At 42.0% G+C, this 288,358-nt stretch overlaps 1 protein-coding gene across 1 annotated transcript; it reads left to right on the forward strand.

Annotated features, from left to right (window-relative positions):
* Positions 1-5,770: 5,770 nt before the first annotated feature.
* Positions 5,771-162,545, forward strand: LOC133376446 (sodium channel protein type 2 subunit alpha-like). Its single transcript, XM_061608581.1, has 27 exons — positions 5,771-6,289; positions 85,731-86,054; positions 88,426-88,543; positions 89,132-89,222; positions 90,322-90,450; positions 91,377-91,468; positions 92,445-92,681; positions 97,374-97,446; positions 101,338-101,479; positions 103,071-103,277; positions 104,947-105,234; positions 106,089-106,427; positions 109,681-109,813; positions 111,287-111,525; positions 115,809-115,982; positions 119,384-119,740; positions 122,650-123,090; positions 138,417-138,534; positions 143,852-144,006; positions 144,334-144,507; positions 145,652-145,774; positions 148,347-148,619; positions 149,808-149,861; positions 151,698-151,835; positions 155,075-155,179; positions 155,311-155,581; positions 157,882-162,545. The coding sequence occupies exons 2-27, from the start codon at positions 85,782-85,784 to the stop codon at positions 159,045-159,047; spliced, it is 5,910 nt and encodes a 1,969-aa protein (XP_061464565.1). The 5' UTR covers positions 5,771-6,289; positions 85,731-85,781; the 3' UTR covers positions 159,048-162,545.
* The last annotated feature ends 125,813 nt before the right edge of the window (positions 162,546-288,358 follow it).

The raw sequence follows: 288,358 nt of genomic DNA on the forward strand, positions 1-288,358 counted from the left end.
CATGCACTTTAATGTCTTCATTTATTTAGAGGCTAACTACATGAGATCTATGATCAGACTGCCCAACACTTTTATTTTTATTTAAAAACAGCCATGGGGAGAGGCTGAAGACACTGGAGCAGTGAAACTCAAGTGGTGCCACCAGGGCAGAACTGTGGGCCGAACTCCAAGGCTCGGATCCCTCAAACACAGCAGGGCTGTCTTACCACATTTTTAAGTAAGCAAGTAATTGCCTTCTAAAGAGTTCCCCCTGCCCCAAGACCATTAACCCCAGAATCTAAAATTACTTACCTCCACTCTGATTTAACCTCCCCTCCCCTCAATATCCTTGATCAAAATCCTATCTACCCACCCAGAGCTATTTGCTTTGTTAGGGAATGCTCTGATCCAATGTGGGGACTTCTACAACTTTTAACTAAGGGTTGGATTTAAATATGTCCTAGTCAGAGTAGACCTTTTGAATTTAATTACCCTAAGTTAGTCATGTGTATTAACTTTAATAGTAATGGATCATAGAATAGTAGAGTTGGAAGGAACCTATAAGGCCATCAAGTCCACCCCCCTGCTCAATACAGGAATCCAAATCAAAATATTCCCGACAGATGGCTGTCCAGCTGCCTCTTGAATGCCCCCAGTGTCGGAGAGCCCACTACCTCTCTAGGTAATTGGTTCCATTGTCATATGGCTCTAACAGTTAGGAAGTTTTTCCTGATGTCCAGTCAAAATCTGGTTTCCTGCAACTTGAGCCCATTATTCCGTGTCCTGCACTCTGGGACAATTGAGAAGAGATCCCGGCCCTCCTCTGTGTGACAACCTTTCATGTACTTGAAGAGTGGTATTCTGAGTAGGGCTAGCATTGAATATCACCCAAAATATGTAAGATCTAATAATTGATATCCCATGCCTTGTGCCCTATGGCTCTTAAAATGTGTGTGTGGGGGAATACTTCAATACCAGCCGCCAGCGTCACATGTAAAATGTAAATGTACTGCCTTCAAGTCGATTCCGACTTATGGTGACCCTATGAATAGGGTTTTAATGAGGCTGAGAGGCAGTGACTGGTCCAAGGTCACCCAGTGAGCTTCATGGCTATGTGGGGATGCAAACCCTGGTCTCTCAGGTTGTAGTCCAACACCTTAACCACTACACCACACTGGCTCTCTCAGCATCACATGTACAGAAGTTCAAAAACTACCCTGGGGATACTAGCCTTATTCTAGTGATTCCAATGGTGAGTGGAGAGAGCAGGAATGCATATGTTGGCCTATCCCTACAGTTCTCCACGCATTCAGGCTGAACTTCTGTAGTGAAGAGTCTGCTGTGCTTGTGTAGTGATTTAGAACCCTGGCAGTGTGAGGTTCTAAATGACATGGAGAGCCTGTGCACGTACAGCAAATTCCAAGCTGAACTTCTGCATCAAGAGCAGCCCTCCATGTGTACAAGCTGAACTTTGGCAGTGGGGATTCTGCTGTACTTGTGTAGACACCCTCTGTGATTTAGAACCCCTAATGGCACATAGGATCTATTAGGCTACTGTCTCACATGGGAGTAGGTCTATCCCACTGTGGTTGATGGGGCCAAGTCACAAGAAAAATGGCCTACAATTGTGTCTTTATGGTGAAAGATCCACAAAACTTGGGATTTTTATCAAAAAATTCTTCCCAAAGAATGCCCAGGCTAGTCAGACCTAATCCCTTATAGCATCATTTTACACAGGCATCACCTACATACAACATTGTTCACATGCCCTTCAAATTCAAGGACAACCTGTTAAGCAATTTCACCCTAGCATTTGAGAACAGTGCAAGTTTTCCTTTCAGACAGAACCAACTGATATTGATGTTTCTAATTCCAAATCCAAATTGCTGGAGCCAATTATGAACAAATTCTATAAACTTGTGAAGCTGCTATGGTGTGGTGGGTAGAGTGTCAGACTAGGGCCTGGGTTCAAATCCCCACTCAGCCATGAGGCTCACTGGATGACTTTAGAACAGTCAACATCTCTTAGCCTAACCTACCTCACAGAATTGTGTGGACGAAACAAGGAGGGGGGAACCATGTATGCCATCTTGAGCCTCTTGGGAGGAAAGGTGGGATTTAAATGTAATAACAAATGAATATTTATTTATTTATTAAATTTATCTCATCCTTCCTCCCAGAAGGAGCCCAGGGCGGCAAACAAAAAATGCTAAAAGCATTCAAAAACTTATTAAAACATCTTTAAAAAGCAACTTTAAAAACATCTTAAAAAACAATTCCATCAGACACAGACTGGGATAAGATCTCTACTTAAAAGGTTGGTTGAAAGAGGTCTTCAATCGGTGCCAAAAAGATAACAGAGATGGTGCCTGTTCCAGTGTCAGTGACACAACACTAAAGGTCCGCTTCCTCTGTTGTGCAGAACAGACCTCCTGATAAGATGATATCTGCAGGAGGCCCTCACCTGCAGAGAGCAGTGATCATTTGGGGCAAGACAATCTTTCAGGTATCAGGTATTTCAGGTAATAACCTGCGAAGCTGTAAATCTTCATTTCTTGCTTGTATGCAGACAACAACGTATCTGCTCACAACCCCTCTTTAGACCATTCATTCAGGAAAAATGAATGGTTGTGTGGAGGGGGAGTAGCATTGCAATGGCAGGCTCTGTCCCCAGTCTATATGCATTTATTATAATGTGTTTAGAGTCCCTCCATAATGTAGCTGCATTGGCTGACAGCTATCTCTGCATGAACAGGATTCCTGTATTTTCAGGGTTCCAAACCATGAGCCTTTTGCATATAGCTGTATACAGGGGGCTGTCTATCCATTATAATGAGTGTGTGGGGGTCATGGGGAGAGACTGGCACCACCATATTGTTCCATTTTATTACATATTTTAATTTTACCTCAGTGATTGCCTAGAGAGCTCCTAAATTGCCCTGTCTGCAGTTTAAGAAGTGTCACATCCAAGACTTTATAAAAGTGAGAAGTGCAAGCAGGCCAAAACAATTATTATTATTATTATTATTAATATTTGATTTATATCCTGCCCTTCCTTCCAGCAGGAGCCCCGGGCGGCAGACAGAAACGCTAAAAACACTTTAAAACATCATAAAAAACCTTAAAATACATTAAAACAAAATGTTAAAAACATTTTTTAAAAGCTTTAAAAACACATTTAAAAACAAAACAAAAAAGGGTTAAAACATATTATTAAAGAAAACATATTAAAAGCAATTCTAACACAGACACAGACTGGGATAGGTCTCAACTTAAAAGGCTTGCTGAAAGAGGAAAGTCTTCAAAAGGTGCCGAAAAGATAGCAGAGATGGTGCCTGCCTAATATTTAGGGGGAGGAAATTCCACAGGGTAGGTGCAGCCACACTAAAGGTCCATTTCCTATATTGTGCAGAACATACTAACACATACTAATAATATCTTGTTGTGTCATTGTCGTCACATTTTTTTGAATCCCTTAATTCCTGTATTACACGGGCATGGTTGTTGCAGAAACCCATTTTGGTGCACTTGGGGACTCCAAACAGCTGATGCAAGACTCTCATGCATCTGTATGGGCCTGGCAGCCATCACCTCCATAACTGCTGTCATGCCAGTCAGGATTCTCTTCCCCGCTCACCAGATGGTTTGCCCTAATGGGCAACGTACAAAGTGTATACAATAACTAGGGTGCTGTACATAGAACAAAATGAGAGAGGCACTGTGGTCATGCTTACAATCTAAGGCAATGTTTTTTTCCTATGGACTACTTGAAAATTGCTGAGGGTCTTAGCAAACCACTTAATGGTTTTTCTGTCTGTTGTAGCAATTGTAATATGCTGTGCTAGGTGCTGTATGATTTTTATTGTATTTTTACAAACATGCCACAGATCATCTGAATGAAGCTCACAGGCAACTAGTGGTCTGTGGACTAGTTTGGGAACCCCTGATCTAAGAGACACATGAAGGAATGAGAATAAACCAATTTGAGAATGCCAGACTCAGAGGAGGATGATTCTTTCTGGAAGCATGCTTTTGAAGTCACCGTTGGAAGCCAGACAGACGGAAGGAAATCAGTGATGGAATTAGTGGCAGTGTAGTGGTTAGTGTTCAGTTAGGACCTCAGAGACCCAGGTTCAAATCCCCGCTCTCGTTTGCATGACCTCAGACCTTTTATTGTCTCTCAACCAAACCTACTTCACAGGCTTGTTGTGAGGATTAAATATGGGGAAAAGGACTAAATATGTTGATTTTTGAAGCCACTCAAGAGGCAGAAGACAAAGATTAACAAGCAGTAGCCTTTCAACGTAGAAGCTACCCACAAAGGAGGGGGGCTATTCTAACCCACAGCTTTAGAGGGAGGCTGTAGCTCAATTATAAAAAAGGGTATGCTTGGCATCAAGTTCAAACCTTGGCATCTTCAGTCAAGACTGGGAAAGTATCCTGTCTGAAACCCTTGAGAGCATCTGCCAGCCAGTGTAGTGATATAATACTATTAGATGGACCAACCCTCTGACTCTGCAGGAGGCAGCTTCCTGTCTTCCAAAGACTCTTTTGATGCATCTTTACTCAGAAATGATTCCATCAGTTTCACTTACATTTACTGCCAAGTAAATGTGCCCAGCTGCTAAAAAGAAGAGTGTGCAAAAAAGAGGGCAAGGTGGGAGAGAAACAAGCCTGTGAACAGTCCTAGAGAAAGAATAGATCAGAAGAACATAACAATCAGCTACAGTTGCAGAGTTCAGAAATTTTTACCTAACAAGGACCTCACCTGGCATTCCTGCACCGTCTCACATTAGGAAGGGATGCATTTCCCAACTTTGCTGGTAGTGTATCCCAAAATATGAAATTCAACCATTTGCAGTGTTTTGGAATGAGATGATTCTCCTGTTGCATTTGTACCAGTTCACAAGGCCTCTGGGACACAGGTGCCAACTTGTATCATCTGTAACCAGCAGCGAACATTACTGAAGCAGTAAATTCAGACAAGCAGCAATGGTTATGTAGCAACTTCTAATTGCTTAATTTGTGCTCTACTCGCATACGCGCGTACAGATATTTTCTTTGAATTTAAGTATAATCCTTTGGCAAGACGACGCTATAATGGCAGAGGTTTTCTCCTTTGGGGGAGGCTACCGAAAATCAGTCCCACAGAAACCCTTAGCGCCCATTTCAGACTAAACATGCTTATGACCATAAAAAATGAAATGGACTGCCTTCAAGTCGATTCCAACTTATGGGCGACCCTATGAATAGGGCTCTCATAGTAAGCTGTATTCAGAGGTGGTTTACCATTGCCTTCCTCTGAGGCTGAGAGGCAGTGACTAGCCCAATGTCACCCAGTGAGCTTCATGGCTGTGTAGAGATTCGAACCCTAGTCTCCCAGGTCATAGTCCAACACCTTAACCACTACACCACACTGGCTCTGTTATGACCATGAGTTGGTCGTGAATGATCAAGCAACCAATTTGCTCGCTTGCTTGCGCCCAACATTGGGAAGTGCTCCAGCTGCCTCCACCGCTTTCAATAGGCGTCTCTGGCCTTGTCTGTCTCCCCAGATCTTTTTAGTGGCTTGGCCATCCACGCCGTGGTTTCTTCCCCGCTTTTGCGACGCAGCTTCTCTTTCTCCAAAGCGTGCTCCTGCGCGGATTATTCACAGCCATCATGACCCTCCCTCTTGCAGGCTCTGGTTCCCGAAGATGTCCGCTGATGCCTTGGGCAGCCCCTCCCTTGCAGGTCCCCCACCCGCGAGACGGTTCGCCTGTGTAGTCTCTCCCGCCACACCTACGTACACTTGCGCGCGTTTCTCCCTCCCCTCCCCCCTGCACCCAGGAGCAGCACTAGCGACGGGGCGTCTTGACCACGCCAAACCCTGCCGGGCGGGCTCCCCTCGCAACTGCACACAGCGCTAACTTAACTCTGCCTTTCTCCTTCGCTGTGCAGGCAGAGCCGAGCCGCGCCCTGTTACCCGCCCCTCCTGCACTCCATCGCCTGGGGCTGGTTGGGTCCCCAGGGCCCGGGCGGGGCCGCTTGGTCTCGGCTCACGTGGGCAGAGAGGGAGAGGGCGCCACCGCTGCTGCCGCCGCCGCTAGTAAAGCTAGTGCTGTGATCTTTCTGGAGGGGCTTTTGCTCCCAGCAGCGGTATTTTTTTTCTTTTCTTTTCCAGCTAGGGAATAACTAGAGAGAGGGAGAGAGAGGTGACAAAGAGGGAGGAAAGAAAGTGAGCCTTGCAGGTGGTGACCACAGAGAGACCGGCGGCGGGGAGGCGGCTTCACTTGTAGCTGCAAACTCCACCTTCGGGGCATGGGAGCAAGTAAGTGTTGTTGTTGTTTTTTCCCGCTGCCCCCCTTCCCCGTCTGTGCGATTGTCTTTGTGGCGTGGACCCGGCCAGGGCTTTGCCCGCCATCAGGTGCCACTTGTGCAGAGGTAAGCCTGAGAACTCGCCGCCCAGCCGTCTTGCTTGTGGTGGCAGTAGCAGCATCCCTCGTCCATCTCTGATGGTCTGCTGATAGGGGGCCTTTTTGGAACGAATCGGCGACGTCCACGCCCGGACTGCTTAGCCGCGTCGCGATGACCCAAGTCTTTAATTTATAAACCACCAGCACAGAAGCAGCCCGACTTTTTCCACTTCCTTAACCCTAAAGTCGCCCGAATTCTTTTTGGGACCGCTAAAAGTCACTCGCTTCGATTACCCACTTCACAACGTATGGTGTTTCAAAAGAACTTTTTTTGGGGGGGGGAACGTTTCCATCAGCGCCGGGGGGGGGAAGAGACTTAAGCCTTCGGGATAGGTGGAGCTCGTGTGCCCTTTTTCCTCATCCTTTCTTCCTCGTTGGTTGCTAAGCGCTAGTGACCATGTTTCCCGGAAGACCTCTGGTGACACAAGTCAAGAATGACAGTAACAAACGAGGAGAGAAGAGGCAGAGCTTGGCTCCCCCCCTCCACTCTCCCGCCCCCTTTTCTCTCCCCCTTACCAATAAGTTTTAAGTGATTACTGCTTTTTGCCTTATTTCAGGGGAAATACATACTAAGATGTATACACTTTTATTTCAGGGGAAATATGCACTGTGGGTTGTAGCCAACTAAGTCATACTCAGAGTAGACCCATTTAAATCAATGAAGTTAGTCAAGTCCATTGATTTCAGTGGGTCTCCTCTGAGCACCACTTAGTTCGATACACTGCTAAGATGTTTGTTTTTAATCTTCCAAACATGCATGCCCAGCTGCATTTTTTTCGTTGCCTTCCCCCCCCCTTTGTTTGCTTAACAACCAATCTGAATAAAAGTTGTGCTGAACTTAGAAGATCATTTAAGGGGTATATTACTTACTTAATGAACAATAACTTCAAAGTTTACTCACTACTTTGTGTCTTTTTAGTTGGTCTCAGTAAAGGTATGCCAGTTGATGATTGGTTGTTGTTGTTATTGTTATTTTGCCTAGTGGACCAACACAAGGCTGTAGATTCCTTTTTAAAAAGGGTGTTTATAGTGTTATAATCAGTCTTCTAAGTGATTACTCTTGCACAGATATTTGTTATTAATATATGCTTTCCACTAACAACATTCTCTGGGCAGCTGACAAATAACAAAAGCATAAAAATGCAGTTATGTTCAGTGTGTGTTTTGAGTATGAGAATTGCTATTGTGAGTGCAGTGTCCACCCTGCAGGAGCCCATTTAATTAGCAGTGTACAGATGGTTCAGTTTGTGCCTACAGGTGTAAGCCTTTGTGCACTTAGTCTGTAGGGCACTTAGAGGGGGCAGGGAACTGCTGCTGTGATACTGATTTCCCTTCCATATATAGAGAGCAATACTTGCATAGGGCTTTTGTCTCAACCATAACACAGTATGTCCTCTTCTCCCAGGCATTTTAGCATGTGTTTTAAATGGTTTTTAAAATATATGTTTTTAAATTTGTATATTGGTTTTTAATGTTTTTAGTTATTGTAAACTGCCCAGAGAGCTTCGGCTATGGGGCGGTATATAAATACAATAAATAAATAAATTGCTACATGCTCCCTTGAGGTTCAGAGGCAGCATGTCTCTGAATACCAGTTGCTGGGGAACATGGTAGAGTGATATTGCGCTCATGTCCTGGTTTGTGAGCTTCCTGTAAGTATCTGATTGGCCACTGTGAGAAAGAACTGCTGGACTAGATGGCCTTTCAGTTTGATCCAGCAAGGTTGCTCTTATATTCTTATACAGCTTTTCAAACATTTATCAGGCAATAGCAAGTTTATTCACATGATTACTTTCTCAAGCGTGAGAACTATCTTAGTGCAACCCACAAGCCATACAAATTAGTATATTTACACAAAAACTAAGTTTAGTTCTAATGGAAGCCAGTGGAACTAAGGCCATAACCCTGTGCCCATGTACTTGGTCTGACTGAACATGAGATTTAATTTTCAGATAAACATGCTTGGGCTGCAAGCTGGCTCAACTACAAAAATGTTACATAGTTTGATTTGAGGATCACTAATTTTGTCCAATAGAATCAAATAACTTTCCTCCCACCTCATTATATTTACCTAGGGCACAGGCATATGGACAGGATACTATGGAGACCTTAAAAAAGAACCTCACCATTGCTTACTTACAGTGAGTGAGGTGGGGGATCAAGGAGTTAGCTGCATGCTCTTGTTGCTGCTTTTTTTGATGGTATTGGATCAAATGAGAGGTAACCAACATGGTGCCCTCCAGATGTTTCAGGCTACAATTCCCATAATCCCTGACCACTGGCCATGCTGTCTGGGTCTGGTGGGAATTGTAGCCAAAAACCTCTGGAGGGCATCACATTGGCTACCCTTGGTCCGTACTCTGTCTGCCTTGATTCCTGATCAGCTGTTACATTTAATGAAGACTCTCACCAACACCAGCCAAGTTGTGTGATGCATATAGCATTGCTACTTGACCTGTTCTAAACTGGCATGTCTGTACTGTTGGAGTGTTGGATTTCTGGTTGACCAGGTTATGACATAATCATCTTGGTCTTTCATATGCCAAGGATCCAACATGATCAACAACTCTTCACAGCCAACAGTGGGGCAGGAAAATAATCACAAGCCTGCAATGAAGTCCTAAGCAGGTCTACTCAGATGTAAGTAAGATGTTTGGGGTTTGCTGCCTAATAAGTGTGCCTGAGATTGATGCTTCAGATTCTGCCTTGCCTCTCCACATTATCTTATCAAGGAATATCAAATACAGGTTGAGCAGAAGGTAAGAAGGTGTGTTTCCAAAGAGGGTGTGCACCTTAAAGCGCCAAAGACAGTCTCCTTCCTGGGAGAAGATAACCAAATAAGCATGACCATTGCTACCTAGGCGCTGTGACCAGGACTGTAGCACACCTCTCCAGAATGTATTGATGTCAGGGTGAATTGATTTAAATCACCCAACAAAACCCTTGATTTATACCAAGTTTCTCACTTATGTTTCTTCACATATTTGTTAAACAATGGTGCAAATCTGGTTACTAAAACATGTTGATTTACAACTCAATGTAGCATTTTACAAGGAGGGTATGCTGCGTAATTCTTTAGATAACTTGATTTTTATTAATTTAGAAAATAGTACATAATATTGCCTAATTATTTATGGATACTCAGTAAGTTGTTAGAGTATAGCACATTGAAGCTTACTTTCAACTAAGTGTGAGTGTTGGTAGCAGCCTTTGATGTTTCTCTATAAAAAGTATCCCTTCTGTTTGGATCCTCAGCTATTGGTATCGAGTGTTTGAGTCCCCTGAAGAAGAATTATTTTATTTGTATTATTTATGTATTTATTTATTATATTTATATGCCACCTTTCCTCCAAGAAGTTCAAGGTGGTGTCATAGTTCTCCTCCCTCTCCTCATTTTATCCTCACAAAAATCCTGTGACGTAGGTTAGGCTGAGAGATTGTGACTTGCATAAGGTCACCCAGCAAGCTTCATGGAGGAATGCAGATTTGAACCCTGGTCTCTCAGGTCCTAGTTCAACACTCTAACCACTATACCACCCTGGCTCTCAAGTGGCCAGACTTTAAGTGGGCTTCCACTGGAGGAGAGAGAGGAGCCTTAAATGTTTGGAGTTGATAAGCCATCTTCTGAGAGGTTTAGACTATACAATAATAATGTATGTCTAGTTCTGGAGAGGAGTCATACTTCCTTAAAACTGCCCAACTGCTTCTCTCCGACATTCTAGAGTATTGTGAATTTTGTTATATTGACATTGCACATACATATCAACTTTGCTGAGTGCTTTCTTGCAGAATGCACTCTATCTTATTTTTACTTACAAAGTATGAGTTTTTGCATGCAGTATGTGTGTCTTGTTCGGTATTGTCTTCATTCTCCAACTGGAACTGCTCCACTGCTTGGCACTTCCTATTTATTTAGAAAACATGTGCCTTATTATTAAGTCTTCATATTTATAAATAATTTACATATTCACATACACATGCAGCTGGGAGTAGAACTTATAATATTTGCCAAGATTATATATAAAGGCAGGAATGTGTAACCTGTGGCCCTCCAGATGATGTTGGACTACAACTCCCATCTTCCCTAACCATTGGTTGTGCTGGATGGGTCCGATGAGAGTTGAAGTCCAACAACATCTGGAAGGCCATAGGTTCCCCATCCCTGCAGAAAGGATATGTATGGTGTTTCAGAAGTATTCATGGGTTGCTTGCCCAGAGAGTAGCTATTTGTCCAACTCCCAATAATAATCATCTTTTTTGAGGGGCTTTACCCAAGGAAATTGTGTTTTTTAAAGTAAAAAGTTATGGCTATGGCTCTTGTGATTTACAACACTCATTCTGGGAATGACTGGACCCTTGGAGTGCCATTTTCTGATGCCTAAAAAGTTCAAGAGACCTATCCTGGAGATGATTTTAATTGAATGTATTCTATCTGGACAGGATTTGAGTCATAAGCATATGATTCATTAGTGAGCTGTTTACAGATCTGGAATACAGTTCTAAATAAATTAGTTCCCCTCTTTTTTTGTTTAAAAACTTTATTTTGTATATTATTTTTCCTAAGTTAAATTTTGGATGAAATATATTTAAAATTTGGGTGGTGAAGTGGGGGGATGAGGAGATTCTAAGCACCATGGTTAGTTTACCAGGGGTGGCGAACCTTTGGCACTACAAAAGTTGCTGAACTACAATTCTCATCATCCCCAGCAAGCATGGCCCATGGGCAGGGACATCTGGAGTGCCAAAGGTTTGCTACCCCTGGAGCCTTCTCCAACCTGGTACCCTCCAGATGTTTTGAATTACAACTGCCATCAGCTCCAGGCAGCACAGCCAATCGTCGGGGATGGTGGAAGGTGTAGTTCAAAACATCTGGAATGCAGCAGGTTAGGGTAGGCTGTAGTAGAAGAAATAGACACACCACCCATTTTTTTTACTATGGTTTGTGGTCGTTGAGGCAATTTTTTTCCACAGGGAAAGGAGCAGCAAAGTTCAAAGCAACTGTTGAATTTTTACCTCACATGTTGCTATTAAAAGACATAGGAGCTTTGCTAGAAAACACTATGGCAGGGATGTTGAACCTGTGGCTCTACAGATATTGTTGGACTATAAGTCCCATCATCCTTGATGATTGGCCACGCTGGTGCAGCCTGATGGGAGTTTTAGTCCAACAACATCAAGAGGACAATAGGTTCATAATGGAGCTAAAGTAGACAACACTCAAGTGAGAACCCTATATGTAAAAAGAGTGAATGAGAGTGGAGGACTCTGAGAAGCTATTATTTTCTACACATACTGCATCTGACCTGTCTAGTTCTATTATTAGGCCATTATTACACTACACATGCTTTATGTTTAAGTTGTTTGTTGTTATATGCCTTCAAGTCAATTATGACTTATGGTGACCCTATGAATCAGTGGCCTCCAACAGCATCTGTTATAAACCACCCTGTTCAGATCTTGTAAGTTCAGGTTTGTGGCTTTCTGTATGGAATCAATTCATCTCTTGTTTGGACTTCCTCTTTTTCTATTCCCTTCTGTTTTTCCCAGCATTATTGTCTTTTCTAGTGAATCAAGTCTTCTTATTAGGTGTCCAAAGTATAACCACCTCAGCTTCATCATTTTAGCTTCTAATGATAGTTCTGGTTTAATTTGTTCTAACACCCAGTTATTAGTCTTTTCCACAGTCCATGGTGTGCGCAAAGCTCTCCTCCAACTCCACTTTTCAAATGAGTTGATTTTTCTCTTATCCACTTCTGTCACTGTCTATCTTTCACATCCATACATAGAGATTGGGAATACCATGGTCTGAATGATCCTGAATTTAGTGTTCAGTGATATATCTTTGTATTTGAGGACCTTTTCTAGTTCTCTCATAGCTGCCCTCGCCAGTCCTAGCCTTCTTCTGATTTCTTGACTATTGGCTCCATTTTGGTTAATGACTGTGCCAAGGTATTGATAATCCTTGACAAGTTCAATGTCCATACCAATCGGGTTTCAGGACTGGACATGGAACTGAAACAGCCTTGGTCGCTCTGGTTGATGATATGAGGAGGGCATTAGATAGGGGAGAATTCACCTTTCTTGTCCTCCTCGATCTCTCAGCAGCTTTTGATACTGTTGACCACAGTATCCTTCTACAGCGCCTGGAGGGATTGGGAATTGGAGGCACTGTATTACGGTGGTTCCATTCCTTTCTCTCCGATAGGCATCAACAAGTAGCATTGGGGGAGGAGGTTTCAGACCCTTGGCCTCTTAATTGTGGTGTGCCACAGGGCTCTATTCTCTCTCCCATGCTATTTAATATCTATATGAAGCCGCTGGGGACAATCATTAGGAGATTTGGGCTGCAGTGTCACCAATATGCGGATGACACTCAGCTCTATCTCTCGTTTAAATCTTCGCCAGAGTTGGCTGTGGAGACCATGTCCAAGTGCCTGGAATCCGTGAGTGGATGGATGGGAAGGAACAGGTTGAAGCTGAATCCCGATAAGACTGAGGTGCTACTTGTGGGAGACAAGGGTAGGTTGGGTGATGTTGACCTGATGTTCAATGGGGTGAGATTACCCCTAAAGGACCAGGTCCGCAGCCTTGGGGTTGTTCTTGATTCCAAGCTGTCCATGGAGGCTCAGATCTCGGCAGTGAGCCGGGCAGCTTGGTATCAATTACACCTCATTCGTAGGCTGCAACCCTACCTGCCTGTTCATCAGCTCCCACTAGTAGTACATGCCCTGGTCACCTCTCGTTTAGACTACCGTAATGCGCTCTACGTGGGGTTACCCTTGAAAATGGTCCGGAAATTGCAACTTATACAAAATGCTGCGGCTCGACTACTCACAAATTGTCGCCGCCGGTAACACATCACCCCAGTGATAACTGGCTTCCAGTTATTTTCCGGGCTCAATTCAAGGTGTTGGTATTAACCTTTAAATCCCTATACGGTTTCGGCCCAGTTTACCTGATGGAGCGCCTCCAGCACCACCAATTATGCCGCCCGACAAGATCAGCCACTCAGGACCTTCTCTCAGTCCCACCAACTAAAACAGCTAGGTTGGTGGGGACTAGAGAGAGGGCATTTTCAGTGGCGTCCCCCACTCTCTGGAACTCCCTCCCATACGATCTTCGGCATGCCCCTTCCCTGAACGTATTCCGCAAAGCCTTGAAGACCTGGCTCTTCAGACAGGCCTTTGGGACTTCCGGGGAGGGTTAATTTTTAGCACAAATTGCCTATTACTCTGAACTGTTACTATTTCACTGTTATATTGTATTTTATTTGTATTTTATTGTGATGCATTTTGCAGTTGAATTGTACGTCGCCTAGAGTGGCCATAGGCCAGATAGGCGACACACAAATTAAATTATTATTATTATTATTGTCAACTTTAAAGTTGCATAAATCTTCTGTTGTCATTACTTTAGTCTTCTTGACGTTCAGCTTTTGTGCTTTCCTCTTTAACTTTCATCAGCATTCGTTTCAAATCATTACTGGTTTCTGCTAGTAGTATGGTATCATCTGCATATCTTAAATTATTGAAATTTTCCCCTCCAGTTTTCACACCTCCTTTATCTTGGTCCAGTCCCGCTTTCCGTATGTTCTGCATATAGATTAAACAAATAGGGTGATAAAATACACCCCTGTCTCACACCCTTTCCGATTGGGAACCAATCGATTTCTCCATATTCTGTCCTTACAGTAGCCTTTTGTCCAGAGTATAGGTTGCGCATCAGGACAATCAGATGGTGTGGGACCCCCATTTCTTTTAAAACATTCCATAGTTTTTCATGATCTCCACAATCAAAGGCTTTGCTGTAATCTATAAAGCACAGGGTGATTTCCTTCTGAAATTCCTTGCTCCGTCCCATTATCCAATGTATGCTTGCGATACGATCTCTGGTGCCTCTTCCCTTTCTAAATCCAGATGGACGCCTGGCGTTTCTCGCTCCATATATGGTAAGAGCCTTTGTTGTAGAATCTTGAGCATTTCTTTACTTGCATGGGATATTAAGGCAATAGTTCGGTAATTACTGCATTCTCTGGGATCCCCTTTCTTTGGAAGTGGGATATATAGTGAACGCTTTCAGTCTGTGGGCCACTGTTTTCTTTTCTATATTTGTTGACAAGTTTTGGACAAATTCAGTCTCAGTAGCTTGTAGCAACTCTATTGGTATGCCATCTGTTCCTAGTGACTTGTTTCTTCCAAGTATTTTAAGAGCAGCTTCTACCTCACATTCTAAAATGTTTGGTTCTTCATCATACTGTTCCATGAATTAATCTGTCATCCTTGCATCTCTTTTATAGAGTTCTTCAGTGTATTGCTACCATCTTCCTTTTATGTCATCTCGATCAGTCAGCGTGTTCCCCTGTTGATTGTTCAACATCCCTAGGTTTAAATTTCGCTTTCATTTCTTTGGAAAGGGAATCTTTTGGAACAGGGCTCTTGTTGTACCCTTTTTGTTGTTCTCTTCTATTTCTATACAGTAACTATTGTAATAGTTCTCTTTGTCCGTCCGTACTAGCTGCTGTATAGTTGCATTTAGGGTTCTAACCATGTTTCTGTCTCCTTTTGCTTTTGCTTTCCTTCTCACTTTAACCATTTTAAAAGTTTCTTCAGTCATCCATTGAGGTCTTTCTCTTTTTAACTAGAGGTGTTCTCTTTTTGCATTCTTCCCTGATAATGGCTCTGACTTCATTCCATGGTTCTGTTTCTCTGTCAACTAAGTTTAAAGCCTCAAATCTGTTCCTTATGTGATCTTTATATTCTTCAGGGATGTTATTTAAATTTTTGGCATTATGATTGCTTTGCTGTTATTCTTTAGCTTTATTCAGATTTTCTATATGACCAGTTCATGGTCTGTACCACAGTCTGCTCCTGGTCTTGTTTTTGCAGAAAGTATGGAACGTCTCCATCTTCTGCTACCAATTATATAATCAACTTGATTCCTCTATTGACCATTTGGCGATGTCCACGTGTACAGTCATCTTTTTGGTTGCTCAAAGAATGTGCTTGCAAGAAACAAATTATTGGCTTCACAGAATTCAATAAGTCTTTCTCCCGCTTCATATCTATCTCCTAAGCCCCATTTTCCCACAGTTCCTAGTTCTTCTCTGTTCCCTACTTTTGCATTCCAGTTCCCCATGATTATCAGCACATCTTATGTTGGTATGTAATCAATTTGTTCCTATACTTCTGCGTAAAATCTTTCCAATTCCCCTTCTTCTGCGTTTGCTGTTGGAGCATAGATTTGATGATGATTATGTTAATAGGTTTTATGTTAAATCTCATTGATACAACTCACTCCGATCTTGCATTATAGCTCCTAATTGCTTTTGCTACATCACTTCTTACTATTAAAGCAACCCCATTTTTTCTTAATTTATCATTTCCTGCATAAAATATCCTTTGGTTGCCTGATTGAAAATGTCCCATTCCTGTCCATTTTAATTCACTCATGCCAAGTATTTTAATGTTGATAAGTTCCATTTCTTGCTTAACAATTTCTAACTTTCCCTGGTTCATGCTTCTCACATTCCATGTTCCTGTTGTATACTTTGTACAACTCCAGACTCCCTTTTCGCATCTGTGCGCATCAACCTCTGGGCTTCCTTTCGGCTTTGACCCAGCTGTATCATTAGTCACAGCGCTACTTGTACTTCTCCTTTGTTCTTCCCAGTAGCTTGGTGAATGCCTTCTGACCTGGGGGGTCTCATCTTCCAGCACTATCTCATGTTGCATTTTGGATACTCTGTTCATAGGGTTTTTGTGGGAAGAGTTATTCAGAGGTGGTTTACCATTGCCTTCCTCTGAGTTTGGATGCATCTTATTCTGGTGTCTCAGCTTTGACCATTCTGCCATGGGTGCCCCTGCTATGAGTCTAGCCTCTTGGTCTAGACTCCTGACGGCATTGTTCTCAGCTTCTTCAACACTTTGAAACCCCCTCACCATGTTAAAGTTTGCATCCTAGAGGGGTATTTTTAAGTAGCTCCTGTTTTTTATAGACAAAAGGATTTCAGGAAGCAAGGATGGAAAAGGCCTTTGTCTAAGAGCTTAACATTACACTAGATTATAGTTAGTGATCCTTTTTCAATCTGAAGGCCGCATTTCCTTGTGGCCACCTTCTGGGGCCACGTGCCAGCAATGGATGGGTCCCAAACAAAATGGGAGTGGCCAAAGTGGGCAGGGCCAAGAGCTGATAGTGGCTGGGACTACCCCACACTTGCGCACATGCATGCATGCATGCATATATATATATATATATATATATATATAAACACACGTACACACTAGATAGACCAGTGTGTGGTGTTTTCATTTGTGCTTACTTGTTTCTAAAGCATTTCTTTAATATATTGCATCATTTTATAACAATAAGGGCCTGAAGGTCTTTATAATGCATTCTTAAGGTATTGGGGAAAGTTTTCTTGCTTGTAGTAAATGGTGTAAAAGTGAGTGTTGAAAGTTTAGAATGTAAAATAAAAATTCTACATGCAGAGATGTTTAGATTTTAAGCAAGCCAACATAGTCCAGGACCAATATGAACACCTGGTATTTGACTGCAATCAAATACTGCCAGATAATCTATGAAGCCATGGTGCTTGAAGAATTGCCCTACTACTGCCTATGTCGCCCAATTGCCTTTAAAAACTGTCTTTTGCTGTATTTATTTTAATTCCCTTAAATAAATAAAAGAGTGAGTCTGGTGTTCAAGAACAAAAACTGAACTGACGCCTATTACAGAAACCTTACCTTAACATCATTAAAAAGTTATAATGATTAATTCTGTTGCTTGTTGTAAAAAAGTTAATCTTATTGTTCCATAAAAGCTTATGCCATAATAAATCTGTAAGGTTTGATACCACAAACCTCTTGGTTTTTAGTTGACTAATAGCATAGTCTTGTGTGCTCAGAAGCAAGTCCCATGAGTTCAGTAGGCCTTAGTCCTCCCAGGTAAGCGTGCATAGGATTGCAGTCACAAGTCCCAATGAGTTAAATGCTGCTTCCTCCCAGGAAAGCCTAATTTACAGCCTAATTTGTTTTAGTAATTAGCCCAAGTATCAAACATGATGATTGAGGCTGCAATCCAAAATGCATTTGCTATGGAGGAAGTCCTGTTGAACATAGTGGGATTTTCTTCAGTGTAAGCATGGTTAGGACTGCACTGTAAAACTTCTTTTTTGATGGTCTAATAAAGTTAATACTTAACCATTATTTGAACTAATCTTTCTTCAACTGCTCAAATTCCTAATCCTAATGGGATAGGCAAATGAGAGGATCTGGATATTCTTGGATGGGTTACTTTGTGGTTTCTTTATATTATAATGCAGCCAAGATACAGTTGAATAGTGAAGCATAATATTTGGCTGTAACAATTTTGTCTTTAAAAAGGTTATCTATGCTGTCTCCCACAATTTGTCTAATTCACAGTATTTCTCTTCTCAGATGTTAATCATCAAATTATGTTGAATAGATCTTAGAATGGCACTACTTTTGAAACTTATGACATGTCATTGTATTTAAGTAGAGAGAGGACTTTAAAAGCTACGAAGGAGGGGTTTTTTTGGTAGTTCAAGCATTGGAACTCCTAAAACTAAGGAAAAAAACTTGAAATTAATTAAAACCATGAAATGGAGGCTATGTTTTGTTTTGTCTCTTCTGCCTGTTTCCTTAGTGGCTTCATGGATGTTTCTTAAAATACTTTTCAGCCATTTCTCCTTTTTTGCCTTCTTTTGCATTGGGGATGCTCCTGGATCCATCTGTTGCTAGAGTCCCAGGTGACATCAGTGGCTAGGAGTGTCTTTTACCAGCTTTGGCTGGTGAGACAGCTGTTGCTGTTTCTGGACCAGGATAGCCTGAGCACTGTTGTCCATGCACTGGTAACCTCCAGGCTGGATTACAGTAATGTGCTCTGTGGGGCTACCCTTGAGGTTGGTCCAGAAGGTGCAGCTGGTGCAAAATGCGGTGGCAAGACTCCTCACTGGGGCAGAGTATCACCAATGTCATCCCACTGCTGAAAGAATTGCACTGGCTGCCCATTAGCTACTGGGCTAACTTCAAGGTTCTAGTTTTGGTGTACAAAGCCTTATACAGCTTGGGATCAGGATACCTGAAAGATCATCTTACCCCTTATATATACTCTGCAGGTGAGGGCCTCTTGCAGATTCCATCTTGTCAGGAGGTCCATTACACACAACATAGGAAGCGGACCTTTAGTGTAGTGGCACCTGTCTGTTGGAATTCCCTCCTTTTAAATATTAGACAGGCGCTATTTCTGTTATCTTTTTGATGCCTACTGAAGACCTTCCTCTTTCAACAAGCCTTTTAAGTAGAGACCTTATCCAAGTCTGCGTCTGTATTGGAATTGCTTTTTAAAGATGTTTTTAGAGCTTTTGTAAAAAAGATCTTTTCAAAGATGCATGCCACTTCCTCCTCAGCATACGTAATGTAACATCAGAGCTGGGTGCTTAATGGGAAAGTCCATATGTGCATTAGCCCTGTGCCATATCCAATGTACAAAGTGGTTATTACAGTTGCTTCAGCTGTTGCCCATCCACTTATGGCCAGTGGCAAATTAGCAAAGATAAATTTAGGGGCTGTCAGCAGGAATTGGAGTACCCAAATGGTGGAAGCTGTGCCAGACCACTTGGTCACTATCAAGTCTACTGGAGAAGGCTGGAGTGTGTGTGTGTGTGTTATGTGCCTGCAGGTTGGGTACAACTTATGGCAACCCTATGAATCAGCAACCTCCAATCGCATTATAAACCACCCGGTTCAGATCTTGTAAGTTCACGTCTGTGGCTTCCTTTATGGAATCAATCCATCTCTTGTTTGGTTTTCCTCTTTTTCTACTCCCTTCTGTTTTTCCCAGCATTATTGTCTTTTCTAGTGAATCATGTCTTCTCATTATGTGTCCCAAGTATGATAACTTATAAGCTACTTAATAGTTTGCATCAAGGAAAGTATCCTCTTGCGGGAGTGCTGAGGGTAATACTTTTCCAGATAAAACCCTGATGCTGGTCCCCCAAAGTACGAGGTTTATATTTGGGGACATGACATTTTCCACACCTGCTGGTTGATGAAGATCTAGTGGCTCCCTTATCCATCTGTATTAGGTGTGGCGAACCTTTAGCCCTCCAGATGTTGTTGAACTACAACTTCTATCAGTCCCAGCAATCATGTAGTTGAGCAACATCAGGAGGACCAAAGGTTCCCCATATCTGTTCTACACAGTACCCTAAAGCTCTGGTTTGAAATGCACAGGAAGCTATTTTCCTACTGGGGGGGGGCTGGGAATTACAGGTAAATTTCCTGTTGCAGTGTGCTTCCTACTGACAGTCTACTGCTTCCTACAAGAGTGATATTCTCTGATAAAAGATTCAGAAAGAATGAGGGAGAGTCATATGGCATCTTGTGGTCTGGGGCTGCCTGCACCCTGGGTAAAAGAGGTGGGTTCCCTTCCTTCCTTCCTTCTTTCCTTCCTTCTCTGAATACAGGTGGGGACAGGTATTATGAAAAACATAATCTGTTGTATCTCTTTCCTGGGATATGCCTCTTGAATGCCATCCCAATCTTACTGGGTTTGTATTTCCAGGAATTGGCCCCAAGCAAGCTTGCATTGCAACCTAATTATCTCCCTCTCTCCCTTGCCTGCATGGTGGGTTTTTGGTTGTAAAAGGGTGAAAGAATAATTTGGGAAGCTTTGCCAGTAGTTCCTTCCACCGCTCACTCAAACTGAAGATAAAGCAAGTTAAGTGAAATGAGCCTTTCCTGTCATAAATAATTAAAGAAGCATGGAACCTGTGCTTAAAGGCAACAGCGCTATTTTTTTTAAAAAAATCCTTAGCTAATGGCTGTGCAGCCTTTTGTCATCATTTCATCGCTATGCTCTGAATGTTCATGTTTTAGGACAATGTTAACCATGGGCACCCAAAAATATTACTTTGGTTAGGCATTATAAGAACCGTTTTGAAAAGCAAAAAAAAGAGTGCTGTATTTTTCACATGTCAGTTAATATTCTTTCTCCTGACATTATTCCAAAAATATGTGTCCTTTGACTACTGGCTCTTGGTTTAATTTAATTTCATCTTTGAAAGGAACAGCTATTATTTAAAGGGCTTATGTCACTGTGCTGGTTATAAGTCGGTTCTACTTGCATTTTTGTTTTCAAAAGCTCTGTTACAGTGTAAGTGCTTCCCTCTCCAGCTGTTGAGTTGAAATCAAAGATAAAAATGCATATGGGCACAGCATCCCATTAACCTATTAACCCCATCTAGTCAACGAGTTCTTGGTGAACAGTATCTTTCTCTGTTCTCTTCAGGATTCTTGAGCCTGTTACTGTGATTTCATTGACGAGAATGACCTTGATGTTTCTAAATCTCAGATCACTTGGATATTTATGCTGGTTTCCAGTGATTAATTTGGGGGGGGGAATGGTGTCCGGATTAATTTGGCAGGCTTTTTTCAAGGATAGGGGTGCGGGGGGGGGGAAGAGAAATGGATGATTGATATCTTTATACTGTTTTGAGATCTTCATAATGTACTTGTGATTATTAGCCCCTCTCCAGTGGTGGTTACGTGGCTGAGTATTATTGGTGTACTGATGCCCTGATCTTTGCTTCACTGGTTTTCTCAAAAGTAGCCTCTTCACCATTCTCCTAGAGGAGTCAACAGCCTCTGGAGGGCACCACGTTGGCTGTCGTTGCTTTATAACATAACTGAAGTCTGTAGAACCAAAACCTAGACAACATTTAAAATATAATAATATATCATTTCTTTCATTTGGAGAGAGGGCTGGCTTGTATATTGCTTTTGCTGCAAAAATAGAACTAATATTGAGGGGGGCCCATTCCAGAACACTGTAGTATACTAAGAAATGGCATGGGATGAAGAAAAGGGTAAATGCCTGGAGTTATAAAATAACATAAATAGGTTGAGCAACAGGTACGAGACCCCAGTGGTAGAGGAGGAATCCCAGGGTTCTTGGGGCCATTGTGAAAAGAGTGGATGTGTTGTTTCAGGGATGGGGAATCTGTGGTCCCCCCAAATGTTGTTGGACTGCAACTCCCATAATCCCTGACTATTGGCAATGCTGGCAGAGGCTGATGGCAGTTAGAACCCAACAACATTGGGGGGGGGACATCCCTGCTTTAATCCATCACTAGCTAAGAAACAGGGCTCAGAGGCACACAGAAGAGTGGCTAATCTGTGGGTCCCAGCAGACCTACTTGGTATTCTGTTCTGCTTGGAGGAGAAGTAATTGCAGAAATACGTAAGAGTTATGTGAGATAATAAGCAGAGTGACAACACATGTACTGTTCTCTTCCATTTGGAACAGTTTTATGTGTTTTATACTTGCCATGCTTTTATTGTTTATATATAATTGCATATTTTATTGCTGTTACCTGTCCTGGGACCTTATGGTGAAGGGCAGGAAAGAAATCTTATAAATAAATATCAAGAACGCAGCTGACTTGATAAGAAAGATGCAGGATCAGACACACCTTATCAGGACCATGGAGAACTCCCAGTGAGCTCTGCTGGCTGTAACATTTTCCCTATTACAGACAATGGAGAGATGTTACATTGGCAAAGAGCTGCAGCTGGCAAGGCTTATTTTGCAGTTCACCCACCTCTGCAGAGGAGCAAGAAGTGCTCTTTAAAGTCACCATGACTGGTTCTATAAAAATGAAGGAGATGCTCCTTGTCCTCTGAATCCAGGGAAGGCAGAAGTGGCACAGCCTCAAGTTGGGAGCTGTATTGAAGGCTCCTCCCTGAGTGGCTCAGCCTCAATCTATTCCTTGTTAGGCAGAGCAGGGGACTGGGTTCTGGGGCCATAACATTTGCCTGATAAACACAGCAAAGAGGAGTAAATGAAGTTTGACAGGCTAAGTTAGTTGGGGTGGTGCTCATCTCAAGAGTTCCAGGGTGAGTGGTCAGATGCAGGATGTGCTGAGCTAGCTGATATTTTGACCAGAATACAACAGTACTCCAGAATGATCCCAGATGAGGATCCAAAGTAACCACAACGGTTCTTCCATTATATATAATAACTTCCCACACACTCCATGTTGGTAAGCCATAGAATTAAGACAACATATAATACAAAAGTTATTTCAGTGCTGCAGGAGTAATAATTTTTTTAAAAAAGATTTCTTATTCATCTGCATGTTTCACATTGTTTAGTTGTTGCTCATTCATGCTAATAACATAAACATAAGAAGAGCCTGCAGGATCAGTCCAGTGGCCCATCTAGTCCAGAATCCTGTTCTCAGTGGACGACCAGTTGCTCGTGGAAAGCCTGCAAGCAGGACCTGAGTGCAAGAGCACTCTCCCCTCCTGCAGTTTCCAGGAACTGCAAGTATACCACCTCAGCTATGGAGGCAGAGCATAGCTAATACTGGGATTTGCTTCTAAGCCATCATACTGTCATACAAAACCTTTCAAGTTAGATATCAGTTTCGGGATGGGATCATTTGTAGTGATTGCCACCCTGGACTCCTGCTGGGAGGAGGGGCGGGATATAAATCAAATAATAAATAAATAAGATGTCTGTTATCCTTGCAATTATTTGGGTTATTCTGAATTCTGCTGAAAACAGTTACAGGGCTGTTGGAAATGATTTTTTAAGAAAACAGTCTGATGTCTTGGCACTGTTTAATCACACTGATCTTTTCTGAATTGTGGTGTAAAATCTATATCTTAAGGATGCAATCTGAAATCAGTGTTGACATTTCCATGTGGCTTAGGCAGGAGATCTCTCTAACTGAAGGCAGTAGATGGAGAGGGAAGCGGATCAGGCTAATGGGTTACCATACACTGATTAGTGATTCACTAAATTATTTATTCCTTCTGCACAGATGAATAATTATACAGCCACAACAGTGGCTGTATACTTTAGCCAGCATGGATTTTTCACATTCCACAATGTTAAATTGAAAATACCCCCATGCCGTTCTGATGCTTCCCATAAGCTGATTTCAAAACAAAACCTTACAAAACTTATAGTCCTGAACTCAGAAACGCTTGCATAACAACCCTCTAATGTGTGATACACAAAACAGAGAGGATTGAGAGTTCAAAGTGTAAAAAGAGAGAGAGAAAAACAGAGCCCTGTTAGACTTTTTTCTGTCAGAGTTCTCATAATCTGTTGAAATTCATTAAAAACCAGCCATGTTCACAGAGTACCTGTAATCCTATTACTGACCTTGCCCCATACTCTGACCATCATCTTCTGGAGTTTAAAAGTGAAAAAAATGTCTGGCCGATTTGTAATTAATTTAAGAAATGTAGCATTGGAGTCAGATAACCCAGGGCATGCTCAGTAAGAACCAACTGTCAGTGTTCTAAAAGCCAGACTCACAGCTGCTTGGCTTGCCTAATCCTGACTCCTCCCATCCCCCTCCTCCCCTCTGCCCTTACTCCCCTTCCCCCTCCTCCCCTACCACTGCCCTCCCCATCCCCTGTGGTCAGTTTCACCTATCCTAAGCATGATTGCAGGGGAGTAAATCCCACTGAACTCAATAAGCATGCAAATGATCAATCTATTCTCAGCAAACTTGCGCAGGATCCCATTTATAATAATAATAATAAAATTTTATTTCTAGGCCACCTATCTGGCCGTGCCAGCGGCCACTCTAGGCGGCTTACAAAATCAAGTAAAATACAGCATATAAATACACATAGAAACCGAAAATCTAATATAAAATTAAACTAAAACCACCCACAGCTATAGCAGATAAAATTAGGCTACCCCAGGGGTCTTATAGGCCTGCCTGAATAGCCAGGTTTTCAAGGCTTGGTGAAAACTTGGCAGGGAGGGGGCATGGCGAAGATCATAAGGCAGAGAGTTCCAGAGGGTGGGGGCCACAATTGAAAATGCCCTCTCTCTGGTCCGCACCAGCCTAGCTGTTTTAACTGGTGGGACCAAGAGAAGGTCTTGAGTGGCTGATCTCATCAGGCGGCATATTTGTTGATGCTGGAAGCGCTCCTTTAGATAAACTGGGCCGAGACTGTATAGGGCTTTAAAGGTTAATACCAACACCTTGAATTGGGCCCGGTAGACAACTGGTAACCAGTGTAGATCTTCTAGCACCGGAGTGATGTGATCACGGCGACGGCTGTTCTTAATCAGATGCGCCACCGCGTTCTGTACCAGCTGTAATTTCCGGACCGTTTTCAAGGGTAACCCAACGTAGAGCGCATTACAGTAGTCTAAGCGAGAGGAGACCACATGCACCACCCGTGGGAGAAGATGGACAGGAAGGTAGGGTCGCAGCCTCTGTATTAGATGTAATTGATACCAAGCTGCCCGGCTCACTGCCAAGACCTGAGCCTCCATGGACAGCTGGGAGTCAATGATGACCCCGAGGCTGCAGACCTAGTCCTTCAGGGGCAATTTTACCCCATTTAGCACCAGGTCTATGTCTCTCAACCTTCTCCTGTCTCCCACGAGCAGCACCTAAGTCTTGTCAGGGTTTAGTTTCAGCCTATTTCCTCCCATCCATTCACTTACTGACTTCAGGCACTTGGAAATGGTCTCCACAGCCAGATTAAAAAGCAGAGAAATTCACTAATAGGCAAAAAAAGCCAAAAAAACTTGTAATTTAAGAACATACCTATAGCCAACAGATATTTCTATCAAGCTTTAAAAAGCAGGGAAATGCGGCAGCTATAGTGAATGCACCAGGGGAGCAGGAGTCCTGACCTCCTCTCTGAGATATTGTACTGCCCTACAAATTTGTCAAAATGCGAATACAATTTGGGTTGGTCTTTCACAGTCCAATCCACTTGCAGTGTAGCTTGGAAGAATTTGTTAACATGTGCCTCTGAGCATATGGTGAATGGTGGCAACACCTGCAATCAGCCCAAATAACAGAAATGAGACATGTGCTGTGCTGATCTTGTTTTAGCAGAGAGGAAGCAACACAATTAAGACAGTTGATAGAGTCCAGATGGTCACTTTAAATATGTTTGATTTACTTTGCAATTTTAGTGACATTTCTTGTAGTAAATCATCTTCTTTTGCTTCTGTTTCTGTGAATATGTGAAGTACAGCAGCACTTTGCAACACTAAAAAAGTCCAAAAATAATTGTGGAATGATGGCACTGAATATTCTGTAGAATAGTTTCCAGTGGACATGAGGAGTGTCTCAGTTTGCACAAGATAAAACAGTGGGAGGTGAAAGATATTCTAGCAAAATTCTCGGCGTGTTTTATGTTTTTAATTGACCATGCCCACTTTTCCTTAAGTGGAGTGGTTTAAGCATAGCAGGCTGAAAACCTGCATCTTGGGCAGGCCAAGTTTGTTTTTTCCAACAGCTAGACTCATTGCTTAAATAGCAACATATTGTAATCAGTCTGATTTTACATCAAACTGCAGTTTCAGGTTCAACTGTTAATGCACCCAAAATATAAATAGAACATAATCTCCAGTTTGAAACACAAAAGGCTGTCTTTGCCATCATATGACCAATAAAAAGGCTCTGAAATTAATAAAAATAAATTTGATAGAGATTTCTAGGATGAATAATGAAAGAAATATATGTTTCTAGGTTAGATTCTCTGTAGAAACAGTAGTAACACAGGAAGGAAGCAAAGAAGAACACGAACAAACATACAAAAATGTAATTCTCCGTCTTTGGAGATGTCAGGTGTTGCCACCACTCACCGTATGCTCAGAGGCACATGTTCCAAATTCTTCCAAGCTACAGAGGAAGTGGATTGGACTGTGATAAACCAACCCAAATTGTGTTTGGTTTTTTGCAAATTTGTGGGGCAGTACAATATCTCAGAGAGGAGGTCAGGTCTCTTGCTCCCCCTGGTGCGTTCACTATAGCTGCCCCATTTCCCTGCTTTTTAAAGTTTGGCAGAAATACCTGTTGGCTATAGGTACATTCTTAAAGAGCAAGGTTTTTTTGCCTATTAGTAAATAATTCTTTCTTTCTGAAGAAGTTGCTTCACTCTGAATGTGGAGTAAAGGTTCTTAGTAGGACCAGTGTGAGATTGCAGGGGCTTTGCTCTAATGTGTGGTGTGTTTTGGGATTGGAGAGTTGCAGATCCAAGTATTCCATTTTACTCAGGTCTGTTGATCTATAATATAGCTTATTTTTCTTTTCCAACTAATATGCATTTAGAGAAATATCTAGGAATTAAGGTGCAAAAAACCAGAGTCTCTTGATTATCTTAAAGATGAACAAATATATTGGCCTGATTCACGTGATATGGTAAGCCAAACTATGGTTTACAGGGAACGTATGGACTCCCAGAGAGGAACAAACCTTGGCTACTGCTCATGGCTTAGTGAGGAGAGAGCTTAATAATGAGTCCCATTTCAAATGACAAGCTAAGCCAAACCTTACTGGCGGGGGGGGGGAGTGTGTATTATGGGGGAGGCATAAAGCAGCTGTAAGCTCTGCTCTGGAAGCCCCCATGTTCATATGATCCCAGTAAGTCATAGTTTGGCTTACAGTGTTGTGTGAATGCGGGCACTGTGGTATAAGCTTTAATGGATTGGAGGCCACTTCATTAGATGCATCTATATTTCCATAGCACATTTCTCTTACAGGTAGGATTCTTTGTGTAAGTAGTATCTGCTCCACAGGCACATCCACCGTGTTAACTAACAATGATTTTTCATGTAGAAATTTCAGTAGAAACACTAAACTATCTTTGGAATAACATATTTCTGCAAAAGAATTTTAATAAAATGACATTTTATGCAGGTGTAAGCAAACACAGTGTATACAATTCTTAGGTACACCTAAACAAGATTAAAATCAGTTCATTGATTTGTCATAATCTAGGCTGTAATCATACTAGCATGGTATGTCTATTTTAAAACCATTTACCATGGTAACTGCCCTCAGCGTGATAGAGTTCATATTGGACTGTGTTCACTGCTAGGTAACTGTTCAGGCAGGTGCAGTGGTCTTATAGGTGTTTTTACTCAGAAGCCCCACAAAATCCAGCGAGGCTTAATGTCAAATAAGCATGCACCCTTGAGTTAATGCTATAAGCAGCTGCAGCAGCATCTTTCTGTTGATGACCAGTACAAAATAACTGCAGCTTTGTATGTATGTGTGATCCTCCTTTTTGAGTGGTGGGAAGCTTCATACAGCAGGATTGACCAACCCCCTGGGGGCCTGATCTGACTCACAAGCAATTTTTTTCTGTCCCTTCCCCAAGACCCCATGAAGTTTGGCAGTGGCAGCACAAAGGAGGGGGGGAAGAGTAGGCACAGCACTCTTGGGCAGTGGTGGTGTGATTTGAAACAGTGTTCTTCAGCCTTACACCTTCAAATCCTGTTAGACCACAATTCCCATCATCCCTGACCATTGGTTAAACTGGTTGGGGATATTGAGAGTTGTAGTCCAACAACATTTGGGGACCCAAGGTTGAAGAACTCTGGTATAGACTACCCAGCAGCCTAATAGGGATAATTGTCCCCTCCCCAGTCATCAGATCAGTAATTTGGTGAGTTACAGGTGCAATAATGCCTTCCTCATACAATTTGCACAAATCAATTGAAGAGGGGGCCTCTCTCTCCCTCCTTCCCCCCCTCTGTGTGTGTGTGTGTGTGTGTGTGTTGGCCACACCCACTTTTGTTCATACCCACCATTGCTATGGGGCTCCCAGAGGTTTGGTCAGGGGTAAATACAGCCCTTGGGTCAAAACGAGGTTAGCCACCCCTGCCATACAGCTTTCATAAGTCAGTTTACATTGGAGAGAGAGAGAGCGTTGAGTCAATTTATGGGGCCTCTGGAAAAGAAGAAAAGGCATTCATATATGACCAACCCTTCTGTTGGAATAGCGATAGTGGGGATCACACCAAAAATGTGCAAGCTAAGTTTTAATTTTTACTCACATACTTGAGTACACTCGCACACCTTTGGCTAGGAAGCCACTTGGGGTTTTAAAGAAGTTAGTGGGTATAATATTGGGGATCACCAGAGTGTAGAGCTAATAGCAGTTCTGGTTGCATCCAAAGAACTTTAGCTGCCAACTAGGCTCATACTGGGGGGGGTGTTGCTGGGGGGGGTGTTGCTTAGCAACTGGGTAAAACCACAGAAGATTCCTTCAACCTGGGTTTGCTTGTCTGTGTAGAGTAGGGATGGAAAGATCTGTCAGTTTCAGTTCTCTCAGTTTCTCATTTTTCCAATGTTAAAATTCGGTTTTCTACATTTCTGCAGCAATCTGCAAATTGTTTTTAAAAATCCTCATGAAAATTCTCCACCATCTTAGTGTGAATTTCTCCAAATAAACACATTTTTGTAGGCAGTTCACATTTTTTGCAAGCCCCCATCACACCATGCCTTTTTGTCTGTTATTTTCACGCATATATTCATTTTATGCACGCTTTCCCCTAATAAATGCATTGTTGTAAATATTGTTTAGTTGGCGAACTGCATCCTAAAATTCTAATAAATGCAAATTTCGAGGGATGGCTGTGTTTCCGTTCTCATATTGTTTCAGCAAGTGCAAATTTGATAAATTCTGCTTGAAATGCGAACGGAATCGAAATTCTCACTCATCCCTAGTGTAGAGGTTAGTATGTCCAGAGTGTGTGTTAGTTGCAGGTGTGTTCTTTCTGCCAGAGAATGGACCTGATCTGTTTTCTTCAAGTTAATCTATCTGTGACTCAGGATAGAGACACCCTTACTGTTCTGCCGGTTCCAGTGTGTCTCCACCTCTTTTCTGAAAACGGGGGCACATGATGTTGGTCAGACTCTGCCCCTTTTTATTGAAAAATCTGGTGGGATCAGCTTGAGTGCATTTTAAAAAATTCGCTTCCAACATATTAACTGATCTACAGATCAACCTGTTCCCCCTCCAGGTGTGGCCAATGGAAACACTTTGCTGTAGGCAACTAGTGTACTCACAGCCATAGTAAAGTTTGCCAAGTTCTTTACTTCCAGGACTCGGCCTGCTTTATTCAGCCACTTCTAACATATATTTCATCACAATTAAAATCACATGAGGGAGAGCAGAGGGTGGGGAGGTCACTGACAAGGCTGCCCCCTCTGGTGTGTCACCTTCCCCTTGTTTACAGCCATGCATGATTTGCAAGGGCATATTCATGAAGTGGGAAGCCACCTATACTCTTGGCATGATTTAGAACAGTGTTCCTTAATCTTGCATCTCAAGGTATTGTTGGACCATAACTCCCATCTTCCCTGACCATTGGTTAAACTGGCTGGGGATGATGGGAGTTGTAGTCCAACAACATCTGGGGACCCAAGGTTGAAGAACACTGATTTAGAACCGTGCATAATCATTTATATTTCTGCTATTTTCATTTATGTGTTTTTTTCCCCTGAGCTTTACTTTTATTTGATATTATTTTGAAATTGTGAGTTGCCTTGGGAGTTGAAGGATAGCATACCAATTTATTTATCAGTCTTATATAGCACCCTTTGCCAATAAGGCCCCAGAATGGTGTACATCAATAAAAAATATAAAAACAATATGGTAAAATACAGGTCAAATATAATAAAAACAATTCCATTAGTCATAAAGAAAGGACCATATTAATTTATTCATTTCTATATGAATCCAACCGTAGAAGATCAGCCAACAATTATTTGCCCAACCTCTTCTTTCAAAGAGAATCATATTTCGCATTTAACTGATAAATAAAATAAAAAGTAGCAGGAGACATTTTAGCCTGGAAGCGAGAAGTCATTTTGTTAATGGCATGTATAGAGAGAGGCTGGAAGCAGGAAAACACTACGCTTTTGGGAATCTGCTGCCCACAGAATCTGATTCCAGTGTCATATTGCTTCATGGTAAGACCCTTCCTGGTAACCACTGCCTGGACAGGGCTGCTGGGATTTCCTTTAGATCTCCCTTAAGTTGCCAGATAAAAGTTGATGGCTGCATAGGACAAACTTACTTCTGAGAAATAGGAAATAGTGTGCTTGTTTAAGCATTTTAGAATGAAATACTCTGATTTCTTTGGAGACCGAAAGTCCTGCCTAGGCCAGTTCATTCTGTTTTCTTTCTTATTTAGGGTATTTGCACCCTGCTGTTCAGCCAAAAAGGCTCCCAGATTGGTTTACACACAATCAAATAATATAAGTCATTGCCTGCAGGCCAACAATCTAAAAAACACAACACACAAGGGAAAGGGGCAGGGAGGGAAGAGGAAACTCAGGCATCAATTCTTAAATAGTACTTCTTATAATGACCAGCTGTCATAGAAATAGTTCAGGGGGAGGAGGTGCCTGATGGAGCTGGTCTTTTGGCAAAGCTGATGGAATAAACCCTGCTTCTCATTTCTCCTGCTCAGGTGACAGTTGAGGGAGAGGAGGCTTGAAGTAGCTGGTCTTTCTCTGCTGAGGACAGATAAGCATGCAAGTGTGCAAGCTCTGGTTTGCATAGCTGCCAAGCAGTAAAGCTGCAAGAATTATGAATTTGGCTCAGTTGGCTGGCCTGTTGTGCTAGCAGCAGTACAACATACACAACCTAACTTAAGAACTCCAGCTTTATGTGTACTAATCAATACTTAGTGCTGTGTTGTAAAAGTCCCAAGATTTTTTAAAAAGTAACAGTTGTTCTGCCACGTAAGCAACTATGTTCATTTCCATTCACTCAATACATCAACTATTTTTTCTCCCAAGATTTCCAGCTCATTCCAGTGAATCTGAGCTCTGTATCTGTGCCATTAACTAGCAAATTATATTTCTAGTTCTTTAAATATCCCTAGTGACGTGGGTACCACCGGTGGTGAACAAACAAACAAATCCAGATGCTGCAGCCAATAAAACTGGCCAGACATTTTTGGAGGTGTCTCATCTACAAAAGAAAAGAGACACTGATTGAATTTTTTACATATATATATATTTCCCCCAAGGGACCTCGCAGGGGCATAAGGGATATGGCATTTGTGTGCATGGATGTAAATTAGTGATTAATAGTAATTCCTTGTTTAAATATTGACTGTTTCCTGGTGGATTTTGTAGTAAGTTCAGAGTAGTCAGCAGTGATACATTTCTGTACTTTGAATAAAATGTGTTGTTCAGTGATACTAGGATTTTACTTTGCTGCATGCAGGTGCAGCAGTTATGCCTGGTATACAACAGTGCAATGAAATTTGATGCTCTAGAAACAGGATGAGAGTTAACCGATTCATCCTTCAAATAAGCTGATTAGCTGGAATGTCTTCATTATGCATGGTCATCAAATCAGAGGATTCTTCCAATCTAAAGTCAAAAAGAAAACCTGTTATTCTGTCTGACACTACTGGGAATTTTGGTTCCATACCTCTGTTATTATTTTTATTTTATTATTGCTACATTTGTATCCAAGGAACTAAAGGTGGCATACATGGTTGTCCCCCCACCATTTTATTCTCACATCAACCCTGTGGGGTATGTTAGGCTAACAGTTATTGGTGACGCAATGAGCTCCATGGCTGAATGGGGATTTGAACCCTGGTCTTCCAAATCTTAGTCCAACACTCTGGCTACTACAACAATATGTACGTTGATCATTTGTGACAGTGAAAGAGATAGGAGAACCTGGCTGGGAGTCCAGAGTCTGTGAGTTCAAATCCCCGCTCATGCCTTCTGGGTGTAAAGGGCCAGCTAAAGATCACCCCCACAGTGAGTGGCTCAGGGGTTACGTGCTCTGCCACCTGTGCAGCCGTGGGCAAGCTGCATTGTCCCAAGGAGCCCAGTTGCCCCCCAGATGGCAGTTGCAGACAAGGAAGGGGCTGGCTTGTGCAGCTGTGGCAAGATGAGCAGGCCCTAGCCTGCTGGGGAGGCCTAGCCTCAGAGGGAGGCAATGGTAAACCCCCTCTGAATACCACTTACCATGAAAACCCTATTCACAGGGTAGCCATAGGATCGACTTAAAGGCAGTCCATTTCCATTTTCAAAAAATGCTTCTTTGCCTAGTTACCTGGAGGAGATTTTTGTTTTTACTTATCATAGTCAAGTGAAAAGTGATGATGAGGCAGAGTTTTAGTAACAATGGGTTTTGTGAAATTGTGTGAGGTTCATGATCAAGTAAATCTGTATATGTTTACTCCTAAAAGCAAAAACAAATCAAGGCTTATTGTGAACTCTTACATTCATGGAATTGACATAAAATAACAAGGAGTCTTGTGGCACTTTGAAGAATTTATTACGGCATATGTTCCTGTAGACTTCAGTCCATTTCATTAATTGCATGAGGTATTATCCTGATTTGCACATGTATAGATAACATGAGATATCTATTAGCCCTCTGGGAATTGACATCATTTATCGCTATAGTCCTCAATGGCAGAGTTTGCATTGACTTTTGGAAAAGGAAACCACTTCCTCTTATCATACCAAAGCAGCTCATTTTCTTGACATGATCCTGCTGACTTTGGCATTGCCATCCCAGGGACGTTGGAAGAGCGTGAAATACATAAGACTGCAGAAAGCATCTTTTGATCTTAATTAACGCCCAGGGGAAAAGGATGATGGAAATCTGTGAACCATTGTTTCTGTAGCATGTTTGTTCTGTACTAAAAAAAAGCTTCTTAAAAAAAGGAGATCACAAAATGCCAACTTCATTATAGGGTTCAATGGGGGGGCTCCATTTCTTCTGAAACCAGTAACTTGGGTCTGACTGCATGATGTAAATAATTCTCCACTAAAAAGAGAGAGGGAAGAGTACATTAGGTCTGCGTGGCTACAGGCAAATTTTGGCCTGTAATAATGCATGCTGTTCAATTTTATTCAGGACGATTCCATAGAATTTTGTGTGTGTGTGTGTGTGTGTGTGTGTGTGTGTGTGTGTGTGTGTGTGTGTGTGTGTGTGTGTGTGTGTGTGTGTGTGTGTGTGTGTGTGTGTGTGTGTGTGTGTGTGTGTGTGTGTGTGTGTGTGTGTGTGTGTGTGTGTGTGTGTGTGTGTGTGTGTGTGTGTGTGTGTGTGTGTGTGTGTGTGTGTGTGTGTGTGTGTGTGTGTGTGTGTGTGTGTGTGTGTGTGTGTGTGTGTGTGTGTGTGTGTTGGTTCTAAAATAATTAAATCATTCAACATAGCTTTCCAATGAATATGCACTCTCTCACTTTAATAATTCATGTCAAATTAAGGTTTAATTTCTTAGGTGCTTAAACCCTGAAGGTAATTTAGCATTTCAGTTGAGCCTGTGCTGAGGTGTTGTACAAGGGAAACAATTTTATCTGTTCAAATAATCTTCCTTTTGGCACTGAATTTGATATTGTGTTTTACAGTTAAGTAATTGTGTGTTTTTAATTTTTATGGTATATTGGTGAATGTATGTGAAGTATAATTGATTATGATAAGTGTAATAAATATATTCAGTAGTCATTATTGTATCGCCATCTAAATTTAATGTTTCGTTAGGTCCATGCAACTTAACTCTATGCATGTTTACCTGGCCATATATTCCACTGTGTTCACTGGGGCTTATGCCAGGCAAATATACATAGGAATGCAACCACAATCTACTTTATTTTTTCCCTGTAGCTCAGTAGCAAAGCATGTGCTTTGCATGCAAAAGAATGTGATCCAATCCCTAGGATCGCAGCTGGGAAAGACTCCTGTCTGAAACCCTGGAGAGACGCTGCCAGACAGTATAGACAATACTAAGCTAGATCAGATGTGGGGAGTCTGTTAGACCTCCAACTAGTTATTGTTGGGCTCAAACTCCCAGCAGTCCCAGCCAGCATGGCCAATGGTCAGTCAAGTATGATGAGATTTGTAGTCCAGCAACACCTGGAAGGCCACAGGTTCCCCATCCCTCTTCTAGGTGGATCAGTGGTCTGACTTGGTATCAGGCAACTGTCTATGTTCCTAAATAACAATAAATGTGTTCTGAGTATTAGTTTTTACTTGAAAAGACATCTGTTTGTTGTTAGGCATGCCAATTAACCTTAACAAGATACGATCTTGCTCTAAGTAACTGTGCATATAGTTGTCAGATGCACAACAAATCTGTTTCTTCTACATGTTTCTGTAATTCACATGTTGAGATGGTATGGACTTTTCCAGCCATATTTAAAGATTATCGTAACTTGCCGGGGGGGGGGGAAGGTATCATGTTTATACTCCCAAATGAATAATATATTTTAGCTCAGGTGAATGCAAAACCACCAAAGGTTGACATGGATTCTGAGTTTTAGAAAATGCAGCTCTACTGAAGAATGAAAAAGTAATTATCATGAAACAATATGCCTTATAAAACTTATATTTTGTGTTTGCAGTTAGCTTGGTAGGTTGCCAGACAATGTCAAGAATGATTTGATGTTGCAGGAGACAAGAAAGGCATGACTTCCTTTGCCTCTTCCCTCCACAGCCATGAGCCCTATTTGTTGTTGTTACTTCTGCTACTACTGCACATTATACATGCAAGTGTTCAAACCATTGTCTAGTTGTGATCCTTACAATAACTGTGTAAGATAATTCAATATTATTTTATTTGTTTGTTTGTTTATTACTATCCCTCATATTGCAGGTGAGGCTGAGCGAGAGAGAGAGTAGCTTGCTTAAAGCCACCTAGTGGGTTCATTATTAATTAATTAATTAATATCCCACCCTTCTGCCCAGAAGGAACTCAGATGGAGTTTTGAACAGGAGGCTTCTAGATTTTTAGCTCTGTCTTGTATCCGTCATACCAGGCAGGGGTTGGCAACATAGTGCCCTCCATGTGTTTGTTGGACTTCAACTCCCATCATCCCTGACCATTGGCTATGCTGGCTGGGACTGATGGGGATTGGAAGTCCAACAGCATTTGGAGGGTACCACATTGGCTACCCTTGCACTACGCTATATCAGGTATGCCATTCAGCAAACAAGGGAGGGGGTGCAGGAAAGGTGCAGCTAGCTGCCTATTCTCATGACTCATCAGGAGATTTAAAGGTATGTGAATGATCTCTGGCTTTGAATCTTGTTACCCTTGGGAATGGTTGGTCTGCATTCCCACTTTTTAAAAATAAAATAAAATAAAGCAAAACAAGTGGGGAGCTGAACAAATGACTTTAAACTGAACTGTGTGATGAGTCTGAGCAGGAACTGGGATCTAGGGCTGGAATCCAAAGAACTGTGGAATAAGTTTTGTCTACCTAAGCAGGTTTTAGAATTTTCTTTCTTAAAACTCAAACAACCCACTTGTTCTGCATGGCAAACTACTTTTGAAATAAAGTAGAGTTTCAAAAGTAGTGATACAGGAAGGGGTCTACCATTTGAAGAGAAAGGGGGAGGATTCCACTGACCTATTAGAAGAAGCTCCTTGTGTAATTCTAAGCAACTCTTTGGATCCTGGTCCAGGTGTCCCAAGTTTCAAATTTCTACCACACAAACCCTCTTAATGCAGAGATTGAGCAGGTGGTTTATGAGCAGCAGACTGTCTTTAGAAGGTACTTAAGAAGGCCTGTATTTTCTGTGGTGGTCTCTTTTTCTTGTTGGAAGTACAACAGCAGGGATCATTCAGTTGGTTAACCTGATTCTGTTCACAGTTAGCCAGTGAACCAAGAGGGGTGTGGTGAAGAAGGTGTTGCCTAGCAACCAGTTGGAATTGTAGTGAATCTTGCTGAGGTAACTGGTGCTTTGATTTGCTTTATAGTTCTGAAAGACTTTTCCCTTGTATGTTAGTTGGTGAATATCTTCTGGCTATGAACAAGGCCTGTCAATAAAACAAACCACCTCCATTTATTTTTCCTCTCATACCCTGTTCTTGTTCAGTTTCCCTCAGTAACCTAGTGTCATAATTTCTTTTCTCTCTGGACTCCATTTGCTTTATTCAAGTCACTCTGCCAGCAGTTTGCACACTGAGCAACCTGGCTTGAAGAATTCCCTGACTGTTCACTGAATGCAGTGAGGAATATAAATTCTGAGGGCAGCAGCCTTTGCCATATTCACTGAAACATGCTAGCCTCTCTGTAGAGAAAAGCAGATAATAAATCAGATGTGGGGAACCCTTGCCCCTCCAGATGTTGCTAAACTACATCTCCATCAGCCCAAGCAAACATAGCCCAGGGATGATGGGAATTGTAATTGAGTAACATCTGGAGGGCAGAAATGCCCCACATCTAAATAAATAAAATCTGTTTTTATTTATTTACTTAAAATATTTCTATCCCGTCCTTCTTCCCTATCATAGGGCACTCAGGGCGGCTTACAAAAATAAAATCGGACATGTACATAATAAAATTGTAAGCAGTAAAATAACAAAGACATTAAAATAAATTAAAATACATAAAATACAATTAAAATACATAAAATGCTACACACACACACACATATATAGGGATTGATACTAAAGGGACTACAAAGGTAAAAATTAACGTAGAAGACATAAAATCAGTGTCAGGCTCTACCTTCAGTCCCTCCCAAAGGCGCTCCGGAACAAGATAGTTTTCAGAAGTCTCCGGAAAACCAACAGGGAGGGAGCAGAGTGAACTTCTTGGGGTACGGTATTCTAGAGCTTGGGGGCCACAGCTGAAAAAGCTCTCTCCCACGTGCCTGTCAATCTAACATCTTTCACTCCAGGCATGCAGAGGAGACCAGAGGCAGATGATCTTAAATGCCGGGCAGGTACATATGGGCATAAGCGGTCCCTCAGGTACATTGGTCCAAGGCCGTTTAGGTCCCCTGCCCAATATTACCTCAGTGGCGGGCCCCCAACTATTCCTACCCCAGCACATGTTAAAAGAAACCTGACACTTCGGGGGAGGAAGCCTTGGCTACAGATGGCTCTTATCAAAGGGAGCTCTCTTCCCACCCTCAAGCAGTTGTCTTCTCCCTTGTTAGTTCCAGCTGGCTTCAGCTGGCACCCAGGCCTTGTAAGGAGTAACAGTTGACTCCCGAGGAAGCCTGCAAATGGAGTTTTGCAGGAGGCCACAGCAGCAAGTTGCAGATCCTGCTGGGTTTTCTCTCACCTTCCTCAGGGCTTGCCTTGGCTATGTATATAACCCTCAACACAAACACTCTCTCCCTCTCTGTAGGCATTGGTCCAGGTCTATATGAAGAAGGTATACAGTATATTTTAAATAAAAATAGTGTGAAATTACTCTAACTTCCCTGCCATATTCAATTGTGGCTTGCAAACATATGGGTATCTGGAAAATGATGTGTAAATATCTGAATATGGACTTTGCTTACAGAAAAGATTGGAACATTTAAAAGAGATTAGTTTTTGGCATTTTCTCTTCAGCCTTGACATTTTGTAGTGACAAAACGACAGGTATTTTAGCTGAATTTCTAATTTGATTTGCCTGCACATCCATCTTCCAATGGCATGCCAAGAACTAACTGCAGTGTGTTCTATTCAGAGCCTTAGTAGAGTAGTACAGAGATGATGAAGAGTAGTAATAGCTCATTGTAGTGCAATGTGCAGCCAAAATATGCATTTGCTTTATATCTGATGCATTGCCAGATCACTTCTAATTTGCTATTCAGTGGTCCTGACAGATTTCAGTGTGCTACTTTTCAGAGTTTTCTCTTAGATATAGGTCATGGATGGAAAACCTGTAGTTCTCCAGAGGTTGTTGAACTCCATGTCTCATCAGCCCCAGCCACCCTGGCCAGTGATCAAGAATGGTGGGATCCCTGATATCAGTACCAATACTGATATCGATACTGATCTAACTATCATTCACTGTGATGTTATTAAAAATATTATTTTGTGGTATGATGGCCCAGTGTAGACATAAGCTGCCCAGTTGCCAAAGCATTATTTAATGACTAGGAGTGGCTCAGAGAGATCATGCACTCCCCCTCTCCTCTCCTCTTGCAAGGGCATTTCCTCTTTCAGTTTTGGAGGCAACAGTGGTAAGTGAATATCAGCAAGAAGCTCAAGCTGCAATTTGAGCTTTTCAACATGGTGTCAGACCACATAGCAAACTGCTTTTTAAACCAAGTGGGTTTTCAAAAGCAACTTGTGATATTGTGTGAGGCTCTGCTTTTCACATTTGAAAAGTCAGAAATCTGGCTTGACATGCCCAAGTCTGTGGGACTGGGTTACATTTGCAGCATGATCAAGGAGAATAAGAGGATATTTCCCCCAGTGCATGCCCTTATGTTTCCTCCCCATACAACTTCTAACTCCTCTGCTTGAAATAGCAAATGTAAACCCCAACTCCAAGTTAAGTCATCATGCAGAAGGAAAACACATGTGCAAAGCTACTGTAAGACAGTCAAATATTTTATACTTGTAATCAACGGAATTGGGAAGAACACAGAGGCAGTGCTATCAAATCCAAGGCAAAGACCAAATGAACTTACAAGTCTGGGGCCTAATTTGCAGGTGGGCACGTTTGTGGGGGAAGCTGGACTGAAATTTATTGCTATAGCAAGTAATGGCAGGGGGAGCTTCTTTGTTCCACATTTTGAAATGTATTTTGCCAGCACTTCAGGCAGTGGCATCAGCAACAGCACAGCTCTATTCTTGGTAGATCATATGCCATACACTTAAACCCAAAATGACACAGACACTGTATTGTTCTGGAGCATTTTTTTGAGGGGGGAAAACATTGTGGCCACCATGGTGTCAAGGGCTCCCCACAATGGTGGCAAAACTCAACATTCACCTCTCTTTGGAAAGAAAAGGCAAAGTTGCTCACCACATACACAAGGATAACTCACACTATCAGTTCAGGCCTCCTCTGAACCCCATTCCATAAATTAAACTTGCATGAGGATTATTAAAGTGATGTGCCAGTTTTGTGGAATACTTAGTTCAGAATCAAACTGTAAACATTGGAGAGATAGATTCCATAGAAAACTAGGTGCTAAGCGCAGTTGCTTTTATTCACACAACATGAGGTTAGAACTCTGTTGATGATGGTCCACAGGAAGAAAATGACTGAATGTTGTTGGCTCCATAGCAAAGTCAAGATGAGATTTTGGCAATAACTGAATAAGACCAGACTTAATAAGTAATTGGAACTCTTAGGGTGTGGGAGGCACCTGTGAATAAATGTAGCTCACTATCATATCAAAGTACATTTCTCCTGTGTTTAAAACCGATTGTAACTGCTTCCCTTGTTCTCCTCTTTTACCTGACATTCAGAATAAACACCTAACTCTTCAAATCTAATTTATGTCTTGGCATATTGCAATTTATTTTCTAATTAGTGTTATCTAGACTCCATTTCTGAATTGGGGCTTGTGCTGAACTTCATACAGATCTGAGCTTTTAGAAGCAATACATATTAGGTTGGCCAAGCTCTGCACCGAGGGGTGGGGCGGGGCGGCACAGGAGGAGTAGGTAACGTTGTATTGTTACCAAGCAATTCACAGATGATAGATTGTAGAATGGCTTCCAGTGGAGATTTGTTGCAAAATCTTCAGTCAAGAAACATTACTGACGGTATGAAACAGATGTGCTGGCTGGATTTAGCTGGGTTTTGCTACTCTTAATGGAATAGACACATATGGTAGGCAAAATTTCTCTTTATATCACTTTATATCCTTCTGTGATGGACCGTACTGAGGGCACTGCATCCTTACTTTCACTCTGAGGAATTGTCAGCCCATCATCTTAAGCAGTTGGATGGCTACCAACAGTAGGGCCTGTTCTAATATAAAAATAATCATTTGCCATTGGAAACCTTTTACCTGTGAATGTGGTTGGTTCTCTAGCCTTTTAAGCCTTTACATCAATCCTCTGCCAATACACATTGAACAAGAACACTTGCACAGAGTGCAGAGCCTAAAATGTTTGAGAATCAATGTGGTGGTTGAACTCTTCAATGATGAGCTTGGTCAAAGAATTAGAAATGTTATATTATCCTATTGGACAGGATAATACAGGACGTTTTAGGTTGTTAAGCTGCTAATGTTTGCAAAGTGACTGAACAAATTAACCCAAGCAAAATGCAAATTACAGAAATTCATTGTTGATATTGTGAGGATATTAGCTGAAGTAAATTTTATTTATTTATTTATTATTTGATTTATATCCTGCCCTTCCTCTCAGCAGGAGCCCAGAGCGACAAACAAAAGCGCTAAAAACACATCAAACCATCATAAAAACAGATCTTAAAATACATTAAAACAAAACAATTTTAAAAACATTTTTTAAAAAGCTTTAAAAACATCTTTTAAAAAGGGTTAAAACATATTGCAGGAGAAAGAAAGCATCGCCCCAAGGGAAGGAGAGGCTGCTGCTGCTGTGCTGCTGCTGTGCTGCTGTGCTGCTGCTGCTGCTACTGTGGGACCACCATCTCCACCACCCTTCCCTGAGGGACTTCTGCCTGGCAGGACCAGGCCCCAGGTACCCAGCCAGCCAGGACTGATTCTTACCACCTGTCCCTCTTTGGAGGGTTACATAAGCCGGCTGGCTGAGGTGGCCTGGGAGACCCAGGCCCTGCAGGAGAAAGAAAGCATGGCCCCAAGGGAAGGAGAGGCTGCTGCTGCTGTGCTGCTGCTGTGCTGCTGCTGTGCTGCTGCTGTGCTGCTGCTGTGCTGCTGCTGTGCTGCTGCTGTGCTGCTGCTGTGCTGCTGCTGTGCTGCTGCTGCTGCTGCGGGACCACCACCTCCACCACCCTTCCCTGAGGGACTTCTGCCTGGCAGGACCAGGCCCCAGGTACCCAGCCAGCCAGGACTGATTCTTACCACCTGTCCCTCTTTGGAGGGATACATAAGCCGGCTGGCTGAGGTGGCCTGGGAGACCCAGGCCCTGCAGGAGAAAGAAAGCATCGCCCCAAGGGAAGGAGAGGCTGCTGCTGCTGTGCTGCTCCTTTTTTTTTTTTTTTTTTTTTACTTTTTGTTGGTGTGTTGATGCAATTTGAGATGAATGGGTGCCTGATTATATGAATGTATGTTTGTTTATATGCTGTATATATGGCTGTATATATAGCTGTTTTTATACGTTTAATTGTTGTATATTTTAGTTGTATTATGTGCTTCAGAGAGAGTTTTATCCATCAGGCGGGGAGACTTGAGGGGGCCCCAATTGCCGTAGTGACGGGCAAAGGAAGGTATGGCGCTGTGAGAAGGACGTGCCAGGTAAGGGGAACGCGGTCCAGACATGTTGTGGCTGTACCTTGTTCCGGTCCTTCCCACACCCGCAAGGTCGTTGGTAGTCCTATCAGCCAACTCTCAGATCTCCAGTTGCTGTTATTAAATGCCAGATCGGTATATAATAAAACCTCCCTCGTCCACGATTTGATTGTGGATGAGGCAGCCGATCTGGCATGTATAACCGAGACCTGGGTGGGTGAGCAGGGAGGAGTTGGTCTCTCTCAGCTCTGCCCACCGGGGTACCTGGTCCAGCATCATGGTAGATCTGAGGGTCGGGGAGGTGGGGTTGCTGTCGTCTATAAGAGTTCCATCTCACTCACCAAGCACCATGTTCATTCAGTTACTGGCCTGGAGTGTTTACACCTTGTGTTGGGCCAGAGGGACAGGCTGGGAATCCTTTTGGTGTACCGCCCACCTTGCTGCCCAATGGCTTCCCTAACTGAGCTGGCGGAAGTGGTCTCGGATATATTGTTGAGGTCCCCCAGACTAATAGTACTGGGGGATTTCAACATTCATGCCGAGACCACTTTGTCTGGCGCGGCTCAGGACTTCATGGCTTCCATGACAGCCATGGGGCTGTCTCAATATGTTAGTGGTCCAACACATGTATCGGGGCACACTCTAGACCTTGTTTTTGCTACTGAGCATGGGGAAAGTGATCTGGATGTGGGGAGTTTTACAACACTCCTTTTGTCATGGACAGACCACTGCTTGCTGAAGTTTAGACTTGCAGTAACCTCTTCCCTCTGCAAGGGTGGGGGACTTATTAAAATGGTCCGCCCCCGGAGACTAATGGATCCTGAAGGTTTTCAAAGGGCTCTGGGGGATTTTCCGGCTGATAGGACTGGCGCTCCTGCTGAAGCCCTGGTCGCTCTGTGGAATACGGAGATGACCCGGGCTGTAAACACGATCGCTCCTGCACGCCCTCTCCTGTGTAGAGCTCATACAGCTCCATGGTATACTCCGGAGCTGAGAGCGATGAAGCAAGATAGGAGGAGGCTTGAGCGGAAATGGAGACGAACTCCCGACGGATACAATTATGCGCTGGTTAGTGCTTCGACTAAGCTCTATGTAGGAGCAGTGAAGGCAGCTAAAAAACATCATTTTGCTGCCACTATTAAATCATCTCTTTGCCGCCCAGCGGAGCTCTTTCGAGTTGTCCGGGGGCTTCTCCATTCAAACCCTCCGGACAGGGTGGAATCATCGGAGGCCCGCTGTAATCAGTTTGCCGATCACTTCCAGAATAAGATCTCATGTATCCGCCGGGACCTAGACTCTCAAGTTATAGCAGTAAATCCTAGTGAGGTGTCCGGAGCACAGTCTTGTCCTGTTTTGTTGGATGAGCTTCAGTTGGTTCAACTCGAGGACGTGGACAAGGTGCTTGGACAGGTACGTGCAACCACTTCAGTACTGGATCCTTGCCCCTCCTGGCTGATAAAAACTAGCAGGAATGGAACAGGTAGCTGGGCCAAGGAAGTGATAAATGCCTCTTTACGAGAGGGAGTGGTCCCGGGCTGTCTGAAAGAGGCAGTGGTGAGACCACTCCTGAAAAAGCCTTCCTTGGACCCAGACAATTTTAACAGCTACAGGCCAGTGGCGAATGTTCCATTCCTGGGCAAGGTCTTGGAACGGGTGGTTGCTGGCCAGCTCCAGGCGCTATTGGATGAAACTGATTATCTAGATCCATTTCAATCGGGTTTTAGGCCCGGTTTTGGCACTGAGACAGCCTTGGTCGCCCTGTACGATGACCTATGTCGGGAAAGAGACAGAGGGAGTGTAACTCTGTTGATTCTCCTTGATCTCTCAGCGGCTTTTGATACCATCGACCATGGTATCCTTCTGGAGAGGCTCGCGGAGTTGGGAGTTGGAGGTACTGCTTGGCAGTGGTTCCGCTCCTACTTGGCGGGTCGTCTCCAGAAGGTAGTGCTTGGGGAACATTGCTCGACACCGCGGGCTCTCCAATATGGGGTCCCGCAGGGGTCAGTTTTGTCCCCCCTGCTTTTTAATATCTACATGAAGCCGTTGGGAGAGGTCATCAGGAGTTTTGGAGTGCGTTGTCATCAGTATGCTGATGACACGCAGCTCTACTTCTCCTTTTCATCTTCTTCAGGTGAGGCTGTCGATTTGCTGAACCGTTGCCTGGCCTCGACAATGGACTGGATGAGAGTTAACAAACGGAAGCTCAATCCAGACAAGACTGAGATGCTGTTGGTGGACGGGTTCTCTGATCGGATGGTGGATATATACCCTGTCCTGGACGGGGTTACACTCCCCCTAAAGGACCGGGTTCGTAGTCTGGGAGTCTTTTTAGACTCTTCCCTCTCACTTGAGGCTCAAGTAGCCTCGGTGGTTAGGAATGCGTTTTACCAACTTCGGTTGGTAGCCCAGCTACGTCCCTATTTGAGTAAAGAGGACCTTACATCAGTGGTACATGCTCTGGTAACCTCACGTTTGGATTACTGTAATGCGCTTTACGTAGGGCTACCTTTGAAGACAGTTCGGAAGCTACAACTAGTGCAAAATGCGGCGGCCAGATTGCTGACAAGGACCAAGCGGTCCGAGCATATCACACCTGTTCTGGCCAGCTTGCACTGGTTGCCAATATGTTTCCGGGCTAGATTCAAAGTGTTGGTATTAACCTATAAAGCCTTATACGGTGCGGGACCACGATACCTTGCGGAACGCCTCTTCCGATATGAACCGGCCCGTGCACTACGTTCTGCTACGAAGGCCCTCCTCCGGGTTCCAACTCACAGGGAGGCCCGGAGGGTGATGACAAGATCTAGGGCCTTCTCAGTGGTGGCCCCCGAACTATGGAACAGTCTCCCTGAGGAAGTACGCCTGGCGCCGACTCTGCTTTCCTTTCGGCGCCAGGTCAAAACCTTCCTATTCTCTGAAGCATTTTAAGTTACATTGATCTAATTTTAATGTTTATTGTATTGTTGATTGTATTTTAATATTATTTTGTTATTCATTGTATTTTTATACTATTTTATGTTCACCGCCCAGAGAGCTATCGCTAGTCGGGCGGTATATAAATTTAATAAATAATAATAATAAATAAATAATAATAATAATAATATTGTTTAAAACAAACAAACAAAAATATTAAAAGCAATTCTAACACAGATGCAGACTGGGATAGGTCTCAACTTAAAAGGCTTGTTGAAAGAGAAAAGTCTTCAAAAGGCGCCAAAAAGATAACAGAGATGGCGCCTGCCTAATATTTAAGGGGAGGGAATTCCACAGGGCAGGTGCCGGCACACTAAAGGTCCATTTCCTATGTTGTGCAGAACAGACTTCCTGATAAGATGGTATCTGCAGGAGGCCTTCACCTGCAGAGCGCAGTGGTCGACTGGGTATATAAGGGATAAGACGGTCTTTCAGGTATCCTGGTTCCAAGCTGTATAGGGCTTTGTACACCAAAACCAGAACCTTGAACTTGGCCCGGTAGCATATGGGCAGCCAGTGCAATTCTTTAGACAGCGGGGTGACATGTTGGTGATGCCCTTCCCCAGTGAGCAGTCTCGCCACTGCATTTTGCACCAGCTGCAGCTTCTGGATCAACCTCAAGGGCAGCCCCACATAGAGCGCATTACAGTAATCCAGCCTGGAGGTTACCAGTGCGTGGACCACAGTGGTCAGGCTGTCCCGGTCCAGAAACGGTTTTTAGCTAAACTTCAGCCAAAATCCATAGTTTACTATGTAACATTAATATCAATCCTGTACAGAGAAGGTACTTTATGCTGCTGAAAGCTATATATTTACTGAATTCCTGATGTGAGACAAGCAGGAAAAGGAAACTTTTCTCAGAACTTGAAATGGGGTTTAGCTCTTGCTATTGTCAATCACAACCCTGACTTCACTTATTAGCTAAAAACCTGAAAGGGCAGGGATAGAGCAGCAGGAGTAACAGAAGTTGCAGGATGATGGTGACCTTTTGGTTTATATCTTTTGAACCAGACCGCCTAGAAACTTTATTTTTTTAAAAAATGAAAGCTGAGAGTCCGGAGATTAAAGTGACTTACCCAGAGACCCAAAGAGGTGAAACCGAAGTCTCTGGGTGAAAACTGGACACCTGGCAACCCTAATATATATAGCAAAGTAAACGCAGCCCTGCCTCAGAAGTAGACAATATAAAGCAGACTGGGGACAAAGAACAAATCACCAGCAACCACACATCATTATTTGTTCATTTTCTGTGAGAATCTTATTTTTCCCTGAAGCAGCCAATCCCGCTTAGCTACTAAGCTACTATGCGTAGACATAGTAGCCTGATTTAAAATCCCAGAATTGGTTAAACCCTGCTCAGATAAGCTCCATGTTTATGACAGAGCACAAATATTAAGAATTGTGTGGCATGATAGTACACTTTGTTTTGCAGTTTCTCTGATATGTTATTCATGTCAGATATAATACAGTGACTAAGGGAAATTTTGCTGGCATCATGTTTGTTTTTCACAGCAGGGTTTATTTAGACCAGCCTTTCCCAACCAGTGTGCCTCCAGGTGCTGTTGGACCACAACTCCCATCAGCCTCAGCCAGCATTGCCAATGGCCAGGAAAGATGGAAATTGTGGTCCAACAACATCTGGAGGCACACTGGTTGGGAAAGGCTGATTTAGACTATTCCTTGGATCAAATATTTGGTTCAAAGGCTGTTATCCTATACCCAGTTACATGGGAGTAATCCCCATTGAACTCAGTGTGGCTTACTTCTGAGTTGGTATGTACAGAACTGTGCTTCAAGCCACTCATTTGCATAACTTTTCCAGGGCATACCTTTACCAGCAGGACAATAATAATTTTGAAATCAACAAAAAATAAGAACATAAGAGCCTGCTAGGTCAGGCCAGTGGCCCATCTAGTCCAGCATCCTGTTCTCACAGTGGCCAACCAGATGCCCATGGGAAGCCGGCAAGCAGGACCTGAGTGCAAGAACACTCTCCCCTCCTGAGGCTTCCGGCAACTGGTTTTCAGAAGCATGCTGCCTCTGACTAGGGTGACAGAGCACAGCCATCATGGCTAGTAGCCATTGATAGCCCTGTCCTCCATGAACTTGTCTAATCTTCTTTTAAAGCCATCCAAGCTGGTGGCCATTACTGCATCTTCTGGGAGCAAATTCCATAGTTTAACTATGCGCTGAGTAAAGACGTACTTCCTTTTGTCTGTCCTGAATCTTCCAACATTCAGCTTCTTTGAATGTCCACGAGTTCTAGTATTATGAGAGAGGGAGAAAAACTTTTCTCTATCCACTTTCTCAATGCCATGCATAATTTTATACACTTCTATCATATCTCCTCTGACCCGCCTTTTCTCTAAACTAAAAAGCCCCAAATGCTGCAACCTTTCCTCGTAAGGGAGTTGCTCCATCCCCTTGATCATTCTGGTTGCCCTCTTCTGAACCTTTTCCAACTCTATAATATCCTTTTTGAGATGAGGTGACCAGAACTGTACACAGTATTCCAAATGCGGCCACACCATAGATTTATACAACGGCATTATGATATTGGCTGTTTTATTTTCAATACCTTTCCTAATTATCGCTAGCATGGAATTTGCCTTTTTCACAGCTGCCGCACACTGGGTCGACATTTTCGTCGTGCTGTCCACTACAACCCCGAGGTTTCTCTCCTGGTCGGTCACCGCCAGTTCAGACCCCATGAGTGTATATGTGAAATTCAGATTTTTTACTCCAATATGCATAATTTTACATTTGTTTATATTGAATTGCATTTGCCATTTTTCCGCCCATTCACTCAGTTTGGAGAGGTCTTTTTGGAGCTCTTCGCAATCCCTTTTTGTTTTAACAACCCTGAACAATTTAGTATCGTCAGCAAACTTGGCCACTTCACTGCTCACTCCTAATTCTGGGTCATTAATGAACAAGTTGAAAAGTACAGGTCCCAATACCGATCCTTGAGGGACTCCACTTTCTACAGCCCTCCATTGGGAGAACTGTCCATTTATTCCTACTCTCTGCTTTCTGCTTCTTAACCAATTCCTTATCCATAAGAGGACCTCTCCTCTTATTCCATGACTGCTAAGCTTCCTCAGACGTCTTTGGTGAGGTACCTTGTCAAACGCTTTTTGAAAGTCTAAGTACACTATGTCCACTGGATCACCTCTATCTATATGCTTGTTGACACTCTCAAAAAATTCTAATAGGTTACTGAGACAGGACTTTCCCTTGCAGAAGCCATGCTGGCTCTGCTTCAGCAAGGCTCGTTATTCTATGTGCTTAGTTAATCTAGCTTTAATAATACTTTCTACCAGTTTTCCAGGGACAGAAGTTAAGCTAACTGGCCTGTAATTTCCGGGATCCCCCCTGGATCCCTTTTTGAAGATTGGCGTTACATTTGCCATTTTCCAGTCCTCAGGCATGGAGGAGGACCTGAGGAACAAGTTACATATTTTAGTTAGCAGATCAGCAATTTCACATTTGAGTTCTTTGAGAACTCTCGGGTGGATGCCATCCGGGCCCGGTGATTTGTCAGTTTTTATATTGTCCATTAAGCCTAGAACTTCCTCTCTCGTTACCACTATTTGTCTGTTCCTCGGAATCCCTTCCTGCAAATGTTAGTTCAGGTTCAGGGATCTGCCCTATATCTTCCACTGTGAAGACAGATGCAAAGAATTCATTTAGCTTCTCTGCAATCTCCTTATCGTTCTTTAGTACACCTTTGACTCCTTTATCATCCAAGGGTCCAATCGCCTCCCTAGATGGTCTCCTGCTTTGAATGTATTTATAGAATTTTTTGTTGTTGGTTTTTATGTTCTTAGCAATGTGCTCCTCAGATTCCTTTTTAGCATCCCTTATTGTCTTCTTGCATTTCTTTTGCCAGAGTTTGTGTTCCTTTTTATTTTCTTCATTCGGACAAAACTTCCATTTTCTGAAGGAAGACTTTTTGCCTCTAAGAGCTTCTTGACTTTGCTCGTTAACCATGCTGGCATCTTCTTGGCCCTGGCGGTACCTTTTCTGATCTGTGGTATGCACTCCAGTTGAGCTTCTAATATAGTGTTTTTAAACAACTTCCAAGCATTTTCGAGTGATGTGACCCTCTGGACTTTGTTTTTCAGCTTTCTTTTTACTAATCCCCTCATTTTTGTGAAGTTTCCTCTTTTGAAGTCAAATGTGACCGTGTTGGATTTTCTTGGCAATTGGCCATTTACATGTATGTTTAATTTAATAGCACTGTGGTCACTGCTCCCAATCGGTTCGACAACACTTACATCTCGCACCAGGTCCCAGTCCCCACTGAGGATTAAGTCCAGGGTTGCCGTCCCTCTGGTCGGTTCCATGACCAACTGGTCTAGGGCATAGTCATTTAGAATATCTAGAAATTTTGCTTCTTTTTCGTGACTGGAACACATATGCAACCAGTCTATGTCCGGGTAGTTGCAGTCACCCATTACTACCACATTTCCTAGTTTGGATGCTTCCTCAATTTCATATCTCATCTCCAGGTCTCCCTGAGCATTTTGATCAGGGGGACGATAGATTGTTCCCAGTATTAAATCCCTCCTGGGGCATGGTATCACCACCCACAATGATTCTGTGGAGGAGTCTGCCTCTTTTGGGGTTTCGAGCTTGCTGGATTCAATGCCTTCTTTCAAGTATAGAGCGACATCACCACCAATACGTCCTTCCCTGTCCTTCCGATATAGTTTATATCCAGGGATAACCGTATCCCACTGGTTTTCTCCATTCCACCAGGTCTCCGTTATGCTCACTATATCAATGCTCTCCTCTAAGACCAAGCACTCCAGTTCTCCCATCTTGGTTCGGAGACTCCTACCATTAGCATACAGGCACTTGTAAGCAGTGTCTCTCTTCAAGTGTCTTTGGCACTTTTGGTTTGGCCTGTGGTAATTTTGCCCTTCTGAATTGATATCCTGTGCCCCTGCTCTCACAATGCCTACTTCTAGGCCTACCCCTTTTAAAATGTCATCATTTCTTTGGTCTTTATCCCAGGGGGGAGGTTTATTCCGAACCGGACCTTCCTCAGCTCCTGTCGGGTTCCCCCCCTCAGTCAGTTTAAAAGCTGCTCTGCCACCGTTTTAATTTTAAGTGCCAGCAGTCTGGTTCCATTCTGGTTCAAGTGGAGCCCGTCCCTTTTGTACAGGCCCGGCTTGTCCCAAAATGTTCCCCAGTGCCTAACAAATCCAAACCCCTCCTCCCGACACCATCGTCTCATCCACGCATTGAGACTACAATACTTTGTTCCATTTTTTAAACCTAGGCTAGATGTAGAGGGTTGTGTCCAACTCATACTCCAGAGCAGACCACTGAAATCAGTGGACATGACATAAGTCCATTGATTACAGTGGGTCTACTCAGAGTATTACTTGGATGCAAGCCAGAGACTCCTATTTGGAATTAAAAAGAAAAAGAGCCATGCATTCTGCATACAATACTAATTTCTTATAATTTTGGCAGTGTGAATTGGTGAATAAACTAGCTAAAAGTATAATTAGCACCAGCTTCATAGAACCCAAATGCTAAGGGTTGTATTCAATGCTGCACAAGCCAAGTTCTAAATCTCTAATAGTGAATGGGGAAACACAAAGCTTTGTTTTCCTGAAAGGAAGTTCTCATCTCATTCGGACCTGAAGCAAAGTGGGTGGCTTCCAAAGCGGTCTGAGCTGAATTGGGCTACTTTCTGGACCACTGAATTGGAGACCAAACAGTTAGATATTTCCTATTTATTGCAGAGCTGTCTTTTTGTAGTACAATGACCTGAAGGATTTGTCGCAGGCACTTTCATCAGACATTCCTTGGCACACAACTGTATGAGCACAGCCATGTAAGGAGCAGCTCATCATGCGGGGGTAGTATTTCAACCATGCAGTTACTAAGATGTCTCTCCACTCCCTGCTGAAGTAATGGCTGAAGGTGGGGCGGGGGAGTGCCATGCACTATCCCGCTTTTTGTGTTTAAATGTAGTTCTCCTTGACTCTGATGCGTGGTCACTTTCTGTTTAGCTAAATGATGCCTCTCTTGTAATAAAGCAGGGGTGGTTAATCTTTGGCTGGGCTGCAACTCTCATTATCTCTGACCATGCTGGATGGGGCTGACAGGAGTTGGAGTCCACAATATCTTGAGGACCAGAGGTTAACCACCCATGTTTTAAAAGCAATAGCTAAAAGAGCCATCGCAAAAGCTAAAAGGGGCAGATCCCCTCTGACTCGCTTGTAATTTGAGTGCTGGGCTCAAAGTAAATGTTATTTTTTATATATGATATATAGTAAAATATAGTGCCCATAAATAAAATGTTTCTGCAGACTGGCTTGTCAGTTTGATCAGAGCAGCAGTTCTAGGGAAGGGGTTTCTATAGGGCAAGAAACAGCCTGGAAATACCAATTTTGTGACTGGGAAAGCAGGGATGGATGAGTAGACTCTTCCCCCAGCACTGCTGCTCTCATAAATTGGCAGCCCCTCATGGCTGCATTATGTTTGAAGAGCAAACACAGAGATCCAATAATGAATCTCCCACATAATGTGTAGGTTAGCCCTTTTGCACAAGGCCACCCAGTAAATGTCATGACTGAACATAACTTTGAACAGTGATCCTGATTTTAAAAATCTTTCTGTTCAAGCAGACTTATAGTAAGAGCAGTGATTAATACACAGCATGTAATTGTCTTATACATAAATTAGTCAATGTTTTACATCTTTAATATGGCATCTTTATTGTGACTTCTTTCCAGAAGTTATCTAAAAGATGAACTAAAGGTGAAAGATACTATTTCATCAGCTCTTTAAAAAAGAAAATAATACTTTGGTTGGGTGCAATTTCTTTCGATAGGCTGAGGCTGTAATCGGCATGGATTTTTTGTGGCAGGCTATGACTGTTAATAGGCATGGATTTTTATTTTATTTTTTCCCCTATTTTATGTAATCATTTTTGTAATTTCATCTGTTGATGCATTCATAACAGTGTGTAGGTGTGATAAATAGGAAAAAAATAAACCACGAACACTTTGATTATTTACTTGGGAATTAATGTTAAAAATTACGCAATTTTTTTTCACTACCAAAACCAACACCACCACCAGATCGAATTGGCAGCAAGCGGGAACAAAAAAGGGACAGATCGGGATGGAATAATGGACTGTTGGAATACAAGCGGATCAGAACTAGGCAGCGAACCACATCCCTACTGTGGACTGAGGATTATGCTTCCCTCTTAGTGTACAACTTATAAAGGGAGTGTGTGTTGTATTCAAAGTGAATTGACTTTGCACTGGTCTCTTAAGTACAAACCAGTCTCCAAATTTACCCCTCCTCTCCCCCTGGTCATGCCCCACACCATCTCCAGATCTGCTCCAGAGGGTGGAGGGAAACCCCAGAACAATCTTAAGGGGCAAGTGAGGGGAGGAGAGGGGAAGACTGTTCCATTGCACGATGAAAAATCCCTGCACTGATGGGACATTCACACATTGAATACAATCTGTGTGTGTACACACGCACATGTGTATGCACACACCAGTTAAATAAACCTGGTAAATTGTCAGCAGCTATGTGGAGCCTGAATTCTGTAACCATGGTTCACCAGACAACACAAAATAGCTCTCCAAAATGTGGATAATTAAGGTTTCCTTTAACCTAAAACAACACCACACACACACATTTGAAGATAGCTAGGTAGATACAGTGTGTGTGGGAGACTTACTAAGTAATTTAAACAGAAGTCAAATAGTAATTGAAGGAAGAAACTTCATACTGGATGTTGAGAAGAATGGACCATTAATACAGAAGACCCTGTTAACTGCATAGCCTGCAGTTCACCTTATGATGGTAAGGAAAAGAGCCTTCCTTGTGACAGCACCTAACCTATGGAGTGATCTCCTCTTGGAGATTGGACAGGCACGAACTATTGGGTTTTTCCAGTGTGCTTTCAAAACTCATCTATTTGCTCAGGCATTCCCAGGCTGTTAATGCCAGTTTTTAGCTCCCTGATTAATGAACATAACAAGACCCCTGCTGGATCAGGCCAAGGGCCCATCTAGTCCAGGATCCTGTTTCCACAGTGGCCAACCAAATGTCCATGGGAAGCCCACAAGCAGGACTTGAGTACAAAAGTGCTCTCCCCACTTTCCCAGCAACTGGTATACAGAGGCATACTGCCTCCCACAGTGGAGGTAGAACATAATGATGTTAATATTTTGTTGATAAGATTTATTGATGTTTTATGATTTATTGTTATTGAATTACTTGTAAACTGCCTTGGTACTCCCTAAAGTGAAAGACAGTATAGAAATATAAATAAATTGTACTGCACAAGGAAGTGCTCATCTGAGTCTTCAAAAGTTATGTCCCCCAGAGCAACCATTTTTTCTAAGCCACATAAGTACATTAATAAGTCTGTGAACTGAGAATTGCTATACTCGGGAAGGGTGCCCTTAATCCAGCCTTTCCCAACCAGTGTGCCTCCAGATGTTGTTGGACCACAACTCCCATCTTCCTATTGGCAATGCTGGCTGAGGCAGATGGGAGTTTATTTATTTATTTATTGCACTTGTATACCGCCCCATAGCCGAAGCTCTCTGGGCGGTTTACAGCAATCAAAAACATTAAAACAAATATACAATTTAAAACACATATTTTAAAAACAATTTAAAACACAATTTTAAAATTTAAAACAATATAAAAATTTAACACACATGCTAAAATGCCTGGGAGAAGAGGAAAGTCTTGACCTGGTGCCGAAAAGATAACAGTGTTGGCGCCAGGCGCACCTCATCAGAGAAATCATTCCATAATTTTGGGGCTACCACTGAGAAGGCCCTCTCCTTTGTTTCCACCCTCCGAGCTTCCCTTGGAGTAGGGCCTTTGATCTTAAACATATTGTACGGGTGGGTTCGTATTGAGAGAGGGGTTCCATCAGGTATTGTGGTCCCAAGCCGTGTAAGGCTTTATAAGTCAAAACCAACACCTTAATTGAGCTCAGAAACATACAGGCAGCCAATGCAAGCGGGCCAGCATTGGTTTTATATGTTCAGACCATCTGGTCCCTGTTACTAATCTGGCTGCTGCATTTTGCACAAGCTGCAGTTTCCAAACCGTCTTCAAAGGCAGCCCCACGTAGAGTGCATTGCAGTAATCTAATTTGGAGGTTACCGAAGCATGGACAACTGAAGCCAGGTTATCCCTGTCCAGATAGGGACTTAGTTGGGCCACCAACCAAAGTTGGAGGAAGGCACTCCGTGCCACCGAGGCTACCTGAGCCTCAAGTGACAGAGATGGTTCTAGGAGAACCCCCAAGCTACGAACCTGCTCCTTCAGGAGGAGTGCAACCCCATCCAGAACAGGTTGGACATCCACCATCTGGTCAGAGGAACCACCCACTAGCAGCATCTCAGTCTTGTCTGGATTGAGCCTCAGTTTATTAGCCCTCATCCAGTCCATTGTCGTAGCCAGGCACCGGTTCAGCACATTAACAGCCTCACCTGAAGAAGATGAAAAGGAGAAATAGAGCTGCGTGTCATCAGCATACTGATGGCAACACACTCCGAAGCTCCGGATGACCGCAGTTGTGGTCCAACAACATCTGGAGGCACCAGTACTGGTTGGGAAAGGCTGCCTTAATCACTCACAGAGTGGGGGATATGTTATAGCCCCATTAAAAAGGTGGAATAGGGGGCTTAATGGGAATATATTTTAAACAATATAAAATCTAATACAGGGAATGATAGGCTTCCTTGCTTGTGTCTGTGGGTTCCCTGTTGCCTTCACCAGAATGGGTCTTCTTTCATGTTGTGTATTGGCTCATTCTGATAGTATGAGGGACCTAGTTAACATAAGACACTGGGGACATTTCCTCTTCCCACTGTTGTCTTCTGCAGAATATTTATTGGGGAAGGACATTTCTGTCTAGGTTATAGTACTCTAGTTATAAATTAAAGCATAGGTAGCCAACTTGTAGTCCACAACCTCTGCAGGTCACCAACTCCTATCTTCTTTGATAATTGACCATGCTGGCTAGAGCTGATGGGAGTTGCGAGTCCACAACATCTGGAGGGCACCATGTTGGCTGCTGCTGAATTAATCCTTACTTTTGTATTACTCTCTCAACAAATCTATATTATGTGCTCGCAGAGAATGCCTGGCCCAAGATTATCCAATGAGCTTTATGATTTAGCAGGTAATTAGAACCTGGGCATTCCCTGTCCAAACCCAACGCTCTGCACATGCGTGCGCGCGCACACACACACACACACACACACACAGGTTGTCAGAAACACATGTTGACAAAAAAAGCCTAATTTCCATAAACAATATATTTTATAAAGATTCACTTGCAAATGTGGGTTTTTTAAAAAAGTTGTCTTTCATTTCAAACTCAAATCACAGACGCATCTCCATTGGCCACCATGCAGATAAAGGAGAAGTGTTCATTTCTGGTGGTAAGGGTGGCTATTGTGTTCAATATAATAGATGAAGCTCCTGGGTCAATTAGTAATACAGAAATATTTCAGCTCATATGTCTCTCCAAGATTTTCTGCACCGTGCATCTTGGAAAAACTACTGTTGCTTTAAATTATTCATTGATGATAAATATTTTTAAATGAAGTTGTTGAATAAAAAATAATGTGGCCTCCTCCTTGTGTATGCAAAGCTTTGTGAGTGGGTTTTCATAACAGAAATGGATATTCTCATCTCTCTCCCTTTCTATCAGATTTATGTATTTATATGTTCGGGGAGGGTGAGGACTACATCATAAATCATTACTGAAAGCATGACTCCAAGTCTTGGCAGATCATTAAGAAGATTTAAAATGGCTGTGGCCAGGATCCAAAGATCATTTGTGTGTTGTAATTGTCTACTGCTTGTGAGAGAACATTTTATTCCTTAACGTGATCAGCTTGAAGTAGAACCTTGAATGAGGAAAAACAAAGTTTAGGTCAGAGGTTTTGTTCTCTCTTTCTCTCTGTGTGTAATTATTTCCAACATTTATAACCACTTTTCACGATAGATGGTCACAAAGCTATTTACACAACAAACAATAAAATAATCCATCACTCAAAATAACAGTGTTTAAGACAAACAAAAAACACAGGTAAAAGCATACATTCAGTAAATAGGCACAGTACAACTTCTTTAAAATGTCTGCTAAAATAGAAATGGAAGTTTCAACAGGGAGGGGGCCTGTCGGATCTTCGCACCTGGGAGGGAGTTCCACAGAACTGGCCCCACAATGAATGCCACACTCTTGCTGATTGAAAGTGCCAGCTCTTTGTTCCCTATCCTCACATACAATTTAGTTTCTTGCCTTGGCATGTGTGTATCTGTATGTTAGACCGCATCCACAGTTACTCTCTTTTACTCATGCATCTTTGGATCCTAGTCTTGTATATTTTAGTACACAAGCCAGGACTGAAATTGGTACCAAGTGTGCTGAATCAGGATGAATGTGATTTTTTGCAAGAGCTATGCCTCAGTAATGGGATGATAAGTAGTGACCTTACAGTTATCTCTGTCTTATCTATTTTTTATTATGCTGAATTTGGTGCCCAGTTTTTCAACAAATTGCTGCTTGAAAAGCCTAGATAATTTGACTCCACACCACAAAATGAGTTATCATAGCCAATATCATACATCTCCACCACCAGAAAACCCTCCCCTTTGAAAAGTGTCATCATTCCCTAGGGAAAAATATGTTTTTGCACAAAGTACATCAATGTGCAATTACCATAGTTATGAACTGTGGCTGGGCACCCCAAAATAAGCATTGGACCACCCTAAAAGACACCTCTCCACCACTAGGAGAACATTCCCCACAGCGTGCCATAGAATTAAGTCCAGGCCGCCACTTTCTTTTTGTGCAAAGCACTGTCAAGTATAGCAGTTTCTCTCTCTCTCTCTCTGTGTCGCACGCGTGTGCGCACACACACACACACACAACTGCACAGTTTCACATATTAACTGAAATGCTTATTTAGTTTCTCCTGGGCATATATGGTCCAACTTGTTCATTTTCAAATTAGTCAAAACAATGTTCATCCTCAAATAGATGTTCACCATTCTTTGTAAAGTCCTGGTTACTACAGTAGAGGAATTTGCACATATCAGTTTATGTGAGTCCATTTTTCATGCACACACATTTGGGTAACAAACTCTAGATTTTGGTTGTTTTCTATGAAGGTATTGTTCCACACTTTCCATGCAACAGTTCTTGAACAATTAGTTTCACATTGCTTCTGTTACTATAAAAAACTAGGGTGTATTGGCTACCGGTTAGGACACACTGTACACAAAAAAATCCTTTTTTGATGTTTTTAAAGCTTTTAAAAATGTTTTTAAATACGCTTTTTAATATTTTTTAAAGATGATTTGTTTTAAGATGTTTTAAAGTCTTTTGTTTTAAGATGTTTTAGAATGTTTTTAGTGTTTTTGTTTGCTGCCCTGCGCTTATTTTAGGGGGAAGGGTGGGATATAAGGGATGTGTGTGTGTGAAAAAGTTTGAATGGGTGTGACTGTTCCCAATCCTCACAGAGGCCTACTGGGATAATTCGCTCCAGCAGGGTTTGTTGGTGGGCTCACTTTGGGCCCATATTAGGTGTTTACGAGGAGTCTTAGTATGGAGGAACATGGGTGATGCCACCCCAGTTTCAGTGATTATGGGCACAGGGAAATATAGCCATGGGGATGTGGTGAATTACCAAAGAAGGCGAAGGCAAGGCTATCTGCGCCTTGTTCCTTGCTGCCGCTCCTCTCATGGATGGGTTCCTTCTTGCTCATCTGATGTGCCCACTGGCCTGTGTGTGTTGTTGTTTAACGGCAGATCTGTACATAATAAGACCACTCTCATCCATGACTTGATTGTGAATGAAGGTGCCGATTTGGTGTGCATTACTGAGACCTGGGTGGGTGAGCTGGGAGGAGTTGATCTGACCCAGCTTTGCCCACCTGGATACTCAGTGCAACACCAGCAGAGGCTGCAGGGATGGGGGGGAGGAGTTGCTGTGGTCTACAGAACTTCCATCTCTCTCACCAGGAAACCACTCTGTCTTGGAGCTGGGTGTGAAGGCTTGCACCTGGTGTCGGGCCAAGGAGACAGTAAACTAAGGTTGCTGCTGGTGTACCATCCACCCTGCTGCCCGGCAGCTTCTCTGACCGAGCTGGCGGAGGCTGTCTCGGCTGTGGCATTGGAGGAGCCCAGAACGATAGTGCTGGGTGATTTCAATGTCCATACTGAGGCTGCCTCTGGTGTTCCAGCTCGGGACTTCATGGCCTCCATGACGACCATGGGACTGTGTCAAGTTGTTACTAGCCCAACACATAGGGCAGGGCACATCCTCGACTTGGTATTTGCTCCAGATGGAGAAAGGGGTAGTCTGGAGATTGGGGGTGGATGTCACCCCATTGTCATGGTCAGATCACTTCCTGGTGAAGTGAAGTTTAGGCTTATGGCTCCGATCCTTCCCTCCAAGGGTGGTGGACAGATTAAGATGGTCCGACCCCAGAGCCTAATGTAATCCCCAGGATTCCTGAATGCCCTGGGGGAGTTCCCAATAGATAGAGCAGGTGACCCTGTTAAAGCCCTTGTCACGCTGTGGAACAGCAAGGCGAGTTGGGCTCTTGACATGGTTGCCCCCGAACGCCCTCTCTGGCACTGTGGAGCCCGGCTTGCACCTTGGTACACCAGTGAGCTAAGGGCAATGAAACAGGCTGGACGACGGCTAGAGCGCAAATGGCGAAAGACGTGCTGTGAGGCTGATCAGGCACGAGTAAAACATCATAACCGTGCCGACTGTGTGGCGGTGAGGGCGGCAAAGAAGGCTCGCTTCTCTGCCTCCATTGCATCCTCAAGTAGCCATCCGGTGGAGCTTTTCCATATTGTCAGGGGTCTGTTGACATCAACTCCAGGAAATGGAGTCTTAGACCCTTTGGAGGCCCACTGTGAATGGTTTGCAAGACACTTTGAGGGTAAAGTTGCTCGCCTCTGTAGCAGTCTTGATGCCCCATCCACATCTACTGTAGTCCCCAATGAGGTGTCTAGTGCAACGTCTGCTGCAACTTCTTGGGAATGATTTCAGTTGATGCTGCCTGATGACGTGGGCAAGGTGCTTGCGATGATGCGGCCAGTAAACCCTTGCCCTTCTTGGCTTATTAAAGCTTGCTGAGGGAGTCTGACCAAGTGGATCCAGGGTGTAGTCAACATATCATTGCGGGAGGGAGTGGCTCCAGCCTCCTTGAAAGAAGCGGTGATCCGACCACTCCTGAAAAAGCCCACCCTGGACGCATTGGTTTGTGACAACTACAGACCGGTTGCAAATACCCCCTAGGTGATTGAGAGAGTTGTGGCGCAGCAACTACAAGTACTCTTGGATGAAACAGATTATCTTGATCCATCCCAGTCTGGGTTCAGGCCTGGTTATGGGACTGAATCAGCCTTGGTCACCCTGATGGATGCCCTTTATCGGGAGAAGGACAGGGGGAGTGCAACCCTGTTATTCTTACTTGATCTCTCTGTGACTTTTGACACCATCGACCATGGTATCCTTGTGGGCCGACTTGGTGAGCTGGATGTGGGAGGAACTGTTTTACAGTGGTTCCGAACCTATCTCCAGGGTCACTCTCAGAGAATAGCATTCGGTCCCCTGGCAGCTGTGCTATGAGGTGCTGCAGGTTACCATCTTGTCCCCCATGCTGTTTAACATCTATATCAGGGGTGGCCACTCCGTGGCTCTCTAGATGCTGCTGGACTACAGCTCCCATCATCCCTGACCATGAGCTGTATTGGCTGAGATTGATGGGAGCTGTAGTTCAGCAGCATCTGGAGAGCCACGGAGTGGCCACCCCTGATCTATATGAAGCCCTTGGGAGCAGTCATCAGGAGACTTGGGGCAAGGTGTCAGCAGTATGCTGATGATACCCAGCTCTATTTCTCCATAATATCTGAATCAGGAGAGGCCGTGCAAGCCCTGGACCACTGCCTGTACTCGGTGGTGGGCTGGATGAGGGCCAATAAACTGAGTCTGAATCCTAGCAAGACGGAGGCGCTGTGGGTTGGTGGTTCCCGAATTCGGATAATTGGTCAGTTGCCTGCTTTGGATGAGATTGTATTCCCTCTGAAAGAGCAGGTCTGTAGTCTAGGGGTGCTCCTGGAGCCATCTTTGTCTCTAGAGGCCCAGGTGACCTCAGTGACTAGGAGTGTCTTTTACCAGTGTCGGCTGGTGAGATAGTAGCGGCCATTTCTGGACTGGGATAGCCTGACCACTGTTGTCCATGCACTGGTAACCTCCAGGCTGGATTACTGTAATGCGCTCTATGTGGAGCTGCCGTTGAGGTTGGTCCGGAAGCTGCAGCTGGTGCAAAATGCGGCAGTGAGACTGCTCGCTGGGGCAGGGTATCACCAAAATGTCATCCCGCTGCTGAAAGAATTGCACTGGCTGCCCATTTGCTACCGGTCCAAGTTCAAGGTTCTAGTTTTGGTGTACAAAGCCCTATACAGCTTGGGACCAGGATACCTGAAAGACCGTCTTACCCTTTATATACCCAGTTGATCACTGCACTCTGCAGTCCTGCAGATACCATCTTATCAGGAGGTTCGTTCTGCACAATATAGGAAACGGATCTTTAGTGTGGCAGCACCTGTGGAATTCCCTCCCTTTGAATATTAGGCAGGTGCCATCTCTGCTATCTTTTCAGCGCCTTTTGAAGACTTTCCTCTTTCAACAAGCCTTTTAGGTTGAGACCTATTCCAGTCTGCGTCTGTGTTAGAATTGCTTAATATGTTTTTTAATAATGTTTTTAACCCTTTTTTAATGTTTTTTTTTTTAAAAAAATGTTTTTAACGCTGTTTTGTTTTAATGTATTTTAAGATCTGTTTTTATGATGTTTGAAAGTGTTTTTAGCGCTTTGTTTGCTGCCCTGGGCTACTGCTGGGAGGAAGGGCGGGATACAAATTAAATAATAAATAAAATAAATAAATAAATATAAATCGAATAAATGAAAAATATGCTTTAACATTGACTGCTTCCTATATATCCCCTTTAGACAACAAGAACGGGGAATAAATACCATGCTAATTAAGGATTGTAGTCAACTATGTTTGGAAGCCCTCTGTGCAAGGCACTTCAAGGGTAAAGTTACTCACCTCCGCAGCAATCTTGATGTCCCATCCACACCTACTGTAGCCCCAAGTGAAGTGTCCCGTGCAACGTCTGCGGCAACTTCTTGCGATTAGGTTCAGTTAATGCAGCCTGATGATGTGGACAAGGTGCTTGCAACGGTGCGGCCAGCAATGTGTCTTCTCGACCCTTGCCCTTCTTGGCTTATTAAAGCTTGCTGAGGGAATATGGATCCAGGATATGCTAAATGTGTCTTTGTGAGAGGGAGTGATCCCAGCCACCCCGAAAGAGATAGTGATCCGACCACTCCTGAAAAAGCCCGCACTGGACCCATTGGTTTGTGAAAACTACCGCCCAGTCACAAATACCCACTTTTTAGGGCAAGCGATCAAGAGAGTTGTAGCACAGCAATTGCAAGTACTCTTGAAACAGATTATCATGACCCAATCTGGGTCCAGGCCTGGTTATGGGACTGAATCAGCCTTGGTTGCCCTGATGGATGATCTTTATCAGGAGGACAAAGGGAGTGCGACCCTCTTATTCTTACTTAATCTATCAGTGGCTTTTGATATCATTGACCATGGTATCCTTCTGAACTGACTTGGTAAGATGGGTATCAGAGGTACTATTTTACAGGGTCATTTTCAGAGAATAGCATTGGGCAATTGTCTTTCAGCTCCCTGGCAGTGTGCTGTGGGGTGCCGCAGGGTACCATCTTGTCCCCAATGCAGTATAACATCTATATGAAGCCCTTTAGGAGCGGTCATCAGGAAATTTGGAGCAAGGTGTCAGCAGTACTTTGATGATACCCAGCTCTATTTCTCTGTACATCTGAATCGGGAGAGGCCATACAAGCCCTGGACCGGTGCCTGGATTCATTGGTGGGCTGGATGAGGGCCAGTAAACTGAGTCTGAATCCTAGCAAGACAAAGGCGCTGTGGATTGATGGTTCCTGAGTTCAGATAATTGGTCAATTGCCTGTTTTGGATGGGGCTGTACTCCCTCTGAAATAGCAGGTTGGAAGTCTGAGGGTGCTCCTGGGTCAATCTTTGTCACTAGAGTGGTTAGGAGTGCCTTTTACCAGTGTCGGCTGGTAAAACAGCTGCAGTCGTTTCTGGACCAGGATAGCCTGACCACTGTTATACACGCACTGGTGACCTCTAGACTGGATTACTGTATGTGAGGCTGCCCTTGATGTTGATCTGGAAGCTGCAGCTGGTGCAAAATGTGGCGGCGAGACTGCTCACTGGGACAGGGTATTGCCAATATGTTACCCCACTGCTGAAAGAACTGCACAGGATACCCATTAACTACCGAGTCAAGTTCAATGTTCTGGTTTTGGTGTATAAAGCCCTATACAGCTTGGGACCAGGATATCTGAAATATCATCTTCCCCCTTATATACCCAGTTGATCACTGCACTCTGCAGGTGAGGGCCTCCTGCAGATACCATCTTATCAGGAAGTCCATTCTGCACAACATAGGAAGCAGACTTTTGTGTGGTGTCACCTACCCTTTAGAATTCCCTCCCTTTAAACATTAGACAGGCCACATCTCTGTTATCTTGTTGGCACCTGCTGAAGAGCTTTCTCTTTCAACAAGCTGTTTAAGCAAAGACCTTATGTGTTGGAATTGCTTTTTAGAATACTTTTAAAGCTGCTTTTTTCTTTTAAGAAGCTTTGTTTTAATATGTTTTAGATTCTTTTGTTTTTAAGATGTTTTAGAGTGCTTTTAGTGTTTTTGCTGCCCTGAGCTCCTTCTGGGAGAAAGGGCAGGATATAAATTTAATAAATAAATCAATAATCGCTATGCCCTACTCAGAGTACACCCATTGAAATTCATGCACCTAGGTCATGTCTGTTCAGTGCATCTACTCTGAGTAGGACTGGTATCAAATTCCACTGTGTTCATAGATTACACTATAAATATTAGAAGTATAAAATTGTCTGTATAACTAATTTATGTGATTTTTAAATGGAAAATAATGGAGCAGAATTATACTCTATAAAATGTGACCACTTCATGCATGAGCCAACATTCACTTATAGAAAGAAATATGCAAATCATTCTAAGATTATATATTCTAAAATCAACCTTGCTCTTGTCAGCACACCCAACCTTATTAATGGTACATGTTCTATGGATTTTTCCTACCTGCTGTCCATTCAGTCTCTTTTCCCTAGACTGTGGTGGCATCTTGCTGTGTTAAAATGTTCCTTGTCCTCCTGCTTCCTCTACCCCTTCTTTCTGTCTGCTGCTTCATGTGCCCGCCCCCATACTCTTGCCCTTTGTCCTCACAGTCATTACACTGAAGCAGTTATTCAAGCTTAATTTATGAAATGACCTTCTAGGGGCCAACTATGGGTAGAAGAAACACTGTCTAGTCTGAAAATCATTACCCTGTTAGGTAGTGAGGGAAGACACTCCGAACATGTTTGGGACCACAGTCTTCTTTATTGTTCCACTTAATGTAAGGCCTGAGCCTTAACAGTGAAAACAGGTTCTGAGTCTAGTAAGTCCTTGCACATCTCGGCTCAAATTAAAGTGCAACCCTTTTATATAGGAAAGAAATTGTAACACAATTTGTGATCAAAATGTGATGGCTTTGTATAATTCTTCAGTATGATCTCTTTCTGAACCACTTTTGTGAATATAGTAAAGAGGGATAAATGCTCACTTCACCATGCTATCAACACTTCCAGCTGTTATTGTTGTTTATTTTTAAAAATGCTGATTTTGTTAGTGGTAATCCAGTGGAATAAACCATTAATTGGATGTATTTGTTGCTTTGCAGAATTCCATTAGCTAATATTATTATTAGCTCTGAGGGGCCTGCAGTAATTGTTGGCCACTGTGCCTCTCTAGAGAGTCAAAAGATGGAGTTCATTTCAGCCCTGAGGGTACCACTTACGCACTGTTGAATAAAGAGGTGGAGAAGAAAATTTAGTTGGAAATCTGGTTGTTTTCCTCTCTGGGCGTATCTATTACAAAAAGAATCAAAAGATGGTCCACAGTGGTATTTACAAATACAAATGGTCATATAACTCCAAAAATGTGTTTGTGCAACTAAGGAATGTGCTGCATAAAGGATGCATAAACAAGCACTGTACTTTAGTGACATTTATCATTGAAGGGCCTGAAGACACAGCATTTTTCTGTAGATGTCATGCTGTACGACAAAATTAATTTTTCAGAGCTCAAGGAAAAATTCTAATGACTTTAGTTTGATATACTCCATTTCCTTGTAAGGAGCATACAAAAAGCTGAGGTGAAATATTTTGTCTTGCAACACTGTTCCCCCAAGGATATGAACCATTTGACTGTTTAAATAATTCTGAATGGAAAAAGTCTAATGATTCTGCCTAAGGCTCATCTGGCAAATAGTTCTAGAATAGCCACTTACTGTTTTCAGTTATTTATTACTATATCCTGCCTTTTCAGGTTATAATTGGTCACTGCTTTGGATGGGGTTGTACTCCCTCTGAAAGAGCAGGTCTGTAATCTGGGTGTGCTCCTGGATCCATCTTCGTTGCTAGAGGCCCAGGTGATCTCAGTGGCTAGGAATGCCTTTTACCAGCTTCCGCTGGTAAGACAGCTGCAGCTGTTTCTGGACCGGGATAGCCTGACTATTGTTGCCCATGCACTGGTAACCTCTAGGCTGGATTACTGTAATGCGCTCTATGTTGAGCTGCCCTTGCAGTTGGTCCGGAAGCTGCAGCTGGTGCAAAATGCGACTGCGAGACTGCTCCCTGGGGCAGGGTATCACCAACATGTCGCCCCGCTGCGAAAGAATTGCACTGGCTGCCCATTTGCTACCGGGCCAAGTTCAAGGTTCTAGTTTTGGTGTACAAAGCCCTATACAGCTTTGGACCAGGATACCTGAAAGACCGTCTTATTCCTTATATACCCAGTCGATCACTGCGCTCTGCAGGTGAGGGCCTCCTGCAGATACCATCTTATCAGGAGGTCTGTTCCGCACAACATAGGAAATGGACCTTTAGTGTGGAGGCACCTACCCTGTGGAACTCCTTACCCTTAAATATTAGACAGGCGCCATGTTATCTTTTCGGTGGCTATTGAAAACCTTCCTCTTTCAACAAGCCTTTTAAGTTGAGACTTTATCCCAGTCTGCCTCTGTGCTGGAATTTCTTTTTAATATGTTTTTAACAGGGCTGTGGAATCGGTACGCCAAACCTTTGACTCCGACTCCTCTATTTTTCTACTGTCCGACTCTGACTCCACTCAAAATTGCTTCCAACTCCACAGCCCTGGAAAGGGCTGTAAATGTCTTTTTAAATTGGAAGCTCTCATAGAAGCATTTTTATCGCTGCCTGAATATGCGCTGATCTTGGCATCACAGTATTTGTCTTCATCTGGGTCCTGTGTACACTGACACACAAAATGTTTTCCATCTTGAATTATGGTGAAATGCTCAACTACAGCTGACTTCATGGGAAGCTTCTTTGACATTTTGAATTTATATTTTAAAAATTTTTTAAAAATGTTTTGAAAGATGTTTTGTTTTAATGTACCAAGTCTGTTTTTATGATGTTTTAAAGTGTGTTTAGTGCTTTTGTTTGCTGCCCTGGGCTCTTACTGGGAGGAAGGGTGGGAAATAAATCAAATAATAAATAAATAAATTACTTGCTAACTCTTGCCTTAAAGATTTGCTGGTAAAACCCTGGTGATAGTTCCATGTGTAACTACAGCATTTTCCCCGACAACTCGTGGTTATGGCACTCCACTAGCAGAATTCCCTCCCATTGGAGATACATTTGTCACCCTCATTATTGTTGTTTTGATGTCTATTAAAGACACATCTCTTTCGTCTCGCCTTTAGGGACGGAAGAGTGGTAAGCCAGTTCCCATTCACTGTGACTGTTGCCATTTTGTAATTGAAATGTGAATTAGATCAGCACTTCCCAACCTTTATGAGTATGGGACCCCTTTTGTAAGCTCAAAAAATGTCATGATCCCCCCATGCTAATTGTAATTTTAGTCCCTGTTAATTGAAAAAAATAGTGCGTTGCAAAATCACATCTCCACATATCCCTTTCTATTAAAAGCTCCCTGTAGACAGGGAGGTGTTACTTTCTTTTCTTAATGCAAAGGTCCAGTCAAATTGATATCCCCCCCCCGGCCTGAAGATGTATAGTCCTGTCTCCCAGCACCAGTGGGTTACAGTGTTGGACTAAGAACCAGGGTCAAATCCCCACTCAGCCGTTAAGCCGACTGGGTGACCTTGGACCAGACACAGTCTCTCAGCCTGACCTATCTATCTCACAGGGTCTGTGTAAGGATAAAATGGAAAGGTGGGGGAACCATGTGCACTTTGAGCAACTTGGAGGAAAGGTGGGATATAAATGAAATAACAAATAAATAAATACATTTCAGCTGCAGTATGTGGATCGCAGCCTCAGCCAACCTGCTGAGCTTTTTAAAAATAATGATAATAATAAAGAAGCAGCCATGTGGTCTTGGTGGGGATGCTACATTGAGAAGACAAAAGAGTGGCTAGATGGAGGAGAGGGGTTAGTGCTTTTAGACCTTGGGATGATCACCAGAACTGATGACTTGGTTAGCATGCACTTGGGGAATGAGAGTGGAGCAGAAGACAGATCAGTGCATGCACGCACACAAACACACCTGTCTCTCTTGCAAGCATGTGCAGGTGTGCATGCATTGAGGCACAGGGGAGGGGGGAAGCCCTCAACTGCCACAGCATCTTGGAGAGAGATTGGGGGTGGAATGTAGGTGGAAGAAAGGGGGGACACTGGCACACACATTTACCCTCAGAGATGGGGGGGTGAGCAAGTCTTGATTGTCCTCACTGCTCCTTGGCTCCATCTGGGCTAAAAGTGAGATCTGGGCGGCCTCACAAATGAGAATAATTTTTACAACGAGGTGGCAGCGAAGCAGGAGCCAAGAAAGGCAGGCAGGGGGAAAGCAGCCTTCCCTTGCAGCCTTGCTTCTTTTGCTTCATGAAAAGCCCTCTCCTCTCATTCTGAGCAAGGGCATTGTCAGGAGCGAGGAGATGGGAGTCAGCTATAGTAATCCCCTCTTCTTCCTGACAGTTCCACCCTCAGCCTCCTTTGGCGTCTGCCACCTGTTTTATAGGCAGATGCCTGCCCTCTGCACTTCTGAAGCAAGGGGGAGATGCAGTCTGCAGCAGCAGTGGGGAGCAGACAGCATCCAGGGAATGAAGACTTTTTTTAAAAAAAATGTTATTATTATTATTATTTATTTTATTTATACCCTGCCCTTCTCTCCAGCAGGAGCTCAGGGCAGCACACAGAAACACTAAAAACACTTTAAAACATCATAAAAAGACCTTAAAATACATTAAAACAAAACAACATTAAAAACATTTTAAAAAAACACCACAAAAAAACCAAAAGGGTTAAAGATATTAAAAGACATATTCTAACACAGACGCAGACTGGGATAGGTCTCAACTTAAAAGACTTGTTGGAAGAGAAAAGTCTTCAAAAGGCACCTAAAAGATAGCAGAGATGGTGCCTGCCTAATATTTAATGGGAGGGAATTCCACAGGGTAGGTGCAGCCACACTAAAGGTCCGTTTCCTATATTGTACAGAACGAACCTCCTGATAAGATGGTCTGCAGGAGGCCCTCACCTGCAGAGTGCAGTGATCGACTGGGTATATAAGGGATAAGACGGTCTTTCAGGTATCCTGGTCCCAAGCTATATAGGGCTTTGTACACCAAAACTAGAACCTTGAACTTGGACCGGTAGCAAATGGGCAGCCAGTGCAATTCTTTCAGCAGCAGGGTGACATGTTGGTGATACCCTGCCCCAGTGAGCAGTTTCGCCGTCGCATTTTGCACTAGCTGCAGCTTCCAGACCAACCTCAAGGGCAGCCCCACATAGAGCGCATTACAGTAATCCAGCCTAGAGATTACCAGTGCATGGACAACAGCGGTCAGGCTATCCTGGTGCAAAAATGGCCGCAGCTGTCTTATCAGCTGAAGCTGGTAAAAGGCAGTCCTAGCTACAGAGGTCACCTGGGCCTCTAGCGACAAAGATGGCTCCAGGAGCACCCCTAGACTACGGACCTGCTCTTTCAGAGGGAATACAATCCCATCCAAAGCAGGCAACTGACCAATTTTCCGAACTCGGGAACCACCAACCCACAGCGCCTCCGTCTTGCTAGGATTCAGACTCAGTTTATTGACCCTCATCCAGCCCACCACCGAGTCCAAGCGCCAGTCTAGGGCTTGCACGGCCTCTCCTGATTCAGATGTTACGGAGAAATAGAGCTGGGTGTCATCAGCATACTGCTGACACCTTGCCCCAAGTCTCCTGATGACTGCTCCCAAGGGCTTCATATAGATGTTAAACAGCATGGGGGACAAGATGGTACCCTGCGGCACCCCACAGCACAACTGCCAGGGGGCCGAAAGACAGTCACCCAATGCTATTCTCTGAGAGCGACTTTGGAGATAGTATCAGAACCACTGTAAAACAGTTCCTCCAATACCCAGCTCACCAAGTCGGCCCACAAGGATACCATGGTCAATGGTGTCAAAAGTCGCTGAGAGATTAAGTAAGAACAACAGTGTCGCACTCCCCCTGTCCTTCTCCCGATAAAGGTCATCCATCAGGGCAACCAAGGCTGATTCAGTCCCATAACCAGGCCTGAACCCAGACTGGGATGGATCAAGATAATCTGTTTCATCCAAGAGTACTTGCAATTGCTGCGCCACAACCCTCTCAATCACCTTCCCTAAGAAGGGGGTATTTGCAACCGGTTGGTAGTTGTCATAAACCAATGGGTCCAGTGTGGGCTTTTTCAGGAGTGGTCAGATCACTGCCTCCTTCAAGGCACCCAGAACCACTTCCTCCCGCAATGATGCCTTGACCACACTCTGGATCCACTCGGTCAAATCCTCTCAGCAAGCTTTAATAAGCCAAGAAGGGCAAGGGTTGAGAGGACACGTTGCTGGCTGCATCATCGCAAGCACCTTGTCCGTTTCATTTCTTTACTGTTCATGGTCCCCCTGGATTACTTTGCGCGCCCCGAGAGAGTCATGTCCCCCAGGTTGGGAAACACTCAGATAATTTTATAATTTAATTCTTGGTTTTATGTTGTATTTTACTGTATTCTGTGGGAAAACTAGGCTTTTACAGCTGTCAAATAATTTTTTAAGATGATATTCCCTGTACCATTTAGATAACAGTCAGACACCATAAATCAGTACTATCAAAAGGGTGGTCAAAAAATACAGGGTTGTATCCAACTAAGTCTTACTCAGATTAGACCCACTGAAATTAATGGACTTAGTTGGTCATGTTTATTATTTTCTTTGTGTCTACTACTCTGAGTCAGACTAACGGTGGATACAATAAATAATAATAATAGGACATAATTTGTTGTCTACGTAGAATGTCTTGAGGAGCCCCCAGCAGACCCCAGCTCTAAATTCTAATGTAAACAAAACTCCCTTGTAAAAAAAAAAAAAAATCATAATGTGCCTTACTTTGATAGCACTGATTTATGGTGTCTGACTGCCATCTAAAGGTACAGAGAGTATCAACTTTTTGGCAGCTATAAATGCCCAGTTCCCTACATTTTTAAAAGGGTTTTATGGGCTTGACTATTTTTTTTTCAAGCTGGCTGCTGGAGCCCTTTCACGCAAGTTGTGTGTGTGCCTTATTTAAAAGTAAATCTTGTGATGTGGAAGTAACTAATCTTACTTCACGTCAGAAGTGAGCAAGTTTTTTCTGTCAAGGACCATGCTCCTTCGGGAGATAATTTTGATTATTTGAATGATTGCTCTGTCCTGTTTTACAGGGGTTGGTTTTTGTTTTTTTACATTACTGTTCACCACCCTGATGTTTTGTGAGAGGCACATAAGGCCAGCTCCCTGCTGAAGCTAAGCAGGGTTGGGTCTGTTCCATGCCTGGATGGGAGACCGTGTGGGAACCATATGTAAGCCGCCTTGGGTTTCTATCATGGAAAGAAGGGTGGGGTATAAGAATGATAGATAGATAGATAGATAGATTGTTGGGGGTGGCATGCCAGCTGTAGGTGGGGTCACTCCCTTGCTCTGTTTCTGTCACCCCCTTCTCTATTTCTTCTCACTCCTTGCCCAACTGGTTGCCAGGGGAGGGACAGATTGATCACTTGCAGAGGACTATTGAAATCAGGCAGAGGTCCACATGTATACCTAGGGCCACAGGTTGCTCACCACTGCTTTAAGTAGCTGATGTGTTTTCCATGAAGGTGAAAGGTGTCACAGTGAGATTGTTACAATAAAACCAAATAAAACCTGGGAGCATTCATAGGCTTGCAGCCTTCTGTTCTTCTCTCCCCACCCTTCACTCTTCATAAGGGGTCAAAAGAATCAGGAGATCATATGTTTATTTGAATGCTGGATCTTTCTGACCCTGCAGGATAGAACATTGTTTCTTGGGACTTGGCTTCTTCACGTTTCCTCTAGGGAGGGGTGCAGAGAGCCCAAAGCCTGCTCCTGATCTTCTCTCCCCCCACTTGCCCCATCTCTAGATAACTATCCCAGAAATGTTGTATGGTTCAAACAGACCTGAAGAATTTAGAACAGCAAGAGCTTGCTTTTTGCTTCATATTTCAGTGACTCTCTGGGAGGTGCATTGTATTCATGGGCAGAATAATTTTGAGTGGGTTCTTTTGTTATTCCACTAGATTAGGTAGCATGAGAAGCCCAGGACTATTCAGGAGGGAGCCCTCGTTGCTCGACCCACATACTCTGGCGTGTCTCTCCTTAATAGTGCAGGAAGGAGAAGCTTGCATGTAGTTGATGTACCTTGAGAAGTAAGAACCCACTTTTAATGCTAATAAATGGTGAGCTACAACTTAAGAGAAAGCAGCTAGTTCATATAGCCTTGTATAGTTGTAAAGGTGAAGTTGTGTGCAAATTAACAAAGTCTTACAAAATGTTATTCTGATAGATGCCAAAATGGGCAAAATTGAAGAATAAAGTATCCTATACAATAACATGTGCACAAAGTAATTTACAGTAGCCTAATGCTTCCATTTATTTCATCAGTTTGGGCTCATTACTCCTGCTATCCGATCCCATGCTGTTATTTTACAAGCAGAAGAGAATTCAGCACCAACTCTTTGAAGATTGCAAAGAATCACTTTGTTTAGGGTTTTGCAACTCTGCCTTGCATTACTGGAGATACCTGATAATGTATTTGCAGGGATTAAATTATGTTGCATCTTGAGTGTGAGAAACATAAACCATATTTTGAAAGGATATTGCACCTTTAAGAAAACAGAGCATATGCTAGTCCTGCTTACCTGTTTCTTAGCAACATGTTTTCAGAGGCATCAGTACAGGTTACAAGAGAAAGCAGAATGGGAATGACAAGATTTAAGAGAACCAAAGGAGATGAGCCCAGACACAAAATAGTTAGAAAAACCTTACTCCATGGAATTGAAATTAAATTTACAGCATTTCCTGATTTAAAAGAGTTTGGGATGAAATTGATGTCAGTGAATGAGTAGAATATATATTTAAAGTACTGCGTATGTAATAGGAAAAAAGATAGGAAGAAAGGCTTTGTTGAATTATAATAGGTCAATTTATTAGAGGCTTTGGAAAATAATTTTATAATAAATTCTGTGGAGCCATGGTGTTAAAGTAAAATGAGTCTGTTTGATTTATTGCCCCGTCAAAGCATCTTTATTGGGGAGTAAATCTCACTTATAAGTTCAGAGGGACTTCCTGTTTGGTGTGCAAGTGTGCTTACGATTTCATCCATAGCATAAAGACTTATGGAGGAGTTTGCTGTTGCTTTTATGCTATTTTCACATTCATTGTGCTATTTTCACATTTCACATTCAATAATAAAAATAGGTGTGGGAAAACTATTTTTTAAAAAAACAACTGTGTATTTATTATTAGCATAGACCCTGGATTCCAATTTTCCTAGGCTTGGCCTTTTTTATATTTGCATTCTCTTCTTTGTATTTTTATGTCAACAGAATCACACCGGTGCCACCTGCTGCAAGGTAAACACTGTGATGGAACATGTCAACATTTCTCCCTTACTGCTGGGTACCTGATCAGGTTCCCCCTTTATGTAAACTAAGTGTGCCCTATGAGATATGAAAAGGCCAGCTGCTGGCTGAAGCAAGACATGTGCGGCCTATGTCAGATCAACTGGGGAAAACATTCCTGTGAGATGACTTGGTCTAATTGCTGCTTTGGAGCAAAAAGAATCCCTGGTACATTCTCTGCCATGGTAATATGCAGGACGCAACCACAACAAGTTCAGCCACTGGAGGGAGTGCTCCACTAATTGCTTAAACCTCATCTCTGCTATTTAGCTATCAGCAGGCAGACCCAAGAAACACGATTTACATCACTTTATCCTGCACCTTTCTGACACAGATTGCTTTTTCCCCAATGACCTAGAGATGGCGCACTCTCAGCATTTTACAGCACTGTGTTAAGAAGAGCTGCAAGTGTCTGGCAGTTGCACTTTAACACTCTCAGAAACTCAAAACACAATTATGCTTCTCCTAGTTACTATAAAGACTCCATATTTGCTTATAAACCAATGTGTTTTGCTTGTTATAACAGCATACACATACTAATTCAGGAAATACATGAGTTAACAGAATGGGAATCTTGATTTTAACCAGTTACTTAAAACAATCTTTTGTCTTGGTGATATATATTAATGTACATGTACTGCCTTCAATTCGATTCTGACTTATGGCGACCCTGTGAATAGGGTTTTCATGAGGCTGAGAGGCAGTGACTGGCCCAAGGTCACCCAGTGAGCTTCATGGCTATGTGGGGATTTGAACCCTGGTCTGCCAGGTCGTAGTCCAACACCTTAACCACTACATTACCTTGATTTAAATTACTCCAACCTGTTCTGAATGCAACAGTGAACTGGAAGGAGAGGTTTCTGCTTCAAATCTCAACTTAATTAAATTAACAATATTAATAGTTATCAGTAGTTGTGAAATTTTAGGAGTGTGGGATTTTAGATCTTAGAGCCTGACACTTATTCAGGAAATACATGACATGGCTAACATACTGTTGTTAACACTTCTGTTAATTAAATTAACAGTACATATCTAAAGCAGCACAGAATAATAGTAGCACTATTCTATGGCTGTAAGTAGTATTTCATGATGGGGCATGAACTGCTGGTTCTCTTTCATTTTCATTATTCCAAGGGTAGCTAACCTGTGGCCCTCCAGGTGTTGGACTCCAACTTGGATCATTCCAAACCAGCATAGCCAATTTTTAGGGATGATGGGAGTTATAGTACAGCAACATTTGGAGGGCCACAGTGTTCCCATCACTGCATTTTTCCTTTTCTTGTAAAGGTTCTGTTGTGAACTGGATCTATACAATTCACAGCTTGGCGAGCTTCCATCCTCTGAAGAAGAGTACTGAGAGACCATGCAGAGAGTGTGCGGGCTTTCTCAGGTATCTAGGATTATATTAGAGTAGGAGTGGCTAAGATTTTTCAGGACTGAATTCAGGCCAGTGCACATGCAGACACACAAATGCACAAAAAATAATTAGGCACAAAGATCAGGAGGGGGGTAAGCAGGCACATTCAACAAAGAGGCTATAATATAAAGGCAGGTATATGCACATATACACATTTAGGGAGGGAGGCAGACATACACATATTCAGCAGAGGTGGGGCGTACAAACAAACACATGCATACACATTCAGGCAAACAGACAGACCACCAGAGGAGGGAGATTCCAGTGTTTTTGCTCCCTATTACAGCACTGGGGAAGAAGGGTTCTCTCAAAACTGTAAGGGGGAGGAAAAAAATTAATTAATTCAGATGTCTTCTTATCTTTTTTTTTTTTTCAATTAATTTTTATTCTAATTTTCAAAACGAAAATAATACAAAAAGAAAACAACACAAATCAATAACTAATACAATACAAAAAAAAATATATCTAAAAATATTGACTTCCGATTTGTCATAGTTCAGCTATAAATCTATAATATATAACAAACCTATCTCTTAATAGATTATAAAATCACCTTCCTCCAGCGGTTATCTTAGTTGGTTTCAAATCTCATTAACATCATATCATTTTAATATTCCACAAAAAGTCAAAGAGAAGTTTCCAATCCTTGAGATATATATCAATCAATTTTTTTTCTAAATAAACATGCCAATTAATCCAGCTCATCAAATCTACTAAATCCAGTAATTTCAAAACACTATAATTCAACTATAAATCTATAATATGTAACAGACCTATCTCTTAATAGATTATAAAATCACCTTCCTCCAACAGTTATCTTAGTTGGTTTCAAATCTCATTAACATCATATCATTTTAATCTTCCACAAAAAGTCAAAGAGAAGTTTCCAATCCTTGAGATATATGTCAATCGATTTTTTTTCCTAAATAAACATGCCAATTAATCCAACTCATCAAATCTACTAAGTCCAGTGATTTTAAATCGCTCTTCTGTCATTATCCATATTGGGTCCATCTTCCATCTTTACGCACCCAAAAATCTTGCTGTCATAGTCATATAATAAAAGTCTGGTAGGAATTTCCTCCATCACAGATATTTTCTTACCATCAAATCCAAACGTATCACTGAAGTATTGTTGCAAAGCCGCATCTCTGTTCCTCTTTTCCACGTGATACACTAGTACATCTCTTGAAGGTTTTTCCATTGACACAAAACAGGGATTAATTCTGTTAACTTTCTCCATTTCAAGTTCCATCAGATCCTTCCAGTCCAAGAATTTTTTTGAACCAATAATATCTTTATCTCCAATCTCTTCAATTCCTTCAGGGACAGCGCTGAATTCCAAACTGTAATATTTGTCTCCAGGATCCATCACAGCCAGGAAATCCAAATCTTTTTTCATGTCCATAATTAAGCCAATCTCCATAGTTTGAACCTTGCCTTTAATTTCTCTTTCATCTTTTTTTTGTTTTCCAGATCTATCTTTATTCTCCTTTCTCATAGAATCCTGAGTTTCTTTCAGCTCCTGTCTCATTTCGTAAAATTCAATTCTCCACACTTGTCTATTATTTCTCAGTTCTTGTTTTATTGAGTTAATCCCATTCATTATTTTCTGAAACATGTCTAGAGATAAAGTCCCTTCTTGTACATCCATGGCCTTCTTAATTGTCATTCTTAAAGCCAAAGGAACAAAACTCCTTCAATTTTCAATGTCCCAAACAAAGAGCAGCTTATTTCTTTAACCAGTTACAAAGGAGTTAATTTTTCCAACAAACTAACATCACACGCTAGACAGCCCTTATCTCTTATCTGCCTGAAAGTGTAAGAACAGCTTTTGTTCACAGCGTCGAAATAGCTAGTAGCAGAGAGAATGAGCAGATTCGTCAAAAAAAAAAGTAGATCAAAAAGTAGTCCCAGCCATAGATCAAAAAGATTTCTTATCTCCTCCAATCAGAAATCTCTCGCCCGTTGTAATCTTTAGAATGCCATTTTCCATGTCAGCTTTTTGCAATAAAAAAAAAAAGATAAGCTATTTATATTTTCTTCCCCCCTAGCTCCGCGAACAAAAAAAGGAAAGTCTTACCTCACCTAGGTTATCTCAATTGCTGTTACTTTGACAAATCTCTTTAGCTGTATAGATAAGAAAATGATGAATGTAGACAGGAGGATGTTTGCCTGTTAATCCGTATAAAAAAAAACGGGTTACTTATCCAGCTGAGCTAGCATAAAAATCCTCGCTCTGTCTGAGCTGCTGGAAGACAGACAATTCTGACGAATTCCAGACTCCAACAATCAAAACAAAGCTATGTGGGGAATCTCACGTTTCTTCTTTAACCGGAAGAAATTATTCCCAGTCAGAAAAGAGCCTTCTGACTGAATTTAAACTGGATGAGTTTCATCCAAGACGGGAGCCCGTCTCAGAGGCTGCACAGGTGTAGGAATCCTCCTGGGAAGTCAGATGTCTTCTTATCTTGTAAAGGAGCCTCTTTTCTCTCTGTTTTGGCACCATTGCAAAAAAGGAAACTGGAAGAAGTGATCCTTCCTCTTTTCTGACCACTACGATGCTCTTGCAATGGTGCCACACCAGAGGATGAAGAGGTGCCTGATCTTTGAACGGCTGGCGAGCCTCCCCCTGCCCGCCCACACTACAGTGGGAGCACTACAATGGGGAGGGATCCTCAGCAAAAAAAAGTTACTTTAAAACAAATTTTAAAAATACTTTTTTAAAAATAAAAAATGTCAAAATATTGGGTATCTTAAGAGGCCACAAAAACCCACTTGAGGGGCTGAATCCAACCCATGGGCCAGATCTATCCTTCCATTAGAGGATAATTATTGATTTCAAGCACTGATGACAGCAAAACCATAGGAAGAAAGTTTGTCAAGAAGCAGAATGATTTGGGAACAAGTAGAAAGCATAATTGCTGATCACATTGCAAGGAAGCATATGTCCAGGATGTTTCCTGTAGTTGTGAATTTTGATAGTAAATGGCAAAATGAAGATGGTTTTACATGTGCTTTTCCTATGCAGAAAGTAGTTTCACATAGGAAAAAACATGACACCCTAGTATACATCATATATGCTGGGAAAACAGAAGGGAGTAGAAAAAGAGGAAGGCCAAACAAGAGATGGATTGATTCCATAAAGGAAGCCACAGACCTGAACTTACAAGATCTGAACAGGGTGGTTCACAACAGATGCTGTTGGAGGTCACTGATTCATAGGGTCACCATAAGTCGTAGTCTACTTGAAGGCACATAACAACAACAATACATCATTGTGTGTGACAATTGTACATTTACACTTTGTGTACATGTGTTGGAAGCAGAAATTGGTTGCAGTTCTCCGGCATAGCACATGTATACTGTAGCTCTTGCAAAAACCAACAACAAATGTGTGGTGTGTAAGAGGGGAGGGAGAGAGAGTTCATTGCATGGGTTTTGCATTTTCCCCTACATGGAAGTTCTTGAAATAGATCCTGAATAGAAAAACAGATAAATACTTAGAGATAACAGTACCACACACACACACATACATTTTGGTGTAGCAGAGAGGGGGATGAGGAAAAAAACAGCTTACTTGGCCTTGTGCAATAAAGACTATGACCTGCAGACCCTAAATCTTATCAGGACCAAGAATTGGGCCTGATGATCTCACAAGACAGTGTAAGGGATGGGAACATGCTCTATATAAGCCCTGTTCCTGCCCTGCTCATGGTCAGTGGGCATTAGGCAAGCAACACAACCTTCAGGACCTTCTGGTCATCCTTTATAGGAGCCAGGAATGTGTTTTTTATATCTTCCAAATTGACACTTGGGTTTTTTTTCTTCACCAGGGTATTTTCTCTCCTTGCTGGGCAGTTGCTTGAGGTATTAGTTGTTTATATTTTGCCATAACCTGTATTAGTGAACCACTGTGGACATGGAGAAGGCCACGATATTAATCTCTGCATAACAACAGTTGACAGGTGACTCACAGAACTGTGTGGCTTCTGGGATTGGCTGATATCCAGGATGGTGAAGGAGGGCTACCCTTAGCAAAGCTGGGCAGATGCGGTGGTGAGATTTACATCTCACCATCCATTGATGATAGGACTACCAGTTGTCACAAATTAGATCAGGCTTGAGTCAAGGTGCTAGGGTGACACTGCAGCTGGTTAACCATGCCATTCCCCCTATGTAGCAGGGTTCGGTTTTATTTTTGTTTATTTTCATACACTTACACCCTACCTTTCTTCTGTCACGGAACCTAACTTTCTATATTGGTTTCAGATTAAAGCCTTTCCCTTGTGGCTATGTTTTTAATAAATTTGTGCCCTAGTTTAAATCTTAGTCTGGTGTCTTGCCCCCTTAATTTCTTGCATTTCCTACAAACAAATTTTATAGATTAATGCTCTTAAAACACACACACAGTTATAAGGTATTGAATCCAGAACTATGGACAGCTCGCTTAATAAGTGATCAGGTCTCTACCTAGACACTGCAGGTGTCCAAGCTGAAGAATAGAGAAGCCTCATGGTTTTTTTTTAGAGATGGCTAGTATGAAGGTGGCAACTGGAAAATAAATGAGCTTTAGCTAAAGAAGCTTTCCACAGACTGGCCTTCCAGATGTTCTGGACTACAAAGTCACATCATCCCTGACCATTAGCAATGCTCACTGGGAATGTTGTACCTTGTACTTCAGCATCATCTGGAAGGCCACAGTTTGGAGAAGGTTGAGATAGAGCAACTTATAATTTGCCTATTGTATTTAGAATTTGCATACGCTGGCCAAATAAAAATCTAGTTTAGACTGAATGATGATGCACTCCAGTTTTAAATCGAGGCATATATAAAAAAATAACTTCTTATTCATGTTTACCTCTGAATAAGTTCCTCTGTAGGACTTAGTTACTCCAAAGTAGGCATGTGGCTGAAATTAGTTCAGTTCATATTTTAATGCAAACCTACCTAATTTGCAAATACAGAACCGATATGAGAACCAAAATACAGCTATCCTTCAAAGATTGCGCGTCTCAAAATTTTGTAATTCAGTTCTCCAACCCAAAAGGTGCATACAAAAAAAGTGTATATTAGGGGAAAGGTCTACACAAAAGTGCTTATGTTAGTAAAAAATGTACAAAAATATATTAAGGAAATTGCAAAAATGCATATATTAAACAAAATTGCGTAGAAAAATACATATATCGGGTGAAATGCACAATAAAACGTGTACAAATTTATATGTGGACTTTTTTAAAAAAAAAACACGAACTGATGTGAAAATGGAAAGAATTCGACTTAAAACTGGAACAATGAGAACTTGAGAGAAACAGAAATTGACAGATTTGTCCAGTCCTACCAAGGAAAATGTGCATAGTATTACAGTCTAAATGTTATATTTTCAAATACAATATATTTATCATGCAAGGGTGAGGGCCACGCTAGATATGGTAGTCATGCAATTAGTAGTTGTGTGCATAGCTTTTAAAAAGTAAATAGATATGAGGGCCTGTCTGGATTGGAAACCTGGCATGGGCATGGGAGACTTTTTAATTCCTCCCCTCCACCACCACTGCTGTCCAAATATGAATTGGGGCCCTGTACCTACCCTTTGTTTTGAAAGGAAAGCTTCCAGTGGCGCAGATAAGAGCTTTTTGTACAATCAGATACCAGCCATGGGGCCCTGATCCAAATTGGGACTGCAGTCGGAGGCAAAGTGTTAAAGCCCCTCCTCTCTTCCATGCCAGGGTCCTGATCCCCATCCCCCCTCTGCCACACCTGCTATTTACTTATTAAATAGTACTCACATATTGCATCTCCGCTAGTTTAGCCCTGAATTGCAGTTTGTAAAGCTTGTAAGCAGGAGCAGGTATCTTTCTAAAACAAGTGCTCAGGAAAATAACGGGATGGTTTGGGAGTCAGCAAAGTGTAGATCAGGACTAGCCAACGTAATGGCCTGCAGATGTTGTTGGACTACAACTCCTATCATTCCTGACCATTGGTCATACTGGCTCTGGGGTTGATGGGAGTTGAGCCCAACAACATTTGGAGCCATATCTGGTGCAGACAGAGAAAATTGAAGTCCACTAGAAAATCTAGATTTTTTTTAAGTGACAGCTGCTACTTAATTTGAATGTGTGCCAGAATGTTATCATTCCTACTCTTTTACTTCCATTTTCATTACCTTGCCTTTCCCCTCTCTATCTTAATGCCAAGCGCAGTTATTCTTGCAGAACCGTGTGTCAGTTATAAAGCTGCAGAGTATTTTGTGGACGTATGCGATAAAATAGGGAACTGTTAATTTTATATAAAGTTTAATATAGTTCTAAAATTCATGCCCATTCTGACTCGAATATCAGGGATTATATTCAGGGAAAATGTGCCTTTTGACAGCCCAGCCCAACTACGTGACCACCTTTCCCTCACTTCTCCCCAATGGGGTCGTCTTCTTTCCTTTCTTTCTCCTCCTCCACCCCCCCCCCGCTTCCAGCCCTGCTTGCCTGCCATGGGCTCCTGCTGGGAGGAAGGGCAGGATAAAGAGCAAAGCGGTGAGCGCAGGGCTACGGCTGGGGCGGGCTGCAGGTGAGGGCATGGAGGGTGGGAGGTCTTTGAAGCCACAGAAAACTACACAGAGGCAGGATTACTCCTGGGGTGGTGTTAGTGTTATGCTCTCAAATGTATATGGTGCCTCATAGAATTAGAGAAGCAAAATCAGTTAAGATACCTCCCCCCTTCAAGTCAACACCTGTGTAAAATCTCGTGCCCACAAATAGGCTTTCGGGTACTCTATCTTTCCTGGGTGGGCAGCAGATGGGGGTGTGTGTGTGTGTGTGTGTGTGTGTGTGTGTGTGTGTGTGTGTGTGTGTGTGTGTGTGTGTGTGTGTGTGTGTGTGTGTGTGTGTGTGTGTGTGTGTGTGTGTGTGTGTGTGTGTGTGTGTGTGTGTGTGTGTGTGTGTGTGTGTGTGTGTGTGTGTGTGTGTGTGTGTGTGTGTGTGTGTGTGTGTGTGTGTGTGTGTGTGTGTGTGTGTGAGAGAGAGAGAGAGAGAGAGAGAGAGAGAGAGAGAGAGAGAGAGAGAGAGAGAGAGAGAGAGAGAGAGAGGTCATGCTAGAGAATTTTGTGAGAAATCCTTAAACAAGTTCAAAACTAAAGGCGCTGCAACTGCACGTTTGTTAACTGTGCTAAATGCTTCTCTTCCCCAGTCCCAGACATAACGCTGCTGCGCCACCACCTACTAGCCGCCCTCCTCCTGAACTAGATGGTTTGGGCTGAACAGGAAGATGTGCACTGCAAGCTCTCTTGAATAGGAGTGATTCAGCTTGCATGCACAGTGGCTGCACAACTTAAAACTACTCAACATGCATTCTATATCTGGTAATTTTCTGCCAGGCAGCCACCACACATGCAGTCTGGATCACTCCCATTCTAGAGTGCCTACACTGCACACCTTCTCATCAAACACGGCATGCAGGAGGAAGCCAGCCCAGGTTGAAAACCTGCAGTAAAGGGACAAGGGAGTGGAGGCAAGAGTGGGTTTTACTGAGGCTTTTCTCCTCTCTGATGAAGGGGGAGCAACATTGGGCTGAAAACATCAGGGATGTTTTCTTCTTCCCTCCCAGCATGATAGCTTCTTGAAAAGTAAGAAGAATCCCTTTGCTTGAGTGTGGGGGGGGGGAAGAAGCCAATGCACTTGTTGCATTGAAATCAAAATATCAAAACAAGTTAGATGTGCAACCAGATTTAAGGTTGAAACGAACATCTCTTCAACCAGACTTCCAATCTCTGACAGCTGCAAAACAGCACCAGCCTTCACATTAACTCAGTTATACCATGGATGTATGAGCTTGATTTTAAGAACTTGTCAACAGTAATCATTTGGTCACCTGGACACTCTTGGGCTGCATTCACTGTACATTCATTCCACTATTATTCCTCTTGAAACAGTCATGGCTTCCCTCAAAGTATGCTGGGAAGTGTAGTTAAGGGGGCTGAGAGCTGTTACGCAAGACCCTTGTTCCCCTCACAGATCTACAATTCCCAGAGTTTCCTGGGAAGAGGGTTGAAACGTTAAACCACTCAGGGAACTGTAGCTCTCTGAGGAGAACAGGAGCCTCCTAACAACTCTCAGCACCCTTCACAAACTACACTTCCCAGGCTTCTTTGAGGGAAGCCATTAGTATTTAAAGGAAAATAATAGCAGAATAAATACATGGTGTGAATATGGCCTGGTTTCACTCTTCTTCACATTGTGGGTTTCACAAGTAATTAACTGAGCAGATTCATTTGGGGAGGGACCTGTTCTGGAGTCCCTGGGTGTGTGTGCATGTGTGTCCCTGGGTGTGGGTGTTTGGGTGTGGATGTGAGTGTTTTGGGAGCTCCGAGTTATGTGCGTGCATGTTTGGGGAGTGTGTGTGTATATATATATATATGCGTATGGGGTTGGCGCATGAAGCCCCTAGTTACTTAGTAAGTTGATGATCCTTCAAAATTTGTTAGAAGTTGTTTATATTCTGTAATCTGCCCTGGGACATTCTGGTAAAGGGCAGATAATAAATACCATCATATTTGTTGTTGAGATGAATAAAAAATGACATTACTTAACACTTCATTATGTATTTTTTTCAATTAACAGAGACTATAATTACAATTAGCATGTGGGGGGATCACAAAATTTTTTGAGTTTACAAAGGGGGTCCCACGCTCATAAAGGTTGGGAACCACTGGTCAAGAAATCAGAAGAAGGCTAGGACTGGGGAAGGCAGCTGTGAGAGAACTAGAAAAGGTCCTCAAATGTAAAGATGTATCACTGAACACTAAAGTCAGGATCATTCAGGCCATGGTATTTCCGATCTCTATGTATGGATGTGAAAGTTGGACAGTGAAAAAAACGGATACGAGAAAAATCAACTCATTTGAAATGTGGTGTTGGAGAAGAGCTTTGCAGATATCATGGACTGCGAAAAAGACAAATAATTGGGTGTTAGAACAAATTAAACCTGAACTATCACTAGAAGCTAAAATGATGAAACTGAGGTTATCATACTTTGGACACATAATGAGAAGACATGATTCACTAGGAAAGATAATAATGCTTGGAAAAACAGAAGGAAGTAGAAAAAGAGGAAGGCCAAGCAAGAGATGGATTGATTCCATAAAGGAAGCCACAGGCCTGAACTTACAAGATCTGAACAGGGTGGTTCATGACAGATGCTCTTGGAGGTCACTGATTCATAGGGTCGCCATAAGTCATGGTCGACTTGAAGGCACATAAGAACAACAAAATATATAGTGTGCAGACTGTCTTATTTAGGATGTGAACCTAAATCATGCTTTTGCTCTATTTACTGAAATAGCTCACCCCTAGCTCCCAATTGGAGTGCTGGTTCAATTTTCTGTCTTTACTTCTTTGCAGTTATAGAATATAAATCTACTGGGAGTGTCTCATGGCTATTTTAAAAATAGAACTCAAATGTCACAAGGTTGTAAAGAGATTATTTAAAATATATGGCCTGAATTGAAAGAATTGTGAAGTGAATGTTTTGAGGCCCTGAGAGCTGTTCCCTCCCCCCCCCCACTTAAACAAAAGCTGTCCCTCCCTAAAACGACATGGCAAATCGCTTTTGGAACTGATGACACTTTGAAATGAGAAAGTTCAGCTTTCCTCAGAGACTACCAGGCATGACTCAGCATTGCCTCCATCTGCTCCAAGCCTCCCTACAAGATTGCTTCTGCACACAATCTAGACTCCCATGCCCTTTTTCCATACAACAAATGCTGATATATGCTGCCCATCTATTTTGAGAGGCTATTCACTTTCTCTATGAGGTTGTCATCTGCAAATCAAAATATGGTTAAAGAAATACCTTCCTCTGACAAGTTGTGGACTGCAGCTCTCATAATCCCTGACCATTGGCTATGATAGTCCTGATGGGAGTTGTAGTCCAAGACCTATGGTGGGCACCAGGTTGGGGAAGGCTGTTCTAACCTGTTTCTTACCAGTTAAGAAGCAGAAAGCAGAGAGTAGGAATAAACAGACAGTTCTCCCAATGGAGGGCTGTAGAAAGTGGAGTCCCTCAAGGATCGGTATTGGGACCTGTACTTTTCAACTTGTTCATTAATGACCTAGAATTAGGAGTGAGCAGTGAAGTGGCCAAGTTTGCTGACGACACTAAATTGTTCAGGGTTGTTAAAACAAAAAGGGATTGCGAAGAGCTCCAAAAAGACCTTTCCAAACTGAGTGAATGGGCGGAAAAATGGCAAATGCAATTCAATATAAACAAGTGTAAAATTATGCATATTGGAGCAAAAAATCTGAATTTCACATATACGCTCATGGGGTCTGAACTGGCGGTGACCGACCAGGAGAGAGACCTCGGGGTTGTAGTGGACAGCACGATGAAAATGTCGACCCAGTGTGCGGCAGCTGTGAAAAAGGCAAATTCCATGCTAGCGATAATTAGGAAAGGTATTGAAAATAAAACAGCCGATATCATAATGCCATTGTATAAATCTATGGTGCGGCCGCATTTGGAATACTGTGTACAGTTCTGGTCGCCTCATCTCAAAAAGGATATTATAGAGTTGGAAAAGGTTCAGAAGAGGGCAACCAGAATGATCAAGGGGATGGAGCGACTCCCTTACGAGGAAAGGTTGCAGCATTTGGGGCTTTTTAGTTTAGAGAAAAGGCGGGTCAGAGGAGACATGATAGAAGTGTATAAAATTATGCATGGCATTGAGAAAGTGGATAGAGAAAAGTTTTTCTCCCTCTCTTATAATACTAGAACTCGTGGACATTCAAAGAAGCTGAATGTTGGAAGATTCAGGACAGACAAAAGGAAGTACTTCTTTACTCAGCGCATAGTTAAACTATGGAATTTGCTCCCACAAGATGCAGTAATGGCCACCAGCTTGGATGGCTTTAAAAGAAGATTAGACAAATTCATGGAGGACAGGGCTATCAATGGCTACTAGCCATGATGGCTGTGCTCTGCCACCCTAGTCAGAGGCAGCATGCTTCTGAAAACCAGTTGCCGGAAGCCTCAGGAGGGGAGAGTGTTCTTGCACTCGGGTCCTGCTTGCGGGCTTCCCCCAGGCACCTGGTTGGCCACTGTGAGAACAGGATGCTGGACTAGATGGGCCACTGGCCTGATCCAGCAGGCTCTTCTTATGTTCTTATGTTCTTATGTTCTTCTTATGACTAGATGGGCCACTGGCCTGATCCAGCAGGCTCTTCTTATGTTCTTATGTTCTTAGTTTGGAGTGTTTATTTAGTCTTCACTCACCTGATGGGAAAGGCTTCTAAGTAGTAGTAGTAGTAGTAGTAGTAGTAGTAGTAGTAGTAGTAGTATCCACCTTTCACCAGCATGTCCTGGGGCAGATTACAACAATTTAAAATTCAATGTTAACATTTAAAACAAATTACAGTCACAGTGATAGATTGTGTCCTGGAATAACTATCTGTGACTTCTGCTTTTCCCCCTACCAAGCTCTCACTTGTTGCTATCATGTCTGCTCACAGAATAATTGAACTGTTGACTTTTCCCTGTGATCCACCCTTCTTAATAATGCATAAGGTACATGACAGCAAGGCTAATGGTGATGTCACATTTGGGAGAACTTTTCTTCTGGTCTCTTTCAGTGATGTTGCCAGTACAGATATATTGAGCTTATCAGTTACCTGGTTGTGAGACTGCACAGAGACCACGAAGAAGAAAAATAGGTTGTTTACCTCTATCTGGTGTTCTCCACGAGGTCATCCATGCAGCCAGGCAACCTGCCCTCCTTCCTTACTGCTGGTGTCTGGCGTCTACTGCTGGAATTCTCACAGATGAGCAGAAGAAACGGAAAGGAAAGATGCTCATCCTGGTCCTTGAAGTATATGTGGAGAGTCCAGTCCTTTATATCTAAGAGGAAGGACAAGGTTACTGTAAAGAAGGTTCAGTTATTCTTTGTACAAGTGCAGAATCCAGCTGTGTGGCTACACTGATGACCACAAACACACTTTAATTCATTGTTTATTTGTGTTGTTTATCCCACTCTTCAACCCAAAAGGCTTCAAAAACAGCTTGTGTGAAATCAGTAAAAATAAGACATTGCACACAAGCTGGAAAGGGTTAAGGAGGGAAGAGGAAAATACAGAGACTGGGGCACCAATTCATAAAAGTTGCAAAGTTCTTATAATGATCAGCTTGACAAGAAGCAGTTCAGGGGAGAGGAGCAGTTAAATAGAGCTGATATCTCTGTAGGGCCAACGGAGTGGCCCTGCTTCCGTTCTTTCCCCTTGCTGCAGCTTGATGTGATGGATGGTGACAGTTGAGGGAGGGGAGAGGAGGAGCTGTTCAACACAAAGGGAAAAGATTAATGGTTTATTCATTACTGCTCTGTAAAAATGAATGGAGCTTTGGAACTTTTTTCTTTTTCCTGTATATCTTAGAAATAAGCAAAAAGCAAATCCAGTTGTCTTTGGTTCTGCATGCAAGGACCATGCACTGATTGCCAGTAGTATATATGAATATACCATCAGCCCATATGATTTGAATGTTTTAAGTCCTTGCTTGAGGCTCAATCCTGTGAGTAACTGCTAAGTCTCATTTCGATAGTAGAAAACGTTAGTTTGGTATTTTTAAAAGGGCTAATTAGACGTTAAGCATCCATGTCCCATTGACTCTCAATGGCCTTTGAAAGGCTAGTTTCATTTGGAAAAATCTCAATTGTGTTGTTGTCAATAACTCAGCTGTCTGGTTTAAGGTTTGTTTTCATGTTACTGCTGTTTTTTAAAACTCTTCTGATCTCTCTCTCTCATAGGTTATTCTATCATAAGAATTAAAAAGTAATTAAAACTTGCAGAATGAAAAGATGGCACAAGTGCTGCTTGCACCACCAGGACCCGGTTGCTTCTTCCGATTTACTCGGGAGTCCCTTGCAGCAATTGAGCAAAGGATTGCTGAAGAAGAAGAAAAACAAAAAACTGAACAGGAGCAAAAGAATGAGGACAATGATGAAAACAAGCCAAAGCCAAACAGGGACTTGGAGGCAGGGAAGCCTTTGCCCTTTATTTATGAGGACATACCTCCAGGAATGGTGTCTGAGCCCTTGGAAGACCTGGATCCTTATTATGCAAATAAAAAAGTAAGCATTCATAAAGACCAACCCTTAAGCATATACAGGGCTATACATTTATGTGCTGAATAACTTTTATGCCTTAAAAGCAGAACGAGGCAAGCAAATATCTGTGTCTTTGGTAACAGCATATTGTTACTCAGTGTTTCTTGCTTGTCAGTTATTTTAATCAGTGGCGTCACTAGCGGGGTGCGGGGAGTGTGGACCGCACCTGGGTGACACCATAAGGGAGGTGACACCCAGAGCCGCCCCGTCACGGGGCAGGGCGCCTGCGCCATTGCCCGGCAAAGGAGCTGAGAAGCGCTCCAGGTCGGCGTTGGAGCAGCTAACTCCTCCTCGGAGGCAGGCGGGCGAGACCAGGAGCAGCGTCGGCGGGGTGAGGGAGGCGCACCAGCATTCCCAGGCCTGCTTCTCTGGCTGGGTGCCCCTCCGGCGCGCGCCCTCCCAGGGGCATGGGTGGCTGGCGTTGTGTACGCGCATGCATGCGCGCACACTCAGCAGGACATTTGGGGGCTCGCCAAGGAGTTACCGCACCAGGTGACACCAACCCTAGTGACGCCACTGATTTTAATAATCTTATTAAATGCCAGAGGACACTTTTGTTCTTGCTATAGGACCTAGCTTCCTCTCTAGACCTGAATATTCATGCATTACTTACCATATGACATATGTTAGTATTTAATTTAAACTGGCAGGCCTGTAAGTGTTGGGACAGGGAAGCATAAAGCAATTGTTTCCTTTTGGCACAGCATTCCAGTAGCCAATAACTTAAATCCCCACACAATGAAGCCTCGGTCATTTGTAATGAGAAAACATTGTTTCCTGTCACAAGAACAAATCTGCATGAGTCTTGGATTCATACTACCTCTTAAGTATAAGAGACAGGAGTGGCTTGCCCAGTGGAGCAGACTGCGGCAATAGCCTCCCAGCATCAGCATTACTGCTGCTTACTGGAAGAGGTTGTGCGAAGGCACTTGTGGAAGCACTGGCCTGGCTCTGCCAGTGCATCTGTACTCCCTGACCTTGCCGCCACCTTGCATCTCCCCCTCCCAGTAGCAGCAGCAGTGCTGCTGCCTGGAGGCTATTACTGTGGCTCCTCCCTACTGAAGGAGAAGATTGAAAGCTTCTGCTTTCACTTTTGAACTAACCATAGTTCTCAGTTTTGTCCAAACTCTCTACCTGTGATTAGTTAAAACAAACCAGGATCAAATCATGATATGAAATGCTCTCCTTTCTAACATAATACTGATTTAGTACTACATTAATGAACCTCAGGTTTGTGCACCATCACATCCCCTCTCCTCCTTTGAGACGGCTGCAAGGAGGAGATTGGGATTTTTTTTCTTGTTTCAGCACACTGCAGTTTGTTATTTATCTCTGAACTGGGATACACAGTGGTCAGTTTTAACTATGGTTTGTCTAAGCAAAGCCAACTTTGCTACGTTAGCTTGCTGAGTTAAGATCTTGGCTTGTTCAAATAAACCAGGGATGAGGAACCCATGGCCCTCCAGATATTGGACTACAACTCCCATCTTCCCTGACTATTGCCTACACTAGCTGGGGCTGATGGGAGTTGGAGTGCAATAACAATTGTTTCCTGATGAAACTTCAATCTATGGTTAGCTTGAAATGGAAGTGGATGCATCCAGTCTCCACATGACTGCACCAGAAGGGAGGAGTAGTAGTAGGCTTGTGTATGTACGACTAAATTTATAGTCTGAGTGAAGTCAATTTGTATGTTAAATAACTATAATTAGAACAATCAACAGTTCCCCAAATGCCCATAACAGGGATGTAATAGGAAACTGTGGTTGGTTAAAAAGTAAAGTAGAAGCTTTAACTGCATTTTATGTAAGAGTTGCAGGTTCATCTGACTCCAACTGACTTCAACTCCACCTTCAGTGGGGCCCATCCTGCTTTAGCAGTCATCTCCATCAGACCAGGAGACACTAGGGTTCTACCAGGGATTCTGAGATAGTCCACAGAGTCAGAGGAGGACAGCATGAGCTCTTCAGGCCAGAGAGATACTGGCACAATTGGCTTCTCTTGTGCAAGTCTTCTGGGTTAGTTGAGATGTCTGAGGCTGACCCTAAGGGCAGTTGTTTTTCCCATTTCACATCCCTGTCCTCTTCCCCCAAAGATGGGGTGTCCTAGGTACATCACAAACACTCATGTAGCCCTCCTTATGCATAAAATAGGAATGGATAGCAAACAGGCCTAATGCTCACCATGGCACCTTCTTGTAAGGGGAAGGCATGGTTACTTGCTACGTTTGAATTGGACCTAAAAGTAAACTAAAGCAAATGAAATTCTTTTTTTGTAAGATCTCCTTGAATGTTGTTATATTACTGTTTTGACATGTTTTGTTTTGTCTTTTTAGACATTTATAGTATTGAATAAAGGGAAGACCATCTTCAGATTCAGTGCCACACCTGCCTTGTACTTATTAAGTCCTTTCAGTACACTTAGAAGAATTTCTATAAAGATTTTTGTTCATTCATATCCTTTTTCAGAAGATTTGTTTAAAACACCATTAAGAAACGATAGGAAACCTGATTTAATAATAGCATTAGGCTGTTTTAATAGTTGAATATGGTTTTAGTTACTCTTACCTTCTTAATTTTGCCATTTAAGTGGACACAAATTGTTTGAATTAAATCTCTTGGGTGAATTTCAGTAGAAATAAAATTCTGTGGTCAAGATCCATCACTGTGCCAAGAACCACAATGGGACTTCCCTTCCTTTCCTCCTTGTTGCAGCCCTCTGCACTCTCCCAGTCTGCTCCAGAAGATCTCCCAATCCTCTGGAGCAAATTTTGGGGTCATATGCAATGGGTGATAGGAGAAGAAGGGGAAGTCCATTGCACAAGCGGGATGCCACAATTAGATATCTCCCTATATAATTAGCAGCACAGCATTAACCTTTTATTAGGACATTACACTTTTTCATCTTGAATTTATAGTTATTGCTTGGATTGAATTTATAAATTCATACAACACATTCGGCAGTCTGTATCGTAAGAAGTTTATGTATTGGGGTGATTTTACTTGTCTGTAATTTGTCATATGTTCCTTGACTTAATCAAACATTATTCAGCATGTTTATTATGTTCACCATTCTGACAAACTGTGTATTTATGACCCTGAAAGATCCTCCTGAATGGTCAAAGGCTGTTGAGTAAGTGCATTTTTTTGTTTTCTTCCCAGTGGTGTGTGGGTTGTATATGCTAGACTCTGTATGGGACATGCAGCTGTTTTCATTGGGTTGAATCCAGCAAAGTCATTGTGTGACTGGAACAACTTTTGCTCATGCAAACAGAACTTCCCCTCCTTGAATGCAAGCCCCACCACCACCAAATCTGCTCTGGGGGCCAGGGGAAAACCCCCAGAGCAGTTTTTTGGGGTGCTGGGGGCATACAGGGTTGTAGGAGAGGGAAGGGAAGTTCCATTGCACAAGCAGAAGTCATTACATTTGTACAATGAGCTTCTTTGGGTTTAGCCCATGGCATTATTTTAAAAGGTCTGCATGCCTGAAATTATTTCTAGAGTCTGTTAGATTGAAAAGTACACGTTAAGAGTCATTAGCACAGCAGTTATAATAGAATCTGTGACAATTAATGAGATCAGAGAAAAAGAGAGAAGAGAGATCAAAGGAAAGAACTGAGAAACAAACCCTGTGGAATGCAGTGGAGGATAGGAGAGATGGGGGGGGGAAATGCACAGTCACAATTTACTTCCATGCATTAGAAGTCCAGTATATTAAAACAACAAGGGTTTTGGTCCTTTGTATCACCATTGGTTCTTCTTTCAGACTTCAGTCTCCTTTATTATATATATATCGCTGATTTTTTTTCTTATTCAGCTAAAGGGAAGGACTAATTTTCTTTTTATTATACTTGGTTGAATTGAATCTGAACTCCTAAACTTCTGAAAACATTTAAAAGCACCCTTCCAGCTCTTCATCTGAATTTCTAGACTCTTGTCTCTCTAGCTACCAATGCTTAAGGACTGTATAATGTCTGTAGTTCTGCAGTAATGAGACTTTCAGTATTCATATAAAAAGCTAGAATCTTTTATGAGCAATATTTTCATTTTAACCACAGTACAGATATAATAAGAATAAGAAGCTGGGGGCAGGGGAACTGACATGGCAAATGAAGAGCATCAAATTCTTGTCATGGGGTTTTATGAGCTTTCCTCTTAACAATAAAAAATAAATGAACAGGTATTTATAATTAGTGAAATGAAATGTTTGTTTGATTTTTTTTCCTTTGTAGATACACATTCACTGGAATTTATACATTTGAATCCCTCATTAAAATATTTTCAAGAGGTTTCTGTATAGATAGCTTTACTTTCCTTCGAGACCCCTGGAATTGGCTTGATTTCCTTGTAATTTCATTTGCGTAAGTATTCATCAATTTTTTAAAATTGGGTAATCAGAGTAGATTTTACAAAAATGGTTATTAGGTTTGTGCCTGTATGATTCATAGCTTTAACAGATATTAATATTCGAATAGTTATGAAATAGTGCAAAAATGGAGTATTCTAGTGCTAGAAAATAAAATTACCAATCTTATCTTTAGTTTAGTTTTGATTAATTTATTTTTAAAATGGAATTAGTTCCCCTTATTGAAACAGTCAAATAATTGACATTAGCAGGCATGGGTGTTGCTCTTAAAATGGAAATGGACTGCCTTCAAGTTGATTCCGACTTATGACGACCCTATGAATAGGGTTTTCATGGTAAGCTGTATTCAGAGTTGGTTTACCATTGCCTTCCTCTGAGGCTGAGAGGCAGTGACTGGCCCAAGGTCACCCAGTGAGCTTCATGGTTGTATGGGGATTCGAACCCTGGTCTCCCAGGCCGTAGTCCAACATTCTCTAACCACTATGCTACGCTGGCTCTTAAGACACATTTAAAGCCTGAAAATGCTTTCATTATTTTTAAAGAACAAGTATTTGTCAAGCCATTCTTGTTCCAGAGATAAGCTTTGAAAAGTGGTACATATTGGGGCAAATATTAATGATCTTGAAGTCTGTGGTATATTCCCACTCGACACTAAATCTCCCACCCTTGCTTTAGAGTCTCTTCAGTATGGTGGGAAAATCTGAAGAGAGGGGTTACAGTGGCTACAAGCCTGTGCATGCTTACCTGTGAGTAAGCGCCACTGAATACAATGAGACTTCCAAATAAATGTGTCCAGGATTGCACAGAAGGCAAACATACCAAAAAACTTGTTCAATTGCCAGAAAAGATAGATTAAATAAATCTTCAGGTAAGTAGAATAAATCTGCCTCAACGCTGAATAACTGTGATTTAATTCTACAGGTTTATAACAGAATTTGTAAACCTAGGCAATCTTTCAGCTCTTCGAACTTTCAGAGTATTGAGAGCTTTGAAAACTATTTCTGTAATCCCAGGTAAGAAGTGAGTGGTGTAAGGTGTTAGGTCCCTTGTGCCTCCCAACTGTTCCTTTTTATCCTGTCATTGTGTTTGTGTGTGAACTCCCCTATTACAGATATGTGACAGAGTTTGTGGACCTGGGCAATGTCTCAGCGTTGAGAACATTCAGAGTTCTCCGGGCATTGAAAACAATATCAGTCATCCCAGGTGAGAGCTAGGTTAAACACAGAGGCTGAGTTTTAGATTTGCCAAAGCTGCAAGTCACATTTCTTTGCACAAGCTTTGTTGCTTACCATGTATTATTGTTTTAATACAAGGAATGTAGATTTTTAGTTGTTACTGAAATAATTCCATTCACCTTTTTAAAAGTCAGCCTTTGAGTTTAATAGATTCTTGCATGAGATCATATACAGATTTTGTATTTTGCATATTAAAATATTAAATTTTCTCTCCCACACCAATATGAAAAATGGTTGCAGCTTTCATATTAAGATAAACATTACTGTTTATTGAAGTAATTTGGGATTGAAAATTTCAGCATTTGGAAAGCTGAATAACTAGTAGAGATCAAAGCAATAAGCTGATAAAGAATAGCATGGGCATTGCATGAAATATTGCTTTTTAAGATACCTTTCCTAAGCAAAGTAGGTTGAAATGATGCGCTTCATGAGTAAAAAAATGTACAACTGGTACCTTTTTTCTTTAGATGAGATCTACAGAAAGCATGAATAACCATGTCACCGGCTTTTAAATGGCTAGTATAGACTGCATGCTTTTCATTTCCATTTGCAGTTTTACATTTTGAAATGTTTCCATTTGTCATGAAGTAAAAAAGCTTTCTCTTGTACCTCATGACAAAAATTACATCTTTTTTCATTGAGGAGCTGCCTGCATGGCATTTTTAAATGTCAAATGCCATACAACCATCTTCAATTACTTGACACCTAAATCAGGAGTCAGATATTGTGATTACACTTTTGTCTCTCTTTTTAGGCCTGAAGACCATTGTGGGAGCACTCATTCAGTCAGTGAAGAAACTCTCGGATGTCATGATTCTGACCGTGTTTTGTCTGAGTGTATTTGCACTAATAGGGCTGCAGCTGTTTATGGGCCACTTGAGGCAAAAATGTGTGATTTGGCCCCTAAATAATGATTCTGCTCAAGACCCATACTATGCACAATATTACAATGCAGGAGTACTCGACTGGTCTAAATACATTGATGACACAGGTGAGGTTTACTGAAAGGGCCAATGTGGTCCAATGGGGACACCTTGATACAAATTTAAGCACTGCTGTGAATTCATACAACAGTCTTGGGCAAAGGCATAATAAGCATAATTCAGAAAAATAGAGTTCAGCAAAAAGAACTGCGGAGAATTTCAATATTCAGCCTCACTTACATGCATGGTAACTGGGCGGAGTCTGTGAATTCTCCTTTAGGCTGGCCATCAGGGGTTGGCATTTTTAGGCCCATACCCTAGCAGGAGGGTCCACTGCTTACTCCTGGAACCTTCTCACCTGCTGATGAGCCTCCTTTTCTGTTCTGTTGATCTGTTCTCTTTATTTATTTATAAAAGTATTTCTATAGCACCACATTAAAAAACATCAGGACAGTGTACAACATTAAAACATAAAGCACCATTAAAACAATACATCTTTGAGCATACAAACAGTGACAACATTGAAGAGAAGAATCAGCAGTCTCTCCTTGCCTTACACTTTCCCTCTGGGCGGCACCACTGCATGCATCTTGCCCAAGCTCTCTTACCGCGGATGCCCCCCCCCCAAGGCCTAGAGCTAGTACTGCTTTGTTTGTTTGATGCATGTGCCCTCAATTAGATGTGTAAAGCTTAGATTCAATGCCTTGCCATAGTTGTCAAGAAGCTGGTTTTACTGGCTTAGAATCATTTTCTTCATATTGATGACTGGGAAAAAGAGCTCTCAGAATTAACATCAGTTTCAAGTGGGGGGACACGCATATGATGCCTTTGTGTGTTACTTACATGAAGGGAGTCCATTTGTTGAAAGGGAAGGGGCCACACCAACTAATCCTCGTTCTGCTTTCTGCATGTTGAGCCTGCATTAGTAGACTTCCATGCAAGCAGGAAATCTGTGAAATTGGGATTCTTGATTGTATGAAAGTTTACATACATAAGCTTTGTTGCTGCAGATATGGATGCTCAGTGCATGGATGTTGGAGGGTGGTGAACTGCATGACATCGGATGGGGCCATCAGCACAACCACATTTCCCTTTCAAGATGTAGATGCATGAGGTAATGCGCAGGTGGCTTTAAACGAAGGAGCATGTTGCACACATTTAATGGCATATGGGAGAGGTTCTCAAACTGTCGTCCATGGAGCACCCGTGGTCCGCGAGCTTCATGCTGGTGGTCCGCAACATGTTTGTGAAGCCTGCTCCATTGTTCTAAGGCTTTGCACTGTATGCCATTTTCCAGCCGCTCCCCCCCCCCCGGAGCAAGTGCAACAATCCACATTCTCATAAGTCTATTTTGGTTTGGGATATGTGGAAGATTACTGGGCATGAAAAGTCCCCCTCCCCCAGTGAGGGGAAGTGACCCAGCCCTCCAATCCTATTTGCAGTAGTTGCTGAAGGTGGGTAGTTTGTCTCTCCCACCTCACGATTGAAGATTGATGTCCCTTCTGGTGGCTCTTCCCACCTTTTTTCTCTTCCTGTCTTTGTGCCTAGAGTCTGGCAGTCAGGGAGTGAAGTCAAACAAGCGAGGCTTAATAAACAGTGCTCTTTGTTTTTTGCAACTACTGTTGTTCCTCTCTTACACCCTCCACATTTCCTCCACCCCCCATTTTCTAGCCCCCTGTAATGTACCATGCCCCCTCCACATCTTCAAAACAGAAGGGCCCCTCCTCAACAGCCTGGATGGCTGCACTGAGAGCCACCAGGTAAGGAGAGGTAAAACCAAGAGATTTCAAGGCAGTGAGCTACGATATGTGCTTATGAGTAAGCACCATAGAACACAGTTAGGCTACCTTTTGAGTAAAGGTGCATGGGATCCAGCTTTTAAGGCTGCAGTCCAATGCACATCCACTATTGATCTCTGTGGGGTAAACATGCATGGGTGCATGAGGTTTGGGAAGAACAAGAGATAAAACTGACTTTATTTGGGGGGACAAAAAGGGCCAAGGAAGTGAAGGGGAAGTACTGACAGATTTTAAGGGATTTTTGTAGATCATATCTGTGGAGCGCTTTGAGTACAAACCTTTTCAGCCCTTTGCCACCACTTACCCAGATTACCTGCCGTTTGCAACTACCTACACACAGATAATTTCTGTTCCATATGGTTCTATTCTATTAGATAATTATATTGGTTTTTAATAGTATTATTATTGATTATATATTACATTACAATTTGAATTCCATAGAATAAAATAAAGTATAAATAAAAGAAGCAATACCAATACAATAGCATCTAGCACAGTGCATGTCAGTTGTCACAAGAGGCAGAAAAATCACTGTAATCCACGAAGTCCCTCAAATGTTCTATCAGTCCTTGGAGGAAAAAAGGTTTGGGAACCAGTGGCATATGGGATGCTATTCTGGGGCACTCTCACAACAAGATTGACCCCGCACCACAACTTCTATGACTGGTAATCTGACTCCTTATCCAATTGACACACATCTCTTGTTTCCTTTGTCTTGTTTTATATCTCCGTAAGATTTCTGCAGTCATTCTGCAGAGAACCAAGACTCTAAGAACGGGAATAGAAGTTCTCTTCTTTCCAATAGTTTTGTACAATCCATAAGTACCATACGGTTTTATTTTCAAAATTTCTTTGTCTAATTGCCATGCCTTACTTATTTATTTATTTATTTACGATTATGAATAATCTTTAATGAACTATTCTTTTTTTAAAAAAAAAGTTAAGGTGCAATTAATTGGCACTCAGCCATGACCTTCATGATAATTGGGAGGGGAATGACCTAACTTCCATGGGGTTGTTTGGACTGACTGTGAAAAACAATGATAATTTGCTAAACTTTGGATTAATAAAAATTATTACATTTACAGCATAATTCTGTGCAGGTTTACTTGGAAGTCACTGTGTTGCTTTGGGTTTATTCCTGAGCAGCAGAACAATCCAAATTATGGGAAGCTGGCAAAGGGGGAGGCAATAGCGGAGGAACCGGAGGAAAACTCTGCAGCATCCACACCCCATTTGGCAGTTGCTGGCCCGGGTGAATGCAGGCTGCATCGGGAACTGCATGCGGGAGCCAGAAGAGAAGTCCCAGCTCCCACGAATAGCAATACTGGGGAGTCCCCATTGACCCATAGTTCATTTGTTTTCTACTGTTGACCTTTTTGTTGGTGGAATTCCTGTGTGGATCAGGACCCACAGGAGCACCCTGAGGGGGATTTGGATGCCGTGTAAGTTCCCCCCATGGGTCCTCCCCCACCACGCCTCTGGAATGACCCATTTTGGGGGCTTTCGCTGGCTCTCCATCCACTGGGCTGGCTGTCCCCAGCAGACCCCTGGTGGCAATGGCAGGGTCCCAGCAGTACTGCAGCTGGGACAAGGGGCTTCTGCCAGCAGGTCCTGGTAGGGAGCCTGCCAGCTCAGCCAGGGGTCTCCCACATCCAACTCCCCCCAGCCCAGCATAAACTCAAGATGGATTGCTCCCCAAGTCAATTTACGATTGCAGCCTTTGACTATCATTTTAATAATTTTTTTAAATTTGAGAATCTAAGTAGTTATGAGAGCCAGTGTGGTGTACTGGTTAAGGTGCTTGACTCAAATTACTAAAATTCAGTCTGCTCTGCTTTTAGTTGATTTTCCAACCAGTCTATTAATTTAAAAAAATCATTTGCAGGGCGTTACAATGATGTTGATTAATTAATCTAAGAGCTTCTCTTGGCTAAGTTACATTAGTAGTTTATCTGGACTAAATACTATGGAAACCTAATTCACTGCAGGACAAATAATCTTAAATGCATTGCTTAAATGAAGAGAAAGCATTGTTTATACAAAAAAAACTATGCCATTCAAAAGCTGAAATACATAATTGCAATAAATAACCAGTTAATAACTCATTTTATATTTCATTGTAATTATTAATCAAAGAGATTAATTGATTAGTGGTTTCAGCTACAATAAAGCTAGTCTGTTCCAAAAATCTCCAGGTGTTCTTACTCTTGCTTGATGATTGTCCACCTTCTCTACAGTAATAACCTTAGGCTGCAATTATATCCACACTTGTCTGGGAGTAACTCCCATTGAACAAGAGGATTTGACTTCTTAGTAAACATGCATAGGATCATGCTACACATGGGTCACTGAAAAGAATCCAGACAACAGAGTTTGCTTGCTTTAATTTATATCCCGCCCTTCCTCCCAGGAGAGACAAACAAAAACACTAAAAACACTCTTGTTGTTGCTGTTATGTGCCCTCTAGTCAGTCTTAAAAACAAAACACCTTGAAAACATATTAAAACAAAACATCTTTAAAAAAAAAAAAGCTTAAAAAAATCTAAAAAAGTAATTCCAACAGACGTAGACTGAGATAAGGTCTCTATGTAAAAGGCTTGTTGAAAGTGGAAGGTCTCCAGTAGGCACCGAAAAGATAACAGAGATGGTGCTTGTCCAATATTTAAGAGGAGGGAATTCCAAAGAGTAGGTGCTTGTATCTTTCCCAATAGTAGCTCCCCTAGTACATTGCATGAACACAGGTTGCTATTTTTTCAATCATCAGAACACCAAATGATATCTGCTAGGATAAGTGGAAATCTCCCTTGTGTGTTTGTGTGCAAGACTTTGCATGTACACAAGGGGTTTGCTAGATTGTAGCCCCTCTTATTCAAATATTCTTTAGTAGTTAATGGTTATAATAAAGTGATCATGAGTTGAATGAAATCAAAATGTGACAGTTTTTTCTTTCTTTCTTAGAACAACCAAAACACTTTTACACTTTGGAAGGGTCAACGGATCCCTTGCTTTGTGGAAATAATTCAGATGCTGGGTAAGCAACTTTCAAAATGTTATGTCCACCGTTAATCATGCGACTTAAGTTGGCTAATCTAGTGACATCACTCGAATTCTAAAAGCTGCAAGCAGAATTCCATTAATGAAATAAGGATTTTCTGCCATTTCTTTCCTTCCAAAATCCTACAAAAAGTCACTTCCAGGGGATGTGGCACAGGGCTGCAGCTGGAGCGAGTATTGGGACTCCCAGGGGAAAGGGGGACTGTGACTTGTACAGGGCAAATGGATCCATGCTGTTGTAATGTTTTGTTTTATAAGAGCTCAACTTAGCATAAATGTTTCTTTTCTACAATTTCTTTGTAGAAATGTAGATTGTTCCTACAAATTGTGATAAGTTAATATAGCTTATGTTATACACTTAGTTGTAATGCCAGAAGCGTAGTTATAATAATAATAATAATAAAATTTTATTTCTGAGTCGCCTATCTGGCCGGGTTAGCGGCCACTCTAGGCGACGTACACAATAGATAAAATACAACATATAAAATACACATATAAACCAGGAACCTCAACTATAATTAAGCTAAAAACCACCCATAACTGTAACAAGATAAGACTAGTCCACCCCAGGAAGCTTGTATGCCTGCCTAAATAGCCAGGTTTTCAAGGCTCGGCGGAAACTTGGCAGGGAGGGGGCATGGCGGAGGTCATATGGCAGGGAATTCCAGAGGGTGGGGGCCACAATCGAAAATGCCCTCTCTCTGGTCCGCACCAGCCTAGCTGTTCTAACTGGTGGGACTGAGAGAAGGTCTTGTGAGGCTGATCTCATTAGGCGGCATATTTGGTGATGCTGGAGGCGCTCCTTCAGATAAACTGGGCCGAAACCGTATAGGGCTTTAAAAGTTAATACCAACACCTTGAATTGGGCCCGGTAAACAACTGGTAACCAGTGTAGATCTTCCATCACCGGTGTGATGTGATCACGGCGACGGCTGTTCTTAATTAAACGTGCCGCCGCATTCTGTACCAGCTGTAGTTTCTGGACCGTTTTCAAGGGTAACCCAACGTAGAGCGCATTGCAGTAGTCTAAGCGAGAGGAGACCATGGCATGTACCACCCGTGGGAGCAGATGGACATGAAGGTAGGGTCGCAGCCTCTGTATTAGATGTAATTGATACCAAGCTGCCCGGCTCACTGCCAAAACCTGAGCCTCCATGGACAGCTGGGAGTCAAGAATGACCCCAAGGCTGTGGACCTGGTCCTTCAGGGGAAATCTTACCCCATTAAACACCAGGTCTATATCTCCTAACCTTCTCTTGTCTCCCACGAGCAGCACCTCGGTCTTGTCGGGGTTCAGTTTCAGCCTATTACCTCCCATCCATTCACTTACGGACTCCAGGCACTTGGAAATGGTATCCACAGCCAACTCTGGTGAGGACTTAAACGAGAGATAGAGCTGAGTGTCATCCGCATATTGGTGACACTGCAACCCAAATCTCCTGATGATGGCTCCCAGTGGCTTTACATAGATGTTAGATAGCATGGGAGAGAGGATAGAACCCTGTGGCACACCACAATGTAGAGGCCAAGGGTCTGAAACCTCATCTCCCAATGCTACCCGTTGATGCCTGTCTGAAAGATAGGAACGGAACCACCGTAAAACAGTGCCTCCTATTCCCATTCCCCCCAGGCGATCTAAAAGGATACCATGGTTAACGGTATCGAAAGCCGCTGAGAGATCCAGGAGGACGAGGAAAGCATATTCTCCTCTATCCAACGCCTTCCTTAAATCATCCACCAGAGCGACCAAGGCTGTTTCAGTTCCATGTCCAGTGAAAGCCTGATTGGAATGGATCTAAATAATCTGCTTCATCCAAGTGTGTCCGTAACTGTTTGGCCACCACTCGCTCAATCACCTTGCCCAAGAATGGTAAATTAGAGATCGGGCGAAAGTTGTTCAACTCTTGGGGATCCAAGGAGGGCTTTTTCAGAATGGGCTTTATTACCGCCTCCTTGAGGCCTGATGGCATTACACCTTCTTCCAAGGAAGCATTCACCACTACCGTGATCCCTTCGCTCAGTCTCTCTTTGCAGCCCATAATGAGCCACGTGGGGCAAGGATCAACCAGACAGGTGGTCGGCCTCACAGTAGAGAGCACCTTGTCCACTTCCTCAGAGGGAAGAGGCTGAAACCTATCCCACCGGACCGGGATGCCACTCAACTCTGGCCCACTTCCTGTATTCACGGCGTACGGAAACTAAACCAGGGTTTGCTCCTTTTTCTTTCAAAAGGAAAGGAAGAGGAACACCAAAAAGTAGAATCGGCAACAAAAGAGGCAAAGGCTCATACTGATGCTCAGGAAATGTACTGTGCTGTGCTCTTAGTGATACAACATTAATATTCAGACAGTGGTATAAAATCCCTGCTCTAGAAGGCAATATTATTATTGTTGTTGTTGTTGTTGTTGTTGTTGTTGTTGTCTTTATACCCTGCCATTTTTCCAAAACTGGAACTCATGGTGGCTTCCAGATAAAAAATACATATAATTAAAAACATACAAAATCTACATTAAAATAAGATTAAACTATTTCCAATATTAAAACCATACACACATATAGCTAAAAGAGTTCAAACTAGTTTAAAAATAATATAATAGACATTAGCAATGCAGCACCCTTCACGCCCTATCCTTAGCCTTCAATTCCAAAGACTTGTTGGAATAGGAAGGTCTTTGCTTGTCGGCAGAAGGACTGCAAGGAGGGGGTCATTCTTACCTCCCTAGGAAGGGAATTCCAAAGCCTAGGGGCAGCCACTGAGAAGGCCCTCTCACGCGTCCCCACTAGTCGTACTTGAGAAGATGTGGGTATTGAGAGAAGGGCCTCTCCTGAGGATCTCAGGGCCTGGGCAGGCTCATACAGGGAGATACGGTCTGATAAATAGCCTGGACCTATCGGGGGAAGGGCCGTAGCTCAGTGGTAGACCATCTGCCTTCCATGCAGAAGGTCTCAAGTTCAGTCCCGGCGTCTCCAGGTGGGGCTGGACCACGGTCAATAGATGAACCAATGGTTTGACTCAATATGAAGCAGCTTCCTATGTTCCTAACTAGTCCAGAAACATTGGGCATAGCACACACCGCAACACATTTCTTATTTTGCAAGCATCAGTTGAGGTTCCGCTTCTTTCAGCTATTTTTATTTTACATTTACTTTTTTTCTTTCAGACCTTTGAAATTGTAGTAACCCGAACTGTTATATATATATTATTATTAATGTTACCTGAAGATCTCCAAGCAACTTACAGTTATTAAAAACAAAACTAAATATAGCCTACCTTAAAAATAAAATAATCAAACAACTACCCCCAATCAGCCACAGATAGCTTTGGCAGGACACTGATAGAAACATCATCTCTGCCTATCAAATGCCTGGGAAGAAAGATAAATATTTACTTGGCGCTGGAAAGATATCAGTGAAGGAGCACTGTGGAGTGCATTTGAGTCAGCAGTAAGGATGGACAGATCAGTTCTATTTCTCGTCCATGTCAATTTCACATGTGTTCATTCGTTTTCGCATTAATCCATTCATTTAAAAAGAAATCCATACGGAAATTTGTATTTAAATACATACGTGGTCACATATAATATGTATATTATCTCAATGTATGCATTTTTAAATTATTTTATCTGAAACACATTTTAATACATCTTTGTACATTATTTTTGTCTGAGAACTACATCACAAAATTCAGAGAAAAATATGAAATTTGAAAGATACTTAAATTCTGATCCTATAATAGTCTGGAAGGTGCAGATTGGATTGGTTCAATTAAAATGTGGATCAAACGAAATTCTCCACAATCCCTACTTAGTAGGCATAATGTCAGATCAGATTTAGAAACAGTCATTTCTTTCATTGCCTTCTTTTACAGCCAATGTCCAGAGGGATATACGTGTATAAAAGCTGGCAGAAACCCCAACTATGGCTACACAAGCTTTGATACCTTCAGCTGGGCCTTCTTGTCACTCTTTCGGCTGATGACTCAGGACTACTGGGAAAATCTTTACCAACTGGTGAGAGATCCTCAAAACAGGATTTTGCTGATACTGTACTTAAGGGAAAGGCAGAGCTAATACTACCCATGTTTAAATACATATATATTTCCCTCTCTAGGAGAAAATGCTCCAGCCCAGTGGGAGGTTCAATTCCTGGCATCTCCAGGTAGAGCTCAGAAATACTCCCTGCCTGAAAACCTGGAGAGCCACTGCTAGTGAATGTAAACAATACCGAGCTAGAAGGATCAATGGTCTGACTCAGTATAATGCAGCTTCCTATGTTCCTGTCTCTATTAAATAACTGTTCAATAAAAAAGAGCTGCTGCACTGTAAACCAGTTTATTTTCCAAGAGAAAAGGCTAAACTTTACAGACTGCATAGAAAGGATAGAGCTTATAAATGAAAGTTTATTTTGTCACAGGGTAGCCACTCCTCTTCCATGGTAACTGCCAATTCATTGGTTATAGATAGTTGTTCGTTAATCCAGGATAAACTTCTAATAACAAAAGATAAGTACCGAATAGCATTTATTGCTGAATATAGACCTATAAGCAAACAAAATATCTCACAATCCTTGGCAGCAGTGTTTGAGAGATTCCCTGGGGGCAACTGGTTGCCACTCTATCATTCATAGCCTAGATGGATCTTTAGCTATGAAGGGGGATGTTTTTCCCCTCAGGCCTCCATCACTGACTTCTCTCTCTGTCTGTGTCTGCTGTTTCCCCCTCTCCTGTCTGAGAAAGTGTCTTTATAAACTCTCATGATTCCTCCTTTATAGTAGAATGAGTCATGGATCATGAGTTTAGAGATCTTTTTCTTTCCAGCTAGTCTTGTGCCTATGACCTAATAGGGATACTATACTGACCTGCTGTGAAAGAGTTCACAGCTTTCTCTTGCTCTTATCTGTGAGGTGACTAATACATGTCTCCACAGCCTACTTAACAGCTTAATTCCATCCACTAGGCAGAGAGAATGAACTTCAATAATGATCCTTATACAAGTTCCCACATAGACCCTAAATATGGCATTTAAGAGGTAATCTTTGAATGTCACCTATACCTCCTTGTCTGTACAACAATCTTGCACAAATCTTAAATACAAAGTTGTAAGTTAAATGTAATTTTGAAATGTTCAAAACAGCTGTGCTGTATTGCATATGTATTTTAAACATTCTCACCATAAATGTCTTGCTGAATACCTGGCGCATAACATTTGGAGAAATTTATGCATTCGATCTGATCTGGAGTAGCCCTTCCAAGAGTGGAAGAGTGCATTTTGTTTGCAGCAGTGGCTACAGTGAAGGCTCCAGTTGGTGGTGTGGGAGGAGAGGCATGTTTTTCTCTGATTCCTTCTTCTCCACACTTCCATGCTATTCGACAGAATCGTACAACCCTCCAGAGCAGATTTCAGGGGGCTGCTTGGTAACTTATGTAAGTAACAGCATAATCCTTACCATGTCTACTTAGGAATAAGACCTACTGAATCGTGGGCCTTACTCCCAGGTGAGGTTAGGATTGTTGCCTTAGTAACATCAGTCCATTGATTTCACACATTCTTTAAAGTTCAGTTTAACTGATCCAGTAACCAGCATTGCTTATGATTTCCCCAGACTCTGCGTGCTTCTGGCAAAACATACATGATCTTTTTTGTCCTGGTGATTTTCCTGGGCTCTTTCTATCTGGTCAACTTGATCCTGGCCGTTGTTGCCATGGCCTACGAAGAGCAGAATCAGGCCACCATGGAAGAAGCAGTGCGGAAGGAAGCTGAATATCAGCAGATGCTGGAACAGCTGAAGAGGCATCAAGAGGAAGCCCAGGTACTGGAGACCTTTGCACCAGTGCAGCATTTTCCAACAAATAGAAGAATAGATTGTGTAACTATCCATATTCCAGAGATTCCTTGCAGCAGTTCCATCAGGCACTTGGGCCCTATTTACTCCCATTAACCTCCCCATTCACTTCAGTGCAGGTTATAACACCCCACCCCGAGAGATGGTTGAGCCCCTCCATTAATGATACTGGGGAACCCTGCTTGTGCAAGAACATGTACAAATGCATTCATAATGAAATTCTATGTTGGGTTCATATGAAGGGATGAATCCATCAGTAGATAGACAACAGTTACACAAAGCTCTGTTGATTTCTAGTGGGACTGGTGTGGAATCCCCATGCAATGCTAAATAAACTATCTATTGACGTACATTTTGGGAATATAAAAGTTAATAGATTAAGTTCAGAAACAACAGAGAGTCCTGTGACACCTTTAAAGACTTGACAATTTTACTATGGCAGTAGCAGCTTGCTCAATGGAGCCTGTCAGAAGTGATATCACTGCCACTTAATGGGAGAGAGAGGGGTGAGCCAGTGGCAAAGTCAGGGCTGTGTAGGTGCACTGGTGGAAGCACCAGATTGGCTCCACTCATGCACCCATGCTTACAGGTAGTCATTTGGATGCATTACTTACTGGATGTGCTTTTCAACAGCAAATATACTTTCACATCTCATAGCAAACAAAGGAATATTGAGAGCCAGCATGACATAGTGGTTAGAGTGTTGGGCTAGGACCTGGGAGACCAGGGTTCGTATCCCCATTCAGCCATGAAGCTCACTGGCTGGCGTTTGGCTAGTCACTATCTCTTAGCCTAACTTACTTCACAGGATTGTTGTAAAGATGAGAACCATGTATGCCACCTTGAACTCCTTGAAGGAACGGTGGGATATAAATGTAATAAATAAATAAAATATTGTTAAATGAATAGTCTTAAAAGGACATCTGTGAATGACTCTTGATTTTTTTAAGGTGCTTCTGACAATGATGGCTTGGAACCACTTTTTGGACAATAAACCATGAATCAACTTCATCTAGCTATAAGAAGCATATTTTTTTAAAAAGCAACAACTGGATGAGAACTCTCATCAATAAAATAATGATTCAGGAAAATATGCATTTTTAAAAAGAATTATTAGGTGAGGGGTTCATGGAGCATTTTCTGACACAAAGAATGGAGCAGCCCTTACACAGAAGGTACTTCCTGTGCACTAAGGCCCATGAGGCATAGACCATGATGCCCTCCAGATGTTGTTAGACTCCAACTACCATAGCTCCAGTCAGCATAGCCAGTGGTCAGGTGTGATGGGAATTTTAGTACAGCAACATCTGGAGGGCACCATGTTGGCTACCCCTGGTGTAAAAAGCAGCATTCCACCAGTGTACCATATTCAGAGTATGTAATACATTGGCACATGTGGCAACAGCCCTTGTAAAATAAACATACAAGCTAGATTCAACTTCCAGTGATTCTACCACATCCAGATCCTTAGTCAGAAGCTATTTTGTTAATACTTGGCAGAGGAAATCCTACATCTCCTCCTTGTATTATTAAAGCATAGATACCATATTCTGAAATAGTTTTACAATAAATATATGGTAGTTTAAGTATTTCTTGGCAGGGCATTGACAAGGCTTGTTCTCTCTTTGTACAACAGGCACTAGCAGCTGCAGCAGCTTGCAAAGACTTTAGGGATGAAGGTGGGCTTGGAAGACTATCTGAAACCTCTTCGGAAATTTCAAGGCTAAGCTCCAAAAGTGCTAAAGAAAGAAGGAACCGGAGGAAGAAAAGGCGGCAAAGACAGTTATCTGTAGGAGAGGAGAAAGCAAATGGCAAAAAGTTTCCAAAATCTGAATCAGATAGCAGCATCAAAAAGAAGGGATTTCGGTTTTCCCTGGAAGGAAACAGACTCACCTATGAAAACAGGATCACTTCTCCATACCAGGTATTTTGTGACACTGTTTGTTCTGTTGCAAAATGTTCCAGCTTTCAGGCAGAATCTGGATGATGGCAAGAAACATTCCCCAATCTGTTTTAGGCATTATCTTCCACGTCAGGGGAGGGGAAACCTGTGGCCCTCCAGATGTTGGACTGCAGCTCTCATAGTCCCTGGCCATTGGCCATGCTGGCTGAGTCTGATGGGAGGTAGAGTCCAACAATATCTGGAGGGTCACAGGTTTCCCTACCCCAGTTCTACATGCAGGGGAGAAGGAGAAAGGAAAGCAAGGGAAGAAGTGCAAAAGTCCCAAGATCTCAGTGCCTGTACAGGGTTCAGGGATTTTTTTTCATCCGCATAAGCTCTGTCTTAAACATGTAATTGTTTAGGATTTCTTTTCGTATGGCAATAGTTGGTGAAGTTCAGGCCTTGACATTTTTTTATTGTTTGAGGTTCAAACAGCTGAAAGGAAGTAGGGGGAGTGTGCAACTTGGAGTGGGGGAGGTGGATTGTGGCTCCAAGAAGAGAAAGCATAGCTCTTCCCACATCTGCCACTTCTCCCCTCCACAAACCTCCCCCAGTGATTTTTCCCCTGTCACTTATGTTGTTGTTTGTTCATCCTTGTTACTTGTTCAGCTGGTCCTTTTTTTTAGAGGTCATCATTTAGCCAAATGCTTGCTTTCCATACACACCCCTTCTGCCAATGCACACCAAGTTTTATTGGTAGTATTTTGGTGGTTTGTCAAATTCTGAGAAATCTGGATTTGGGGAAGTAATCTAGGATTTCTTTTAAAAGCAACAACAAGGGGATTTGTGGATTTCTTCCTAAGGTTCACCTAACCATTCCATTTCTATCTCCTTAGTCCATGCTGTTTTCCACACGACGAAATAGCAGAGCAAGCTTTTCCAGCTTCAGAGGCCAAGCCACAGAAGGGGGCTCAGATGCTGATAGTGAGCAGAGCACCTTTGAAGACAATGGAAGCCGTAGCGGTTCCTATTTTATTCTGCGCAGACATAGCGAGCGATGTGGCAGTAACGTTAGTCAGACCATGTTGCCCACGTTTCCAGTGAATGGAAAGATGCACAGCAGTGTGGACTGCAATGGGGTGGTTTCCTTGGTAGGAGGGCCCCCAGCACTCCTGTCGCCCACTGGACAGCTTCTCCCAGAGGTGATAATAGATAAAGCAACTACTGACGACAGTGTAAGGATGTTTTAAGTAGCATGGGCATGGTGGGTCTACAGAATGGAATCCAAGCTGTCTAAATGCATCTGCATCTTGGAAAAAACAAGCTTTCGTGTTGTAACTATCCAGGCTTTCCAAACTGTGCAACACGGAAAGTAATGGTCCTGCCTTTACCTCCATGTATTTGCAAACACATCCCAAGTCAGGCAATTTAATGTGGCCAAATGTACATTTACTTCATGCAAAGTAAATGCTTGTTAAGTGTCCGAGGCCCCTTTTCTCTTACCTCCTCCCAGCTCCTGCCTGTTCCCTCCCCTGAACGCCATCCTGTTCCTCTATTCCCCTTCCCTTTCCCCATCTCCTTCTCATTCCTCCAGTAGATCCTTGCATTTTCCCAATGATCCTCAGCACAGTAAGAGATAAAAGGATGCGTTCCATCACCTTGCAGGTCAAACTGCATTCTTCCATTCCTAGTGCCATGGTAGACTGCGCAAGGCCCTGCCCTCAAGCAGCTGTCATCTCGGCCCAACAGGGTAAGACAGAGAGGGAGGCAACAAATAATGGTTTTACAACAAGAAGAGCACTTCTTTTTAAAATATCATGTAGATCTCCTGTCACAACTTAGAAATAGTTGCTCACTCGAAGTGTAAAAGCACTTTCATTTGGAAACATTCTGGGTAGCACCATAAATTCCTCTAACCCTTTTCTTTCAGGGTAAGGGGTTTATAACCTCTGGTCCTTTAGATGTTGTTGGACTGCGGCTCCTATCATCCAAGACAGTTGGCCTTGCTGGTTGGGTCTGATGGGCATTGGAGCCCAACAACACCTGGAAGGCCATAGGTCCCCCACCCGTTTTACAGTCAGCAAAATCTTCTCCCGGGGCGGGGAGAGATCACCATTGACTTGAATATGGGAAGGGGGTGGGAAAAAAGAGCATGGATCCCTAAGAAAGACTGGAGTGGGGGAGATGTCACCCTCCCAGTAAGAACTCCCAAGGGTCATTGGTGGGGGTGGACCTATGCCCCTGCCACTATTTTGGGGGATACAGTGGAGAGCTCCGCTGAGTTGCAAAGGCCAAGGCATAGATTCATGTGAAAAACAGTTGGATTACCCTGGGAAAATAATTCATTGTGATTAAAAGTTAGACCTCTCGATCAAAATAAAAGTTATCTGTATCCCTCCCTTCTCAGGCTCTGTATGTTTCCGCATTCAGCTTGGTTTTATTTCTGGGGGTGGGGGCTGTGTGGTTTCTTTGGACAGCCAAGGCAACAGAGCCACTCCGAAGCTTAGGGTGTCCTTGATTTGCCTCAAGATGCCTTGTTAATGGCATGATCCAACTTGGAAATATATCTTCCCCAAATTTCCCTGATTCACCTCGTAATTTGGGCTATTCGCAGAGTTGATGCACACCTCTAGTAAATGTCATATAATGCCACATTTGAGGAAAATGTTTGTAAAACTCACCCATGATGGCTTTATCACATCAGTAATGAATATAAGAATCCAACCCAACCTAAGAGCCATATTGGTTTAGATCCAGAGATACTCTGGCTTTTCCACCTCCCTGTAGTCACCTAAAAGTCTCCTGCTGAAGGATCAGAGGACCTTCTAGAACAATATAGGATGTGTTTGGGGGGGGTCTGCAAGGAGAGATGGATACTGTGTGGCCCACCTTGTGTGAACAGATGCACCTTCCACTTGAGGAAAGGATCCTCTGGATCCCACCATTATGTTTTAAGTAGGCATCTTGACATGTGTGAATGTGATAAACAGGTACTTAAAAGGAGTTCAGAGATCCAGAACTGGCTGCAGCTTCCTTGAGTGTATCCTCAATGGTATATCTATACTAGTTGCTGTATAATGTATGCCCTGAGTAAGGTGAAATTTGTGGTTAGAAAAATACAGAAAAAGCTGCTATAGTCTTAATAGATTATTAAGGTGCCTGACTTAAAACTTAGTATGTCCCTTAAAACTTATCTCTGCAATGAATTTGCTGGCAAACCAATTTTTTCTCAGCTCCAGATCCCCATCTGTAAAATAGGAACAATTTCTTTGTTGCTGTACATCATTTAAAAAGTTCAACGTTATTTCAGAACAATTTTTTGTAATAATGGACACTATACATTGTGTTTGCAGGTGCATAGTGTATTTTATCCCAGTATCCCTGGTTCATGATTGGCATGCTGAAGCTCAATTAAGTCAGACTTTTGTTGCTGATAAACTGAGATGAAAGTGGCAGGTTGTAAATGAGAGAAATTGGGCATGAACTACATTAGATATTTTATAAGGAGAAACAGTCCTGAATGGAGTGAAGACCTGAAGGAACACTGGTTCACAAATTTAGCGCTGAGAAGTGAAAGAATTATTGTTCATGTGTAACTTCTTTTCTTTTCTTTACTGGACCTCTATGTGAAAGCTATCTGGATATCTAATCATAAAACCAGACATTTTTGACCTCTGGTTCCAGTTCTTCATGCTTCAGTTAACATATAGCTTCTTCCAGTTTCTTTAGGGATAGGAAATCTGTGGCCCTCTAGATGTTGCTGAGACTACAGCTCCCATCATCCCTTACCATTGGCCATGCTGGCTGGACCTCATGGGAGTTGTAATCCAAGGACATCCAGGGGTTGTTCCCCATTGCTGCATTGCTCCATTTGTTAAATGGAGTTTAGAAAAATAATCAGGGAGCCAGTTCAGACATTTGGCCTACATATGCACACCCATCACCATCTGTAAGATATCATCTGTGAGCCAGGTAATTGTCCAATATTCATGATCCTGGCATCACACTGGAGAAGCAGAAAGGCATCAGGCAGTTCACATATGAAAATACCAGACTAACACATGAGCTCATTCATGTGATGGCAAGTGAGAGTGTTCCTGAGATGAGGTTCTGTCTCCTCCTCGTCATGCACATCCATAACATTACATTGTTGTAAACCGCCCAGAGAGCTTCGGCTATGGGGCGGTATACAAATGCAATGAATAAATAATAAATAAATAACATTAAGCCGGATGCCTGAACTGGACTATTGCAAAGTTGTACTCTGTGCTATGTGGCATGTATAAAATGCATTCTACTATTTAAATTATTTCATTTAAAACCAGATATGTGAAACACCTGTATTTGAAGTGCTAGATATTCCAAAAAGTCTGGCATAATAAAGGCAAAATTATTAAGCTGCATGTGGCATGAACTTCCTGATGCTTGTGTTATCTTTCTAGTATATGTTTCCATATAGTACAATCTAGTCTTTTTACTTCACTGCAGAGCACTGCTTCTGAAATAGATAGCAGAAAAAGGCGGTCGAGTTCTTTTCAGATATCAATGGATTTACTGGAAGATCCCACCATAAGGCAACGAGCAATGAGTATAGCAAGCATAATCACAAACACAATGGAAGGTAGGGTGTGTGTGTGTGTGTGTGTGTGTCTGTGTCTGTGTGTCTGTGTGTGTGTGTGTGTGTGTCTGTGTGTCTGTGTGTGTCTGTGTCCGTCCACCATGACGTTTAGTTCACTTGACTCTCGCTTGTGAGAGAACTCTTCTGGTAAGATGAGATGCTCTGAGGGATGATATTAAAGAAGCAAGACCTGGAAAAGCACTGATGATAATTATTAGAAAGGGGCAAGTCAGAAAAAAAAATCGATTGGTGTGCTTCACACATGCATGTTCAATACTTGGTGACTGCTGGATCAAAATTTGCATATCGAAATGAGGCTAGATATAACACTACCAACAGAACATACACAATAACTATCCTGGACCACTGCCTGGATTTGGTGGTGGGCTGGATGAGGGCCAGTAAACTGAGTCTGAATCCTAGCAAGACAGAGGCGCTGTGGATTGGTGGTTCCCAGGTTCAGATAATTGGTCAGTTGCCTGCTTTGGATGGGGTCGTACTCTTTCTGAAAGAGCAGGTTTGTAGTCTGGAAGTGCTCCTGGATCCATCTTTGTCGCTAGAGGCCCAGGTGACCTCAGTGGCTAGGACTGCCTTTTACCAGCTTCGGCTGGTAAGACAGCTGCGGCCATTTCTGGACTGGGATAGCCTGACCACTGTTGTCCACACACTGGTTACCTCCAGGCTGGATTACTGTAATGCTCTCTGTGTGAAGCTACTCTTGAGGTTGGTCTGGAAAATGCAGCAGCAAGACTGCTCAGTGGGACAGGGTATCGTCAACATGTCACCCCACTGCTGAAAGAATTGCACTGGCTGCCCATTTGCTACCAGGCTAAGTTCAAGGTTCTAGTATTGGTGTACAAAGCCCTATACAGCTTTGGACCAGGATACCTGCAAAACCATCTTATCCCTTATATACCCAGTCGATCACTGTGCTCTGCAGGTGAGGGCCTCCTTCAGATACCATCTTATCAGGAGGTCTGCTCTGCACAACATAGGAAGCGGACCTTTAATGTGGCAGCACCTACCCTGTGGAATTCCCTCCCTTTAAATATTAGACAGGCGCCTTCTCTGTTATCTCTTTGGCACCTATTGAAGACCTTCCTCTTTCAACAAGCCTTTTAACTTGAGACCTATCCCAGTCTGTGTCTTTGTTGGAATTGTTTTTTAATATGTTCTTAACCCTTCTTTTTAAAAATGTTTTTAATCTTAGATGTTTTGAAAGCTTTTTTTAAGAAATGTTTGTAAAGATGTTTTGTTTTAATGTGTTTTAAAGTTTGTTTTTATGATGTGTTAAAGTTTTTAGTGCTTTTGTTTAACACTCTAGGCTCCTGCTGGGAGGAAGGGCGGGATATAAATCAAATAATAAATAAATTTTGCAAATTTTAAATTTTGTTTTAGTTCAGTTGCATTTGCCTACTTAGCATGAAGCATGAAATGCATATTTGGTCTTCATGTTTTCAATATGCCTCTTTTCAGAACTTGAAGAATCCAGGCAGAAATGTTCACCATGCTGGTATAAATTTGCCGACACTTACTTGATTTGGAACTGCTGCGATACTTGGCTAAAAATAAAGAAAGTTGTTCATTTGATTGTGATGGATCCATTTGCTGACCTTGGCATTACCATCTGTATTGTCATAAACACACTTTTTATGTCCATGGAACACTATCCAATAGAGGAGACCTTCAACAGTGTTCTAAAAAATGGAAACCTGGTAAGTAAGGGTTTTTTTCATTACATTGTTTTCTGATTGGTAAACTTAACCCTGATTTTGCAAAACTCTGAAGATGCTTTCCTCCACCACGCTTAGAGCTGTGCTTCCCCCCCCCCAACCATCACCAGGATTTGGGGGGGAAATTGTCTTTTTAATTTGTCACATGACAGACAATGACAGGCTCTGTTTAAAGTATGATAGCTTGTTTTAAGCACAGGAGCAATTTAAGAATAGGACCCTCTGAAAAATTCAGTGAATAAGGCAGGGCGAGTGTCCATGAAAAGTCTTATCTGGAAGAGCCCCCAAAAGTCTGCTCACTCAAGACTTTCTCTGACTGAGGGTGGTTTGTTCATGATCACAATGACCCTATAAATACTTGAGTGATCCTGAAAAAAAAACTTGCTGTACAGTAATATAACCCTTGAAGAGTTAAATATGTATTATGGGCAAGAGTTAAGACTCCACACTTTGGACTTTCCTTTGCTCTGCTTCTCAGTTCCCAGCCAGCAATAAAAAAGCATGTTTTGTTTATTCTGCAGTTATGATGATGAGTAGAGTAGGACTAGATGCTTATTGCTAAAGGGGGAAATAAAGAATCAACAGAGTGATCTGAAAAATATGGCTAGGCTAAGTTACCCTTTACTGTTTTCATACACTTGCTATACTCACAATCATAGTGGCTATTTTTTCTTCTTCTTTTTGAATACTTGATGGCAAAGGATTAAAACAGCCTTCTTGTTATATGCCTTCAAGTTGATTATGACTTATGGCGATCCTATGAAACAGCAACCCTATGAATCAGCATCTGTTATAAACCACCCTGTTCAGATCTTGTAAGTTCAGGTCTGTGGCTTCTTTTATGGATTCAAATCCAATCTCTTGTTAGGTCTTCCTCTTTTTCTACTCCCTTCTGTTTTTCCCAGCATTATTGTCTTTTCTAGTGAATCGTATCTTCTCATTATGTGTCCAAAATATGATAACCTCAGTTTCATCATTTTAGCTTCTAATGATAGTTCTGGTTTAATTTGTTCTAACACCCAGTTTTTTGTTTTTTTCGCAGTCCTTGGTATGTGCAGAGCTCTTCTCCAACACCACATTTCAAATGAGTTGACTTTTCTCTTACCTGCTTTTTTCGCTGTCCAACTTTCACATCCATACATGGAGATCGGGAATACCATGGTCTGAATGATCCTGACTTTAGTGTTCAGTGATACATCTTTGCATTTGAGGACCTTTTCTAGTTCTCTCACAGCTGCCCTCCCCAGTCCTAGCCTTCTTCCGATTTCTTGACTATTGTCTCCATTTTGGTTAATGACTGTGCCAAGGTATTGATAATCCTTGACAAGTTCAATGTCCTCATTGTCAAACTTAAAGTTACATAAATCTTCTGTTGTCATTATTTTAGTCTACTTGACATTCAGCTGTAGCCTGGCTTTGTGCTTTCCTCTTTAACTTTGATCAGCATTAGTTTCAAATCTGCTAGTAGTATGGTATCATCTGCATCTTAAATTATTGATATTTCTCCCTCCAACGTTCATCTTGGTCCAATCCCGCTTTCCGTATGATATGTTCTGCGTATAGATTAAACAGTGTGATAAAATACACCCCTGTCTCACCCCCTTTCCAATTGGGAACCAATCGGTTTCTCCATATTCTGTCCTTACAGTAGCCTCTTATCCAGAGTATAGGTTGTGCATCAGGACAATCAGATGCTGTGGGACCCCCATTTCTTTTAAAGTTTTTAGTTTTTCATGATCTACACAGTCAAAGGCTTTGTTGTAATCTATAAAGCACAGGGTGCTTTTCTTCTGAAATTCCTTGGTCTGTTCCATTATCCAACTTACATTTGCGATATGATCTCTGGTACCTCTTCCCTTTCTAAATCGAGCTTGGACATCTGGCACTTCTCGCTCCATATATGGCAAGAGCCTTTGTTGTAGAATCTTGAGCATTACTTTACTTGCATGGGATATTAAGGTAATAGTTTGATCATTACCACATTCTCTGGGATTCTCTTTCTTTGGAATTGGGATGTATATGGAACGCTTCCAGTCTGTGGGTCATTGTTTTCTTTTCCATATTAGTTGACAAATTGTTGTCAGAATTTGGACAGATTCAGTCTCAGTAGCTTGTAGCAACTCTATTGGTATGCCATCTATTCCTGGTGGTTTGTTTCTTCCAAGTATTTTAAGAGCAGCGTCCACCTCATATTCTAAAATGTCTGGCTCTTCATCATACGGTTCCTCTGTGAATGAATCTGTCATCCTTGCATCTCTTTTATAGAGTTGTTCCATGTATTGCTTCCATCTTCCTTTTATTTTTTCTCGGTCAGTCAGTGTGTTCCCCTGTTGATTATTTAACATCCCTACTTTTGGCTTAAATTTCCTTTTAATTTCTGTAATCTTTTGGAATAAGGCTCTTGTTCTATCCTTTTTGTTGTGCTCTTCTATTTCTATACAATAATTATTGTAATAATTCTCTTTGTCCCTACATACTAGTTGCTTTATAGTTGCATTTAGGGTTCCAATCGTGTTTCTATCTCCTTTTGCTTTTGCTTTCCTTCTCTCTTTAACCATTTTAAGAGTTTCTTCAGCCATCCATTAACTATTGTCTTTTTGCATTCTTCCCTGATAATGTCTCTGACTTCACGCCAGAGTTCTTCTGGTTCTCTGTCAACTAAATTTAAAGCCTCAAATCTGTTCCTTATTTGATCTTTATATTCTTCTGGGATGTTATTTAAATTGTATTTTGGCATTATGGTTGCTTTGTTCTTCTTTAGCTTTACTAAGATTTTCGATATGACCAGTTCATGATCTGTACCACAATCTGCTCTTGGTCTTGTTTTCGCAGGAAATATGGAATTTCTCCATCTTCTGCTACCAATTATGTAATCAATTTGATTCCTATATTGACCATTTGGTGATGTCTATATGTACTGTCATCTTTTCAGTTGCTCAAAAAATGTGTTTGCAAGAAACAAATTATTGGCTTCACACAATTCAATAAGTCTTTCTCCTGCTTTATCTCCTAAGCCCCATTTTCCCACAATTCCCAGTTCTTCTCTGTTCCCTACTTTTGCATTCCCATGATTATTAGCACATCTTGGGCTCCTGCTGGGAGGAAGGGCAGGATATAAATCAAATAATAAATAAATAAATAGATAAAATCTTGTTATGGTGTGTGATCAATTTCTTCCTGTACTTCTGCACAAAATGTTTCCAGTTCCTCTTCTTCTGCCTTAGACTAATAAAAACATTGCTGTACACACTACAGTTAGCTTGCTGGCTGGCCACCTGGGCTGTAAATTGGGCCTAAGTTCTGATTTTCTTAATATGTACAGCTCAGCATCAGGCCTTTTCAGGTATTCTGGGCAGAAAAAATCAAATTGCTTTCCACAGTTAGCATCCAATACTAAATTAGTCCTTTATATAGCAGTCAGTTAGAAACTTTTCCTTTGATTGTCCAACAAGATAGAAAATCTAAAGGTCAGGTACAAGACTAGAAGGAGGGACTCTCAACGCAGAGTTAACAAATACCCTCTAAAGTATTTATTTTCTCTCTGCCCTTCCCTAAACTTGGATAAGTTTGTTTTTCAGGTGGGATCTAAAACTGAGGTACGTAATGCAGCATCAAAGCCAAGCTCAGGAGCTCACTGTCATTACCAAAGTAGTTCAGTGCATGAAGAATCAGAACACAGGGACAGATCACAGGTGAAAGGGGACTGTAGCTATAGACAAAGTCAAGCTTTTCAGTCTGGTATTCCTGTGGATCTCTCAAAAAAGGGTGAGACAATTCAACAGATTAAATTTCATTAATGTAAGTTAACACACTCTGGATGGAGGAGGAATGACAGGGAAGGTCACTGACTTTACCTTTGCCTGGCCTGGCCTGGCCTGGCCCTCATGTTCTCTTCACCAGTTGGAGAGGGGGATTGGCTGGTGCTATGTGCCTCTTCCCCCCACCCCTCAAATGCCCCACTTAGAAATGTGGCTGCCCCACCTAACAAGGAAGGCTGGCTACAGGGCTGCTTCTGTTGTAAGCTGCAAGTTCCATCATGCTGCAGTTTGGTTCTCCTAAGATCATACCCAGGCACACTGCAGCTTCTCATCCCACCTGGGAACAGGATAATGCTTCAGTTCCAACACTTTTGCTATTAGATTATGTTGATGCATTTTCAAAAAAATACAATTTAATAAAATTTCTTTGAAATGTGCAAGAAAAAAAAGAAAGAGGAGGCTGGGATAATAAAATGTAGTAGTTAACCTATTTCATTCTGCACTTAGATCTTCACTGGAATCTTCACTGCTGAAATGGTCCTCAAGATAATAGCTATGGATCCTTATTATTATTTCCAAGAAGGCTGGAATATTTTTGATAGCATCATTGTCAGCCTGAGTTTGATGGAGCTGAGTCTTCAAAGTATAGAAGGATTATCGGTGCTACGGTCATTCAGATTGGTAAATAAGATGCTAAACCCTGTTACTGATTTGACTGCAGAAAATAGTTAGGTATAAAATTGCAGGTTCTCATTGAGCTGAGAACTGTATTTCAATTAGCCTTCTAAGCAGATTCCTTTACCCAGTCTGCATCAGCACTGGAATGGTTTTTAAGAGGTTTTTATTTTATCACTTGTTTTTTGCCACCCTGGCTCCTTTTGGGATTATAATAATAATAATACAGAATTTGGAGAAGTGCAAAATCTGAAGGAAAATTATTTTCCAATGCATGTCGTAGTCCAGGAGATACAAATTAGGTTAGTTCACTTTAAGAATGTGAACCAAATGAAATTATCCTCTATCCCTTCCCCTGCAACAGAATAGCTCCTCAGTGGATTTAGGACTTGCTGGAATCCAGCAGATTCTTGAGGTGTGCTTCACCCCTGTGAGCAGCCTGAATTACGAGGCAAATAAGGGTGATTTGGGTGATGTTTTCAAGTGCCTGAGCCAGAGTGCGCTATTAACAAGGCATCTCAAGGCAAACCAGGGACTTCCTAAAGTCCCGAGTCACGCTGTGCACTCGGGTGCCTTAAAAGCACTGCATTTTGCCATTCAGAATAAAATGATCATTGCATTTAAAAAAGAAAAAAAGAGCAAAACCAGGCTAAGGGAAATATCCTGAGTTCAAGTGGAGAAAGGATGGGGCAGACAGGTTGGGGAAATCTTTTGAAGGACAGGTCTAGGTTTTAATCACAGTGAATTATTTTGTAATTGCACTCTAATCACAGTGATTTTGGGGACAAATGTATTTAGGAGAGGTCAGTATGGTTACTCCACTTTCCCTCTCCCTTCATACAGTTGTACACTTTTTATGAGTTTTTCCCTTTTTATTGTAATCCCTTTCTATTTTCTAGCAAACAACAAATACTTCAGTTATTTGTTTTTAATTCCATTTGTTTTCTCTTATTTTCCGTAGGTTTGTGCTCCCCTCTGGCTGCTGCATTTATATGTTAGTTTGCCACTTTTTAGTTCCTGTTGCTTTTTCTCCCAAGCTTAGTTTATTTCTTCAGTTTCATCCTCCTCTCTTCAGCTTTAGGATACCTATGAATTCATTACATTGAATTATTGCTTCCAGAATTGTTAATATTTTTAATTAAAATTTTCTCCCCTCCCCACTTGAGCTCTGGTACCTTTTTCCACTCTCACCTAAGACTGATTGTTCATTAAAGAAGCTCCCAGTTATGTTGCTCATTGCCAGCCTGTTTTTACCCAGTTACTCAGGGACACCTCTCTCACATTACTAGTTTTCACACTGCTCATAAATACTGGAAGAGGTGAAGTGGTTTCTGTTTTACCCATCTAAAAATGGTAAAGTTTGCTGTTGTGGGAGAACCACTGCATGTGTAATTCTGAAAGTTGGCAGGCTCCATTCTCTCAGAAGGGGCAATCATGCTTGCAAATTGTACCTAATTCTGTCAGCATATATTCCTTTTCCTTTGTTTAAATCATCAAACCTTTAAGGTGTTGTGCACAAGAGCTCCTGAATGCCTCTGCCTATACTTTGGCAGGCTTAATCCTCTCTAGAGGGACTCATTTACCTGCAAATTTCATCCACTTCTGTGAAAAGGGGAAACAGTTTTTTGGTTTTGTTTTAGTTTCACCATTATAGTCAGTGGCGGTCGGGGGACAGAACTTCAGATTTAACAGATCTGATTCAGATCTGAATAACAAGATCAGATTATTTCTCAATGCTACAGATAGAGATACAAGGTGAATCTTAAGGCCACTGCACGCCCGTGGCAGATTCTGCATATATTTGGAAATCTTCAAATCTTTGGCAGAGTACTCTGTATTTACAGCAAGATGTAGAGTGTTTCTGGAGCATCCAGAACCTACTGAGTTTCAAAAAAGACTCAACTACGGCTTTGATAATCCACCAGAATGAGCAGTAGAAGTTTGGCACACACATGCATGAAAAATTCAGGTCCAACAATCTTTTTCCAGAAAACTAACTGATTCCACTAATTTCCAGTAAAAGAGAATATTTTGCTGATGAGAGATGAGCAAAAATTCATAGTTCTGCTCTATGGAATTTTATTTTATTTATTTATTTGTTTCATTTATAGACCGCCCATAGCGAGTGGCTCTCTGGGCGGTGTACAAAAAGGTTAAAATACAAAATATCAACAATAAAATCAGACAACAAACAATAAACACAAGCAGCAACTAAAGAAAAAAATAAAAAATAAAAAATTTAAATTATAACATAAACGCTTAAAATGCCTGGGAGCATATTTCCACTCCTCCCAAACTGTGAAATGGATTGTACAATGCTGAATGGCCATTGCAATTCACTTCGTTGCTAGAGGGCAGTGTTTCACTGACAGTTCTGTTAGAGGACCCTCACAATGTGTGGAAGGGGTGTAGAGAGATACCACTGCTGTATATCCCAGTGGACCTGTTATATTATAGTAAGGGGAAATACTTTACTGGCTTCTTGATGAATAGCAGTTCTTCCCTCCTGCAATGGACAACCCATTCTATAAGTAAGTGGACATATCTAGCAACCCACCCACTGGCAGAATCTGGGGAAGGGCTCAGAATCTACAGGAAACCAAATAGGCCCACTTTGAACATGCTTCCACCCTTGATTCCAGCTATGGCATTAATTTCAAATAAATGGATGCTCAAAGCAAGCCTATTAAATAGGTGTTTGGATGTAAAGCTGCCAGGATTCACTCTTCTCTCCAAGACCCAGCAAAGAAAGAGTGGCAGCTTTTCTTAGAGCACCATAGTCTCATGTTTTCTTTTGATTTATACTACCAATTAGCAGCACACCCTTTCTTATCCAACCAGGATGTGTTTTTACACTGACACTGGGAATTCTTAAGCTCAGTAACATTAATGTGGTTCTGCTGCTCAAAAAGAGAGAAGAGCTTTAAGCTACGCTTATTGTACACATCCATCTCTGTGAACAGAGAAGCCAAACTGACTAGGGGTGGAAGTTAGGCATGAACTTGTATGTTCTCTGGCAACCACTCCTTGTCAGCCTCACATTTTTGGAACTCTAGTTATAGGCTAGAGATGCAGAATCTGTAGCCTTCCAGATATTGTTGGACTCCAACTCCCATCAACCCCAGCCAGCATGGGCAATGGCTAGAGACTTTGGAAGTCACAGTGCATCAACATCTGTGGGTGGGGCACAGGTTCCTCACCCCAGCCAGTAGACCTAGTTCAATAAATTTATAGTATGAGTGCGACCAGAGCTTTCCCAGGTGGGGCTATAGAACTGCTTGCGGTCATAGATCTTTATCCAGTGTAACTGATGATGGGATTCCAGCTGTGCAGGTGGGTCTCTAGACTGCAGCCTTTATCTGTTTGCTAATTTCTCAAATGCACTAACTCCTCATTATCATTTGCAGCTCCGAGTGTTCAAATTGGCTAAATCTTGGCCAACTCTAAACATGTTGATAAAGATTATTGGCAACTCTGTGGGTGCTCTGGGAAATCTGACCTTGGTCTTGGCCATCATTGTCTTCATTTTTGCTGTGGTTGGTATGCAGCTGTTTGGTAAATACTACGAAAATTGTAAGTGCAAGATTTCAGAAGACTGTGAGCTTCCTCGCTGGCATATGAATGACTTTTTCCACTCTTTCTTGATCGTGTTCCGAGTGCTTTGCGGAGAATGGATAGAAACCATGTGGGACTGCATGGAGGTTGCAGGTCAACCCATGTGCCTCATTGTGTTCATGCTGGTTATGGTGATTGGAAACCTCGTGGTACGTAATCAAACAGTGGTCTTTTCAGCTACTGTATTTTCTGTTGATTGTCTGATAATCTACTGCTATTATGATCCATGTAGGCAAACCAGTATGTATGTTTTTTTATAGAAAACCTTTTCCCCATCTTTCTACTATGGATAGCGTCCAAGCAGCTAACAACATATGCAGTTTATTCAGGTTTTTCCTATAGAATCATGTAGCCATAGGGGATTTCAAAGATGATCTTACTTAACTGCCTGCATTGATAGGCACTAGAACTAAACATATATTTTTCATACATACTAATCAATTGTCATCTTAAAAATCCACCAAAGTACCAGATTTCCTGGTCTAGTGTTACATAGAAAGACCTTTTCATTGTAATCAGCAGCTGGGCTGCAGGATGACCATATATGCCCATTCCAGCAAGAGGGATTTATTTATTCTCTGTTTATTCATTATGTTTGTTAGGTGCCCAATAACCCAGGTTTTCCAGGTCCATGTTTCCATGCCCAGAAGCAATGTTTTTGTGCTTGGCTCTTCCCTTCTGCCTGCACTGATGACTGGTGGTCAGCCATGTAGGCAGAGGAATCCACATCTGGCACACATAATGCCTTCCTTGCATTACAAACAAGACAGTGAACAAAATGGTCAGCATCAAAGATCTGTTGCAGGTAAAAGAGTTCCTTGAGTGTAGTAGAGGGCAGAAAGCTGTTTGTTGGTTTGGTGCTTTCCTGGCCAAAGCACCAATGTTAATTTATTGATTTAATCAGGGTTCAAATTTCCATATTATCAACCCAGTGGGACAAGGAGTAAAGCATAACCAGTGATAAAGACCACAGGCAAGACTATACTGAGACAAATCAGTTAGTTATTGTTATACAATGCTTCATTCCAAGCATATTGTTGTCTTATTTAGCTATTTCATTTTTATTTCAGAATTTATAAACCACTCTACCTTTGGAAAATACCCAAGCAGTGTACAGAAATAGAATATAAAACATAATACATAGAACAATATTAAACAATATGAAACACATAAGAATTATTGTTCATATGGAAGATAATGATATTTTGAAGTTTGAACCATAACATAGCAGCATGAAGAAGTGTTTGTACTTAGCAATATAGTACTTGCAAAATAATATAGATTAAAATGAGATTATCACCATATTTGCATTAGCAAGGCTATCAGTCAAAGCTTGTTATTCCCTATCGTAATTGAAGAGTTAGTCTCCAAACTCTCTCGTGCCCATCTAGTTATCAAACAGAATTTCACAGTTTCATAGCAAGGCTATCATTTTCAAACAAAATTCATAGTTACCTATCCAGAGCTGGGAGGGAGCAGGTAAAGAAGAGTTGGACAGGCATCAGCAAGAGAAAGAAGAAAGGGGGTTGTTTTCCGAACCCTTTTTTGTATTTGATCAGGAACTAGGATAGAATTTTCCATTTCATTACTTACATAGGCGAAAGTGTAGACTATGGGCATCCATAATCTAACCAGGGAAAAGTATAATTCTGACTTTTCCAACATTCCTTTATTAAGGCCATGGTCAGTTTGATGAATTCCCACATTTCTACATCCCATCATTTCCTTTGTAATATTTCAGTAATGTTTATAATTCTACATCCACTGTGATGCTGTTATTCTCTTTGGCATCTTATTAGATATTTTCTTTAACATTATCATCCAGTTCTTATTATCCAAGAGTCTCACATGACTGTCTCTGTGACCAGTAGTGTAGTGGCAAATTCAGAAGTACAGGATCCCTTTATGTTAGTCACAGCCACACACCCTTTTTTTGCTGCTGAGTTGAGAATGAGAACCTTATTCATGCCTTCTCCCACAACAACAGACATCACTAGAAGCCAATAAGTATGAAAGGGGAGAGTGTTAGCTACTGGGAAGAGCCTTCTCAGTGGCTGACACCTTTTATTCTCATTGGCTCCACACAACAGAAAATGACAAGGAAGCATGTTAGAGGACTCTTCCTTTCATGCTGATTGGCTCGCAGGATGCTGGAGACATAGGGAACTTGCTGGGAACCTGCTCCCAAAAAAGTAAAGGGTCTAAGATCCCTCAAGACAACTATATCCCAGTCTGTGACTCAGCAAAAGTTCCAGGCAGCTTGCACAAAACAGCACAGAGTAGAGACTTTCTAGGAAGTGCAGGTGCCAGTAGAAGCAGTGGGTATAGAGGGGCTCACACACTGAGCAGTGTAAGCCCCTTCTTTTAAAGGTTAAAAAACACCAAAACAACCCCTGGTTCCCTTGTACACATAAGGTAAAAAGCAGTCCTGCTGCTCTCCAAGAAAGGCTCAGGCCCCTCTGCCTAGGAGGCCCGAAGTGGGCTATGTAGGGCCCTCTTGAGTGGCACAGGGCCTTGGACCCACAATAAGGGCGCCACTGCTCTATTCAACTTAGGTCCTAGTCTTCCAAATTTATTTGTGCTGTTTCTGTATAGTGTGGAGCTCTTCAATATTTTTAGTGTATTTTCTCAAATAACATTTCTATTCCTCTCTCCATTTCCAAAAACAGGGTTCTGTTGGTGGAAGTGGTCAAAATAATAATGATGACAACTTAAATAGGTCCTTCTCTTCAGTCTCCCCATTATACAAATTGCTAACATTTTGTAAACTTGCAGAGACATGCAAATGCATGCATATTGGATTGTTTGGTTCTTGTAATAATCAAAAGCATTTTCAAAATGAGACCACAACCCAGAAAGGATAGAGGGCAACTGATTTTATATCCATTAACACCAGAAGTAAGCATATAATCAAAGAATCTTTTGGGTTTTTTAAGAAAGATATTCAGAAATTTTAATATGAATTCAGTTTGAAAATACATAGGAACAAATCTGGATTGTGGTATTAGGAATTAACTAAAGCAAAAAAGAACCTAATTGAATTCTTTTTTCCCCACAGGTACTAAACCTCTTTCTGGCCTTATTATTGAGCTCTTTTAGTTCAGACAATCTTGCTGCCCCAGAACAGGATACAGACGCAAACAATCTCCAGATTGCTGTTGCGAGAATACAGAGAGGAATAGATTATGTAAAAAGAAAAGCATATGAGTTTGTTCAAGTGGTCCTTTTGCAAAAATGTAAGGCCTCCACTGGAATTGATTCAGCTGATGGGCAAGATGACAAGAAGGGGGTCTATGTTCCCAACCACACTGTAGCTGGTCTTGATTTTCATAAAGACAGAACAACAACTACAATCTATGTGGACAGCACTGATCACATGTCATTCATAAACAACCCAAATCTCACTGTGACAGTACCAATAGCTGTGGGAGAATCTGACTTTGAACATTTAAATACAGAAGAAGTTAGCAGTATATCCGAGGCTGAAGAAAGTAAAGAGGTAAGACATGATTATACTATGCACTTTACTTCTTTTTGTATGCAGTCAGCTGTGTCATAAAGTGTATACTCATATTTTAAAATATAACCTTAATCTCCTTTTTTCTAGAAGTCTGTACCTCTGTGAGTATTTGAAAGATGGCAGTATACTTACTTTTTCACCCTATAAACACAGGATGGTATGGTATTGTTCCATTAATTCACAAAATAACACTGGGATGCATCTGCAGATTATAGAGTGGCTCCAAATTACAACAAATTCAATGAGAGATGTGAATGAGCATTTCTTAAATTTTAAAAATTGATAAGCAGGACAGAACATGTGCCAAAATTTGGTGTGGCATCAGTATTCCAGTAGCTCTGAAACTGTCACTTTTGATGTTCTGAAGTTACAAAAGATGCTGTTCAAATCTCTTTAATTGTAGTGTAGCTCTACACAAACAAGGTGAATGGCACAGCTGGCAAAATCATTCCACTTATCCTGGGCCAGAAAACAAAACTACATTGATCAATGGTAGTTGTTAAAGTATCCAAATATTCTTTGTTTGAAAGTATTTATTTAGTTAGTTAGTTAGTTAGTTGTTGAAGTTAACACAGTTTACATACTGCTTGATTGTAAAAACCTCTAAGCAGTTTACAAAAGACAACAAAATCATCAATAAAACAGTTAAAAACAAGGAATTAAAACCATTTTAAAAACAACAACAAAATCCAAAGATTAGAACACATCAACATCTATGTGTTTGAATAGGGTTACCTAAACAAAACAAATTTAAGCTGGTGCCAAAAGGAATACAGTGAATATTTTATTTAATACAGCAAATATTGTATTTATAATATAGCTTATAATAGTCAATGTTGTTTGGATAGCTTTGGACAAAGGGACTGACCATATCAGTTCATAAGTTTAAGTCAGGATTGGTAGGGTATGGCGGATGATTATGTTTGTTTTTTCTTCTGTTATATTTGCAAGAAGAAAAGGGGGGAGTAACCAAAAAAGGTAGAATCTGAGTTAGGGACAGGCCCCTGCAAAAAATAATAATAATAACCCCAAATCCTAGCACCATCAATGGACCAGTTCACACATAAAGCTAAGCCAAACCACAGCTAAGCATGAATGGATGAGCATACAGGTACTCCAAGGAAAAATCACAGCTGCTTCCCTCCTCCCCTGGTCTTGCTGCTGCTGTGCTACTCAAAGCTAAGCCATAGTTTGGCTTAGTATTACATATGAACTTGGGCTTGTGGCTTGTCTTGCTCTATACACGCCATGGTTTTACTGAGGAAAACAAACCATAAGTCCAAGGTCAGACATAAAGTTAAATCAAACTGTGGCTTACTTCTGGGTAGTGTGGCAGCGGCAGGACTGGGGGAGGAGCGAAATGGTCATGGTTCTTCCTTTGAGTACCCACATACTGGCTTAGTCACACTTGGCCACGGTTTGGCTTAGTGTTATGTGCAAATCAGACCACAATTGTCTCAAGCATTGGTAGGCACATGCTCTGATTAGAAATGACCTTTTGAGAAGGCCAGTAGTTTTCTGACTAGCATTATTCAAGTAGCCTTACCCAAGTCTCTTAGACTTTTAAAAGGTACTTTGCTAATCTGATATTGTGGTCAAAATAGATCTCAGTTAAGTCATGGGTTTATTTGTTTTTTAAAGAGTTGTATTTGATGAAGATTCCAACTATTAATGTAAAAAATACAGAATTGTAATAAGGATTATTGTTTATATAATACACAGTTTTGGGGGGTTGGTAATGACCTCGAGAATGGGCCCTGATATCTGAAGTTTATACATCATAGACACCACCATGTCATGATGGCTGGGCTCTGGCTTCATGGTCGGAGACAACATGCTACTGAATACCAGTTGCTGGAAACTGCAGGAGGGGAGAGTGCTTCTTGCACTCAGGTCCTGCTTGCTAGTTTCCCTTGGGCACCTGGTTGGCCACTGTGAGAACGGGATGCTGATCTAGATGGGCCACTGGCCGGATCCAGCAGACACTTATTATGTTCATATGTTTTTATAGACTTACCTTGCTCCTGCAACTTTTCCTTCTACTGAAATAAAATAAAATCCTGGAAGGTATGAATTTAACAAAATCAATACTGAAAAGATGAGTGCCATGTCTGGAGTAGAAACTGATGGAAGTTAGGGATGTAGTTACATTTATTTTCTACCACTTTGGAGCCAGTTTTGGCCTCAGATGTGCAGGTAATAACAATAGATTGAATGTACACTGAGAAAGAACACACAACTATGCTTACAAGTGTCCATGCCTTCATAAGAAGGCCTGCCTCATTCATCAAGAATCTGAGGGTGTATAATGGTGCAAATGGATAGCATGCTGTTGTTCCTCCTAACTTGTCCCTGTGCAACTCAATACGGTAATTGTATCTATTTATATTTTTATATGCTGGAGCAGGTGATAGCCAGCACCCCAAGGCTGCACCATGTCCAGCTCCACATGGTAGCCACCTGAGTGATTGTACACTAATGATTCTGGGACACAGGGTGGGGAATTTAGTGGGTAGAATAGAAACTATGAATCAAGCTCATGAAGAGAACTCAGCTGAGATTATAGGAGGTAGAACTATGCATCCTCACAGCAAGGTGTGTATCACTGTTAGACACTAGAAAGACTGCTCAGAGCATTGAGATATAGTACCAGAGAGTATAGCATGTGGCCTTACTAGTATAGCTCCCCCAGAAGGTCAAAGTGGAAAAAGCTCAAAAGAAAATGACACTTTTGAAATTGTTTAGTTTGACTTTATTAACGTTAATAACACAAAATATAGCTGCTCCCCTCCAGTGGCCTATGATTGGGCCCAATGATTTTACCTGCAGCACCTTGTGCATGCACTGCCTTACCTGTAAAATAAGAGATTATGTAGAAACCTTGCTGCTTTGAACTGGTTATCAGATGTACCTCTGGTCTTTTGTATTTAACATCCCATCTGTTTTTGAGTCCCTACGTTTTGGGATAGGAAGGGGGAAAACCTGTTCACTTTATTTGTATGCTCTATGAGTTTTTTTTTGAAAAACCAATATAAAAGTTTATGCCAAAAAAAAAAAAGGCTATCCTCCACTAGAATCTGAAAGAACAACTTTTGGATTGTCTCAGGCTGAGGTCTTTTTCTCCCATTATCAGTTACCTGGTTCTTTTTTTTAAGTGGAGAAGACAAGGACTGAACCTGGAGAAGCCAGGGACTGAGACTTAGGCCTTCAACATGCAGATCATATCCTCTGTCACTGAGCTATCGTCTCTCCTAAGCTGTAGCAGATCTGCACATTATATAGGATTTTGGTCTCGTTTGTAGCCTATCAATTTATTTATTTATTTATTTTATTTTATTTTTAAAACTTATATACCGCCCGACTAGCAATAGCTCTCTGGGCGGTGAACATAGATACAATAAAATACAATATAATACACAACATCAGTCTAAAATCAAATTTCACAATCTAAAAACATATTTATTTTATTTTTAAAACTTATATAGGTGGGTACATCAGTTTTTAAATTACAAAAGGAATGAGATAAAAGCTTCACTGCCTTCAAGGGGCTCTCAGTATGTTAAGAGAGTGGCAAGAGAAACAGAAAACTAGGTGGAATAAAAAGAAACAATAATTGTAAAGAAGCAAACAAGTTTGGCTGGCTAGCACGCTCCTTCTCTTCTTTCCTCAGGGCTGTTTATCTATCATAGCTCAGTGGCAGAACATCTGCCTCACATGCAGAAGCTCCCAGGTTCCATCCTTAACTAATATCTCCCATTAGGACTGAGAATGTTTCCTGTCTGAAGAACCTCTGCCAGTCAGTGCAGACAATACTGAGCTAGGTGGACCATTGGTTTCACTCAGTATAAGGTGGATTCTTATGTTCCTGTGGTCACTGTGAGGAAAGGACAAATCTAGCCAGTGTTGCAGGAAGAGGTTGGAGGCAGTTCTCTCTCCTCTTCATAGCAGTTGACTTTTTTCCCTTATCAGCATAACAACACAGTTTTTCAAAAATGGGTAGTGGTCAGCACATTGAAAACTGCATTGCACAAATACACCCTCAAGAACCAATTTGATCCTGGACCAACGGATGCTTTCCTAGATTGCTTCTTATCAGTGAAGTAGATATAGCTCAGAAAGATGGAGCCATTATTAATATCTGTCTGCCTGTGAAAGCAGACATAACGGTGAATCAGCAGAATCATGTTTTAAACATACAAACCCAACTGTTATTTCTTATTTAAATGAATAATCACAGTATTCCCAGTATGTATATCTATATAAGCTTTCACTCAGTTGTTAATGTGGATAACAGAAAAACCTTTTGCAGCCATGTTTGTGGTATTTCCAGAACTGGAAGCATACAAGTATTTGTGCCTTCAATGTTGTTTCCTACCATTCTTGCTTCTCACAGGATTATAATCAAGCTGGATCAGCCAAGAGTGCAGCTCTGGTGATTTTTAACCAGGCAGATCAACGTGTGTCAGCCATTTTGAACAGGTTACCTCAGCAAATCATACATACATGATCACTGTTGGATAAATTTTGTCTGGCATGCATGCTAATCCGTATATGCTAAAGTATCTGCCACCTTCATCCATTGTGATACCGAAAGAAATATGCACAAGCTGATCTGCAATTGGAGTCATTTGACTCTCACGGCAGCATGATCGGCATATCCCAACATTCACTGTGTCTGATTATTTTTACATAACATTATAATACATGAACTGCATGGTCTATGGATATATTTTGTCTTGGATTATAAAGTTACAAGGCTAATAAGAGTTGTAATTTTAAGAAAAGTAATTGAGTTTTATCCAGTGGACACAAACCATTGGAATGTAATGAGAATACCAGCGTTGCATCTTCAAAGGTTGCCTAGCTCTTTAACCATAAAGTGGTATTTGGATTCCTTAATACAGAGTTCATTAATCATGTTTACGTAAGTCCTTGTATGTTCAAAGGATCTTAATCAGTCCTAAGTGTGAAACAGGATTGCCGCAATAGTTACTCAAATTGGCTATGCTTGCCTTCATTTTTCATCAGTGTAAATGGATGGAAACTCTTTTCAATTTCATAATGGCATTTTAGGGACAGATATGAATTAAATTATAATTGCTTTCCCCTAACTGCTTATGATTGTATTTAATATAAAACCCAATAAATGCACATGGGGATTGTGGGCTATTATGTCCTGTTGTCTTATGGAAGGCAAGGAGATATGCATTTGGGCCATTCGGTGACTATTAGCAGGAAAACACTGCCTTGGAATTGCCTGTAGTGATCACTTCCTGGATCACTGTTTGTTTTTTAAAAATCAATGTGCAAATTTTGAGGCATTTTATGGTATACCAAGTACATTTTCATTTATACCAATATACTCTTTGGACTGGTGCTGACATATGCCGCATCTGCACCAAATATTTAAAGCACTGTTATACAACTTTAACAGTCATGGCTTCCCCCAAAGAATCCTTGTTTTGTTAAACCATTCTGGGAATAGTAGCTCATTAAGGGAAATATGGGTCTCCCAACAACACTCACCATCCTTAATGAACAACAGTTTCCAGGATTCTTTGCAGGGAGCCATGACTGTTGAAGTGGTATAATTGTGCTGTAAATGTATGGTGTGGATATGGCTATGGAAGCGGGCAATCTCTTCATGACTATGGGTAAGAAATGGGGAATAGGTTCACACAGTTCTCCCTGCACCCCAAGCTCCTTCCTTGTCCTCACCAGCATGGGTTTCTCCCTGTCCTTTCTTTGCTGGCCTTCAAAGGAGCTTTTACTCCAAGAAGTTCCACATTGCCGAACGACACGTTAAGCTTACTGTGCAAGTGTAGCTATATCTTTGACTTTGGTTAGTTAAAATTTAGGTTTGTTTGTGAGGGTGGGGGTGCAATTCCTACTGTAAATGTAGCATGCAGTGAGAGAAGCCTTACTTCTTCCTTTTCCAGACCTGATTAAAATAAATATTGCCCCTTCCACATGGCTAGGGTTTTTCCCCCCTAAAGCTGCATAGGAGCTCTTATTTTGATACTGATCAGATGAGGGATTGGTGAATATGTTGATTTCTGTTTCTCATTTTTCCAATTTTATGTTCAGGTCTTCATATTTGTATATCAGTTGCAATTTTAAGAAAGTCCTCATGAAAATTCAATATTTTAGTACACATTTATCCTAATATGCACATTTTGTATGCAATTGTGTCTAAAGTACACACTTTTGCAAAGCACTTTCCCCTATAAAGCATTTTTGTATGTTATACAGCCATGAGAGTGGCTGTATACTATAGCCAGCATGGATTTTTCACATTCCGCAATGTTAAATTGAAAATACCCCTGCATGCCATTCTGATGCTTCCCCTAAGCTCATTTCAAAATAAAACCTTACCAAACTTATAGTCCTGAACTCAGAAACGCTTGCCTAACAACCCTCTCAATTTTCATGGCGATACACAAAACAGTCAGATAGAATAGACAGTTCAAAGCGTAAAAAGAGAGAGAAAAATCTCAGAGCCCTTTTGGACTTTTTTCTCTCAGAGTGCTCATAATCTGTTGAAATTCATTAAAAATCAGCCATGTTCACAGAGTACCTGTAATCCTCATACTGACCTTACCCCATACTCCGAACTTCATCTTCTACAGTTTAAAAGTTTAAAAAATGCCTGCCTGATTTTTAATTAATTTAAGAAATTTTGGCTTGAAGCCAATGATAATGCGGGGCATGCTCAGTAAGAACCAGCTGTCAGTGTTCTAAAAGCCTCACAGCTGCTGGTCTTGGCTAACCGGGGGCCACACCCACACCAGACTTGATTTCACTTGAGACAGTCATGGCTTCCCTCAAAGAATCCTGGGAAGTGGGGTTTGTGAAGGGTGCTGAGAGGAGACTCCTATTCCCCTGAGAGAATGGTTTAACAGTCAGCCACTCTGATTGAAGGTCTGTGAGAGGAACAGGGCATCTCCTAGCAACTCTCAGCACCCTTCACTAACTACACTTCCCAGGATTCTTTGAGAGAAGCCATGATAAATTGTTTTAAATTGTTTTTAAAAGATGTGTTTTTAAATTTGTATATCTGTTTTTAATGTTTTTAGTTATTGTAAACCTCCCAGAGAACTTCGGCTATGGGGCGGTATATAAATACAATAAATAAATAATGATTGTCCAAAGTGTAATAGAGGCCTGATGTGGATGTGGCTAGGGACAGCTTTGTTTTAAATTTGGGTGGGAGGTAGGGTTGCCAGGTTCAGGGCCTGAGACTGATTCTGTATCTTTAGGAGAAGAGAAAGTCAGCCAAGTGCGGGTGTTCTTGCAACACTGTAATAGGAAAAACCACAAGGTGCAATTCTCCCTTCCCCCTGCATAAGTTTGAAAGATACAGAAGACCTCTTGGTTGCCAGGCCCAGCCTCCAAGAGGTCTTCTGTATCTTTAAAAGTTGTGCAGGGGGGAGGGAGAATTCCTCCTTGTGGTTTTCCCCATTACAGTGTTGCAAGAACACCTGCACTTGCCTGACATTTTCTTCTCCTAAAGATACAGGATCGGGATCAGGCCCTGAACTGGCAACCCTAGTGGGAGGCTACATGTGCCTTCAGTAGAATAGAAAGGTAGGGGAAATGCTGAAAAGCAATGATACTGTTCACAATGTTTTCCTTGTGGAAAAGAAAGGGGCTTCCCTTCTGCCCAGTGCCCGCCCACCCAATCTCCTCTCCCCTCCCTGCCCCTCCCCCAGGTCAGGGTGGGATTACAACCTGGGAGGCCAGGGTTCAAATCTCCACACAGCCATGAAGCTTACTGGGTGACCTTGGGCCAGTCACTGCCTCTCAGCCTCAGAGGAAGGCAATGGTAAAACCACATCTGAATACCATTTGCCATGAAAACCCTATTCAAAGGGTCGCCATAAATCCGGTTGACTTGAAAGCAGTCCATTTCCATTTTCAAACATGATGGCACAGAAATAAATCCCATTGAACTCAAAAAGTATGCAAATGACCAAACCCACCTTCCCTTCTCCTCCCTCCTATCCCCTCCCTCTTGCCCCTTCCCTCCTCCTTCCTTTGCCCCTCCACTTCCAATCCCCTTCTCCCCATTCCCCCTCCTCCCCCTTCCCTTCCTCCTCCCCATGGTCAGTTTTACCTATCTTATGCATGATTTCATGGAAGTAAATACTATTGAACTCTATATGCATGCAAATGATCAAACCTGCCCTCCCCTCCCCCTTCCTTTGCCCCCCTCCAATATGGTCCTTCCCCCTCCCTTTCCCCCTCCCCCATGGTCAGTTTTACCTATCCTAATCATGATTGCATAGGAGTAAATCCGATTGAACTCAATCATGCAAATGATCAGACCTGCCTTTCCTCTCCTTCCCCTTTCCCTTCCTCCTCCCCTCCCCTCTTCCTTCTTCCTCCTCCCCTGCCCACTTCAGCCCTCCGTCCCTCCCCCCCCCGGTCAGTTTTACCTATCCTAAGCATGATTGCACGGGAGTAACTCCCACAGAACTCAATAAACATCAAATGATCACATCTGTCCTTCTCCCCTCCTGCCTGCTTCCATACCAGTCCTCCCCTCTTCCTTTCCACCCCTCCCTCCTCCTCGCTTCCCCATCCCCTGTGATCAGTTTCACCTATCCTAAGCATGATTGCAGGAGAATAAATCCCGCTGAACTCAATAAGCATGCAAATTCTCACCAAACTTGCACAGGATCCCATTTCTTACCTCCCGGATTAAAAAGCAAGGAAATTCACTAATAGGCAAAAAAACCTTGCGGTTTAAGAACATACCTATAGCCAAGAGATATTTCTATCCAACTTTAAGAAGCAGGGAAATTGGGCAGCTATAGTGAATGCACCAGGGGAGCAGGAGACCTGACCTCCTCTCTGAGATATTGTACTGCTCTACAGATTTGTCAAAATGCAAACACCATTTGGGTTGGTCTTTCACAGTCCAATTCACTTGCTGTGTAGCTTGGAAGAATTTGTTTGCATATTGTTTCAGAAAGTGCAAATTAGGTAGGTTCACCTTTACATGTGATCAAATTTCTCACCCATGCCTAGATCAGGACTAAGGATGCATACACAGCCTCAACATGCTCTACAATTAAGGTAGGAATTGCACTCCCCCATAAGTTCACTTAACAAGAATCAACTACTTTTTTTAATTGGAAAAAATATATTTGCATGTAGCAGTTCTGTCTTACAGAATAGGGTTTGCTTATAAACTTGCCACCAGACTTGTAGGTTCCCAGAGTAGATCACAACTTACTGATTTATTTAGAATTTTATAATATACGAAGCAATGACTTGTTTAAATGCTTTAATGAAATCATGAAAATAGCCATTTTTAAGATTTTTAGCACTTGTGTGAAAGTATGAAGCATATTGAGAGGATGAGAAATCAAAAGGCAAATAAATAGTAACAATGGTGAATAGAAGGAGCTTTTACATTTGAATTAAGGCAACACAACTGATTTTAAGCCTCTGACTTTTTTAACATTTAAGTTTGGCATATCAGAGATTTTTGTCACACCATCCGTTTGGGATAAAACAGCAGCCTATTTCCACAAAGTGCTTGGGATGAAGTGCATGGAGGTTTGTGAAGTGCCTGAAGGACGTTAGGCCTAGAGTTAGGCCAGACCCAGACCATGCTGAGGCACTGTGATAGCTAAGGCTGTAATCCAATACATGCCTACTCAGAAGTAAGCTTCATTGAGTTCAATGGGACTTACTTTCAGGTAAGTGTGTATTGGATTGCAGCCTAAGTGTGGAACTGAACCTGGACCACATTGAGCATGTGACACAGTGATCAGATATGCAAGGCAAGTTGCTATGCAGGAAATTACCCATGTAATAATAAGTACTGTTTGCTGCTGTGGTTAATCTCTTCTGTACCCTTCAATATATGAATGTGAATTTTGAAATACGTTCATCAGCATTTTTTGGTGACATTGGTTAGACTCAGAGATGCTGCATTGCCTTCAGTGCATTGTATGACCTGCTGGATATCACTATTGTAGAACCATTGTAAATTTAAATTTTACACTCTTACCAACAGGACAATTCATGCAATTCAGTGAATGTCCTTAAAACACACATATATATACACACACACGGAAATTCTAAAAAAACAAACTTTGATTTAAAAGAACAAGTAAGACACGTACAAATTCACTCATACACCCAAAAGCATGGAAATTGTATGCTAAAGCTCCCAGGCTTATAAGCCGTATAAGCACTAAACATATTCTGTACTCTCACATCTTACGCTCTTTTACAGCTTAGCCTCCATGTACCCATACTTTATATTTCTATCCTAGTCCTCTTCCTCTGCAGGCTGGGGAAAACATTGAAACAAGAGGGAACACCTTCTCCCATATCATCCTGCCTGGTCACTGAAGTCAGCTAGTGAGGCCTTCCTGGCTATGCTGTCACATGAATATGCCCATCTTGCAACAACCAGGGGCAGGGTCTTTTCTGTCGTGGTGCCCTCTTGATGGAACCACCTGCTATCTGCATTATGGCAGTCAGTAACATTGTTGGGGCAGCATTCAACTAAATAATGGTGCAAGTGGAACAACTTTGACTTGCATATCAGAACTTTCTCCTCTCCCCCATGCTCCCCCTAAATCTGTTCTGGGGTTTCCCCCAACCTCCCCAGAGCAGATTTGGGGGGCACGGGAGGAGAAGGGGGACAGTCTCATTGCACAAGTGGAGGTTGTTCCACTTTACCTCCTCCTTTCACTTGCTAACTTATATGTCACCTCATGATGATGCAGACAATTGCCCCAATAACCTTCTGCCTCAGTCACGTGTCCCTCTGTGTGTCCTCTGTTTTATCAACCTCCCACCACCACCCATCACAGCTTTTAGTGTAATTACTAACAAATGGCTATTGTCTCTAACCCAAATAAAAGCATGCGGGGGAACAGAGGGTCAGTGTACAGCTAGGTGGACACGCACACCTCAATAAAGTCCTGAGCTGTAGACTTCTCCCAGTCAGCAGAGGAAGAGATGAAAGTCTTTCCATTCCATGTTTATTGACACATAAATGAATTTGTAAGTGCTTTAATACTTCTCTTATAACTAAAGGGTTTTTTAAAAAAAATTCAAAAGATGAATAACCATTACCTCTTTACGCACATGTGCTTTGGGGCAATCTGAGATAATTTGCACTGGGCACAGACTAACTTTCCATGCAAGCCTATACATTGGGAGTGGGAGCCTCTGATCTGCAGGCCAAACTGAGCCTGCCAGGCCTCCCCATTTGACCTCCAAGGAAGTCTTACATGAAGTCAGGTGTGGGACTTCAAAGGAACAATTGAGAGCTTGAAGTGGGCTCTTACTTGTTTCTTTGCTGGAGCAGGGTGTGCCCCCAACTGCCCATCAGTTGATAGGCAGTAGAAGCACTCCTTGCTCAAGGAAGGGAAATCACTTCTACCTCCCAGCACTACTCCTTGAAGCCTCCCTGAGTGGGAATGGAAAGGAGAGCTGCAGGGAAGCTCAGAAAGGGCTTTGCAAGCAACCCATGCTTCCTCTTTCCACTTCTGACATTAGGGGTTGAAAAGAGAAGCGTGGGGAGGCTTCCAAAGCATAGGACTGGCAACACCCCTTGTGCTGTGGTTCTCAAGCTTGGGAACCTCACACAGAGGATTTTGGCAGGTGAGTGGGACAGCCTGCCTGTCAATCATATGATATCATAAAGAGGTGATGTGGGTTGCCCCGCCTACCTGACAAAGTTGGCCTGAAGAGCGGGGCCAGATAAAGATCTTGCCCCCCAGAGCCAAAAAGATTCCCCACCCCTGCTATACATATATTGAAGTCAGTGGGATTTACTACCAGGTAAGTATGCATACTATTGCATCCTTAATCTGCAAAGAGCTTCCTGAATCACCATCAAAAGGTTGTGTCATATGTAACTTGAAAAAGAGTTCTGTGAAGTTTGAAAGCTAGCTTGCATTATTACTCCTGTTGCTATTTCAGAAAGATATTTAGCCATTTTTAATTGTTATTATATAATGAGAAAAATCTAATATTGAGTACCTTTGATTATATTTTGTTTTATAATCCAGTTCAGAATGATCTTACTGTGTCATTGCTATGGCATTTTATACCAAAAATGCTGTCCATGTTAGAATGATGAAAGCAAAATTTTAATTTTAATATAAGTAATTAGAATATATGAATCAGTATTTTCCAGTCCAGAATAATTAAGAATGTATTAGTGACTGATTTTTAATTCTTATTTATAATGCTCCTTGCTTGCAAAGAGCTTCACAATCCTCGCATCACTAATTCTCAGAACAATGTTGTGAGGTAGATCATTCATAATTCCATTTTATAGGCAGGGAACTGAGTACAAGTGTCTTGCTTAAGACAGCCTTACAGTTCATCAATTGCTTGCTCATCTGGAGTGAATAGCAATCTAGTTGTTCTCAGAAAAAAACTGAGTTGCAAAAAAACATGAGTCCCTGCCACAGGGATAATTTGTGTTCCTAAATCTTCTGTTATCTGCAGCGGATTTGAAGCTATAATGGAAAAAAACAGGTTAGAGACTATTAGATTACAGTTTCTTCAGAGCTTCTGCTTATTTCTAGACGAAATCATCCATGATAGCATTTTAGGTATAGTCAATAAGTATTTTTTCATCTTTGATCTGACATAAGTTTTAAAGAAGATTGGACCAATAGAGTTTCAGTTTCATGCATTTTTCTGAGTCACTCCCAAAATGGTGGCCTTCCTCCACTTGAATGTGACAGATTTTGGCTATGCTGATCAGGATACTTTTCTAAGAATGAAAAACCCACGTTATTTTTGTTACAATTACTTTGAAGTTTTTCATTTTGCCCTGCCCCCTAACTTGACTAGCATAGATGGAAGGAGAAGTGGCAAGGTATGGATCTTTGGGGTGGGGTGCAGATTGCATGTGTGTGTGTAACAGGTCCCCAAGTAATTATTTACATGGTTGGCTATGGACACCAATGAGTTCATGGCAGATACACAACAACATATTATAGATAAATATTTAGATTTTCATTAGTATTTAACTTTTTGAGAAAGACTTCCTTTAAAAATAGGAATGTGCAAATAATTTTTAAAACATTTAGAATAACATCTTTACAATCCAGGAAAGATGTGGAAATAATCTCTGAATATTGTAAGTTAGAATAACAACAACAGCAATTTGAATCCATCCTGTACTGTTTTAAATATGCTTTCATCATTCCTCACATTCATCAAGTTGGTGCTCTCATTTCTGATGTTATATACTATTATGGTAATAACATTGTATCATGTTGGAGAGCGCTATAATCACAACTACTTTGGTTTATTTTGATACTCATACCCAGTGCTTTTTTTGGTAAAAAAAAAATGAGGCGCCTTGATAAAAAGTGCTGCGGGTGCCAGCACACTGGCAGACATAAAAGAGATGTCAGTACTATTACTGGTGAGTACTATCACAAAAAAAGCCTTGCTCATACCTGTCAATTTTTTCATGTGGCTCATGCCATTTATTTTGACCATGTCCTAGACAAAGCCTTAAATTGCATTGCATATTTGATCTTAATTGTTAGGATTGAAGGATGCCAAACTAATGCAGTTACAGTCTAAGATGAGATTTCTCTAGCACTAGAATAAGTAACTCTCTAAATACTGGCAAGAGTTGGTATGAGTACCAGAGTAACAAAGAGTTTAAAAATGCATAGAAATCAATATGTTCAAGCACTTGTGAGAGAGAATGCAAAACAAAGGCTATGGGAATGAAATCAATATGCTCCTTTCATCGTTGAAATTTTAAAAAACTTGCTTTTTGTTGTGTTGGGGGAGAACTGCTTTTGAATGAAATATCTGTAGTTTTGGCTCAGTATTTTATGTAACACAGGAGCAGCTAGCGAGGAGCGACGGGGCTGCAGACCTGGTCTTCCAGCACCAGCATCAACTGCTGCTTACTGGGACAAGCAGATCACGGTGGCAGTGAGGGCAAGGAAATGGGGGCACACCAGCCGGAGTGCAGATTGGCTCTCAGTGTGTCCACATTGTCAACCTCTCTGCTGCCCCCCTCCCTGCACTGTCTCACCCCACAGCCATGATCCCAGGAATGAGAAATCAGGGCCACAACAATGCCCCTTCTTCTGGTTGTTCCTGTTAAACCACATTAATTTTTTCCCTAGAACAACTGAATTTCACTTCAGAATTTTCATACGTTGAATAGAGACAAACTTGACATACATTATGTAAACGCAGTGGGTTGCATCCAGTCATAACTCTGCACTAGTGGACAACTTCTTCTTTCCTAAGGCAGGGCACCCCATTTTTGCCAAACCCCTGTGTACTGCAGCTCTCCACCCCATATCCAGTACTGTTGTGGAGGGCCCCCCTCAACCCTCAGTGGCAGATTGTCAACGTTGGTTTCCCTGCCTTTATTTTATTTATTTATGATATTTCTATCCCACCTTTCTTCCAAGGAGGTCAAGGTGGGGTATATGATTCTTCCCTCCTCATTTTATCCTCACAACAACCCTGTGAGGTAGGTTAGGCTTAGAGGCAGTGATTAGCCCAAGGTCACCCAGTCAGCTTCATAGCTGAGTGAGGATTCGAACCCTGGTCTCTCAGGGTCATAGTCCAACACTCTAAGCGTTACACCACACTGACTCTCAATGCTTCCTTCTAGTCCAGAGCCACCACTAGATGCAACTCAGTGTATCCAGCTAATTTTTAAAAAGCAGTTCTTACTATCATCAGCCCCTCAAAATTTGAAATGTCCTTTGTAAGGAACAATGCAGAGCAATGTATAGGCATATTTCGATGTTCTAAGTCACTTGAGCCCTATTCAGATGTTACAGTTTTCAACCCATGATTGGGGAACAAGGTGGCAGCTGCACGTGCTGTCCCTAATGTTCCCGTGTATGCTGGCTTCATCCCTGACCTTCCCATATTGGGTGGGAAGGATCTAAGTCCATTTGGTTGAATGCACTTAGAAGCCTCCCCTTCGTTGGGAGCCCCATATTATCAGGGTTCCCAATCACACAAGAAGGCTTCTCAGAACATTCAGTGTGCTTAAAGAACCCCTTCAGGCTTTCCCACTCAACATGGGGACAGCATGCACGTGGATGTTGGGGGCAAGGCTGGCACACATGGCCCAGGCCCCCCTCCCACAACTTGTATTCTGAAGTAGGCGTTTCTGAACAGGCCTTTGCCTTTCTGGAAATCTGGTTGTAGTTGTGTGAATATGCTTACATGTACCACATATGTATGCTCAGTCAGCATTAGTTTCAGTTCAGAATAAATATATATTGCTTGTTAAAAAATGGATTGTGGGCTCTTACTTACAGAAATTAAGTATTTCCAGCTCCAGTGAAGGTAGCACAATTGATATTGATCCCTTGGGAGAGGAAAAACCTGAACACCCAGCAGAAGACCCATCACAACCGAAGGCTTGTTTTACTGAAGGTATCAAGGGGGAACCAGCTTAATAGTGGTGATTTCATGCAGAACAAATGTGTTCTTTGGGAATTGCTGGGTCTTTTGTGTGTGTGTGCATGCTTACTATTCTGGTAAAGTGGGCTCTGGCCCATGGAAGCTTATGATGCAATAAGTTTGCTAATCATATTGGTGCCACAGGACTCTCTGTTCTTTTAGCTACAACAGACTCCTGAGGCCACATTCACACTATACGTTTATTCCACTATTATTCCACTTTAAACAGTCATGGCTTCCCTCAAAGAACCCTGGGAAGTGTAGTTTGCAAAGAGGGCTGAGAGTTGTTAGGAGACCCTTATTCTCCTCACAGACCTGCAGTTCCCAGAGTTCTCTGGGAAAGGGGAATACCTGTTAAACCACTCAGGGAACTGTAGCTCTGTGAAGACAATAGGGGTCTCCTAACAACTCTCAGCATCCTTCACAAACTACACTTCCCAGGATTCCTTGAGGGAAGCCATAACTGTTTAAAGTTGATCCATTTCAATCAGGCTTCAGGCCTGGACATGGGACTGAAACGGCCTTGGTCGCCTTGGTGGATGATATGAGGAGGGCATTGGATAGGGGCAAATGTACCTTCCTTGTCCTCCTGGATCTCGCAGCAGCTTTTGATACCGTTGACCACGGTATTCTCCTGGACCGCCTGGAGAGGTTAGGTATAGGGGGTACTGTACTGCAGTGGTTCCGTTCCTTCTTTTCTGGTAGGTACCAGAGATTGGCATAGGGGGATGGGGTTTCAGATCCTTGGCCTCTCATCTGTGGGGTGCCACAGAGTTCTATCCTCTCCCCGATGCTGTTTAACATCTATATAAAACTGCTGGGGGCTATCATCAGGAGATTTGGGCTGCAATGTCACCAGTATGCGGATGACATGTAGCTCTATCTCTCATTTAAATCTTCACTGAGGTTGGCTGTAGAAACCCTATCCAAGTGTCTGGAGTCGATGAGTGGCTGGATGGGAAGGAACAAGTTGAAGCTAAACCCAGACAAAACCGAGGTACTATTCATGGGAGACAAAAGAGGGTTGGGGGATGCTGACCTGGTGCTCAATGGGGTACAACTGCCCTTGAAATACCAGGTCCGCAGCCTGGGGGTCATTCTTGACTCCTAGCTGTCCATGAAGGCTCAAGCTTTGGCTGTGAGCCGGGCAGCGTTGCAACAACTCCATCTGATACGGAGGCTGCGCCCCTACCTTCCCAGTCATCTGCTCCCACTAGTGGTACATGCCCTGGTCTCCTCTCACCTAGACTACTGTAATGCGCTGTACATGGGGTTACCCTTGAAAACGGTCTGGAAATTGCAACTGGTACAGAATGCAGCAGCTCGCTTGATTAAAGGCAGCCGCCGGCGAGATTACATTACTCCAGTGTTAAACGAGTTACGCTGGTTACCAGTTATTTTCTGGGCCCAATTCAAGGTGTTGGTTTTGACCTTTAAAACCCTGCATGGTTTTGGCCCAGTCTATCTGAAAGAGTGCCTCCAGCATCATCAGCGATGCCGCTTAATAAGATCAGCCTCAAAAGGCCTTCTCTCCATCCCACCAGCTAAAACAGCTAGACTGGTGAGGGCTAGGGAGAGGGCTTTCTCAATTGTGGCCCCCACCTTGTGGAACTCCCTCCCAAATAATCTCCACCATGCCCCCTCTTTGATGAGCTTCTGCCAGGCCTTGAAGACCTGGCTTTTCAGGCAGGTTTTTGGGGAGGATTAGGTTTTACTTACTGTTTATTTTAATGTTCTAATGTAATTATATGTTTTTATTATGTACGTCACCCAGAGTGGCTGGACAACCAGCCAGATGGGCGACTAATAAATCTAATAAATAAATAATAGTGGAATAAACGTACAGTGTGAATGTGACCCAACACAGCTGCTTCTCTGGAGTTTGTCTTTGGGGTAATGTAATTTTACATGCAGTAGCTACTTAAGTGATGAAACCACTTTAAACTTTGTGTTAGCAGACAGATGTAAGTATAGGCAGAAGGTGGTATTGCATCAGCAACTTCCAAGCAGCAAGTGAAAGGCTTTATATCAGGGGTGGGGAACTTGGGACCCTCTAAACGTTGTTGGCCCCAACCCCCATCAGCTCCAGCCAACATGACCAGGAGTCAGAGATTATGGGAGTTATAGCTCAATAGCATCTGGAGGGCCACAGCTTAATCACCGCAATTTTAGAATCTTGAATGTTTTATAGTTCCCCCCCAAATCTTTAAGAGTGTGGAAAATCCAGAAATGGCCTGGGCTAAGCATTGAATGGGCTATCAGCTATCTGATCTATGCATCGAGAGGATAATTCTTCTTTTAAATTGTTTCTTTAAATGAACATTTATGATGAGACATGTCTGATTAATGTTAGACTCCCAGTCTGTTAGAGGGAAGTTTCTCCCTTTGGAGTTAGAAATCAATATGTTGCCCACTTCCTCGTGGAAGGACTTCAAATCCATACACTGCTCCAGCCTGTCAGTGGAAAAAAGCCCTCCCTTTGAAATTGGAGCCAGTTTGCTGACTTTATCCTAGAGGATTTCTCTCTTTCCAGGATATAGTTAGCAGATTGTTTCCTACTCCATTGGAAGATGTTCCCATTGACCTACTTTCTTCCTGTAATTAAGCAGAATGAAAAGGGTCATGGAGTATGTTGTTTCTTTGAGAAAACAGAAGGTAGAAAGGTAGTACCAAAAGCTTGCCTTAAAAAAGAGTTATTGGGCAAGGGTGTTTTTCGGTACTGAAAAGACTTCAGACACAGGCCTATGATGACAAATTTGCATGTGCTAATTTATATGTATTGATGTAAATTTAGGCTGACTTTCAGAGGGAAAAACAAACAAACCCTAGCTGTGAGGATTTCCTCTGAGCCAAGGGGTGCCAACAGGATTTTATAGGCCTAGTGCACTGTATATGAATTGGGCCCTCTGCCCCACTCAAAATCATATTAAGACTAAGAGAAGTGCCTCTGGACAAATTAGCTCTGGTGAGCTGGGCAAGGGAGAGGGGCAGGTGATCTGAGACACAGCAGAAAAGACCAGGGGTTCAAGTTACCACCTAACAATGCCTCTGACACTGAGTATTTTTATTGAGTGTGCCCTTACAGGGCAAAGGAAGCCCTCAACTTCTAAAGTAGTAGTACTAATAACAATACAGTAGGGCCCCACTCATATGGCAGGTTAGGTTCCAGACCTCTGCCGAAAAGCAAAAATTGCCGAAAAGCAGATCAGCTGTAGCACGGGGGTCTGGAACCTAACATGCTGATCGCGCCGGAGGAGGGGAAGATCAGCTGTAGCGCGGGGGTTTGATCGCACAGGAAGAGGATTAGATCAGCTGTACCGCGTTACAGCTAATCTTCCCCTCCTCCAGCGCAGTCAGCTGGAGCATGGAGGTCTGATAGCACAGGAAGAGAATATCAGCTGTAGCGCACTACAGCTGATCTTCCCCTCCTCTAGCGCAATCAGCTGGAGCATGGGGGTCTGATAGCACAGGAAGAGAATATCAGCTGTAGCGCACTACAGCTGATCTTCTCCTCCTCTGGCGAGATCAGCTGGAGCATGGGAGTCTGATCGTGCCAGAAGAGGAGATGATCAGCTGTAGCGCTCTACAGCTGATCTTCCCCTCCTCTGGCGAGATCAGCTGGAGCATGGGGAGCTCCAGCCCCCTCCAGCTGATCGCCCCCCTGGCGCCGTATTAGTGGGATGCCGTAAAGCAGCACCGAGAAGCGGGGCCCTACTGTAGTGTGAGGGGAATAATGAATGATGATAACACGGAACATTATGAGTGATCCAATAAGACCAGAAACAGTGGGAAACCACTATTTCCCACTCTACGAATGAACCACAGCAAGTCTCAGGATTGCATGCTTCCCCTTCCCCTCAACTTTCATGACTGTTAGGAGCCTGGAAACATCTGTTTTTGCTTTTACTCAAACCGCTGTTGCCATTATGTGAGAACTTGGGGAATTGTGGTTTGTTTTAACTCTAGTTAGAACCAGTCAGAATTGAAAACCACAGTTTGATTCTGACTTTTCCCCACTTTCTGGAGTTAAAACAAACCACTGTTCCCTGCTTTTGATGTAATGGGAACTAAGGTTTGCTTAAAAGCAGAAGCAAAATTTGACTATGAAAAAGATGGGGAAGAGGGAGCATGCAATCTGGAGGCTTGTAGTACTTTATATGCATAGCAGGAAATCATTGTTTCTGATTACATCTGAACAAGCCATTATGTCCATGATAATTGTGGAAACACATTCCACACAATAATCACAGCTGCAAGGCTGTGGTAAGGGAATCACATTTTCCAAAAATAAAATACTGCAATTAGAGTTCTGGGGAAATGTAGAGGAAAGACAGAAGGTTATATTCAACTAACTTTTACCCAGAGCAGACCCATTAAAATTAATGGCCATGACTAACTTAGGTCTGTTAATTTCAGTGGTTCTACTCTGGGTAAAAGTCCAGTGAATACAACCCATAATTTCCTGGTACCACACAGCACTAATGTGCATTTATTGCAACCCAAAACAGTAATTTGGAAAGATTTTTTTTGTCTTTCTCCATATATAAAATAAAGTCCTCAGAGCAAGAACCTGAACTTCTTTTCTGTATGGTATTCAGTAATACACACAAAAAGCACATAATGCCATATGCATTGGTGGTGCTACAGTAATAATCACCATGCACATTGAATTTAAAAATACTGCTGTAGAATGTTAATTAGATAAATTAAACAATGATAAATTTAAAGATAAAAGAGCAGAAGGTAAATAGTCTGTATAGACTAAACATGTCTTAACACCTAAAAGTTCTATGTTGATGGATGTTTTTAAAGCATCTTTCATCAGATTCATATATTAGTTCATAAAGGTGCCACAAAACTTTTTGTTGACATAAACACACATTTGATTGTGTATTTTAGTTATTGTCAAATTACAACAATAGTTTCAGGACATATAAAACACATAAGACTGGATCCAGAGAGCTTGTGAGCAGAACTATGAATGGAAAGCCAGATGGGGTGAGTCACTCCCTTGTGCCTGAGGATCCTTGTGCCTTCTGAAAATCTCTTCTGGAGAGTTGGGGGTACCTTTTGGAAAAGTGTGGGAGGTGATATGTGAGGCTGTTGGGGTAAATGAAGATCTATGAGAATCTCCTTCCATCTGCAGAAGACCAGCTCTGGGCCCAGCCCACATCTTGAAATTTGTCCACATAATGTTTTCTTTTATTTGAAATGATTTTATTGATCTTTTAAAATGTTTAAATCCTTTTTTAAAAAACACAAAAAACCCACCAAATACTCTGATTTCCAGGCTGTGTGCGGAAATTCAAATGCTGTCAAGTCAGCATAGAATCTGGGAAGGGCAAACACTGGTGGAACCTTCGTAAAACCTGCTTCAGAATAGTGGAACACAACTGGTTTGAAACCTTCATTGTCTTCATGATTATTCTCAGCAGTGGTGCTTTGGTAAGTGGATTACAGATCGTTCCATTGTGGAATGGAATATGTGAATTAACTGGATGAGACAAGGTGTGACAATTTATATATAGGTAAATCTATTTTTAATGGTCTCCCATTCCCTTCTAATTTTATTACTTGTGTTTTTTCTCACTGAAATCCAAATAGTTATTTATTAGGATTCCCTTATAGTCACAACTGAGTATGTCTGGCACACTAGCTTCCCTTCCTAGTTCTGACCTTCTCACTTAATATTGAACACAGCAGAATTCATTACATTTTGCATCCCTCTTTCAGCCAATATGGCCTTATTTTTAGCAGCATTTTCCTTCATAGGCTTTTGAAGATATATATATTGAACAGCGCAAGATTATCAAGATCATACTTGAATATGCGGATAAGATCTTCACATACATCTTCATTCTGGAAATGCTTCTGAAGTGGGTGGCATATGGTTTTCAAGTCTATTTCACAAATGCCTGGTGCTGGCTGGATTTCATGATAGTTGATGTAAGTACTGATTTTGCCTAGCACCCTTGTACATTAACTTGTTAGTGGGCCATCATAGCTCATGATAATATTTAAAGCGGGTTATTTTGCTGCATTAATCAAATAGGCATTTCCTGATCAGATGTCACATGCTGTTCCACAAAGCAATGATGCACAAAAGGCACATTTATTTCTCTTTAGCAGGAGTTCCCAAAGTGTGGTCCATGGACCACCAGTGGTCCACAAGCTTCATTCAGGTGGTCCACAGCATGTCTGTAAAAATACAATTTAAAATCATACAGCACCTAGCACAACACATTACAATGGCTACAACCGGCAGAAAGTATTATTAAGTAGTCTGACAAACCCTCAGCAATTTTCAAGTGGTCCCATGGGGGGGGGGAGTTTGGGGACCACTGCACTATATTGTAAAAAATTTACTTTGAGGGTTGTTATCTGAAGCGCATGTGAAAAGAAGATTTTTGCCATAGTCTTGAGAGACCTGTTACATTGACCTGCTTTCTAATATGCAGATAGCCTAATACTCTGGCTCCAGCAAAATGGCTGCCACTGCAATTTGGACTGCACCCCGGTGCAAGCCAAGTCAGTATCTTACTGTTCAGATGTTGCTGAATAAGGCTATAAGACTAACAAATGAAGCAACACTGAAAACCATGCCCACAAAGATCACAGCAAATCCTCATACCAATCAGAATGTCCTCCACACGCCGCTTTCTAGCAGCTGCTCAGCCACAGCCCCAGTCAACACATATTGTGTTGTGATTGCGAGGGAGGGGGCAACCCATTATTTTACACTTCACCCACACAAAATAAGGCAAAAAGAACTGTGGCCCTTGCCTCAGGCTCTCCGACACTGTAGCCAACTTGGTAAAAGGCTTGCATGAGAAATTGGCTGGTGTAAATTCAGTTATACTGCACAGCTGGTGCTTCTGCTGCTGGGATGCTATTGCTGTGGTGAGCCACTCCTGGGTAGGAAGGAAGGAGCATTCATCTCAGTTTAGTTGGTATAATAATGCAAGTTCCTGTCTGGATTATGCCTGCAATCAAGCTGGTATTTGAGTTTTATTTTGTTGTTGTTGTTAAATATGATACATTTTATGACTTTTTTCAGTAACTCTGTAACTTTACTGTTGTCTTTGAGTAGGTTTCTTTAGTGAGTTTAATAGCTAATGCCTTGAACTTTTCCGAACTTGGTCCCATTAAATCACTTCGGACACTGAGAGCCTTGAGACCTCTAAGAGCCTTGTCACGATTTGAAGGAATGAGGGTAAGCAAGACAACATTAAATAAAAATTCAAGGAACCATGGTGAAAACTGTTCAGTGATATCTCTGTATGGTATTAAGGTATATTAAATTAAGGTATGCCTTAATTTAAGGGTATCTGTGCTATTTGCTACTGATGGGAATATTCCTTGCAACCATGGATGGGAGTTTGTGGAGAATCATTATGTCACAGCAGCAGCCAATGTGGCAAATAACCTTACAGCCAAGGCAGGTATAACTTGACATGGGGAGGACACTTTTTGTGTGGCATTCCCATAGCAAATTGTTGTTGTTGTTTTTGCCAAGGGACTCAGGGTTGCATACATTATTCCCAAATCCTTTTAACCTCACAGCAGCCCTACCAGGTAGGTTGATGGCAGGCCCACAGGCCCACAGTAAATTTTGTGTTGGACTTAAACTGGAGAGACCCAAATTCTCACTCATCCACAAAACTGCTCAGGGGTTGGGAAGCTGTGGCCCACCAAATAATGTTGGACTGCAACTCCCATCAACCCCAACCAGCATGGCCAATAGGGATGATGACAGCTGTAGTCCAGCAACATCTGGAGGGGTACAGGTTCTCTCCAACCCTGCTGTAGCTACTACATGATTCCAGTGCCCTTCAACTGTCAATAGATCCTTGCTAAAAGGGGAGCAAGAAGTCATGATCTGGATTATCCACAGAAATGAGATCTTTGGCTGCGGGATACACAGTAGGGATCTGAGCTTAATGTTTTTAGATTATCAGTTGGCCACCATTCATCTGTAGATCTCAGTTTAGATTTATGAGCATTTCAGGGGTGTCCACAGAAGAAGAGTTTTGTGGCAGCTTCATTCTGTTCTCTTACATTTCTTCCTTATCTTAGAAGATGGATTTGGAGAGCCTGATACATTACACTTGCCAGATTGAGAGCAGCTCCACTGCAAAGAGAATTCTGAAGACTCTATCACTCAATAGAAAGAGACATATGGTGAAGGAGAAGCAAGGGGCTGTTTTTCTCCATCTGTTATTTGTCTCGCCTTTATCTCTCTTTCCCCCCCCCAACTAAGGAAAATCAGCTGCTAAGAAGAGAGCTTAGGGAAGATTAACCAATGGGTGGCTCTCCCTATACTGGAAATATGATCCCATTCCATTCAGTCCCATTCACTTTTCTCCTTTTCAGTAACTGGTCTTCTATTAGTTATTTAGTTTTATTTAATTTATTCATTGTTTTTCACAGAAAAAAGTCCCAGAGCAACTTACAATAAGAATTACAAGGATACCACAAGATAGCCAAAAGCAATAAAACCATACACAGTACTAAAAGTATTTATCAATCAGTAATCAGTACCCAACTAAAAGATGAATACCAAGGACAGGCCAAAAATCAAACCACATCAAGATCCAAATGCCTGGGAAAACAAGAATGTCTTTGCTTGGCACCTAGAAGTTGACAATGTTGGTAGCAATCAAACTTCATTGAGGTAGCATTACCATCTTCACACCATAGAGACCATAGTAGAACCACATCCTCCCCATGCCACCAGGAATCATGGCTCCTAAAATAGGCTAGGTCCCTTTAAGAGTAGAGGCTCCTCCCATCAGGGTGAGACTGGCTGCTCAAAGAAAGCTGCAATCCTGTTTGAGGCTCAGTCTGAGTTTGTTGGTTGTTGGAGCAATCTTCGAACTTGTCTTGCATGACTTGGAGCTGTCCAAGGTGCTGCACACTTTACTTGTCTGCCTTCTGGACTTTGACCTCTGTTTTGCCTGACCTTATGTATTTGGACTTACCCTCTGAACTTGCAGTGCTTGAACCTGGGTTTTGCTTGATCTGCCTCTGCTTCTTGGTGACTCCAGATGCTTAGCACAAGCCCCCACTTGGCTGGAGCGCTGTCCCTCAGCTGGGACCACTGCCTGAGACAGAAAATGCTGTGATTTTAATTAAAAAAAACCTATGTTTAATCAAAAACACAACCTGGTTAGCAATTTTATGAAGAGCCCTGAAAAATGCTGCCTTCTGTGACATAAGTGTGCATCATCACATAGAGCCAGAAGATGACTTTTCATCTTAGACTAGGGATTATATCCTGGGTTAAAGGGATGGTGGGAAGGTGGGATGCTGCTTCCAAGGTGTCACTTGCTGGTGCTTTGTGAAGACATGAAGCCAGACGCTGGTTTTTTCTCTTCATTATAATTACAAGAACCAGCTCTACAGCTTTCCAGTCTGTTTGCAACGTGTCGAGAACTCAGCTCTCCTTTACTACTGCTAGGCCCAAAAAGTGCACCATCAGGCTGGGAAGGATGATAATAGTTTATGAATTGTTTAAACGAAGTATTTTTCTCCAGAACTATGGCTTTTATTCAAATGCAGATATACATTAATTTAAATGATCACTTCAATTGATTAAAATGGATGCAACTAATTGATTAAGCTTTCTCTAATTGGGGTTACCCTAGTAGCTATTAAGTACCTGTTAAAATATGACATCAGCATTGGAAGGTTCCTAAATATTTTTCCTGGTACTGAACCTTTACACAAGGTTTATGCAAGCTTTTAATACAACCTCTGTTCACCTCTTTTGTATTTTTGTCTAGGTGGTTGTGAATGCTCTGATAGGAGCCATACCATCTATTATGAATGTGCTTCTTGTTTGTCTTATATTCTGGCTAATTTTCAGCATCATGGGCGTAAACCTGTTTGCTGGCACATTCTATCATTGTGTCAACATTACAGATGGACAGATGCTTCCACATACGATGGTTCCAGATAAATTAGCTTGTCAGAATATGACAGGAATTGCCAGATGGGCAAACCTTAAAGTAAATTATGACAATGTGGGAGCTGGATATCTTTCTCTACTTCAAGTTGTAAGTAACTCCTAATATGATATTAGTAATAACTTTTCATTTGCAGTATGCTGGATGTTAATTTCGTTGGTGGAGTCCAGTTGGTGTCCTTGGGCTCACAGGAGGGCTTTTGATCTGGCAGGGGTGTCCACTGCAGGAAGAGGAGATGAGGGATTTTTTGCCCACTTCTCCCTTTAGCCATACACACACACACCACCTTCCACCCTAGTTCTGGAGCATCTTCCAACTTTGCTGGGGCAAAAAATCACCTCCCCTGCTCTTCCATTAGTGGATGCCTCCTTCCATGAATGCAAGAGCACCAGTTGGATCCCACCCATAGGACTCAGGCCCCCGGAACATTTTCCTGCACAATCCATGCTAAAACAGGAGCTGTACAAGAGTGCAGACAGGGTTTATACAGCTCCCATTCATGTCACTGTAATTGAGCAGAATTTCCCAGCAGGTTTGCCTTTTAGGCTTCAATGTTAGACTTAGATTTGCACTGGCATCCTATTGGACGTCAAGAGGCTATACGCTTGTATAACTAGATGCTATTTGGTTATAACTAGTTCTTCATTTTTAGATAACACTGGATTCCCATAGATGACTGAACTCATCTTAAACTATTCAACAGCAATGACTTCTTTTTGGTTTCTTGAATCTATATTTTGAATAACCATGGTGAAGTTGCCTAAGAAACTATCAGAATGTAATTACAAGGAAAATGATAGAAATTATCATCATCCCGTACTGTCTGATCCCCTGGTCTGTTTGGGAATTATCTGAGATAGAGTTTTTTAAATATCCAGTGGACTTCCTAGGTTTGCAAATGTAGATTAATTTCTAAATAAATTGAAAGAAAAAAGTTTTTAAAACTCAAGTGGCCCAATAAGTATTGGTGAGGCTCTAGATAGGGGTGGGGAACTTCGGGGCCAAAGGCAGCCCTCCGAGCCTCTCTTTCTGGCCCTTGGGACTTTCCCCCATGCCACACCCCTTCCCAAGCCACCCCCTCTCTCCACAGGCCACACTGCCTTTGCTTTCCACCCCTCCTTGAGTGGTTATGCATGGCTGGAATTTATCCCTGAACTAGAAGACTTGCACAATATTTTCAGTTATTACAATTTAAAATACATTTATATGTTTATATATTGCCTCGTAACAAAATATTTTGTCATCATTGGTAGCTGTTAATATATTGCCTCTTTATAGGCCACCTTTAAAGGATGGATGGAAATAATGTATGCTGCTGTTGATTCAACACGTGTAAGTACATGATGGCCTCTGTCTTCTTTCTTTCTCTTTTTTAAGACTGCAAACCTTAACGCGCTCATCATGATATTTATTCTGTAACAATGAAAATAGCCTTGTCTCTCTTAATTTCTGTTAAAGAACATCATCCATGAAAATAGATTTGGGTAGCTTGTCTTTGGTGCTTTAATTAAAGTGTTGTTCTCCAGATATAGACTGGGGGGGATATTCTGGAAGGGGGTGTCTCCTTCCTAAGGCCTTTGATAAGCAGAGCATGCTTATCAAATTTGCAGATGATACAAAATTGGGGGACCCAGCTAATACCGTGGAAGACAGAAACAAAATTCAAAGGGACCTTGATCGGCTCGAGCATTGGGCTGAAAACAACGGAATTAAATTCAACGGGAATAAATGCAAAGTTCTACACTTAGGAAAAAGAAACCAAATGCACAGTTATAAGATGGGGTATACTTGGCTCAGCAGAATGACATGTGAGAAGGATCTTGGAATTGTCGTTGATCACAAGCTGAATATGAGCCAACAGTGCAACGTGGCTGCAAAAAAGGCAAATGCTATATTAGGCTAAATTAACAGAAGTATAGTTTCCAAATCGCATGAAATATTAGTTCCCCTCTATTTAGCACTGGTTAGGCCTCATCTTGAGTACTGTGTCCAGTTCTGGTCTCCGCACTTCAAGAAGGATACAGACAAACTGGAACGGGTTCAGAGGAGGGCAACAAGGATGATCAGGGGACTGGAAACAAAGTCCTATGAGGAGAGACTGAAAGAGCTGGGCATGTTTAGCCTGGAGAAGACTGAGGGAAGATGTGATAGCACTGTTCAAGTACATGAAAGGTTGTCACACAGAGGAGGGCCGGGATCTCTTCTCGAGTGTAGAACATGGAATAATGGGCTCAAGTCAGATTTCAGCTGAACATCAGGAAAAACTTCCTAACTGTTAGAACCATACGACAATGGAACCAATTACCTAGAGAGGTAGTGGGCTCTCCGACACTGGAGGCATTCAAGAGGTAGCTGGACAGCCATCTGTCGGGAATGCTTTGATTTGGATTCCTGCATTGAGCAGGGGGTTGGACTTGATGGCCTTATAGGCCCCTTCCAACTCTACTATTCTATGATTCTAAGAATCAGGAAGTTGACCTTCATGCGAAGTCTGTTTCTGCCATCTTCTTACCCCTACCAACTTGACCTTACTTTCCTTTTTATTTTCTGTCACACTTATTTCCTTGTTTCTCTTCTCTCTCTCCTCTTCTCCCCTGCCCCTCCTTTGTGGCAGCTATGGGAGAGGGAGCAAGCTCTTCAGAGCAGTTCTATGCCAGAGGCCCAGATCTGACAACATAGGAAGCTGCCATATATTATCATACTGTTAATCCATCTAGCTCAGTAATGGAAGTAGCCTTCCAATGTTCCAGACTGTCACTCTCTCCAGTGCTACTTAGAGATGCCAGGAATTGAACTGGGGACCTACTGCATGCAAACCATGAATATGTCCCTGGTTTAAATTGCCAAGAACATGTGAAGTTTCGAAAGAGATCCTAGCTATGGTTATCTTGAAGCAATTGCAAGAGAGAGTAGGCTGAAGGTAAGGTTTGGCAGCCATTCCGTGCGACATCTCTCAGTATCTGTAAGGTGACACTTGGTTTTGTTTAAATGTACTCTAACATACTGTACAAGTTTTATAAATGAGTCTTATATATTTTGTCCAGGCATCACTATGCTTTTCCTTATTTCCTTTGCTGTTTACGCAAGCACCCACAAGATTTTTGCAGATAAATTGTGCAACCCGCTTCATTGGGTGCTGATCTCTTACCATGTTTCCTTGTTTTATAGCAAAATATGCAGCCCAAATATGAAAACAGCTTGTATATGTATCTTTACTTTGTCGGCTTCATTATATTTGGTTCATTCTTCACTTTGAATCTTTTCATTGGTGTCATCATTGATAACTTCAACCAGCAAAAAAAGAAGATAAGTGTTCAGATTATTCATTTCTACCTCACATAGTAAGAAGTGTTTCACAAAAAGGCTAAAATGCCATAGTTACATACCATTCAAGAATCTGCACAAATGACTTTCTAATGCTATAGCATTTGGAGGTGTTTATGCCAATGAATGGTGGTATTGTTCATTTACATAAGTATCTAATTATATATAAAATGTTGCTAATTTCTCATTACAACCTAGAAAGTTATATATGTATAGAAACATATATGTGTAAGCATGTATTTCAGTTTTCTGAATAGTTGCTAAACTTATTCTGAGAGCATGAAACCCAACTGGCAAGTGTGTAGTAAGACATTTGCCTTTATCCAGTGTCAACGTCCAAGTGAGTGTATTCCAATAAGTACTTGGAGTTCCTGAGTGCGCAAAGGCATTCACTCCATCTTCGCAGCTCTGCATGAACAGCCCTATATGTTTATCTATATTTGTTAAATTGAATTCTGTCTCTCCACCAAAAGCTGCTCTTGGCAGATAACAGCAATAATGCAGAATATTCGTTTTAAAAAATAACAGCAATAAAATGCAAAGTTTTAATGTTTTTTTAAACATAAAAACAAGACAGTTAAATATCAATAAAATTAGCTACCAGTCAAAACCAATTACAACATACAAGAGCTTATGAGCCAAAGACTTTGCCGGTGAAAGGCTATCAGAGATTGGGCTAGCAAATCCTCCCTTGGCCAGTGGTTCCAGAGTCTGGGAGCAACACCAACAAGATTTTGTAAAGCTCACATCCAGTGTGCTTCAGATGTTGGCAGGACAGACAGAAGGGCCTGTCTTGAGGATCTTAAAACCTTGGCAGATTTATTTGGGGAAATAACCTGGTCCCAAGTTGTATAAAGCATTGTAGGTCATAACCAGCATTTGAGTTGTTCCCAGAAATGGACCAGCTGCCAGTAAATCTGTTGTAACATGGGGATCACATTACCAACCCTGGTGAGTAGTCTGTCTGCAGCATCTTCAAGTTTCCTAACATTTTTCAAAGGTATCCCAAAATATAAAGCATTATAGTAATCCAAATGAGATGTAATCAAGGTATGTCACCATGACCCAATCTGACACTTCCAGGAACTGGCACAGTTGGCACACTAGCCCTAGCTATGCAAAGCAGTCCTAGCTACTGTTAGAACCTGGACATCAAGTTCTAGGACTAAAACTAACAGTTACACCCAAATTGCAAACCTCTGTTTAAAGTGAAGTGCCACTCCATTCAAGACAGGTTGAATCCCTTTTCACTGATCTGCCTTTTGAATGACCAGGAATACTGCTGTCCTGTCAGAATTAAACTTCAATTTCTTCTAACTCATCTAGTCCATTAGCAATATCAAACACTGCTTTAGAACTTGAATAGCTCCCTTGATTTTAGAAGGAAAGAAGAGAGTTGGATGTTATCTGCATATTGGTAACACCAAATCCTAAAATCCAGACAGCCTCTTTGAGAGGTTTCATGCAGATCTTAAATAGTCCTGAGAGACACCATAGGCCAATGGCCAAGGCATCAAATAGGAATACCCTAGTACCAACTTCTGAAACTGCCCCTCCAAGAAAGTCCAGAACCACTGTAAAACAGTGCCTTCAAATTCCATTGCAGCCATGAGGTCCAGAAAAATATCATTGTGAATGGTAACAAGAGCCACAGAGAGGTCCAGCAGAACCAACAGGAACATACTTCCTTTTGTTCAGTTCTTGATATAGATCATCTGTCAAGATGACCAAAGCAGTCTCCATCTCATAACCATGACTGAAGCTTGATTAGAATTGGGTCTGGATCAGTCTTTTCATCCAGGAATACCTGGAGCTGAGATGCTACCACATATTTAAGCATCTTGCCTGAAAATGGGATTCTGAGCTAAACTTCACATTGTTATATATGGGGAAAGGGATAAGAACTCCAGGTGTACCCTAGTATTTGGATAATGCTCTATAGTTGATTAGTTAGTTATTCATATGCATGATTTTTAATGGATCTCATTGTTGTCCATTCAGTACTTCTCCCTAACTCCACTGCAAACATTTTCATCTGGGCATCAGGGATTCCCTTCCTTGGAGAGAAGGAGTTTTTTCAGAAAGAGGTTTTATCTCATAGAAACTCTTTCCACTGACAGAAGAACTTCCATGAGATGAGATTCCTTTGAAGGCAGGGAATCATTGGATCCAGTCCAAACTGTTGATAGAATTAACTATTTCTTATGCTGCAAGCCAGTTGATAACAGTGGCACTGTTAATATTCTGCATTTCCTCTAATAGAATTTGCAGTAGCCTATGGATGAAGCAAATAAATTAAACCAAAACATAAAATATATGTACCTAAAATCACCCTGAAACAAGCACCAAAGGTAATTTGATTCAGTAGGAGCTAACAGAAGCCAATAAGCTTTCTTCTAGGATATTTCATAACTCAGGGAACAGTGGTATTCATCAAGTAATGATACGCATAAAATATTTGTATTGTCACCTATAAGAAACTATGTGATGAGTACACAACAAGTTATGTGCTTGTAAATCCAGTTGAAATAAATGGGCCTTACACATTCATTCATTTAAAATAAAAGTACTTCTGTATTTCACCATATTACAAAATATCACGGTGGCCTATGACAATAAAAGATAAAACACCATTAAAAATACAAATAATCATTAAAGTGACCTGCTAATCTGCTTAAACATCTGCAAAGGCCTGTCTGCATAAAAAGTTCTTCAAGAGATGTCAGAAAGTCAAAAGTGAGGATGCCTGCTGAATCTGTGCTGTGCAGCATGGGACTGAAAACACTAAATGTCCAACTTCTAGTGGAGGCCAGTCAGGCCTCTGTAGCATGGGGGACAACTAGCAGCGCTCCTCCAGATTAACTCAGTTATCTCAGTTATCAGAGTCCTTAAAGTATACTGGACAGAAGTTTTTGAAGGGTTGTATATCAGTACACGAACCTTGCACCTAGTCCAATAGCATATGGACAAACAATGTAGATGTTGCAACAGAGTGGTCCCAGTTTCTCAGCCGTTTGTTCCTATGTGCAGTCCAGCCGCTGCATTCTGCAACAAGCTGGAGCTTGTGGACCTGGCCCAAGGACAGCCCCACATAGAGCACATTGCAGTAATTCAGTCTTGAGGTTACTAATGTATGGACAACAGTGGCCAAGTGGCACAGGCTGTGTATTCATGTGTCTAAAGTTTGGGTTGTAATCAAGGTTCTTTTTTCATTCCTTTACTTAGGAGGACAAGACATTTTTCTAACAGAAGAACAAAAGAAATATTACAATGCAATGAAAAAACTGGGGTCCAAGAAACCACAGAAACCTATACCTAGGCCAGCAGTAAGGATGCCTTTTTTAAGTTTGCATTAAATGAACAAATTATTGCATCAAAGTTTAAAGAGGAAGTTACCAAGCAATTATCTTATTCCCAGGAAATAACATCATGCTCTTTTTCTGTCTTGTTTTTCCAGAATAAATTCCAAGGCTTTATTTTTGATTTTGTTACCAAGCAAGCATTTGACATTGGGATCATGATTCTCATCTGTCTTAATATGTTCACCATGATGGTAGAAACAGCTGACGAGGACCCCACTGTGGAAGAAACTTTGTACTGGATTAATATGATTTTCATTATCCTCTTCACTGGGGAGTTTGTCTTGAAATTGATTGCACTCCGCTATTATTATTTCACTATTGGGTGGAATATATTTGATTTTGTGGTTGTCATTCTCTCCATTGTAGGTAAGAAGCATTCTGGGTTGAAAGGATGAATGGCATAAACCAGTGTAAACATTGCTGGTACCAACTTACTCCCTTTTCTTGACTTGCTAATGTACAAAGTCTGTATTACAGCTTACGTGGTGAATTGTTTTAGCATTGTATTGTATTGTTCAGCTTTTGTGACTTAGGTGGTAGCTTGGACTCTACCTCTTCGGACTAGGAATGGACTAAGCAACCTCATTCCATCCCAATCCATGCTGGCACTCAGTCTTAGATTTGTCCCTTTCCATTTTGAGTGGATTTTTTAAACAAAGCACATAACCTCTACATTTAAATTGTACATATTTCATATCCACTTTTTACATAAAATCTGCAATTTGCAGTGCTTTATCCATAAAATAGAGAAAAATAGGGCTCGTATGTAAAATACCTGTTTGTGTGTGCACTTTTTGCACACTGAAACTGCATTGCAAAATCTAGAGAAGTGCAAAATCCGACTGGGAGTTGTGCTCCGATCTGCAACCAAGTTCAGGAGCATTGAATTGGGTAAATCCACTGCTAAAAGCAGACCGAATAAGTTCCTCCCCCATCCCTACTTCAGACAACAGCTTGGGGGGGTTACCATTTTTAAATGTTTGCCTATGAAAACAAACTCCCTGCAAAAGGAAAGCTAGCACACAAGGGATACAAAGTCTAGCTTTCCACACCCTTTGCTATTATTTTTCTTATTTTCAGGGCATTTTTCATATAAGGGAGCATTCAAATATGGGATTTCCCCCGACCCTCAGTTAAAAGTGGCATGGTCTATTTTATTATGCTATTGCATGAGTAGCTACCCCACCAAACATATTATGAATATGCATGTGTGAACCAGCTACAAGAGGTAAATTTTACCCATATGGAAATGCACAGTTCTTCAGCAATGTGCTGTCTGTGTAGGTTGTTCATCAGCTTCAACCTCTGGGGCCTACTGTTCCTGGAAGCCAGAACAAAAATCTAACACAACTGCAGCATCTGACTCATATTGTTTGCAGGTGTGATGACACCTGCGATAAAGAATTCCAAACTGCCCCTTGTGACTTCTGTCATCCTAAAAGAAAGGGGGAAGTTGCAGGACCAGCCCACCAAAAGTTGCTAAGCTGTGGGGTGGGGTGGAATGTGTGATAATGAGTTTAAATCATAGCTATTTTTCCTCCTTATTTACGCAGAAAGAAACTCTTATCATATGGCTTTATTAATTGCAATATTTTATTATTTTATTATTTATTAAATTTATATACCGCCCGACTAGCAATAGCTCTCTGGGCGGTGAACATAGACATACAAAGCATAAAAAATACAATAAATAACACAATATGATACAAAATAACACAATCTAAATCAATGCAGTAACATTTTAAATTTAAATCAATTTAGATTATTGAGGTGCTATGATTGCCATAGCAGTTTGTACTCTCTCTCTCTCTCTCTCTCTCTCTCTCTCTCTCTGTGTGTGTGTGTGTTTAAAGCAAAATGTGAAAGTGGGATATAGTTTGCCACACCATTCATAATATGTGTTAAGGTAAATCTTAGTATCTTCCATATTAATTTGATATGTGCCCTGCTCTATTATATGTTGCATTTCTATAAGGAGGAGCAGAAATCAGATTTCTAAATGGCTTGCAGAGATCATAAGGTCAAAGCATTTAAAAAGAGGACAGATTAAAAAGAAAAAAAAAGTGTGGAAGTTTGAATCCAGACTTGCTCGCCAATGCGTGGAAGGGCCCCATTTGTGCACAGGGGGGACTAGATGTAGCAGATTTTCTTACTGACAGATGGGAGAGGCAATGTTTGTCTCTTTCCCGTGCAATCCCCCCTTGCCACCTCTCTTACTGGTCTGGAGGGTCCTTCAACCATTCAGGGCAGATTTCTGGGTCCACAGTGAGTGAAAGGGGGGAATCAATGAAAATTGGTTTCTACCTTCCACTAGCATGACAAAACTCCCCTCTTAGGGTCTTTGACATCAAGTCATATAGTATACATAGACAAGATTAATTATCCCAGTGTTGGCAGGAGCTTTACACATCCTACTGTTAGTGTAGCCTGGCATTCTCTCCTTAACTTCTCACAGGGCAGTTGAGTCATAGTGTGTGACCATAGTGTGTGAGCTAGATCCAATCTCAGGTAAAAGCAGCCTTGGGAATAGTGATTCACCATTTCCTCCTTGCATTGCAGTCCCTGATTTAAAATTGCAACTATAATAGGAAAGTGAATATGATTCGGTACTACATTAATGTGTAATATTATAAAATGTTCTGCATTGCAATAATGTTTTCTTACAGGTATGTTCCTGTCAAAAATCATTGAAGAATACTTTGTGTCGCCCACCTTGTTCCGAGTCATCCGACTCGCCAGGATTGGTCGAATCCTGCGTCTAATCAAGGGTGCAAAAGGGATCCGCACTCTGCTTTTTGCCTTGATGATGTCTCTCCCTGCCTTGTTTAACATTGGCCTCCTCCTTTTCCTCGTCATGTTCATCTACGCTATATTTGGAATGTCCCAGTTTGCCTACGTGAGGAGACAAGCTGGGATTGATGACATGTTCAATTTTGAAACATTTGCCAACAGCATGATCTGCCTCTTCCAAATCACCACCTCAGGTGGCTGGGATCGCTTGCTATTGCCTATTCTCAATAGTGAGCCGCCAGACTGTGACCCTAAAAAGGTCCATCCAGGCAGTTCAGTCAAAGGTGACTGTGGCAATCCTTCTGTTGGGATTTTCTTTTTTGTCAGCTATATTATCATATCATTTCTAGTTGTAGTCAACATGTACATTGCTGTCATTTTGGAGAACTTCAGTGTTGCTACGGAAGAAAGTGCTGAGCCTTTAGGCGAAGATGATTTTGAGATGTTCTATGAGGTTTGGGAAAAGTTTGATCCAGATGCAACTCAGTTCATAGAATACTGCAAGCTCTTTGATTTTGCAGCCTCTCTAGAACCTCCTCTCCTAATACCAAAACCAAACCACATTCAGCTTATCGCAATGGATTTGCCCATGGTAAGTGGCGACAGAATTCACTGCCTTGATATCTTGTTTGCTTTCACAAAACGTGTTTTGGGGGAAAGCGACGAAATGGACACCCTTCGTGTTCAAATGGAAGATCGGTTTATGGCTGCCAATCCTTCCAAAGTCTCCTATGAACCCATTACAACTACCCTAAGACGGAAACTGGAGGAGAAGTCTGCCAAAGTAATTCAGCGAGCCTTCAGGCGGTACCACTTGAGGAAACCAGTGCGCGAACCCTTGTTCATATATGAGAAAGGCAGAGACTTACCTGTCAAAGATGAAATGATTATTGATAAGGTGAGTTTGAACTCAACGAGGAAGAGGAGCTCCTCCACCACTTCACCTCCTTCATACGACAGTGTGACAAAGCCAGACAAATATGAACAAGAAAAGTCAGAAAAAGAAGAAAAGGGCAAAGACTACAAGCAGAGCAGAAAGTAAAAACCAGTGAGAGTGCCTCTTTGTTGATAGCAAATTTGTTTGCAGCATCAGGAAGTGAACACTGGTAACCAACAGGGATCATGTTGGAAGTTTATGCCAAACTAACTGTTTCTGCAGTTACCCAACATAATGCATACAATCACTCAAGGCCAGCATTGAACACAGGGCAATTGTCATCTTATTGTTGAGTGAATAGTAGGGTAACAGACATGTGGAGGACAATACTGTGCCTCTAACCAGCTGGCAGTGATGAAGATGGATGCACAAAATAACTACGGACAGTCAGAATGCATCCATAATTGTGTGTGTATCTTAACAAAAAATTACCCCTATTGCTGCAGTAATTGTATCCACTGTCTGCATCTCAACCACCATGTGTCCTGTTTGACAAATTTCTGTTGGTGCCGTCATTTTTCTGTTTACGGATAATTGTTTATGATTATATTGAGCAAAGGAGCAAGGGGCTCTTATATTTGTTTACATTCACACACACCTTTTGTTACTTCCAATACTGATGTGATATTTAGGGGATCTTACTCATTGTGGCTGTGGTCCAATACAAGTGTAAAGCCGAAAATCCTGGCTCTGCTGCAGAGTGATTGAGTCCTAAAGAGACATGTCAGGTAGGTAGAATAGTCAAAAGAAGTAAAAAAAAAAGGTTAAACAGGGTTCAAGGATGTCCTAGCGCATGTGCCAGGTTCTGTTTGGATATGAAGTTAAAATATTTACTGTGGTTGTACAGATATAACATAGGGCTGAAATAAAACTCCTTTGTAGATACACAGAAAAGGACAAGGTTTGTCAAAAGTTATAGTCCACGCAATCCCCAAATTTGGCCTTAAGTACTGCCACAGCTAAATTTTATTAAGCAAATCCGTACAACATCTGATCTTGCCTCCTTCAGTCAACCCCAGGGAGTTCCAATGTGAGAAAGAAATTAGAGTGTGAACCATTCAGAATGCCAGAAGGGGCCTGGCTCCCAGCCAGGATCTAGTGAAAAGAAAGGCTTAAAGGAACTCCTCTGGACAAGTGGTCAGCTCCTCAGCAACTGGAAGGAGCATGAAGGAGGAGATACAAGACAGGATCAAAGCCGGTGTCAGCCAATACTTGTCAGGCTGGAGAGGAGGCACACATGTCCTTGTAAAGGAAGGTCCACTCCAGGCAGAGGTGCCTGTGAAGTGCTTCACCAGGTAGAACCACCAGCTGCGACTGGGATGCTGGAGGGGGAGGGGAATTCCTATCCTTAGCCCATAAACCGTGAGAGACAGCTGTGGAGGTATTGTAGTCAGCACTATACAAGTAAGCGGTTTCTGACTTTGGTAGGGGTTGCTAGATTGCAGCTGTCCATGGTGCTGGCTGTGATGGTTGCTGTCTCCTCGCGCTTACAAGGATGGGGATTCCCCATTGCCCTGCAGAGTTAGCCAGTAATTTGGCCTAGTGAACTGCTTCACTGAGCACTTCCAACTCCAGGCTCTGCCATTTTAAAAGGAACCAACACATGTCACCGATAAGGCCATTGGCAGACTGAAACTGCCTAAAACCTGTCCAGCCCCTGCCAAGAGGTTAGATGGTAATCCAGGAAGCCAACTGGTGCTGTTTTCACCTAATAGCTGTAAGGATCCCTGTGTTACTTCCCCTTTCCAAAATTATTTGGCTTGGTTGAATTCAGCTACTTTAATAGTTGCTCATTCATGGTTCTCCTGGTTTGGCACAACCTTCCCCTACCTGGTACACTCCAGATGTTGTCAAACTGCAGCTTCCAGCATCTCTCACCACTGGGGTTGATGGGAGTTGGAGTCTGACAACATCTGGAAGAGCACCCAGTTGGGGTTGGCTGGTTTGGTTGTTTCTCCTTCCTACCTCAACTCCTCAAGCTCTGCCATTTTTTGTTTGTTTCAGTTTGTGTGTGTATGCATGTGTGCACATTTATACTGTAGAGGGGGAGAGTATGCTGAGGTGATCGTTTTTCTTCAGAAGAAGAAGGATGGGTCAGGGTAGCTGTAAAACATGCTAAGATTCCCAAAGCCCCATGGTCCATAAACCAAAATTACCACACATCTTCTCTCGTAAGTATTTAGATGGAGGGACAACACTGCCAGAATCAACCCAGAATACATGTCAGGTGTTCATTGTGGGGCATATCATGCAAGGATGGGAGAGTATTTATGAGCACACTAGCTTTGTCCCCATTGCCCTCTACATGGTTAAGGGCAACTGTCTGCAGTGGGGAAGCCTCCTATACTAGTGATGGCTCTTGCACATTTTAGAAGCCTGTGTTTTTTTCCAAGGTGCCAAAATGAGCAGGAGCTTGTACAAGTACAGGAGCAATCCTCCCTGCAAACAGGTCCCCTTGAGTTTGTGGAGAGAGTGATGGGGGCAGGGCTTGCCCACTCATGCACACTCTCCTCCACACACTTGTTTTTTTAACAACTTTTTTAAAGAAAAAAACCTCTCAAAGCAGTTTACAAAAAAAGTTAAGCCTCATTCTGAATGCCTGAATAGGGCTATATATGTATATATATATAACATGGCTCTTCTTGGGTGTACAATGTGTACCTCAGAAACTTGGCACATAAACATATATACAACGTGTTGATCATAGGGGGAAGCCCACTTTCAAAACAGCTTTTAAAATCTACACAGTCCAGATAGATTATCAATCCAGTAGTCACTGTGGTTAGTTTTTCTAATACTTTTTTTACTTACATATTCTCATTTAAAATAATGCATTTGGCAGACACAAAAAAAGATAGAGCCATGTGGCACCTCCAAAGGCTAGCGGACTTGCGAAGTGTTTTATTTTTTAGGTGCCACAAGAATCTGGTGGGTGTTTGCTGTAATAGACTAACATGGCTACCCCTCTGGAGCGTATTTGGCGAGTTAGTTTACTTTTATTCTCTCCCATGTACAGATAAGAGATTTGCATGAAGGCATGCTTTACTGTATAGCTCATGCTTGGGGAAAAGCAGGAAGTAACAAAGAGCAACAGATTCACAACTATGACAGGTTTCAAGGTTGCAGAATCTGGAATTTTAACTATTTGTGCTATATGAAACACCAGGAGAAAGCTGCATTCGTGTGCCTATACATTTGCAATGGATATATAAACTTAAGATTGTTGGGTGGGTTTTTTCCCACCCCACCTGCACTTTTATTGTGAAATGTTCCATCTTACCCAGTGCATTCCACAGTTCAACTGAACTAGACCAATTGATAGTTTCATTCTTGCCTTACATTGGTATGCTTGGGACAAACATTGCCAAGAACCTAACCAAATGTTAAGTTCCTCCAGGATATGAGAAGGTAGCAAGGGAGCTATGAACCTCTGCTATTCTGTCACGTACTGTATTGGAGGCAGTAAAAATCTATGGAAGATTCGCATATGCAGTTGCTTAGCTTTGTTCTGAAACAAGAGTTAGCCATAGTCTTCCCTGTGTGAAACCAACGTTATGTATATCAGTGCTTGTCCTTTTGAATAAATATTTGGGTTTTTGAAAAGTAGCCTTATATATATATATGAATAATTACCGTAGCAGTTATTGCAAGAAATGTGAGCCTTCTATTTCGTGTACAAGCTTCCAGCAGATGATAACATTGTTTTATAACGTTATCAATTGGATAATGAATCAAGGGCTGTGTGTATTCTGGGCATGTGTGGGTTGGCAATGGAAGCATCCTCTCATACTGGGGTGAAAATCAGGCATTCTGAGGACCTCAGCTTTCTCTTTCCCTCCCCATTCTTTTTTTTTAAAAAAAAATGAGGTTCTAGTCCACTGGATTGTGGGGGACAAAGCTTACTGGTGGGTATAATGTGGTCAGATGGTGGAGCTTCAGTGCCTTACTTGGTTTACACATGATGATTATTCCTTACACCCTAGGGCTAAAAGATGAATCTGTTGGCTTAACTGATTAACAGAGCTCTAGACAACTGCTGGATTGTATATTTTCAAAAATGGATAATCTGCCTTCGTGTTTCTCTTCATCCCAGCATCCCTAGGTGTAACCTGAAATCTGCATAGCACCTAGGAGAGCCTTACCTACAAAGTTTGCTACCTCTTCCTATGATAACAATACAGAGTTTATGGCTTTAACACCAAGCCAGCTTTTTCCTTCCTCTGCCTCCAACTGATGAAGAGTTCTGGAGAACTTCAAAGCTTCCTCACTATTTTGGAATATTTTGGTTGGTCCAATAAACCATACTGTGGATTTTGGATTTTTTTTCCTTATGGACCAATATGGTTACCTTTTGCTTTTTGATTAAAAACATTTTTATTAACAAGTGCTCTCAGGTGGCAGATTTTTTTAAACTAATTTACAATCAGTTATAAAACTGCAGATGGCAAGCACCATCGTAGAAGAAGCATTATTTGCTGCTAAGATTATACTCTACACATGCCTTGCTTGCATCATCTAAAAGCAAATGTATGCTGTTTGCTTCAAGCCTATTGTTTTATTCAGTTGCCAATTTGATGGATTACTTGATTAATAATTTACAACTCATACAGTTAACTGACTGAAGTTTTTTTAATCAAGTGGCAGCCCTATCTATATTCATAACTTTACCAGATATTATAAGCCAGGGGTGGGGAACCTGTGCCCCTCTAGATATTGTTGGACTTCAACTCCCATCATCCCTGACCATATTGGCTGGGGCTGATGGGAGTTGAAGTCCAACAACATCTGGAGGGCCGCCGGTCTTTCACCCCTGATAGAAGTCAGCTGGTCTTGCTGTCCCCAGCCTTTTTCTCTCTGTGTCTACTAGCACTCCAGACTTTTGTAAAAAAAAATTCTTTGAAAACACAATTCTTGGATATGGGACTGATGTATGCAAAGTTAATCAAGTTCATATTCTGGGCACAGAATTTGGGTTTCATTTTGTGCGGAGTCTGGAGATTCTGCTACAGAATACATACAGCCTTCCATAGGCCTATCAGAACAAGATTGCATTCTGATGCTCTTTCCTGTGTTATGCTTCAGTGGCAGAAAAGAACCAGTTGTAGACAAGAGTTTTGTTTTACGTTAGTGACGACCTGATGCTCTTTAGAAGTGTCATTTTTAATGACCATCATCTGATGCAAAATCATTTCTATAAAAATGTGCTGTAAACCAGTGCAATCCTTTACATGTCAGCAGTGAGCCCTATAGTTTTCAGTGGAACTTACTCCCAGCTAAGTTTGGATTGCAGCCTTAATTGGTTTAAGAATATACATTTATATAACTTATATTCTCAAAATCATGTTTTATGTTACCAAGTTTGCAGTTATAATACAAATTATAACAGCAATATTTGCTTGTTTGCTTTTTATTTATTTATTTGAGTGTATATGTTATGTCACCACAGTGCAATATTTAACACATAGGGGGGAGGGATCAGGTTACAAGTGCAAACAGGTTTGACTTTTCCCCTCCATCTGCATTGTTGCCATTTTTTTAGTGAGAAGCGTAAGAGGAAAAAATGAACAAATTTGAAAATGAAATAATTTCATAAACAACGGGACCATGTGTCACTTGCATCTGAATGGGCTGATCTTTGTAAATGACAACAAGAATAAATAATTCTGTTTGTCCTTCTGACACTGCTTGCATCAGACATTTCGGTCTTCTAATTAATAGACTACATCTGTTGCAGTATTTTTAATAGATACTAATTTTTTATTTGTACTGCATTAGAACTGTCTTGAATATAACATGGGACTCAACATCTGCAATTTCATTTCCTCCTTTCACAAGAACAAAATAGTTATATCAAAACCAAATTGTATCAGGACATTTTTGTTTCTTACAGATGGAAAAAGTAAAACTTACTCTTTTACTTTGGCTGTTGACTAGTGATAGATAGACAGACAGACAGAGAGAGAGAGATGAACTGCATGTGGAAGAATATTTTAACATGAATAAACTAAAAACTACTAACAAACCAAAAGTATAAAGCTGATAGTTTTTATCATACACACAGATTCATTTTGTGTTTCTGTTATCTTAAAATATAATACACATTCATTGTCAGCTTGTTTTTTAACATGGAGAAGATTCAGTTCATTACTAATACAATGCCATGCCAGAGTTCCACAGTCTTCAATGGCAGGGTAGCCAGTTACCTTCCCATAGCTCTGAGTCCAAGCAATCTCTGTTGCTCCTTCCACAACACATCACTCAGCCTTCCAGCACTTTTTGTTTTCTTGGCCACTGTTTCCTCCAGCTACTTTCTTCTTCCTCTCCGTCACTCCTTTTCTCTCACTAGTCCATGGTTCCTTTGTTTTCCTGTTACAGCCCCAACCTCTTGACAAGCGTTCTCCAAAAAGTATGTTGACCAGGCTACGGTCTGAAGGCACATGAGGCCAGCACCCTGCTGAAGCTAAGCAGGGTTAGGTCTGGTCGGTGCTTGGATGGGAGACTGCCTGGGCACCACATATAAGCTGCCTTGGGTTTGTATCATGAAAAGAAAGGCGGGGTATAAATAATTAATAATGTTGGCATCATCCCTGCCATGTCTTTCTGAGGAGCTCCCTCATCCCAAGTAGTGACTGGGAGAAGGGTACAGCACTTAAACAACTTCAAACCACTGAGTTGACTGAGAGACTCGCTTGAGAAATGTCACTGCACGCCACTTGTGGCTCCCAAGCTCTCACTTGGCCATCCCAATCTGCTGGTTGCTTTAATAATCCAAGTATAATGGTCTTACTAGAAGACCATAGGTACCCTAAGGATTTCAGGCACACTTGCACTTTCTGGATGTCTGTCAGAGTTCAAGCATGATGATGGAGCGCTACAAAGCTGCTAGAATACTGTCAGCACAGGATAATTCTATGTTACATCTTTCCCAGTACAGGAATCATTGATAGCTACCAACTTAGATGGTTTAAAAGGGGATTAGACAGGTTAATGGAGAATAAGGCTATCAATGGCTACCAGTTTTGATGGTACGTGCTAAAACCAGTGTAAGTGTTATGCCTCAGTACTGATTCCTGGGGAACACAAGTAGGGAGAATGTTGCTTGCAGGCTTTCCATAGGCATCTGGTTGGCTTCTGTAAGAATAGAATGCTAGACTAGATAGGCCTCTGGTCTGAATGAGCAGGGCTCTTCTTAAGTTCTCAATGATTGACCTCTCACCATGGCCATCAGAAATAACCAGTCCCTCTCCCCAGTAAAAACAATCCTTGTTTTTCAAAAAGCAAAGAAGTAAAGTAAATGCCTATCATATTCTCTTGATTGAACATGTATGGGTCCCTTGCTGTAGAGAAATAAGACCAGTGGGCACATTTTGAATTTTGAGCGAGTGCTGGGGGTTCCAGTCACAACATGGCTGACATGAGGGCATAGCATAATACAAAATGGCTGCCATGTGACGCATGGCATAACTTGGAGAAAGTACATTCATTGCTGCTTCCCCCGAACAACCTCACATTTACCATGAAAAGTCAGCAAAGTCCTGCTGGTCCTGATTGTGGAGATACAACTGTTACACATTCTGGCTACCAAATGGAGAGTGTGGTATAGTGGTTAGAATGTTGGACTGGATTGGAACCTGGGAGGCTAGGGTTCAAATCCCCACTGAGTCATGATGCTCACTAGGTATCCTTCAGCCAGCCAACGTCTCTCAGCCTACCATGTTTCACAGGGTTGTTGTGAAGATAAAAATGGGGAAAGGGAGAACTATGTATGCCACCTTGAGCTCCTTGGAGGAAAGATGGGGTATAAAAGCACCAATAAAGTTTAAAAAATGTAATTATAAATAAGAAATAAGTAGAGGCTATTATCAGTCACATGTTAAACTATTTTGTGCACCATGAAATCGGGGCACTTTCCATGTCAGGACAAAACTTACTTTTAGTTTTGGACATTTGCACCAGTATGGAGGAAATTACTCCAACCTTATGTTGAACACCAATTATTTGTGTAGTATAACTGCTAAAACATGAGTCAATTTAAAACAGCTATCATCACAAGTAAACTGAATCTGCAGACTGTGCTGGATTTTTGTAAATGCATAATGACATATAAGGTTCCCACATACAGGCAAGGACAACTCACTACTTTCCCATGAATAATAGCTTTAAATATAAAAAGTTCCCTTGAACTGCATTAAGCCATTGTCCCAACTACTCTAGTGTTACTATTGGGGTCTTTGACCTGCTCTGGTACATGAAATCTCAATTGAATAGGCAATGCTTCTGGATTATGACATAGACTTCCTGCATTAGCGATGGGGAACCTGTGGCCCTCCAGATGTGGTTGGATTTCAGTTCCCAGGACCAGCATGTGGTCATAGATGCTGGGATTTGTAATTCAGTAACATCTAGAGGGCCATAGGTCCCCTCCCCATTCCACATACAATGCATGTGCTCTACCACTGATGTATAACTCATAAACTTAATACCAACCCATTGACATGCAAATCAGATTACAAAACTATTATCAATTAGGTTTGCTTATTTCAGGAAGAGACACAGATGGGAAGTTCTAAGATAAGAGAGATTTCTCCTGGATATTCCCCACCACCATCCTTCCATGTCTTCCTCCTCAACTGTATGTTTCCACACTTTTTCTCACTTTCCACTTCTTCCTTTCCAGATGTTTTCTTGCGATGCTTTGAAGATTCATCATTGCTTCTCTTGACTGACCTAGATCAGCTTTTCCCAACCTTTGGGTTGTTGGATTCCAACTCCCATCAGCCCCAGGCAGCATGGCCACTGGTCAGGAATGATGGGAATTGTAGTCCAGCAACATCTGGGGACACAAAGTTTGAGAAAGGCTGACCTAGATGAAATAGCCCATGCATTTTAAATATCATGAGAGGAGCAAGGTACATCCAGCACTCATCAGTCTTGTAACGTTTCATATTAGCCATGTATTTCAAGATAACTGTTGCTGATTCCAGGTTGCAACTTCTATACTGTGCTGATGTCTGCCTTTGGCTCAGCACAATCCTAGACCTGAGATCTTGCGCATTGGTAGCCGGTGCCCATTGGGAGGCAGGGAGACCAACAGTCGGTGGAGACAGAGCCAAGGACAGGCGGAACCAAGTAATTCTAGGTTTGTTTCCTCCCTGCTGAGTCCTACAAGGGCACCACTGAGCTACCCCCTAACTGGTTGTAAGGAAGAAGGCAGTTCGGCTGGGACAGACTAAGGTTGAGGCAGTGCCCTGTTTGCCTTAATGGACCAGCCTGCACCGGCATCTTATGCCATACCTAGTCTGCAGACGGGCCTGGGAAGGAGGGCAGCTTCCTAGCATTATTTCGCTTCTTACTACATTCCCCTCCTTTGGAGTTCCTTCAAGAACATCTTAGGAGATGCACATGTCGCCCTGTCTTTAATTTGCTGGAGGAAGAATGCATGAGTTTGCCATGCATCAGTACAAGAACAGACCACAACATGCTAAAATGGCAGCAGTTTGGGATATATGCAAGCAGAGGGAAGTGCCAGATAAATATAGCATAGAATACCAGGGCCCAGGTGTATTGGTGGGTGCATACCGTGCAAATGACTAAACTGCTCTCATTGTAGAGTGCATCCAGGGGGAAAAGGTATCTAACTCTAAAGGACGTTAGGAGAAATCCCATTGTAGCAAAGGCTGCAGTACAAGAATTAATAATGGCTGGCAAACCTCTGCATTATTTAACAACACTTTCAAGAGAGGAATGATGGAGGCACATTGTTTTGTTTTCCTTCTCTTGTATCACACAGCTTTATTGCAGTGATTCAGATTCCCTAATTTGGAAAAAAAAGTTACACACATATACACCCCAATTGTGGAGAGTCGGCTTTGTAGCATGAAACATAGATCCACCTTGGTGCCTTTCTTAAGAAAATAGATCACACTGCAGTGCAACCCAAGCAAAGCAAACTGCAGCACCTTTTCATCTCAGAGGAGAGAGGGGAAATTACATGCAGGTTCACACATAGTCCCTGCTGCAAGTGCAGCTCCTGACTGAAATGGGGGGGAAACTCCTCATCAACAATTTATCAGATCCACAAAGGCAGCCAAGTTCTGCATTTTGGACTGTTTTCTTGTTCAGTCGATGCTGCAAGTTTGATTGCATTAAATCAAGAGACACATTGAAATGCCACTTTGACAACAGCCATTGTTTATTCCCCCCCTTTAACATCCAATTGTATCAACAGTATGTGATTCTTGTTTTCTGCTGAAAAATGAGTTGCAAATAATTTCTGTTCTGAGAGTGACTGGACATTAAGAGTTTAACATAAGAACATAAGAAGAGCCTGCTGGATCAGGCCAGTGGCCCATCTAGTCCAGCATCCTGTTCTCACAGTGGCCAACCAGGTGCCTGGGGGAAGCCCGCAAGCCGGACCCGAGTGCAAGAACACTCTCCCCTCCTGAGGCTTCCGGCAACTGGTTTTCAGAAGCATGCTGCCTCTGACTAGGGTGGCACAGCACAGCCATCACGGCTAGTAGCCATTGATAGCCCTGTCCTCCATGAATTTGTCTCATCTTCTTTTAAAGCCATCCAAGCTGGTGGCCATTACTGCATCTTGTGGGAGCAAATTCCATAGTTTAACTATGCGCTGAGTAAAGAAGTACTTCCTTTTGTCTGTCCTGAATCTTCCAACATTCAGCTTCTTTGAATGTCCCTGAGTTCTAGTACAGGAATACCCTGCTATACGGACCTTCACTTTACAGACACTCACGAGTACGGACATATTTACAGTAGCACCATTCCCCTGTTTACGTACTCTCGCTTCGCAAGAACGGACACTTAATGGCATGATGCCACCGCCCGATCAGTTTCCAACTACAAACTTTTTTTAAAAATAAGGCCTACTGTGTTTATTTTAGTTATAAATGTGTTATTTACATCAGTTATGCCCGTATATGACAATTGCAGTGCAGTATATGCATCGATCAGTGAAAAAAGGTAGTGCTTCACTTTAAGTACATTTTTGGTTTACGTACTCGCTCTGGACCCATTGCGTACGTTAATGTGGGGTATTCCTGTATTATGAGAGAGGGAGAAAAACTTTTCTCTATCCACTTTCTCAACGCTGTGCATAATTTTATACACTTCTATCATGTCTCCTCTGACCCGCCTTTTCTCTAAACTAAAAAGCCCCAAATGCTGCAACCTTTCCTCGTAAGGGAGTCGCTCCATCCCCTTGATCATTCTGGTTGCCCTCTTCTGAACCTTTTCCAACTCTAGAATATCCTTTTTGAGATGAGGCGACCAGAACTGTACACAGTATTCCAAATGTGGCCGCACCATAGATTTATACAACGGCATTATGATATCGGCTGTTTTGTTTTCAAGAAGTGCACCCATGTTTCCTGTAGTTCTTTTAAAAGGACATGAGCACATACCAAAACCACCTTGTCCCATTTTACTCACAGGGCATCTAAACTATACAATAAGTATTTCACAAGACAGAGAGGATCTTGCTAACCTGCAGCAATGGCACAAACTCAGAGTAAGGCTATATTCCTATCCGCCTTTACCTGGGAGTTAAGCACAACTGAGCACAGTAGTACTAATTGCCAAGAAAATGTTTATTTAAAATAATTATACCCTGCTTGTCTTTATAACGTTCAAGCCAGCTCACAAATAAAATACGCTAATGTACCTAGGAAGAAGCAAAGAGGATAGAAGGATATCTCAAATCGGATCTCATATTAGAGATGGGGGAGAAATTCTATTTACATTTCAAGCTGAATTGATCAAATTTACACTTTTGTAACCAACATGAGAGCGAAAACTTTGCTCTTAACCATCTTTTGCAATGCAGTTCTCGAACCAAGGAACATTTACAAAAATGCATATATCAAGGGAAAGTGTCATACAAATGCATATAAGTGAAAGTAACATTCAGAAATGCAATTATATTCAGGGAAATTGCTTGCAAAAATGTCTACACTACATAAGCAAATGAGTTCCTCAGGAGAAATTTGCACTACTATGCTGAAGAATTTTCATGTGGATTTTTTTTTTTTAAAAAAAATGCAAATTGCTGCAGAAATGTGAACTGAATTTAAGACTGGAAAAATGAGAAACTAAGAGAACTGAAATTAACCAATACTTTCATCCCTAATTCATGCAGAGGAAGGATTATAGCCCAGGGGCACAATATGTGCAGGGCCAGCGCCAAAGGGCAGCCAGGTCGGGCCCTGGCTGAGGGGCCCCTGAAGGGTCCCTCATTAGAGTGAGAGAGTAGCGCTCCCCTTCCGTGATCCACAGCAGGGTCCCTGCCGTGGATCACAGGGGCGGAGCTTCCAGGCCGCCTGCCCATTTGCTCACTCCACCTACCTCTCTCCTATGTTCTGCTGCTGCACGCGCTGTGCACACAGGGCTACCATCAACTGAGATGGCGGCGGAGGCTTCTTTAAGGGGCTGATGCCCCTACCGCCATCTTGGTTGATGGCAGGCATGGGCACAAACGTAGCGTACCGCGCATGCATGTCATCAACCAAGATGGAGGCAGAGGCATCAGCCCCTTAGAGAAGCCTCCACTGCCATTTTGGTCGATGGTAGCCCTGCACGCACAGCGTGCACAGCAGCAGAACACAAGAGAGAGGTAGGTGGAACAGGCAGGAGCCAGGCTGCCAGGGAAAGTTGGTGCCCAAGGGCCCAGTCATGCCTGGCACCAGCTCTGAGTATGTGCTTTGCTTTCAGAAGGTCCTAGGTTCAGCCCCCAGCATCTCCAGGTAGAGACCAGAGCTTGGAAAAGTTAATTTTTTGAACTACAACTCCCATCATCCCAATCCAGTGGCCATGCTGGCTGGGGCTGATGGGAGTTGTAGTTTAAAAAAGTAACTTTTCCAAGCTGTGATAGAGACCCCTGCGAGAGCCACTGCTGGTCAGTGTAGACAATCCTGAGCTAGATGGACCAAGGGTCTGACTCAGTATCAGGCAGCTTCCTGTGTTCCTATGTTCTGGACATGCTGAGATGCCTGATTGATTGTAGTAGGATTGTTGCTGCTGTTTTAGAGAAATAGGTAATTCATCGCCTCTTTGATTACAACAGCCTTTGTGCCACAAGCTGTTTGGCTTGAAATAGGGGTGTGGCTTGCTCAAGCTACCCAATACAGCATTAAAAAAATGTTTATATGGATGAGGGATAGGGTTGCCAGGTTCTTGGCCTGAGACTGATCCTGTATAGGAGAAGAGAAAGTCAGCCAAGTGCAGGTGTTCTTGCAACTCTGTAATGGGAAAAACCACAAGGTGGAATTCTCCCTCCCCCCTGCATAACTTTTAAAGATACAGAAGACCTCTTGGTTGCCAGGCCCAGCCTCCAAGAGGTCTTATTTATTTATTTATTTATTAAATTTATATACCGCCCGACTAGCAATAGCTCTCTGGGCGGTGAACATAAAACAGCATAAAAATACAATAAATAACAAAACAATACTAAAATACAAGCAACAATCCAACACAGTAAACATTTTTAAAATTAAATCAGTGTAACTTAAAATGCTTCAGAGAATAGGAAGGTTTTGACCTGGCGCCGGAAGGAGAGCAGAGTCGGCGCCAGGCGTACTTCCTCAGGGAGACTGTTCCATAGTTCGGGGGCCACCACTGAGAAGGCCCTAGATCTTGTCATCACCCTCCGGGCCTCCCTGTGAGTTGGAACCCGGAGGAGGGCCTTCGTAGCAGAACGTAGTGCACGGGCCGGTTCATATCGGAAGAGGCGTTTCGCAAGGTATCGTGGTCCCGCACCGTATAAGGCTTTATAGGTTAATACCAACACTTTGAATCTAGCCCGGAAACATATTGGCAACCAGTGCAAGCTGGCCAGAACAGGTGTTATATGCTCGGACCGCTTGGTCCTTGTCAGCAATCTGGCCGCCGTATTTTGCACTAGTTGTAGCTTCCGAACTGTCTTCAAAGGTAGCCCTACGTAAAGCGCATTACAGTAATCCAAACGTGAGGTTACCAGAGCATGTACCACTGATGTAAGGTCCTCTTTACTCAAATAGGGACGTAGCTGGGCTACCAACCGAAGTTGGTAAAACGCATTCCTAACCACCGAGGCTACTTGAGCCTCAAGTGAGAGGGAAGAGTCTAAAAAGACTCCCAGACTACGAACCCGGTCCTTTAGGGGGAGTGTAACCCCGTCCAGGACAGGGTATATATCCACCATCCGATCAGAGAACCCGTCCACCAACAGCATCTCAGTCTTGTCTGGATTGAGCTTCAGTTTGTTAACTCTCATCCAGTCCATTGTCGAGGCCAGGCAACGGTTCAGCAAATCGACAGCCTCACCTGAAGAAGATGAAAAGGAGAAGTAGAGCTGCGTGTCATCTTCTGTATCTTTAAAAGTTGTGGAGGGGGAAGGGAGAATTCCACCTTGTGGTTTTTCCCATTACAGAGTTGCAAGAACATCTGCACTTGGCTGACCTTCTCTTCTGCTAAAGATACAGGATCAGTCTCAGGCCATGGACCTGGCAACTCTAATGAGGGATGAGGGTACAATCTAGTTGTGCACATCATTGCCCAGCATTTCTAAAAGCCATGTGTGGTCATGTTTCCTTCTTCAGCAGCAAGTAGTCTTCAAACAGTGTTTACACTGCAATGGAAGGAAACTGTCCAGCTTTTAAAAAAACTCTTTAAAAAAACCTGTGGCAGGAATAGGAATCTGTGACCCTCCAGGTGTTGTTGGAATATAATTCCCATCATCCCTGACCATTGACCATGCTGGCTGGGGCTGATGGGAATTGGAGTCTAACAGCAACTAGAGAGCCACAGATTAGCCACCCCTGCTCTGCAGAGCCTGTTGATAAGAACCACCACACATCATTTTTGTACCTTGTGCATACATTTTTTCCCCATGTGCAATGGCAAAAGACATTTCTAAGTTATTCTGAAACATACTAATTCTTGTTCACTGAAGACAGCCATATGCATAAGAAACACAAAAGGCCATTCAGATAGAATTCCAGACCGTGGTTTGACATTAGATGACTAAGCCCTGTGCTTACATGCTCCCTCTTCCCCTCCCTCTCTCTTCCCACACTCTACCTGATTAATAACTCCCAGGTTTTTCAGCAAACCACAGTTTGCTGTTAGATTCCAACTAGGGTTTGATGTTAGATTCCAACTCTAGTTTGTAGGGCTTGTACAGTGCATAATTAGCCAGTTTGGATACAATGAAAAACTATGTTTATTAACAAGGTTTAGAGCATGAGGGGGGAGGGAATGGGAATGTACAAATGCAGGGCATGTTATATCTGAGTCAAACCAGTGAACAATACGCAAAAAGAACACTCTTTCTACACTGACTTGTTTGCTTTGGGTCCCTGTATGCTGTAGAAGACTCTGGGGTATTTCAAGGGGGTACTCTACTTGGAGCCACTAAACACATCCTAGTGTCTGGGTGAAAATGGTTTACATCAAGAAATGCAAAAGGAAAAATATTTTAATTAGGTGTAGATTTATTTATACATTCATATATATCCTACCTAGGGACAAGAGAAAAATTTGATTCAGCTCGCATTCAAAGGCAAATGTTCCTAACAGTACGCAAACAAAACATCCTTTGAAATTTGCATTTTTCCAGAATTCCACAATGCAGTTCTCCAGCCAAGTAATATTTACAAAAACGCATATGTCAGGGTAAAGTGTGCATTAAAATGCATATATCTGTGAATATAACAGACAAAAGTGAATTATATCAGGAGGAATTGCTTTCAAAAAGGAGTATATTTGGCAAAATTGCATAGAACTTCACACTAAAATGCTGAAGAATTTTTGTGAAGACTTATGTGGAAATGTGGATAACTGAACCTAAGGTTGGGAAAAATGAGAGACAGAGAGAAGCCGAAATTCACAGGTTCACCCATCCTTAATCCTACTGCATGGTCCAATGGATCCCAAGATTCTAGCCATTAACCCTTAGCATTTGTCTTAGCTGCTAAATCTTGTCCCAATTTTAATTGTTTCCTGCTGTCTTGCAGACCTAGGACAAGCCTTGATTACAGCTTGTGGTTACTTTGGAAAGAGCTAAATCATGGGCCCAGATTCAGGTGACACTATAAGCCAAACTATTGCTTAGCACAGCACAGCAGCATTCAAGCTTTAATATCAAGGAGCATTTTGCACAAAAAATGTTGACTGGATATATCATCATATTTTGATATGTTGGTTCATTATTAGTTTAGAGAGTCTATCTCCTCCCTGCCTTTCAGTTTGATAACATTCTCAAAAGTGGCTTACAAATTATAGACATTATTAAAACAATATAAACATCAATGTGTAAAATAATAAATAGTGGAAGAGAGCACGTAGCCAGCATAAAAAATGAAAAACTACAATAAAACTTAAATGCAGCAGTAAAGATCTGTCAGTTCAATTATACTTAATACATACTTGAAAATAATACCAGAACATGAAACACCTTAGTGGTGAATCCAGACATGAGAAACAGTATTGCATGCTACATTAACTGTGAGGGGTTTTACCACTCCTCTTCCAAAAGAGTTCAGGCCTGACTTAAACATGATAGCAGGCATGAAAGAAAAATGATATCCGCATTACATTCCAGATGGCCCAGCTGTGACTCTTATCTGGGCAGGGATAGCCTAGCTTCAGTTGTCAATGCTCTGCTAACTGCTAGGTTAGATTTCTGCAACACTACATAAGTGGGGTGGTCTTTGAAGATAGTTTGGAAATTGCACCTAGTGCAGAATTTAACGGCTGGATTGCTGATTGGGACCAGAAGGTCTGGGCATATTACACTGATTCTGATCAACTGCACTAGCTGCCAATTCGATTCCAGGCTCAATTGCTGTTTTTGACCTTAAGTAAACCAAATAAAGCTTTAGCCTTATGCAGTTCAAGAATCAAGTACCTCACAGCCATGAAACAGCTCAGATCCTGCACAGCCTTCATCAAAGGCTCCTCTCCAAGTTTGTTTGTTTATTTATTTATTAAATTTTTATACCGCCCCATAGCCGAAGCTGTCTGGGCGGTTCACAACATCAAAATATCAACATACAATTTAAAACCACACATTAATCAATTTAAAACATAACTCATTAAATTTCCAAATAAACCTATACTAAACTAAAATACTAAAATACTAAAAATACTAAAATACTAAATGCTACAATACTGAAATGCTAAAATGCTAGAATGCTAGAATGCATTCCTCATCCAAGGGAGATGTAACAAAATGAGAAGGGGCTTTTTCCGTGATGGCCCCATTTGCAGAATCCTCTCCACAGAGAAACGTGTGTGGCGCCATCATTTGTCAGTTTTTAAGCACCAGAGTCATATTTTTATTTACCCAGACTTTTGATAGATAAGTTGTTGACACCATGCTTGTGTATGATTTTAGCCTCTGCTGTGGTGCTCATGTTTTACTGGGGTGGGATAGGATTTGTCCTTTTTATTGCATTGTTGGATGAGCACTTTTTAAAAAAAATGTTTTGGATTTTTTTTCCCCTTTGGCTTTTAACTGATTTTAATCTGTATTTTATCTTGTTAGGTTGCTTTAAGACTTTTTGTCTAAAGCAGCAAACAAATATAATAGCAGCAGTGTATTACTACTAATAATACTAATAGTAATACTAATAATCTAAACCAGAATATTTCTCCTTTCTGTTATAGTTTGTTTTCTTGCTGGCAGTGTTCGTGTGGGGTAGCATTCACAAATGTGACAGACCCAGCACCCACCCCCACTCTTGCAGTCCGCTCTACCATCTCAGGATTCTAGCACTTAATTCTGCTGCAGCTGCAGGTGCAGAGTAGGGATGGGCAAATGTGTTGATTTCAGTTCCTCTCAGTTTCTCATTTTTCAAGTTTTTCGTTCATTTCCCTGCATTTTTGCATCGGTTTGCAATTTCTAAAAAAAGTCCTCATGAAAATTCATTAGCATTTTAGTATGAATGTCTCCTAGCATACACATTGTTATTCAATTTTGCCTAATATACATATTTTTGCAAGCCATTTAGCCTAATATAACACATTGTTAATGTTATTTTCACTACTATGTGCATTTTGTGCACATTTCCCCCTACTATTATTTATTATTATTTATATACCACCCTTCCTTCGGAAAGGAGCCCAGGGCGGCAAACAAAACACTAAAAACACTCTAAAGCATCTTAAAAGCAGACTTTAAAATATATTAAAACAAAACATCTTTCTAAACAAGCTTTAGAAACGTATTAAAAAGCAGCTCCAACACAGATGCAGACTGGGATAAGGTCTCTTTTGCATTTTTGTACACAACGTTTGGTTGGAGAACTACATTGCAAAATTTGGAGACACACAAATTTCAACAGATGGCTGTGTTTCAGTTTGTGTATTGTTCCGGGAAGTGTGAATTGGGTAGATTTGCCTTAAAATGTGTACAGTAGGGCCCCACTTTACAACGATTCACTAATACAGCGGTCTCAATTAGACGCAATTAGATTAAAGCCCCACTCATACGGTGCTTGTTCCGCTTTTACAGTGGTTTTCGGGCATCGTGCGCCATTCTATTCAATGGGTTCCACTTTACAGCGGTTTTCGCTTTACAGTGGGGGTCCGGAACATAACCCACCGTATGAGTGGGGGCCTACTGTACTGAACCAAATTTCTCCTCCATCGCTAGTACACACACAGTCACATTCTTACCATCTTCCAGTAAGAGTTGTCAGTGTCATTGGATTTTACCTGAAAGGAAATGAAGCTGATTTAGAAATTCCTAGTTAAACTAAATGTCAGAGACTCTATGAGGAAAACTAAGGGAATTTTGACAATACTAATGGCATTTTTCACAGAAATTTCGTTTGGCCCTGATTCTAACATACATTTACATTTGGAGGCTACAGTTAAGAAGACCGAGTCATCTGCTAAAACAGTGTCAGTTCAATACTGCCAACCTGTTTATTTCTAATGTGACTGTTGATTAAATATATTTTAAAGATACAAGGAATCAGTATTCTTTCTTCCTGGGGCACAGCCAAAGGAAACGTTATTAATGAGAATTTCTTAGTTTAGCTTTCCATAAATGGATATGGCTTTTTATCTAGGTACCTATTCTTAAAATAGAAGACTTCATGGTCAGTTTTGTCCCACTATTGCAGAATATTCTAGCAAGGGATGTGCTAGGCTAGGGGAAGGTGAGATTAGGGCAAATGAACGGAAAGCCTTCTCAGTGGCTGCCCCCAGGCTCTAGAACTCCCTTCTTAGTGAGGTTAGATTGGCTCCCTCCCTGCTATCATTCCATTGGTAGGGGAAGACTTTTCTGTTTCTACAAGCTTTTGAAAACTGACTCCAAGGGCTGTTAAATAGTGTGCTGTTTTTACTGGTTTGTATTTTGTTTTTGTTTTTTAATTGCTGTTTTAAATGGTTTTAATTTATAGTTAGTTTAATTACATTTTAATTATAACTTTTGTATGTTTTATTTATGTGCTTTTAACTGTATTTGCTGCCTTGAGTCCCAGTTCTGAGGACAAAGTGGGATATAAATGAATAAAATAAATAAATAGTGGTAAGTTCAACAGGTTGTGGATTCAGCACTGACAAGATTCGTTGGAAGAGCAAAACAGACAGCCTTGACAGGGAAGATTCTTGTAGGATTAGGTAACACTCAGACAGTCAATTTATCCCATGAGTCAGACAAATGACACAACAAAACTTAGTGGAGGGGGGAATAGCCAATCGGACCCCCAGCCATCCACCAGTAGCATCCAACCAGGACAGGGCCCAACCCTGCCTGTGGTGGTAGCAGTGGCCACCACATGCTTTTTCTACCATTGCCACTGTTTGGGGGGCAGTGTCACTAAGGTTACCAGGTCTCTGGTTTTTGCCCGGACACACCAGGTTTTGGGGGTCCTCTCCGGGTCTCTGAGTGAGTCAACTTAATCTCCAGACTCTTAGCTTTCATTTTTTTACAAAACAATTAAGTTTCTATGTGGTCTGGTTCAAAAAATATAAACCAAAGGTTCAGCCATCACCCCTGCAACTTCTGTTAGTACTAGCTGCTCTAATCCTTGCCCTTTCAGGTTTTTAGCCAATAAGTGAAGTCAGGGTTGTTATTGACAAGATTTATTGACACCCTCCCACCCAGGCAATATTCTGAGAACAGTTTCCTTTTCCTGCTGGTCTCACATCAGGAATTCAGTAAATATATAGCTTTCAGCAGCATGAAGAGTACTTTCTCTGTACAGGATTGGGACTTGCTTCTGAGTAAATATGCATAGGATTGCCATACAACAGAAGATCATAGCAGGATATTAGTGGGCATACACAGTAAACAATTTTAGTTATAATTACAATAGTGTACATGCAGGTTTTTCTTTAATTACTTGCAAAAATGGCATATTATACATTTTATCTTTCAAATAATATTTGAACAGAAGTTTTAAAATGTGTACATGCTTTTATACTGTGTTATACTTTTCTATAAAAGTATTATACTTTTCTAATTAAGGAGACAAACAAATTTAAATTTTACTGGACTGTTGAAGAGGGCAGCTTATTTGTCTTATTCATAACCAGTTTTGAAAAGCTCCTAATATGAAGCTTTTCTGGGAGTAAAGCTGTAATGCTAATTCGACATACCTGGGTGTTAACCCCATTGAATGTGGTAGGACTTACTTTTGAGTAGATATGGTTAGGATTGTGCTGAAAACCAATGGGACTTTTGAGTGAACATAGAAAAGGATTGTGCTGTAAATCTTTCTCTCCCCCTCCAATCCTTTTTTTTAAAAAAAGCAGTCAGGCAGGGCTTACTTAAGTGTCACTGCTTTTATTTGGCAGGAAGCAAATGCTTATTTTTTTTAAAAAAAAGTTCTGTAATGGCCAACTGGTTTTGACAATAAACTATTATATGGGGTGCATATATTTTTACATCTCCAGTGTGTGTGTATATGGAATATTTAATTTTTTAAAATATATTTTAAAGTCTGTTTTTATGGTGTTTTAAAGTGCTTTTGTTTGCCACCCTGTGCTCCTACTGGAAGGAAGGGTGGGACACAAATGAAAACAATAAATAAATAAATGTTCCCAACAACCCTGTGAGGTAGGGTTGTAAACCAAGGCAACTCACAACAAGAAACAAAGCCATATAAAATCCAATAACCATAAAACAAATATAAAACAGTTGCAAAACAGCTTAAAGTGACATGATTCTGAATTTTGGATTCAGTGAGTGAAATTCCTTATCACTGAATTGCAGTCCTGTGCATGCTTTCCTGTTTAAGCCCCACTGAATACATTGAATACATTGCTTCTGAGTAAGCATTCATAGGATTGTACTATAAATATCTTTACAGGTTGTGTAAATAATAAACATCTTTGACAATCATGCTTATATAAATATTTCTTCATACTCTGTCTTGATATGTATCTGATTTCACACTATGGTTGTAAAATATTATTTATTATTTCTTCTACATTTTAAGTGTGCCCTTCTTCCTTGGGATGGTCCTGGTCCCCTTCTGTTGTTTTCAGCCTGAGAGGCAGAGTAGGCTGAGAGATGGTGCCTAGCCCATGGTCACCCAGTAAAGTTTGTAGCTTATTTCCATTTTAAATTTTAATTTAAATGATTTGTATGCAGGCAAAATATATGAAGTAATGCAGATCCACATAATACATTTACAGCACACCCAACCTGCATTTAAAGTGCATGACTTCCTCCAAAGAATCCTGTGAAGTTATAGTTCCCACCATCCTTAACAAACTACAGTTCCCATGATTCTGTGGTGGGATTCATGTTCTTCAAATGTATGTTGAATGTGCTTTAAATGGATGATGTGGATCTGCCCTAGTATGCTGTGCATTCATTAGTGAACTGAAAAGCACAATTTTAAAAGATACTTTTTTAAACAGGGTTGTAGCTCAGTGGTAGGGCTCCTGCTTTGCATGGAAAGGTCCAAAATTCTATCTCTGGAAGAGACTATTGCCTAGAATCCTGGAGAGGCAATGCTAGTCCATGTCATCTGTAGTGAGCTAGATGGTATCAAATGGCCTGAGTCAGTATAAGGCAGATTCCTTTGTTCCTAAAAAAGGAAAGAGACTCAAGGGTCACAGTGACTCTGAAATTTATTTGTGTACTTTATTTACAACATTTATATACCACTTTATTGTAAAAAAACTCAAAGCAGTTTATAGAAGGAATTGAAACAATAAAATTATTGGCAAAAACAGTTAAAGACAGGTATTTTAAAACATTCAAAATAATAAAACCAACAAAGTTAAAAACAGATAAAAAAACATAATAGCTTCTACATGCCTGGGTAGGCTTGCCAAAACAAAAATGTTTTTAGCAGGTGCCGAAATGAGTAAAATGAAGGTGCCTGCTGAATATAAATAGGCAGGAAGTTCCAAAGTGTAGGTACTGGGATCCTGCTGGGTGGAAGGGTGGGATATATACCAAATAAGAATAAGAATAACAACAATAAAGGATTGATTTCTTACAAGAGGAGAAAAGTACTATGTGCAACCTGTAACACGGAAAGCACACCTTGAACTTGGCCTGGTAGCAAATCAGAGGTATAATGTGCTGATAGGGTCTCACTCATGTCAGCAATTGTGCCGCAACATTCTGCACTAACTGCAGCCCCCGGGTCAGGTTGTGCTGCATGGGGATTTCTGTGACCTTGGCTGACTGGCTGCCAGGATTTTTTTAGTTTTGGTTAGGAACACTGACTGATTATGGGATGCTGAGTTTTCTGTCTTACTCATAGGAATCTTGTGGTTGGTATGGTATTGCACTTAGGAAATCATCACTGTCTTTTTCTATTTGCATTTTATTTACCTCTGACCTTACTCCCTTGCATCCATAGAAGGAACAACAGTGGTTCCATGTGGTCAGCTCAACCCCTTTAAACCCACTGATAATGCAACTTGTTATTTGCATGATGGTTTGTTCTTGCCCAATAATGGTAAAAAAGGATTCACATACTGGGAGGTGTGGCTTCAATTGCTGTTGTTCCCAATCTACTGCCAGTGAAGGTAGACCAAACCATGTGTATTTTCTCTCTGTCAATTATTAATCACTGGCATTGTGTGGGCTGTCAAGTGAGTTTACAGCAGCCCACAGAGTAGGCAGGAAAGAGTAGAAACTTTTCTTAACTCTTACTCATTTCTCAAATCTCTTTTTGCAGTGAAGGGTCAAGTCTTTAAAGAAGTTTGGAGCAGCCATGTTAGAAGGCAGGCAGGGCATTTAAGGCAGGAAGTTGCCAACCTTGTTTTGATATGGATATTGTTGCAGAGGATCCCTAGTCAAGCCTTACCAACAGCACAATCCTAACAATATCTACTCCGAAGTAAGTCCTGTTGAGTTCTATAGGGCTTATTCCCTTAGTAAATGTGTTTAGAATTGCAGCCTTCAGGGCATCCATCTTTGCTCTTCAGTGCTTCCAACTAACATCTTCACAACACTAGGCTTTCTTCCTACAGTGGCCTTCTGATGACTGGCCTTGCCTGACGGCACTTAAACCCTTCTTGTCAGAATAAGTAAATTAGATTAAATGTTCCTTACCCAGGTAAGAAGGAATGATCCCGTCACTTCAGCTGGGCCTGGGAATACCCTCATTTAACTGAGATTTCCAATCACAGAAATATTTTTGTTTGAGTGGTATGCTCCAAGCAACTGTGGTTGATGCTTAATATATCATGCTTAATGACATCACTAGGGCCCGCTCCTATGACATCACTAGGGCCCACCCCTGAAATCTTAAGGTTTGGGATGCTTCTGACTTAAGTGCCACTCATCGCACTCCACCATCTCCCAGACATGCTTTGGCACTGGATTGTCAGTGGTACTTTTGAATGGGTGCTAAGCTCAGCTCCCATCCATTGTGGCCACCTACCTTTTAAGTTACCCTAAATGCAATGTGGTGGCCCATAGATCTATGAAATCTACAGAGTTTATAGGTCCACATTCCCACCCCTTCCTACTGAGTTATGAAATCAATACATTTTATAGGTCTCTAGGTGAGGGCATTACATTCTGAGTAACTTAAAATGGTGGGTGGTCACCACAGATGGGAGCTGAGCTTGACTCTGCCACCCATACTGGAAAGCATCTGAGAGCCTGGTGGGGAGTGAATGGCAGCGTGGCTGGGTTGGGCTGATGAGGTGATTTTCGAAATGGCCAGGGCTCTTAGCTAGTGCCTGACGTGGCCAACCATTGGCATTGGGCTAGAGCGAAACGAACACAATGTTGCACACACAAAAAACTGATGATAACTGTTGGAAAATGAGCCCAAAATGTCATTAACATGGTCTTCTGTGACATTGAACTAAACAGTATCAAGAGAGGGGAGGAGATTTTGTCCCTCTTCAGTTATCTCCAACACTAGCTCTTTCACTTTTTTCTCCTCACAGTGAGAGACACAGAGTTTTCTGGGACAAAGTAAAGGCTGCAGCAGGGAACACAATTCAGGTAGAGCTTGACATATGACAATATGAGTCATCTTTGCTGATAAGAGACCTGATGGGGTTCCAGTACGTTTCACACTGAATAAATGAGTGTGTCTTTAATCAATCTAGGCCTGTACTGACTACTCTGACTAGCAGCAGTTTTCTAGAACTCTCAGTTAGGGGTCTTCTTGTAACCAAGATCCTTTTTGTAGACATCAGGAATTGAACCTGCAACCTTCTGCAGGGATCTCTAATATATTTTGGAAAGTTGTTTGCCTGTTCGCTGTGCATTTGGACACCTCTTATGATATGGTCACCAAATTTTACATGATCATTCCTGCAATCAAGGAGCAGGTTTTATCTGTGTTTGGATACAATTGGATGCCATTTTAAATCAAGATGGTGAATTGAGACATTCAAAACTGCACTGATTTTAACCACAGATTTGAAATGCACTGATTTTGGGGTATCTTAGCCAAATTCTCAGGCATTGCAGGGTAAAAAGCTGTTAGAAGAAAATAATCCACCCTTAAGCTTTGCATATAGAAGATCCCAGCTTCAGTCCCTAGGATCTCCACCTGGGGATCCCAGGAGGGGATTGTACTGTCTGAGACTTTGGAGAGCTAGTGCCAGTTAGAGTAGGCTAGGGAGAGGGGAACCTGTGGTTCCCCAGTTGTTGGTGAGCCATCTCCCACCCTTCCTAACCATTGGCCATGCAACACTATAAACTAAGCTGGCAAACCATATGTCTGAGAATGCTGATGGAAGCGACCCATTTCCTCATTCACCACCTCTTCCCCTGTAGCAAGACATGTTTTTGAGGGCTGCCTGGTGCTAATATAGGAAATTTAGAAAGGGAGGGGCCCCACAGAGTTTATGGGGAAATGGGAGCCTAAATGCAGCTTTCCATTGCGATTACTGACAATTCACAATCTGGATTCTTGATTAAGGTGGAAGTTTCTTGGCAGTGGAGCTCTGCAGAGCTATTGTAAATCAGAAGCCATTGATCTGAGATCCATACAGAGCAGAGCCAAGGAGGACTGCTGGCAATAATTACAAACATACATTGTGGCTTTCTTAGGGAGGATGAAGCTCTCCTAATATTGAAGAAAGGCATAATCATCAAGGATGTTTTAGGTCATTTCCATCCAAGTGATTGGAGTGAAGCACTTGCAATTCACTATGATCTATGTGCTCAGTCAGAAGAGGGAAATATTTTGTTCCAAAAACCCATCAATGTCTTTGAAATGGGACTCTCATGTAGCTTGCAGATAGAGCCAAAACAAAAGGGGAAAAATGGTTGGCTTTTGGATTCAAAATGTGAATATTTGTGGGCACATATAACTTGAAGCATACAGGGGACATATTTATTCCAGCCTCTTCATGAAAAGCCAGCAGTGCTTTGGTGGGCTGTTACACATTATTTCCCAACTCCTGTGTGGATGCAAATAGCAGACATTTGGATGTCTGCCATTTTTAGTATTTTTTTTTCTTGTTACCTTCATCTCCCTGAAAGTTTTCACACTAGTAAATCAAATCTATTTTGCAGTCAAATCCAACACTGATAATGCTTACGATCTGAATAGTGCTGTCAGGTCTTCAAAATCGTTTTCATACGTTATCTAGCAGTAATCCTTGCAATAATTCTTTAAGTCAAATCAGAATTATTCTATCCTATAATACAGAGTTGGGGGTGGGGGAGGTCTTGTCTGAGTGAGTCTATGGCAGAGTTGATATCTGAACCAGGGACTTCCTGATTCATAGAGTCAGTTTCTTGGCCAGTATTCATTCATTTGGATGATGTACATACCAGCCCTTACACAAGCCACAGGATGGTTTACAACAAAGTCAAATAAGATAAAAAGAATCCATAAGATCTCTGTTATCTTTTTGAAGCCTACTGAAGATCTTCCTCTTTCAACAAGCCTTTTAAGTAGAGACCTTACCCCAGTCTGAGTCTGTGTTGGAATTGCTTTTTAATATGTTTTTAAAGCTTTTTTAAAAGATGTTTTGTTTTCATATGTTGTGGATGTTTTGTTTTAATATATGTTAAAGTCTGTTTTTTATGATGTTTTAGAGTGTTTTCAGTGCTTTTGTTTGCTGCCCTGGGCTCCTACTGGGAGGAAGGACAGGATATAAATTTAAAAATAAAATAAATAAAAATAAAAATAAAAATGCCCTTAAAATACCCAGCACAGCAGCTCATAACAACTCACTAAATAGCAATTTACTAATAGCAGCAACAGCAACTAATCCATTACCAGGTCTTTCCTTCTCTAGATGCCCGCTGAGAACGGTGTATCTTAACCAGCTGCTGAAACTATAAAGCAACAAGACCAAATGCACATCAGTAGGGATGGAGTTCCTCATGCAAGGAGCTACCACTGAAAAGGCCCTTCCTATGCTACACCAGTTCACAATCAGCCACAGTAGGCAATAAGACATCAGACCAACCCCATCCTCACTCCTTGCTCCATGCACTCTTTTCCTCTCTTTAGACATGCGCTCACATTCCAACCAAATTCCTCTTCTACCTCCCTGCTAGCATGTCACACTGCTTCCTTCCAACCTGTTTTTTTCCCCTGAACAGTAGCATGAGCCATTGGCTTCTCCTACCTCTCTCCTTTGCTGTTTTTGAGTGGGCAGCTCTGGTGCTGCTCAGCAACTTTGCCACCACCGACCTGCCTCCTGCCCTAGTGGGCAGCTCTCTGACCTGACCAGTAACAAAGGGGAGCCATGCCACACAGTTCAGTGTTGGCAGGAATGGGACGATGTTGGCAGGCACCATTTCCTGAGGTGTATGAGAAAAGGGGGAGATGCCTCTTTTGAAAGGCACAGGTCACCTGCAGTCTTTACAAATGTGTGTAAAATAAATGCTCATATTGAACTCATTTTCCAAGTGTGGCTCCTTATGCGGCCAAAATGGCACCAGTGAAATACAAGAATAAGGTTATCAGCAGCCTTGGAGAAATGTGAAGGCTTGTGCGTGCACACACACACACACACACACACACACCTTTCACGGGGGGGACCCCCCAATGCTGACTGAGTGTGACAGTTCCAACAATACCTATCAAATAAGAAATCCCCTATATGCCACCTATAGAACACCATCAAAAACAAAGTGCAGTGCAGGTCAACAATCACATGCTGCCAGTACTAAACACAGTTGCAAGGATCAGAAGGTAAATTCCCTTGCACTGGCAGCTATCCTATGTTGCCAAATATCTCTGTAAGGGAATGTTCTTAAGGCTCTAAGCTTTCAGTGGCTTTGTGCCATACAGAATGCTGAAAAGTTTTAATTGTTTCAGTGAGCTGGTCTTCCCAAATCTAAGCCACTTTTGTCCAAATGCTGTCAGCCATACAGAGGATATCTCCTTCTCCTGTACTTCTTGGTGCACACGTACCATCTGGACCAGGCCAGCAGTGGTGCGTGTGATAAAGTGGGCTGCAGAATTGTCCTCCCAGCGCTGGTATCCCTGCTACGTACCTGGATGGGGTTTACCACTGTTGCAAATGCACCTCATTACCATTGCACACCATCCTCATCAAAGGTAAGCAGCAGTGATGCTGGCATCAGGAGGGCAGCTCTGCCCTACCACATCCGCTGCTACTGGACCATGTAAGCCACACATCAGAATTGCCTCATGTGGTTCCTACTTCTGTGTTACAAGTCATTCATGTGCAGCATCCTCTGGGCACCTAGTTTTGAGCAGACCAGCAGTGGTCTCTCATTGACTCATTCATGCAGACGTTTCAGGTTTATTGAGAGCTTACCTGCAGTCTACACAAAGTGCAAGCTGGTGTCATCAGTCCAGGAGGGTTTGAAATTATTCAGCATCGTCATTAAATATACATAAACCTAAGTGCTAGGAAGATGCAAATTGCTGCACTATCCAGCTGCTGAAGCATTTCCAGTTACACCTTAAATCAAAAAAATCAAAGCCCAAGTGGATTGGACTCATCAGAAATCCTATCGTTTGACTCCCTAAATTGCTGACTGTTAAAAGAAATTGGCTTAAACTTTAATTTGCTTTTCATCTGTTAGGCTTACCCGCAAAGAAAGATTTGCATTCTATTCCCCTTCTCACAGGGAGCTCATATACTATTATCCTTATCAAGGATGTGTATTGAAGCCTCTCTATGCCTGTAGGGGCCTCTGTTTGACTCAGAGACCCCTACAAGATAGGGAGGTTTCAGGAGGCCACCAGCGGAAAGTCCTTTCCAACCTCTGTCCTCACTCTTGGCTGGAGAGAATGCCTGACACCATCTTTCCTTCAGCCTTGCAGAGGTATCTTACTTTTATTGCTACAAGGAGGAAAAGGCCTGCCCTGACTGCCTGTTCTTCCTTGTACTCTTGCTGGTAGTGGGGTGATGGAAGAGCAAGAGAAAGCATTATCCCATCTGATCCTTACAACAACTCTGTGAGGTAAGGACATAAGAAGAACCCAGGCAGATCAGACCAAGACCTTTCTAGTCCATCCTGTTCTCATGGCAGTCAACCAAATGTCTATGAGAAGCCCACAAGTAGGATCTGAGTGCAACAGCACTCTCTCCACTTGAGATTCCCAGCAACTGGAATTCAGAAGCATGCTGCCTCTGATACTGGAGAGAGAGAGAGAGAATTCTTTAATTGCTCAGAGCTATTTGCCATCACAATAAAATACTATAAAATACTATAAAATACAAGAGCAGATACAGGAATAAACAAATATTACAAGTATTACAAAATAAAAAGGAGTAGATAAATATGTGCACATATATACCCAAAATATATAGTTAAGACTATAATATTAAATATTTAAAAGCTGGTCCTGGGCTGAGGCCAAGATACTGGAGGTAATACACAGCCATCATAACCAGTAGCCGTTGATAGTCTTATCCTCCATGAATTTGTCTAATCCCCTTTTAAAACTGTCCACGCTGGTGGCTGTCATCACATCGTGTGGTAGCGTAATGTATAATTATAGTGAGGATAACGGCAACTTGCTCCAGGCTACCCTGAGTGGGGACTGAAATCTGGGTTTCCCAATAATCGAGCCACTTAATCACACTTGCTGTCCTGATAATACTTATGACTGGACTTAACAATACTTAATGCAAGACACCTTTTTGTCATCGGAATTCAGAACAAAAGTTAAAAGTAAATGTGATGTGTTGTGGCATTACCTGATACATCTGCATTGAGGAGCAAGCTGAGGTACACCCCAGCCCAAGGTTGAGCATATAAGATCATCTTGCTGAATATGTCATCTTGCTGAATTTCATTTTCGTTCTGAACACCTATGCAGAAAGACTACGTGAAGTTCATGTGCAAAAGGTAGCATAAACACCTGAGTGAACTAGATCAAAAGGGGATCAGTGGGGAGTAATTGAATAGAAGAGTTGGAAGGGGCATATAAGGCCAACCCCCTGCTCAACGCAGGAATTTTTTTGAGATCATGAAACCATAGAGCCTGGATGGGTCTAGAAAATCATCACTTCTACTTTCTTGAACTCAGTAGAATCCATTTCACAGTTTCCCCATTCTTCCATCAATGTAACCCAAGCAATCCAAACTATAGTGTCCCACAACAGCAGGAAATATCAAAGAATCCCAGCTAAGGGACTGCAAAGCAAATGACACTGGGGGTCAGATACTTGTTTTTTTGTTGAAAGCATGTAGCCCACTCTGTAGTCTTTAAGGATTTGTGATTTGAATATGGCTATGTTTGCCTGGCTGTATTGTTAAACAGATTTTTGGTTGAGGTAGTTTTTAATTTAATTGATGTAATCCAGGCATTGTAATTGTATTGAATACCCACCCTGAGATCAGCACTGATGAGGGGCTGACTAGAAATGTATTCAATAAATCAATAAATCAATAAATCAATTAGGAATAAAATGCCTTTCCTGCTACTCATGTTTCAGTCAGACTTCACTTTATCATGCCTTAGGAGCACTTGCATCTTTTTACGTTTTCCATACATGGTGACTGTTAAATATCACAAAGGATGCCCTTTTTATTACTTCAGGGTGGGGCAAGAAACAAAGCAAGGTTAAAATGTTAAAGATTAATTTGCAACACACACACAAAAGCAGGGTCCTGGTCACTTTTTAAATACCTTTCGATGATGATTGCTTTGCTATAAAATTAACATGAGTCAAACAGTTTCTTCACACATGCCTCAATTTGTTTTTCAAGCAAAGGGATTTCAAGCTTGGATGGCTTTTAAAAAGGATTAGACAAATTTGTGGAGGATAAGTTGTTGTTGATAATTTGTGGAGGAAGTTGTTTAAAAACACTATATTAGAAGCTCAACTGGAGTGCATACCGCAGATCAGAAAAGGTACCGCCAGGGCCAAAAAGATGCCAGCATGGTTAACGAGCAAAGTCAAGAAGCTCTTAGAGGCAAAAAGTCTTCCTTCAGAAAATGGAAGTCTTGTCCAAATGAGGAAAATAAAAAGGAACACAAACTCTGGCAAAAGAAATGCAAGAAGACAATAAGGGATGCTAAAAAAGAATATGAGGAGCACATTGCTAAGAACATAAAAACCAACAACAAAAAATTCTATAAGTACATTCAAAGCAGGAGACCATGTAGGGAGGCAATTGGACCCTTGGATGATAAGGGAGTCAAAGGCGTACTAAAGAACGATAAGGAGATTGCAGAGAAGCTAAATGAATTCTTTGCATCTGTCTTCACAGTGGAAGATATAGGGCAGATCCCTGAACCTGAACTAACATTTGCAGGAAGGGATTCTGAGGAACTGAGACAAATAGTGGTAACGAGAGAGGAAGTTCTAGGCTTAATGGACAATATAAAAACTGACAAATCACCGGGCCCGGATGGCATCCACCCGAGAGTTCTCAAAGAACTCAAATGTGAAATTGCTGATCTGCTAACTAAAATATGAAACTTGTCCCTCGGGTCCTCCTCTGTGCCTGAGGACTGGAAAGTGGCAAATGTAACGCCAATCTTCAAAAAGGGATCCAGAGGGGATCCCAGAAATTACAGGCCAGTTAGCTTAACTTCTGTCCCTGGGAAACTGGTAGAAAGTATTATTAAAGCTAGATTAACTAAGCACATAGAAGAACAAGCCTTGGTGAAGCAGAGCCAGCATGGCTTCTGCAAGGGAATGTCCTGTCTCAGTAACCTACTAGAATTCTTTGAGAGTGTCAACAAGCATATAGATAGAGGTGATCCAGTGGACATAGTGTACTTAGACTTTCAAAAAGCGTTTGACAAGGTACCTCACCAAAGATTTCTGAGGAAGCTTAGCAGTCATGGAATAAGAGGAGAGGTCCTCTTGTGGAGAAGGAATTGGTTAAGAAGCAGAAAGCAGAGAGTAGGAATAAATGGACAGTTCTCCCAATGGAGGGCTGTAGAAAGTGGAGTCCCTCAAGGATCGGTATTGGGACCTGTACTTTTCAACTTGTTCATTAATGACCTAGAATGAGGAGTGAGCAGTGAAGTGGCCAAGTTTGCTGACGACACTAAATTGTTCAGGGTTGTTAAAACAAAAAGGGATTGTGAAAAGCTCCAAAAAGACCTCTCCAAACTGAGTGAATGGGCGGAAAAATGGCAAATGCAATTCAATATAAACAAGTGTAAAATTATGCATATTGGAGCAAAAAATCTGAATTTCACATATACGCTCATGGGGTCTGAACTGGCGGTGACCAACCAGGAGAGAGACCTCGGGGTTGTAGTGGACAGCACAATGAAAATGTCGACCCAGTGTGCGGCAGCTGTGAAAAAGGCAAATTCCATGCTAGCGATAATTAGGAAAGGTATTGAAAATAAAACAGCCGATATCATAATGCCGTTGTATAAATCTATGGTGCGCCCGCATTTGGAATACTGTGTACAGTTCTGATCACCTCATCTCAAAAAGGATATTATAGAGTTGGAAAAGGTTCAGAAGAGGGCAACCAGAATGATCAAGGGGATGGAGCGACTCCCTTACGAGGAAAGGTTACAGCATTTGGGGCTTTTTAGTTTAGAGAAAAGGCGGGTCAGAGGAGACATGATAGAAGTGTATAAAATTATGCATGGCATGGAGAAAGTGGATAGAGAAAAGTTTTTCTCCCTCTCTCATAATACTATAACTCATGGACATTCAAAGAAGCTGAATGTTGGAAGATTCAGGACAGACAAAAGGAAGTTAATCAGCGCATAGTTAAACTATGGAATTTGCTCCCACAAGACGCAGTAATGGCCACCATCCTGGATGGCTTTAAAAGAAGATTAGACAAATTCATGGAGGACAGGGCTATAAATGGCTACTAACCATGATGGCTGTGCTGTGTCACCCTAGTCAGAGGCAGCATGCTTCTGAAAACCAGTTGCCGGAAGCGTCAGGATGGGAGAGTGTTCTTGCACTCGTGTCCTGCTTGCAGGCTTCCCTGTCATTGCCCCGTCAGAGGACTCATCAGACGAGGATGACTCAGGAGTAACAGCAGCAGACCCAGAAGCAGCAGACCCAGAAGGAGAAACGGAGGAAACTCCTGAGAACCCAGCTCCTTCTCCCCCTCAGCTGCAGAGCACCCCAGACACAGCTGAAGCCCTTCAGCCAGACACAGTCAGTGAACAGGATACTCCCCCCTCACCTGCAGAACGTAGACAACAGAAGGTCAGGCAGAAGAGGGGCAGGCCTGTCCACTTAAGGCCAAAATGCTGATGGCTCACACCTGCTCACAAACCTGCTCCTTAAAAGTCAAACCTTGGCTTCAGCTTGTTGCTGACTGCAATGTCAGCCATGACCACTGTGTGTCTTCCTATCTCCTGAACCTTGACTTGGACTGATCTCTCGGCAAACTAGACCCAGACCTTCACTGACGTCTCTTCTGGATTTCTGGCTTGGCACGTAAGCTTTGAACGGCCTCTGCCCTTATCTTGCTTCCTCCTTGCTAGCCTGGCAGATTTATAGCCAAGCTGCCTGCTGAGGACTTACGGCCTGGCAATTACCAAGGAATCTCCAGCCCTGCCTGCACCCCCACCGACACTGCTGTCTCAGTGAAGAGCTGACATTCCCCCAGGCACCTGGTTGGCCACTGTGAGAACAGGATGCTGGACTAGATGGGCCACTGGCCTGATCCAGCAGGCTCTTCTTATGTTCTTATGTTCTTATGATAAGGCTATCAGTGGGTACTAGCCATGATGGTGTAGGGGCAAATAATTCTCCAAGACATCTAGATGCAAAGCTTGGAAAAGTTACTTTTTTGAACTACAACTCCCATCATCCCCAGCCAGCATGGCCACTTGATTGGGCTGATGGGAGTTGTAGTTCAAAAAAGTAACTTTTCCAAGCTCTGAACCGAGGGTGCTTAGTGTGGCATGCCCCATTCCCCCTAGCCCATAATTCTTGTTTCATACCCCTGCTCTATAGGGTTGTTTATTACTTTTGTGGACTTCTTGTGTAGTACAGGAGCATGAGAAAGCACCAGTAAGTTCAATTTGCAGACTCTCAGGATATGTAAACAAAAGCTGGGAAGAAGCCTTGATGCTGAAAACAGAAGATGGAAAAGGCTGTTTAATTAGCTAAAACAGACAGTGGATGAGCTAATCACATACACTGACAGGGGCTGAAAGTGAGCTTCACAGCTGCATTCTCAGCTCTCACTAGCACAAATTCAAGGACACTGATTCACAGGGAGTGGTAAACAAAAGTCAGAAGTGTGAGATCTAAAGACACTAACCCCTGGGAAAGATAAAAATCTCACAGGTATAGTTGCCACCTGTGCCCCGTCCCAGAGGGTCTTTTTGGTATACATAAAGGGCCTTAGATCTGGGCAGATAAGCCTCAACACCGGCCTGAAGGGAAGTATGGCATGGAGTAAATCCAAGCAGGGCAATAAACGGGATCTCTCCGCATTTGCTGTTTGGGGCTTCCAGTAGGGAAAAAGGAGAATGTAAGATCTGTGCTCATCATTAGCTGCTTTAAGTGTTTTAGTGCCCGCCTGGCAAAACCAACAGTTTTTGCTTCAATAAAGCAATAAATTTCTTTCCTCACTAGTATGTTTCATGGTTTTTGAGATCCCGATTTTTCTTGCCTCTGGGAAAAAAACACTTTTTGCAAAACAGATGGCTGTGCTCTGCCTCCACGGTCAGAGTCCACATGCTGCTGAATACCAGTTGCTGGAAACCATAGGACAGGAAAGTGCTCTTGTGCTCAGTCCTGCTTGTGGCCTTCCCATAGGCATATGGTTAGCCATGATGAGAACAGGATACTGGACTAGATGGGCCATTGGCCTGATCCAGCAGCTTCTTCTTGTGTTCTTATTTGTAACTTTAGGGTACAGAGCTTCTTCCTAGGCTCATTTTATTGCTAAAACTGATGTCTGTCACTCTGTCAGTTCAATCAGTGAGTTAGATATGCAGGTGTTCCTGAGGAATGATCATCTGATCCAAATGAAATAAGGGACGCACTGATTCTTCACCACCACTGGCACTTCCTAAATAGAAACCCTGATGTTTACCATCAGCAATCTCCTCTTGGTGGTTTATTCCATTTAGTTCTGAAATTTAGAAGTATGTTATGTAGGAAGGCAAAAATCGCCGATTAGCAATGCCAGTGAAGAGAAAGATGCTAAATTGATTCTTTTTTTCTTTTTTGGCTTGCTTCTAGTGTATACCTTTTTAAAGGTGGTACAAAACTAAGTTCAGTGGAATCAATAAATTTAAGAGCAACCTTTTCAAGCTGACATACAGCCAGCCAGCAAAGGGGGTGGAGGTTGTTTACGTTAGTGCCCTGCCTGATGGCCAAGCAGCCAGTGGTTCTCAAATATATTCTTATTATATTTTAATGACAGAGTGGCAATATATAAGATAGTAGTGTAAAAAAAGATGAGCACAATAAGCATTATGGCCTGGATCCTAACCACTGCAAGTGGCATCCCACTTGTGGAAATGAGCTGGCCTGTGCTTTTCCCCACTGTGTCCCCTCCCCAAAAGCTGTTCCTGAGGATTGGCAGACCCTCCTCCAGTAAGACCTGGAGGTCTTACTGAAGGCACATAGGCCAGCTCTTTGCTGGAGCTAAGCAGGGTCAGGTCCGGTCAGTGCCTGGATGGGAGACAGCCTGGGAAACATATGTAAGCCGCCTTGGGTTTCAATCATGAAAAGAAAGGTGGGGTATAAATGTAATAAATAAATAAACAAATAAGACATCTGGCATAGGGTACGTGACTGAAGAAGAGAAAATGAAGGAGAACCCTCCTTGCACAAGTGAAAATGCCTTTCGCTCATGGCACCGCACTGCAGGATCCAAGCCCATGGCCCCAATTCAGCTGTGTGCGCACAGGAAGAGGAGGGCTGGAGTGCCTCAACCCAGCCTCTTGCCTCCCCTCCCAAGCAGTTGATCTGCGCAATTGGATACTTCTGGGTTCTGCATCAGAGTGAGCAATCATGCATAACATTCCCCATCCTGCTAGAGATATGTGTGTAGATCCCTTATTATCATCATTATTGGTATCTGTATTGGATTTGATTTAAATACGTGTTTAAATATGTTGTTGCTGCTGCTGCTTTAACCTGTCTTTATATATGTACTTTAAAAAAAAATCTATATATGTAAATGTTTTAACTGTTTTTATATATGCAACACTTCTATATATGTTTTTGTTGTATTGTAAATCACTTCGGGATGCCTTTTAGGGAGCAATTCATAAAATGAGATAATAAAAGTATTACTGCTACTCTCCTTGTTGTTGTTGTAAATTGATTTGGGATGCCTCATGGAAAGTGATTCTTAAAATGAAATAAATAAAATTGTTGTTGTTACCCTTGTTATTCTTTTATGAATCGCCTTCTACAAAAGTCTCAAAGTGATTTATATAATTGTAGAATAAAAACTAAAATAGGTTTTTAAAAATACAAATGAATTACCTAAGCCAGAGATGTAAAACAATTTTTTTCACCCAGCTGGAAAAGTTTGTTGAAACAAAAATTTCTTAAGTAGTTTCTTATAAGCATGTGTGCACATTGCTTGGTCATGATCATGGTGTTCTCTCTCTCTCTCTCTCTCTCTCTCTCTCTCTCTCAGGATACATATCCCACATGACTTTAGACTTCACTACATGGCTAGATGCATTTTTGTTTTTTGGCTTGGAAATTAAAATGCTCCAAGTAGTCAAATTAAGAGCTACCAGAAAAGAAATTGGGGGGGGGAGAATGACATAGGTCAGTGGTAGACCACATGTTTTGCATGAATGGGTCCTTGGATTCAGTGAATGTGTGATTGAGGCCCCAGGTTCAATGAATGAGGCCCCTGGAGCTTCCAGTTACAAGTATCAGGCAGCAAATGATGGGAAACATAGCCCATTGCATGAGATCCTGGAGAGCCATTGGGAGAGACAATGCTCAGCTAGACCACAGCTGCAACACACATTTAAACCACTCTTATTTCACTTCATGGCTCCCCCACCCCGAGAATCCTGGGAATGGTCGTTTGTTAAGGGTCTCCAAAAAACTCTTAGCTCCTTTAACAATCTACAGTTCCCATGATTCTTTGGGGGAAGCCATAACTCTGAAAGGGGAATAAGAGTGCTTTAAATGTATAGTGTTGATGATGGGAAGTGACCGGACTTAGCTGTAGAAGACAGTTTAGGTTTCCTTCTTTACGTTCTTTCTGTCTGTTTTTCTTTCACCAAACACTCCAAGTAATGAACTAATGTATAATACTCTTAAGTACTTTTCCCAGTTACCTGTTTAGCACTACTGTTTGGCAAGGAACAGTACTACAATAATTGGATTTAGGATTCCACATATAAGATTGGAACCCCATTCCAGTTATGGAAAGCTGTGAAAAAATTAGAGATATAAATACAAAATGCTACTAACTGGAACATCTGTTTATGGTCAACACAAAAAAGTGAACCATTTTAGATTCAGTTGTATGTCCTCGATACCAAAGGTTTCAGCCCTCTTCCCTCTCTCACCAGTCATTGGCTAAGCTACTGCGATGTCATGAATGTTCATGTACTGTACATCTTACCTCCTTGGAGAAGAATTCTGATAAACAGCACAGCTTCTGTGAGGAAAGTTAAAGGGTGTTTGTCTGAGGAAAACCCCACACAGAGCCTCCAGTAAGCTGTGGGTTGTAGGTGGCAGGGGAACTCAGAGTTGAGAAGCTGAGCTGAAGGAGGCCTCAGGAGGCAGGGGCAGGAAAGAACAAGCTAGACATGAAGCGGTGGGTCCATTAGGGTCTCCAGCTTGCTTTAAGATGGTAAATGCAGTCATGTGACAGAGTGGTTTAAAAGTCAGTCCCTCTTCCCAGATATTTCTGGCAAATGTAGCTCTGTGACAATCAGGGGTCTCCTCTCAGTATCCTTCACAAACTACCCTTTCCAGGATTCTTTGGGGGAAGCCATGACTGTTTAAAGTGGAATAAGAGTGGAATAAATGTATAGTGTGAATGTGGCCAAGGTGGCTGTAGGAAGTAAAATAGGTTATATAGCAATGGCAGGGACTTTGGGAAAAAGGAAGGGTCAAGGGCAGAGTAGTCTGGCAAAATCCCTTCAGGGCTGGGAGAGTGTGGCTAAGAAAACATGAAGAGATAATGGCAGGGTGGAGCTGAATTTAACGTGTTGATTTGATATAAAAATTGATTTGGCAGCACCTACACGTTAGAACTCCCTCCCATTACAGATCAGACAGGAGCCATCTCTGTTGCCTTTTTGGCAGAGCTTAGAAGATTACTTTTAAAAAGTAATAAATTACAGTTACAATTACATGGCCCAAAAAAGTAGTAATTACAGTTATAATTACAATTGCTCTGAAAGTAACTGATTACTTTTTCTCAAAAATAATCGCTACAATTACATTTCAGTTACTTTTTTATAAAAACTCCTACAAGGTGCTGGCCTTGGCTGCTGCACATCTAAGTAGCCTAAAACAACATTAAAAATAAACACACACATACAGAGGTAGTAGAATAATTCTTTTTATCCATAAGATAGCAATGGTGGTCTCTCCGCTGGTAAGGGAGGTGGGGAGGGAGGCAGAGGCCACTACTCAGATCTTTGCATGTCAAACCAAGTACAACCCCCCCCCCCAGCCAGCAAGCATAATCTCTCTTACTTAACCACCTCCCGGACTCTGCCCTGCTACCAACTAAGGGGCACTCACCCAAGCCAACATTTTCCCCTGAGATGCAAAAAAGTTAAAATACTGCAAATGCGGCATAGTAGCAAGAGCGGGTGGTGGAGGCCACTTTGTGTGCCAAGTGCAAACACAGTCTCTCTCTCTCTCTCTCTCTCTCTCTCTCTCTCACACACACACACACACACACACTGTCATCTTTCACCTCCACAGTTCTTTATCTCCATTCTGCTGCTGCCTCCTTCTCCTCCTTTATCCATGTTCTTGCCCTCCAGCTCCTTTTCCCCTCCACTCCATTCTTCACCACCACCACCCATTTTTAAACAATAGTTTTCTCCACTCTACCCTGTCTCACTCTGCACCTCCTCCCTCATCGCCTCCTACCCACCCACAGAACATGAGGGAAGAGCGACGCTGCACAGAATCCCAGTTTGAGGCACATGATTTTCATCCACAAATCAGAGGAGCAGAAGACTTCCCCTGCTTCCCCCCTCCAAGTAATGCCCAAAAGGTAATGCTGGAAACATTACAATTACTCCACAAAAGTAATAAAATTACTCCTAGTTCTATTACAATCAAAATGTAAAGGAATTACCCACTCGTTCCTCAAAAAAGTAATGAATTACAAGTAATTTGTTACTTGTTACAAATTACTTCCAAGCTCTGCTTTTTGGCACCTATTGAATACCTATTGAAATTGTTTTTAAATATGGAATTGTTTTGAATTGTTTTTACATTTGATTGGTAGAAGCAGTGCTGTACGTGAATGCAGATTTTTAATTTTTTGTATTTTTTTAAGAATGGGGTGTACCATCCAAATATAATTGGAAGCAGATATTGCTAGTCACAGTCATAAATCAGAATGTAAATATGGATTCTCCTTTTTTGTCAATGTGAAGCACAAATATATGATTATACTGAAAGGATGGCAAAAACCAAAACGCTGTTTGAAGTTTCAAGTGAAAGAATAATACTGTTGCAGACTTTTCTGAATGGTGTTACAAAGATTGTTAGCATCTTAGCATTGTGCTTATGCATTCCTAGAGGGTCTAAAAAGTCTTGTGAATTGTCTCTGCAGTACATCTTATGTCCACGGTTTTGCAATTCAGTACCTGTGATAAATCAGAATCACAAATGATGCATGCCCTGGGTGACACAGAAGTATTTTTTGAAAGTAGCCCTTAACTGCCTTTATGGCTGAGGCTGCATTGATAATCCTGAACCATAAATCTGTGTAACCTGATTGCAGAAGAACCAATTTCCTTACATCATAGTGCACTGGCATCATTCAACTTTGACAGAGTTGTTAACAGAGTTCACGGTTGCACTGTTGCCAGGGTTGCACTGTTGCCAGGGTTATTTGTGAGTCCAAAACAAAAGACACTTAAAACTCTTACTCTCATGAATTATGATTTTAGGTCTTCAGAATGTACAATCCACCAGACAAATGGAATTTTGATGAAGCAGTGTAATAGTGGCTGACGGAGTAATGCTCCCCAAAGGAGGGCCTTCTTTTTGTGTTGGGTTTGTTGAAGAGAATACCCTTGGATAAATCAGGAATCATAGTTTGCCATGTGCTGCAATCCCAGTGTGTATCGTCTACACATGCATAACAATACATGGGTTATCATGTGTTTAGATCTTTAACCAAGGGTCACATAGTGTCATGGGAAAACTTGTTCTACTTTGATGGAAAAGCCAGAGTTTATAAAAATTGAACATGTGGTTAATTACAGAAGTAGTTAATTATGAAGGCAATGTTCAGTTTTGACCAGTAATTATTTGGTTAAAGTTATAGAGGGAGTTAGGAGGCGAAAGATGAAAAGAGACAGAGTAGAGATGAAAAGAGACAGCTGCCCTGGGCTCCTACTGGGAAGAAGAACGGGATATAAATCTAATCAATCCATCAATAAATTTGTAAGTAAGTGATACAGAAGGGCTGAGGGCGGAGGAACCTCATACCGCATAAGGAGAGAGGAGGGTAATAACAGCTGGACTGACATGTGGCGAGCCAAATTGGGTTAGAGAGAGAGGCCAGGATAAAAATAACACCTCGTTGAGGACAGCTTGGGTAACTTGCTTAAGAGGGACAGAGAGAGAGAAAGGGAAAAGAGAGAGAAAAGAAACCAGAGCACACAATTACTTCAGGAGCTTCCAGGTGGGCCAGTGGATACATTTCTGAGAGAGTCTATTGGCCATCAGTTACAAAATGGCTGCTGTGGGGATGTGGCATAACACAAATTGGCTGCTACATCTAAAAGAGCAGAAAAAGAGATGGGATCACAAAACGCCCCCCACCAGCCCCCCAAATGGAACAAAGGCACTCATATCAGCCATGCTCAGTCACAGAAAGAAGCACTTTGCTCGTCTCCTCTGTGCAGATTGGAAGGGATGGTAGAGTCCAGTCCTGGCATCCAGTGAAACGTGGGGCATGTTTAAGGGGTCATGTTCAATGTAGGAGAGGCTGATTCAGTGCAAACAGAAACCTATTGCCATAGAAAGTACACCATATCATAAGCCCTGTGGAGAACTATTGGTAGAGTGGAACAAAGGAGGAGGAAGACTGGCATCCAGGGAAAGGTCCCAGTGGTCTGCAAGAGGGACCATAAATTAAAAAGGAAGACAATTTTTGGGGGGGGGAATCCTGTGGGCAGGCAAGCCCAGCTCTACAGGAGGCAGTACCCTCATTCCCTCCACCCCACCTACAGGGCTGAGGCTCTCCCAGTCAGCCAGAGCCCCAACAGGAATTTCAACTCACTAGGAATTTTGTGGGTCTTAAGAGCCCTGTGTAATGGCTACAAGTAGATGGCTTGTTGACCACACCTCTCACTTAAGCAATGTTTACATTGCAGTTATTATAAAACTGACTGCATTGTAAATAGCAGGAGATCGATTCTTTAAATCATTTAGGATATCTAGAAGGCTCGCATAAAGAATCACAGAACAAAGAGTTGCTTCCTTTCTTGGCTATTTCCAACAAAACTGCCTTAGTTGACTCCCAGCTAGCAACTTCCAGCTATTTTAACAAACAAGCATTTCTCTTACATTCCAAAACCAAGATTACTTTTTTTACATGGCTTTTCCTTAGTCAAGCATGTTGAGAAATATTTATAAAAAGAGACATTGGTTCACTTTTGACATAGGGTTGCAACGTCAAAATCAACAAAGGGAGGCAAAAGTTGGACCGTTTTGGTATGAGATGAAGATCTTTTATCAATCTGATGCATGCGAATTATGCTCAAGTACACAAGGAAGAGTTGGCAGTGAAGAGTATTCCTGAAAGAAGCAGTCAGAGAGAGCTATAAGATGGCCATAAAAGACAGCCCTCTATTTGTAGCAATCCTAAGGAGAACCCTGTGAAGGGAGAGGAGGAGCTTTGAAGTTGCCCATCAACAGTTAGCACCTGGCAACAGATTGAGCAGGCACATAGTTATTCAACTATGATAAGATGTATTAAATTTCTATTTCATTTACAATAATTCTTTCTAAATTTGCATCTATACATAAAAGCATATGCACATCTGATGCAAACCTGTGTCCTCCTTTGTCCTTTTTCTTGGTGATTCATTTTCTCTTTTGCATTAAGTGGCCAGGCAAAGGAGAAATGTCCAGCTGTGCAACAGAAAGGATTGGAGGAAGCAGAAAGTGAGGGTCTCTGGTTCTGACCACTGAAAAAGTAGGAGCAGTCCTGCTGACCAGGCAGGGGTGAGGCCATATATGGAGTTGTGAAGAGGAAAAGAAATCCAGCCTCCAGCTCCTCAAAAAAAAAGGGGGGGGGAGCAACGTTTCCAGATGACTCAGATGACCATCCTGGATACACTCTTGACAGCCCCTCTCAACTATGTTAGGTGCTTATTGCTGGGTCCTTTGCAAGAGCTGCTAGGCAGTTTAATCAGGATACTGCCATCTGCTGGTTTAGAGGCCTTGATATCTGGTCTTTATTATACAGATTTACCTTATATCTAACAGAAAATATACCCTGTTCCCCCCCCCACACACACACACACCATTTTTTCCACTTCACAAAGAAGACTGCACCTCCGCTTTGGGAATGTGCCATTCTTTAATTACATATAACTGCTTCACTTTTCCAGTCATTATTGTAAGTATTGCACATGCATTTTATTTGGTATTGGTTTAGTTTTGTGACAGGTTATGACCATGCAAATAAATTTTACTAGTGCTATTCCTAATTACTACTACTATTTCACTTTTTACTGAGAAAACCCAAATTATAAAATACAAAGCAATGATATAAAGCATATTGTTAAATACATTCTGCTTAATCTATTTATCAATCTGCATTCCAGATTAGAACAGCCTGTTGGCAGTCTCTCCTCTCCAGACAAAAATGTGACTGGCCTCACATTTCAAAAGCAATAGAATAAGAAAGTAATTTGTTTGCACAAGCAGCCCTGCCCTGTTTTAAGTCCACAGATGGTGGACATCTGCAAGAGTAGCATTCCATGTTTAGGAAGTGAGGCAGAGTCATCTCTCCTATGTGTGTCTGTGTAGGGGAGTCACTTTGAGCCACTCAAATGGCCTCTGGGATGCCATGTGACTATCAGCCTAGCATGGTCACAGGACTTATTCACTACGCAGGAGACAAGGGACACACTATGGTGCCATGGTGCTAATGACAGCTTCTGGTAGCCTAGTGCAGCTACTGGAGCCTTACTGCCCCAGCAAGTCCCATCAACTCTGACAACTTCTCCAGGCCCTCCATGTTGGGCGATTGAGTCTGCAATCCTCAGTTTTGATTTTCTGTAGTGCCCCAGAGTGACAGTACTTCAGGTGCTCCAGGGCATTGAAGGAAATGAAAATAGCAGCTCTCAGCCATCCTTGGTATGCTGTTATTACCACTGCCAGGTAAGACCAAGAGGGCTCATCAGTGTAAGAGGGAGCCCACCAATAAGAACTTTGACCAGAGCACTCTCAAACCTGGAGCTGGCCCCAACTGAAGGAATGGGGCTGAAATAGGGTTCCCGCACTGGCATGGGAGTACTGATAATGCCTGGTCCTATGAGACTTTATGCCAGGGCAACAACTCTTGGGACAGGATGCATGCTATGAAGGAGAAGCGTGTTCAACAGATCTGAATTTCCTTAAGTACAAGTAGAACAGTTCATCTAAGCAATCCTATTCTGCTCAATCATCTTCATGCTATCAAGCCATCATGGCATTTCTATTATATTTGTATATAAAATATTTCATCTGCAATTCTGTGCACCAGGGATGGGGATCATTTTCCGCTACTCTGCCCCCATGAGATAACTGACCAATAAAACTTTTATTTGTTGTTATATAAGAATAAGAAGGTTGCAAATACATAAAATAATAACAAACAGGGCAAGGCAGAGTGGTTTGGGATAGCATCCAGGAACTCTTGGGGGGGGGGGAGCAGGGGAGAAAAACCAGAGAATAAACCAAGGATTGAGTATATGTTTGGAACCCAAACCATGGTTGTGTTTTTAAAGCATGTTCAACGCAAACCATGGTTTGCATGATATCTGAATTGAGCCTAAGTGTGCATAACAGGATGGAGAAACCTGTGGCCCTCCAAATGTTGTTGGACTCCAATTTCCATCAGCCCCAGCCAGCATGGCCATTGGTCAGGGATGCTGGGAGTTGTAGTCCAACAACACCTGTAGGGCCACAGGTTCCCCATTTCTCCACTACAATATTCCTTTACCTCTCTCCCCCCACCCCGAACTGCATATGCTTAACCTGACACTAAATGAGATTTACAACCAAACACAAACTATGGTTTGTCAATTCAGATGTCATGGCAAAACACAGTTAAGCTTTGCAAACCATAGTTTGGCATGATGTCTGAACTGAGGTGTAGCTGACAATATCTGAATAAGCAAGCAGGAGTTTGGGATGCAAGCATTTTCTCAAAACAATGGAGATATTTGTCTATATACCTTCCACTAAAACCCACACAAATTCAGTCATTTATCTTTTGTCTAATTGATCGCACAGTAACAGAACCCAAGTGTGTTTGGTTCTGGGAAGTACCTTACTGACATAGGTATATTGTTGTTGTTGTGCATGGGCACACACATTTATACTGGATCCAAGAGCAGAATAAAGTATATTGACAGGCACCAGGGTATTACATTTCCTAATTGACGGTAATATTTTGCTACCATAAACCATGGCAGATGCAGACAGCTTCCTGAAGTGGGGGATGGGAATGTATAAGTCATTTAACACCTGCCCTGTTTCTGCTATTTCAGAAGGCCACTGTCTTCTTTAACTCATTTGCTCAAAATGGGGCATGCTGAAGCCTGTGGGTCAGCTCTGCTGTTAAGCAGTTTGAGGATTCCAGCCAAAGCATCCCTCCTTTACCACTAATTACAGGCTATTCTTTGCATTATAAGCCAATGTGATTCAGAAAAGACAATAGCATTGCGTGACCACTCCTACCTCCCAAGTTGTCAGGAAATGCTTGGTTTTCCAGAGTAGCAGATGGGAACTCTGCCAAGAATAGATCAGGAGTATTTTTGCCCACCGCTCCAAAATGGATTTTTGATCAACGGTTCAAGAAGAAGAGTTGCAAAATTTGGTGACTATATCTTAAGAGGTGTCCAAATGCATAGAGAAAAGTCAAAGAGACATTCCAAAATTTATGGGCCAGGAGCTTCTTATTTGATGCCTGTTTGTGTGGAAGCCTCATTTTGCAAAGTTTTTTTTCTCTCTCTCAAAATTAGTGACAAACTTCCCTGCCCAAGAGGATTTTGAATTTGCAAACTATTTTATTTATTTAACAACATTTGATTGTAAAAACCTCTAAGTGATTTACAAAAGATATTAATGAAGTTTTTTAAAAAAGTAATTAAAACATGTTAAAAATAATTAAAACAACAAACTAAAAAGATTAAATCACTTCAACATCTATGTCCCTGTGTAGGCCTTGCATAAACAAAAAATTAAGCAGGCACTGAAAGAATACAGCAAAGGTGCCTGCTTGATGTCAGCAGGCAGAAAGTTCCAAAGAGTAGGTGCTGCCACACTAAAAGAAATATTTCTTACAAGTGCAGAATGAGTATTATGTGGTACCTGTAACAGTGCCTGTTCCATAGCACAAAGTGCTCAAGTGGGCATATGTAGAATAAGCCGGTCCCGCAAGTAGACTGGTCCCAAGCTGTTGAGGGCTTTGAACTTTGAACTTGGCCCGGTAACAAATTGGCAACCACTGAAGATCTCTGAGCAGAGGTGCTATTGCTGACAGGGTCTCACTCCTGTCAGCAATCTATCTGCAGTTTCCAGGGCAAGTGCAGGTGAAGCCCCACATAGAGTGCCATAGAGTGCATTGCAGCAATCCAGTCTTGAAGTCACCAATGCCTGAACTACTGTAGCCAATTTCTCCGTCCATAAACTGTCATAGTTGTTTTATGACACAGCTGATAAAAGGCACTTCTAGCCACTGAGACTCTCAGCAGCGACAGAGCTGGGTCCAGAAGCACCCACAGACTGTGCACCTACTCCCTCAGGGCAACTCCATCCGGGACAAGCAACTGACTAATATCTCAGACACAGGAATCACTTGCCCACAGTGCCTCCATCCTGCCATCTATGACAAAAGTTCATATTGCAGTTAGCATCAGAAGACAGTGCAGAGGGACAAGAGGTGGGCTTAAGTGCAATTAATGCTGCATAGGATCGAGCTGCACAAACATAAGCCTTGCCAGGTAGCAACAGAGATGAAAAAGGAATAGTTTGGGGGTGGGGGTAATTCTTCCTCTCAGCACCTTCCTGATCTCTATTCACCATCCACTCCATGAAGAAGATCATAATCACAGGAAACTGGATTGAGGCAAGTGATGGAAAGGGCATTTTCAGAGTGGGTGTTCCTCTTTCCAGCCAGCACTTTCTTTAGCATTGCATCCTGCCTCCTTGTACACTCACCCGCTGAAGAGAAGAGTTTTTGTCTCCAGTTGGGAGCTTTTCTCTCCAGTGCGACATGTCCAATTCTGCCTGGCTTCCCCAACAGTATCTCAGGCACCAGGAACTCCTGGGACATGTGATTTCCCGGGCACCTGATGCCCATGCTAAATACTCAGGCATCTGGGGAAAATTGCATGCCCTAGGACCCCTGTCAGAGGCAGCACTGCTGTAGTAGGATAAGGGCTTTTTTGTGTGACAGTACCTCCTGGTACAGAGTACCATCACCTCTTTTTTGTTGCTGATGGCAGCCATTTTGTGCTGGCACCCCCAGCACTTTTATGAAGATAAGAGTACTTGCACCTCATTTTTTTTTACCACCACCACCACCACTAGGTAGAATTCACAGAGAGGCTCCAGCTACGCCTCTCTATCCTGTCATTGCCCATGAAGTGGAAAGGGGAGGGGCAATGGGGCAAGGTTCAATGGCTCATGGTGGGTAGAGGGCTTCTGGGAAGGGACTGGGGAAGAATTACGCAGTTGGACCTGGAAGTGAAAGTGAGAGCTATTTTCCTATTAAAAGAAAAAGCTCAGTTTGCCACCTCCAGTTTTGAATCATCTTAGTTTTTACAAGGCATGGTCCCAAAGGTGCCCTAAGTAGATCTTATTTCAGTAGACTAGCACAGGTTCAGCAGATAAAGGCCCAGTGGTGACTAACTCCTGCGTGGAAGTACTGGGAAGACACACACACACACCTGACATAGTGTACTGCTGTAGCCTATCAGTATGAGTGGTGTGTATGTTTCAACTGGCCCCTGAAATACCTTTTATTTTCCACAGCCCCCTTCTAACTGATCTAGCCTTTCCTTCCCTAAATTTCTTTCACTGATTCCCAGTATTTGCTAATTATTTTCTCAGAAGACCTTCCACACACCATCATGCAGCCCAACTGCATAGTTTTTCCACATCAGTAGTAATGGGGAGGAGGGTCAGTGTTCCAGTGAGGTCTGCCCTCTCTTATTAGTACTCTGACTAGACCAGGTAGGGTAGCCAATGTGGTGCTCTCTAGATAGTCTGGACTACAATCCCTTTAATCTCTGTCCATTAACCCTGCTGGCTGTGACTGGTGGGAGCTGGAGTCCAATATGTGTATGGCACCATATTGGCTACTGCTGGACTAGACTGTGAATGAGATACAGACTCTTTGCCATGGTAGGAGTGATGGTGGAGAACCCCCTACACTCACCCATCCCGCCAGTCCTATTATGTTTGTTTCATTCTGAAAAATGGGGAGGGTAAAATCTCACAGGTGCATGCAAAAAAGTGTATTTGGAGACTTCCAGGAAGGGTGACTTCGCTTGTGCCTGCTTTTGAGACGGGCTCCCGCCTCAAAAGAAGCTTATTCAGATATAAATCAGTCAGAACATTTTTTTTTGACTGATGAAATTTCTCCCGGGCAGGGAGAAACGTAGAGATCAACCTCAAAAGCCTGTTTTTGTTGGGAGGACTGGATTTCATTAATTTATGAGAAAAGGTCCAGCCAGCAATGCCGGACGGACTTCCGAACAAGCTCTATCTGATTAATGCGATACGTTTATCTTTTCTTCAAAGGGAAAACGGACTAACAGGCAAGCACCCTTCTTTCTATTATTTTTTTTACTTGGTTTAAATTGTTGCAGCAAAAAGAGATTTGTCAAATGAATCAGCTTTAAAGAACTTCTGGGTGAGCTATAACTCTTCTCTGTTATTCACGAAATTAACAACTTATCTCTGTTTCTATTGCAAAAAGCTGTCCTGGAAGTGCATTCTAAAGATATAAACAAAAGAGGAATTTCTATTCCGAGGAACATTATATTGTCTGGGACTATTCTCTTTTTGGTCTATTTTATTTTGACGAATCTGCTTCTTCACGACGCCACTAACTGTTTTGATGCTGGGAACTAAATTTGTTTTGTATTCTTGAACATAGAGAGATAAGGCAGGCTGCTCTGTTTATACTGTGATGTCATCAAGCCTGGAATATTAACCCAATTGTTGCTGAAATAAGAAGTGGTTCTTCTTTATTTTTGTTTTGTTTTGTTTTCGTGGTTTTAAAAATGGCAATCAAGAAAGTGGCTGAGAATCTGGAAGTAATTATGTTTCAGAAAATAATGGATGAGATTGAGATAACGAAACAAACCCTGTGACAGGGCAGTAAGGAGCTGAAAATTGAACTGAGCAAAATGATGCAGGAGCTTAAAGAAATAGGGGATCCTGTGAGAGAGGAGAATGAGATCAGAGATGAGAAAAGAAAAAATAAAGGGAAGATACAAGCCCTGGAGATTGGAACAAATGTGGAATTGGAAAAAGATCTGGAGTTTATGGATATTAGAAATAAAATCTACTGTTTGGAATTTAACATTATCTCTGAAGAAATTAATGAAGATATTAGAGATAAAGTTATCAATGGCTTGGATAATCTTCTGGACTGGAATGACGTGATGGAGCTTGATATAGAGAAAATCTATGGAATTAACTGCAGCCATGTGACAATGGAAAAACTCTCAAGAGATGAGCCAGTGCATTTTGTAAAAAAGAAGAACAGAGATATGACTTTACAACAATATTTCAGCAACTTATTCAGAACTGATGGCAAGAAAATATTTGGGATAGAGGAAATTCCCATCAGACTCTTATTATATGACTATGGCTATGACAGCAAGATTATTATGGAATACTGATAATGGAAGATTGGACACTGAAATTACTGGACTTAACAGGACTATTGAAGATGGAAGATGGAATTAATATGGATAATGGAATAATGGCTATTGAAATTATTGGACCTAACAGATTTTGATGAGATGGATTAATCGATATGTTTATTTGGACTATGGTTATGACAATAAGATTATTATTATTATTAACGAGATGGATTAATCGACATGTTTATTTGGAGAAAAATTGATAGATATATTTCTTAAAGAATTGAAACCTCTCTTTGACTTTTTGTGGAAAGAATAAAGTAATGTTTATGAGATTTGATGATTAATTAAGATAACTACTGGAGGAAAGTGATCTTATAATATAATTTAAGAGACAGGATTGTTATATATTGTAGACCTACAACTGATTTGATCTGCGACAAATGGGAAGTCAACATTTTATTTTTTTGTTTAATCATTTTTGTTTTGTTTTGTTTTTTGTCTTTGAATGTTTTATGATTTTGTTTTGTATGTTTTATGAAAATTTGAATAAAAATTATTGTAAAAACAAAAACAAAAAAGTGTATTTGGCCTAACATGTTTTGAAGTACACTTCTTCAGGAGCATCTCGAAAACACTGCTGTTCTTTCATGTGCTCTGTAACCAGATGAGCACTCTGAAGAACAGTTGCCTGTTTTGTGTTACGCTAAAGAAGTGTACTTCAAATTGTGTTAGGCCAAAAAACCTCATTTTGTGTGCCTTTTAAATTTCATCTCCCATTCTCCTCCACAACTTTCTTCCTGTTATTGGTACTTATCTTTCTTTGGTTTATTTGCATCCCATCCTGAAGAGAGCTCAGGTAAATAACAAGCAGATAGGGAGAAAATCCTTATCTGCTAACTGTCATTAGAAAGGAGATACAGTTGAAAAAAGTCAAAGCTTTTCCTGAGCATCTGGCAGAGTTGAAAGCAACACAGCAGACTAGGACAGTCAACTTTCTGTTCCTGCAGGAGCCTTGTTCCTGAGAAAGCTGCATGACGATAAATGAAAAAGGCATGCCACTCTCCCCATTGTTGCATCTTCACGGTGCATACTGCCTGCATGAGTTACTGCCTGCCTGCCTGCTATGAACTCTGAAAAAGCACAGGAGCCCTGCGGGGAGCTGGATTTCTTTTTCTCACTGGTCGCTCTGATCTGTGCTGCTGCTGTAGGCTTCACTTGTTATGTGCATGGCACTAAAGATAGGAAGCATCCTTTCTTCTGTGCATGTTCAGTGGCTGCCTGGTTGCCTGTGTGGAGACAAGACAAATAAGGGCATGGGAATGGAGAATGGGCAGTAGCTACCATAGATCATTCTGGTGACTAGCTGCCCATTAGTTGCTGAATGAATGCTTGAGAAAGGATGTTGTCATATAGCAATCTATCTCCCTACTCACCCTTTGGCATTTGTCCTGATGTCTACATTTGCAGTTTCACCTGTTGTGGGAGAGTCACCGTGACAATACTCACCTTTCCACTGTGAGGAGTTGCACTGAATGCTGTCTGCAGTTTCTGTTTGTCCTATTCCATGATATGCCCTTGCTCTTATCCTGCAACCATTACAGAGTCATCTTGAGTGTGTAGCCAGCAGTGGCAAGAGGTAGGGACTAATGTTCACCATCAAATGGTGCCCTCTCCTGTGCATGGAGGGGGTTACTTGCATTAGGGGCATGTGGCTTTACTGCACAGGACATACTTTTTGCATCTTCTCTGTGGGAGGGACTCTGCTGCTACTTGTTGAGTAATGGAAGGTGGTTAAGCCAGTTGTCCCTATCTGTATGGAGGTGTAGGGGGAAGACATTCTGTAGCCATTAGTGTGAATGTTCTGCACACTCACCTCTTTGGAGTTACACTTTGAAGCATGTGTTTCCCCCCTTTCTCGGTGACCCCCTCTTTGCTTACCTGTGTGGTGTGGCTCGTCCTTGTAGTCCAGTTACAGGGGTGATGTTAGGATTCCACTGGTTTGTGCTAAGTTCTCTAGATAAAAGGATAGAGTGATATAGCCCCGTCCTGCACATCTTTATATGAGCCATGTTCTCTTGCTGGGATTTATATGGTGTGCCATAATCAACCTCTGATTTAGTCTGAACTAGGGATGGCAAAATCTGTCAATACTGGATTCTCTCTGTTTCTCATTTGTCCAGTCTTAAGTTCAGTTCTTCATATTTCCACATCAGTTTGCAAATGTTTTTTCTTTTTTAAAGGCCTCATGAAAATTCTTCAGCATTTTAGTGCAAATCTCTCCCAATGCAGTTTCCCCTAATATACACATTTTTGCAAAGCATATTGTCCCTAATATTTATTTTTTCTCTAATATAATGCATTTCTGTATGTTATTTTCACTAATATATGCATTTTATTTTATTTATTAAATCTATTTCCCACCCTTCCTCCCAACGGAGCCCAGGGTGGCACACTTTACATTAGTATATGCATTTTTGTACAAGGCAGAAGGACTGCATTGCAAAATTCAGAGTAGTGTGAATTTTGAAGGATGGCTGTGTTTCAATTTGCATAGTATTTCAGAAAGTGAGAATTAAGTAGCTTTGCCTTTAGATGCTAACTGAATTTTTAAAATCCCCATCTCTAGTCTGAACCTGATCCTCTGATGTGGTTGTGGAGAAGACTCTGTAGGAAAGGAAATGGACTGCCTTCAAGTCGATCCCGACTTATGGCAACCCTATGAATAGGGTTTTCATGATAAGCGGTATTCAGAGGGGATTTACCATTGCCTCCCTCTGAGGCTAGTCCTCCCCAGCTGGCTAGGGCCTGCTCAGCTTGCCACAGCTGCACAAGCCAGTCCCTTCCTTGTCTGCAACTGCCAGTTGGGGGGCAACTGGGCTCCTTGGGACTCTGCAGCTTGCCCACGGCTGCACAGGTGGCCAGGCACATAACCCCTGAGCCACTCACTGTGGGGGTGATCTTTAGCTAGCCTTTGACACCCAGGAGACACGAGCGGGGATTTGAACTCACAGACTCTGGACTCCCAGCCAGGCTATCCTCCCCACTGTGCTATACCGGCTGTATTAGCTCTAATTATTTAACTTATGCCATCTATTTTCCAGGAATAAAGTTATGCTCCATTAGGAGGCAGATAAACCCCTAAGCAAGTAGGATTCTGATCAAGCTCCACTGTTCTCTCTGCCACAACTCCAACTCTACCCATTTTACCTCTTGGATTGGCAGTGTACTACAAAGCACATAAGTAATGTCTGCACTGATGTAAATCCACTATACCGGCCCAACGTTTGGTTCTGCCTGCCCAGCAGAATTGAATAATGACCTAATCCCCACTCAGTGGATGATTAGATTGCACTATGAGGGTTATGAACTGGGGGTAGGAAGTGTTATGGAAATTTGTATAAATGAGCAGATAAATGATCGTCAACTGTCTGAGATGCGTGCGTGCCAGTGTGTGTGTTTACCTAAGTGGCAGGCTTTTACCCTGCATTTAGATCACTGAGACTTAAGACTTAGTAAAATAAGAAAAGCTACTTTATTTATAGAAATACATAGTAGATAGGAAAGGCATACCTAGTTCTAACTAACTAAGTTGGAGGCACAACGCCCAGATGTGGGTATTGCCCTCATGGCTCAGGAGAGAGAGCAAAGACAAAGGTGTCTCCTCTCTCTCAGACAGTCAAAGAAGAGAAGAAGGAAAGGACAGAAGGAGGAGGGGCAGATAAGCTTCCCTCAGCATATCAGTTTACAAGGAAGGAAGTTAGTCAGAGCATAGCACAGGTAAAGTTAGGCAAGCCTAGCTAGCTGGAGGACCCTAACTCTATCTTCCTTCTGGAACCCAAACAAAAGAACCCAAACAGGAGTTGCTCTTGCCCCACTTCCAACAGGAAACATCATTTCTAAACTGTCAAGCTGTCGTCTCATGCTTTTATAACTTGTTGCTGTCCAAAGTATATGGGTGTGCATGAATGTATGCAGGTCTGTGTGTGTGTGTGTGTATGTGTGTGTATGTGTGTGTGTGTGTGTGTTGCCTTCATTTTTAGACAGATGCCAGTGTGGTTCAACAGCAGAGCCAAAGAGGCAACTTTGCTAAGCCCTTAGGAATGTCACAGTTTCTCTTACCAGAAGCCAAAGTAGGTATCTGTTTGCCAGTAGCCCGAGAACTACAAAGCATTTAATCATACTTAGGCAAGGAGGTTTTTGATCCATTGGCATGTTAATAAAGTACAAAATAAATTTTGTTAGGAAAGCACAGCCAAATGGCATGAGTTCCTGCAAGTGGGAGAATTCCTTGGAAGGAAGGTGGACCATTAGAATCCTCACAACACTTTCCAGCAAGGCCTGATCAGGGATGAGGCGTTCCAAACAAGATCTCAGACAAAAAAAAAACCCAAAAAGGGGAACATATAAGAATAGACTAGTAGGAACTGGCTTTGATACCTTCCCAAGGTTTGTTTCTTGGAACTAGCAAATTCTGAGAAATTAAGGCAAGAATGCTTTAACATGGATTCCTGCATTGAGCAGAGGGCCAAACTCAATGGCCTTATAGGCCCCTTCCAACTCCACTATTCTATGGTTCTATGAATAGGCCTAGTTCATAACAGACACAATAATACATTCCTGTCAGACAGTGAACATTTCAAAAAGGATTTCTCCAAACTAGGTAAGCAGGCAACAGCATGGTAGATGAGATGCAATGCAATTGCACTGAAGGAATGACAACAGACAATGCTTCTAATATTAACATTGTTTTGATAGTGCCATCAGTGTGCCTGGCACTTTACAGATTGACAAAGAAAAAGAAAAGTCCCTGTCCTCAAGGAGCTTGCAACTCAAATTTGACACAAAGGGAGGCAACGGGGGGGGGGGAAGGGGAGTAGGAGAGGAAGGCTCTGTGTTTGGTTCAGTTTCTCTTTTCAGGCTCTTTTTTCTCTTTTTTTTCAATTAATTTTTATTCAAATTTTCAAAACCAAAACAATACAAAAAGAAAAAACACAAATCAATAACTAATACAATAAAAAAAGAAAAAAATATTAAAATATTGACTTCCGATTTGTCGTAGTTCAGCTATAAGTCTATAATATATAACAAGCCTGTCTCTTAATAGATTATAAAATCACCTTCCTCCAGCAGTTATCTTAATTGGTATCAAATCTCATTAACATCATATCATTTTATTCTTCCACAAAAAGTCAAAGAGAAGTTTCCAATCCTTGAGATATATGTCCATCAATTTTTTTCTAGATAAACATGTCAATTAATCCAACTCATCAAGTCTACTAAGTCCAGTAATTTCAAATCGCTCTTCTTCCATTATCCTTGTTGGTTCCATCTTCCATCTTTACGCACCCAATAATCTTGCTGTCATAGTCATATAATAAGAGTCTGATAGGAATTTCCTTTATCACAGATATTTCCTTGCCATCAATTCCGAACGTATCACTGAAGTATTGTTGCAAAGCCACATCTCTGTTCCTCTTTTTTACAGAATACACTAGCACATCTCTTGAAGATTTTTCCATTGACACAAAACAGGGATTAATTCTGTTAACTTTCTCCATTTCAAGTTCCATCAAATCCTTCCAGTCCAGGAATTTTTTCGAACCGATAATATCTTTATCTCCAATCTCTTCATCAATTCCTTCAGGGACAGCACTGAGTTCCAAACCGTAATATTTGTCTCCAGGATCTATCACAGCCAGGAAATCCATATCTTTTTCCAGGTCCATATTTAATCCAATCTCCATAGTTTGAACCTTTAATTTTTCTTTCATCCTTTTTTGGTTTTCCAGATCTATCTTTATTCTCCTTTCTCATAGAATCCTGAATTTCTTTCAGCTCCTGTCTCATTTCGTCAAATTCAATTCTCAACGCTTGACTATTATTTCTCAGTTCTTGTTTTATTGACTTAATCCCATTCATTATTTTCTGAAACATATCTAAAGATAAAGTCCCTTCTTGTACATCCATGATCTTCTTAATTGTCATTCTTAAAACCAAAGGAACAAAACTCCTTCAATTTTCAATGTCCCAAGCAAAGAGCAATTTATTTTTTTATCCAGTTACAAAGGAGTTAATCTTTCAAACCAACTAACGTCACACTCTAGACGCCCTTATCTCTTATATGCCCAGAAGTGCAAAAACAGCTTTAGTTCACAGCGTCCAAATAACTAGTAGCAGAAAGAATGAGCAGATTCGTCACAAAAAAAAGTAGACCAGAAAAAATAGTCCCAGACATATATTACACAAAAGTCTTATAAATCAAAAAGATTTTTCTTTTCTCTTCCAATCAGAAACCCCTAATCCATTGTAATCTTTATAATGCTAATTTCCATGTCAGCTTTTTGCAATAAAAAAAAGATAGGCTATTTTTATTTTCTTCCCCCTTAGTTCCGTGAGTAAAAGAGAAAGTTTTGACTCACCCAGGTTTTCTTAATTGCTGGTTCTTTGACAAATCTCTTTAGCTGTATAGATAACAAAATAATGAGCGTAGACAGGAGAATGCTTGCCTGTTAGACCGTTTTTCTTTGAAGAAAAAAAAACGGCTCACTTATTCAGCTGAGCTAGCTAGAAATCCTAGCTCCGTCTGAGCTGCTGGAAGACCTTCTTTCACAGACAATTCTGACGAATTCTAGTCTCCAACAAACACAACAAAGCTGTGTGGGAAATCTCACGTTTCTTCCTTATCCGGAAGAAATTATCCCCAGTAAAAAAATCCCCTTCTGACTGGATTTAAAACTGAAAAAGTTTCATCCAAGACGGGAGCCCGTCTCAGAGGCTGCACAGGCGAAGGGATCCTCCTGGGAAGTCTTTTCAGGCTCTTTTTTCATATGGGAAGAGAGGATTAAGGGATTGTGTCAAAGGCTTCATGGGAAAGGTGAGTTTTGAGGAAGGGTTTAAAGGAAGACCAGAAGCTTGATGGGTGTGGATATGGTATCTAAATTAATTTAACTACCTTCAAAGCAGATCAAAGCAGGTCATAGTGGGAAGTAAAAAGGTAAAGGTGTGCTGCAGTAGTCAAAATGGGGAATTCAGTGTTAGGAAGTATTAGGGAAAGGAATGGGAATAAAACAGCAACTTGCATTTATTAAGATTATACAGATATGCTGCGCCCACAGTTAAAACACCACCAGCAATTCTGATTGTTCAGCTGCAAGAAAAAGTAAATTTTCGTTTGCAGAGCATACATAAAATAGGAAGTAAAATGATTAGAGCATTGGAAGAAAGGCATCGGAGAATGAGCATTTTTTAGGTGAGGTAAAAAGGTGGGGACAAAACAGAGATGTATAAAATGCTTGATGCTATGGACAGATTGAATATATATAAATTATTTTGTCCACCCCCCTTTCCATCTTCTTCAAAGCACTTCAACACAGGATCAAGCAACCAAGTTGACTGGTAAGTTCTGGACACAAACAAAACACATTTCCTCATGCAGCACATAACTTATGGGACTCACACCTTCAAGACAGAATACAAGGCATTTATAAAGGGTTACATTCAAGGACGAAGGATCCATTCATGACTATCAGCTATGTTCACTAGAAATGGGTTCTCCATATTCAGAGGCAGTATACCCCCAATTACTAAATGCTGACAACAGCAGGTCTTGAGCTTGCTGGGGCCCCTGTCTGGCTGCTATTGAAGGCAGAGTGATGGACTAGATAGACTTCTGGTCTGTTCCAGGAAGGTCATTATTATAGCCTTCCATTATTTATCACCTGGTTCATCTTTACATGTTAGTAACTCACAACAGAGTTATATAGTAAAGTTCAATAAATATATTGAAAGTATTTCATTTTTTTAAGAAAAGCACAAAATGGGTAGATTAATCTCTAAATAGGATTGGTTTTTTCTTTGTTTCTGCATTCCCTTTAATTAACCAACTTGACAAATATATTGAAGAAGGAAAAGGAATTTAAATCACATACAATATTTCAAATAACACCCAACATTACCCAGATGTAGAACTCTATCTCCATCAACTACACCAAGCTGAGTGTCAAGTGTCTATTTTTGTCCATTTCCTTTTATCTCTCTTCCAGTGAAAGTGCTAATATATTGTAAACACAGTGACCATCTAGGGAATTCTCAGATGCTCATCTTCAGCAAATAATTAAAGACAGGAATCCCTTCTGACAAGAATAATTACAAGAAACTCTTTTGAGTCAGGTTTACACAGACTTTGCATGGGCAAATCCAAATCTACGGAATGCATTCAGTTTCACATGTTAAATGTTCCGTGAACAGCAGTATCGCACACAAATGACTTTCTCTTACAGTGACACATTGACTACACGCACCCAGCTATTCATTGAACTAAAGCATTCATTCTGTTTTTAAGAATCTGACCTTCAGTTTCCCTGTCTCTGCCTCTACTCACCACATTGAGAAACACAGGCAAGCAATAACATCCTTCCTTACTTGCCTCGCTGTTGCTCATACTAGCTGCAGCTGTGCAGTCCTCGAGACAATACGACAGGGAACGTGTTAGCTTTGCTGTAAGGACAAATGCAGCTTTTGCTCTCATCCTTGCATTTCTAAGACTCTTGTCTATCCCGGTCATTCGTTTCAGTGGAAGAATGATACCAGCTTTTCTGAGCTAATCTTCCCTCTTCTCTTTGAACAGTCCAGTTTGGGGGAGGGTGTGTGTGGAGAGAGAGAGAGAGAGAGAGTCCGTGATCTTCATGCAAACTACCAGCCCGCCTGCTGCCAGCACTTTCTACTCCTGCCAGGGATGACATTCAGGATACAGCACTGGTTCCACATTATGTAAGGGACTCTAGGTCAAGTGTAGGAGAGAATCTACTGGCCTGTGCAAGCTAGTGGGGTTCCTGCTTCAGCTTAATGCTTCAGAGGGCATGGAAGTTGGATTATGACCTTTTGCTGCATCTACTTGGGTAATATCTTTTTTAAAAATGCATGATTTAATGGTAGCTATGCTGAGGGATCCCCTCCCCATACCAATGACTGTCAACCATGCATCATGATGCAGAGGAAAAAATGATCTGTTTCTGTGCTTGAATAAGATTGTGCTTCTTTCTAGTCCTTTTCCAGCTTTGAAGCACTCTGCAAACAAATAAATAATACATCAGGGCTTGCTTAACAAACATTTTCTCTCTCCATAGGGGAATTACTGTTGGTTTGACTGATCAAGCCATACAACACCTTTGAGGTGCTGTGGGATAATGATGTTGGGAATGGCTATTAGCTGTGACAGATTTACTGCAATTTGTTGATCTTTGCATTGCCTGGGACTCAAATTTATTGCATCTCCTTCTTTTGTAAGACAGCTGCTTTGTGTCTGCATTTGAGCACATGCCTCTGCGTACGTGTGTGTGTGTTTCTTTGCCATTTTCAGTCATGATAAAAATGAAGAAGAGATGCTTGGCGAGCAATCATTGCCTTCCTCTGTGTATTTATATGTTGCTAATATACCTACAGCAGTGTGCATATTGCGGACAAGATTATACACAGTGACTGCTCTGCAGACATCCATACAGAGTACCATTGATGGTGGTTGCAAGAGGTGGATTTGTGTAGGCAAAGGGATTCAAAAATATGCTAAATTGTATATAAAGAGTCTGGGAGGGGGGGGATATTGATCCCATAATAGGACTTTATTATCAAGAATGTTGGAGGGAGGATCTCGGTTTTGGGATGCAGCAGAGCAGGCCCTTGGCAGTAAAGAGCACACTACTGATGCAGCAGTTTTGTGGGCAGAATTTCAAGCAAACAAGCTCATTTTGCTGGAGTGTTACACTTAATGAGGTGGCATTACACATTTGAATGCACCCTGGAGCTTGTGCAGCACCATGGACAGCAACAGAGCACTGGTCCATCTGCCTATGTAATGAGAAGCAGGGCAGGAGTCCCTTCGAAGAACTGGTCATCTGTAAAACTTCTATGTGGGCATAGCCCAAGTATGCTGCTTAATTTTTTTTTTAAAGCTAGCTACAGTTACACATCTTGGAATGGAGGGAGGAAAATTTGTTTAGTCAGCAACACTGACTCATTAAATTCTGCTAGCTTGCTACGGGGTTCTAGAAAGACTAGCTGTATTCATACTGCTTTTCTTTACAGCGTAGCTAAGTGTCTTTAGCATATATGTAGATATTCAAAGGGTGCTCTGGCTTCACAGTGGGATCTCATTTGTTCATATCATTTATATCACTTTAATTAAAATAATAAATTGTTGCTGCTTTTTTCATATCCACAATGAAGTCATTTTCATCATTGCTACTCTTTCACATCTATCAGTGGAGGGGGTAAGTTGTCTGATTACCCTTATCATTTTTTTATGTTATGAAAATACTTCTCATGGTACTATACAGATACTTGTGTGATAGATGTAACACACGGGAGGGGGAAAGCAATACAACCAATAACAAATGTTCAGGGAATAAAAACTCCATTCTAATCTTAGATACTTCTCATGATTTGCTCTGGAGAATACTGTCATGTGATGTTTAAAAGGGTAGCTTCCTTTTACTATTTTTTTTTATAAAAAACTAATATATTGGCTGTAAACAAGATAGGCTTTTGGATAAAATTTTAAAAATACACCTTGCACTTTTATATTGGTATATTTCAGTTCCCTGATAAACATAGCTTAGCGTCCAATCCAATGAATGCTTCCTGGGGAGTATATCCAATTGGATTTGGTGGGGTTAGTGTGTGTGTGTGTGTGTGCATGGGATACTAGCTTAGGGTTTGCTTGGGTTTAGAGGTTTCCTCCTCTCCCTCCTCTTCCATATCTTTGTCTTTTTGCTGCACTCAGCATTAAAGGAAGCTGTATCTTGTTCTGTACTGGTAACTGAGAGGATCGCGTGAGTGTATATGTATGTATGTGTATATAGCAGGAAGTTATGGATATAGAATTAAGCCAATTAAGCTGATTCATTTACATCAGCGCACCAGTCAGACGTAAATTCCTGTATGCACAAAGTATGTGTCATAGATGCCCATGGAACTTTCTCCTAAATGAGTATGTGTGACATAGCAAGTTGAAGACAGAATTAAACTATCAAAGTCAATTTACTAAACTAGAGAACTGTGGACAGCAGATCTTTCTTAAGGATAGGATTCAGTAAAGTAATTGTAAGAAAAAAGTTCGGTCATTAATTTTAAACGTGAGGCCTTTCTGGTTTCCCTTTTTTTTCATGGTGACTCTTGTATGAAATAGAAATTTAAATCTATTTCTGGGCCTCAAAAGGGACAAAGAGCTGACCAGCCATTCCTTATGATGCCCTGCTCCTGCAAACCCAATGAATTGCATAGAGTCTAGGCCAACGATAATTTGAACAAGGATGGGAAACGTGGTGTCCTCTAGATGTTGCTGGACTCTGTCTCTCACCTTCCCTGACCATTGACCATGCTGACTGGGGCTGATGGGAGCTGGAGTCCAACAAGCTCTGGGGAACCATAAGTTCCCCACCACTGCGTTAGAAGATTCAAGTGATCACACAACGGGAAGCGGGGGGATCTTGGGGGGGGAATGTATAACCCATTCAAACAAGCATTATGATAAACCATAACACAGGGGAGAATGCTCAAAGCAATATCTCCCCACAGAGCAACCCAAGTCTCCACACATGAAATTTCCATGTGCAGCCTGTGTATGTGGGCCAATGTGGGATGAGGTGCTGGAGCAAATCCTACTGTATTGAGGCCTGATTGAAGAGATGAGGAAGAGAAACTGTATGAAAGAGTTCTGTGAGAGGCCTTCACAGTCTGTACACACACTCACATTCACACTGTTCAGTTGTGACCAAAGAAATTTAATCTGATTGCAATGAACTGAAACTTGGGTTTCATTCTAAAACATTGTAATGAAGAGAAACGTAATGAAACAAAAAATAATCAGGTAAGGCATCAGCTCAGCTCAGTGAATACTGAGCCGTGAGTTATTGTTGCCTTGTTCACTCATTCTTCATTCCCACCATCCTCTTACATTATATGGTTGAGGATTCCTAAATATATTGTTGGATCCAAACGGTCATACTTGAGTAGATCCACTGAAACCAATGGGACTTATTGTTCTATTGTTTTAAATTATTTCAATGTTTACTCTAAATATAGTGAAGTCTGGATGCAACCTTTAGTTAGTTGCATTTAGTTCTTATTGATATATATGGGAATTTACAGTGAAGTCATGATTAGTTTTTCACATTGATTTCAGGGAAACCTAGGAGCGACTAACAATCTGGATGCAATTTTTTATAGTAATTTTTTGTGGCAAAATAACACAGAGTCAGTTAACAATCTTATAGGGTTGTCTTAACAAACCCACTCACATACAGTTATGATTTCAGTAACAAAATTATTTCTGGTAACATACTGAAAGTGCTACCTTGTGTAGTTAGGGAACCTCTAGACTGGTGGGGTTTGTGTGCACGCGCGTATGAGTGTATTCTGCAGCATGTCATTAACACAATAATTTTGCATTAGTAGTGGATTTATACTGGACTGTCTATATAACATTCCACTATTAGTTGTTCTGTGATGCTTCCCCAATGGTACTGCATTATTGCCATCAGGAGGGGTACTCTTGCACTACTGTGCAACAAAAGCAGGATAAGCCCCTCCTCCAAAAACATTTGGGGTATGAAATTTAATTGGGAGACAGTGTTTGGCCTCGGTTTTGTGGCTAAGTTGAACATTTTGAGCTGAATCTCCTCTTAGCCTGAGTCCCAGGGCTGGCTCCAAAGGGTGGCCAGGTGGGGCCCTGGCTGAGGGCTCCTGGGGCTACAGGGGCCCCTAAGGGGCCCCTCCATTCCCTTTCTGCAATTCACAGCAGGATCATTGCTGTGGATCGCACACCGAGGACTCCAGAGCCACCGCTATTCCCTTGCTGCAACCTACCCTTTCTCGGCTGTTGTGCAGTAGTGTGTGCAGCACTGCCCTTAACCAAGATGGCAGCCGAGGTTTCCCTAAGGGGCTGAAGCCTCTGCCGCCATCTTGGCTCATGGCACGCATGCCGCACATCCCTGCAAATCACAGGAGAGGCTTGTGCCCAAGAGCCCCAGCATGTCTGGGGCCAGCCCTGAGCCTCACAATCTAACCACTACATTATACTGGCTAGAGGATAATGTTATCAATGGCTACTAACATGATGGTTATGTACTACCTCCTGTGTAGGAGACAGTATACCTCTGAATATCAGTTGCTGGGAATCATAAGTGGGGAGAGTGCTGTTGTGTTCATGTCCTGCTTGTGGGCTTCCCATAGGCATCCCATTGGCCACTGTTTGGACAGAGTGCTAGATTAGATTGGTCTTTGGTCTGATCCAGAAGAGCTCTCCTTATTTTCTTAGGACTTTCTAAGGTCTTAAGCGCAGTTAGAATGTCAAGGACTTTTATTCTCCTCATTGTTCTCACAGATCTTCCCACTCAATGAAGAAACGTAGGGGCAGTGCATGCAGGACAAGAACATCCGGAGCAGAGGCAGTGTGCATGCGCCCTACAACTTCCCCTTCCCCCACATGCTTCTTGAGTGCCTGCATGGGGCCAATGTCAAATTGTTTTATGTTGTTTGTCGAGTTATTTCTGTGACCAGGCCATTGCTTTCATAAGGTCATCTTGACATTGTTTGTATAGGTTCATCTGATCATCTGGATGGGTTCCTCTAGTTTTTTGCAGAGACCAGGGAAACAATAAAGTGACTAACTGATGTTCTGTTTATTTTATATTGGCATTCCACCTCTTGCTGCATCAGGAGGCTTGGCTTATATTTGTTCAGGGGTTGTTTCCAGAAGAATCAACACAAACATTAGATGTCAAAGTAAATGAATTCTTCCCTCTTCCTTCCCCACACAGCACAAAACTTCCAGAGCATTTCTGTGTATCAGGTGAGGACCATTTCTGCAACGCTGGAGCAACGCATCTGCAGTGTCACAGAGCCGTACACATGACAGTCAACTTTCATGTAATGGATAGGTTAGACTAGGACAAGGATGGGGAACCTGTGGACCTCCAGGTGTTGCTGGACTACAACTTCCATCATCCCAGACCATTGGCTGACTGGGGCTGATCGGAGTTGGAGTTCAGCAACAACTGGACAGCCACAGTTTCTCCATCCCTGGACTAGGAGGACTGGCGGTGATTCCTTGGCCCCAGCCTTTGCTCGGCCACAAAGTGCACTGGACTAGTCACACTATTCCATGCTAAACAACCTCACATGGTGGTTGTGAGGATAAACAGTGCAGGGGAGAATGTGTACCACACTAAGCTCCTTGAAGAAAGGGTGGGATTTAAAAAATGAGTATGATAATACACAAATATTCATTGTAGAATAATGCCCTAGAAGCCTCAGAGCAATGCAGAACCAGACAGCCCTTGGTGGCAGTAAGCAGTCAAACAGACATGCTGTCACAACTGTTAAGTGGCCTGCTGGGACTGCTTCTCTTGCTTGGGCTCCTGGGACCAATGCACTGTCCTGATTACTCATGCATTGTGCTGGATGGGAAAAGGCTTCCCTGGTTTGCATACTGCTGCACAAACAAAACATTGCTTTCACAGCTGGCAAAATGTGTGATGCTGTGTTGATCCTCATTGGAAAGTTGCATCTTGTATTCAGAAGGGGGCTGTGCATGGTAGGTGCTAGGAGAGTCCCCATGGCTGGTTGCAAGCTTGTGGGCGAACTGTTTGGCAAGAGTTCTGAAGGAAGGTGAGGCTTGCTTGACCGGCCCAGGATTTTGGGCAGGCCCTGGGCATTTGTCTGCTTGGGACTAATTCCTCATCTTGCCTTTATAAAAAGCCCCTTCTCCAGCATTCAGGGCTATCTCTGCACTCCAAGGGGAGGAAGCCCAGATATAGATCTGTGATACTGGCTCATGGAGGAAAGCAGGATACAGCCTATATACAGTTTGCCATGTCAATCTAAAGTAAATGACAGCACTTTGCATTTTAGCACACTTTGCACTGTCCTAAAAAGGTTTTGAGACACCTTAGGTGAGGGGCCATAACTTGAGCCTTGAAAACATAAGGTTCCAGATCCAATCCCTGCCATGTCCAAGTGGTGGCAAAGCTCACAGAGAGTTTTGCCTGAAATCTTAGAGAGCTGCCAGCAGTCAAAATCCATAGTACTGGGCTACAAGATGGACCGATAGTCTTGCATCAGTCAATATAAAGTGGATCTTTATAAACATTATCTTTTGAGTGAGGCCGCACTCCCAAAGTGTTTCTCCATAACGTGAGAAACTATCTCTTTATGTAAAATCTCATAGGTGAGCTCTAGCAAGAGCTAGTTAAATTGGCATCAGTTTGATTTTCCAGTGGGTCTGCCAATCTAGCAAAAGCTAGTCCATTGCACTTTTGAGGGCTTGTACTTTTTGTGTGAATGACCGCATATTAATGCACAGGGTTACTAGGCCTTTTCATCACCTTTCCAGGGTGCACATTTCTTTGGCAGTTGCTTGCAGTATGTAGATGGTGTGGCAGTAGGCAGAGACCTTTTAGAAGGCCTCTGTTCCCCTCACAGAGCTACAATTCCCACAGTGGTTTAACATTTAATCCCTCTTCTCAGGGTACTCTAGGAATTAAGGGGAATGGGGGTCTCCTAACAATTCTCAGCACCCTTAACAAACTACAGTTCCAGGATTCTTTGGGGGAAACCATGACTGTCTAAAGTGATACAATGCTGCTTCAAATGTATAGTGCAGATGGGGCCTCAATGTGATGGAAGGCTTAGATCACTGGTCTTTAACCGTGGGCTCCCAGATGTTCTTGGACTACAACTTCCATCATTCCCAGCCGGCTTAGACACTGATCAAGGGATCATGGGAGTTGTAGTCTAACAACATTTGGGGACCCAAAGCTGAAGAACACTGGCTTAGATGACACTGTCCGGAAGCTAGACCAGAACTTTATTCTTTCTTTCTCTGACAAGGACAGAACAGAACAACATGAAATTCAATAAAAATGGCTATTCAGGATTGTTCAGTGACAGAAATGATCACAAGTTGTGCGCTAAACTTTACAACATTCCATACAGAAAACGTGGCCAGACTATTCCTGATAATAGGATTATGGTACAATGTACTTTGGCATGATTAGTTGGGTGGCCCAAGTGAAGTAAACATAAGAGATTGGCTTTCCTCATGCAAAACAATCTCAGTGCTCAGCTCCTGAGTTCCTGTCTCAGCACAAAGGTTGCCGAGTAAATGCACACAGGTGACTATCCATATTTTCCTTCCTACCATGCAGTCATTCCCTATCAGGGCCCAAGCTTATCATGTTCCTTGCCATCCTGCACTTGTCCTACACGCAAAAGGCTTCAGCTTCCAATGGCGCCAAGCTCAGGCTTTTCAGAAATACTAAGCATTCCATCCCAGGGGAAAAAAAATAATGTGAAAAGAAAGCAGAGAATTTAAAGTAGCAGTGATGAAATTAACTTCCCTGTCGAAATAGTACACTGCAGTAGAGTATAAAGCACTAACATTTCATTCTCATCAATATGTCATTTTTTTTAAAAAAAAAGCAAGTAACCCATGACATAAATTTACATTGTCTGGCAATGAGATTTTTTCAAAATGCCATTTGAACATGCAAAGTAAAACTCACTCATTCCACACAAGGGCAAACTATGGGTTGAATTCAGTAAATTCATTTACTCAGAGTAGATCTAGTGCAATTAAGGGACATGAATAACCTAGGTCCATTAATTTAATTGGGTCTACTCTGAGTAAAAGGCAGTTGAATCCAACTCAATAGGTACAAACAGGTCTCTATGTTCATTTATCTCTCCTGCAGTTGACCCTGTGTGTGTTCAACAACAGTTAGGGGGAGTGTACCACGTCATACCACCCACAGCTGATATGGTGCTGATCCACTTATTGGGGGGGAGGGGCTGAATCCAGGTACCTCCTGTTTCCCCCTCTAAAAAGATTGGTGATATTCTTACCTGCATGTAAGGATAGGGGAGAAATGAATTCAGTTCACATTTTAATGAGAACTTATTATATGCACTCAGTGCAGCTGAGAAATCTGTTTGCGGTCGATGGGCGAAATAATATGCAGACAACAGCAGCTATGGTTGAACAAAGGGCCACTTTATTAAATTATAACAAAACCTTAAAGCGACCTGCAGAGGGGAAACCTAAGTGCAGGAACTAACTATAGGCAAGCAGCTTGCCCTACAGCTCTTGGGCGACCAGCCCCTACTGGGGCAAAGGGCAAGCCCCCTTTTGCTTACCCTTTGCCCTGGCCACACCTTGTAGGTGAGTAGGGAGGCCTTCCCACATCACCTCCCCGGGGCCGCAGAACCCTCAGGTGGATGAGGTAAGTTGGCCCAAAAGCAGCCCATATCCTGCCCTCAGTCTGTAAAACCCTGAGAGACAGGCCTCCGGAACCACCAGTCACCTCCAAAGGTGCCTAAGGGGGCCACCTAGTTGTCGTTACCTACTTCCCTTCCCGCACCTTAACGTATCCGTGTCCCCAAACTCGCCCAACAGTAGGGCATCAATTTTAAAGCCAGAATAGCCGAATTAGCCAAAACAACCTAATAATCGCAACACCCTCTAACCAATTCCCTCCTTCCCAAAGAGTGTGGAGTAGGCAAAAAACCTGCCCGCCAATGAGGGTGGGCAGGATAAAAATTCCTACTCGGCCCTGAAGCGACCCTGGTCTCACCATAAAAAGAGGGAGGGCGGGATGGGCGTCGCGAGCCAAGAGGAAGGAAGAGGGGGCGGCGCTGGCTTAAATAAGCCTTTAGCGCTCCACCCCCTCTGCACAGTACGTCGCGCGTGTCATCTCTGTGCGACGCACGACACTGCCCTTACTTCCAATGGCTTCTGTGGCTTCGCCCCCTTAACCGCAACTACGGTCCACTCCCCAGGCTTCGCGCAGGTAAGCAGGGCGAACTTTCTGTACACAAATTCTCCCTGATCTCGCTTTTGTTGTTGTTATGTGCCTTCAAGTCACTTACGACTTATGGTGACACTATGAATCAGTAACCTCCAATAACATCTGTCATGAACCACCCTGTTCAGATCTTGTAAGTTTAGGTCTGTGGCATCTTACTCATGCACATATCCCTAGCTGAATAAAGACCTCGGTGTATAAATGGGTGTTGTACATTATGTGGTTCTCTTTTTAATTTAGCTGCTGGGGCTGTGCAGCCACCCCAGAAGAGAAATAATTGTGCTTATTAGCTGTTCAGGAGGGGAGTACAGGGAGGTGGATTGAGACCAGATCCATGCCATACATTGAAATCACATCCAATGCATATTTAAAGCACATGCCTTTCCCCAAAGAATCATAGGAATTGTAGTGTGTTAAGGGTGCTGGCAAGTTGTAGCTCTGTAAAGGGAAAACCATAGTTCCCAAGATTCTTTGGGGAAAGCCATGTGCTTTTAATGTACATTAGATGTGATTTAAATCTTTACCTTGCTTCCCTATTCTTGCTAAACAGCTGATCAACCTCATTTCTGCTCTTCCTAAGAAGGCTTCCTCTGCTCAGTTCTGTCTCCTATGCACACACATATGTAACTCAGGGCCATTGGATCTATGGAATTAGGGTGCTGGAGTTTAATTTTATGCTTGGGCTCTCCAGAGCTTGGAAGTAATTCGTTACAAGTAACAAATTACTTGTAATTCCTTACTTTTTTGAGGAACGAGTGGGTAATTCCTTTACATTTTGATTGTAATAGAACTAGGAGTAATTTTACTACTTTTGTGGAGTAATTGTAATGTTTCCAGCATTACTTTGGGGCATTACTTGGGGGGGAGCAGGGGAAATCTTCTGCTCCTCTGATTTGTGGATGAAAATCATGTGCCTCAAACTGGGCTTCTGTGCAGCGTTGCTCTTCACTCATGTTCCGTGGGTGGGTCGGAGACGATGAGGGAGGAGGTGGAGAGCGAGATGGGGTGGAGCGGAGAAAACTATTGTTTAAAAAAATGGATGGTGGTGATGAAGAATGGAGTGGAGCAGAAAAGGAGTCAGAGGGCAAGAACATGGATAAAGGAGGAGAAGGAGGCAACAGCAGAATGGAGATAAAGAACTGTGGAGGGGAAAGATGATGTGCGTATGTGTCTGTGTGTGTGTGTAAATACTGTGTTTGCACTTGGCACACAAAGTGGCCTCCACCACCCTTTCTGGGTACTGTGCTGCATTTGCAGTATTTTAACTTTTTTATATCTCAGGGGAAAATGTTGGCTTGGGTGAGTGCCCCTTAGTTGGTGGCAGGGCAGGGACTGGGAGGTGGTTAAGTGAGAGACATTATGCTTGCTGGCTGAGTGGGGGGGGGGATTGCACTTGGTTTGATGTGCAAAGATCTGAGTAGTGGCCTCTGCCTCCCTCCCCACCTCCCTTACCAGCAGAGAGACCACCACTGCTATCTAATGGATAAAAAGAATTATCCTACTACCTCCATATGTGTGTGTTTTTAATGTTGTTTTAGGCTACTTAGATGTGCAGCAGCCAAGGCCAGCACCTTGTAGGCGTTTTTTTTAAAAGTACCTGAAATGTAATTATAGTGATTACTTTTGAGAAAAAGTTAAGTAATCAGTTACTTTCAGAGCAATTGTCATTGTAACAGTAGTTACTACTTTTTGGGGCCATGTAATTGTAACTGTAATTTATTACTTTTTAAAAGTAATATTCCAAACTCTGGGGCTCTCCACTTAACCCAGAAGTACTGCATTGTTGTCTAGCAGTGTATCTCATCCCATGATGTGCTAAGCACTTATCATGCAATACTAAGAACCCCCAGATTTCAATCATTTGGGTCTATAAGAGATAAGTCTGCAGCATATCTTTATCAGACTGGTTCAGGCAAGCATTGGGCATTTGTGATACTGTTTATACCGCTGCATGTTCCTCACTTCCTTGAGCAATGAGAAGTCCCAATGGGCAGTGCTACCTGGGTAGGCTTTCTTTTGGAAGAGAGAGAGCCCTGGAGAGTTTAATGCTGCTTTTGTCATAACTGCTTATTTACAAATATACAAATAGAGCATCAATCGGAAGCAAACCGCAGGCACTCCTCAAAGGCAGGACTTCTACCCCACACCAGATCTCCCAGAATGAGACCCAAAGTGGCAGCCCCAGGGTGCCTTCAGCCAACTCACAATTCTCTCCTTGCTTCTGTCTCTGTTTATTCCAGCTGTAACCCACACCCCTCTCTCTTAGGCCCTGCCTGCACCATTTAAAGCTGTATTATACCACCTTAAGCAGTCATGGCTTCCCCCAAAGAATTCTGGGAAATGTAGTTTGTTGGGAATGTTAGGAGACTCCTACTCCCCTTACAGAGCTATAATTCCCATGGTTTCCTGGGGAAAGAAAATGGTTGTTAAACCACTCTGAGAATTGTAGCTCTGTGAGGGGAATGGGGGTCTTCTAGCAACTCTCAGCACCTTTAACAAACTCCAGTTTCCAGGATTCTTTGGGAGAAGTCGTGACTGTTCAAAGTGGTATGATATTTGTTTAAATATATAAAGCAGGTGGGACCAACACTCTCACACACCTATTATCAGCCCCTAATACCCCCCAATAGATAAGGGAGTCACCATATCTAGCACTGATGGCTATCTGCTTTAAAACATTCAAGAGAGATCACCAGAATCAGAAGACCATCTCCTTAAAATTAACTCCCATACAGGCTACATCAAATGACCACTATGAAGTATTAACCCACAATCAACCCAACAAAAGAAAATAGGCAGCCAGCTATAAGTAGGGCTATAGTTGGAGTCCATATCTTTTTCTACAGTTGACAAGTAATATATTGCCCTAGTTTGTCATGTCTTAATTCCATTGCCTTTATTCCACTCATTCTCTGTAGATGGTTAAATAGTTGATTGTGCAGGATGTGTTAGTAGTTCCCACTTACAATTTTCTGGCTGTCATGAGTGCATACGGAACCTTTCTCATATCTGGGCAGAACTCTGAATACACCAGATTAACAGTGCAAAGGATTTTTGCATTTTCCATACTGTCCTATCTATCTTTTGGGGTGAGAGAGGTATGAACAAAGCTAACCTCCAATTCTAATGGAACCTTCTCGTCCTCCAAGAGGAAACAGCTGGAAAGGAGAGAATAAGGAAGGTTGTTACCTGTCCATACTTACAGTGGGGTAATAAGTCCCACTGAGTATAGTGGTACTCACTCCTGTGTAAACATACACAAACATAGGTTTGTGATGTTGTTGTTTCACTTTTACTTGTTTTACAAGGGTGGGGAACTGTGGCCTTCTAGACATTGCCAGACTACAACTCCCAATATTCTTATTAGCCACACTGGATTTGGCCAATGGGAGTTGAAGCTCAACAATATCTGGAGGGCCATAGGCTCCTCACCTCTGCTTTACAATTCCCCAGGGCCAGCCCTACCATTAGGCAGAGTGCAGTGGTAGGCTCAGGTGGAAGATGGTAAGGAGCAAGGAATGGTGGTGAGATGCTGGAGGATACAGCTGTATGTACTACACAGTCTGTCCTGCACCCCCTAAGTTAGCCTGGTGCCCTCAGGCACGATGGAGGATGTTGTCTAAGTGTTAGCATTGGAGTAAGATTCAACTGTCAGTGCAGTCGGCTTCTGCGTGTCGAATGACGGATGGCATCCTATTCCTCACCTCAGGCAGCAAAATGTCTTGGGCCTGCCTTAGAACTTCCTCCACCTTCTAGCTACTTTTACCCTAATACGGGCAGAGAGTTTGGCCTTTCAGAAACACTTGCTTAGAGTTTTAGTGGTTGGCTGGCTGGCTGGTTGAGCAAGTATGCAATATCAGTGGGTAGCATTTTGAACTTTCACTGTTCTGATCACAGTGATGCTCTGTGTCTGAGGGTGTGCACCTGGAAGTTCTGGAAATGAAACTACCTGTTCAAATTTTAAAAACAAAATCTGTGAAGGTGCCCTGTTTATGCTCTCCCCCCCCCATTCTTCTGATATCCCAGATTTGTGGAGCAACATGTTGCAACTGTCAGGCTTTAAAATACACCAAGCTGTGATAAGTGATGGTTATAGTTACGTATCATGATGTTACTGATGTGGAAGTGGTAGGTAACATTTCATAAAACAGGAGGTGGTATCCAATGCAGTTGTACTGTTAGCACTAGTATTTCTGTTTGAGCAATGGCATTTCCCACCTCTCCTTGCCCTGTGCATGCCCTGAGCCCTCCCCAAATCTGCTCTGGAGGGTCTGGAGGAAAACCCTGAACAGACACAGGGGGTATGGGGTGCACAGGGAGAGGAGAGAGAGGGGAAGTTCCATTGCACAACCTAAAGTCCTGAATACTGCTCTAGATATTTTGAGTGTTTTTGTTTATACAGAGGGGAAGTCTACCCAGGAGAGGCCCATGTGATGGGCTGGAGCTCGGGAGCTACCCTCCCAACGCTGGTGATGCTGCAGCTTATCTGGACAGGGCTGGGGCAGAGCAGCATGGGGGTGAGATCGGGACTGTGTGGGTTAGGCATGGGTGAGACATTCAATTCAGTTCGCATTTCAAGCGGAACCTATCAAACTCACATTTTCTGAAACAATGTGAGAGCTGAAACACAGGCATCCTTTAAAATTCGCATTTATTTGAATTTTGCAGTGCAGTTCGCCGACTAGATAAAGTTTTAAAAAATGCACCTATGAGAGGAAAAGAATGAGTACATGAGTGAAAATAACATCCAAAAATGCATTCTGTTACAAGAAATTGCTTGCAGAAATCTGTACATTAGTCAAAAATGCCTAAAAATGTGTTTATCAGGAAAAATTGCACAAAAATGCTGGAGAATTTTCACGAGGATTTTTTTGTAAATTGCTGCAGAAATGTGGAGAACTGAATTTAAGACTGGAAAAGTGAGAAACAGAGAGAACCAAAATTGACAGATCTTCCCATCCCTAGAATGGGGTGCACCAATGGGAGCACGGGATTGATTTTGCTGGTGCACCCACACAGCCCTGACCTTGCTGCTGCCCTGCCCTGCCCCAGGCCCTTCCATGTAAGCTACAGTGACATCGGCTTTGGGATGGCTGCTCTGTTCCCACCATGTGAGCTGCTACTGAATCTGTTACCCACAGCCAGACTATATAAGGTTTTCCTGGATGGTCACTGTATCATTCAGACTCTTTGGGGTAAGGGATGTCACATGGTTGTATGCTCCCCCACCAAAAATCTTCCTGGATATTCAGAGGTCTAGGGCAGCCTAGTTTTCAGTGTGCTAGAGTTATTTTTCAAGTGTAAAATCCCACCCCCATCACCTGCAGTGTAATATGGAACAGTCCAGATAAAGCAGCATTTGGAGATTCTGCTGCAAGTGTACATGGTCTGCAACACAGCGTGGGACTATATCGTAAATACAATGGAAGAAAAATCAGTTTTAGGTTGGATGCAAATAGCTATTTTTACTGGTTTTCTCCAATCTTCTGAAGAGTTAGTTTTGTTTGCAGATTTTTGGGCATTGACAAGATGAAAAGTATCCCTGCAAAATAAAGGGAGAGGGAAATAACTGAAAAAGACAAAAGCACAGATTCTGGAAATGTTTGCATTTTAAATAATCTCGTTTACTTCAGTCTCTTCTGAAATGTATCTGGATGGTGGCCCACAGTGGCTATTCATAGCCTCGGCAATAAATAAATAAATAAATAAATAATGCGGTTCTGCTGAAGAGGCTTTTCAAATTAATTTTAAAAATAAATAGGGTACAGGTTTGTGCATTTTGCCAGTAGGTGGCACTGTCCTGTAAAGATGATGGACTCTTTTCCCCCCCACCTCCTCCCCCCCCTTTTCCCCCTAAGCTATTTGCTGATTTGTATTAGGTACCATAGAGAGAGCCTTAGAACAGGAAGCCGAAGCTGAAGCCGAAAGGATACTGCAGAGGTCTCTCTTCTCTCCCTCCCTCTCCTCCCTCCCCTCACACTGAAAATGCAGCAGTTTTGAATACTTGGAAATCTTTTCGGAACTGGCAGTCAGAAGAGCTGGCTTAGGTAGCATTTCATCACGATTGTCATTTCTGGATCCTGTACTGGGGTTTCCTTTCGCCCGACACATTTAGAATGTTTGTTGATGATCAGGTAAGGCAGCAGAATGGTATGCTGTTTCAGAGACTTCATCTATTCTGATTTCCTTTTGAACCTTATAGGAATGCTTACATAGCGTAGAGCAGACAACTGAGTTGGGGATTTGCTAAAAATCTAATAGGCTGAAATGAGGTCGGTTTCGCAGCAGAGCATTTTCTTGCAAGCTGGGTTTCACTCACCTTGCATTTTCTGGTGGCACGTCAGTTCTTCCGGTTATTTGCCTATTGTTGTCACAGTTGAGATGTTCCCAACTGTCATTTAGGAATGTTCTCCCTTTCATTTTGGAGGTCATATTGTTCCTTGACGTGAAGAATATTCTGGAGACTTATCTTGAAGTCAAGGAGTGAGGCTGTAGGGTTGCTGGAGCCTAGCACTGCAGGGGTGCATAGCTGTCATCACCTTATTCTAACAGAGGCTGGGTTTCATAGGCCCAATGTCTTTTCAAGGTTTATTTGTCGTTTTGCTCTCCCCTTCTCCCCTTTCCCTAGAGGGAATAACTCTTTTAATGAAGTGTAGAGATGACAAGCCTTTGGTTAAGGGATAAAGAGCATCCCCGGTGCTAAGTATTGCAGACGCAACTCTGTTTCATCGGAAAGTGCTTTTTCAAATAGTGCAGGGAATTTGCCAGGTGAACTTCCAGTCCTCCTTTCAGCATCTTTGCTAAAATGGATTTTATCTACATCTTCTCTTCTGAGGTATGTACTTAAAACTCAGTCAGATTCATCTGGTGGGGCTTGAGCTCCCCCACCCACTCCTTTAACCTGACCAGAAGTGGTCGTTGTTTTTCTGCTTTACTATTAGCCTAGATACTTTCATCGACCTCCTGGGGTGGGTCCTTTAAGGTCATGATTTCAGACTTATATCCAAAGGCACTGGTTTCACACTCACAGGTGTGATGTCAATCCTAGGGAATCATCAGATAATCCATCACCTCGGAAAGGTAGGGGCTTTTCTCCTTGGATGTGCAAGTTCCAGATACAGCCAGCCAGGCATCATGCAAAAGAAACCAGACCAAAGCAGAGCATTGCAGTGATTGGTGCCATTTCTTTTTAACCCTTGCGTACCTTTAGAAAAAGTGACGAGCCTTCATTTGCGGTGCTAATACACAGACCTTGGGCAGGGTGCATTAGTTTCGTTTCACTCATCAACCACTATGGCCAATTTCATTGCTCTGTAACCTGCCCTACCATTGTGTTGCATGCAGAACTTCTCACAAGTCCCAGTCAGGACTAGCCTATATGATAGCTTATTCCCATGGCAATCAATTTCCATATGGTGAGTCTTCTTGCATCCACATTCATGTTTAGTGTGGCTTGCCTTGTGGCTGTTGTTGGTTGTGTGGAGAGTTTCTTCACTTATGGCAGATGGTCCTGGGAGTATGCTTTGCTGGCCAAGAAACCTCTGTCTCATCCTGAGGTTCAAACCTGGTAGGTCACACACTAGACATTGCAGTGAGGTGAAGAGCCACAGTCTTGCCACAGGGATAAATTAAAGCACAGACAAGGCTGAAGTCTTGCAGCTCAATGGCAGGGAAATGTTTGGACCTGCAGGGCACAATTCACTGTAGACTCTCTGTTGATCTTGCCTTGCTGACTTGAATGAGAAGAAAAAATAGCTGACAGACTGGGCATATTGTGTAATTGAATATAAATTCAGATGGGAGTACAATATTTTGTCCAGTGCACTAAACTACAAGTAACATATTTTCTATTGTGTGACTTCTGTCACATTTTACTTTAGAACATTGGTTAGAAAGAGTGTTGAGGATTTTTTAAAAAACTTGCTTTGGTTTTAATGTATGGTCTCAACCTAATAAAGACTACTAAGACTACGTTACAAGCATGCATTTGGTGATGGGGAGAAAAAATACTATATTCAGAATGAACAATCACATGTATGGGTCCAACTTCCTTAGATGGTTGGCAGCTGTTTTCATCTGTCTTACTCCAAGTTTAAGAAGGAGTCTAATCTGGTAATGTATTTAATTTCAAAATGTATTTTGAGAAAAAATGAACACTTAGATTAGTTCTTTGATATTATTTGCAAGATAAGACATCCATGCTATACTTTAACCAACCTCAAAACTGCAGGACAGAGTACTCTAATAATCCTGTAGAAGTTTAAAGTACTTACTCTTTTGTAAGACACAGTCTTTTGAAGGCTTCAGAGTCTGTAACTGGTGTTTCCCCTGTGATTTCCTGGTTGTTAACACCAAATGGCTTACACCCCATTTCTCTTTCTCAGGAGAGCCTTGCCCCTACAGACTGTCCCCAGTCACTTCATTCATCATTCAGATAATCAGTACCTCTGTTTACAGTTTGTTGCCTTTGCCCACAACCCTCATTTTCAGAGGGCTTTTATTTGTTACTGAATTTCTGGCTGAGTTGTCACATGCTGTGTCAACTGCCTCACACTACTTTTGTTAAGCCAACACCCATTCCATTTCCATAATTTCTCAACTTCCCAGTCACCAGTTCAATTAACATCAATATATCTTCCTTCTCAGTAGCAGGAAATAATCGAGTCAACCATTTTCTTCTCTATCTTTTAGTCTCAAATCTCTTTATATATTTGTTCAACATATCTCAGCCACCCTTCTACTATATCTTTCCATGAGCTGGTCACCCAACAATCTCTTCCTATGCCGCCAAGATGTACTTTCAATTTCTCAATATATTGTAAATATGGCTACATCAGAAGTGTGCCCTCCTTCACATTAAGGAAGTGCCATAGGAAGAGTCAAAGCTAAGTAGTAAAGCAGATTCTTTGCATGCAAAAGGTCCCAGGTTCAATCTCTGACAACTCCAGGCAATGGTGAGAAAGATCTCCATCTGAAATCCTGAAGATATGGGCCACTCAGTAGGCAATACTGAGCTAGATGGACCAGTGGCCTGACTCAGTATAAGGTAGCTTCCTCTGTCCCTTATGTCTAAGGATAACACTGTGGGTGAGATCCAATCCCTTTCCATACATGAGCAGAAGGTTCTTTCACATCAGAGCGGGGAAACAGCCGCTTGTACCACATGGAGTGTCACTCCTTCAGACTTTGGGGCTGGAGGTGGGGGGAGATGATAGGGCTGTCTCTGGGGGAAGCTGAAAAGCCTTCATGTTAAGTGGGGAACCTTTGGCCCTTCCGATGTTGCTGAAGTACAACTCCTATCATCCCTGGCTAGTGGCCATGCATGCTGGGGCTGATGGGAGTTGCAGTTCAGCAACAGCTGGAGCACCAAAGGTTCTCCACATCTGCGCTACATGTTGCAGCTGGATTCCCAGCAAAGGTAAACATGAGCCAGGTTAGCAAACAATACAATTAGATATCCCTTCTTGTGGGATGTGAGTCACTCTTTCAAAATTTAATTGGTTCAATATGACAGAACTGAGCTAAGATAGTATAAATGGAACCTAAAGTCACGTATACGTTTTTCTGTTTTCCAAAACAGTTTAAATAACTTTACATAAGAATAACAAAAAAGCACCACCAATAACCAACATAAAGCTTAGGTCAGATTCCAGGTTTACTGTGAGGGATGCATCTAGTACAGATGTTACTTCTACTGATCCTTAATAATGCACATTTTGACTTTTACAACACAATCCTGTGCATGTCTACTTAGATGTAAGTCCCATTGAGTACAATAGGACTGGCTGTCAAGTAAGCATGGACAGGATTGCGGCCTAAATGTACTTGTCTGGAAATATCTCAATGGGGCTTACTTCTGAGTAGACAGGTAAAGGTATACACTGTAAATCTCCATTTTCTTCCACATTAACTTGACACAATAAGAAGAAACTACCCTCTGTGAACAAGAAAAATAAGTGGAAATACATTTGCACATTAAGGTTATAAGTGATAACTCAAATTATCACATCAATAATGTAATAGGTGAACTTGCTCTAAAGTCTGTTTGAGGGTACTTAAAAATGCATGGTAGCAGAGTGTGTTCCAAGTCTTCTATATGCATCCTTGCATATTTTTTAGCACTTCTTGATAACACTTGGCCCACTATTTAAAGGCATTTGCTTCTTTGCATTTTTATTTAATTTTTACACAGTCCAGTTTGGTATTATAAATCAATATACCTGGTGGACCGCCTCTCCCAATATGAACCTACCCGGACACTGCGCTCAACATCTAAGGCCCTCTTCCGAGTGCCATCCCATCGAGAAGCTCGGAGGGTGGTGACTAGAACCAGGGCCTTTTCTGTGGTGGCCCCCGAACTGTGGAACAGCCTCCCCGATGAGGTGCGCCTGGCGCCGACGCTACTATCTTTTCGGCGCCAGGTGAAAACCTTTTTATACTCCCAGGCATTTTAAAGTGTGTTTTAATGGCATTTTCATCATTTGTATTTTTGGATGTTGTTTGGTTCTTTTATTGTTTGTTTGTTTTGTTTTCTTGATTTATTGTATTTATTGTATTTATATATTGCTTGTTTTTTTATCTTTTTGTACACCGCCCAGAGAGCCTTCGGGCTTAGGGCGGTATATAAATTAAAATAAATAAATAAATAAATAATGTATGGATATTGAATTCTGAAAAGAGTACAAAGAAACCCTGAAGGGGAAGATATTGTGAACATGGCCATCTTCACTTTTTAGAAACGGTAGAACTGCAAACAGACGTGAATGAGTAAATCACTCCAAACAACTTGGATCCTGATCAGTTCCCCTAATAGCGATTTCCTATGCCCCTCCGTGACCCACAAAGGCACTCCTTAGGGTCAGAGGAACATCCATACTAAGGGTGTGGGATGTGCAGACTGAGCAAAGGATCAGTAGATATCCTTGCACCTTGTGTAGATATGACAAGCAAGAACCTCTGTTCAAGGGGCTGCAGCAGGGACAAGAGAGAAAGGTTCACTGTCCAATCAATATTCCACTCACGCTTCTTTGGTTCCAAGCCAACTATTTTACTATACTGGTAATATGGAGCAACATTATATTCATAACAGCATACGCCTGTGTATGTCTACTCATAAATAAGCACTACTGAGTACAATGGAGCTTAGTCCCAGGTAAGTCTGCATAGGATTGCCTCCTATGATGTACATCCTTTTTTTAAAAAAACCCAAACTATAGGATCAGTTGTAAAATTTTCTTCAAAGCCTACTTCAAGCCATATTTGTTAATTTATACAGCACTCAAAAGATTGTCTTTTCCTTTAAGCATTCAGACTACTACCCTATACTAATAAGAACTTTCAAAGAGCTCTTTTTGTGTCACCCGCTCTCAGGATTGAAGCTGTTTCCACCAACCTATCAAAAAGAGAAGGCTACAGGTTAACTTAAATGTCCCAAATCAAGTTCAGCTGCACTCTGGCAAGCTGACATGCTCACGAAGGTGTCATTACATTATGATTGACATTAGCAGGCATGGGTGTTGCTCTTAAAATGGAAATGGACTGCCTTCAAGTCGATTCCGACTTATGGCGATCCTATGAATAGGGTTTTCATGGTAAGCTGTATTCAGAGGAGGTTTACCATTGCCTTAATTAACATGAAAAGTCATCACATCTCAAGTTTGCCAAGAATCCTGCTGTAACATCACCCCAGCCACCCTGGGTCTCAGGCCACCTGGGGGAGATTCAGCCAAATAGACTGTACCTCTCTGCTGCCATGCATCAATCAGCCTAAGATTTTATACACTTATAAAAGTGTATAAAATTATGCATGGCGTGGAGAAAGTGGATAGTTTTTCTCCTTCTTGCATAACACTAGAACTCGTGGACATCCAATGAAGCTGAATGTTGGAAGATTCAGGACAGACACAAGAAAGTACTTCTTCATGCAGCGCATAGTTAAACTATGGCATTCACTTTCACAAGAGGCAGTAATCTGCACCACAGGGGCCTCCAAACTCTCCAGAACAGATTTTGGTGGCACATGGGGGGTGGGCTGCAGGCGGGGGGAATGAGAGGAAGAGGGAGTCCATTGTGTGAGCTGAAGTCTATTCCTCTGGTGAATGGGCACCATTGGATATCACCCCTTGTGTTGATATATAAAAACTGCCAGTGTCCTAATCACAAGCTAAAGAACTCAGTGATTTATACATTTTATTTATTTATTTATTACATTTATACCCCACCTCTCTTTTTCATGATTGAAACCCAACGCGGCTTACATATGGTTCCCAGGCAGTCTCCCATCCAGGCATTGACCAGACCTGACCCTGCTTAGCTTCAGCAGGATGCTGGCCTCATGCGCCTTCAGACCATGTTTTGTCTAATACATCCCTTTTAGGATAATCATGCTACACGCCTGACTAAAGAGGATTTTTTAAAAACACACTTGTGGTACAGTTGGTTTAGCTCAGTGTCATAACCCACCTTGGAATACATCAGAAACATTTCTTGAGAGATTCTCTACTTTTCCTAGAAAGTCACATTTGTTTTCCAAATTACAAAAGAAGTATAGGAGTACTAGAAGCCTGAAATTTAAGGAAATGCCTATTTAGAATGGGTATATAATTTGAAATACAAAAGGAAATAACATGGTTACTATATTAATAACTACTCCAACACCCACAAAATGGTGGAAATATATTTGAAAATGTGGTCATCAAGAGGGCCCTTAGTTGAGTGGACGGATTGGCCCTATTTTCACTTTCACTTGATATTGCCCCTCCTTTACCCGGTTTCCTCTTGTGTGTTCCTTTGGACCCTCTCTGCATCAACTGCCCTCTTACCTCAGGCCTATAATTCCTTCCACCTCTGTAATTAGTTACCCCCTTTCCCTTCAGCCTCATTCACTGTGGCCCATCCTTGCCTGTGGTCATGGGAGGAGGTGCGTAGGCGGAATCATCAGGGGGTAATATTGCAATTTAAGCCACTTCTTCCATTAGTTATTCTCTTCTGACATTGTCCTATCTTTCTTTCCCTTTTTAAAACCAACTCACCCTAGAACTGTCACTTTCAATCCTCTTGCTGCCCCCTCCTCAATTAGTTAGATATTGGGTTTTTCCCCCTAGCCATTAAAAGAGATAAAGTACAGAGGGACCTGACTGGTGTATTGGCTAAAGATGTCACAACCAGGGCCCATGTCAGTACCTGTCATGCTCTGTGCAATTGCCAGGCCACTGCTGTTTACTGGCTTCCAACAGTCACTATATTAATTTTCAATAATGCCTTGGAAGATCAATCAAAATCCAGCACAATGTAGAGAAAAAACGATGGCTGTCATCACAAAAACAAAGTATTTTTGTAGTAGCAGCCTCCCCATCCCCTAAACACACACACAATGTCCCAAAGGTTGACTGACCTTCTTGGACATTGTCCAGGAGAAAATGGCTGCCACCTAGAGCCACCAGAGCCATAAAATATGACCTCTATAGCCCACCCCAACCCTAGGAGCTCAATATTATAAGTGGAAGTGGGGGGTCATTGAATGACATTTTGCCAAGGCTTCCTTCAATCCTGGATGCACGTGTACCTAGAAAAGTCGCCCACCCCACCCCCCTACTATTCTTAGGGGAAGGGGCACATTTCAGTATATCCTCCTGGGGGGAAGTCACAAGCTTTCCAACCTTAGTCTATTACTTTCATAACAGTTTCAGTTTTCTGACTGTACCATTCCTGTCTGTGCTGACTGTAGCAGTTCAGAAGGAGGGAAGTGACAGATGGACAGGCTCCTACAGAGACATTTGCATAATATTGTTGCACACCACCCTAATCTCAGAGCAGTGAGAGATCTCCATGGATCCCTGTGCTTACCCAGGGTTTGGTTTCCTTGGAAAGGAGGTCAGCAGAGACTGCGGTGTCTTTATGAAATATGGTTTATTTATTTACACACATTCCAACCTGAGCTTAAGATGGAAGGGTTCAAAGCATCAGCCATCCAATAGATCTTGCTTTTCTATCAGGCTTACAGGAGGGTGCAGAGAGCCAGCCTCTCTGCATGTTTACAGTTCCCAGCCTGTCCTCAGACTGAACTAGAAACACAAGCCTCTCTTTGGCCCATGAAGGCGGGGGGGGGGGGTTTGTCTCCTGAAGAGTTTCAATAACAATAGGATCTCCCTGAGCCATTCACCAGTTAATGGGCACTTGATAGACCCACTAACCCACCTGGCCACTCTGTTAGATTAACAAAAGAGACTCATCTGACTAGTGGAGCAGGTTTCTCTGCTGCAGAGGCCACCTCCAGGCGAAGGGTTCCAAATCAGAGGCTGGAAGGGGACTCATAGAAATCATCTATCTCAACCCCAAACCCATAACAATATTATTACAGAAGAAGTTATACAGGAGTCTGATATAGGTAATTTTCTCACCCCAGCTCATTTTCAGATAAGCCATAAGCTTATTTTAATCACATGATTCATGAATTGAAGAGGCAGCGGAGCCACTCTCCTGGTCCTGTACCTGCCATTGTGTGGTGTCCTCACTCCAATGCCCATGCATAGAGCAAGGATGGCTGCACTGGGGACATTTACAGAGGCATCACTGCTTCTGCTGTGTGTGACTTTTCTTGGTACAAATCCTAAGCTTGGTCGGGCAGCCATGAAAGATTCTAGTAGGCCTCGCTCCAATATCTTGCTGATAGAAAAGTTGCTTTAACAAAACCACTCTTTGCCTTGAATACTTTGCTTTTTCCAGGGACCCTGGAGAATCTTACAGGGTGAAATAGAAATGCCACAGATAAAATTGAATCTTTTGATACTTACATTCTTTTGGAGAGGAAATAAAATGGATTTTTTTATATCCTCAAATTTGATATAAAAAGGATGCTGTGGTTGGAATGGAATTTCTCCTTCCCGCTCGCCCTCAGCATCTAACCTGACATTTAACACACTGCTCTATTCTATTGACTAGTCGTAATCGAAAGAACAAAGCAGATTTCTTTTTTTCTTTTTTTTATAATAATTTTTTTTATTATTCAAATTTTTATAAAAACAAATACAACAAAAACAATACAACAGAAAAAAATAAAATAAGAAAAACTTGACTTCCGATTTGTTACAGATCAGCTATAAGTATATAATATATATCAAACCTGTCTCCTAAAACATACGAAATTCACTTTTTTCCAAAGTCTATCTTAATTAATCGTCAAATCCCATTATCATCATTTCATTTTTTTCTTTCAACAAAAAGTCCAAAAGAGGCTTCCATTCCTTAAGAAATGTATCTGTCGTTTTTTCTCTAATAAGACATGTCAATTTGTCCATCTCAACTAATTCCATTAATTTCAATAGCCATTCTTCCATTGTTGGTATCGATTCCATTTTCCACTTTTGTGCATATAGTAATCTTGCTGCCGTGATCATATATAATATTATTCTTCCATATTTCTTTTCCTTTTGTTTATCCATAAAACCCAATAAAAAAAATTCTGGCTTTGACTGAATATTTATCTTTAAGATTTTTTGCATCATCCTACCTATCTGTGCCCAAAATAATTTTGCCTGTTTACACAACCACCACATATGATAAAAAGATCCTTCTTGTTGTTTACATTTCCAACATACATTAGAAACATTACTATACATTTTTGACAACTTTTCTGGAGTCATATACCAACGATACATCATTTTAAAAAAATTTTCTTTAAGATTATAGCATAATGTAAATTTCAGACCTTTTTTCCACATATTTTCCCATTGATCCATTTGTATATTATAACCAAATTTTTTTGCCCACTTAACCATACACTCTTTTACTTGTTCTTCTTCCATGTCCATTTTTAGTAAAAATTTATACATTTTTGCAATTATGCATTCATCATTTGTACACAAACCTATTTCAAAATCAGATTTATTTATTTCAAACCCATACATTTTCTTGTCCATTTTAAATCTTTCTAACAATTGTAAATAGGCAAACCATTGTGAACTATATGCTTCCTTTATTAGTTGTTCTCTCTCTTTCATTATATATTCACCATGCACATTTTCTAATAGTTCTTGGTAAGTTAACCATTTCTCTTTTCCAGCCATTTCTCTTCTATAAAATGCTTCTTGACTTGAAACACATAGTGGTATTTTCGAAAAAAACCTTGTTTTGTATTTATTCCATATATTCAACAAAGGACGTCTTATAAAATGATTATTAAAATCCACATTAACTTTTACTTTATCATACCATAGATATCCATGCCATCCCCACTTCAGGTTGTGACCCTCCAAATCCAATAATCTTTTATTCCTCAATACAATCCATTCCTTTATCCAGACTAAGCAACAAGCAGCAAAATAAAGTCTCAAATTTGGTAATCCCAGCCCTCCTCTTTCTTTGGCGTCCTGTAATAATTTAAATTTAACTCTTGGTTATTTCCCCTGCCAAACAAATTTAGAAATATCTTTTTGCCATTGTTTGAAAGGTAGATCAGAGGATATGACAGGTATTGTTTGAAATAGAAACATCATTCTCGGCAATACATTCATTTTTATTACAGATATTCTACCCATTAATGACAACTGTAATTTATCCCATTTTAACAAATCTTTCTTAATCTCTGTCCATAGTTTTTCATAATTATTATGAAACAACTTTGAATTTTTATTTGTCATAATGATACCTAAATATTTCACCTTTTCTTCTATTTTAAAATCTATCTTCTCCATTAACTCTTTTTGATCTCTTAAAGATAAATTTTTCACCAACATCTTCGTTTTTTGATTGTTGATCTTAAATCCTGCTAATGGTCCAAATTCTTCTAATTTATCCATCAATACTTTGATTCCTTCCAAGGGATTTTCTAATACAATTATCAAGTCATCAGCAAATGCTCTCAATTTATATTCCTCTTTTTTTATCTTTATTCCCGAAATCCTTTTGTCTTGCCTTATGTCTCTAAGCAGCACTTCTAAAACCAGAATAAATAGAAGGGGGGACAATGGACATCCCTGTCTTGTACCATTTTGTATTTCACATGAGTCTGTTAAATCCCCATTGACAATTATCTGTGCCTTCTGTGATGTATAAATCGATCTGATCCATTTTATAAAATTATCTCCAAAGTCCATTTGCTCTAGAACCTTAAACATAAATTTCCAATTCAAGTTATCAAATGCTTTCTCAGCATCCAAGAAAATCAAAGCAGCTTGTATGTCATTTCGTTGTTCTAGATATTCCAACACATTCAAAACATTCCTGACGTTATCACGTAATTGTCTTTTAGGTAAAAACCCCACTTGATCTTCCTGAATAAATTGTTGCAATATTATTTTCATTCTTTCAGCCAAAATCATTGTAAAAATTTTATAGTCATTATTCAGTAAAGATATTGGCTGATAATTTTTTGTTTTAGTTAAATCCTGCTCCTCTTTAGGTATTAATGTTATATTGGCATTTTTCCAACTATCCGGTATCTTCCCCTCTTGTAAAATAGAATTCATTGTATACTGTAAAGGTAGCAAAAGTTCCTCCTCCAAGCATTTGTAATACATTGCTGATAGTCCATCCGGTCCTGGCGCCTTTCCTAATTTAATTTTACTTATAGCCTCAGATATTTCTCTTGACGTAATAGGACCATTAATAGCTTGTCTCTGAAGATCTGTAATTTTAGGCAAATTCTGTTTGGATATATACTCTTCTATTTTTTCTGAGGGAATTTCCTGACACTTGTACAAAGTTGAATAATATTGATGGAAAACCCTTTGGATTTTTAAATTGTCTGTCAACATCTCATCTCCTTCTTGTATCTTTAAAATAAGATTTTTTTGTCGTTCTTTTCTTAATTTATATGCTAGCAATTTCCCCGGTTTATTTGCAAATTTAAAAGTCCTTAGAACAAAGCAGATTTCTGAGGGTTGGAATAATTATTGGTTTTAAATTAACTAGGTTTTCCCTCTGTTTAGTGAAGAGAAGGAACTCTTGCTTCAAAAATGTAAAAAGTTCTAAGAAACAGTTAGCATGTACTTAAATTTTAACATTGTTAAACATGCCGTCACTAATATTTTTCATGAAAAACGGTTTTTAGAAAGGTTTTATTTATTTATTATTAGATTTATATCCTGCCCTTCCTCCCAGCAGGAGCCCAGGGCGGCAACACCTGAAGGCTGAGAGACAAGTAATTAGCTTGTTTGAAAGCTTGGAAACCAAACCACACTGTCGTTGAGGGACTTTAACAAATATCAGTCTGAATCACTCCTGATATCATTTCTTGTGTAGAATCTCTGATCCAGCAGAGCATGTAAAAGCTAAAATCCTAACCATCAGCTGCTTGGCGGGAAAGGGAGCCAGGACAATCAAATCCAGCTCCCTGCTGTCCCTCTAGAGCAGCTGGTATATGAAATTTAAGCTTTGTTTAAAAGGCTACACAAAGGAAAATTGTGTGCGTGGCACCTGTAAGCACAGACAGATAACCTGCAAAAACTTCCTTCTACATGGATATAGCTCCTAGATGGGTTGAGGGATCGATCAATAGAAAGTGCAGAGCTTGGAAAAATTACTTTTTTGAACTACAACTCCCATCAGCCCAATCCAGTGGCCATGCTGGCTGGGGCTGATGGGAGTTGTAGTTCAAAAAAGTAACTTTTCCAAGCTCTGCCTGTAACTATTAGGGATGGACAAATCTGTCAATATCTGTTCTCCACATTTTCACATCAGGGTGTGATTTTTTAAAATTCCTCATGAAACTTCATTGGCTTTTTAGTGTCAATTTCTCCTATGTAGATATTTTTATATGCAATTTTGCCAACGTTCACATTTTTGCAAAGCAATTCCCCTGTCTTTCTACATTATTTTCACCAATATATTTGTTGTGGAGATTAAATGAGGAGAGGGAGAACCACACACACCACCTTGAGCTCCTTGGAGAAATGATGGGATGTTAATTAAGAATTAATTAAATGCATTTTATGCACATTTTACCCAAGCATGTGCATTTTTTTAAACATTACTTAGTTGGAGGATTGTACTGCAAACTTTGGAGAAGGAAGGATTTGAAGGGAGGTGTTTTGTTCAAATATTGTTTGGGAAAGTGTTAATTAAATGCAAACTGAGTTGTGTTTTCTGCCCCATCCCTAGTAATGACACTATCATGTCAATTTGTAGCACACGAGGTTATTTTACATATGGACATATGAAGGGGTCGTATTGAAAAAGAGAGCTTGTTTAACTTGCGTTACAAAGAATATGGCAAATAGCCCAAAATATTCAGCACTGTATGTGTCCTGTGCCACATACACACGCACATACAATCTGATGAAAGTGTTTACATTATACATATTTGAATATCTTTGCTAATTTTGTATCATTTATTCTGCTTTTTCAACAAATTGTTAATTTTTTTTAAAAAAAACAAGAGCTCAGGAATTGAAGGAGGGATTGATTTGAAGATTGGGGAGGGGAGGATATTTACATTCTGGGTCCCACATAATAGAAGCAACAGGACAGCAGCCAGGGATCCATGGACGATACTGCATTGAGGGACATCTGGCTCATAAACATGGATGTCCCTGCAGCTGCAAGGCTGGCAGGTAAAGATAATACTTAACAATAGAGGTTGCAATTTGCAAGTCCCTGGGTCTCTTTCCACATGCTAGATACCACCTTTTGGACTTATATCACTGATTTTTTGTGAGGGGGTTTAGTGTTCTAATCATTAGAATTCTGGTTTTTGTTTTTACAATGCAGTATTGGTTTACCCCACTCTTTTTAACATTGTTTTCCAAACAAAATCCTTGAGTTAAAAATCTTTAATAAAAGATCACACTAACCAGGCTGTGAATGAATAATACCTGTAAACTGCACAGATATTAACAAAAGCCTGCAGTTATTTAAAAAACAGGCTTCTGCACTCTAAAAGCAGAAAAGAACTGAAATACAAAAGATAACACTAACGAGAATATAATAAAACTGCCTATACTTCCATTAATATCGAGATTCAAAGTAGTTTCCTCATTTGGTTGGTTCCTCAGTCTATCGAAATATATTTTGTAAATATCAGTTGCAGTTCCATTTTGATTATGTCACAGAAGGGTGCCCATTTGGTTTAAATTAACACAGTAACTAAAACTAAATTGGTCCATTTTGTTTTAGTTATTGCGTTAGGTAAGACAGAATGGAAGGGAAACAAAATTGAGTTTCAGCATAAGTATTGCTCCACAGCTGCCTGCCCTAAGGCTGAAATGCAAAACTATTGCAGCAATTTAAGCTGGAGAACAGGAGAAGGGGGTGATGGGTGGGGGTGGGGGAACAGGTATCATGAGGACTGGCATCCTTGCTCTCCAGTAAGTTGGTCTTGAAAATGCATCAGGCAGCACAATGTGATAAACCAAGAGATCATGCAGTAGTGCTTTAATGGCACTGATACTCCATTGGGGGTATGCAATGGGGTGCACTGTGAAAGCTTATTATTACAGGGGACTGTTGCTTTGAGGTCATGATGCCTGATGCTAATTCTTTGCACAAAATCCTGTTGATTTTTCCATCAGTGTTTGCCTTCCATATCATCCTCTCATTCCAAGCCTACTAATTTTTACTTCAGTCTCTCTTTTATTCCTTCCAATTGTATACTTTTGTTTTGATCGCAATTTCAGATTCACATTTAATCTACTCCCTTTCTACATGTGAGTATTTCCTTATCTCCCATTCTAGGTAACCCTTTCCCTTGCCTAGAAGCTGGTGCTCCTGGATGTGAAATTTCCATTGCTGCGATTCCCTGAGCTGCCAAGTCACAATGTCCCATCTCCCTTTTATTAATCAGATGTCATCACTGTGAGGTCACAATGGCCAGTCTCTCTCTCTCTGTCTCTCTCTCTCTCTCAGTTATACATCATCATCATTAGATCACAATGCCCCATCTCTGTGTCCCATTGTGCCCTAATGCCAAGAGTGGGATGCACATTGCTACTCCTGCCTGCAAAGCCTCTCCCTCGTCCAGAATCCCGTCTCCTGTCCAAAATCCTCCTTTCTTCTCTCTTATATTCTGTGTCTCTTGTGCTCACCAGTCACTACCACCAGGTCTTCCTTCTGGTCTCCCGCCCGCACCACCCCAGCACACACTGCTTGGCTTTGCCAAACAAAGCCCACCTCTATCCACTGCCATCTTGTCTCTCCCTCTCTCCCCACTCCCCTAATATGCCTTGTTGGGGGGGGGGAGAACATGGTGAAAGTGGAAACCCACCTGTATTTGGGGTGTCAATAGGAATGGGGGAGAAATTTGATTTAGTTTGCATTTAAAGGTGAACCAACCTAATTCGTACTTTCCGAACCAATATATGAACCGAGACACAGAGATTCTTTGACCTTCCCACTTCTCCGAATTTTGCAATGCAGTTCTCCAGCTCAGTGTACAAAAATGCATGTACTAGGGTAAAGTGCGCACATCAACACTTATAGTAGTAACATAATATACAAAATGCATTACAGTAGAGGAAGTTGTTTTGCAAAAATGATGTTAGGCAAAATTCCATACAAAGCATGTGTATATTAGGAACACTAAAAAGCAGAATTTTCAGGAGTTTTTTAATACAAAAAAAATGCAAAGTGATGTGGAAATGTGGAGAACTAAACTTAAGACTGGAAAAATGAGGTGTCATGCCAGTATCTGCTACTTGTCTTCCCACCTACAACCTGTCAGTTTGTCTCACATTGTGCTTGGTTCTGGCAGACCTTACAAGGTGTCACCCAATTATATCTGAAGTGCCTCCAGCATTCCTTTGGCCACTTCCATTATCTCTACCTTGCATGGTGCCACGACCAGACCACCCTGGACTACTCATTGTAGACAGAAGCCTTGCAGTGGCTGGAGTGCCATCTCTCCTCCTCTCTTTGTCTGCTGCTCCTCTGCCCACGTGCTGCTGCCCATTTCACCACTGTGCCCACACACTGCTGCTAGTGACCCCAATGGGAGAGAGACTGCGCCAGCACACTGCCTCAGTGTGAGGGAAGCTGTGCTATGCAGCTACTGATGCAACCTGCTTTAATTTGAGAGAGAGAGACTGGCCATTGTGACCTTATGCTGATGCTGTCTGACTAATAAAAGAGAGATGGGGCATTGTGACCTCATGATGATGTTGCCTAACTAGAAAAGAGAGAGAGTAGCCATTCTGACTTCCCACAGCTGGTGTCCACCTGAAGGACAGGGACAGATCTTGCCCATTTCCCACATTTTGCCAAATTCTTTCATAAGAAGGGGATATTTTCACTCTGGACAAGATGGAGCCCATAACTTTTTATATGGCTTTCCTCTCAAATGCCTCTTCTTAGGCAGGTAGGTAGGGCATCAGGTCCACCAATGCTTTTTATGACATGGGATGAGTTCCTTCCAACTCCCACTGGCTGACAATGATATAACATCTCCCTCTGTGTTATGTCTGCTAACTGCTTCCCAGTCATTTTCCAATAAGAGCTACTGAAGGTTTAACAGACACAATTTAGAATTGAAGAAAGACGAGAAGTGTTATTGTTCTACAAAACAATAGAAAATGAAGACCAATTTAAAAAAAAATCAAAATCAGAACTAAAATGTTGCATCCTCTGCACCCACACAGTAGTCTAGCTTTGGCTACAAAGCCATAGATGGCATTTGTTATGGCAGTGGTGGGAGGGCTTATTGGCTCCTTGGGCTGGATCTTTATTGCCCCCCGTGGGCCAGTTTGGACAGGTGGGTGGAATAGCCTGCCTGTCAATCACATGATGTCATAATCATGTCACATGGCTGACATGAAGGCTTTCCTGCCCAGCTCTTAAAATCCCTTGTGTGGGTTTCCCAAGAGGATGGATGTCTGCTTAATCAGTGTGAGGAGAAAAATCTGTGACTGCTTCAGACAAAATAAATGAGATTTGGGAACAGTATCTCAGAAACAGAAACTGCACTACAGTGGGAACACTACAGCACCACAATTGGGGACCCCTCAGCAAAACAGTTTAAAAATTAATTAAGTTTTTAATTGTCTTATTATTAGGGGTCTTGGGGGGCACAAAAACTCTTGGGGGGCAGATTCAGTCCATGGACTACATGTTAGTCACCCTTGGTCTAGAGTAGTCTGTGTCTGAAGCAATATTTGAGCCTCCTTGCGTGAGTCTCTAGCTCAGGGCTGGGGAGCCTGTGGCTCTCCAGAAGTTGTTGGACTGCAACAACTCCAATGGGGGTTGTAGTCCAACAACATTTGGAGAGCCAAGGTTTCCCCATCCCCCAGGCTAGCCAGAGCAGATTGGAATTGTCCAGGGTGTGGCTTTGAACCTGAACTCCTGTTGGAACTGCCATCTGGTTGGGATCATCATTTGGAACAGAGAAAAAGCTAATTTAAAAACTAAACTAAACTAAAGCTAAAGCCCAAATCATATGTAAACAATAACTTCGATTTTGCCACCTGCATACCCCCAATAGCTGACCCTCTTATTTTGTAAGGGATGTAATAACTTTTTTTTTCTTTTTGTGGTTTGTGAAGTGGGTATTAACTGAAATTTACCTTGTGAGTTCCATGATTGGTCACATGGCTTCGGGGTTAACACAGAAAATGCAGACTGGAGTTCTGAAGCTTCCCTTGACTTTTCAATGGAGTAATGATCGTGGCTTCAGCTCCTGCAGGTGAAAATAATGGTCATAAAGCTACCCATTAACACTACCTATGAAAATCATAAGTGAAGTGTATCATGCCACCTGGGTAAACAATACACATTTTCCATGATGCCAACCCCAGTTTGTCTCGCAGAATCGTTTTGCAATGATACCTAATCCATAGACCGGGCAGAAGAACCTGTGGCTCTCCAGATATTGCTGGACTGACACTCCCATTGTCCCTGATCATTGGTCATGCTCACTGGGGCTAATGGGAGTCAGAACAACAACAACTGGAGAGCCACACATCCCTGTTCCCCCCACCACCACCATCGACCATTCTTAAACTGTGTGACCTTAGTTCTGCTCAGTATGAGTAACATCTGGCTCTTTAGAGACTAAAAGCTGCCCCATTTCTAGAATTTTTCTATAGCTAAAACCTGATGACTATAGCAAACATAGACCAGGTTCCTTCATAGCTGTCACTATGAATTGGATGCCATAGCTAAAGAGAAGGCAACTATGCTGAATAGCATGTGACAGCCATGAAAACTCAGCATAATTATCACAGTACTGATAGACAGCTTTTAGACTGAGACTAAAAAATCCAGTTGGATTTCTCTATATACAGACACACCAGTGCTCCATTGTGCACCTCCTTTGCCATTTTTATTAGCTCAGAATGGTTTATTTCTGTTTGTACAAGATCACAAATAACAGGAATGTTACATGTTCTATTCAGACAACTTGTCAACCCAGGGTTTGTACTAACCCCAAACCTTGGTTTGAGCTTCCAAAACAGGCAAACCAGAGTTGTGTGTCTTTTATTTTCTGTCTCCTCAGCACTCATTTCAAGGTGCCGTTGCCTCTGGAGACTCTTGTCACACCTGTAAATATAGTTTGTCATTTCAGACATCGTGGTTTGCACAGCCATTCCAAAACATGGTTTCTGGAATTGGCTTGCTGGTTGATTAAAAGCCATGGTTCATCCATGCAGAAGGCAATATTATGCTAAACCATTGTTAAACTTCCTTAACAATGTCTTGGTATGATGAGCTCTATTAGTCACTGTGCTTGTTTTAATTTCACCAATTGTTCCCATAAGTAGGATTTCCAAAAGAATCTAAAAATTGGCAGCCTGATCCTATTCTGTAATTGGTGCAGTAAACACAGACCCTTGTACTGAAGAAACTCCTATGGTGACCTTCCTGTATGAGACAAACAAAACACAACATATCCTCTTCCCTGCCTAAAAGCAAGGACAGATATTGCTCCAGTTCCTTGCCACATCTGAAATGCATTAGATGCATGAAAAAAAAAACCCATAGCAACCACTTAAAAACCAACATGAATCCAAGAGAGGAGGCAGAATGGCAATAACTTTGTATTTGTGAACAATCTGTACTATGATGAATGATAACATAAGAAGAACCTGTTGGATCAGGCCAATGGCCCATCTCAGCCAGCATCCAATTCTCACAGTGGCCAAGCAGATGCCCATGGGAAGGCTGCTAGCAGGACCTGGGCACAAATGTGACAGATAAATAATGTAACTAGAGGTGATAGAGCCCCAGTTCCACTGGGTTTCCAAATTTGTGTTGAGTGGTTTCTCTTATATTTCAATATAGGCTTGCAGATTGTCACTTGCCTAGCTGTCTATGGTGAATGAGGCTTGGCTATACATTGCACCACAACAGATTGCAGATGGACAACACCATTTTGAAAGCTCACTCGTGGAGGGCCAAAGGTTCCTGCCATAACAGCTCTGCCAGTAGCTAGAGGGGACTCATTTCAAGAAAAATGAAGCCAGAGCTAAAACAACCAATGTGAATGGAGGCATCAGATGTGCAGTCTGCATTTGCCTTGTTTTTCTTTTCTTGGGAAGCTTACAAATCCACTATTTTTATCTTTACTTTACAATCTGTGCATTCTGTGGTTTAATTCAATATCTCATGTGATGCTCTTTCTACAACTACAAAATGATCCAAAGCTAACTTTGATTTTGCAAACTTTATAGAGATAAGGATTTGATATGCAAGTAGTAGTATAGGCAAAACTAGGTCAAAATAATTCAGACTTTTTATGCTAATGGGTCAGCAATTTCCAAACCATGACTTAAAACCCTAAAAAGTAGATTGTAAAACCCTTCAGGGTCTAAGATTACTACCTTGCCCAAAATGTTTGATGGGAATAATTCAGAGTATTTTTTTTTTTGGCTTTGTAATTATCTATGTATAGTTAGTTGAATACGTCACTGCACATAGTCTGTTGCAACATTTGGAGGAATTATTTTGGCTGTGATCCAAAAGAGTGCATGTGGGCGGCCTGGGGCTCTGTGTACCTAGCCCTCTTGTTAAAAGCTAAAATCTTAAAATCACTCTTAAACTGCAATCTTATACATAGGAAGCTGCCTTACATTCATTTAGGCCATTGGTTCATCTAGTTCAGCATTGTCTACACTCACTAGCAGTACCTCTCCAGGGTTTTTGAGGAGCCTTTTCCCAGCTCTTCCTGGAGATGCTGGGGATATAACCTGGGATCTTCTGTTTGTGTGGAAGTTATTTAAGCTTTACAATGAAACTTCTGGGGAGGATGGCCAGATGCAAAAAAGGAAATGGTTCCTGCAACTTTCATAGTAGGGTTGCCAGGTGTCTGGTTTTCACCCAGAGACTCTGTTTTTTTGGGGTTCTCTCCAGGTCTCTGGGTGAGTCACCTTAATCTCCAGACTCCTTGCTTTCATTTTTTAAAATAAAAATTACGTTTCTAGATGGTCTGGTTCAAGAGGCATAAACCAAAATGTCACACACACCCTCAACTTGTTACTACCGGCTGCTCTATCCCTGCCCTTCAGGTTTTTAGCTAAGTGAAGTCAGAGTTCTGATTGACAATTGCAATACCTAAACCCCATTTCAAGTTCTGAGAACAGTTTCCTTTTCCTGCTTGTCTCACATCAGGAATTCAGTAAATATATAGCTTTCAGCAGCACAAAGAGTACTTTCTCTGTACAGGATTGGGACTTGCTTCTGAGTAAACATGCATAGGATTGCACTACAGCAGAAGATCACAGCAGGATTTTGGTAGGCATACACAGTAAACAATTTTAGTTATAATTGCAATAAAAGTGTACATGCACGGTTTTTTTAATTTCCTGAGGGGAAAAATGGCATATTATACATTTTATCTTACAAATAATTTTTGAACAGAAGTTTTTAAAAGTGTACATGCTGCAGTGTTATACTTTTCTAATTAAGGAGTCAAACAAGTTTAAATTTTACTGGACTATTGAAGAGTGCAGTTTATTTGTCTTATTCATAACCTGTTTTGAAAACCTTCTCACTATGAAGCTTTTCTGGGAGTAAAGCTGCAATGCTAATTCCACATACCTAGGAGTTAACCCCACTGAATTCAGTAGGACTTACTTTTGAGTAGACATGGTTAGGATTGTGCTGTAAATTAATGGGAATTTTGAGTGAACATAGAAAAGCATTGTGTTATAAATCTTTCCCACTCTGATCCTTTTTTTAAAAAAGCAGTTAGGCAGGGCTTACTTAAGTGTCACTGCTTTTATTTGGCAGGAAATTAATGTTGTTGTTCTTTAAAAAGTCCAACTGGTTTTGACAATAAACTATTCATAGAGGAACCATATGATGAAGAACCAGAAATTTTAGAATGTGAGGTAGAAACTGCTCTTAAAATACTTGGAAGAAACAAATCACCAGGAATAGATAGCATACCAATAGAGTTGCTACTGGCTACTGAGGCTGAATCTGTCCAAATTTTGACAAAAAATGTCAACAAATATGGAAAACTAAACATGGCCCATAGACTGGAAGGGTTCAATATACATCTCAATTCCAAAGCAAGGGGATCCCAGGGAATGCAGTAATTATTGAACTATTGTCTTAATATCCCATGCAAGTAAAGTAATGCTCAAGCTTCTACAACAAAGGCTCTTGCCATATATGGAGCGAGAAGTGCCAGATGGCCAAGCTCGATTTACAAAGGGAAGAGGTACCAGAGATCGTATTGCAAACAAATGTTGGATTAGAACAAACCAAGGAATTTCAGAAGAAAATCACCCTGTGCTTTATAGATTACAGCAAATCCTTTGATTGTGCAGATCACGAAGAACTATGGAATGCTTTATAAGAAATGGGGGTGCTACAGCATCTGATTGTCCTGATGTGCAACCTATACACTGGGCAGGAGGCTACTGTAAGGACAGAATATGGAGAAACCTACTGGTTCCCCATAGGAAAGGGTGTGAGACAGGGGTGTATTTTATCACCCTATTTGTTTAATCTATATGCAGAACGTATCATATGGAAAGTGGGACTGGACCAAGGTGAAGGAGGTGTGAAAACTGGAGGAAGAAATATCAATAATTCACAATATGCAGACAATACCATACTACTAGCAGAAACCAGTAATGATTTGAAATGAATGCTGATGAAAGTGAAAGAGGAAAGCACAAAAGCAGGACTACAGCTGAACGTCAAAAAGCCTAAAGTAATGACAACAGAAAATTTATGTAACTTTAAAGTTGGCAATGAGGACATTGAACTTGTCAAGGATTATCAAAACCACAGCACAGTCATTAACCAAAATGGAGACAACAGTCAAGAAATCGGAAGAAGGCTAGGACTGGGGAGGGCAGCTATAAGAGAACTAGAACAGGTCCTCAGGTGCAAAGATGTATTACTGAACACTAAAGTCAGGATCATTCAGACCATGGTATTCCTGATCTCTATGTATGGATGTGAAAGTTGGACAGTGAAAAAAGCAGATAAGAGAAAAATAAACTCATTTGAAATGTGGTGTTGGAGGAGAGCTTTGTGCACACCATGGACCGCAATAAAGACAAATAATTGGGTGTTAGAACAAATTAAATCAGAACTATCACTAGAAGCTAAAATGATGAACCTAAGGTTATCATACTTTGGACACATCATGAGAACACATGATTCACCAGAAAATACAATAATGCTGGGGAAAACAGAAGGGAGTAGAACAAGAGGAAGTCCAAACAAGAGATGGATTGATTCCATAAAGGAAGCCACAGACCTGAACTTACAAGATCTGAACAGGGTAGTTCATGACAGATGTTATTGGAGGTCGCAGATTCATAGGGTTGCCATAAGTTTAAATCAACTTGAAGGCACATAACAACAACCATGTATTTTTACATCTCCAGTGTGTGTGTGTATGGAATATTTCCAAAACCCCTGTGAGGTAGGGTTGGAAAAACAACAAGAAATAAAGCCTTTTAAAATCCAGTAACCATAAAACAAGTATAAAACAGTTGCAAAACAGCTTAAGGTGGCATGATTCTGAATTTTTGGTGAGTAAAGTTCCTTATCACTGAATTGCAGTCCTGTGCATGTTCCCTGTCTGAGTAAGCCCCATTGACTACATTGGAAATTACTTCTGAGTAAACATTCATAGGATTGCACTATAAATTTCTTTACAGATTCTGTAAATAATACACATCTTTGACAGTCATGCTTATAAAAATATTTTTTCATACCATGTCTTGATATGTATCTGATTTCACACTATGGTTGTAAATTATTATTTACAAATTATTATTTCCTCTACATCTTTAGTGTGCCCTTCTCCCTTGGGGTGGTCATGGTCTCCCTCTGTTGTTTTCACCCTGAGGGGCAGATAGGGCTGAGAGATGGTGCATAGCCCATGGTCACCCAGTAAACTTTGTAGCTTATTTCCATTTTAAAATTTAATTAAAATGATTTATATGCAGGCAAAGTTTATGAAGTAATGCAGATCCACATAATACATTTACAGCACATCCAACTCGCACTTAAAGCACATGACTTCACCCAAAGAATTCTGGGCAGTGTAGTTTCCCCCTCACAGTTATAGTTCCTACCACACTTAACAAAACACAGTTCCCATGATTCTGTGGTGGGATTCATGTGCTTCAAATGTGTGTTGAATGAGCTTTAAATGCATGGTGTGGATCTGCTCTAGAATGTTGTGCGCTCATTAGTTAATTGAAAAGAACAGTTTTAAAATATACTATTTTAAACAGGGCTATAGTTCAGTGGTAGGGCACATGCATTGCAGCAAGGGTCTCACATTCAACCTCTGAAAGAAACTATTGCCTAGAATCCTGGAGAGCCAATGCTAGTCCATGTCATCTGTACTGAGCTAGATGCTATCAAACTATCTGACTCACTATAAGGCAGATTCCTTTGTGCCTAAAAGAGGAAAGAGACCCAAGGGCCAAAGTGATTCTGAAATTTATGTATTTTATTGACAACATTTATATACCACTTTTTTGTAAAAAAAACAACACCCTCAAAGCAGTTTATAGAAGGAATTAAAAAAACAAAAATATTGGCAAAAACAGTTAAAGACAGGTTTTTAAAAACATTCAAAATTATTAAACAATGAATTACAAACAGATAAAAAACACAATAGCATCTACATGCCTGGGTAGGCTTGCCTAAATAAAAATGTTTTTAGCAGGTGCCAAAATGAGTACAATGAAGTGCCTGCCTAATGTAAATAGGCAGTTCCAAAGCATAGGTGCTGCCACACTAAAGGATCCATTTTTACAGTAGCAGAACAAGTACTGTGTGGAATCTGTAACATGGAAAGCACACCTTGAACTTGGCCTGGTAGCAAATCAGCAACCAGTGCAGATTTCGGAGCAGAGGTATTATGTGCTCATGTCAGCAATTGTGGCACTAACTGCAGCCCCTGGATCAGGTTGTGCTGCATAGGAATTTGTGGCCTTGGCTGATTGGCTGCCATGATTTGTTTTGTTTTGGTCAGGAACACTGACTTGTGGGATGCTGAGTTTTCTGTCTTACTCATAGGAATCTTGTTGTGGCTGGTATGGTATTGCATCACTGTCTTTTCTTTTTCTTTTTCCATTTGCATTTCATTTACCTCTGACCTTATTCCTTTACAAGTATAGAAGCAACAGCAGTGGTTCCATGTGGTCAGCTCAACCCTCTTAAACCCACTGATGATCCAATTTGTTATTTGCATGGTGGTTTGTTTCTTGCTCAATAGTGGTAAAAGAGAATTCACATACTGGGGAGTGTGGCTTCAATTGCTGTTGTTCCCAATTTAGTGCCTGTGAAGGTGGACCAAACCATGTGTGTTTTCTCTCTGTCAATTATTACTTACTGGAATTGGGTTGGCAGTCAAAGTGAGTTTATAGCAGCCCACAGAGTCAGCAGGAAAAAGTAGAGAATCTTCTTAACTATTACTCTTTCTCAAACCTCTCTCTGCAGTGAAGGGTCAAGTCTGTAAAGATGTTTGGAGCAGCCATGTTAAAAGGTAGGGAAGGCATTGCAGGTAGCGGGTTTCCAACCTGCTTAGATATGGAAATTGTTGCAGAGGAATCCTAGTCAAGCCTTACCAACAGCACAATCCTAACTATATCTACTCAGAAGTAACTCCTGTTGAGTTCTGTGGGGCTTGGTCCTTTAGTAAGTGTGTTTAGAATTGCAGCCTTCAGGGGCATCCATCTTTACTCCTGAGTGCTCCCGTCTAACATCTCCACAACACAGGCTCCTTTCTTCCTACAATGGTCTTCTGGTGACTGGCGTGGCCTGAGGGCAGTTAAACCCTTCTTCCTGGTGAGGTGCGCCTGGCGCCGACGCTGCTATCTTTTCGGCGCCAGGTGAAAACCTTTTTGTACTCCCAGGCATTTTAAAGTGTATTTTTACAGTATTTTATTACCATGTTGTATTCTGGATGTTGTTTGGTTTTCGTATTGTTTGTGTGTTTTTGTTTCTTGAATTATTGCATTTATTGTATTTATATATTGAGCTTGCTTTTACCTTTTATGTACACCGCCCAGAGAGCCTTCGGGCTTAGGGCGGTATATAAATTAAATTAAATAAATAAATAAATTAAATGTTCCTTATCCAAGCTCTCTAAGCAGGTGAGAAGGAATGATCCTGTCACTTCAGCTGGACCTGGAAACACCCTCATTTAACTAGGATTTCTATCTTAATTTCCAATCAGATAATTTTTTGTGTTGAGTGGTATGCTCCAAGCAACTATGGTTGATACTTAATGTATCATGCTTAATGACATCACTCGGGCCCGCCCCTGAAATCTCAGGATTTGGGATGCTTCTGACCTGGCAACCCTATTTCATAGCCATTTAGACGGAGGAATTATAGCAGATATAATTTGCATGCCCACTTTTACATTTGGTCACCTCCAGTAAGAACAAGTAAAGACGCACTTACTCATTTAACATGCCAGATAGGGTTCCGCGTTTTACATTATTATAGGCAAGTATTGTATCTATGCTGTGCAATTATATGCTGTACAACACCTCCCCACCCACACGACATATACCACATATACAAATAGTACTACGATACAAAATGTCTTACATCCAGCACCTGGGATTCCATGCCTTGTGCTAATCTGCCATTTATGTGCACTAACAGACAGATGATGACTCCTAAAGGTGTTGATAGCACTGCTCATCTGTTATGGGTGGAGGTTTGGCTCCAGCATCCCTTCCACTTTTCCAAACAAAGCGTATGAAGGTTAAAAGATGCAGATTATAAATAGTCTGGAGAATTGCTCTTATTTTATAATCAGGGTTGCTTAAGAAAGCCAGGTCCTCAAGGCATTTCAGTGCACAGATCCTCTTAGTACTCAATCTGTGCCCACATGTACAGAAAAACTAGTCAAGAACGTGGCCTTTATTGTTAAGGAATTTTATCCATTAACTTCACAACATTATTGCACAACATCTTCCATTCTTGAGTTCTAATTAACAAATAATTGTGAAAGATGTGTGACCTCTTATAAACTCTTTGATATCATTTTCTTCTGAATAAGTACCACTTACGGAAGCTGTTATTTCATTACACTTCCATTTCATCAGTTGTCAACATCAAAATAGTGATCCTTTACAATAGGGCCTTTTTTTTTTTTAGAAGTCTGACTTTCTAAATAACTGCGTAGCACTGCATAGAAATAATCAGCATTTCTATGTACAGACATTCTTTCTAAAATGCCTATTTTTATTTCTCTATCTTAAGTTCAACGTTTTAAAAAAACTTACATATTGTTGAACCATTTGAAAATCATTTGTTAATTCTGTTGCTCCTGAGACATGACTGAAAATTTGTCTCCCCAAAATCACACATGTCATGATTTACAACTTTCTCACAATATACACTCCAGCACACAATACTGACACCCATTATTATTTTTAGTCACATCTTTTTAGGAGTCAACTTATTAAGATACATTTCATGCAGATTTACAACAAAGTGCATTTCAGTGATAATAAACTCACTAGTATATTAAAAGAAAATAAATACTTTTGCCTTGCTTATAAACGCTGTTATTGCCAAGTTCCATCATCATTCAACAGCTGTCAACCTGATGCTTTTGCTCAAGCCAATCCCAAGTGAAGCTATTTCCTTCTTTCTCTGTAAACCTGATGCTTTTTAAAACAAGGCATCATCAACAGGGTGTGGCAGAAACAGCAGCTTTTGCTGTTATGGCTTCGGGTTAACCATTTCATGTCAGAACCAAATTAAGTGCTGATTAGAAGGTGGGGGAAAGGGATGCTCAGAAACATCTTTGAAAAGTGTTGTTCTGTTCACACAATGGGAAAATGAAAAGGATATGAATAAACAGCCATATAATTCAACAGGGGTTCCCCAGTGATGACTATACTGTGCACAGGGAAGAAAGCGTCCTATACAGTTTTAGCCAGCAACATAAACTTTATGTATAAGGGGCTCTGAATATTTATTAAGTCATATTCTGCAGATCATTTTTATTATGAATTAATCACAATTCAAGCCTGAACACCAATAAAGAAATTTCACAGGTAAAACTTTTCTGATCACTCATGTCCGTGCCAGGGAAAACTTTATCTACTAAATGTCTACGTATGATGCTGATGTTTAAATGCATGGGAGATGGGCTGGCAAAAGAGGTGTCAACCATGATGACACTCATGTCTGGTACAAGAAAGAATCAGGACAGCCCCTATCTACATATCCTTCCCCATGTCTTGATCACTTTAGAGCAGGTGTGGGGAACCTTTGGCCCTCCAGATGTCGCTGAGCTACAACTCCCATCATCCCTAGCTATTGGCCATGGTTGCTGGGGCTGGTGGGAGTTGTAGTTCAGCAACATCTGGGGGGCCAAAGGTACCGCTGCCTCCTTTAGTGTGACAGACGAAACCATAACAATATAAGAGAAGTCTTACTGCATCAAACCAAATGCCTATCTAGCCCAGCATCCTGTTCTCACAGTGGCCAGTCAAATGCCACTGGGAAGGCAACAAGCAGGACATGAGTGAAATAGCCCTCTCTCTACTTGTGATTCCCAGCAACTGGTATTCAGAGGCATACCACCTCCGACACTGGATATGGCTAGTAGCCATTGATAGCCATATTTTCCATGCATGTCTAAACTTTTTTTTAAAGTAGTATCATTATATCAATAACAAAGAAGAAAAGGACATTTTTCCAGATGATGATGATGTATGAGTCGCTTGTTATCCTAAGGTCTCCAAGTGACTTACAACAATGTTAAAAACAAAAACAAATATATCATACTATAAAACAGAACAATAAAACAACAGCACTCCCATGCAGCTACAGGAAGCTTTGGCAGCATACCAATAACAGACAATATCATCTCAGTCTTAGGTGAAAAGGTAAGTCTTTACCTGGTGCCAAAAATATGTCAATGAAGGTGTCAAGCAGACCTTACTGGGGATCATATTCCACAGATGGGGAGCCACAACTGAAAAGGTCCTCTCCCTTGTCACCTCCCTCTGAGCCTCCCTCAGAGGAGGGACCTGGGAAAGGGCCTCAGAAGAAGATCTAAGGGTCCAGGTGTGTTCATATTGGCTGAGACATTCCAGAAGATATTGGGGTCCTGAGCCGTAAAGACCTTTATAGGCCAAAACCAGCAAGAATAGCCAATGGTCAAGGGTGGTGTGAGCTGTAGTCCAAAACATCTGAGGGAACCGAGTAGAGGAAGGCAGCATTATGGTTGCAAACCATAGCCAACCATGTGGGTAATAAAGCCTATGAATACTCACCACATGGGTCAACAACCTCATATTATGAATCTTCACATTCCCAGTAGACTCAGGATGAGGAGTGGAAATTCATACTACAGTAGTGCCAGTTCACACAGTGAGTGGTTGTAGATGGACAACAAAAGAATGACTTGCCACAGGGAGACCATTTGGTGGTCTCCCGCTATAACCATAACATGTGCACTAACTCTTAAGGATCATGACATTTTTTGTACATCTGGGTTTGCAAGACTGAGACCTCATCTCTCTCAAAATGGATGTGCCCTTGGGATGAGATGCAGTGTTGCAAGGAATCCTGGCTCCCATTGCACTAGCAGATGTGCACTCAGATAATCCGAAATGTAAAAATCAAACTATCCCCTCTGCTATCCATAAGCAGTGAATGAAAACTGTGTTTGGAAAGTGCTCTACAGATGTTGTTAGTTTAAAACACCCACCAACCCCAGCCAGCTTAGCCAACAGCCACGGATGATGGGAGTTGTAGTCCAACAACATTTGGGGACCCAAGGTTGAAGAACAGTGCCTTAATGTAACCACATTTTGTGGTGCCCCTAATTTAACAAATATATATCATTTACATATTATATAGTCATATTATGCTAGGCCTCACTCACTTGCACTGTTTACCCCTGTGTTTCCAAGCGCAATTCAAGGTGCTGGCTTTCACCTATAAAGCCTAACAACTTGGAACCCTACTACCTGAAGGAGCACCTCTTTCCCTTACCTCCATTCAGTCATCTTGTAACCGCCCAGCGGAACTTTATAAGGTTGTCCGGAGACTTTTACACTCTGGTTCTCCGGACACAATATTACCATCAATAGCCCGCTGTAATGAGTTTGCGAGGCACTTCCAAGACAAGATCATAAACATCCGTTGGGACCTTGACTCCAATATTGTAACAGTTGAATCTAATGAGGTGTCCAGAACACAGTCTTGTCCTGTTTTATTGGATGAGTTTCAGTTGGTACAGCTCGAGGATGTGGACAAGGTGCTTGGACAGATACGGGCGACTACTTCCGCTCTGGACCCTTGCCCCTCGTGGCTAATAAAAGCTAGCAGAAATGGAACGGCCGGATGGGCCAAGGAGGTAATTAATGCCTCGTTACGAGAGGGAGTGGTCCCACCTTGCCTGAAACAGGCGGTAGTGCGACCGCTCCTAAAAAAGTCCTCCTTGGACACTGATAACTTTAACAACTATAGGCTGGTAGCAAATGTTCCATTTCTGGGCAAGGTTCTAGAGCGCGTGGTCGCTCGCCAACTCCAGGCCCTCTTGGATGAAACTGATTATCTGGATCCATTTCAATCCGGCTTTCGGACGGGGTTTGGTACAGAAACAGCCTTGGTCGCCCTGTATGATGACCTCTGTCAGGAGAAAGACAGAGGGAGTGTAACTCTGTTGGTTCTCCTTGATCTCTCAGCGGCTTTTGATACCATCGACCATGGTATCCTTCTGGGGCGACTCGCGGAGTTAGGAGTTGGAGGCACTGCTTGGCGGTGGCTGTGCTCCTATCTTGAGAATCGTCTCCAGAGGGTGATGCTTGGGGAACATTACTCGAGTCCCTGGGTGCTCCAGTATGGGGTCCTGCAGGGCTCAGTTCTGTCCCCCATGCTTTTTAATATCTATATGAAGCCGCTGGGTAAGGTCATCAGGAGTTATGGAGTGCATTTCCAGCAATATGCTGATGATACGCAGCTCTATTTCTCCTTTTCATTTTCTTCAGGTGAAGCTGTTGCTGTACTGAACCGCTGCCTGGCCGCAATAATGGACTGGATGAGAGCAAACAAACTGAAGCTCAATCCTGACAAGACTGAGATGCTGCTAGTTGGGGGGCCCTCTGCTCAGATGGTTGATGTCAGACCTGTCCTAGATGGGGTTACACTCCCCCTAAAGGAACAGGTCCGTAGTTTGGGGATCTTATTAGATCTGCTTCTGTCACTTGAGGCCCAGGTAGCCTCGGTGGCACGAAATGCATTCTACCAGCTTCGGCTGGTAGCCCAACTACGACCCTATCTGGACAGGGAGAACCTAGCCTCAGTTATTCACGCTCTGGTAACCTCTAGATTGGATTACTGTAATGCTCTCTCTGTAGGGTTACCTTTGAAAACGATTCGGAAACTTCAGCTAGTGCAGAATGCTGCGGCCAGAGTTCTTACTGGGACGAAGAAATTCGACCACATAACACCTATTCTGGCCCAACTGCACTGGCTTCCAATATGTTTCTGGGCCAGATTCAAAGTGTTGGTCCTTACCTATAAAGCCCTTAACGGCACTGGACCGCAATATCTGATGGAACGCCTCTCTCGCTATGTTCCTACCCGTTCACTCCGCTCGACATCTAAGGCCCTTCTCCGGGTCCCAACCCATACAGAGGCCCAGAGAACAGTAACAAGATCTAGGGCCTTTTCGGTGGTGGCCCCCGAATTATGGAATGCCCTCCCAGATGAGATACGCCTGGCGCCTTCTCTGTCATCTTTTCGGCGCCAGGTAAAAACCCACCTCTTCACCCAGGCATTTTAAAGTATTTAAGCTTTTAATCTTATTTTTTTAGTTTTCTTTCACTTTGTTTATATAATGTTTATATTGTATAAATATAATGTATATATTTTAGTTTTCTTTATTGGCATTGTTCAATCTGACAGGGACTTGTGATTATATTTGTGTTTGTAGTCCAAGTGGGGATTTTGCTGTTAGTTGTTGACTTATAAGGGTTAGTTATGGTGCTCTTACAGCTGGTATTTGGTACACTGTGTGTGTTTTATTTGCTTTAAATTGGAAGTCATGTGTACTGGGTGATTACATGGAGAAGACAACTGGAAGTACTCATGTACAATGCTGCACGTGATTACAACAATTCCTATGGTCACATTGGTTCCAAAACTTGTTTCTTGGTCAAAAAATACTTTCCCTATGGGGCGACAAAAGCATTATGCCACACATTAGAAGCAGCTCTCAGGTATGCTGTCCTTATCTTAATTTCATGGCCCAAATTTTTTTCTTTGACAATGTAAACTATATCACAGTGACCACCCCAAGTCATGTAGTCATAGACGTTCACCATTCACTGAGAGAATGCAGTGACCTTGCTCTGTGTATGTTTACTGAGTGCCCAAACAGGGTTTTCTGTAAAGGTCCAGCAGGGCCAGAGACCCTCAAGCAGTCCATCGGAGGGGCCAGAGGTAAATAGTACAATCCAGGGCAGGCACAGGCCAGTTTCCAGAGATGGACATCAAAGGAGCCAGAAGCAGATAGTGTTGACCAAGACAGGCAAAAGGTCAAGTCGCAAAGATAACAAGTGTAAAGCTAAAGGATCAGAGGCAGGGGTTAGAATCTGGTGCAGGGAGGCAGGCAGGTTTCTAGAAGGCAAAGATAAAGGAGTTCTCTAAAGCACCTGAGAGGTTACTCGGACTGAGGGGAACCAAGCAGTTATTGAAGGCTAGCCAGGTCTCTGGGGTCTACAAGGGCAACACAAAGGAAGACGCTGACAGGCAGTTCCATCCCTGGACTGGTTGTCAGTAACAAGGCAGCCGGGTGGGGACTGACTGAGAGCAAGATGGAGGTTAGTGGGACAGTGATCCACTTGCCCTAATGGACCAGCTCCACTGCCTACCAGAGAATGCTTAGCAGTGTGAACAAGGCCCAAGCTGCAGTTCTTAGTAGCAGCAATAAGTTCTTGATTGTTTTGAAATTAGTCACGTGAGAGTAGTCAGAGCTGTGACTATAATTAACAACTTGAAGATTGACGGGAACGGTAGGCAGTAGCGGACAGCGTGGTGGAGCTGTGCCACTCACCTAACCTCCCTCTGGCTGACACACTGCTGCATACCAGACTGGAGAGGGGGAGGGGAGAGGCAGTGGTGAAGTCAGCACAGCGCAAATACACCAGTAGGAGCACCGATTGGTTCTGCCAGCAAGTTAGCACCTTGCTGCCACCTTGCCCCTCCCCCTCTCCATCCCAATATGCAGCAGCGACTCAGCCAGAGAGAGGTCAGGTAAGCTGCACATCCCCACCATGCTGTCTGCTACTGATGGCAGGGCAAAACTCAGGGAAGGAGTATTGAAACCTCTTGGTTCAGGGTATGAACAAAGAGGTATAGATGGTAGCTCTTGAAGTAATGCTGCAGTGCTCTTGTTCAAGCAAAGTAGGACAGCAGAAGCAAAACTTACAGAGATCAAATGAAAAATGTGCTCAATAGTTATCGTAGAATCATAGAATAGTAGAGTTGGGGCCTATAAATTCAACCCCCTGCTCAATGCAGGAAACCAATTTAAAGCATACCTGACAGGTGCCTGTCCAGCTGCCTCTGAAATGCCCAGAGCTTGGAAGATTACTTTTAAAAAGTAATAAATTACAGTTACAAATACTTGGCCCCAAAAGTAGTAATGACCGTTACAATTACAATTGCTCTGAAAGTAACTGATTACTCTACTTTTTCTCAAAAGTAATCACTACAATTACATTTCAGTTACTTTTTTAAAAAAAACTCCTACAAGGTGCTGGCCTTGGTTGCTGCACATCTAAGAAGCCTAAAACAATATTAAAAATAAACACACACACACAGGGGGTAGTAGAATAAAAAAATTTATCTGTAAGATTAACATAATGGCATAACAGAATCTCACATCCCCCCAAGCAATGAAGATACCCCAACTCTTGAAATCAAATTTTACACTTGAAATGCTTTTATAATATGTTTCTGTTATGTCTCAAAAGAACAAGATGCTCAAAGAGCATGTCAGACAAGGAATGTCTTTTTACAGTCATTACGTTGCCACCAGTACTGAACAGGCGTTCTACTGCGGCGCTTGAAGGCATGCCTGTGTTGTGCTGCAAAAAACACCGCAGCACACGTGGAAACCCATGGAGTGATGACACTTCCGGCTGGGAGACCTCAGGTACCTCACCAGTTCCTCCTCAGCAGTGTCCACTGCTGACTTCTTGCCCTGGGGCAGAAAGTTAAAGAAGTCATCTTCTAAGTCATCTCCTTCCTGGTCTTTATCTGAAGACTGATCACTGTCCTCATTAAGTACACCCATCTTTATTTCAGCTTTCAACAAGGCTTCCATTGTGTATCTAAGAAAGAGAGAGGATATGTTAACACATATATGTTAGGAAACCATCATCTGCTCTTCATTTCCTAATGCTTGTCATGTCCCCTGGTTCAGGGTCCAGCCTGAGCCTGTGGATGATGACATGGAAGGTAGGAAGGTGACCAAGTCACCACACTCATGGGGCAGCACAGCAGACCCTTAAGGATTACCTGCAGCAACCCAAGGTTGTGATGAGGAGCCCCAGGAAGAAAAGGCCCAGCCCCTGCCTACCACCTTAAGCCCTCTGATGCCTCCCTTGAGACAACATTTCCCTTGGAGTAATCCACCCAAAGGGCTTCCCTAATGTTCTTACTTGTTGGTATGGGTGGTGGCCTGACACGATTCCAGCCAATCTAGTTTGAAGCGAGGGTGTAGGCAGGCTGCCAGAAGAAGCCTCTTGTCCTCCCAGATAGCTGCAAACCGCTTTCTTAGGGCTTCGCGCACACCTCTCAGCAGCTGAAAACAGTATGTGTACCTCTCAGGTTTGTTTTCTAGTCCTTCTAACTTGCGGTCCAGATTGCAGAGCGTTGGTAGCAAATACCCCATGAACATGCCGTTCTCCCGTTGCAGGATATCTAGGGACTGGGCTAGTGGCTCCATAATCTCTGTGTATTCCTGTACCACTTCAATCTCAGCAGCTGTGATCCTGGACAAGGAGCAGCGGTCCATTATGGCGTGCATTTTTAGTGGCACAGTTGACAGGAGCTCATGTAGTTGCTTCAACGCATCAAAGGTGGAATTCCACCTGGTCTTATTCGGTACCTTCAGATACACACCACATTGCGCATGGATATACTCAGCAATCTGGGCTGACTGGTTCTGCTTGGACCACAACTTGCTGCACTTTCCCATCAAGGAACGAAACTGTTTCTTGAAAGGACCAAGAAGACTACTTTTGGAGGAGTCAGAAAGCATGGCCTCTATGTCTTGTGTTGCCACAAGGTTGAGGGTGTGGCTAGCACATCTCTGGTGTGGTGGTAAAACAAAATCCTCTCCTGAGTCTGCAGCTTCTTCCTCTGCCTCAGGTCCTGTGTCCAGGATCTCACAGATAGGCACAAACTCCACCTCAGCCTCCTCCTCCTCCTGGTTATCACCATCATCGTCACTGGTGCCTGCAGCTTCCACTGGTTCTTTGGCCATGAAAACTCTGAACGCTTTCACAAAGTTGGAGCCATTGTCTGTAGTAGTGCACATAACTTTGTTGTGGATCCTGTACTGCACGTGTACATCATGCAGTGCTTTTGAAAGGACATTGTATGTATGGCGCCCCTTCAGACGCTTACAAGCCAAGGCCCCAACCTCACGTTTCAGGGTAGTTGGGTTGATCCAGTGGGCTGTTACCCCAAAGTAACTCTTCTTGCCATTGGTCCAACAATCTGCAGTGGTTGCTATATATGCCACAGCACCCATTCGGTTTGCAAGAGTTTCTCTCATGTGGCATGCTCTCTTCTCAATTCTGTCTCTCAGAGTCTTGGCACATATGATGGTGAGATCTTTGGGGAGTCCAATGCGAACCAGATTAATGAATGATGGTTTGTCCACAGTCTGAAGTGGTAATGTCTCCTCTACAATGAAATCAATGATTCTCCTGTCGAGATTGCTCTGGGTGACAGGCTCCCTGCCAGATCCCCACCTCTCAAGGGTTGTCTGCTGCTGCTTCAGCATTTTGGGAGGAGGGGTGTCATGCATTGGTTCAGGAAGGCCACGTCTCCTTGCCTTTATTGCTTCTTCAATTGCTCTCAGCTTCTCAGGGTGTGCCCTCTGAGGAAGAACAAGGCATGAATCCAAGAAAAAATGGAAGAGGAACTTCACAATTTAAACATAAATAGACAATGGACACTCTTTGAGGACCAGCATGACAAAGGCTTACCTCAAAATGTTTCTTCACATTGGATGAGGAGGAAACAGCTGATCTCAGATTTTTGATCCTTGGAAGGCAGTAATTGCATCGTACAACAACATTTTTCCCACTCTGGCTCACAAATGTACAAGCTTTCTCAAAGCCAAACCTTGGTACTTGCTGTTCTGCAGATGTGGCTGTGGGCAACTGGCACTGCTTCATGCCCTCCTCCTCCTCATGCACAGGGCCTCCTTTCTGAACCTCACTTTCTAGTTTTGCCTCCTCAGGATCAACAAGCTGTGACTCAAGTGGACGCACTAACTGACTGCTGCTCTCAGCAGCAAAACCTGCAACAGGCGTCTCTGTAATAAACAAGAGATAATGCTCCTATATGGGTGAACTTCAGCTGTGATGTGCCCCCATCTCTTCCCCATGCTGCAAGATGCCCCAGTCAGAGTGGAAGTAAGCAGGTCGATAGCACAATTAAAAGAGATCCTATTTGCATCATTTTTGTTCACTGAATAACCCTGGCTGGGCCAGTCTAACCTACTATCTCACAGGGTTGTTGTGAGAACAAAATGAGACTAGGGTTCAAATCCCCACATAGCCATGAAGCTCACTGGGTGATCTTGGGCCAGTCACTGCCTCTCAGCCTCATGAAAACCCTATTCATAGGAGCACCATAAGTTGGAATCAACTTGAAGGCGGTACATATATTTTTTATTTTGAATATGATGATTATGATAATAAATATGCAGCATTTCAAATTAATTCTGTATGAGAAGCATTCCATGCCAAGCTTGGAAAACCAAGGATGAGGTATAAAATGTAGACAAAAATACTTTTGACAAAATGCCGTTTATCTTTTATATCTATATCTATAATTAGCAATACAGCTGAATGATGTATGTAAAGTATTTTTTCTTTCCCTTTTCTTTTTTATTAATATTTTAGTACTACTGCTAAAGTTCTGATGAAAGAATAAAGCATTCATTAGCCAAATTCAAATGATTAGAACACACATAAATTCCACTGAAGTTGGCGTTTTTGCCATAGAAAATGAAAAAAACATATAACCTATGATAGACCAATAGACAATCAGAACTAATATAAAACCCTATTGCTTCTAATTTGCAAATCTTGCAAGATCTAAGGTAACTCTAGATCATGTGAGTTCAGGTGATGCATGTTATGTACATTTGTATAGATATTAGCAGAGATTGTGAACAGTCTATGATGCTTGTGTGTGCCAATGTGTGTATTTGTGGCAGGCTTTTACCCTGCACTGAGATCACTGAGACTTAAGACTTAGTAAAATAAGAAAAGCTATTTCATTTATAGAAATACATCGTAGATAGGAAAGGCATACCTAGTTCTAAGTAACTAACTTGGAGGCACAACACCCAGGTTTGGGAGTTGCCCTCACTACCCCTTCTTCATATGTACTGGAGAGTGACAGAATAGGGCTAGAAGCAAATAGAAAGCAAAAATGGAAAGTAGGGTAACATCTAAAGAAATACTCCCCTTTACATCTCTCCTTTCTTTCTTTCTGTATATATATATATTTATTTATATATATCCCGCCCTTCCTCGCAGTAGGAGCCCAGGGCGGCACTGACAGTGGTTGACCTTCACTTCCTAAAAAGCAGTAATGATGAAACCCCTCAACATTGCCTATTGCAGCCTGTGCAGCTTTGGCACTGTTCATCTTATTGAAGATTACTTGAGATTCTGCTTTTTGCACCTGCACATTCTTTTCTAAGCAGCAATTGTGTTGCAGTGACTGCACCACACAGCCTGAGACTTCTCTCCTCCTTGCTTTGGTCACCACATGGCAATGTCATCAAGAAAGCGCTTGCACATAAATACACAAGCCTGGGCTGTGATGAGAACAGATTAATCTCAACTCTGAAATTCACTGTATGCGAACTGAACGGTACTTGTCTTCCTGGTCAAATGATTTTTTTTTTTAAAAAAAAACCAACTCTAGGGCTACAAGCTTTAATTTTCAGCAGATTAATTAACTAAAAGGAGAGTTGATTAATCAGTGGGGCCTATTTTTATTGGTAAGAATGAGTTTTAATATGAGACACTTGTTTATTGTTTTTAGAGTAATTTTGTGTGTTACTGTACCGGGGAATGCATGAAACAATAACAAAGATCACCCTTGATTTTTTTTAACTGTGTGCCCTAGAGCTTCTGTATTGAATTCTTCATTGTCTTGCACTCCTTTTAATTATTATATTCTGGAAATTCTCATAGATTTGAAGTCTTGGTGATAAGCAAATCAATTGAAATGTAATTGATCAGTTTATTGAAAGGGAGAGGATTAATCAGTTAAACATTTTAATTTTACATTGCCCAGATATTCAGCTGCAATAAATGGATTTTTTTCAACAAGAGGTGATCTTCACAGGTACCCCGCCTGGCAATGCTGTTGGAGAGAATGGGGTTTACAGGAGTTGTCTCTCTCTGGGACTGGCAATCTCTCTCTTTCTCACAGAACATGAGTTTGAGAGCTGGGGGACTGAGAGGAGGAGCTGCAAGGACCCTACTTCTCACCTCATCTCTGCCAAGAACAAAAAAATCAGCCTTAAGCCATTTATTATACGCCTAATGATTTTTTATTTTTATTATTATTATTATTATTATTATTACTGAGACAGTTTTTGTCCCACATACAATTCAGTCTTGTGATTAAACAGGACAAAAATACAAATAAAAAGAAAGATGGAGTTCAAATAAATATACAATAAAAAGCTAGCCGACATTTTAAAAGGCAGGAGTGCTCTGTCTGGATAAATACAGCACACAGGTATGCATGGGAACAAGGGGGAGAGTTCAAAAAGGGGGGGAAGGAAGAGAAGTAGGCCATGGGGGGGCAGAAGGTGCCGCGGAGGCAGCAGCGAGGTAAGGAGAGGCACACACACACACACACACACAAATCATCGTCACTCACCTCCACAGCTCTTCGCCATTCTGCTGCTGCCTTCTCCTCCGTTGTCCTTGCCCTGGCTTTTTCCTCCAGCGTCCATTTTTTCCTCTCAGACGCTAGCAGGCCCTGCCTATTCACCTCTTCACGAGGGAAGAGAGAGTCTGCGCAGAGGTCCAATCAGTGTGAGGCACATGTCTTGTGTTCACCAATCACAGCCAGGAGCTGACTTCCCCTTGTTCCCACCCCCAAGTAACGTCCAACCTAACGTGGAAACATTAAAGTCGCAGCTGAAAAGTAGGGAAATTACTAGTCGTTCCGTTACTTGCTAAATGTAATGGAATTACCCACTCGTTATTTAAAATTGTAACAAATTACAAGTAACTCATTAAAAATAGCGAGTTACTTCCAAGCTCTGGGAATGCCTCCAGTGTTGGAGAGCCCACCACCTCCCTAGGTAATTGGTTCCATTGCCATCAGGGCTGGTGCCAAAGGATGGCCAGGTTGGGCCCTGGCTGAGGCCCCCGTGGCCCACAGGGCCCCCTAAAAGGCCCCTCATTAGGGTGGGGGAGTAGCATTCCCCTTCCGTGATCCGCAGCAGGATCCCTACCACGGGATGCAGGGAGAGAGCTAACAGGCTGCCTGCCCGTTCGCTCACTCCACCTACCTCTCTCTCCTGTCTTCTGCTGCTGCACACACAGGGCTGCCATCAACCAAGATGGCAGCAGAGGCTTCTTTAAGGGACTGATGCACCTACCACCATCTTGGTTGATGGCAGGCATGTGCACACGTGTGCGTGTAGCATACTGCGCATGCATGCCATCAACCAAGATGGTGACAGGGGTATCAGCCCCTTAGAGAAGCCTCCGCCACCATCTTGGTTGATGGCATCCCTGTGCATGCAGCATGTGCCGCAGCAGAACACAGGAGAGAGGTAGATGGAACAGGCAGGAGCCGTGTGCCCAAGGCAGGCTGGCACCCAAGGACCTAATCATGCCTGGCTGTGTGTGTGTGGGTGCTGGAACCCAGGGCAGGCTTGTGCTCAAGGGCCCCGGCATGCCTGGTGCCGGCTCTGATACTGCTCTAACAGTTAGGACATTTTTCCTGATGTTCAGTCAAAATATGGCTTCCTGTAACTTGAGCCCATTATTCCATGACTTGCACTCTGGCATGATTGAGAAGAGATCATGCCCTCTGTAAGTGAAAACAGATGAGCTTTTACAAAGCTGGGATGCATGTATGGTCATATGAGTAGCAGGTTGTCTTTAGCATTCTCATGTGGTGAGGATAACTTTACCTCACCCTCATTTCCATGGTGTAGGGGAGATATGGCCAAATTTTCCTCTAAATGGAGATGGCCTGTTCCTTTGTGGCTTTTTGACTGGGCATGCTGAGGATTGAACTTAGGACCTTCTGCATGCAAACATGGGCTCTATAACCCCTTTCATTTTATTTATGACTCAGCACTAAGGTCAAACATTGGAAACAGGATTTGTAGCTGTACTATAGTGGCAGTCCTAGCTAAATTAGGGCCTGGAAACAAGAAGCACCCCATTTGCCAGCAATTCTTTCTCATAAACAGAAACTATCGAATCAGCTCTGTTTGTTTTAAGCCTGCTAAAAATGAATGGTAAATTCTGAATCAGATTCTGGCCTCTGACGGTTTGGAACAGCAAGAATTTAAGCAAAGTCTGTGAAAATGACTGCCTCACTCACAACCGCTATTTTCCAATTATGGTGAATCCTACTGAGAAAATTGCACTGTCATTTTTATGTCAGAGGTAGAGCTCCATTCCAGTTTCTTAACCCTTTCTTCCTTTGCTTTTGTCATCCCCCCCCTTTTAAAAACACATCCTCTTATCCTGGTTAGAATTGCCATTACATTACAAGTTAGTAATCTTGTTCTTCAAAATCAATAGCATTATATGATTTCCTCTAAATAGATTCTCATTCTCCTCCCTCTCCTGATTCTTAAATGGGAAGGTGGGAGGAGAGAGACGAAAAGAGTTTGCAAATTGTTCAGCAGCTGTTGTAAGAGAGGATTCACAGCGAAAAGGGCTACCATTTCTCCAATGGCAAGGAACTTCCATGCTGGCTTCTTTTAATAAATAAATAAAAAAGGAAGAAAGCATCGCTCAGTCGCTCCCTTGAAAAGATTTCAAGCACAGTTTCTTTCCACTGCAGTCATGTGCTTCAGGAGGAGCACTGCAGAAAAATACACATCAGTCTGGCAGCAACAGCTCAGCAGACTTTCTCTGGTAAATTAAGCTGCTCAGATGCAACAATATTGTTGGCGGTATGTGATTTCACCCACTAATTATTATTTTTTTAAACTCACACAGCTAATAATGATAACATGCTTATCAAATAAAGAGTACTGGTCTATTTTTATTTTCTGCATCGTTATGCATTAGGAAGGGCACTACTGTAACTAATACTGAGAAGGACAGAATGGAACTGCAGGTGAAGTACATTAAAACATAAGTGCTTATTGTCATTTCTATAGTACTTAACAGTGCATCTTGTTTGTTATTCTGTGCTGGATGCATTCTCCAACACCCAGATCTTTAGGCAGCTATTGTTCTGGCAATACAATGCATATAAGCAAGTGCTAAAGTGTTGATAACCATGATAACTTGAAGTGTTGTGCCATTGCCCACTTTGTCTAACTCTACATAGCATAACATGGGCTGACTGCCCCTATTAATTTGTCAGGGGCAGTCCCTATTTTCTTGTCCCTGGCAAACCACTGTCCCATATTTACCTTGGACCTAGAGTTGTCATTTGTCATTATTCAGCTCCCTCCCCGAGATTGTTCAAAATTAGGCTGCTGAGTGGAGGATAGATGTATCTGGTCTCAAGTGCCCCTATATATTGTCATGGGTTGTGTATCAGAGTTCAGTGAGTAGAGCTTTCAGAAGTAGCAGCTTGTGTGGTAGGACAGAGACAGCTTGTGACACTGGTGTTGCTGCAGCTTACCTGCACAGGGTGAGACAGTGTGGCAGTGAGGCTGGGACTGTGCAGGCGCACCTGTGGGAGTACCAGAGTGGCTTGCTGGTGTGCCATCACCAAGCCATTAATGTGGGTTGTCCTGAGGCAAGATCTCTTAAAACTTGATAAAAGACTGTAGATAGACTGTAATATTCAGCTGATGTGTCTTAACGGATGGCCCAGGAAGGTGTTGGTAGCCAGTCCTTATAACCTCATTGGATGTGGTACCCTCTGTTGGACTATCACTCCTGTCAGCCCCAGCCAACATCGCCTATAGTCAGGGATGCTGGGAGTTATAGTCCAACAACATATGAAGGGTACCATATTCACTACTCCTAGTATAGGTGATTATTTGTCCTTATCCCTCCGCCACTAGACAGAGGAAGGGAAGAACCATGTGTGGTTAAGCAGGAAGCAAAAGGACAAGGCGGCAGCTTTTGGAGGACTGGAAGACTAGAAGGTCACACTGAGAAGAGAGTTCCTCTCTGCAAGAATCCTATGGTGCCAGTGCCCCTCCCACAGAAGTCTGATGGGGGAACAGCATTTGTTGGGTTGTTCATGCTGCGAACCTCCACCTATGCTCAACCCGTGCATATGCGTAGATAAATCATATATCATAAAACACCTATCAATCTCCAGAAATCTCCTTCCAAGGAAACCGTAGCCTGAGTAAGCACTGGAACCCCAGAAACCTCACTGCTCAGATGAATGGAGTGTATATAATGATATCAATGGATGTACATTAACATTAAGGCACCACGCAGGGAACAGTCTGCCATTTCAAAGATAGCAAATGATCAGACAAGTTCGTTTTTCAAATGTATCTTGAACTAAAAGAAAGTTGCAGTTTTTAAAAGAGTACCAATAGACTACAGAGTAGTCTTCAGCAATATGTAATGGGGTGGGGGGACTTGAGCAGTAATCTTTGGTATGAGAAACGGGTTGTTACCATTACAAGCCATAATTTCATCTGTGAAATGTTGGATGGTATTTGCAGCATGCCACATAAGAGTACTGAATTTGCCTAGGTGGGACTTAGGGCTCATCCAGACAACTGCAAAATGTGTGACACGCCTGCTATGTGTGTTCATTATTTTTCGGTCGTCCAAATGACGTCTCGCACTGTTACGCATTTTCGCGGGTTAAATCCGCTCCTTGCAATACAGGCAAAAATGCGATTTGCTGTTTAAAATCGGGAATCATCCGCTGTGCCTTCAGGAGTTAGGATGCAATACCGTGGACTTTACAGCTGATGGGCGGTTCTTGGGCGTTTCCCCTTGCCCCTTCTCCTCATTCCAGCCAATCACATATCTGCACTTTTGCACATGTGCGAGAATAAGCCTTGGGAAAATTGAACCAATCATCGCAATGGTGGGGTGTTGGGGGGGTCTACAACTACTGCACAGATGCATTTTATTTTTTGCCAGCCTGCAAACTGGGCGGCTGCTCTGGGTGAGATCTGCAATGCACAGCAAGCAAGAAAGGGGGGATGGTCGGTTTCAGCCTCCCTCCGGAAAGCTTTGTCAATTTCATTCTACTTGCTGGGGGTTTTGCTTCAAATCAGAAAAGCATACATTGGTTTAAGTGTAATATCGCAAATACAAACAAGAAAAGGGCTTCTGGTCGGTTTCAAGCCTGCTCCGGAAAGCTTTGTCAATTTCATTCTCTGTGGGAAGGAAAGGGAGAAGGAGAAGGGGTGACACGTTTCTTGCTTTTTTGAAGAAATAAGTACAATTGCCAGCGTGTGTATCTCCTTAAATATCAATAAAGGCAGAAAAGCATACATTCATTTAAGCATAATATCGCAAATACAAACAAGGCAGGCGTGAAACCTACCAGCAGCCTTTCCCTCCGAGGCGAGAACTCCTTTACAGCCGTATTGTGCTTCGTTGCAAAGGGGGAGAGGAGCATACGTAATTTTTTTGCTGACCAATTGGTTGATAGGGGGAGGTTTTAGAGGCAGAGCTTGGAAAAAGCGAAAAGAATGTAGGGGTCTTACTGCTGCGGGTGCGGGTGCAAAAAAGGGGTTTTTTTTAATTGGGAAAGAGCGAACTAAAAGGCAAAGTGAGGACTATCAGATGACAAACCGAATATGGAAACCGTGGATTATCCTGCTCCATTTGGATAAGCCCTTAGTCTCACCTAACAATAAGGAAGATGGCCTTTTCTGTAGTGGCACCGTGGTTATAGAATAGCCTTCCCAGAGAGGTTCGCTGGCACCATCTTTATTCTTTTTTCAGTACTGGATGAAGTTTTTTTTTATTCACCCTGGACTTTTAAATAATTGTGTTTTACAGTCTGGGCCTCCCAGTTTTAAAACATGTTTTAGTTGTGTTTCAGTTTTATAATTTGTCATTGTTTTTACTGTTTTATACTCTATTTTAATGTGTTGTTTGGGTTTTTTTGTTTTTGCTTTGTGAGCCATCCAGAGAACTCTTGTTATGAGGCAGCCATATAAATGCAGTTAATAAACTAATAAATTAATAAAATTCTAAATGGGGTTTTCCCAGGGAAATAAAGAGCAAAAGAGGAAATAAAGAGTTCCTAGCTACCATTATCTCAGACAGACATATGTTCAGAATTTCACAGAAGTACCTGGCCACAGCTATGCTTTACTTGGGCCACTAAAAACTATTAGCAGCACCCTTATGATTTAAATTAGGGCTGTTTTACTTAGTGCTGATGCCAACTTTTGGCAAAGGCTTTGGGCAAATACTTTGGTTCCAAAAATTCAAAATATAGCTTTGGAAGTTCTGGGAAATTCTTAATCACGATGTTCCTTGAAGAAGAGTTTCCCACCTAGAACAGGTATGGGAACCATTGGTCCTCTAGATCAGTGGTTCCCAACCTGGGGGCTGGGACCCCCAGGGGCCCCGCAAAGTAATCCAGAGGGGGCCGTGAACAATAAAGAAATGAATTATTTATTAATTTTTTAAAAAAAGTCTTCACTCCCTCTACACTGTCTGCTTTCCACTGCCGCTGCAGATGACACCTCCCCCTTGCTCTAAACAAGAGTGGAGAGGCCTTTTCTGAAGCTCCAGGGTGTCTTTCAGGTGCACTAAGGGCAGGCATCTGCCTATAAAATACATGGCAGAGCCAAAGGAGGCTGAGGGTGGAGCTACCAGGAAGAAGAGGGGATTACTATCACTGATTCCTGTCTCCTTGCACTGCCGCTACTGGCAACACCCCTACTTAGAATGAGAGGAGAGGGCTTTTTGTGAAGCAAAAAGAAGCAAGCCTGCAAAGAAAGGCTGCTTTCCCCCTTCCTTCTTGGCAGCCAGCCTGCCTCCATGGGGGGAGGGGGTCACAATTTTTTTTCAGCTTATAAAGGGGGTCCCGTGCTCATAAAGGTTGGGAACCACTGCTCTAGATGTTTCTGAACTGCAACTCCCATCAGCCCAGCAAGCAAGGCCAATGGCCAGGAATAATGGGAGTTGTAGTTTGGCAACATCTAGAAGGCCAAAGGTTCACCATACCTGACCTAGAGCACTTTGGATTAGGGACTTTCTTCAATAAACTGTTTCTAAACAGCTGCTGAGCTCCCCTCACCTGATTTTTTCTTTTCCTGAAGGAACCAAGAAGTTGGTTCTTCAGTGAGCATTCTGCATTCCTGCTACATCCACATTCTCACAAGCTTTCAAACTTTTTTTGTGTTAGACCATTCAGAGTGATTGAGTGATCTCATGAACTGGAGTAATTGAACTGAACTGGAGTAACTGAATCCCATTTCATTTCTATCATTTCATTTCAGTTGTATGATTATACATCTGGAGATAAGTAAAAGTATTTTTTCTTGCGATATATAAGAACATGAATTAAATCACCAAAGCTTGCATAGTGCAGTTATAAGCAAATTACTTGCTGATGCCATGTCACAGATCTTTACTTTGTGTGTAACCTGGCCAAACTCTGGCTACACAGGTCACACTATTACCCAGATGCTCATACTGGGGTGACTGAGGAATCCCCACCTTATAGGTGTTAAGACGGAGGCAGTTTAAGCCTGGGACCCCGGCAGCCTTGCTTCCTGGTGCAGAGTGAGAAGAACCATCTCTCCATACTCTTCCCTCTCCCCCTTGTGAGAGAAGTAATAGTCAGCTATCTCAAAGGTATCATTGTGGCCTCAAAGCAGTTCGCCCTTATAGGAATGCTAACTTTTATAGAATTTAAAAAGTCAAAAAAATCACTAACAAACACTTCCCAGGAAGCATATAACAGTTTGCAAATTTGCAGACTGAATGAGGAATAGAAAGTTAAAGTGTGTGTCTTATGGATCTTTAGAGGCAGCTTCTTGTACGGGTGTGTATGGCTGCTTTCACACTGCACTTTATTCCGTTATTCTGATGATTTCTTACATGGTAATTTGCACATTATATTTGATATTCCACATGATGCACAAACTAGCTTTAGAATTCTAGTGGAATGTACTGGAAGTTTAGCACTAATTTCCATGATAAATGATATCAGAAATCTGTTAACAAGGCTGGGAACCCGGAAGATTGCAGGAGTTTTTCCCTAGCTGCAGCTGCTCACATGACAGGCATCCCAGCATGCAGTGCAACCCTTTAGTTGTGCAGGGGGGTTTGCCTGACGAACGTTGTACCGGTATTCCAGCATCAGCGCAGATAGCAGCAGCATTTCCCCCACACACCCCTGTCTTAGGGTTACCAGGCCTCCGTTTTTCAGCAAGAGACTCTGTTTTTGGGGGTCCCCTCTGGGTCTCCGGGTGATTCACCTGAATCTCCGGACTTTCAGCTTTCATAAGTTTTAGGTGGTCTGGTTCCAGAGATATACACCAAAATGTCAGCTGCCCCATACAAAACTTCTTAGTTGCTCTAAGTTCTGTTCTAATCCCTGCCCTTTCAGGTTTTTAGCCAATAAGAAATCAGGGTTGTGATTGACAAGAAATTATAGAGCCAAAAATGTAGAGTCAAATTAAATTGCCTTTGAGTCGATTCTGACTTACGGCGACCCTATGAACAACGTTTTCATGGTAAGCGGTATTCAGAGGGGGTTTACCATTGCCTTCCTCTGAGGCTGAGAGGCAGTGACTGGCCCAAGGCTCAGAAATGTGCTTTTTCCTGCTTTTCTCAACATCTCACAGATTTAATAAGTAAACTTTCAGTCTTTTTCTCTCTTGTGAGTAGGAGTCAGACAGATTTAAATTTTGAAGAGGGCGGTGTTTTGCAAACGTCCCAAATTGAAGCTTTAATCCAGTACTTGCTTTCCAGAGTAAACATACTCAGAGTAAACCCCATTGAATTCAATAGGACTTCCTTTTGAGTAGACATGGTTAGGATTGTACTGTAAATTGATGGGACTTTTGAGTGAACATAGGAAAGAATGGTGTTTGTGTTGTATATCTTTCTCTTCCTCTCCAATCCTATTTTTAAAGCAATTAGGCAGGGCTTACTTAGGTATCACTGTTTTTATTATGTAGGAAACTAATACTGATTTTATTTTTTTTAATGTTCTGCAATGATCAACTGGTTTTGACAATAAACTATTATATGGGGTGTATGTATTTTACATCTCCTGTGTGTGTGTGTGTGTGTATGGGAATCTTTCCAACAACCCTGTGAGATAGGGTTGCAGTCTGGAAACCAAGGCAGCTCACAATAAGAAATAAATCCCTTTAACATCCAATAACCATAAAAACAAATATAAACAGTTGCAAAACAGCTTAAAGTGGCATGATTCTGAATTTTGGGTTGCATGAATGAAGTTCCTTATCGCTTAGGGTTGCAGTTCTGTCCCTGATTAGTAAGCCCCACTGAATACATTGTGACTTGCTTCTAAATAAATAAACGTATGATTGCACTATAAATATCTTTACAAGTTGTGTAAATAACAATTATATTTGATAATCATGTTTATACAAATATTTCTTCATTTTTCATATTTTTGGTTTTTGGTTAGGAATTCTGACTAGTTGTGAGATGCTTAGCTTTCTGCCTTACTTGTAGGAATCTTGTTGTGGTTGGTATGGTACTGCATTTAAGAAATCATTACTGTCTTTTGTTCTTCTTTTTCTATATGCATTTCATTTACCTTCATCCTCACTCCCTTACATCCATAGAAGCAACAACAGTGGCTCCATATGCTCCTCTCAACCTTCTTAAACCCACTGATTATCCACTTTGTTGTTTGTTTCTTGTCCAATAATGGTAAAAGAGAATTCACATACTGGGCAGCGTGGCTGCAATTGTTGTTGTTCCAAGCTGCTGCCTATGAAGGTAGGCCAAATCATGTGTGCTTTCTCTCTGTCTATATTCACTTGAATTGGGTTGGCTGATAGTTTATAGCAGCCCACAGGCGAGACAGAAAAGGGTAGACAATCTTATTACTCAGACCTCTTTCTGAAGTGAAGGGTCAAATCTGTAAAGAAATTTGGATGTTAAAAGGTAGGGGCAGGGCATTCCAGGCAGGGGGTTGCCAACCCTGCTTGGATATGGATATCTTTGCAGAGGATCCCTAGTCAAGCTTTACCAACAACACAATCCAAACCATAACTAAAGAGAAGTAAGTCCTATTGAGTTCTATGGGGCTTAGTCCCTTAGTAAGTGTGTTTAGAATTGCAGCCTTCAGGGCCATCCATCTTTACTCCTAAGTGCTCCCATCTAACATTTCCACAACACTAGGCTCCTTTCTTCCTATAATGGCTTCTGGTGACTGGCCTGGCCTGGCCTGAGGGCACTTGAACCCTTTTTGCCAGAAGCTTTTTGTATGAATTGTATGCACCAAGCAACTGTGGTTGATGCTTAATGTATCATGCCTAATGATGTCACTTGGATCCGCCTCGTGACATCACTTGGAACCGCCCAACGATGTCACTTCGACCTGTCCCATGACATCACTTGGAACCGCCCCATGACATCACTCAGGCCGACCCCCAAAATCTCAGGGTTTGGGATGCTTCTGACCTGGCCACCCTACCCTGTCTTGATACAACTAAAACAATTTACAAAGTCAGATCCTAAAGGGAGAGGATTTGCATGGCAACGGGATGAGATCTTAGACCTCCTACACAGTGGAGAACAGTGTGAATGGGTGAGGGAAGAAAACAAGCCGTGTGAAAGACGGTTGCGTGAAATGCCGGTATATCAGCTGAAAAAGCTGCTGTTCCTTAATGCAACAACAGGTACTGCACTGTGAAAGGGGTTTTAGAAATCGGGACAGAAGCACTACCTTTTTAATCCATTAAACTAACACAATCCACGTGTGAAAGCAGCCTATGTGTGACTAGAGGCTATCCCTAAAGCCAGAGAGTTCTGGAGGAAGTGTGAGGGCAGGGAGTATTTCTGAAGACTAGGGCCTAACCCTAAGAGTTATAGAGTGAGTGAGAGAGGGAAGTCTGATATCTTTGCATCCCTGGGTGATAAATAAAACTTCTGTAGCTCTCATAAACTGGATCTCTCATCCCTGAGAAATAATCTGCCTGGCTGAGCTGCTAGAGTAGGCCGCAAAGCTACATAACAAAGGTATAGTCGAATGATACTCCCTTTGTTTGACCCTGCCTTCCCTTTGGCTCCTGAGTTTCAGATGCTGTTTGGGAGGAAGAATTCAGAACGAAACATTTCCACATTATTGTCCACATATTCTAGAATTGATTATTGTAATTCTAGCACTAATTATTGTAATTGTAATTAATATTATAACTGTTTAGGGTAGGGTTGCCAGGCCAGAAGCATCTCAAACCCTGAGATTTCAGGGATGGGTCCTAGTGATGTCACAGGGGCAGGCCTGAGTGACATCATTAAGCATGACACATTAAGCATCAACCACAATTGCTTGGAGCATACAATTCAAATAAAAACATTTCTCTGATTGGAAATGAAGATAGAAATCTTAGCCTAGGTAGGGAACATTTAATCTAGCCTACTTGCTTCTGGCAAGAAGGGTTTAAGTGCCCTCAGTCACCAGGCCAGTCATCAGAAGGCCATTGTAGGAAGAAAGGAGCCTAGTGACTTGGAGATGTTAGATGGGAGCACTCAGGAGTAAAGATGGATGCCCCTGAAGGCTGCAATTCTAAACACACTTACTAAGGGACTAAGCCCCATAGAACTCAACAGGACTTATTTCTGAGTAGATATAGTTTGGATTGTGCTGTTGGTAAAATTTGTCTAGGGATCCTCTTCAAAGACATCCATATCCAAGCAGAGTTGGCAACCCCCTGACTGTAATGCCTTGCCCCATCTTTTAACATGGCTGCTCCAAACTTCTTTACAGATTTGACCCTTCACTTCAGAAAGAGGTCTGAGAAATGAGTAAGAGTAAGAAGATTCAGGGGAACAGCTGCAGCACTGGGGGGACTGAAGAAGACCTGCCCTGGGAGGGAGTATTTGAGCATCTGGGTGCTTTCTGCTTGCTCCTTTGGGTTGCTGTCTTTTGAGACAGCTGAAGTCCTTGGTAAGTGCTGCAAGGATTGGGACCCCTTGCCAGACCCTGGCTCCAGAGAGAGGCTGCAGTTAATCACACAGCCTGTTGCATCAGCTCCTGGCTGGGTCAGGAGGCATAAAAGCCCAGCTGCCCTTGGGGAGCCCCTTAGGGAGACCTGAGGGTGAGGGTGCTACCCTCTTTCATTTCTCTCTTTCTTTTGTTTTTCTAACCAATCTGGAGGAGACTGGGTAGTGGAGAGGGTGTGAGGCTCATGTGTAGTTCCTGCGCAGGGTGAGAGCCTGTGCAGTGAACTGAATGATAGGAGAAAGTCGCCAGATGCCTTCAGAGTGAGAGTCTGTAACTGGCAGAAGGCTGGCCCTCCCTGGGTGTGAGACAAAGGGGGACTAGATGTGCCCTGTGTGAAAAATATTGAGTGGGTCTTACTGTTCCTAATTCTCGCAGAGGCCTACTGGGATAATTGGCTTAGGTAGGTTTTGTTGGTGGGCTCTTTTTGGGTCCATATCAGGTGTCTAGGAGGAGCCTTAGTAAGGAGAGACATTGGTGATGCCACCCCAATTTTGGTGATCACAGGTAGAGGGAAGTATAGCCATGGGGAGGTGGTGAATTACCATAGAAGACGAGGGCAAGGCTATCTGTGCCTTGTTCCTTGCTGCCACTCCTCTCATGGATGGGTGTTGCTCATCTGCTATGCCCACTGGACAGTGTGTGTTGTTGTTTAATGCCAGATCGGTACACAATAAGAACACACTCATCCATGATTTGATTGTGGATGATGGTGCCGATTTGGTGTGCATTACTGAGACCTGGGTGGGTGAGGTGGGAGGAGTTGATCTGACCCAGATCTGCCCACTTCGATACTCGGTGCAACACCAGCACAGGCTGCAGGGACGGGGGGGGGAGGAGTTGCTGTGGTCTACTGAAGTTCCATCTCTGTCACCAGGAAACCACTCTGTCTTAGAACTGGCTGTGAGGGCCTGCACCTGGTGTCAGGCTGAGGAGACAGGAAACTAGGGTTGCTGCTGGTGTACCGTCCACCCTGCTGCCTGGCAGCTGCTGGCTGAGGCCATCTCGGCTGTTGTATTGGAGGAGCCCAGAATGATAGTGCTGGGTGATTTCAATGTCCATGCTGAGGCTGCCTCTAGTGTTCCAGCTCGGGACTTCATGCCCTCCATGACGAGCATGGAGCTGTCTCAAGTTGTCACCGGCCCGATGCATAGGGCAGGGCACACCCTCAACTTGGTTTTTGTTTCAGATGGAGGAAGGAGTGGTCTGGAGATAGGGGGGTGGATGTCACCCCATTGTCATGGTCAGACCACTTTCTAGTGAAGTTTAGATTTATGACTCCGATCCTTCCCTGCAGGGGTGGTGGACAGATTAAGATTGCCCCCAGAGACTAATTGAATCCATTGGATTCCTGAATGCCCTGGGGGAGTTCCCAGTAGATAGAGCAGATGACCCTGTTGAAGTCCTTGTCATGCTGTGGAACAGCGAGGTGCATCGGGCTCTTGACACAGTTGCCCCCAAGCATCCTCTCCGGCATTGTGGAGCCTGGTTTGCTCCTTGGTACACCAGTGAGGTAAGGGCAATGAAACAGGCTGGACAACAGCTAGAGTGCAAGTGGGGAAAGATGTCCTGTGAGGCTGATCAGGCACGAGTAAAACATCATAACTGTGCCTACTGTGTGGTGCTGAGAGAGGCAAAGAAAGCCCACTTCTCTGCCTCCATCACATCCTCAAGTAGCTGTCCAGTGGAGCTTTTCCGTATTGTCAGGGGTCTGTTGACAATGGAATTTGAGACCCTTCGGAGGCCCACTGTGAATTGTTTGCAAGGTACTTTGAGGGTAAAGTTGCTCACCTCCGTAGCAGTTTTGATGCCACATCCACATCTACTGTGGTCCCTAATGAGGTGTCCAGTGCAACGTCTGCTGCAACTTTCTGGGGTTTCAGTTGATGCGGCCTGATGACGTAGACAAGGTGCTTGTGATGATGTGGCCAGCAACATGTCCTTTTGACCCTTGCCCTTCTTGGCTTATTAAAGCTTGCCGAGAGGGTTTGACCAAGTGGATCCAGGGTGTGATCAACGCATCATTGTGGGAGGGAGTGGTTCCAGCCACCTTGAAAGAGGCGATGATCCACTCCTGAAAATGCCCACCCTGGAGCCATTGGTCTGTGACAATTATGGACTGGTCGCAAATATCCCTTTCTTAGGGAAGGTGATTGAGAGGGTTGTGGCGCAGCAATTGCAAGTACTCTTGGATAAAACAGATTATCTTGACCCATCCCAGTCTGGGTTCAGGCCTGGTTATGGGACTGAATCAGACTTGGTCGCCCTGATGGATTACCTTTATCGGGAGAAGAACAGGGGGAGTGCGACCTGTTACTCTTACTTGATCTCTCAGAGGCTTTTAATACCATTGACCATGGCATCCTTCTGGGCCAACTTGGTGAAATGGGTATTGGAGGCACTGTTTTAGAGTGGTTTCGATCCTATCTCCAAGGTCGTTTTCAGAGAATAGCATTGGGTGATTGTCTTTCGGCCCCTTGGCAGTTGTGCCGTGGGGTGCCACAGGGTACCATCTTGTCCCACATACTGTTTAACATCTATATGTAGCCTTTGGGAGCAGTCATCAGGAGATTTGGGGCAAGGTGTCAGCAGTACACTGATGATACCCAGCTCTATTTCTCTGTAACACCTGGATCGGGAGAGGCTGTGCAAGCCCTGGACCACTGCCTGGACTTGGTGGTGGGCTGGATGAGGGCCAACAAACTGAGTCTGAATCCTAGCAAGACGGATGCGCTGTGGGTTGGTGGTTCCCAAGTTCAGATAATTGGTCAGTTGCCTGCTTTGCATGGTGTTGTACCCCCTCTGAAAGAGCAGGTCCATAGTCTGAGGGTGTTCCTGGATCCATCTTTGGGCCAATTCAGATGGCAATTTAACGTGAGATGGATTCTACTTGCATGTCCATTTAATTTGCAGTGTTCACATGAAGTAGGAGGCAAAGAGAAGGCATCCCAGTGCTTTCAGCTTTTAATCCACAGCAAATAAATCCAAGTTTAATCTGAAAGGGGAAGGAAAAAATGTCTGTACTTTGTATCTCTAGGGCAGCCTTTCCCAACCAGTGTGCCTCCAGATGTTGTTGGACCACAACTCCCATCAACCTCAGCCAGCATTGCCAGTGGTCAGGAAAGATGGGAGTTGTGGTCCAACAACACCTGGAGGCACACTGGTTGGGAAAGGCTGCTCTAGGGGCTTGTAGACGCTTAGCTCTGATGCGTTTGTGAGTCCATGCCCAGTCTCTCCTCCTCCCTTTGTTATGTCATTTCCTGCTGGCTCCCATTCTGCCAGCCTGTTGCAAACAGTGCTTCTTTTTTCTTTCCCCCCTAACTTGTACAAAAAAGCATAATATTGGTCAAACAAATATTTGTATTTCTGCTGGATGTTGAAAATACAAATAATCAAACTTGAGGATTTTTTCTTTTTTTAATGAAACTTACTCTGGAATCAACTGAGCATGAGTAACCAGAGGAAGTGATAGTTTGACTTTAAGAGAGTGTGGTCATTAGGAAGCTGCGTGATTGACTCCCTTCAGTATGAATGGAAAACAGCGATTGAAAAGTAGGAAGTGTGATCTTTAAAGCTTCGTCTTTAAAACGGAGTTCAACTCTAGTGTGAATGAGCCTTTGTTGCTAGAGACCCAGGTGACCTCAGTAGCTAGGAGTGCCTGTTACCAGCTTTGGCTGGTAAGAAAGCTGCAGCTGTTTCTGAACCAGGATAGCCTGACCACTGTTGTCCACACACTGGTAAACTCTAGGCTCCATTACTGTAATGCGCTCTATGTTGGGCTGCCCTTGAGGTTGGTCCGAAAGCAGCAACTGGTGCAAAATGTGGTGGCAAGACTGCTCACTGGGACAGGGTATCGCCAACATGTCACCCCGCTGCTGAAAGAATTGCACTGGCTGCCCATATGCTACCAGGCCAAGTTCAAGGTTCTAGTCTTGGTGTACAAAGCCCTATACAGCTTGGGACCAGGATACCTGAAAGACAGTCTTATCCCTTGTATACCCAGTCGATCACTGCACTCTGCAGATGAGGGCCTCATGCAGATACCATCTTATCAGGAGGTCCATTCCGTACAACATAGGAAATGGACCTTTAGTGTGGTGGCACCCACCCTGTGGAATTCCCCCCTCTTAAATATTAGACAGGCACCATCTCTGTTATCTTTTCGGTGCCTATTGAAGACCTTCCTCTTTCAACAAGCATTTTGAGACCATATCCCAGTCTGCGTCTGTGTTGGAATTGCTTTTTAATATGTTTTTAAACCTTTTTTTTTTACTCTTTTCAGCACCTGCTAAAAACATTTTTGTTTAGGCAAGCCTATCCAGGCATGTAGAAACTATTGTATTTTTTATCTGTTTTTAACTCATTGTTGGTTTTATTATTTTGAACGTTTTTAAATGTCTGACTTTTTTGCCAATAATTTTATTGTTTTAATTCCTTCTGTAAACTGCTTTTTTACAATAAAGCAGTATATAAATGTTATAAATAAAATACATAAATAAATTTTGGAGTCACTGTAGCCCTTGAGTCTCTTCCCACTTTTAGCAACAAAGGAATCTGCCTTATACTGACTCAGGCCATTTGGTACTATCTAGCTCGGTATTGATGACACGGACTAGCATTGGCCCTCCAGGATTCCAGGCAATAGTCTTTTCCCGAAATTGAATTTTGGGCCTTTGCATGCAAAGCATATGCCCAGCCACTGAGCTATAGCCCTTCCCCTGTTTAAAATATATTTTGAAATGGTTCTTTTCAATTCACTAATGAATGCACATCATACCTAGGGCAGATCCACACCATTCATTTAAACACATCCAACACACATTTGAAGCACATGAATCCCACCACAGAATCATGGGAACTGTATTTTGTTAAGGGTGGTGAAAACTATAACTTGAGGGGGAAACTATACTTCCCGGGATTCTTTAGGGGACATCATACATATTAAAAGTGAGTTGGATATGGTTTAAATGTATTGTGTGGATCTACTTAATAAACTTTGCTTGCATGTAAATCATTTCAATTTTTCAAAATGGAAATGAGCTATAAAGTATACTGGGTGACCATGGGCTACTCACCATCTCTCAGCCTATTTGCCCCTCAGGATGAAAACAACAGAGGGGAACCATGACCACCCCAAGGAAGAAGGGCACACTTAAATTGTAGAGGAAATAATAATCTACAACCATAGTGTGAAATCAAATACTTATTGGGACACAGTATGAAGAAATATAAGCATGACTATCAAAGATGTTTATTATTCACACAACCTGTAAAGATATTTATAGTGCAATCCTATGTTTGTTTTTGTGAGAGCCAGTGTGGTGTAGTGGTTAAGGTGCTGGACTATGACCTGGGAGACCAGGGTTCCAAACCCTACACAGCCATAAAGCTCACTGGGTGACCTTGGGCCAGTCACTGCCTCTCAGCCTCAGAGGGAGGCAATGGTAAACCCCCTCTGAATACCACTTACCATGAAAACCCTGGGTTGCCATAAGTCAGGATCGACTTGAAGGCAGTCCATTTCCATTTACATGTTTGTTTACTCAGAAGTAAGTCCAATGTATTCAATGGGACTTACTCAAACAGCAAAGCGTGCAGAGAACTGCAACCTCAAGTGACAAGGAACTTCATTCACCCAACCCAAAATTTGGAATCATGCTACTTTAAGCTGTCTTGCGAGTGTTTATAGTTGTTTTTATGGTTATTGGATTTTAAAGGGATTTATTTCTTATTGTGAGCTGCCTCGGTTTCCAGTCACCAACCCTATCTCACAGGGTTGTTCGAAAGACTCCATATACACACACACAAACTGCAGATGTAAAAATACATGCACCCCATATAATAGTTTAGTGTCAAACCAGCTGGTCATTGCAGAAATTTTTTTAAAAAATCAGTATTCATTTCTTACATAATAAAAACTGTGATAACTAAGTAAGCCCTGCCTAATTGCTTTAAAAACAGGATTGGAGAGGGAGAGAAAGATATACAACACAAACACAATTCTTTGGTATGTTCACTCAAAAGTCTCATCAATTTACAGTACAATCCTAACCATGTCTACTCAAAAGTAAGTCCTATTGAATTCAATGAGGTTTACTCTGGGTATGTGGGATTAGCATTGCAGCTTTACTCCCAGAAAAGCAAGTAGTGGATTAAAGCTTCATGTTGGGAAGGTTTTCAAAACACTGCCCTCTTCTAGCTCAGGAAAATTTAGACTTGTTTGACTCCTGCACACAAGAGAGAAAAAAACTGAAAGCTATGTACTTACTCAATTTATGAAATTTTCAGATAAAGAGGAAAAAACAACCATTTTCTTGTGTTGCAATGGGGTCTAGGCACTGCCTGGAAGTCAACAAATCACAACTTTGACTTCACGTATTGGCTATAAACCTGAAAGGGCGGGAATACCGCAGCCTGATTTAACCGAAGTTGGAGGGGGCTAACATTTTGGTGTATATCTCGTGAACCAGACCACCTAGAAACTTGATTTTTAAAAAAAATTAAAGCTATAAATCTG

The sequence above is a fragment of the Rhineura floridana genome, chromosome 2 (assembly GCF_030035675.1).
Source record: "Rhineura floridana isolate rRhiFlo1 chromosome 2, rRhiFlo1.hap2, whole genome shotgun sequence".
NCBI lineage: Eukaryota > Metazoa > Chordata > Lepidosauria > Squamata > Rhineuridae > Rhineura > Rhineura floridana.

Coding starts and splice junctions, on each gene's coding strand:
- LOC133376446 (XM_061608581.1), top strand. CDS start 85,782: ATGGCACAAGTGCTGCTTGCACCACCAGGACCCGGTTGCTTCTTCCGA. Junction 88,544..89,131: donor TATAAAGATTTTTGTTCATT/CATATCCTTTTT, acceptor GACTTAATCAAA/CATTATTCAGCATGTTTATT. Junction 138,535..143,851: donor GAAGGCTTGTTTTACTGAAG/GTATCAAGGGGG, acceptor TCTGATTTCCAG/GCTGTGTGCGGAAATTCAAA.